At 54.4% G+C, this 214,665-nt stretch overlaps 9 protein-coding genes and 1 long non-coding RNA gene across 18 annotated transcripts; 6 read left to right on the top strand and 4 right to left on the bottom strand.

The window, feature by feature from the left end:
- The first annotated feature begins 30,696 nt into the window (after nucleotides 1-30,696).
- On the top strand, nucleotides 30,697-39,777 carry ANGPTL4 (angiopoietin like 4). The gene is made up of 7 exons (XM_037384499.1): nucleotides 30,697-31,239; nucleotides 31,845-31,955; nucleotides 32,436-32,565; nucleotides 36,855-36,968; nucleotides 37,057-37,152; nucleotides 37,430-37,705; nucleotides 38,268-39,777. Exons 1-7 carry the CDS (start codon nucleotides 30,700-30,702, stop codon nucleotides 38,447-38,449), a joined length of 1,449 nt encoding a protein of 482 aa, XP_037240396.1. The 5' UTR covers nucleotides 30,697-30,699; the 3' UTR covers nucleotides 38,450-39,777.
- A 3,489-nt stretch (nucleotides 39,778-43,266) lies between these two features.
- Nucleotides 43,267-48,606, bottom strand: CNN2 (calponin 2). Its single transcript, XM_037384563.1, has 7 exons — nucleotides 48,489-48,606; nucleotides 45,184-45,305; nucleotides 44,741-44,807; nucleotides 44,494-44,631; nucleotides 44,226-44,342; nucleotides 43,772-43,918; nucleotides 43,267-43,694 (listed from the first exon to the last, which is right to left on the bottom strand). Exons 1-7 carry the CDS (start codon nucleotides 48,549-48,551, stop codon nucleotides 43,428-43,430), a joined length of 921 nt encoding a protein of 306 aa, XP_037240460.1. The 5' UTR covers nucleotides 48,552-48,606; the 3' UTR covers nucleotides 43,267-43,427.
- Nucleotides 48,607-49,856: 1,250 nt separating this feature from the next.
- Nucleotides 49,857-70,273, top strand: ARHGAP45 (Rho GTPase activating protein 45). 2 transcript variants are annotated; one of them, XM_037384390.1, is made up of 23 exons: nucleotides 49,857-50,068; nucleotides 52,233-52,563; nucleotides 54,198-54,341; nucleotides 55,414-55,498; nucleotides 55,905-55,977; nucleotides 56,465-56,543; nucleotides 56,930-57,067; nucleotides 57,304-57,368; nucleotides 57,889-57,999; nucleotides 58,602-58,682; nucleotides 58,889-59,068; nucleotides 59,286-59,423; nucleotides 59,680-59,870; nucleotides 60,190-60,350; nucleotides 60,770-60,847; nucleotides 61,259-61,360; nucleotides 61,929-62,092; nucleotides 62,609-62,797; nucleotides 63,174-63,311; nucleotides 65,479-65,717; nucleotides 66,000-66,261; nucleotides 66,702-66,804; nucleotides 67,551-70,273. In XM_037384390.1, exons 1-23 carry the CDS (start codon nucleotides 49,979-49,981, stop codon nucleotides 67,910-67,912), a joined length of 3,504 nt encoding a protein of 1,167 aa, XP_037240287.1. In that variant the 5' UTR covers nucleotides 49,857-49,978; the 3' UTR covers nucleotides 67,913-70,273. The 2 variants fall into 2 exon arrangements, with proteins under 2 accessions (XP_037240287.1, XP_037240286.1); XM_037384389.1 differs by lacking the exon at nucleotides 49,857-50,068 and adding an exon at nucleotides 50,601-50,861.
- Nucleotides 70,274-70,706: 433 nt separating this feature from the next.
- Nucleotides 70,707-73,405, bottom strand: POLR2E (RNA polymerase II, I and III subunit E). 2 transcript variants are annotated; one of them, XM_037384599.1, is made up of 7 exons: nucleotides 73,113-73,405; nucleotides 72,888-73,003; nucleotides 72,385-72,465; nucleotides 72,113-72,171; nucleotides 71,862-71,940; nucleotides 71,356-71,434; nucleotides 70,707-70,872 (listed from the first exon to the last, which is right to left on the bottom strand). In XM_037384599.1, the coding sequence occupies exons 1-6, from the start codon at nucleotides 73,342-73,344 to the stop codon at nucleotides 71,369-71,371; spliced, it is 633 nt and encodes a 210-aa protein (XP_037240496.1). In that variant the 5' UTR covers nucleotides 73,345-73,405; the 3' UTR covers nucleotides 70,707-70,872; nucleotides 71,356-71,368. The 2 variants fall into 2 exon arrangements, with proteins under 2 accessions (XP_037240496.1, XP_037240495.1); XM_037384598.1 differs by having other exon boundaries at nucleotides 70,707-71,029; nucleotides 73,113-73,404.
- Nucleotides 73,406-73,830: 425 nt separating this feature from the next.
- GPX4 (glutathione peroxidase 4) lies at nucleotides 73,831-76,094 on the top strand. Its single transcript, XM_037384608.1, has 7 exons — nucleotides 73,831-73,942; nucleotides 74,191-74,285; nucleotides 74,422-74,566; nucleotides 74,643-74,794; nucleotides 74,980-75,004; nucleotides 75,403-75,462; nucleotides 75,812-76,094. Exons 1-7 carry the CDS (start codon nucleotides 73,868-73,870, stop codon nucleotides 75,842-75,844), a joined length of 585 nt encoding a protein of 194 aa, XP_037240505.1. The 5' UTR covers nucleotides 73,831-73,867; the 3' UTR covers nucleotides 75,845-76,094.
- Nucleotides 76,095-77,459: 1,365 nt separating this feature from the next.
- Nucleotides 77,460-142,482, bottom strand: SBNO2 (strawberry notch homolog 2). Of its 6 annotated transcripts, none has more exons than XM_037384377.1 (33): nucleotides 142,392-142,474; nucleotides 132,176-132,299; nucleotides 129,209-129,432; nucleotides 127,998-128,077; nucleotides 121,000-121,123; nucleotides 103,550-103,711; nucleotides 97,642-97,734; nucleotides 96,970-97,066; nucleotides 96,448-96,608; nucleotides 95,866-95,999; nucleotides 95,255-95,345; nucleotides 93,752-93,895; nucleotides 93,116-93,233; nucleotides 92,584-92,689; nucleotides 92,229-92,382; nucleotides 91,640-91,816; nucleotides 90,979-91,076; nucleotides 88,397-88,479; nucleotides 87,157-87,357; nucleotides 86,423-86,598; nucleotides 86,097-86,228; nucleotides 85,675-85,810; nucleotides 84,892-85,004; nucleotides 84,313-84,384; nucleotides 83,810-83,918; nucleotides 83,426-83,500; nucleotides 82,926-83,069; nucleotides 82,630-82,724; nucleotides 82,300-82,392; nucleotides 81,950-82,081; nucleotides 81,647-81,723; nucleotides 81,297-81,487; nucleotides 77,460-80,904 (listed from the first exon to the last, which is right to left on the bottom strand). In XM_037384377.1, exons 3-33 carry the CDS (start codon nucleotides 129,332-129,334, stop codon nucleotides 80,288-80,290), a joined length of 4,311 nt encoding a protein of 1,436 aa, XP_037240274.1. In that variant the 5' UTR covers nucleotides 129,335-129,432; nucleotides 132,176-132,299; nucleotides 142,392-142,474; the 3' UTR covers nucleotides 77,460-80,287. The 6 variants fall into 6 exon arrangements, with proteins under 6 accessions (XP_037240274.1, XP_037240273.1, XP_037240272.1 ...); XM_037384376.1 differs by having other exon boundaries at nucleotides 132,176-132,320; nucleotides 142,392-142,472; XM_037384378.1 differs by lacking the exon at nucleotides 132,176-132,299 and having other exon boundaries at nucleotides 80,377-80,555; nucleotides 80,626-80,904; nucleotides 142,392-142,482.
- An 8,973-nt stretch (nucleotides 142,483-151,455) lies between these two features.
- Nucleotides 151,456-200,322, top strand: STK11 (serine/threonine kinase 11). 2 transcript variants are annotated; one of them, XM_037384514.1, is made up of 10 exons: nucleotides 151,456-153,046; nucleotides 163,428-163,511; nucleotides 167,312-167,401; nucleotides 168,630-168,762; nucleotides 169,196-169,332; nucleotides 169,847-169,974; nucleotides 177,613-177,670; nucleotides 189,525-189,718; nucleotides 197,984-198,218; nucleotides 199,710-200,322. In XM_037384514.1, the coding sequence occupies exons 1-9, from the start codon at nucleotides 152,757-152,759 to the stop codon at nucleotides 198,190-198,192; spliced, it is 1,323 nt and encodes a 440-aa protein (XP_037240411.1). In that variant the 5' UTR covers nucleotides 151,456-152,756; the 3' UTR covers nucleotides 198,193-198,218; nucleotides 199,710-200,322. The 2 variants fall into 2 exon arrangements, with proteins under 2 accessions (XP_037240411.1, XP_037240412.1); XM_037384515.1 differs by having other exon boundaries at nucleotides 152,426-153,046; nucleotides 199,707-200,322.
- On the top strand, nucleotides 189,726-193,733 carry LOC119146648. Its single transcript, XR_005103797.1, has 2 exons — nucleotides 189,726-191,131; nucleotides 191,227-193,733. It is a non-coding gene; the product is annotated as an uncharacterized LOC119146648 (long non-coding RNA).
- On the bottom strand, nucleotides 200,163-209,047 carry LOC119146554 (CACN subunit beta associated regulatory protein). The gene is made up of 10 exons (XM_037384413.1): nucleotides 208,891-209,047; nucleotides 206,361-206,432; nucleotides 205,577-205,722; nucleotides 205,405-205,466; nucleotides 204,886-205,051; nucleotides 204,638-204,812; nucleotides 204,269-204,421; nucleotides 203,727-203,934; nucleotides 203,415-203,598; nucleotides 200,163-203,076 (listed from the first exon to the last, which is right to left on the bottom strand). The coding sequence occupies exons 2-10, from the start codon at nucleotides 206,406-206,408 to the stop codon at nucleotides 201,894-201,896; spliced, it is 2,325 nt and encodes a 774-aa protein (XP_037240310.1). The 5' UTR covers nucleotides 206,409-206,432; nucleotides 208,891-209,047; the 3' UTR covers nucleotides 200,163-201,893.
- Nucleotides 208,251-213,366, top strand: ATP5F1D (ATP synthase F1 subunit delta). Its single transcript, XM_037382579.1, has 6 exons — nucleotides 208,251-208,439; nucleotides 209,783-210,001; nucleotides 210,999-211,152; nucleotides 211,607-211,695; nucleotides 212,232-212,359; nucleotides 213,236-213,366. The coding sequence occupies exons 1-5, from the start codon at nucleotides 208,251-208,253 to the stop codon at nucleotides 212,352-212,354; spliced, it is 774 nt and encodes a 257-aa protein (XP_037238476.1). The 3' UTR covers nucleotides 212,355-212,359; nucleotides 213,236-213,366.
- Nucleotides 213,367-214,665: the final 1,299 nt, after the last annotated feature.

Raw genomic sequence — 214,665 nt, 5'->3', positions numbered from 1 at the left:
TCCCCTGCCCCGGTCACCCCGGGGGTCCCCAGTCACTGTTTCATTAGGGAAGGGGTGTCCCCCGCCCCAGTCACCCCAGGAAGGGAGGAGACCTCTGCCCCAGATACCCCGGCGATGGGCAGGGGATCCAGTCACTGTTACACTGGGGAAGGGGTGTCCTCTGCCCCAGTCCCCCCAGTGATGGGGGATTCCCCTGCCCTGGTCACCCCGGGGGTCCCCGGTCACTGTTACGCTGGGGAAGGGGTGTCCCCTGCCCCAGTCAACTCAGCAATGGGGGATTCTGCTGTCCTGGTCACCCCGGGGGGTCTGCAGTCACTGTTTCACTAGGGAAGGGGTGTCCCCTGCCCCAGTCCCCCCAGTGATGGGGCAACCCCCGCCCTGGTCACCCCTGGGGATGGGGTCCCCTCTGTTTCAGTGTCCCTGGCGCTGGGGACGCCCCTACCCTGCTCACCTCTGGGAGGGCCACCCCAGAGAACAGGGTGTCCCCTGCCCGTGTCACCCAGACGCTGGGGTGTCCCCTGCCCTGAGCTCAACGTGCTGCTGGCCAGGGGCCCGTGGGTGGCTGGGGCCCAGCCCCCTGCCCCCCTGCCCTGCCGCCCCCCCCCCCCCCCCCAGCCCCCCTGGCCGTGGTGGCCTTGCGCCCCATCCCACCGCTGGCCGGGGGCCCTGTGCCGCGCGCCCTGGCTGGGTTTTTGGCTGGGTTTTTGGCAGCGCTCCCCTGTCCCAGCCGCGGGCTCTTTGCCTCCTGCTCCTGCCAACTTTCCTCCCCGCCTGCTTCACGCGCCGGCCGCTCAGCCACCGAGGTCTAGGCCATCCCCCATCCCGCAGGGACCCCTGGCCACTTTCACACCTTAAAACTTGCCCACCCACCCCCCTCCCTCCAACTCCTTCCAACGCCAAAACCCTCAGCAAGGACTTTTGCTTCTTTTTCTTTCCTTTTCAGCTGCTGAACCCCCGGGGTATTTTTCCACAGCCGGCTCTTCCGTAATGCTACTCACGGGAAGAGCAGGAGAAACAAGATGTGCTTCCCAGCGTCCCTCCCAGCTGCTGGCTGGCAGCTTGGGGACTTCCTGGGAAGGAGTTTGCATCCGGATGGAAGTACCTTAATAGCCGTGATGGATCTACCTCCCCTGACAGACCTCGTCCCTCTCCGACCCATTTACATACTTGGCCTCTCCGGCATCCTGTGGTAATGAACTTGGTGACTTCATGCCCTCGTTCTGTCTCCGAAGCAGGTCTAGAATAGCATCGGTCATGCTGATTTACTGGCAAAGAAATGCGCTGGGCCCTCTGTAGGTGTGCAGCTCGCCTTCTCCATCCAGGGCTGGAGAAGTGACGTCTGGTACTGGTGCCACCAGTGTCCGCTCGCCAGTGGCACCGTGGAGGTCGTGCCTCGCGTCATGGCTCAGAGCTCCACAAAGGGCCCATCTCCAGGTCCCTCACACCCACACTTGGACATCTGACAAAAACGTCACCCACCGCCTAACAACGATTCTTCTTTCCTCCTTGCCAAGGCAGGGAAAAACCCCCAAAAAGGAGCAACTGAGGAAAAACGCGCTTGGGAAAGCGCCACCACCCCAGCTCTGCAGGTGCCAGACCTTGCCTGTGCCACTGCTGCCACTCCAGCACTGGCACGGAGCTGTGAAACTGGGGGGGGGGGGCTTGAACCACTCAGCCCCCCCGAGGAAATACAGACCCAGGGCTGCCTAAATTTGGTGCTGGTGCACAGAACCGTGGCAGCTCAGCGAGATGTCCAGGCTAAAACTAAAACTCAGCAACAGCCTTGCGCTGAGAGGTGTCGATCTGCTCCCTGCGCACATCAGACACCTCCGGCTTAAGGTTCTGGTGGCCGAGAAGAATTAAACCCATGGCACAGCACGGCACGGCACGGCACGGCCCTTTTCTGATAGTCATGGTTTTCTGCAGAAGCTCTGCAAAGCTCAGATATGAAGACACGAAGACACGGCCAGAGAAGCCACGAGGGCCAACTGGTGTTTTAACTGGGTGTAAATCACCGCTGCAGCTGGGAGGCGGCACGGAGAAAAGCGCTTCCCAAGTCTCGGCTGTTGGCCGACGCGGTGGCTTTACCCCCAGGCCAGGGATGCTGACCCAGGACCGGTCCGAGCTGTGGCACCCATCTGGCCGGGCCAGCAGCTTCTGGTAGCCACAGCCAAACCCAGGCTTGGAGGCAAGCGGCAGCACCCGTGGCTCTCCGGCAGCACCCGTGGTTCTCTGGCTGTATCCACAGCTCTTCAGCTGTGCCCGTGGTTCTCCGGCTGTGCCCACAGCTCTCCAGCTGTACCCACGGCTCTCCGGCTGTGCCAACGCCTGCTGAGCCTCCGGCGAGCGAAGGTGCAGCCGTGAGGTTGTGGATGTTCAAGTGGGTGCCTGCGTGGGTGAAAGATGCCCGGATGCTCAGTCCCGGTAAGGATACAAGTGAGGATCAGGGATTGTCACAGCCTGGGACCGAGCTCTTGTATCACCCTGCATGGAATGGTGAGGAGGCCTAGCTGGGCTTTTGCTGCTGCTATAGGGGCAGTTTTGCCAAAACCCAGTGGTTTTCTGGCACTGGAACGTTGTAGTTTGGCTGTCTGAGGCTCTCAGACTTTCATGGCATCGTGGCAGAGCCTGGCACGGCTGTCCCCAGTCCTGGACCTCACGCTGGCCAGGGAAAACATCCCTGACTGTCCCAAGAGCATCCACCTGAGCAAAAAACTCTGGGAACTGATGAGTTTTCAGTTCATGAGGAATATTAAAAAGCTTTTTCTGGTCCAGAAGAGGGTCTCAAAAACCAGCTTTCTCTGTGAATCCCATTCCTTTGCTCTCTGCCAGCCTTAACTGGGACTGTGCATGTGATCGTGCCTCAGTTTCCCCAATCAGGGTAGTTGGAAAGGGCATATGTGTGTGCGTGTGCGCATGTGTTGTGACGTGCACTAGTGTGGCAGCGTGTTTCTCTGCAGCGTGCCAGGGAAGAGAGCCCCAGGAGCTGGAAGTGGCTGCAGACCGACAAACAAACAGGCTGCACCCCTGCCCCTCCGCACACTGCACAGAGATGGAGTAGCGTCAGCACACAGGAAGACACAGAAAGCTTGGCCCGGCTTTCAGCTGGCTGCCTGCAAGCTTCTGCTGCCATTCTGCCTCATCTTCTGGATGGAGAGAGCCTGAGAAATGCTGCTGGAAATGCTGGTGGGGATGGGCCGCAGTCCTGTGTGCTGCAGCACCAGCTGCCCCACTGGCTGCAGCTCTAGGCGACCATTTGTTCCCTGGGCAGTGGGATCCCAACCGCTTGGGCACCCTTGTCCCCTCGGTGGGCAGTAGGCTCCTGAAGCCCGGAGCATCTCGGTCCTCCCTAGGGCAGTGGGCTCCTGAAGCCCGGAGCATCTCGGTCTTCTCCAGGGCAGTGGGCTCCTGAAGCCCAGAGCATCTCGGTCCTTCCTAGGGCAGTGGGCTCCTGAAGCCCTGGGTGTCCAGGGCTGGCTGGTGGTGGCCTAAGGCTAGGAGAAGCCGGGTGTGCTCAGGGTGCACCTGGAAGAGCAGCCAGTGGGATGTGTTCCAGCTGTTTCCTGGCTGTTGGAGTTCATCACCGCTTGCTCCAGCTCTGCCATGCCTGCCCAAGCCCCACTGCCAGCTCCATCACCCCCTCGGTGGCCCTGTGAACTGGCGGGCCTGGCCACGGTGTGGGACCCACGGGCAAGGGCTGGTGGGGCTGTGCCTGGAGCGATCCCTGGAGCGATGCCTGGAGCAGCGCCTGGAGCAGCGCCTGGAGCAAGGCGGTGTGAACGCCTCTGCGTTGTGTCAACAACCCAGCCCAGCACGCTTCCCCGCCTGGCCGCAGCAGGATGATGTCCTTGTTTTCTGCCTGTGGGTTTGGGAGCGGGCAGGAAGCTCGTTTCCTCGGGTCCTTCCTCCCCGGGATGCTGCAACAAAACAAAGGACCCGTGAGTGGAGCAGGAGCAGCTCCCCCAGCTCTCCAGCTGCCTGTGGGCTGCCAGGACCTGGGGAAGGGTCCTCAGGGGGCTGCTGGACACCCACACTGGGCTCAGCCGAGCTGGGCAGGGGGAAGAAGCTGGTCTCCCCCCACCCCACCACCTCCCAGGCACCTCCTTGAACCTGATACAGCACCGCTGCACGGAATACAGAGCACCTGCCATGTCACCTGCTCCCTGGGGACCTCTTGCTCCAATGCCACCCCCTCCTACATCCCCCTGATGTGTGCAACCCTCTGCAACCTCTTGTCCCCAGCGTGGCCCTGTGGGACCAGCCCTCACCCAGGTGCAGGGTGCCCTTTTTCCCCATCCCCTCCCCCGTGTCCCCTCTGATCTAGCCGCCTGCAGGTGACATTTCGTGCCCGTGTGGCACCGCGGGAGCAGGCTTTTATCTCCAGCAATATTTCACGCTCTTGGCATGGTACCCAGCCAGCCTGGGGAAGGCCAGGATGACTTTTTTGCTTTTTTTTTTTTTTTTTTATGGCTGCGTTTGCAGTTCAGCCTTATCAAGGCTGAGGAAAATGCTGTGTAGGGTTTCCGAAGCCTGGGATTTGTTTTGGCCAGAGGCCAGCCCTGCCAACAGCACCAGGGGGGTGGGGTGGGGGGGACGGGGACACGACGACCAGCCCCACTGGTCAGCAGCTTGCTGCTGTTACTTGGCTGTAAACACACCCCAACGGTCGGTGGGAGCTGCCAGCAGGATGCTCTTGGATCTGGGATTTTCCAGTTACCGGGCTCATGCTGTGCACGGAGGGTTTGGAGCCTCAGGTGCCTTGAAAAGTTGTGACCTTGGCTTAAACTCAGCACTCCTTAAAAATAGCCATTTTTCTTTTGGGCCCCCTGGGCTGTACCCCTATGTCCATCTGTAGCCAGCGGGGCCACAACATCCATTTTGAATAGAAGTGCCCACACTGATTCTCCCCAAATGGGGTCACCGCTGGAAGGGGACAGTTAGGGAGGACAACTGCTCCTGTGGGTTCATGCAACCTTGGGGTCAGTTCTGCAGCAGGATGGACTCCAGGCTGCTGCCCCGTCCCTGTGGGGAATGCTCTTGCACAGCAGTGGCAGCCCTGGCACAACTTCAAAGATCCTGGGCTCTTGGTGGAAGGGGAGGATGCTGGCCTGCGTGGGGACACGGATGTCCCCATCACCTAGTGGATGATGTGGACTCGGCTTCACCCACTGATTTCCAGCTTGTCCTTTCACCCTGCAGAACAGGATGGGGATGGGTGTGCGCTGGGGGAACAAACCAGCCCCCAAATAACCTTCTTCTTCTGCCCTCTAGCACCTGGCAAAGGCACCAGCTGAGTCCTTTGGACAAAGAGGGAATGTCCTGGCCAGCGGATGCTCTTCTGCCCTGCCACAGCCACCAGCCAACCAACCTCCCAGTTTCTCCACAGGGAGTTATTTCCAGCCGTTTTCAGCTTTCCACTCACCCCTGCTCCAGCTCCACTCCCCCCTCTCCAGCAGAGCCCTCGGGCTGATGGCATCCGACTCCGTTTTGACATTTCCAGGGATGCCAAGAAAGGCCACATGTGTCCTGGTACACAGAGCGTCCTTCTCCACCCGGCACCCGCAGCCAGCAGGTTCCCAGCTGCCAGGGATCTGCCAAGGGCCAGGGCAGCACAGCGGGACCTTCCCGGAGGGAACGGCACAGATCTGGCATTGAAAGGCAGCAGAAAAGCCTTTCTGTGGCCGCGCATCTGGGTCTGGCGCACAATCAGGCCATTGAGCTGGTGACAGCGAGCAAGGCCAAGGAGATGGGCTTCCCCGCCCCCACCCCTCCCAGGGCTGCTTTGGAGCCCCAATCCCCCTCCCCGCAGCACCTCGGCGTTTGCTTGCTGCCCTTGAATCTCCGCCAGGAACTTCCCACCCCATCCGCTGGACACAAACAGGTTTCCCAAGCACTGGCACGTTGCCACCGCTTCCACTAGCTCCCTCCTGGCCACCTTCTGCCCACGGAGGTGGCACCACCACAGCCATGGCCACAGTGGGCAGTGGAACAGCCCCATGCCAGCATCTGGCTGGGTTTTCTGTGCCAGCAAGCGGAGAGGAGCTGGAAGGTGGCTGGATTTTTCCTGCAGATGGTGCACGGTGAAGTCAAGGCTTCCTAACTTGCTGGGCACAGCGGGGACACGGGGAGCAGCGGGGCATGCAGGACCTGTGTCACTCCTCCCTTGAGCAGGACGAGGGTGATGCTGTGGCCCGTCCCTGCATCCCAGGACTTGGCAGGGGGGCACCCACAGCACTACAGCACCCAGGGGCTGAGCACTGTGGGCAGCAGGGTGCTGCTCCAGGCCTCCTGGCACTGCTCCAGGGTGCAGCAGCACCCATGGGTGCCCTCCAAACGTCACCCCCTGAGCATGGGACACCCGGCCAGCGAGGGCAGGCACCTGAAAGAAGGGACATTTTTTAATGGGAGTTTAGGGGTTGCAACACAGGCTCCGGCTGCCAAAGCCCCACAAGTTGTGCGGGGAGTGTGAAGCTGAGGAAGTGTCCCCCCAAACTGGTGTGGCTCCAGGAGATGGGGAGTAAAAGCCTTGCCCAGGGCCACCTGGCCCCGCTCGGAGCCAGGTGACAATGCCATGGCATGGCCAAAGGGCACAGGGCAGAGGGGAGCAGTGGTGGCAGCGGGGTGGCTGTGGGGGGAGCAGAGCAGCACGGCGGAGCTGGGGGTGGGGGTCCTGCCGAGCGTGGCAGGTTGGGGTCCTGCCCAGTGTGAACCCCTGGGGCTGGGGCCAGGGGGGCGCTGGGAGAAGGTTGTGACAGCCAGTGGGAGCTGCCGTGGTGCGGTGATGGGATGGTGGGGGGGACAGGGTGATGGGGTGACTGAGCAGGGCACAGGGTGAGGGGGGCACAGGGTGATGGGGTGAGGGGGGCACAGGGCGAGGGGGTGACAGATTGAGGGGGTACAGCATGATGGGGTGGACAAGGGATGGGGTGAGGGGGCACAGGGTGAAGTGGGGTGAGGGGGTGACAGAATGGGGGGGACAACAGTGTGAGGGGGGGACAGGGGGATGGGGTGAGGGGGGCACAGGGTGATGGGGTGAGTGGGTTACAGAATGGGGGGACACAGTGTGATGGGGGGACAGGGGGACAGGGTGAGGGGGCACGGGGTGAGGGAGGCACAGGGTGATGGGGTGAGGGGTGACAGAATGGGGGACACACAGTGTGATGGGGACAGGGTGACGGGGTGAGGGAGGACAGGGTGATAGGGTAATGGGGTGACAGAGTGAGGGGGGCACAGTGTGATGGGGACAGGGGGACAGGGTGAGGGGGGCACGGGGTGATGGGGTGGAAAGGTGACAGAGTGAGGGGGGAACAGTGTGATGGGGGACAGGGTGATGGGGTGAGGGGGTGACAGAATGAGGGACACACAGTGTGATGAAGGGACAGGGGGACAGAGTGAGGGGGGCACAGGGTGATGGGATAATGGGGTGACAGAGTGAGGGGGGCACAGGGTGATGGGGGGACAGGGTGGCGGGGACCCGTCACTCGCAGCTCCGGCGGTGCAATCCCGAAGCCACGTCCCCAGCCTTGTCCCCATCCGCTCGCCCCCGCACTCCCTCGCCCGTTCCCCACGCTCGGGGAGCGGCTGCTGGTGGCCCCGCGGCACCGGCCCGATTCGTCCAGGAGGTGGCGCTGCCGCCCCGGGAACGGCAGCGCAGCCACCGGGGGGGGCGCCGGGCTGCGGGGGCCGCGGGGCGCGGGGAGGGTGCTGGGTGCATGGGGGGGTGCTGGGGACGGGGTCTTGGGGTGGGTGCGTGAGGGGTTCTGGGGATGGGGGGTGTCAGAGGCAGGTGCCTGAAATGGGGGAATGGGGAGGGTGAGAGGGGGAGTGCTGGGGTGGTGAGGGGGTGCATGAATAGGGTGGGTGCTGGAGGGGGTGAGGGGGTGCCTGCGTAGGGTGAGCGCTGGGGTGGGTGCTGGGGTGGTGAGGGGGTGCATGCATAGGGTGGGTGCTGGGGTGGGTGCAGGAGGTGGGTGAGTGGGGGCTGGAAGCAGCCAGAGCCTGCCGGGAGGTGAGGGCCAGACCTCTTCATGGCTGATGGGACGAGAGCCCACACAGCCCAGGTCAGTGCAGAGAAGCTTTTTGTGTCCCCCCCTGGCCCACGCAGCCCCTCAGTGGCTGCTCCCAAATGTCTGTCCGCAGTGCAGGGTGACACGGAGCGGCGGGGTCATGGGGGAGCGGGAAGCATTAGGCCCCAAACTGCATCTTCCACTCCAGATCCTGCAGCGCTGTTCTGCACCACTCACTTGGCTGTGCACACTTGGGGTCAGCATCAGCCCCCAGTATCTTTGCTGGACCGGAGCATCCCTCCCCGTGCCACGGCCTCATCCCACTGCCCTGAGGGTGCTCCACCACCTAAAACATCTCCAGCAGACCAACAGCAGCTCTGTAGAGCTCGTGGTCACTTTTTTGGGGGGAGGTTACTGCCATGCTGGTTCTCTCCCCCAAGAGGATGCCCACAGTGGCAGAGGGGATGGCTGGGGACAAGGATGGGTGGCAGCCCTCAGGGAAAGCAAAGCTGGAGTGATCCGAGCTCTGCTGCAAAGCCTGGGGTGCAGGGGTGCCCGGCCATCAATCATTTAGTGCTGTTAATTTTTAATGTGTAAAAATCTCTTTAAGTAAGGAGCCCGGCGCAGAACAAGGCTGATGATTAATTCAGGGAGTGACGCACAGAGGCGAGTGCTGGGCCCGGCGTGTGTGCGGTCCCCGGCCACAAAAACAAGCTGGGGGGCAGGGAAGGGATGGAGCTCCCATAGGGCTGATGTCACAGGGTCACAGGTCAGTGATGGCACTTGCTGGCGTCCGCCCCAGGACTGGTGGTGGTCCTGCTGCAGCCCCGCAGGGGTCGCAGGTGTCCCTGTTGGGGTACATATGGGGGGTTATGAAGCTGGGGGTTGCTCAGAACAGGGTCTCCCTGCTCCGGTGATACTGCTGGTGGTGTTGGAGGCTGAAGGCTCTGGCAACCCCTTCAGGCTGGTGTGCCCTTGGAGCCCCCCCAGCCCACTTCCAGCTTGCAGCTGTGTGCCAGTAAAAGCACAAATTAGTAATATAATATATATAACATAACATAATATAATATAATGAGAAAATTCACGAATTATCAGGAATAACACACTGCTGGTGGAGATGGTTGGGCCGTGGGGCACACACTGCACTTCTTCCCCCTCCTCATCCTCCCCACCGGGCTGAGAAGACCCTAACTCTCCCACAGTGGCCTCAGAGAGGACAAGCCAAATCAAGAGACCATTAGTGGGGTATGAGATAACCAGAGAATAACCCATCCATAGCAGGATAGGGAGAAAAAGCGTTGGCGGAGGGTGTCTTGCTGCAGCAATACTGCTCATGCCTGGCCACGGCGCAGCGCAAGGGCAGGGCTGATGCAGCCATTGCAAACCAGCTGCAAGGCCCCTGCTGTCGAGCATCCAGCAGGTTCTGGCATGCCGCGAGAAGAGCAAAATGCGTCAAACCCAGCTGAGTCACCCCCTCCCCTAGCTCCCGTGTCCCACCAGTATCCCCCAGAGCTCCAGCGAAACCCTCCCTTTTTAGTTGTGGTAGGATCCTGGCAGCACAGGGGTGTCCCCAGGGAGCTGCGTGAAAGAGAAAGTATTACTATATATCTATTTTATTGAAAACTGCAACACCCCAAGAGCATTTTGAGCCTCCGGGCTTTAACATCAAGTATTTGGAGGAGCTGGGCTCAGCACTCCTCCCTTCTAGTTAAAAGGCAATTAATTGGGGATATCTCATTTGAGGGGGCAGGGATGGGATCTACCCCGCAGGGAGCCCTCGCTTTTAGCTTTGGTGATGCCAGCAACAGAGCAGCGAGGGATTTTTCTGATGTCTTACACGCTGCTTGTGAACTGTGTCTATACAACCGCGGCACAGGGACAGCCGGCTCCAGACGTGCCTTTGGGGAGGACCTGCCACAAGAAGAGTGACGGCAATAATCCAAGAAATGTTGGAAAACACCACGTCATCCAGGACCCCAGGAAAAAGCACCAATGCATTGCTTTGGCTCTGAGGTTTTTGGGGCCGAGGTCTCTGCAAACATGTCCCAGGGTCAGGCTGGAAGGGAGTGGGGAGGGGACCCTGCAGAAACCTGCCGCTCCGCACGAATGCAAAGAAAATGCAAGTGGATCTGCAAGTCTCCAAATTCCACGTGTGCTGCAGAGGAAGCAGTGATAATGGAAGGGCTCTGCTTTCAGGGAGGCAAGTTTAAATAATTAAGAGGAATAGTGAGGTGGAAATGAATGTGCAGAAGGTTTGGGGCTCCCTGGAAGGAAGCGGAGATGAAAGGAACGGTTTTGCTACAATATTCATAAAGCTCTGAAGCAACAGCATGCGTGCCTGGAAGAAGGGCTATTGCGTGAGCTCGTCTCCTCTGGAGACCCCATCTCCTCTGGAGACCCCATCTCTTCTGGAGACCCCATCCAGCACCAGCGTGGGGGATGTGGCTGGCCCCGTGGGTGCTGGGCATTTTCAGGGCGCAGCGGTTCTTGTGGCTCTTTGCTAATTACCCCATGAGGGAGGATGGATGCCTCCGTCCAGCCCAGCCCCGGGCCATCAGGGGGCAGCTGCCCACCACAGCCCCTTTCCCTTCATTCTGGACTTTATTTATTCCTTTTCCCGCGCCAAGGATGCAGAGCTGGGAAAGACAGTGCACAAATGGGTCAAAAACGAAACTTTTTTGTGGCGCAACAGCTGGGACACTGGTACCTTGTGCACTAGTGCTGGTTCACTTGTTTGCTGTTTTTCAGGGACAGGGATAGGAGCTTGTGTAAGCCACAAAGAGCTGGTCTCGCCTGTGTTTTTTCTTTCCGTGCGTTCCCCATGTGCGGGGGGGCTGGTGCTTGGTTGGCACGGCACAGCACGAAGCAGAGCCATGAACATCTGGAACACTTTTTAGATAGAAGAACCTAATGTGCCTGGCCTGGTTTTTTGGCTGCTAGCTCATTGGTGAGCCCAGGCTTCAGCTCCTGAGGGATTTCCATTCCCGGCATTGCCACGGGATGCTGCCTTAGCAAACAGCCGGTGCAGTTGCCTCTTGTCTCTCTGCTGATGGTCCCCTCCGGCATGCGGCTCCAGGTCAGCTCCAAGCACACTGCAGCTGGTCCCAATCTGGCAGTTCATTTATACATATGCTTGATGCAAACTAAAGCTCTGGTGTCCGTGCAGGGCTTGAACTGCCCTGTCTTGGGCCCTACATGCCCCATTTTCCTTTAGGAAATGCATGCTTTTCAAATGCGTGCTTGTCTGGAGTTGCCTATTTTCAAGACCAAATCTAAGTCAGCCCCTGCCTTTTCTTCCCAGGGGGCAGAGGAGGGGTTTTGCCTGGTTTGAGGTGCCTGTAGGAGTTTATCGCTGTTAATGTGAAGTCTGGCGTGCTTCACCGTGGCCACTGGCACAGAAAATCCGCTCCCCCCCCCCCCCCCCCAGCGGGTGCATGCTTGCTCTCCGCTCACTTGGCTCTGCTCCACACCAGCCCACCGTCATCTTGCTCGGTCACTGGCCACTCCACATCATGCGAAAGACCTGTCAAATCATTTAGTTGCTGCTACTGTTACGAAATCCCATGGAGTTGCCACAGGGGAGGCTCGGCAGGGGCTGCAGACAGGCTGTCAGCAGTGATGGTGATGGGGGGGATGCAGACACAGCAAAAAACAGCCCACTAGCACAGTGTGCAGCCCATTTTCCTCGCCCTCCCCAAGCCAGGCTTTGCTTCACGAGTGGTTGTGGAGAGATCAAAACAGCAGGAACCTCCTTCACGCCATGGGGAGCACCGAGATGCTGTGGGATACGGGGGCAGCCAGGAGCGATGGGAGCTGCTGGTCCAGGATGATGCCAGGACATGTGAGCAGGACCAAGTGGTCAGGGTCTCATGCAGGATTTTGTAGGGACCAGCAGCAAACTCTGGGCTAAAGAGGGATCTGTGCTGAGACTGGGAATGTGAGGAGGGGGAGGGGAAAGCAAAGCATCTGCCACCCTGGGGGTGGCCAGCGGGATTAGTGATGCCAGGGAGGCAGGAGGGCTGTGGTTTGAAGACATGGCTGGTTTTCCCCAATGCCTGTGGCTGCTCACAGTGATGGGGAGCTCAGCTGGAGCTGAGGGGCCCGGGGGACCCCTGTGCTGCACCCCGAGGAGCACAGCCTCCAGCCTCGTGGCCCCAGCACGCTGGAGCCCAGCCACGGGGGCTACCTGGCACGGCAGCCACTCCGCAGCGTGGCTTCTAGAGCTCCATCGCTACTGACATGGGTACTAATGGAGCTGGGATGCTAACGAGGTTCCTGGCTGCTTGCTCACCCTCTTCTTGCCAGGACTCAGTGGAGACGCCACGGTGCAGCCTCCCAAATGTCCCAAAGCCCTTGGGAAGAGGAGCCCCCAGTGTCCCAGGGCGCCCTGGCCGGGTGAGGGTAGGTTGGGTTTGCACGAGCTGGGGCCATCTGCCTCCTCTCTGCCCTTGCACTGACAGGGTGATGCCGATGGCACGAGGAGCATTGTCTCACCAGGGGACAGAGGGACACCGCACCCCACCCCCTGTGCTCCACCTGCCACATGACCAGAGCACAGCCAAGGGGGACACACCCAAATTCACACCTTTCTCCCCCAGATCTCCTAGCTGGGGAGAGGATCTGAGGGAGAGGATCCTGGAGGGGGGATGGATGCATCCATGGCGCAGAGCCCTGTCCCAGGGCAGGGGGTGAGGGATGCCCCAGGGACTCAGCTCCCCTCGCTTGGGGGCCACACTCACTCCTAGCCCCCTGCCGAGGCCAAGCCCCAGGGCTGAGGGTCCTCCAGGTAGGAAGCCCCACCAGCTGCCTCCTGCCGGATTTCTGCTCCCTGCTGGGGCAGCGGAGGTAGCTGCAAAGCCTCCTGCATGCTGCAAGCAGCCTTCAGGTGGAACCAGCACACCCGCAGTCTTGCCCTCCACTCAAACCGGGAAGCCAGCCTTCCTTCTTGGGTTGATTGCTCTTGACGTCGAGCTCTTGAAGCTGTCCCTGGCCTTCCAGCAAGTTCCACTCATATTAAACTAGGACAGATGTGTGTCCGGGTGAAGCTGGAAGAAAGGCAACATGCAGAACCCAAAACACAGTGGGAAATAGCCTAAAAAATCCTGGTAATTAAGCAGGGAAGTGATGTTGGCCTGTTTTATAGGACCTTCTTGCAGTGGAGGCATTGCACTTGCCCCACTGCCCTGGGGAGTGTCTGATGCTGGGGACAACAGCCTTAAACCTCTGTTTCTGTGGGGTTCGTATGCCGCAGCGGGGCAGAGGCTGAGCCCTGTGCTAGGGGAGGGTAACCCCGGGGGCACAGCTGAACCCAAGGTGTTTGATACCCCCTTAAACAAAGCCCATGTTGGTCTTGGATGGTAAAAGCCCTTCCCAGTGTTCTGGCCACAGCCCCAACAGATGCTCTGTGCTTGGAGTAGGGATGGAGCTGGGCAGCAAAGACCCCCCGGCCAGGCTGCTTTTGGCTTTTCCTCCTTAAGGTGGGCAGAGCTGTGTCTTTATTCCCTGCCCCGCCCCCGGGCAAGTGGCTCCTGGGTGATGTGATGATGGTGCCCAGGACCCTGCTGGTGTGGGGGTTTTGCAGGCACTGTCCATGCTGGAGCAGGGCTCGGCCGGGGGTCTCTGCAGCAAGGGGAGCAAAGGATGGGGCTGCAAAAGCTGCTTAAGGGATTTGAATTCTTAATCCCCATTAGAAATTAATGTCCAAATCCCTGGAATGGTGGCAAATCCCACTCCAGAAGTTCATTTTTCTTCAAAGCAAAAAGAAACACAAGCTGCAGCGTGCGGTACTGGCAGCCCGGGAGTGGGGCTGGCCAGAGCAGCTTGGGGCCACCTGCTGCAGGGCACCCATGGGTGCCATTTGGGGACAGCCACCCTCATTTCCCCTTGGACCCTGGGACATTTCCTCCCAAACTGGCTGAGTATTTCAAAGCTTGGGGACATGTCTCAGGATCTCATCCCAGTGACCGCTCTCCCCTCCGCAGCCCAGCCATCAGTGAGTCCCCATCACCCTCCTCCCTTATTTTAGGAAATATTTTCCTCTTCTGCAAAACAGAAGGGTGGAAAATGGCTGAGCTCTGGGGAATCCGTGCAGGTTGTATCACTTTGAAAGCAATTCCCATCTGACTTAGCAAAGGGCTAAGCTAATTTTACACATGACTGACTTTCACACCTTTAACAAGAAGCAGTTTCTTTCTCAAGGAGCAATGCATATGGCACTTAAATTGATTGTTCATTGAACACACACAGCACAAACTGTGGTGGACACCCAAGGCATTGGAAAAGGGCTACAGAAACACATGGAAAAGTGGGTTTTCACCCCATGGAAATATGTGAATAGATCCAGACATGCTGAGGCTCACTGACAAGGACCACAGCTTGTGCTAAAGCTAGTGAAAAAATCAAGGTATAAATCAATCAGTTTTAACATCTGGCTCTAGCTGGCCTTTTCCTGGCATTTCTGCCCCTCGAAAGCTTCAGCAGCAGTGTTTCATCCACCAGCGTGTCTGCAGCCGTGGTGACGTGCTGCATGGGTGCTGGCCCAGGGAGCACCTGGCTGCAGGCTGAGCAGCACTGGGATGAACCCTGGGCAGAATCCTGGATCTGGGATGGCGCTTTGCCTTTTCCTCTTTTCGCCTCCGATCAACACCCCCCCCATGGGCCATGGGGACTTATATTAACACCCTCCTAACGCTGCTCCTGGGCTGGGGGGGCCTGCAGGGGCTCCTGCTTGGAGGAGGATGAGCTGCAGGACCTTTGCGTGCTGCAGGACCTTCTGCCTTTTGGTCACTCATAGGTGCAAAAAACTCAGCGCAGCGTTTGAGGCAGACCCTGCCACGCTAGTCGTCATCGTCTCCCTCTGTACGGTAAGGATGTCTGTGCACTTCCACCCACCTCTAAGAAAAGCCGCACCTGGGGCAGGAGACAGCGAGCGGTGGGAGAAGGAAGGGTTTGTCACAGCCCCACAAGCCCAGGGGCCACGGGATGTCTCTGCCCATCAGAGCAGGGCCAGCCCCAGCACCAGGTCAGGGTGGCTACAGCATTGGGTAATTTTTGGGCAACCACAAGCCAAAAAAATTGGGCAACCACAGGCAAGGAGGGAGGCAGCCCACGGCTCTGGCAACCCATCCCAGGGCTGCATCTCCTCTGGGGAAGGAGCTTTCTGGTGGGTCCCACCCAAACCCCACGAACAGCAGCTGCTGCTGCTGGGAGCTTGTCCCCAAGGGTGGACAGCGACTAAATCCCCCCCAGCGAAGCCCCCTGCTCCCAGAGGCTCGAGGGTTTTTTGCATCTGCCCCTGCTTCCAGCGAGCTGCATGGGAATGGGCTCTTCACCGTTATCCCAGCCCCATCCCAGGGCCGAGGCTCCTGCTGGCAGAGCACCCCCGGACCTTGGCAGCACCAGAATTTTGCTGTCATTTCCTTGCACAGGCAGTAATCGTAATTAACATCCTCACGGGAGCACAGAGGGAGCCAGGCACTGTCAATTTGAATGATGTTTTAATTCAGGTTAATTAAAGGGTTCAGGCAAGAACAAACAAGCAGACAGTCTCCTCGAAGCAGGCGACAGGAGATCTGAACCCAAGCTGACAGCCGCCCACGGGAGACGGCCGGTCCCTGGGTGCTGAAGGGGGGAACGAGCTGCTTGCAGCTGCACGGGGCACAAACCCAGCTTCTCCCAGGCAGGTATCCAGGGCATCACCCCAAGACCCCAAACCACCTCGCAGCAGGAAGGGAAAGGTCCCAGGTCAGCCCAGGACCTGGCAGGGGCCCAAACCACTGAGTCAGGGAGGTGTTTCTTCAGGTCTTTGCAGGGTATCCCCCAGCCACTGGGTGCTGTGTGGGTGCCCCCCACCTCCACTGCATCATGTCTGGGGTGGGTGCCTGGGATGAACCCCACATTTTTAGTGAGGCAGGATGTAGATTTGCTCTGACAGGCCAGCAGCTGGAGCTTAGGACCAGAAGAGCTTTCCAAGCTGAGCCAACCTCCGTGGAGGTTGGCTTTCCGTGTGCTCGGCTCCCAGCATCTGCCTCGACAGGGATGGCTTGTGCCAACCTGCCTGTTGGCACGCCTTCATCTAAAGCTGAAGTTGACAAACCCTAAAGTATTGTCCTAAATTTTAGGAGGAGGCAGGATCAAGCACTTGTGCAGGGTTTTCTGGTGCACAGCACAGGGGACAGGCTGTGGTGGAGGATGCCTGGGGCCATGCGTCATCTACGTGGGCTCTGTGCCTGGAGCGTGAATTATTTCTTCTTTTCACTGTAAAAATGTGCTTCTCAGGGACGTGTTCATGAAATATAAATGTGAGGCTTGCTTTAAGCGGGCAGAGACCAGAGATGAATGGCGGGTCTGTGCAGGCAGCAGCACGCAGCCTTTCACTTCCCAGCTGCAATTAATAATTTATGATTTTCATAACATAAGCTGTAATCCGGGAGCCTGAAATGCCCTGGGGGCTGGCAGAGGTCCCCCACAGCATGCTGCCACCGGCACTTCACCCACACTGACAGGCACTGTCCCCATAGCTACCCTCACAGCCCTGTGCAGGATCCAGCCACAGCTCACCATCCCTGCGGGGAACTGGGTCCCCAGTGAGGGTGGGTGGTCACGGGTTAGTGGTGGGCTGGTGGATGGTGACAGTTGGTGATGAACTGGTGGTGGGTGGTGAGGGATTAGTGATGGGTGGGTGGTGGGTGGCAATGGATCAGCAGATGGGTTGGGGATGGGTGGCAGCTGGTGGTGAGGGGTTGAGGATGGGGGGCAATAGGCTGGTGTTGGCTCCTGATGGTACCATAAAACTTCCCAGTTTGGGGACAGAAGGGTCAAGAAGAGGGGTGATAGCCTGCTGGAGGGTTGGGTAAATCCGGATGAAAACTTCTTTTCATCACCATCCCTGGGTGAGAACCTGAGTCTCTGCTACACCCGGGTCTTCCATGAGGAAAATGACCCAGAACAGTTCATTTTGAGTGAGCTGACGCTAAGCCCAGGCCCAGGACATGCCAGGTGCTGGGCCAAGGTTCAGAGGGTTGGGGACCCGATTGTGCCCGTGCAAGGGAGAGCACCGAGCCAAGTTAGAGCCAGATCAGGGATGTACAACTGGGATTGTAACACAAGTGTGACCCCCGAGACACAGCTCCAGGCAAGTTGCCCAAAAAGGCTGAGCAGGGGTACAGTCAGGGTGCTGTCCTACAGGCAGCCCCATCGTTTCCGCACCAGAGCCCTGCAGCCCAGTTAAGCATCCTTCACTGCCCTTGAGACGAGGGTGATGCCAGAGCCACCATCACCCACCGTGAGTGGGGACACTGCCCTGGGCACATGTCCCCAGGCAGAGGCTGGCTCTAGGGCAGGGGGAGGGTCCCCAGCGGGTGTGGGGTGGCACTGGGGCTGGGTGAGGTGTCCCAGCTCCCACCTGCCTCTGTCTGGGCTGAACTTCCCCCTGCCAGCTTCAGCTCTGTTTTCAGCACAGATAGAAAACAAACCCTTTGGGGCTGTTGGTTTTTTCTTCCTTTCCTAATTTAGATGGTCCCAAGGCCCCACAGGCAGATAAAGGCAAGTTTATTCCTTCCCCGTGTTTATGACGCTGCTGGAACATGCTGCTCCCACAAATGTTACACCAAGAGAGCATGGGGAAGGCTCAGCTTCCCCAGCACGGCTTAACTTTCACCGACAGCTGCCCATCGCTGCTCCCCACCTCCTCCCGCGCCCCAGCATCACACCCCAGCATCGCACCCCAGCATCGCACCCCAGCCATGACACTACTGCCTCTGGCTTGGCTTGGCAGTGGGGGCTCTGGCTGTGCCAGTCCCTGCATCACCCCTCCAGGAGCAGCTGGTGCCCTCAGCTCCTGCTCCGAATCGTGCTGGTGCCTCAGCTCATCCCATGGGCCAGGAGAGTCCCAGCGCTGCATGAACCCATGGCTTCACGTCAGCCTCAGCCCCTCCTGTGTCCCCACGTGTGAGCACAGGGGCAGCACAGAAATGCCCATGGAGGACCAACTAATGCCCCCCTGTGTCCCCAGCAGCCCTGCTGTGCCATGGGGGGCAGAGGAGGCAACAGGGCAGAGTGAATGCAGAGCTGGGCAAGGATGCAGAGGCACCATGGCACCCTGGCTGGGCTTGACACGGGGCTCCTGCCACACTAGTAGGGATAGGGGCTGTTTGGGATGCAGGTCCCTTGCATCCTGGGCTGCATCAGGAGAGTTGGGAGAGCTCAGCCCTCCTTTGTCCGTCTTGGTGGCTGCCCCCAACCCTGCCAGGAAGGGTCTCAGGGGGATGCCAGGGCAGCTCTTGCAGCAGAGCAGCTGCCACCGTGGAGCCCTGGCTGCTGAGGATGCAGGCATGGGCTGTGTCTGGCTGTGAGTGCCGGGCTGTGCAGGCTGTCGCAACGCTACACGAGGCACCGAGCTGTGTTTGCTTGGCTGGGACAGCATGTCACCACCGGCAGAGTCCGGGTTGCATCACGTCAACAGAGAGGGGAGAGCAGTGCCCAGCCTCCATCTGTGGCCCTGGCCAGGGGCAGCCACTGGCTTGCAGGGGACAGGGGCAGGGGGCGGGCAGGGAAGGGGAGAGGATGGCTGCAGGAGTGGTGGCAGGGACAGCAGAGAAGACAGAGGGCTCGTTGCCTGGGGGGAAGAAGCTGAGGGTGAGGAGCACCCGGAGGTGCCGGAGGGAAGAGCTCAGGGCTGGGGGCTGGTGTTAGTGGCTGCTCATTAATACAGCAGTAGTGGGTGAGGGGTGCCAGTGAGACCACCCCCCAGCCACAAAAGCCCGGAGGAAATGCCACTGGGGATGCCAGCGTCTTCCACATGAGCCCCAGACCCTGCACTGTGAGCATCCCTCCTGGGCTGCTCTGGGATGCTTCCAGTGTCCCGCCTATTCCTAGGGTTCGGCAGAAAAATGAACTCAGAAATCCCCCTTGTGGGACAGTCAGACAGCCGGAGGTCTCCAGGGGGATGCTGTTGACGGGGACCATTCCCTCTCTGCTGAGATCCCAAGAGGTGGAGGCTGCAGTGTGAAGCTGGTGGAGCTGGTTCCCCTGTGGTGGCTGGCACCCGGCGCACACCCTGCTGCTCACCACCGAGGTCCAACTGCAACGCAAACACCAACTCGCCTGGCCCAGCTTCCCAAAGCTGTCCCAAACCCCAGGCCAAGGGCTTGCCACCTCCTCCCGGCCAAGGGTGAGCCACCAGCCCAGTGCTGCCTTCAGTGAGCCATGGTGGTGATGCTGGGCACAGCACTGACCCCAACCTGTGCCTGGTGGCCAGTGACAGGGTGCTGGGGTGAACTTGGGGTTGTCCATCACCACTGGTGGGGAGAGGGAGCTCCGTCCCCACTGATGCCCTGGCTTTGTGGGAAGGGACATCACCATCCTCTGAAATCAGCCCGGAGGTTGGGGAACGAGCCGATCCCTGGGCAGCAGTGGGGTCAGGGATACCTGGAGGGGAGCTGGACCTTGGGGAGGAGTAGGGTGAGGACAGTGAAGGAAATCAGAGATAGGGGCAGGAAATAACAAATGTGAGTCAGCCAAGAAGCACGTGGGCAAGGACAGTTTGTTATCTGCAGGAGATAACGCTGGCAGGATGGAGGAGCCTCGGAGACGGGTTTGTAGAAAGGGAAAATCAAGGCACAGAGGTGTCTGAAACTCCAGCAGCCAACGCAGTCCTTTGTGTCACACTCAGCTATGGCACCCCTGGGTGCTGAGGGGACTGTGTGGCTCAGCACCCAGCCTTGGGTGCTCTGGACAGCATGTACATACACTTTGGGATGCATTTCATAGCCTCCAAAGGTTTCCCTGAAATCCTGCACCGGGTGTTTATCCCCTGGCAGACAGGACTAGCTGCAGCGCAGCCTGTCTGCTTTTAGTCTGGTGGAGATTAAGCTCTCCAGGGCCTAATGGCAATTCTTTTGGCAAGCGTTCAGCGGGCTTTAATCCATCTTATCTCCACTCTGAAAGGATGAATTAGGCGCCTCTCCAAGCACTCAATGGGGAGCAGGAGCGGCGGGAGCTCTGGCAGCACACAAGCTGCTGTGGGCGCCCCGGGGATGCCCTACATACGGCAACGAGCCCAGGAGCCAGAGGCATGCTTCCCTCTGCACAGCGGGACCCTCTCCCCCTTCTCCCCCTGAGCACCCAGGTGTTGGGATCGCCAGGAGTCTTGGCCTGAGTAACGAAGGTCCCAGTTCCCTTGGGATTTGCCTGGGCATGAGCCAAGGACGGCTTCTTGGCTTGCAGGGGAAGACTAAGGACACCGCTGCCCCGCTCATCCCGGTGCAAAGGCTCCCGTGCCAGCACCATCCAGTCCATCCAACCCACCTGGTACCCAGGGATGTCCCTGCTCCCATGGTGCGGATGCAGTCAGGACCCCCAAGTAACACAGAGGACATCCCGGTCATGTGGGATGGTCCCATCGTCCCACTCGCTGCCCTGAGGTCAGGCGCAGGGACTCTGAACTCGCCTTTTGCAAACCTGTCCTGACGTCTCTAATGATAACTGTGTTTGTTAATTAGGGAGTTCTCCCAGCCCTGCATGATTTGTTTGGTCAGTTGTGAGGGATATTGTCAGGGTAATGTAAATGAGGGGTGGCATTCACCTCCCCAGCAGCTGTCTGGAGTGCTGGAGTCATGTCTGAGACCTGAGGCACTCATTGCACACCAGGGAGACCCGGTCGGTGCAGGTGCCACAGGCAAGGACGCCGCTTGGCTCAGCCACACATAGGTATTTGGCCCCAGGAATCGTGGCTCAGGTACCTGCCCAGCACGGTGGCTGCTCGCGCTCATCCCCCCCGCAGGCACCCAAAGACTGTGTCCCAGCCAGGCTGTCTTTTAGATGAGTGCCCATCACCATGGCATCCTGCCTTCTCCAAGGGTCTTCCATGTGAGATCAGAGAGGAAAGCAAACCTGTCTGTGGGCTTTGCAGAGCCTGACGTTTCCCACTTTCCTGCATCAAAGCCCTGCTGGTGGTGGGCGGCTGGGGGCTTAATTTCTTTTCGGCTGTGGTATCCCTTGGGTGACAGATGGCCTGGTGGCTCACTGGCTCACCCGCCCACCCAGCGGGGGTCAGGGCCATGGTGTGGCACCGGCACAGGGTCTCCCTGCATCTGCCGGAGGGGACCGGGTTGACCTGAGATCAGTCAGGGCCAATTTGCAGGGCAGTGGCAGAGCCCCCCGAGGCACCAGCCGGTGCAAACCCCCCTCAGCTGGGAAACACCTTTAGGGGGGAGGCTTCCTGCTTTGCCATGGCACAGCAGAGGCGGTGATGGGCTCACTGCAGGGATGCTGCCAGCCAGCACCCATGGGTGCTGCCGAGGGGCCCGTCGCTGTCAGATTGCCCTCCTGGGGGAGGCGAGGTGTGGGTGGTTCCATGGCTCAGCATCGCTGCCGTCCTTGCTCCTGGCCTCAGGCCTGTTTGCTCTGTGCCAAGCCATGCCACCCGTGAGTCAGCATCTGGGGGGTGGCCAAAAGGCTTGTGGAAACTCTGGGTGCTGGGTGACACCCTGGCCAGTGAACCTGTCCCACCACACTGGCCCCCAGCACACCCCCGTGTTGCATCACGGTGGCTCTGGGGGGACCCCAGACACCCCTCCTTAGCTGGTGAATCTTTGCTGGAAGGTTTAAGCTGTGTCTTGCTTCTCTCCTTGGTCCCCAATGCTCCTTTTCCCCCTTTGGAAGAAGAAAAGAATTAACTAAGCAAGAATTAATCAAGAAGCAGAAAACAAAGCTGCCGATTTGCAAATGAGACATCAAGTATTGCAGGACCTGCCCATGTCTTTCTGCTCGACGTGTGTACTTTGGTCCCAACCCAGGCTCGTCCGGCTCCGGCCACCGGCCGCCTGGGTGTCTATTCCTGGTCCGAAAGCCCCGCGCTGGCAGAAACCCTCTCTCCACGTTGCATCACCAGCTGAACTCCAGTGCATGCTGTCTCCAAAGCAACAAGCAGCTAAAAATGGTAGCAAGTTTGATCTGAGCCTGAGCCAAGCTTAATTTTTAATTGCTTCTAATTTCACTCTCTGGGCTGGGTTTACCAAGCCGGCCAGAAAGGTCGCGGGGCAGGTGCAGGCTCGGTTACCCGCAGGCACCAGCACCCTGCGGTGCCCCCGGCCCTGCTGGCTGCCTCGCTTCCCTCCCTCAGCTCCCCTGGGGGCCCCGTTTGTCCCCTCTGTGGCAGAAGGGACTGAGCACCTTGCTGAAGCCCCTGAAGGCAGGGGGCCAATTTTTAAGCTCTTGGGTTTGTGCGTTCAAAAGGCCAGCATGGTGTGAGGATTTGCCGGTAAATCCCAAACACATTGTGGCATTCCTGAGTCCATTCCCACCCCTGTGGCCTTCACTTTCCCAGCCCATGCATACAGCCTCCCTTTTCCCATGATGTTCCAGCCCAGCCCAGCCCAGCCCACCCTGCAACCTCCACCATCCCAGCCCAGCCAATCTCAGGCCATCCTGTCCCATCCCATCCTGTCCCATCCCATCCTGTCCCTTCCCATCCCATCCCTGCAGCATATCCATTCCCTTCCTTTCCCATCCCATCCCATCCCATCCCATCCCATCCCATCCCATCCCATCCCATCCTTGCAGCATATCCATTCCCTTCCTTTCCCATGCCATCCCATTCCTTCAGCCTCCTTCTTCCCATCCCATGGTCAGGGCAACAAGTCAGCGGAGTGTTTCTGGCAGGGAGACACATGGGGAAGACAGCACTCCACACTCCCTAGAAGTATCTCCTCTCCCGAATCTCTCCCGGAGCAGGGATTAGGAGGCCACATTCCTGGTGCGGTTCACGGCTGCCAGCAGAGAGTGAAAACTGGCCCTGGCTCAGAGCCGCTGGAACCTTCCACAAAATCCCCAAACACACTGTGCTTGCGCTGACAAAGCAAACAGTTATTCAAATGACAAAGGTCACCTCTCCCCTTTCTGACGGCTATTTTTGCACTGCATACTGAAGTCCAAGGGTAAAGAAACTGCAGAGCCAGGCATGGCTCCATCCTTTGCACCAGCTTAGGGTGTTAAAAGGATTTGGGAAATATGAAGAAACCATCCCCGGGGCAGAAGCTGGGAAGACAGGGTCCCTCCCACCTGGTTTTCCCACTGATGTCCCCCAAAATCATCCCAACGAGCTCCAAGCAGGGGTTGCAAACATTTGCAGGATGTGGTTGCTTAGGGGTTGTGCAAACGAGCATCTCCCCAGGTGTCACCAAAGCCCCGAGGCTGCCGTGATGGGCTTCCCCAGAAAGCATGGGGCATGGCCATGAGCATCCCAGTGAGACTCAGCACCGTCGGGAAAGCAGCAAGTAAGTGCCAGCTCCATCCTTGCCCAGGGGTGCGGGTGCCTGCAAGGCTGGGACCCCCTCACTGCTTCCCTCTGCACCCTGGCCGGGATCAGAGGGTTGCCTGGCTGACCGTATTGATTGGGGTGGTTTTGGGAAATGATCTGTTAGCAGGAGCAAACCCCAAAGCTGCTATTTTAAAATGATATTTGCCCACACAAACCCTAGTTTGCAGCTGCAATAGAGGAGTCGCAGTGCCTGGGGAGTCACCACCAGCCACGATGCTCATGGTGCCCTCAGCCACTTTGTTTGATGGGAAACATCCATTTTGGATTCCTGTTTTTGAGATGGGGGGATTTTCTCAGATCGTGTTCAGGATTTACCTTTACTCGGCACTTTGCAATGGGGAAGCAATTTGTAGGCATCCCTGAGCTGCTCAGACGGGTTCTTGGCAGTGGGATTTTTTTCTCTAGGTATCTGCTTTTCCTTGTGGTGGGAGGATTCCCAGAGGCCAAATCTGAGCAGCTCCAAGGGCACACGCTCAGCACCAGGTGGATGAGGTGGTCTGATGTGAGCATCTGAACTCAAAGCTCAGATGCAGAATTGGACCCGCTTCAGCTTTGCTATCGTCTGCCGAACAAAGTCCCACAAATCGAAACATCCACCTGCACCGGGTAAAATCCCCACAACATTTGTTTTTTGAAGAGATTTAAACTACACAGAGGTTGCTCTGTCCCAGCCCTGCCTGAGCAGAACCACTTCACACCCACATGCTCCTTCTCTGGGCTGTGCAAGAGGACGTAAGGCAAAGCTGGGTGCGGGATGCTCCAGGCGAGGGACCTGCGGGTGCTGGGTGGTGGGGATAGGATGCCCCAGGCAAGGGACCTGGGGGTGCTGGGCAGCTCCCACTTGGGAGACCAAACCACAGCAGAGCTGGGGCTGCTGTGTGCTGGGGAGAGCATGGATCCACCCCACAGGCAGTGAAATTCTCAGTTTACAGCTAAGGAAACCAAGAAGCAGTCGCTTCTTTTTGGCCTACAGGTGTTGGAAGCCAGCAGGTCTCTTCCCAGGGGGAAAAGCAGCTATGGCCCCCTGGGGGTGCAGGGACCAGCAGGAACCCCGAGGAGCCCTTGACTACAGTGGCTACCGCTGGCCATGGGTGCAGCACAGCTGAGCCCAGCAGCAGCATCACCCCGGCCCTGGGGCCAGCCCGGTGCTGCCAGCCTGGCTCCAAGCAGTGCACGGTGCCCCTCACTGCAGGGGTGTCCTGATGGGACGGGGACCTGCCCCCCACCAAAGGAGAAGGAAACAGTGGGAAACAACCCCATGAGCAAAGTGAGAGATGAACACAGCATGTGGCAGAGCTCAGGAAGCCAAGCGGCACTTCCCCAGCACTCACCCAGCAAGGTGTCAGGCAGGAGTGCAAGCCCCCGAGGGCCAGTGTGGCCACCCATCCTGCGCATCCTGGTGTGCCAAAAAACCTTCCTGGGCAGCAGGAGTGACCCTGAGGTTTATCACACAGCACAGCCGAAAAAGCCACTTGTGCTGCATCAGGAGATCCAGCCTGCGAGGAGTTGTGCCAGCGGGATGGGGGGGTCATGGCCACCAGCAGATGCCAGCTGGTAAGTGCTGAGTGGTACCAGAACTGCCTCCATCCTCATCGCAGAGGAGGGGACAGGTGGCTAAGAGTGACGACAGGACCATGGATGCGCTCGCGGTGGGCTCCCTCCTTCCAGTGGCTGTGGGCATCTCCTTCCAGAAACGGTGAAGGAAATGAAAGACTGTTCAGAAAACATCTGGAGAAATCCCCCGTCACCCCTGTGCCCACGAAAGGCTGTTCCAAAGCCACCGTCTGTCACTAGCCGGAGGGTGCTAATAAAAGGGAAGCCACCGTTGTCTTGTTGGGAAAGGAGAGCCCAGCCCTGGTTTCGGTGGCCTGGTCTTTCCCATCTGAGCTCGGGAGCCAACGGAGCGTGCCAAGGGGCAACCTCATCCCCTGGGGACCTGGAGCTCCCTGCACCGATGAGCTGCAAGGGCCAGCCAGCCAGAGCCCCTAATTCGAAACACATGTTGTTTAAATCAAGAGATGACTGTAAAAATAAGGGTCGGATTTCTCTAGCTGCCAAGTCTCCCATGTTAACCCAAGCCTTGCTGTTTCCTGCCTTCTGGCATGTTTGACCTTTCGCATAGTAACCCTGACGCTTTCCACGGAGCCCCGGGATGGCAGGAAGAAGAATAAAGGGTAGTGAGTGAAGACTTGCGTAACCTTCATCCATCCCTAACAGTAAAATAAGGCTGCTTGGACTGAGTGTCACGGACCTTTTATGTTGGCTCTTTAAGGTTTCCCTGCTCTGGGCTAATGATGCCTGAGATCCTCCCTGGGCCAGAGGAACCCCAGAGTGGCTCCAACCCTCGCCCCGTCCTCTGGATCCCGTAGGGGACATTGCAGCCCGCGTACCAACATCTTCTCCCCTCCTGGGCTGCCAGCAGTTTACCCAGGGCTACCCTGGAAAGCTGTTGGAGAGAGGATGGGAATGGAGCCTGGGCAGCATGGCTGAGCTCCTGGCAGCTGGTCCTCGTTGGGGGTGGATGGCTGCAACTGATTTTCCATGTTTCTGACTCACGCTGCTTGGAAATTCGTCTCTGCTCAAGAAGCAGCACCGTCAAGAGCTTTTGTGAACTTGCTGACAGCGGCGGGGGGTGTCCCTGGCCCTGGGGAAGGACGAGGCTGGTGCTCGGGCAGCCTGTGCCACCACACTGTCACCAGTCCCCTTGGGATGGTGGGGGACAGGGTACAACCCAGGTGGCCACCGAGCAGGTCTGGGCAAGCTGAAGGAGCCAGGCTGGTCCCTCGCTGCCGTGTGCTGAGGCCAGGAGCCACGCAGCCCCTCTCTGGAGCAGGGATCTGGTCCGGCAAAGCTCGTGCTGGGGAAGAGGGGCAGTAAGAGACCCCAGTGCGGGAGGGTTTAGCAGGCAGAACTGTTTCGCTAGCAGGGCTGAGCCCCACGGATGTGTGACAGATAAATCATTGCCAGGACCAGGTTTGAGCAGAGACCAAGGCAGATGGGGTGCCTGCTCCAGCCGGGAATGCTGCCAGCGCCTGTCTGGGTGAGACGTGCTGCTGTGCTTAGCCAGGGGCCGGTAGGAAATCCCTGTTGGATGTCTCCGACCTTCGCTGAATCAGAATAACTGTTCCTCTGGAAAATCTAAATTTATCCCTGAAGCAGTGACGGCGTAATTCACATATGCCCTATTCCCCTCTCGTTGGAGTCTCCTTTAAATTTGTCATTTTCAACAATAAAGCAACACTGTGAGCAACCTTCCTATAAATCAGCATCTTTCCCGTCCCTCCTGGTGACGTGAGCCCAGGGCTGAGCAGCTGCAGGAATTCAGGCAAGTTCAGACCGGGCTGAACTTTTGCACAGTGACCCGCAGGGTCAGCACGGGTAGGAGTGGAATGGGGAAAGGCAGAGAACAAAGACTCCCATCGCAGCCCGCCTGCTCACAGCCTGCTGTGCACAGGGCAGCAGGATGGGGACGGGGACGGGATGGGGACAGGGATGGGGATGGGCTGCCAGGTGCATGGGGGCTGTTTGGAGGAGCTACTTGCTGTGAGTGCAGGATATAATGCCTTTCCTGGTCGGCTGAGGTGGGAGAATTACATGGAAGAGGAGATGGGGAAGGCAACGGGGATGGGGCTGGTGATGAGGATGGCGATGAGGAATGCGCATGGTGACTGGGATAAGGATAGGAATGGGGATGGGAGTGACCCCTCTTCCCACAGAGAGACCTTCACAAAAAATAACTTCTTCTGGAGTCTGCTGTTCCCTCCCCAGGGGGTGACCCCAGCTGGGGGGACCCCGATGAAGCACGCAGAGAGCCAGGGCGCAGCCCTGAGGGCCACGGTACCCTGCTGCTCCCTGGGCTGCTCCAGAGTCTCAAAGGCCACCAGATCTGCTAGGCAGGGGCAGGGTCCTTGTGGGGTCCCCCCTGGGGGTATGCTCTGCTGTGCAGGACAGAAGGTCCCTCATCCCCCTGGGAGCAAACCTCGGCCCCTCCCCAGCCCCAAACCCAGCTGGGCGGTTGGGACCCCACAGGGATTTTGGCCACAGCTCTTCTCCATGCAGGACAGACCAGGGCTCCCTCCTGGCATGGAGAAATGCCCGGAGAGACCAGTCCCTGCTGGCCAGGCCAGCTGAAGCTTTATTTAAACCTGAGTGCATCCAGCACCTTCCCAGTGACCTGTGGTCACTCGCAGCCCAGGGTAGGTCAGGCCCTCAGGGAACTTCTTGCTCGTGGATGTGAAAAATTTCTATTTCTCAGGGCAAATTGGAGCTGTCCCAACAGGAAAATACAGCTAAAGCAAAATGCATAAATCATGTGGCTCCTCAACAAGCTTCAGCTTCTTACATCACCTCTCTCCTGCCTCAGCACAAACACTGCAAATGCAGAAAATAACCAGTGGGAACACGTCGGCTTCGACACCCGGCATAACCCCGTCATTTCCCAGGACAAGCTCCGGGGTTGGGTAACGGCAGGGCAGGGAGCAGAGCCGTACACAGGATTCATTTCGCCTGATGTCATTAACCCAGAGCAATAGTCAACACATGAAACTGTGCTTCCCAGTTTGCCCCAGTGACTGGGGGGGAGTTGGTGATTCCCAGTCCGGAGGGCTCACAGGAGCTGGGTGCTCCAGCTTCAGGCTCAGCAGGCACAGACGCTGCCAGCTCACTCTCTCCTGGCGTGCCAAAATCCAGCAGGACCAAGATGAAAAGAAGAATTTTCATGGGTTTTTTTGGGGGGACAACCCCATCTGGGAATTTTTGGTGGAGCTGTGGCTGTCTGCATTCAGGGTGGTGGGTATGGGCAGAACTGCTCCTCGCCGGGGGGGGGGGGGGCACAGATGTACAACATCTGGCATGATCTGGGTGTGCAAGGGGCACAGGCCAGCCAGGTGCACCCCAAGGTGCCACGCAGGGGCCCCAGGCCCTGCAGAGAAGCCTGATGCTCTTTCTTTGCCAGGGGTGACCCCTCCCCATGACGCCCCCCCACCATGTCCCCAGCTCCTCTTCAGCAACTGCAGCAGGGCGAGCACAGAGGGGCCCCCAAACCTCAAATGTTTGGACAAAGCAACAAACATGCTTCACATTTTTTGTTGTTTCTTTTTCTCCTGCAGTGTTTCCTAGCTCGTTTGGGTTTTTTTCTCCTTCTTTTCCTTTTTCCTCCTTTGAAAAATTCCTTCTGACCATGAAATAAGTGAGAAAGCCCCCACTGGCGGAGGGGGCTGGGAGCTCTCTGGACTCTGCTGAAATTTCCCAAATTCCTCCTTCCCCAGCTCCTACCTCTGTGATTTCTCCTTGTGCTGTGCTGCTATTGCTTGCCCTGAGGCTATTGCTCACCCTTTCCCTTTACGCTTGGAGCCAAGCCCAGGGCCAGAATGAGAACAAGAAACAGGGATGACCAAAGGAAAAAAAGTGAAATCCTGAATATTAATCGGGCACGGGAAAAGAAGTTTGGCCGATGGAAGCAGCGGGCGCACACACATCATCGCTTTGATTTGACAAGGCTGAGTGGCGTGAGAGAGGCTGGGCTTCAAAATCAGCTCTGCAAAATGGAGTGGCAGATCTCAAATGCAGGCTCTTGGCAAAAAATCCTCAGGGAAAAGCTGTGCAGGGTGGGAAAGCCGCCCCCAATGGCCACTGCCCTTGGGAAGCTCCCGTGCCACCATGCTGCTTGCACCCCTGGGTGACACGGGGGCTCCCAAGTGGGTAAAACCTGCTGCCAGGTGGTTTGGGACAAGAGGAAAATTAGCTTCTCCCACCCCCCCAGGGACCGACGGGCCATGCCCAAGCTGCAGGCTGGGAGCAGCAGTGGTGGGATGGAGACAGAACTGCTGGGGGCTTCTGTGGGGCCGAGGGGAGGCGAGCAGGGACCCCCCTGGTCCCACGGGGGCTCCGCCAGCCAGGCACCCAGGCAGGGCCCAGCAGGCGGTGGCAAGGGGGTATTCAGCCCCTAAAGGTGGTGCGGGTGGGAAGGCAGCTCCCTGCTCTAGGATGCGCGTTGCAGAGGAGGGACTGAGCGCTGGGGTGGCAGGAGGAGATGCTCGATGGAGCGGGAGCAGAAGGCCTCCATCTGCTCCGATCCGAAAAGAGCTGAGGGTGGCTCCACCACAGTGTGTGAATTCCATCGTGGGGAGAAAACAGAGTGAAAATCCCTTTAAACTGGCAGAAAAAGGCAGGACAAGAGGGAAGAACTGGTAACCAGAGTCTCAAGGATAATTGCAAATAAGATGCACATTTTCCACAGGGTGATGACTGGAGCCATAGAGGGGGGTGGAATTCATCCTTGGCACTCTCGGAGCCCATGAGCGTTTAGAGGAGCAAACACCTTGCTCCCCCCAGGTGTGCTGAGGAGCTGACCCCAAGCGTGCACCTTCCCCAGGGCTGGCAGCACCCTGCGAGGCATCAGCGGGGAGCCCTACACCTGCACCGTGCACCCGTACCGGGGCCAGGGCCACCCTGCACCCACAGTGGGCACCCAGCCCAGGACCACAGCACCCATTCGGGCATGGCCTGGGAGCCCTGTCCCTGCAGCGTACGCCCACTCCAAGGCCAGCAGCTCCCAGCGGGGCATGTCCAGGGGACGGGCACAGGTGCAGGCACATGGTGGGGCAGCACCCATGGCTGGGGGGCTCTGCGGAGGGGAGACCAAGTGGCAGCGACATGGATCCCCAGTGCAGGATGAGGGGCAGGACAGTTGGCAGGATGGGATGGGAGTGGGGATGGGGGTAGTATTGGGATGGGAATGGAGACAGAGATTGGGATGGGGATGGGGGTGGGATTGGGATGGGGGTGGGGGTGGGATCGGGAATCGGGAATCGGGACAGGGATTGGGATGGGAATCGAGACAGAGATTGGGATGGGGATGGGGATGGGGGTGGGATTGGGATGGGGACAGAGATTGGGATGGGGATGGGAGTCGGGACAGAGATTGGGATGGGGATGGGGGTGGGATTGGGATGGGGATGGGGACAGAGATTGGGATCAGAATGGGGATGGGGATTGGGATGGGGACAGAGATTGGGATTGGGGATGGGGGTGGGATTGGGATGGAAACGGGGACAGAGATTGGGTTGGGGATGGGGATTGGGATGGGGGTAGGCTTGGGAGGGGTATGGGGGCAGGCATGGGAATGGGGACAGGGAGGGGGATGGGACTGGGGACAGGGATGAGACAGGATCCGAGGGCAGGCGCGGGCAGGGCTCAGCGGCAGGGACCGAGGCTCCCCCGGGCGCGGCGGCCGGAGCCCGGGGCCGGCGGGGGCGGGCGAACAAAGCGGCGGGGCCGGGCGGCGGGGCGGGGCCTGGGCGGGTCCCTCCCCCCGCGGTGCGATATAAGCGGGGGCGCGGCGGCGGGGCGCGCACTGGGAGCGGCCGGGCAGCCATGCAGCTCGCCGGGGCAGCGCTGGTGCTGTGCGCCGCCGCCGCGGGGGTGGCCGCGGCTCCGGGACCGGCGGCGGGGCAGGGACCGGCACCGGGGCGGGCGGGGGCCGAGCGGCGGGCGGCGGCGGGCAGCAAGGAGCGGCGGGCGCAGTTCGCCTCCTGGGACGAGGTGAACGTGATCGCGCACGGGCTCCTGCAGCTGGGCCACGGGCTCAAGGAGCACGTGGACCGCACCAAGGGGCAGATGCGGGAGCTGGGCAGCCGCCTGAGCGCCCACAACAGCTCCATGGGGCGGCTGCTGCGGCAGGCGCGGGAGGCGCAGGAGCGGGGCGAGCGGCTGCGGGCCAGCGTGCGGGAGCTGGAGGGCCGCGGCCGGCAGCTCCTCAACCTCTCTGAGGCCCTGCGGCAGCGCCTGGAGGAGGTGGCGGCCGACAAAGCCGCCATCCAGGGCCGGCTGGAGCAGCTGGAGGGGCGCGTCCGGCAGGCGCTGCAGGCGCGGCCGCCCGGCAACCAGAGCGCCAAGGACCTGGGAGCGCTGCAGGTGAGGGGGAGCGGGGGTCCCGCATCCCCGCGGGGAGAGCGACGGGAGCGGCTGGGAGGGGGAGAGAGCTTGCGGCACCCGGAGGGGTGGGTGGGGGTCGGCTTCAGGAAAGCGCTGCAGGGACCCGGTGGTCCAGGGGGCGCCGGGCGCACTCGCTGCCCCGGTCCCGCATCCCCGCAGCGGCCGCGGGGAGAGCGACGGAGGTCCCGACCGTCCCGGGGCGACGGGAGGGGGCGAGAGCTTGCGGCACCCGGAGGGGTGCGTGGGGGTCGGCCTCAGGAAGGCGGTGGAGGGACCCGGTGGTTCGGGGGGCGCCCTCGCTGCCCCAGCCCCGCCGAGGGTCCCGCAGCGGCTGCGGGGAGAACGAGGCGGGTCCCGACCGTCCTGGGGCGACGGGAGCGGCTGGGGGGCGGTGGACACCTGGAGGGATAGGGGGACACTCGGAGCAGTGGGTGGGGGTCGGCCTTGGGAAGGCGCTGGAGGGACCCGGTGGTTCGGGGGGCTCTGGGAGCACTCACTGCCCCAGCCCCGCCGAGGGTCCCGGTCCCCCCGGCTCTGCCCGCTGCAGCGAGGTTCACCGGGCTCCCCCCCCTCCCCGCCCGCAGTCCCTGATGGATGCACAGAACCTGAGGATCGAGGAGCTCCTGCAGAAGATCAAGCAGCAGCAGTACAAGCTGGACAAGCAGAATCTGCAGATCAAAAGCCTGCAGAGCAAGGTGAGCTCTCCTCCTGCCCTGTGGCTGGGAGGCACAGCCCGGTCCCCCGTGCTGTGGGGACCCCAGTGTGAACCTTCCCGCAGCCCAGCACTCTGGTGACAGAAGTGGCTTTGCTGCTGCTGCTTGGCCTTGGGGACCCTATGGAGCCCATGGCCCCGGTCCCTGTGCTGCAGCATTGGTGTGAGGGTAGCAAATGGCAAAGCTTCCCAAAGATTTGCACAGAGGAGTAAGAACTGGTGTGTGGGAGCAGAGCCTCCCTGGCTCTTTCCTTTGAGTTTATCTGCAGACTAAACTCGTTAGCATGGGTGTGAAAAGCCGCAATCACTTCTGGCTTTGCCAGCCTCACATATTTCCTGCTCCTCGAGGTTTCGGGGGAAGTTCAGCCCCAGCTCTGGTCATGGGGGAGCGAGCAGCAGCTTGGCTGACCAGCTCCCCTCGTAACAGCACTGAAAATGAGCCAAGATAAAACTGTTCTTTCAGGTCAATCTACTGATCCCCTTGCACCTGAAGGACAACAAAACACAGTCTCCAAAGTGGAAGATAAACCTGAAGAGTCACAGCCTCACCAACCAGAGTCGGAATGCTAGCGGGGAACCTGTGTCGATGCAGAGTGAGTATCAAGCCGTGCTGCCCCATGCCTCTGTGCCAGAGCAAACCTGTAGCAGCTGCAAGTGCTTGAAAACAAAAGATACAGTTGTCCTGAGTCAGGATGTGAGATTTGCTTGCAGAACTGGAGCTTAGGAGTTTGGCCAGACTGAGGGTATCTGGAGCACGGGTGGGATACTCAGCAGGAATTCAAGGATTTAAGAAGAATTTTTCTGCCTGACATTAAGAATGCAGTCAGGAGCGGACAAACACTGCTGACAGGTATTAGTCAAAGAGGATTGGCAAGTGGGGGGGTGAATGCAGGCAGGAAAGGAGGATCTGTGCTCCTCGGAGTTACTCTGTTCACCTGCTCTCGCTTCACCAGTCAGGGTCTGCTGTCTGCTGGTGGAGGGGAGGGTTAGGGAGCCCTGGATCATGAGAGGAGAGCTGGATCCTTGTGCATCCATCTCCCTTGGCTCATATTTAAGGCTCTTACATGAAAGACAAGTGCCTCAGCTCATGCTATCCTTAGCAGAAGGTGCTGAGCTGCACGAATGCCTGGGCAGCAGAGGCACCGGGCACTCACAGCCCTGGGAAATGTGCACTGGAGTGGGTGAGTGGACCCTGCATCTGGAGCTCCTGGCTCTGCCTGGAGCATCCTCTCTGCTGGCAAGGGGGCTGGAGGAGCTCCTGCAGAGCGAAGGGCAGCAGAGCAGGGGTCCCCAGCTGTGCTGCATCATGCAGCCTCCCTCCTCAACAGGAACTGGTGTCCCAGCAGGATTTGCTGGCTGGGAGCAGCTGCTCTCATGTCAACTGAATTGTGGTGCTGGCTCTGTCTGTGCAGCTGTCTGAGGATGTCTGCTGTGAGCCAAACAGAAACCAGGCAGGGTGAGGATGCATGGGGGAATCCTGCCCAGGGCTTAATGCAGGGATAGCTGTAGGAAAACACATGGTAATTTGTATGTGGAGCCTGGAAGCTGTCACTGGTGTGCCTGAAAGCTGGGTGGGCAGAACAAAGAGCTGCAGAAATTGGTGTGGACAAGGAGAGAGATGGGATGCAGGGCTCTAAACTACCCTTCTTGTGCACTGGTCAGCCCACAGTGGGGCTACGTGAAGTCTCCCTTGGTCAGAGCAGCACTAGCCAGCCAGAAAACTCTTGGAATCTTTCCCCCACGTTTTTTCCCAGCTCTTTGTGACTTGCCCTCAGCAGTGTGTTATAGAATCTTAGAATCATTTGGGTCGGAAGGGACCTTCAAAGGTCCTCTAGTCCAAGGCCCCTGCTTAGCTCTCGGGCTGTGCTGAAACTGGAGTGCAGGGTTCAGGTCTCTGCTACTTACTGGTGGCAGAGGTAGGGTGTGCTGTTGGCTCTCTGCTGGCTGATGAGTGCTGGGTGCAGCAACCCTTGTGAAGCACGGTGGGAGGCAACAAGGGCCCACAGCCCCTGGCATGCTGTGATGTAGGGTGTGTGAGAGCTCAGCACCTTCTTGTGCCATGCTGTCCCTGATGGAGAGACCCTGAGCATCCCTGGCATCCTGACTCCCTCCCACCTGGCTGAGCCATGAGCCCCCCCTTCTCTTGCCTGATCCCTGATGTTGATATCACTGACAGAAAACAAATTGGCTTCCTCTCATTAGCAAGTCGAGTGAGTTTTCTGGCAAATCTTAACAGCATGTTGTAGCTGGTGGGCCAGCCCTGTGCCTTCTGCCTGGGGAGGCTTGTGGCTGCTTCCGAGCGCGGGGAAGGCTTGTGCCGGCGGCTCCCTGTGTATTGTCGGGCAGAGCCAGAGTGCTGGCACAGCCCCAGGGAAGAGCTATGAACTCCACCAGCAGCCCTTTCAGAAAGACCCTTTTATTTGCATCCAGTGAACACAAGTGGGGTTTTTTTTTTAAGGCTGGAGATGGCACGAGGCCAAGCATGTGAAAGTTGAAGGCTTGAAGCAGCCTGGAGAGTGAAAGGTTTAATCGCTTGCAGAAAGAGGATCACGTCTTTAGGCAGAGCCTGTGCTTTCTGGCAGCTGGCCGAGTAGGGGAAAGGTAGAGCCCTGCTTGCTCTCTCCCTGTAGCGCTGGGACTCCAAAATAATTGGGTTGGGGAGGGTGAGGGGGAGGCGATGCAAACAGCTCCAGGCATGCCCTGCTCTCTGCAGGGAAGGGTGTTTATCCCAGGTTGGTGACCTACCCTCATGCCTGGAGATCCTGTTGGGTAAATACGATGCCATGCCCGGGGCAGCTCCAGCCAGCCTTGTTGATTCTTCTGTCTTGTTTGGCTAAATAAAGGGGGAGGGAAAGAAAAACATCCAGAACAGCCAGGAGGTCTTGTTGTTCTGGTGCCATACGGATGTGCAACATTAACTGGAACTAACAAGCCTGTTCCTCAAAGACAAAGATTGAGCTGAGGCTGTTCAAGCAGCTGCATCTCATCCAGCTGCTTGAAAGTCCCTGTTGCACCAGGGAAAACAGAAGAGATCTGGGTGCAATGAGTGTGGCCAGGGCCCAGAAAAAAACAAAACAAAAAACAAAAACAAAAGCAAAAAAGACAGGGATGGGGTTGACTTGTGCACACTGGGGCCACTGGGCATCTCCCTATGCTGATGCTGGGAGATAGTGGGAGAGGAGGTGGGGGGCTCTGCCGGGTCAGGCAAGCCCAGCAGCCTGTGGCACCTCCGGGGGGCTGGTGCTGGGGCTTTTCCTTCCCCTGAGCCCCGTTTGGCTTCCCTGGCTGTGTTCACCTAGGAAGTGGGGATATCAGGGATACACTTGACCTCCCCGCCACGCTGGGCGGCTTTGTGTGCTTCTGATGGTGGGGCTGTCCCACTGCAGGCAGTGGGGGAGAGGCTGCCTGTGCTGAGGAGGGGGAGCAGGTGAAAGGTGGTGGCAGGTGTCACTTTGCCATCCTCTCGGTCTCCCTATGCTGACCTTTCCTCCAGTTGTGGCTCTGCTCTGCCCTAACACAGCATCGGGGCTATCCAGGCACCCAGCAAGGATGGGGACAATGCCCCGTGGGGGCTGCTCTTGCCCTCAGCAGCTCAAAAGCCCCATTTTCCCCCTCCTGTCCCAACATGAAGTCCCGTGGCTGTGGGGGAGGCCCCTCTCCCCGCTGCCACCCCGGATCATGGTGCCAGCCCTGACCCTGGGGATGGCTATGGCAGGGGTGACCCCATGGGGGGCTGCATGGGCAGCCAGCACCCCAGCACAGCCTGGGGCTTGTCTTCAGGTTTCTTTTCCTGTCTGTCTTGGGGTCATGCTGGCAGCAGCTGTGAGCCACCAAAATCCATCCCACCCTCGTGTGGGGAGAACAGACCCTCTTTGTCTGGGGGTGACGGGGGCACCTGTCCTGGCTGACAAAGAGCCCCTTGACTGTGCCGACAGCCTGGGGGCTGCAGTCCCTGCACATCCCCCTGCAGCCTTTTGACTTGGGTTTTGTAACAGGTTCCCCCCTGCCACCCCCCCACCACCCCACCCAGTCTCTTCTTGGCTGCTGCGGGTGGTGGTTCCTGGATGGACTTTTATCAGCGCTGTTGAAATGGTGCTTTGCTGGCAGCTCCGGGCAAAGTCCTTGCAGGGGCAGAAGGAGAGGTGGGAGCCTGGCCAGCATGGGGATGGAGGGGGACAAGCTGGGGGGGCGGCCTCACCCCTGGCAATCCACTTGTGCAATGAGCTGAGTCTCCCTGGGGTCCACCCACCCCTTCCCTGCCCCGGTTGGTGCACCTTGGGCAAAAGGGTCACCCCAGGCTGGCCCAGTGCCTGCTGGTGGCAGGTTGCCCAGCAGGCTGGTGTCTGGCTGGGGCCACCACAGTTGCCAGGAGCAGGAGTAGTGTGCTGGATGCTCAGGCATCTTTCTGACATCGGGACCTGGGGAGGTTCTTTCTGCCTGTGAGAGGCCCTTTGAGGCTGCTTCAGCCTCGGGGTGGGGTGGGGATGCTTCGCCCTGCCTTGCCTCTGGCGTTATCCCACACCAAACGGGCTGCTCCTGCCTGCTGTGGACATGGAGTGAGCTAGGAACTCCCTGGGTCTCCTCAATGAGGAGCCATGCTCTCCAGCCTAGGTCATCCCAGCCTGGCCCAGCGCCTGGCTTCTGCCTTGGATGGAAGCCCAAGGAGCTGTGTTTGGATAAATGGGAAGATACGGGGTCACAGTGTTTAAAGATGCTGAAGTTGGAGGCTGTCATCTCTAGCGTGTGGCCAGAGCCACGGCCACCGCTGTGCACAGCTGGCTGGGCTTGTGGCCAGGGCTGCAAGTGCTGTGGTAGGAGCAACCTGCCGAGAAAGTGGGACTCGGGGCCATCCTCAATCCAGCGCTGTTTCCTTCCCCTGCAGAGCTCCCAGAGGATTGCCACCAGCTCTTCCTGGCCGGGCAGCAAAGCAGTGGCGTTTTCCAGGTGCAGCCTGTGGGGTCTCGGCCCTTCAAAGTCTACTGTGACATGACGGCAGGTAAAGCAGTGGAGATGTCCTGCAGCACTTTGCGTGGTGGTCTTGCAGATGGTAATTCCCCCATAACTGTGTTTTTCCCTGCCCGCAGAAGGTGGCTGGACAGTGATCCAGAGGCGCATGGATGGCTCTGTGGACTTTGACCAGCTTTGGGATGCTTACAGGGATGGCTTTGGAGACCTTAGAGGTAGGTGGATGACAGTGTCTATCTTATCATGGGGTAAGTGATACCTTTGCATAAGTTATTCCACCTTGCTGGCTCCTGGAGGCCTCTGCTGAGGGGAGGGGGGGGCATTCCTTGCAGAGGAAGAGTCCTTGTTCTTCCTGACTTGTCCCGCAGGTGCCAGTGATCCAAATGCAGTGGTGTCCTGGGTTGTCCCTGTTTGTCTCTGGAGCCTGTTCACATGTTTGTTTTGCACAGCGTGTTTGTGTCCCTGCAGCCAAAGCAATGTGTCCTGTTTCAGGTGACTTCTGGCTGGGCCTGGACAAGATACATCACCTCGTCCAAGAGGGAAGATACAACCTCCTGATTGAGCTGGAAGACTGGGAGGGAAATTCCCAGGTGGTTCAGTTTGTCTTCAGCCTTGGCGGTGAGAGCACAGCCTACACGCTCAACCTGCTGGGACCCCTGTCCGGAGAGCTGGAAAATGCCATCGGGGATTTCAGGCAGCTGCCCTTCTCCACTCGGGATCGTGACCACGATCTCAAAGCTGACACAAACTGTGCCAAACACCTCTCAGGTTGGTATGAGCTCTTCCTTCCCAGTGGCGTGCACTCTCCATTCAGGCTTCTGCTCTCCGGTGATGGGCGTGAGCGGGATGCTGACCCTGTGGGATTAGACCCCTGTGGTCTTTAGCCTGGCTTGTCCTCTGCTTTCCTGGGAAAGGTGTGTCCTTGGGAGGAGTGGTGTGGGGGATGGGAAGCTGAAAGCAGGAGGGGCTCATGATTCAGGTCTTTGCCCCAAACATCTGTCTAACAGCTTTGCTGGCTGCCACCTTGCTTGGAAACCTTTCCAGCAAAGCAGAGGCTGGTCCCCAGGCCTGGGATGGGGCTGCTGAAGGGTTTAGGGGGTTTTGAACACAAGAAAGCAGCAGGGATTTGCAGATGCATCTTGAAGTCAGATGGGATCTGTGCCAAGGTTTCCCAGTGCGTGGGACCCCTCGGGTGTGTATGAGGTGGTCTTGTAAGGTGCCAAAGCCCTGGAAGACTGGGGGAAATGAGGGGCAGCAGCTGCCTTGAACCTGGGTTTGTTTTCTGTTGGGAAGTGCTGTGGGCTAACCCTGCCTCTCATTGCCTTGCTAGGTGGCTGGTGGTTCAGCACCTGTGGCCATGCCAACCTCAATGGGAAGTACTTTCGCTCTATCCCCCGGCAGAGGCACGAGCGCAAGCAGGGCATCTTCTGGAAGACATGGAAAGGCAGGTATTACCCGCTGAAGTCAACCACCATGAAAATTCAACCTGCAGCACTGGAAGCAGAGCCCTAAAGCTTCCACTTGAGACTTGACCTTCTCTGTGGAGTGCAGACCTGAGCTCCCTCAATTTGTGTTTACAGAAAAAACAAACCCACCCTCCCTGGGAAGTCCCTGGAGGAGAGTTTCCCTTGGTTAGCAGCCCTTTAGTGGCATGACACAGCTCTTCCCTATAAGTAAAAACAGCTCCTTATTGCTGAAACCCTTGGATGGGGAGCTCCTGAACCAGAAGAGGAGCCACCACCAGGGAGATCTAGCTCCCGAGCATGCACAAGGGTCTTCCAACCTGCCACGTGCTGCTGTGGCAAGTTCAAGTTGTCTGGTGCTTTCTGTCCTGTCTGAACACTTCTGTGCTGGTTTTGATGGGCTGGGGGGGGAAGGGGAGCCTTGCTGTATCCTGTCTTTCACTGTTCCCAAATGATGTCCTGTGTACCCTTCCCCTGCTGGGGCTGTGGAGCAGCGAGCCTCGGGCAGCTCCATCTGTGCAGCCCCTGCTCTGGTGACTTCAACCCACTGAGAACGGAGGTTTTGGTGGGAAAGCTGAAGGACACCCTGTGCAGGCGGGGACCTCGGACTTACTTGGCTTCCCTGGCCCCCACGGCTTCGAAGCCCTTCCTGGCTGTACTGGAATTTGCCAGGAGCTGGGGAAACCACTGCCAGCTCCAGGAGATGATGGGTGGGTGGGATCCTGCAGGGTGGCACAAGGGCCAGATCCTGGAGGGCTGCTGGGTCTCAAGCTCCACCTGGAGCCTACCAGGGTGGTTGGGATGAGCACTAGGACAGCACAGGTACAGAGCAGTGACTGTCCCTGGGCAGGACCAGCCCTGCTATAAATCCCCCTCCGGCCTGGGGGCTGCCTTCTTCCAGCAGACTCCACATACTTGGCAGTGGGAATGGTACCATCCTGCACATTTGCCCCAAAACTTGCTCTGAAGGGCCAGGGGACAACAGGGTTTCTCTGCCAGAGCCACACCGCCTTGTCAGGTACATACCCTGATGTACAGCATTGCCTCTGCCTTTGGGGTGGGTGGCTGGGGAAAGGTGGGCAAAGCAGGTCCCCAAAAACTGTTACGGGCCAAGCTGCCGTCTTGGGGCTTCCCAAGCATCCTGCCCTATTGAAGTCATATTGACTACTGTGCTAAATATTGTAAATAGTCATTTGTAGGATGTTGGATCTTGTCAGTGAATTTTCTGGTTTAATTTGTTCCCATATTTAAATGCAGTGTTAATAACAATGTGGTGTAATTTATAAATGTTGATGCTGGAAAAAAAAGCAACTGTAGTTTGTGTATTTTAAACTTTTTTTTGTACTAAAATATCTTTTCTGAAGAAGTCTTTTAATAAAAACAAGCCTGTAACTGTCCTGCCTGGATTATTTGCCTGATGGTTTACCAGTAAATGTGTGGGAAATGTGTGAGGACTATGGATTCAGAAGCTTCACTTGTTGGGAGTTGGACCTGAGCACGCTGCTTCCTTCTGTCCTCAGTTTTCAACTGCAGTCTTACAGAGCTCTCTGGGATAAATCCCTGCTATAGCCCCCAGCAGTAGTTTTTAGTCTGAAATTTATGTACCTCCAAATTTGTTTTCCCTCTGGCAATAAGGCCCTGGGGCAGCAAGTTTCCAAGTGCTGATGAGCTGGCTTTTCTTGCTCCCTGACAGCAAACCTTTACACCAGGGAGGTGTTCCTTGTAGCTGGCTGGAAAACCTGGTGCCGATGCCTTGAACAAAGGCTGAGGTCTGAATTATTGGGGTGGATTAAAGTCAGACCCACTCAGGGCAAGCCCTTTTACCTGCTCATACCATACATGCACAGCTATCTCCCAAAAGCATTTATTGTGACTTCTGGGGATTAATTGAATTAAACTGGGGATGGAGCAGGAGCCTTGAAGATGAGGAGGGGTAAACTCCAGCTGTGCTCATGATTAGAGACATGTGGCCTGGTACCGGAGGTGAGAAAAAGAGTAAGTGCTAAGAGCTTCTTCAGCTGGTCAAGGAAAGGGGACAAAATTGCTCATTGCAGAAAGATGAGACTGCCCTAGTCCCCTAGAGTAGCTGTATAAATACCTGATGCACCTGACTAGCCCTGGCTCCTGCATCTTCCCTGTGGAAAAGCCTGGGGTCAGCCCATTATACCCGTCTCTGAGCTATCTGTCCGCTCACCCTTGTGTTCAGAAATACATTTTTAATGTTCCATTTGATTAATTCAAAGCTTGATTAGTCCCTGGGTGTGCCAGCAGTTGCTGGAGTGCCATGTTTTGGTCGATGCTGAGGTGATCCAAGTGGATGTTGTGCCTCGGAAAGCAGCCGGTGAAGGAGCTGTGGCCCCAGCACCTCCAGGGTGCCCGGTGGGCGCCCAGCACCGGCCGGGGGTGTGCTGGAGCCCCGGACCCGGACCCTACCCCGGACATGGACCTGGAGCCAGCCCCGGACCCTGGCCGGGACCCCTGCCCCGGACCTCTGCCCTGGATCTGGACCCTGCCCGGGACCCCGGACCCGGACACTGCCCCGGACCTCTGCCCTGGACCCGGACCCCGCCCGGGACCCCTGCCCTGGACCCAGACCCTGCCCCGGACCCCTGCCCTGGACCCTGCCCCTGCCCCGGACCCTGCCCGGGACCCCTGCCCCGGATCCGGACCCTGCCCCGGCCCCGCGGCTGCAGCCGCCGCTTCCCCCGGTAGCTCGGTCCTGCCGTGCAGGTCCCCGCGTCCCAGCAGCGCCAACGCCACCCCGTGTCCCCCAACCACAGGTCCCACTCCGGGGCCCCTGCGAGGTCCCCTCTGCAGTCGCCGGTCCTGGGTCCCTGTTTCCACCTGGAATTCCCTCGGGATCCTCCAGCTCCCTCACCCGCAGCAGCACTGGGAACACCTGGGCGCGGTGGCGTAGGGCGCAGCGCCCCCCAGCGACAGCAACAGAAACGGCACCGCGGGGGGGCGCGGAGCCACGCTCCCACCAACAGACCCGGGGGGGTATGGGGGCTGCCCGCGGCGACATGGGTGCAGCCCGGGGGGATGCTGGGGGAAGCCCCGGGGGGATGTTGGGGACATGGGGACAGTCCCGGGGCGGGTACTGACAGCCCCGGGGTGGTGATGGGGACACGGGGACAGCCCTGGGGGGTGATGAGGACAGTGGGGGGGGGGGGCACACGGGCAGCGCTGGGAGAACGCAGCCGGTGGTACAGCTCCCCCACCCGCAGCAGCCCCCGGCCCGGGACCCCCCTTACCTGCTCACGCTGCCACCGAGCGGCCCCTTTAAGAGGTCCCGCCCTCCCCGCGCTACAAAGTAGCCACGGGCGTGACGTCATGGGAAACGGCTGTTAAAGGAGGGGGCAAGGGGTGTGCGAGGGGTAGGGGTCCATCCTCGTCGTCCCCGTTCCCCCCCGAGCCCTTGGGGTGGGCGCCCCACGGGGCAGCGGGAGCCCCCCCATAGGCGCTGCAATCTGGCGGGGGGGGCGCTGAGACCCCCTGGGGGGACGGGGCCACCCGGGGCAGGGGGCGCACCCACCCTGCGTCTCCCCTCGCCTGACCCCCGAGGGACAGACCCTTCCCCATCAGGGTCCCCGGGGCTGTGGCAGCCTCGAGGTGGGAGACACCGGGGTGGCACCGCGGGGCTGGGGGGCAGAGCTGGCCCCAGGAGGGTCCCGAGGGCTGAGACCACCGAGCCACTGTGGGCAGCACCCAGGGCCACCGCTGGGCACGGTCCTGGGGGCTCCCGGGGGACCCACTGCGGTTTGGGTCCTGCAGGTCCCTCGGCCGCGCTCAGGGCGATGGGGGGTCCTGAGCTCACGCCAGCAGGGTCTGGCTGCCCCGTGTTTAACGGCAGCGCCCAGCCCTGTGTCGCGGGATGGCACATCCTTCGGGAACCTTCTATCGCCCACGCTTGGGACCAGCACACGGTGGCACCGTGAACCCCACAGCTGGGTCCCGGCTCTGGCTTGGCCCCGCAGGGACACGCAGCGACTCTGCCCCATGGATCGCAGCACCAACACGAGGAGCTTGCACCAGAAACCATCTCCTGCTTAAGTTAAAAAGGTATTTTTAAAAAAACAACAACAAAAAAAGGTTTCAATATAAGAGCATCTGCATTAAACGCCCCCCAGGAGGACAAGCAGCCAAGGGGCACAGCAATGGGCTGCACCATGCACCGGCGCTGCCCTGGCAGCTGCCCACACCGGGGCATCGCCCTGCGGCGCAGGATGCGGCCCTTGGAGCCAGCCTTGGCTCCAGCCTGCCCAGCGAGTGGATTACTGTGGCTTTGGGAGCTGTAGCCGGGTGTGCCAGTTCCCAGCCCAGCCCTGTGACCACCACCAGGGCCTTGGAAACTTGGTCCCTACAATTTCTGGGGGGGGGAAAAAAAAAACCAAAAAAAACCACCCCCAAACACATTTTCAGCTTTGCTTTTAGGGAACATGTAAGAGTGCAAGGCTGCTGGTGGTGCACACACATGCACACACTCGCATGCACACTACCCATCCCCAGGCCAAGGCCCCACAGTGCCCTGGGTTACCCCCTGGGCTCCCCCTGTGCCTGGGGGTCTCTCCCAGCCATGCTCCCACCAACCTGACCCCCCCTTTCCTCTGCAGGGCTGAGCCAGGTCCTGCCAGCACAGGGACGAGAAGCAGCTGCCCCCGACTCCTTGCTGAGGGATCCAGGCACTGCCACAGCAGAGCATCACAGGGATGGGGTGGTGGGCGCCGGGTGGGAACGCATCTGCGTGGCTGTGCAAGAGGAGATGCTGCTCCTCGGTGCTGGACCATCTGCTACCTTCGTGCTGCAAACACTAGGGCTGTGCCAGGGCCTCAGGGCTCCCATGGGCTGTGGGAATTGGGCAGTCTCTTCTCTAGAAATGAGGTCTTTATTTCCTTGCTCAGAAAAATAGATTCATTTCATAATTAAAAAAAAAAAAGTTTAAAAAGAAGGAATGATGACAGTAGAGGCTGGAATGTCGCTGGGTCTGTACATGAGATGCTGTGAGACGGGGCTGGGCAATGTCCCGCTCAGTAGCTCTCCTCCTCCTCACAGTAGTAGTGATACCCTGGGGGGTCCCCACTCTGGTCACACGTGGCATTGGCCACCTCGCCCTGGCTGCCCTGCGGGCAGTACTTGGGGTCATAGATCTGGCGACCGAGGCCGAAGACCTGACCGCTCTGGTTGGCACCCTGGTTGGAGCCCATCTGCAGTGACATGGAGGAGTTGTCGCACTTCTCTGTCCCCATCTTGGCATCGTAGATGTGTCTCCTGGTGCCCGGAGCTGTCATGCCCACCTGGAAGGACAGGATGGAGCAGAGCTCGGCCATGGTACCCTGTACCATCCCTCCCCACCACAGCCACAGAGGCTCACCTGGCTGGCACACTTGTTGGTGCCCATCTGGAGGCTGATGGTGGAGTGGTCCATGGGTGGCAGGATCTGGTTTTTGGGGTCATAGAGGTGCCTCCTGGTGCCATAGGCAGTCATGCCGGACTGGCTGGCACACTTGTTCGTGCCCATCTGACAAAGGGTTCTGGTGAGGACCATGTGCTTCCCTACACGTGCCCCTTCCCCTCCCTCCCCATCTCACCAGAGGCACAGCCAGTGCTCCCCTACCCAGCCCGGGTGCAGCCTCTCCAGACTCCTGGCCATTGAGTGCCAGACATGGAACTGAGATGGTCCCAGATCCTGAGGACATCTGAGGCACCTTGAGCCTCGGGGCCTCCCAGCCCTGCTTGGGGCTGTGACGGGAGCTGGGGTTTTGATAAAAGTGGGGCTGCCCTCACCCAGCACCCTGGCCCCTGGGGGCACACGCAGGGCAGCCCACCTGCAGCCCAATCACGCACTGCCCAGCCTTCATCTTGGCCTCGTCAAAGTTCCTCTGCTGCTTCTCTGAGTACTTCACACCGATGTCCACGCCGCTTTGCATCCCCTTTGTCTTGGCCTGCCGGGGAGGAACAGTGAGGAAAGATGGGGGTCCCAGACCTCCCACCCTCTCCCTGGGCAGGCGGGGGGGGGGGGGGGGGCTGTGGGGTCCCACAGGCACCACCCCAAGCTGGGGAGCCCTCCCAAGCTGCTCACCCCTGCACGCTCACCATGCCCGCCAGTGCCAGCAGCGACACCTGCACCTGTGTCAGGTTCCCGCTCTCAAAGAGGTCGTTGGCTTCAAAGAGGTCCACGGGGTTCATGCCATAGCTGGCCATGGCCTTGATGAAGTTGGAGAGGTTCTCAAGCTGGGGGCAGGGGGAGAGGGTTAAGACCCCGGTGGGTGATGGCGGAGGAGCTGAGGTGGAGCCGGGGCTCCGCAGCAGCTGGCTCGCAGGCAGGGCTGCCCCCACCTACCTGGTGCCAGTTCTGAGCTGAGCGGTTGATCTTCCTCACCGAGTTGGGCTGCAGCTTGTTCATGAGCCTGGGGGGAGGCAGGGGGGAGCGGGGGCTATGGCAGGGCAGAGACCCCTGGTGCGGTGGGGCACGGGCCCCTTTCAGGAAGGTTCAGCCCAGGTCTCCCCTGCAAGCGTGAGGTGATCCCCCCCACCCCCAGGTCCCGGCTGATCCCCAGGGCTCCCCCCAGGCACAGGCACTTTGGGGGTGACTCCAGCCAAGCAGCACCACAGAGAAAACCTCTGACTGCCATTAGCTGGGGGGGTCCCACCAGCACGGGCATGGCCGGCCCCAGCCCACTCTTCCCACCCCAAGGGCTGGCGGGGGTCCCCGGGAAGGCAGGTGCCCTCCTTCCCCATCCGAACAGGGACAAGGGGCTGTACTTGGCATTGCCCGGGACTCACTCGCAGAGGATCACTCCATCTTTCAGCCCCTTCTGGAAATCGGGCCCGATCTGCTGCCCCGTGACGCTCTCGATCCATGTCCGCAGCTCAGCCTCCTTCTGCGGGTCGTACTTCTGGGCGAGCTGGGGGAGACGGCATGGGGGCAGCTCAGGCACGGCCCCAGCAGACACCCCAAAACCCTTAAGAGGGACAGCTCCCCCACCACCACACACAGACCCACAGTGAGGTCTGGGGACAGCAGCCCTGTCACAAGCACCGTCCCTGGGAAGCCTTGGGGACGCTGGCAGTGCCAGGCTGGTCCCCAGGCTCTGCAGGGTGGTGGAGTGAACCCCCAGCCCCAGAGAACGGGGTGGTGAGGTGGGTGCAACAGGCCAGGCAGGCACGGCGGGCGGCGTGGATGGCCCCCTATTCGTTCAACCACAATTTTCTGGTGCACGGGGACCCCTCCGGGGGCGGCAGGTGACAAGAGCCATGGCTAGGAGTAAAGCCACAGTGTGACTCCATCACGGGGGAGGACATATACCCCCACCTCCAGGCTCCCACATCCCCATCCATCAGCTGGTTTTAGCCTGTCTATACATACAATCTGGGGAGCAAGAGCAACTGGGATGCCCCTGCCCATGCCCCTGCCTGTGCCCCTGCCCGTGCCCCTGCCTGTGCCCCTGCCCGTGCCCCTGCCTGCACCCCTTGCACGGGAATGGGGCCAGGAGCATGAGCACGATGCTGCCATCAGACACAGGTGCTGGTGTGGCCGGATCCAGCGCGAGCCCACAGAACCCAGTGCCCCTCACACGTGGCAGCTTCTGAACCTTCGCAGGAGGATGAGGAGGAACTGTCCACGGGGGCTGGGGGGAAATGCACCCTGCAAGGGCCTGTTCATCCCAGTCCCCTGGAGCCCATGGGAGCCCAGCACTGAGCCCTGGGGGTCCCAGCCAGTGATGCTCTCCCCTCGGTGGGGCCAAACACACGCTGCAGATTCCTTGGCCGCAGATTCCTTGGTCACCACGGCTATGCCAGGAATGTGGACGCCTCCTCCCAAATGGAGACCAGCTGCCCACGCCAGCAGCATCACCGCCAGCAGCATCACTGGCAGCGTCGTCTCATCCCTGACCTATGAGGGAAGGAAAAGGCACCCCAGCCTGGGGCAGGAAAGAAGGGGCTGTGCAGGAAGCCCCCGCAAGCCCCAAGTGCTGTCCTGCCCCAGACTGGCCCCTCCTGCGCTCAGCTGGCACCCGGAGATGGCCACAAGGCAGCCACCGACCACTAGCCCATCCTGTCCCTTCCTGGTCCTGGTGCATGCTGGGGCTGTGAGTCCCCAGGGTCCTGGACGTGGGGAGACCCCGGGATGGGCATGGGCTTGCCCCGCTGCGTGGTGGGGAAATGCCAGCCATGCCTGTGGGCTGTGCAGAGCTGTGGTCCTGCAGCCCCGGCCCCAGAGGGCAAGCTTGGCTGGTGTGGGACGCAGGGATGGTCCAGCTGAGCAGGGTCACGCTCACCACACCATGTGAGTCCCAGCCGGGGCTTCCCACTGTCCTGCCAGCTGATTTTCTGGAGCGTGGGCTGTCAGCACCAGTTCCTTTTTCCACCCCACGGCAAGCACCGGGGTTTCTCAGGGGCAGAGGGGACCAGCCCAAGAGCAAAACCCACCACAGCCCAGTCTGCAAGGACTTGCATGGACTGGGAGAGTGCCACTGGTTTAACTGGTTCCCAGTCGGTGATGTCAGCCTCCAGCAGACACAACAGGGCAGTTAAACTGGCTTAAGTCTTGCTGAATCAAGCTGAAGCACCCAAGAGCACCCAGCAGCGAGGCTCCAGCACGTGTCCACCTGCTCGGCGCTGGTGCAGCCCAGCCCAGGTGCAAGCAGGGGCCCGTCTTTGCCCGGTGATGAAATGCAAATCCCCAGCGAGGCTGAGCAAGGGGAGCTCAGCCCCAGCCACGGCTGCAACATCCCCGCAGCCACACGTGGCCGAGTCCTGGCAGCGGTGCGGGCAGTGGCTCATCACCCCTTCTCCTCCCTGCCCCAGTCCCGTCCCCATCCCAGCAGCTCCCATGTCACCGGGCAGGGCACAGCCACGCAGGGCCACCGGCCAGCTGCCCCAGGGCCAGCAGTGACCACAGCTCAAGCTCTGCTCGCCCAGGGCCGGGCACAGCCCAGCGCTGTGGCTGCTGCCCGGGGTGGCAGCGGTCCCTGGAGCCCAGCCCCAACCACAGCCCCGGGCTGCACAGCCAAGGGAAGGGGTTGCTGCGCCCGCTCTGCTGCCCCCAGCCCGGCGGGACCCCTGTGCCCATAGTGCCACAGCCCCCCGCCACAGCAGCACAGCCCCCTGCAAGGGGCACAGCAAAGGCAGCGATGGTGGCACCTCGAGCACCCAGCGCTGCCCGCCAGCACCCAGCCCCCTCCGGCACTGTGGGGGAGGGGAGGGCTGAGCTGCCCGGGCAGGGGGTGCCGGCAGCCAGGGCAGCTGCCTGCTGGCCGGGGGGCCAACACGGTTCCCCTTTCCCCTTCCGGCCCCGCGGCGGCTCGGTGGCAGCTCGGCGGGCGAGTGGCTCGGGTGTGCGAGGCCTGGGTGGCCAAGGGTGCCCCGCGGGTGCCCGGCCGGGGGTATCCGAGGGGCAGCTGTGGGCTGGGGGCTGCTCCGGCCCGAGTCCCACCGGGGCCACCAGCCCCCTCCCCAGCGAGGCCGGGCCGGAGCAACCTGCCCGAAGACGCGGAGCTGCGGGAAGCGGAAAGCAGAGAAGCTCCGGGGAGCCGCAGCGAAAGGTGTCCGGAGCCGCGGGGGGTCGGGGCCATCGCCCCCAGCCCCGGGTGCAGCCGGACGGGAACGGTGCCCCGGGGTTTGCTGGGGGCGGGGGCGACAGCAGTCACTGAACCGGGGTGGGCCAGGCAGCCGGCGCCCGGGACCCCTCCCAGCCCGGCATCCCCGGCTCCCCATCCTCCCGGGATGCCCTGTTCCGCATCCTCCCGGCTCCCTCTCTTCCCACAGCCCCCCGGTTCTCTGCCCTCCCGGCACCCCGGGCTCTCTGCTCGCCGGTGGCACCGGGACCCCCCGATCTGTATCACTGGGACTTCTCTACTGTCCGCCCGGTGGCACCGGGACTCCTCCGGCTCCACATGCCCGGAGTGCACCGGGACTCCCCGACTCTCCAGGACCCCAGGATGCAACCGAGACTCCCCAGAGGCACCGGGATGCCGGGTCTCCAAGGCCACCGGGAGCACCGGGAGCCGCAGCGCCCGGTGGCCCCGTTCCCCCCCGATCCCCGACTCTCCCTCGCCCGGTGGCACCGGACCCCCGCTGCGGCTCACCCTGTTCTTGACCTCGGCGGAGAGACCGTAGGACGGTCCCTTGTTGAACTGGGAGCTGCTCATGGCGGGGAGCGGGGAACGGAACCGGTACCGGAGCGGGGCGCGGGGCGCGGGGCGCGGCGGGGCGGGCGGGGCGGGCGGGGCGGGACCGGGCCCCGGCCCCCCCGCGCTGATTGGACGGGACGAAATGCCCAAATAAGGGCAGGAGCGGCCGGAGCGCCGGCGCGGGGGGGGGGGGGGGGGGGGGGGGGAAGGATTGACGCGGCGACACTGGGGACCGGGTCCCGTCCCGTCCCGTCCCGTCCCGTCCCGTCCCGTCCCGGGCACGCACTTATAGACAGACACACACACACACACACACCCCACCCCTACACCCCCCCCACCCCTTACACCCTCCCCCCCCCACCCCTACACCCCCCCCACCCCTACACCCCCCCCCACCGCCATAGGCAGGCACACGGGCGAGCATCACCCCATACACACGCATACACAGATGCGCGCACCCCGGCCCGCACTCCCACCCACGGGCGCCGCCGGCCACGCGCACCCGCGGCCACGCGCACAGGCGGGGCACACGGAGGCGCACACCTCCCCCCCCCAACCCAGTACACCCCCCCCGCTCCCCTCGCCCCGACCCCCGGAACCCTCCGCAGCCGGGCCCGGGCCGGCCACCCCCAGCCCCGCTGCCGGCAGGTGGCCCGCTAGACGCGGCCCCGCCGTGGGGTCCCGGGCAGCCCGGGGGGCAGCGGCAGGGGGTCCGCACGCTGCGGGAATGGCACCCCGCGGCCGAGCCGCTCCCGGGGTTTATCCAGGTGCTCTGGGCGGTGGAGGGGCTGCGTTACCCCACGGGTGGGTGTCACGGGTGGGGGGCCAGGGGCAGCGCAAGGACCCCAGGGGGGCAGCTAGGGCCGGCCCATCCTGGCAGTGCCACGGAGCCCACGGGAGACAGAGCTGGGAGCACCCCGCGGGTGGGGGCCCAGGGCCCTGCAGCCCACCCCCCCCTCACACCCCCTCTGGCAGTGCCCTGTGGGAGGGGGCTCGTCCTCCCTGGACTGTTGGACACCCCCAAACAGGAGTGAACCCCACAGAGGCCTGGGGTCCCGCAGGTGTCAGCCCTGCTCCCACAGAGCAGGGCTCTCTGACCACCCCCTACCCCCCCCATGCAGCCCAGGGGTGCAGCACTGAACCCCCACCCTTGCAAACAGCCCCCAAGAGCTCCAGCATCTTCTCTGCAAGGCTGGGAACAGGCCCGAGCCCCGGGGGGGCAGCCGGGGTCCCCCTTCCCCCCGGCTTGGGTGAATATTTGGCTTTTTCCTGTTTCAGGTTCGGCAGCGAAGCCGATGAGGAAATAAGGCGGCGTCACACGCGCCCTCCTGACAGTTGGCCCCGGCGAATGTGGCCGACGCGGTGACTCGTGTGCTGGAAGCCAGACACCGGCCACGCCAAGCGAGGGGCCACCGAGGCCAGGGGCTCGGCCGCCCCCCAGAACCATGTTCTCCCGGAAGAAGCGGGAGTTGATGAAAACCCCCTCCATCTCCAAAAAGAGCCGAGCAGGAAGCCCCGTCCCACAGACGCTGCCGGTGAGTGCCCACCATCCCCCCCCCCCCCCCCAAGTGGGGTGGGGGGCGCAGCACCCATGGAGCTGCTGGGGAGAGTTGTGGGGTGGGAAGGGGGATCTGGGTACAGCCAGGGGGTCTGCGAGGAGGAGGAGGGAGCTGAGGAAGCACCCTGCTCGCTGGGCCTGGGGGGGAGGATTTTTCCCCAGGTGAAGGGGAGGGGGCAGCTGCCTGGGGAGGCGGGAGGGCAAGGAGGGCTGGGGGCAAAAAGGGGGCTGTGGCAAAGAGTAGGGAAGCCTGGTCGTGGGTGGCTGCGGCCGAGTGTTTGGGGAGGGCAGAGAAACCCCCAAACCTCCCCGGGGAGAGGGGCAGGAGCGGGGGGATGCCTGTGATGGGGCAGCCCTGGTACCAGGGCTCTGCCATTTCTCTGTGTACTTGTGGGCACCCCCGCCTCACTGTGGGGGTGGCCGGCAGCCGGGGCCCCCCTGCGCACCCCAGCGCTGCCCGTCCTGCGCCTGCGCTGCGCCCGCGCCCCAGCCCACAGAGCATGGGGAGAGCCATGGCCGGCGGGGCAGGGGCGACGGGGCCTGAGAGCCCACCCGCCGCTCCTTAGCTGGGGGCACCCATCCCCTTCCCCACCCTTCTCCCCGACCCCCTGGGGGAGGGCCTATGGGTGGCAGACGGAGGGATGCTCGGCCGGGCGGCTGGGAGGAAGAGCTACAGCCCCTATCTGGCGGGGCGCCGCAGGACGGGTAAAGCCAACTCGCCCAAACGCTCCCTGGACTCGCTGCCCCACGCGCCCGCCGTGTGGCTGACGGTACGGCCGGGTGCACCCATGGGTGCTGGATGGGGGGCACTGGGGTCTCCAGGGCCACTGCACCCCGGGGTGGGACAAAGACAGGCTTTTAAGGGCTGGGTTGGCCCCAGCCATTTTGGGGCGGGGGCCTTGGGCAGCCCCCTTGCTGCCCCACAGTGATCTGGCCAGCCCCGGGGGCAGAGCGGTGCTGAGTTGCCCCAGTTCGCTCTCCCCCATGGCAGCCTCGTGCTCTCAGCCAGCTCGGTGTCTGCCCCACCAGTACCAACGGTGACTTCCAGCAGCACCCGGCTGGGGATGCTGAGACCCAGCACACTCGTGTCATATCTGGGTGCCTGGGGGTTGCTGATGGGAGCTGCTGGAGGGGTGAGGATGGGGCCCCCTCCCCGTGCCACAAAGACACTTGCTAGATGCATGGCCCCCACTAGATACACGGCCCTGGAAAGCGCCATTAGTGCCGGTACCAGCCCCTCCCTCCAGGCAATGTTACCCCTAGAAACTGGGGGCTCCCTCCAGCTGTAAACATCTCCAGAGAGTGGCCTGGGAGGGGACCCTGGGAGGTGACCCCATTCCTGCCCCATCCCTGGCCGAGCAGGGGCTGTGCCCGACCTGGGGATGGGACAGGCAGAAAGAGGAAGGGGTGTGCGGGGCCAGATCCTACTGTGCCAGGGTCCCCAGGACCCCTGGAGATGGGGAGCTTTGGCATGGTGTGTGCTGGTGGGGACAAGGCAGTGTCACCCAGATGGTCATTGTGTGACCCCCAGGACAAATCTAGAGCCACAGGGGCTGGGGGGTGGGGGTGGTCAGTGGGGGCTGTGGGGTGCTCCTGTGGTCTGGTTTTGGAGCTGATGCTCCTTGCAAAACCCCTGGGCTGGGGGTGGTTAATCCACTGGGAGCCGGGAGCGCTGGGCAATGCCAGGGCTGCCTTCGATGTGGTGGAGGGGATGGTGGGGATGGTGGGGATGGTGGATGCGGCCAGGCGAGTGCCCAAACCCTGCCAGCTGCTGTCCCACCCTTGTTCCCTTGAAGGTAGAGCCACTGCCTTCACCCTGTGGGGTCCTGAGGCTGTGCCCGCCAGCCCCCACCCCAAATCCCCAAAGGGCTGGAAACACTGGAGAGGGCTGTGCCTCGTCCCCGTGCCGCAGCAGGGCAGGATGGCTCTCAGTCTCTGCTAGGGTATCTAACTGGGGAAACTGAGGCACAGCACAGCTGCAGGACCTGGCACCAGCCCCTCAGACACCAGCCCATCCCTCCAGGCTGGTGGAGTGGGGGGTCCCGGGGTGCTGTCCTCTCCCTGCCCAAGCTGGGGTCCCAGCCGTGCCCCGCAGCACTGGCTGTGCGTGCTGGGACCTCACGCTCATCCCTGCTCCCCAGGACCTCTCCCGCAAGGATTGCCTGGAGGCACCCGGCACCGGCCCTGGGGAGCTGCCCCCTGCCAGCTCCAAGCTCAGCACCAGCCCCAGCACCGCCGGTACCCTCAAGCGCCCCACCAGCCTCAGCCGCCATGCCAGCGCTGCCGGCTTCCCCCTCACCACGGCGGGCCCCAGGCCCATGGCCAAGGGCCACAAGACCCCCACATCCTACAGCCCCATGGACGGCACGGAGGGCCCCTTCATCGACACAGAGGACATCTCCCAGCTGCTGACGGATGTGGCCCGCTTTGCCGATGCCCTGGAGAAACTGCGGGATGTGGTGCTGCGGGACGGTGAGTGCAGGGATGCTCCCAGCTCCTGCCAAGGCAGCACCAAACCGCCTGCCTCCCCGGGGACAGTCCGGACCCACGGGTGGGGGGTCTCTGCTTGGGTGGGGGGTCTCTGCTTGGGTGGGAGGGGACTGGGACCCCCAAGGGGTCGTGCTGAGCTGCGGGAGCCGCGGGTAAGAAGGTGGTGGGTGGCTGCCGGGAGCTCAGAGCCAGGATAATGTGGCTTCCTGCCTGCAAGCTATTTTCATCCGCCCGTTTTCCTGTTTACAGCACAGTGGTGCCAGCTGCCTGCCAGAGCCCCCGGAGCCCCAGGGGGTGCGGGCATGGCCCCCCAACCCCACCGGGCCAGCCTCACCAGGGCAGCCGGTGGGATGGGGTCAATGCGCCAGCATGGGGCCGAGTGGGCTGCACGGCCATGGGTGGGTGTTCATGGCCACCCACCCAGGAGGGAAAGGGGATGGTGACGATCTCGTGGTCCTTGTGGCGAGGTGGGGCTGGGGGGGGGTCACATGACACTGTGTTTTCGGCACTGGCTTTGCAAACATGTTGACGCATCCCCACTCACCATGGAAAATGGCAGCACCCAGCCTGGGGCACCGCTGCCCACGGTCCCAGCGGCCGGATCCACGGTGCGGCTGGGGTCTGTGCTGCTGGGGGGACCTTGGGATGGCAGCTGGCAGGGTGATGCCCCCCAAAGTCCCTGCAAAGGTTTGGGCATTACAGGGCAGGGAGGAAACAGCCCTGAGCTGGACGGGAACCGTCCCGCTGCTGTCCCCACTCGGGGTCTGCGGTGATTGCTGGACCCCATGTGGGACAGCCGGAACGGTGCCATCCCCAAGCTGGCAAAGAGACAGGGAGAGGTTGGGGCTGACCTGCAGGATGCAACCATGGTTTTGGGGGCTAAGTCTCCCCTGCACCCATCCATCCTCATTCCCAGCCCCACTGGTGTCCCCACTTTCTACTCTGGAAGGGGCCTGGAAATGGGAAACAGAGGAAACCCCTTCCCAACCCTGAGCAGGGGGCTGGGACAGGGAGCAAGGTTTGCCTATCCAGGCGGTGGGTGCCAGTCTCCCACCCCAGTGCTTCCCTACAGGAGGGTGCTCATCTCCTAACAAGGCTGTCAGCACCCAGCCCCAGCACCATGCTGGCGGGGAGTCGGGTCGGACCCCTGGGCTGGCAGCTGCAAGCCCACGGAGGGGACAGTTCCCTGGGAAGGACCTTGTGGGACTCGGCGAGCCCGGCTGGATGGGGCACAGCGCAGGACAGACCTGCTACATCCCTCCAGTGGCTGGGAGCGCCCGTCCGGCGGGAGGGAAGGGAAGGAAGTGAGGAGGAAATTCCCAAACTGCTTTCAAGGGAAAAAATTACTACTAAGGACAAAATGCCTAAAAGGTCAGGCTGCCCCAGGCCTGCCGCTGCGCCGGGCAGGGGACACACTGGCTGGGGACATACCGGACAAGTGGGAGGTGGCCATGCCAGTCCTGGGAAGCCCCAAAGCCAAGGGGATGGGCTGCATTGTCTGGGAGCCTGGTGGGACCCTGGCTGGGATGTAGCTGGCAGGGGATGGATGGGAGGCTTTGGGGACGGGAACACAGGGCACGGTTTCATCCCCCATCCCCCCCTCCCTTCTCTTGCAGACCCCAAGGAGCCCCAGCGGCCACTGGCCCACGAGTGCCTGGGTGAAACCCTGCGCATCCTGCGCCAGGTCATCAACAAGTACCCGCTGCTCAACACCCTAGAGACCCTGACAGCCGCTGGGACCCTCATCTCCAAAGTCAAGGGTGAGACCATGGGGCTGGGAGCTCTGCCCCCTCCCCTCCTGCCCCGTGCCAGGGTGTGCAGGGCCCGGGGAGCCCAGGGGGAGAGGCAGGGAGGGCGAAAGCATCCTGCTTGCTGTGTTTTAATTTTAAGGATGATGTAGTATCAGAAATGACAGAGCCCAGATCCCTGCCTGCGGGTTTCCAAGCACAGCTGCAGGAAAAACACTTAAATAATCAGATCCTGCTCCTGGCAGCACCTCGTGTTTATAAGAGCGGGGTCTGTGGCACCCAGATCCTTGCCAGGGCACTGCCTCCTGCCCACAGCAGCAGCAGCAGCAGGGAGGGGGACAGCCGCGCTAACCGCAGGCAGAGCACAACATTCTGCGTCACTGCGCTGCTTCCTGGACACCGAACAGCAACCAGCAACCGCGCGGGGACAGGAAACCTCGGGGTGGGTGGCAGGAGGGCTGGTGTGGGGCTGGCCCCACGTGGGCCTGGGATGGAGTCAGTTCAGGCTGTCCACATGCCCGGGCAAAGGGGTGGGAGCGCCCACCTTGTCGGGGTGGGGGGGCTCAGCACCCCGCAGAAGCTGACCTGAAAGGCACCAGGGTCTGCCCAGAAGCCTTGTCTGCCGGCAAAGGCATCACGAGTGTCCCTTGGCTTGGGTGTCTGCCAAGTGCCGTCTGCCACAGCTCCCACTGCCGCTGATGGTTCCTCTTTCAGCCATGGGCGAGAGCCTTCCTGGAGGAAGCCATCCCACCTCGAAGCAGGGGGCTCTGGGGGTGCCAGCAGGCAGTGGGACAGGTCCACAGACAGCAGCGCTTTTCCAGCAGCCCTGGGTAACGGGAGTAAACAGAACCGTGAGCCAAGGGATGCTGGCAGGGAGTCAGTCCTGGGAGCAACGCGGGGTCAGCGGCACTGCGCTGCACTGGAGAAAGTCCATCATCCATAGGGATGATCGTCTCCTCCCCACTGCTCCCTCAGGCTTGGCCCAGCCCCAGCCCCCCAGCAGGGCTGAGCTGGCAGGTCCTGCTGCTGCCTGAGACAGGGATGCGCTCGCAGTGACAGGGCTTCTGCATCTCCTCGTTTCCAGGTTTCCACTACGAATCCAACAATGAGACAGACAAGCGGGAGTTTGAGAAGGCCGTGGAGACCATCGCGGTGTCCTTCAGCAGCACGTAAGGGACTCTTGGCCAGCTGTCACCTAGATGGATCCCATCACCTCCACCCCTCGCCCCATCCCCTCCCCACACACACAGCCCCAGTGACCATTGGTTTGGGGGAGTGGTTTGAGGACCAGAGAGACCCCACGGGGAGGGCAGGTTCACTCCTCCTGGAGGGACCCCCAAAGCCTGCTTGAGCCCACAGGCTCATCGCCCTCTACGGTGCTGGGCTCTGCTCCTCCACCTGGGCTGCCAAGGGCATGGGGAGCTGAGCTGATCCCCGCTGAGAGCAGAACTGCAGCTCTGATACCCCAGCCTCACCCGGTCCCTTGGATGCGGGTCGGGTTCTGCCAGGTGACAGCCCTGCTTGTCACTGCCCATCCTCCCTCTGCTGAGCCCAGCCGTGTTCCTCTTGTCACAGCGTGTCGGAGTTCCTCATGGGGGAGGTGGACAGCAGCACCATCCTCTCCATCCCACCCAGTGACCAGAACCAGGTGAGTGATGCCCGCTCCCATCATGGGGGTCTCGGGATGTGTCGGGGCGCTCAGGCCCGGCCCAGGAAGGGGCTGAGCCCCCAGCCCCAGACGTGGGATCCCCAGCTCACCTCCAAGCCTGGTGGAGCTGGGTGTAGGCTTTGCCTGCTTGCTCCTGCCCTCACCACCATCCCAAGGAGGGGAAAAGCCACCTGGCAGCTTGATCCAAAGGGCAAGGTGGATCGGGAAGGGATGGAGCAGCTCTGTCAAGAGGCGTTAAAGAGGGCTCTGGTCGCTCTCCTTCAATCTGCCCTGGTCTGGTGTGTGCACAGAGCAAATTATTTCTCCAGCGACATTCCCCTTAGCTCCCGGCCACAGGCACAGCAGACTTCCAGCAACAGCAGAAAGGCTCCAGCAGCTCCGGGTTTCTGTCTCCCCTCCATCCACCAGCCCCTCCGACTACTCCCCTTTTGTCTGATCGGTCCCTTTTCTTTCCCAATTCCCACAGAGTATGGAGAGCCTCTATGGGGGCATCCCCGGGCCTGGAGGGGATGCCATGCCTTCGGGCATGGAAAGCTATGACACAGGTAAGCCCACAGACTCTGGGTGCAGGGTTTGGGGTGGTAGGGTACCTGCCTGAGCAGATGGGCTGACAGGAACCAGCATCTTCCCCACCGCTGCCATGGTCCTGAGCTGCACATGGCTTCTTGGCTGAGAAAAGGCAGCAGAGCTGCTGCTGGCAGCGGGGACACCAGCACAGCGCGGTGCTGGCACAGATACGGGGAAGTTGGCACTGAAAGCTCGGGGAGCTTGCAGGGGTGAGCCGGGCTGTCCTGGGGTTTTCCCAGCTGTCCCAGTGCTCCTGGGAACAAAAAGGCACATGGAGGGAGCAGGTCAGTGAGCACAACAGCAGGAGCACATTCAGCATCTCTCTCCTCTTTCTCTCCCCATCTTCCCCTGCATCCCATCACAGGCCGTCCTCCGGCCGAGGAGGTGGATGTGATGCTGCAGCGCTGTGAGGGAGGGGTAGATGCTGCCCTCCAGTATGCCAAAAACATCTCCAAGTACATGAAGGACCTCATTGGATACCTGGAGAAAAGGACCACGCTGGGTGAGACGGGGAGCACGGTGGGTGGGTCCTCTCCAGAGTGGGGCTGAAACCCTCACGGCAGCGTCAGACCACATCGAAGTCCCCTATGATAAGAGAGATGGAGGCAGTCAGACCCTGCAAGGGCAGTGGTGATCTTCAGGACTGAAGTTCCTGATTTATTTTTCAAAAGGAACCCAATCAGCAGGGAAATCCCGGCGTCTCATACGTCTTTTTCCCTTCCCACGTTTTTCTTCCAGAGATGGAGTTTGCCAAAGGGCTTCAGAAGATGGCAAACAGCTGCAAGCAAACCATCAGTCAGGAGGTAAGTCCACATGTCCCTAAAGCCACCAGCATCCAGGCTGGTGGGCTGTGTCAGGAGCAAGCAGCCCTGGAGAGCTCGCTTTGCACGGCCCAGGAGAACAAGCGTGCAGCTCTCCAAAGCTCTCTGCTTGGCCAAATTCATGGGTCCAAACCAGAGCAAGGGATAATGCCGAGACCCTGCAAAAGCTCCTCCATCAGTGGCCAATGCTTCTGCCCTGGACCTGCCAGGTATTCCAGCAGGGAGAGCCCGGGCAGGCTCCCACGCCAGATGTGCCCCAACCCCCGGCTCTCCAGCCCAGGTACTGGGCAGGAGACACCACAGAGCCCTTCCAGCCTCCTCCAAGCAGCCCCTGGGCAGCCCGTGACTGCGCTGTCTTGCCCAGGACAGGGCTTGCACCAGCAGCAGGAAGCCAAGCCGAGCCTCTGGCTCTTCTTCCCTGAACGCCGTGCTGCAGGATGCGTCTCCTTTGGTTCACGCTGCGGTGCTGAGGCTCAGGATGCTGCATTTTCTTGTTCCTCAGACCAACATGCCTTTCCTGTCCATCTACCTGCTGGCCCTGGAGCAGGATATGGAGCACGGGACGTCGGTTCTGCAGGCTGCCATCACCCTGCAGCACCAAACATTCCTCCAGGTGAGAGCACAAAGGCCGTCTCTCCCCGGTGGCTGGGCAGCGAGGGTGGCTGGTGGTCTCCTTAGTCCTTCTGCCACAGGCAGCTCTTCCAGAATTTGGAATCCTGCTGCTGTTCGGCTCAGCCGCAGCTTGGGCTCGGCATTCCCTGGCTTTGCTCCGGCCTCGGCGGATCAAGGAGCCCAAGCTCTCAGCCAGCTGCTGGGTCCTTTGAGGGGTTAGATACAGGGTCTAGGAGAAGCCCCCCCAGTCTGGAAAATCGAAGAGCACCCCCTTACTGATCCCCACCTCATCTGAGGCCTCTCTGCATTGCCACTTCCCCACCTCCACCACCACCAAGCTGCACCATCTCCCAGGGATCTGGTGTCCTGCCAGAGGGTGGATCTTGCTTAGCTCGGGCTGGAGGGAAACTGCGTCTGGCAGCACAGCCCAGGCTGCAGATTTGTGTCCATGGCACGAGCCCTCCCATTAACCGAGCCCAGATGTGCTGGGGAATGGTAACAACGGCCACAGGGAACTTCTCCTTGCAAAGCCTTTTGCAAAGGGAAGAGCGATGAGCATTTAGCTCAGACCACCATGGGGGTTGTTTCTCCCTCCCGATTCAGCCGCTAACGGTAAGACGCCTTGAACATGAGAAACGGAGGAAGGAGATCAAGGAGCAGTGGCACCGGGCACAGAGGAAACTGGTGAGTAACAGCCCCCCTGGCATGGTGGATCCTTTGAGGGTGCTGGACCCCTTGCCCCTCCCCGGTGGTGGTAGATGCTTTGTCCTTGGGTGCTTCTGGTGTGCTGGGGGGTGCTGGAGAAGCGTGGGGGCCCTGGGAGCTTGCAGGAGGTAACCATCCCCTGGCAGAGCTCCGTCCTCACCTTGGGTCACTGTCTTCGCTGGCAGCAAGAGGCAGAGGTGAACCTGCGCAAGGCCAAGCAGATCTACATGCAGCGCAGCGAGGAGCACGACAAGGCCAAGTACATGGCAGTGAAAGCGGAAGAAGAGCAGCAGAACACCACCAGCAGCATCACCACCAAAACCCTAGACAAGAAGAGGCGGCTAGAAGAGGAAGCCAAGAACAAGGTAGGAACATGACGGCTCTGGGCTGGGGCTGAGCATCTGCCTGGCAAGAACCTTCTCCCTCCTCGCTGTCCTAGCACAGGAGCAGCCCTGAGCTCCCCGCAGATCCTCGGACACAGCACGGAAATGCCTAGAGGCATGGGGTCCAAGCGCAAAGAGCAGTTCCCCTTGTCCTCCTTACCCATGAACCGCTTCCATCCCTTCCTCTCCCACCTCTCAGGCAGAAGAGGCAATGGCCACGTATCGGACCTGCATTGCGGACGCGAATACCCAGAAGCAGGAGTTGGAGGATACCAAGGTGAACTCCCTGCGGCAGATCCACGAAGTGATCAAACAGAGTGACCAGGTCATCAAGATGGTGAGTGGGGCTTGCTTGGGATGGCCCCCCAGGTACGGGGATGGCCGTATCCTGCCCAGGAGGGGTTCAGGTGATATCCAGGTGGTGCAGAGCTCTCCTCACTCCCTTGGGCTCTGCAAAGCCAATGCTGAAGGCTGCAGACCAAGCACCGCTCTGTGCTCCTGACTTCTCATCTAACCTGGAGCTCTTTGTCTCTCTCTTCCTTGCACCTCAGCTCACAAAGCTCACGTCTGATTTCCTTCTACATTCTTTTTAGGCTACAATCTCCTTCTATCAGATCATGCACATGCAGACAGCTCCGCTGCCCGTCAACTTCCAGACGCTGTGTGAGAGCAGCAAGCTCTACGACCCCGGGCAGCAATACGCCTCTCACGTCAAGCAGCTGCAGCGAGGAGACGAACCTGACACCCAGTACGACTTCGAGCCCTACGTGTCACACAACACCTGGTAGGAAAGGAGAAGGGGAAATCATTCCCGGTTTACATTCATCCTCTCTGTCACTGGCAGCCTTCCCCTGGGCTGGCACTACCTCTGCTGCACAACCAGCATGCTTTCAGCATGCCTGTGGGCGGCTCCTGCTGGGAATACTGGGGCTGGACCAGCTGGGAATTCCCTTCACATCCTCCGATGGATGAGACAGGGTAGCTAGTATTTAAGCGAGGACAGTAAAACCGACGGCAGGACAGCAGCCATGAATAAGGTTTTCAGGTGTCCATCCCTCCCACCCACTCAGACATGACCTTTTCTCCTCCTCGTCGCCCACCAGGTCCCCCTTCACTCGGGCGCGGAAAGGCAGCTTCAATGCCAATGATTTCTCAACAAACACCGGCTCTGACGGGGCCGGGCTGCCCAAGGACGGGACCCCCTCGGAAGGAGGTGCAGGAGCCAAGGAGCAGCAAAGTGGGGCCCCGGCGGCTGAGCGGAGAGGTGAGCCTGGAGCACCCACCCCCACAGCACCGCTTGCAGCAGGCTGCATCCTCCCCACGGTCAGGATCAGACCCCGACCTCCATGGGTACTGAGGGGGGCTTCTCCTTGCAGCAGGAGGACAGGCTTGGAAGCCTTGCAGGCTGAATTTCCTGAAAGATGCAATATCAGTTCTATGGGGTTTATTTGCTGCCCAGTGCTACCAAACAGACCATTCTCCATCTTCCCATCTTTCTTTCTCTTCCTGGGTGTGTTACTGAAGGTATCACAACCGCCCCAGCCCCTCCAGCAGCCTGTCAACAAGAAACCGAGCAGCTTCCTTCAGTAATTTCAGTGTCTCCCGGAGTCCAGGCTGTTCTGCCGTGTTTCTCTCCTGAACACAGAAAACAATCTCAAATAGGCTGTGTGTTTTCCTCTGCAGGTGGTAGGGGACACCAGGTCCATAAATCCTGGCCAACCTCCATCACTGAAGCTGACAGCAGCCTGGATTCCAACACAGGTAGTTACCGAAAACAGCCCAGGGTGGGCAGTCCTTCCCCTTCTCGGATGCTCAGCCGAAACCTGGAGCATCAGAGTTAGGCAGTTATCTGCCGCGTAATAACATCATGGTGTAAATAACTGCTCCAATCCCCATCTTCAGCGGGACGGGATGGGACGGGACGGGATGGGATGATGGGACAAGACAGGGCAGGACAGGAGGAGGAACCACTGGACCTTTGCACTATGCTGGCTGCAGCCCGCTCCCTTGCAGGGCAGCTCCCCGTTTCCCGTTTTCTCCAGAGGCAGCTCCGCCGGCAGTGCCAGGCACACGGCTGCTTGCTGGGGGATTCGGCCGCATGCATCAGAGCGTGCTCAGAAGAGAAGCAACGCTGGCAGTAGCCTCACTGGCTTGTGGGTTTTCTTCTGGCAGGTGAATTCAGCCATAAACTCCAGCGGCTGTCGTCCAACGGCACCATGTCCTCCAGCGAAGAGCTGGGGGAGAAGGACGAGAACACCACCCCCTTTGAGCAGAGTAGGTGACCACGTGGCAGATGACAACATGCCGTGCGCCCACACAACACCCAAAGCTCACTGCGGGTTGGCTTTCCCCAAATTCAGTAGCTCTGGAGGTGAAGTGGACAACTGCCGGGAGGATGCCTGGCAGTGACCCCTGGAGGAGCCCACAGCGTCGCCTTTGCCAGGGGATGAGCTCTGCTCAAGCCAGTGGGAGCAGATGAGCTAGGGCTGTATGCCTCGGCGTACCAGTTAGCTGTGGCACCACTAAACCACAGGATGACAGACCAGTTGGGGTGTGAAGGGACCTCTGGAGACCACCCGGTCCAGCCCCCCCTCCAGCAGCTCTCCCAGAGCAGGCTGAACAGCCAGGCAGGGTTTGAACATCTCCAGAGGAGACACCGCAGCCTCTCTGGGCAGCCTGGCACCCTCAAAGGAAAGAAGTTCTTCCTGATATTCAGGTGGAAGAACTGGTGCATCCAGCTGGTGGTCTCCTCTGTGACAGCGACCCTTCTGCTCAAGCTTTGCTTAACCTTGCCTCCTCAGGAGCCAGGACGCAGATGCATTTATTTTTGTTCTGCTCACAGGCATCAATGGCATCACCCCAGAGATGACGGCTCCAACAGGGCCCTTCCGAAACATTGGCTTGTCCAAGGCTGCCCAGACTCATCGGCTGAGGAAGCTCCGTACCCCTTCCAAGTGTCGGGAGTGCAACAGCTACGTTTATTTCCAGGGAGCAGAATGCGAGGAGGTAAAGCTAGGAGAGGGGGAAGAGAGCTTGGTGCATGGAGCAGATGGACGATATGTCCCATGGAGGGGGTGAGCTCACCGCTGCCTGTGCACGGTGCCGTGATTCGCTGTGTCCCGGATGAGAGCAGCGTGCTGCAGCGCAGCTTTGCACTCCGGCATCAAGGATTCACTGTAGAAATTCAGCCAGGAGCTCTGACACACGCGTTGTCAGAACCATGGATGCAACCACAGCCAGGAGTTGCCAGCTGGCTGTGGAAGCAGAGGTGCCAGCAAGGAGTTTGGGGCAGGACTACCTTAGCCCAGCTCTAACCTGTGTGTAGGAAGACGTTCCTCCCTGGGGAGGGGTCCACGCGCTTTGCATTGGTCCTGCAGTGTCTCCAGGGCATTTTTCCTGGCTGCCACCAAGCTCAAGGAGCTCCTCCATCTCCAAGTGATGCCTGGTGGCTCCTAGCAGCTGCCCTTCCCCCTGCCCCACGGTGCTGTCTCTCATCCCCACGCATCCCCCTGTGTTTTCCAGTGCTACCTGGCCTGCCACAAGAAGTGCCTGGAAACCTTGGCCATCCAGTGCGGCCACAAGAAACTCCAAGGGAAGCTGCAGCTTTTTGGGCAAGACTTCACAAAGGCTTCTCAGAGTAGTGCCGATGGCATCCCCTTCATCATCAAGAAGTGCATTTCCGAGATTGAGAAGCGGGCACTGAAAACCAAGGTGACGCACTCTCTCTTCCCTCTTCTTCAGCTGGGCTGGCTCAGCTCCCTTCTCCTGGGTCCATCTCCTGCCTTGCCATGATCACTGATGGACCCGTTTGCCAGATGACTGGGAGGGCAGGAAGCCCTGGAAAGTCCCAGTGGATAAAATTGCCCCCGATATCTCAAACTCTGACCTTGGAAACTCTCTCCTTTTTCTTCCCAATGAAGGAGGAATGACAGTGATGCATGAGCTGGAAGGGAATGTTCCAAAACGATGCCTGAGGGGCACTTCCAACCCCAAAAGGAGAGGACGGGAGCTAGAAGCTCACTATCTCCTGCAAACACAAAGACAAACATTCCTCCTCATTTCAACTCTGCTTTTCTTGCTTTTACAGGGCATCTACCGAGTTAATGGTGTCAAGACCCGTGTGGAGAAGCTTTGCCAGGCATTTGAGAATGGGAAAGAGCTGGTGGAGCTGTCCCAGGCCTCCCCTCATGATATCAGCAACGTCTTGAAGCTCTACCTGAGACAGGTACGGTGCTGCTGATACCTCCTGCCGGCGGGGAGGTGGCCAGAGGATCTAGCATCCCAAAAACCCCAAACTTGCCTTTCCTGAGCCGTCTCTGGCAGGAGGAAATCTGCACAAACTGGGCTTCATAACCGTGTGGCTGTGGGTGGTGAGAGGGGTCCCTCCCGGCTGGGCGGGGGTCAGCGGTGGAGATGGGAGCATATGCACGAGTGGGGACGAGCAGGCATGCTGCGCTGCCTCCGAGCTGCCGGGTTTCTGCTCTGGGTGACCTTCATACAACTCTCCCACCGGCACTTCGCCCGGCTCCCCCGCCACGGTGGCAGCGGCATGGCCATGGCCACCCACAAAACACCACGTCCCAACTGGGGAACCAGGGACATAACAAGGGAAGGGACCCAGCAAAGGTCTCTCTGCACAACAGAGCCAGGGCTGAGCTCACGTCACCCCGAGCAGGGCTGTGCCCCTGGGGTCACCCTGCGGGGGGCTCAGCCCTGTGCCATGCTCCTGGGGTCACCCTGTGGTGGGCTCAGGGTCACCCTGCGGGGGGCTCAGCCCCATGCCATGCCCCTGGGGTCATGCTGTGGTGGGCTCAGGGTCAATCTGCGGTGGGCTCAGCCCCATGCCGTGCCCCTCAGATCATGCTGCAGTGGGCTCAGGGTCACCCTGCGGTGAGCTCAGCCTCATGCTGTGCCCCTCAGGTCACCCTGCAGTGGGCTCAGGGTCACCCTGTGGTGGGTTCAGCCCCGTGCCGTGCCCTGCCACCCGCAGCAGCTCTGCCCCAGGCACCCTCTGCTCCCGGCGCTGGTACCCAAACTGGCAGTGCAAACAGTGTCACCCACATCCTCCAACAGCCACCACAAGGCAGAAGGAGACAAGCAGCTTCTCCTGCACCCTGCAGCCTTACCACTTAACTCTTTAGTGCTGCTTCTCTCTGAGGGCCAGTGTAGCTCCACAGAAGGGCTCCTGCGTGTTAACTCGGGAATCAGGCCCAGCTCCAGCAAGGAGGCTTGTCCCTGGGTCCCCTGCACTTGAGAAGGGCTATGAATTGCCCCCGTAGTTTTTCCAGAGAAGAAAAGCTGAGTGGGAAAGAGAGGAAGAAATCAGTCCTGAGCCACGATCCAACCTCTCACTGCAGAGAAATGGGTTTAAAGTCCCTCTGTAAACTGCTGGAGTGGAGGGAACTGCTCCGCTGTTCGAGGCAGCTGGTCCCCAAATCCATGTTTAAGCCATTCTGAAAACATCCCCAGCCCTGCAAAACCACCAATTAGTTAAAGTGCTGCTCTGGCTGCTTTATACAAACCTCAAAGCAGGAGTTTCCGCCTAAGCCAGCCCCACCTTTGCTGCAGGCTGTGCCGGTGACATCCTACCTCCCCCAGCCCACAATCCATCCCTGTCCTCCTCCCGCTGCTGCCGTGCCCACCCCGGGCCAGGGCTTTTCTAGGGGGGAAAAAAAGAATCCCTTAACCTTGACCCAGCAGAGAGCACCCACGGGTGGAGCAAACGCTGCTTTTTGCTTGGACCTCCCAGGTACTAATTGAGGAGGGCAAACAAGGCTGGATTGATGCTCTTCAGGAGATGGATAAATAAACATTACCTCCTGGGTAGCAGCATTTGCAAGTGTTGGGGATGTTTCCTTGCTGGTTTTCTCAGCTCAGCAGCGCTGGGCAGGTTGAGTTAAAGAATCAATTAGCAATATTCGAGTGAGCGGAGGTTATCTTTATTCGGCAGCACTGGGTGCATGGGGGATCGCGCCACCAAAGTCATGCACCCCGAGGGGACTTTTCAGTCCCCTCTTTATACAAGCAACTCATACATATTCATTAATTTTTCCAGGAAATCGTTTACATATTCATTACAATTCCAGGAACTCATTTACATATCTCACTAAACTAGTGACCATGATTTAATTCCTTGTCTTTGCCACGTTGTATAAACAACAGGAACTTAGGACCAGATAGCCTTTTTAAAGGTGACAAATCCAAGGACTTAGCAATTAGTCCTGCATGTTAGCAATAAGGGCCCTTGGACGTTTCCCAATTTTTAGATAAACATAATTACATTATCCTATAGATAAGTGGTACATCATTCATCATTCAGGGTCTAGGTCTGGCGGTGGGGTGACCCTCCTGGCACGGCTCTCCAGCACCCATCTCCCTGTTCTCGCTTGCAGCTGCCGGAGCCCATCATGCCCTTCCGTATGTACAACGAGCTGATGGGCCTGGCCAAGGAGAGCTTACAGGGCGGCGAGGCCAAGGGCAAGAGCGGGAAAGGGGGTCCCGAGCTGGTGGACAAAGGAGCAGACACCGACAAGGTGGTGGTGAACCTGGTGCTGAAGCTGAAGGAGCTGGTGAAGGAGCTTCCCTGGGAGAACATGGCCACGCTGCAGTACCTCCTGCAGCACTTGAGGAGGTGAGGAGGGCAGGTCCAGAGCCCATGTGGGTGCTGGGGCACCTTCCCTTTCTTCCCAAGAGTGCTGCCGTGGGGACAGCCCAGCTGTCCTGGGAGCAGGGAGGTAGATCCGTGGCTGCAGCTACTTCTGTGCCACTCACAGAGCTCGCGTGTGCCACAAGAGAGGACTCTGTGCTGCCAGCCCAGCATCTCCTCCAGCCTGGATGCACCAGGGTGAGCCCTGCCCGTCCACCCATCCCTTCTCCCTGCTTGCTCTCACAAGTTCCTCCTCCTCCTCCTCAGGATTGTGGAAGTGGAACAGGACAACAAGATGACCTCGAGCAACCTGGGCATCGTCTTTGGGCCAACACTGATGCGCCCGAGGCCCACGGATGCCACTATTTCCTTGTCCTCACTGGTGGATTATCCCCACCAAGCTCGCATCATTGAGGCGCTCATCATCTTCTATTCGACCATCTTTGAGAACAAGGAGCCCACGGTGCTGGCCGACCCCAGCAAATACGTCCCAGATACCAAGGAGGAGGCAGCCAGCTGCTCCGACCTGGTAGGAGTCCCTGGGGAAAAGGGAGCACCTTTAGGGGATGTGGAGCTGGCCCGCAGCCCTAACACCCCCCGCCCCCCACACCCCTCTCCTGAGCAGGGTCCCAGCCTCATGCTCTGCCCTGTGGCTGGCACCGGTGATGTTCCCCATCCCTGACGTGCCAGGGTCCAGCCAACACCGTTGCCTTTCTCTTACAAAACTTGCCTTGCTTCGTCACATCCCCGCGGGCATCCCACTCCACCTGCAAGCAATTTGCTGCCCCAAAAGTCCTGTCTCAGTAGGTGAGACAGGCGGGGTGTGTGTGGGAGAATGGAGCCTATGCGCTTTTACACAGGGATAAAAAAATGGCATTTTGCCAGTGAACGTTTTCTGGAAGCACATCTCGGTGAATGAGAACGTTTTCTTCCCCTCCATGCCCTCACCGCTGTACCCCTTCCTTCCAGGGCAAGGCAGGCTCCCAGCCCACCACTCTGCCCGGCAGCCTCCCCTATCTAGAGCTGCCTTTGGAGAAGGGGAATTTGCGGTACGGCGCTGACTCATTCACAGGTAAGTGAAAGGCACCCAGCATCTCCTCCAAAGTGGGCACCGATCCCTCGGGAGGTGCAAGACACGTCCCTGGTGGGCACAAAGCCCTTCCCCTGTCCTGAAGACCCCACATTTACATGTCCCTGGTGGGCACAAAGCCCTTCCCCTGTCCTGAAGACCCCACATTTACATGTCCCTGGTGGACACAAAGCCCTTCCCCTGTCCTGAAGACCCCAAATTTGCATGTCCCTGGTGGACACAAAGCCCTTCCCCTGTCCTGAAGACCCCAAATTTGCATGTCCCTGGTGGGCGCAAAGCCCTTCCCCTGTCCTGAAGACCCCAAATTTGCATGTCCCTGGTGGGCGCAAAGCCCTTCCCCTGTCCTGAAGACCCCAAATTTGCATGTCCCTGGTGGGCGCAAAGCCCTTCCCCTGTCCTGAAGACCCCAAATTTGCATGTCCCTGGTGGGCGCAAAGCCCTTCCCCTGTCCTGAAGACCCCAAATTTGCATGTCCCTGGTGGGCGCAAAGCCCTTCCCCTGTCCTGAAGACCCCAAATTTGCATGTCCCTGGTGGGCGCAAAGCCCTTCCCCTGTCCTGAAGACCCCGCATTTGCATGTCCCTGGTGGGCGCAAAGCCCTTCCCCTGTCCTGAAGACCCCGCATTTGCATGTCCCTGGTGGACACAAAGCCCTTCCCCTGTCCTGAAGACCCCAAGTTTGCTGAGCAAAGCTCCTGCTGATGCCGTGGTGGTGATCTCTGTCCCACAGAGTCTGGTGACCGCTCTGTTGACTCTGACTCCGAGCTGGAGGACAGTGGGGAGCTGCTGGCCGCTGCGGACGGGACCCCCCGAACCCAGCTAACGAAGCAGGGCAGCGAGACCAGCACAGACGAAGCTCAGTTCTGTGATGAAGGGAGCGAGGGACAGCGGAGCCGGAGCTGCAGCATGGGCCAGTCGGATGCGGAGGGCACCGCTCCCCGCTGCTGCAGCCCCCCGGGAGAAGAGCAAAGCGATGCAGAGGAATACCCCGAGAGCCGCCTCGCCGCTGCTGACACGGACTACAACACAAACCAGTCCAACAATGCAGCCAGGTGCCACAGTGGCCACCAGCAGCAGCCCTGGTTTATCTGAGCCACAGAATAGAAATCCCGTGGACCCTGGGATGGGACAAAGGGACAAAGCCCAGGAACTCCCCAGGCGTAGCGATGTGGGACGCTGCAGTGCTGAGGGGTGGGGAGGGAGGGTGCGGAGCCACAGGCAGCTCAGGAGGCTTTGGTGTGTCAGCTGCAGGCAGGTCCTGGCTGGTTCGTGGCTGGAGCTTTCACATGAAACCCCTGAGCCCTCCAGCTCCCGACGGGGAGAATCGGGTCGGTCTGCTGCGACTGCCGACGGAACCCACCTCCTGGAGCAGGGCAGATCCTACTTGTTTGGGGCTGGGCAGGAACCCAGGGCTTTGCTGTGCCCGTGCCAGGTCATGGGCTTAATTCTTGCTGCGCTCCTTAATCCCGCGCCTCTACTGCAGAAATGGAGACAAGATGAGTCAAAGGATCGGATCATCCTCGCTGGCTGCAGCCGGGAGGTGACGCAGGGAGAGTTGCCCCGTGGCTGGCAGGGGGCAGGGGACATGGCCAGGCACGGGCACCACACGGACACAGGGACACCTGGCTCTGCCACCTGGGGGGCAGCACCCCGGGCAGGGGACACAGCCGGAGGGGCACCAGGTTCGGTGCAGCCCAGTAAAAGCCACCGCACCATCTCTCACAGAGCCAGCCTTGGCTCCAGGGCTGTGGCTGCACCATCTGCCAGCCCCTGCAAGGTACACCCATCACTTCTAACTGTCTGTACCAGGCAGCCAAAGGCCAGCAATGAACCTACTGCCTCAGCACCTCCAGCCAACACAGGACTCAAGTGGCCACGTGCCTTTGCCGGCTCGGCTGACGAGGTTTGCGTTGCTGCTCATATTTATGGTCATTTTTCTACTCGGCAGGAGCTGCACAAAAGGCAACCCACAGGCTGTGAGCAAGCTCAGGGGACGGGATTTCCTGGCTGCAGGGTCCGGAGCATTGCCTGATCTCTCAGGGTTTGGGTTTTTTTGACAGATGTTTGACCTTAAAAAAAAAAAAAATCTAAGCTGCCAGTCCAGGACTACATGTCTACTCTTCCAGTGGGTCTTGAGATGGAGCTGGGCAGAGAGCAGGTCATCCAGGGGCGATGCCTCCTGCTCAGGACCACCATGGCCTGAATCGAGTCACAGCCCCTGCCAGTGTAAGAGGCTTCTTTTTTTAGTTGTTTTTGGTTTGGTTTTGGTGGGTTTTCTTGTAAATTGATGACCTTTCAACATGAATCCACTACCTCTGCTGGCAAAGGAACTTAAAAGGGTTAAACAAGACCAGCCAAAGTTTTTTTTTTTCTCTTTAAAGTTATGAGACTTTTCTGCACTGAAGCATAGAGAAACAAGTAGATATTCTAGCTTACAAAGAGCTGAAAGCTGTTTCCTTCTATTACCCTGTTTGTTTTGTACCTGGGCTGCGCTCCTGCCTCTGCCATTAGAGCCTCAGCCCCGGAGGGCACGTGGCGAGGGAAGACCAAGAGCTCGGGACAGACACCCAAGGGCACCTGGCACACCAGCAACTCCCAGCCCACATCTCCTAAGAAATTGCACAAATCCAAAGCTGTTTTCTAATAATTAGCCAAACCCTTCGTGATGAAGATCATCATGAGATGCTGGGCTCCAGACCGTCCCTCGCTCTGCTCACGCGCCCAGACCTCCCTGCTCCGGGTGTGAAGAGACAGCGAGGGGGAAGGCAGAGCCGGACCTCGGGCCGAGGAAGCCCAGTGAGCGAAGCAGCAGCGATGTTCTGGCTGAAGAGCAGTGCTGGGGGCACTGTGCACCTCACTCCTGGGTGACCAGCCAGACGTTTGGCCCCGTAGAAGGTCGGTCTCCAGCAGAGGGGAGAGCCTGGGTTAAGGGCTGGACTTGGTGAACTTGAAGGTCTTTTCCAACCTGAATGATTCCATGGTTCTACCATTACAGTTGCCAGAGCTCTCAAAGACTAATCGGAAACACAGCTCAGCATAGTAGGTCAAAGGTACACAAAGCCAAAGTTAATTTACAGCTGAATGGTTTATAACTGAGCCAAAGAAGAGCTGGAGATATCTGCTAGACATTTTTCCAGCAGGTCATTTCCATGGTAGCAAGAGTAAGGAGGTCGGCTGCCCCCTCTTGCTACCAGCACTGCTACAGGCGGTACCGTGTGTGTTTGCGAGGATGGATGGTGGTTGAATGCGAGTGAGGGAAGGGACAAAAGCGATGCTTGAGCTTCACATGGTAACAGCCACCCTTCTCTTGGTATATAAATTCAGCATGGGAAAAGTCAAGCGTGTTTGTTATGACATGCCTGTACTGCTGTATGAAGCTGCGTGACATGTTTTGCTGCGTTCAGATTGACATGCTTCCGAAAAAAATAAATAAAATCAGTGTGTTCAAACCCATTTGTCCCAGAGATCAGATCCTTCCAGACTCACACACCCATGGCCGCAGGAGGCTAAGCACTGTAAGGAAATACTCCCACGTATTTCTAGCAAGTAAACTGAAGTTTAAACACCCTCAGAGACCTGGAACAGATTAAAATGAAAATGACTGGGGGGTGATATGCAACTCTCCACGGCAATATCTGAGCACCAAGGTCTCAAAACAAGGTTAAGCTAAGGTAAGAACATTGAACACCTGTTCAAAACAAGAACAGATAAGGTAAACAACAAGGGAAGTCTGAACTGCAGCACTGAAACTGCATATGACAGCTGGGCCAGAGCTCCGCAGGGTGGGCGCTTGGCTCAGCCGTGATGGAGAGTCCGTAACACAGGGACTCGCAAAGTCTAGAAGGCTTTGCTACAGCGAGAGGCTGAGAAATACAACAACAGTGAGGAAAAGCCAGAGTACAAATCTTTATTAAAAATAAGTTCCTATAAAATAAAATAGGAAAGCAAAGGTCTTTTTCCACTCGCTTCTACTCTGCACGCTTCTGTTGCTTCAGGTTACTTCCATGGCTTGAGTCCTTAATGACAACTAAGGAGTTACAGCAAAGTCCATGCTGGAAAACAAAGGGATGAGGCCAAGTAACACGACTGCATAAAGGCAACAAGGAAAGAGCATTTTCTTGGCCATCTAGGGAAAGGCAGACATCTCAGAGTGTCTGTGAATCACCAGTGGATGGGAGGATCGGCAGTTGTCACACAACTCTTCCACACCTGGAAGAAACAGAACTCGGGATGTGAATCCCCCGACGCCTCGCTCAGCAGACTGCTCTCAAGGCCAAGCCCCACGAACGGCCTGAACACTGACAGGCACATCCTGCAGGGCAGACACCGAGGCACGTAACCAGGTAAGCCTTGATCTGGTCTGTCCTCTAACCTAGGAGTTAAAGAAGTTCCCTCCATGAACAATTTAAAGCTCTAAGATCGCCTTTTCCTGGAGGCCGTTTGCTTCAAGTCAACCCTGGAAAGCTCCAGCCTAAGTCTCAGGCACTACCGCCCAAAGCTCTCCGCTAGCCACAGGGTTTCGTGCTCTGCCTTACCCAGCGCTCCAGATCACTGCACCAGCCTGTAGGTGATGTACCGGCCTGCAGTTTCACTCGGTCTTATGATCTTCACTACCTAGGAGGCCAACAGAAGGAACTCATGAGGGAGAGAAGCTGGTGGCGAGTCTCCCCTGTGGGGCTCTCTGTCCGACACAGGCAGGCGCTCACACCCGGATGACGTGGCTGCAAAGCCGTGGCACTCGGCAGCCACAGAGATGGCCAGCGCTGAGCTCCCTGCATAGCACGGAAGTGCCAGCCTCCAGCATGAGAGGAGGCGGAGATCACAGAGCATGGGGCTGGCGTCACATCTGCTGCCTGTTACCAGCTGGTTCAGCAGGCAGCCAAGCTTGCTCAGCGTGCATGCATCTGTGTCTGACCCACAACAGCTTTTACATTTGAAAGAGACATCTTTCCTGTCTCCAAGAGTTCTGAAATACTGCGAGGGAGCTCCCCTTCTTGCCCTGCCCACAGGGAACTGTTGCCTGAGTCTATTTCTCTCTTACCTGACCACGTTTTATTCCGAAGTACCGGGCCACAGGATCCCCAGCTTGTATCCTTGGGAGCTGGTTCTCCCTCAGCTTACTGCACAGGGAGTCAAGGAGAAGCTCCTCCAGCAGATGGGCCCAGGTGCCCGTTCATTAGCACAACTCATGGAACAAAGTAATAAACCATCACATGCAGATGTATTCATTTTCAGCCCAAAGCAAGCGTGCATCACACCCAAGCAGGAAGGGAAGGAACAAACAAAGGATACTATCTGGCCAGTAACTCAGTTACTTCTTCCTTTGTCATGACAACATGCTCTGGGACCAACTGTAAACAACAAGGGAGAGAGACTAAGATTAGAAAGCAACTGGCTCTTCACAGCATTGGGAAGAGCAACGCATTTGTAAGAAAGAAACCCAGGACTGTGTCACTTAGCCCGGCCTTCCAACTGAGAGGTCTCGGGAGCTGCCCAAGCCACAGCTCAGCACAAAAGACTGAGCATCCCGCCCTCAGTCCACCGCCCGACACGACACTGCTCACCTCGTGTTCTGTGATGTTGATAAGAAGCTCTTGCTGCAGGAACTGCTCCAGGATGTATTTGGGAGCCATATCCACCAGGGACTGGAAAGGGAGAGGACTGTCAGAGGGCAGCGCCACTCCGGGACAGCCCTGCCTGTGCCCAGATCTGCTCCTCAACAAAACCGTTACTGCAAGCGTGGGATGGCTACGCTTGCGCTCACACAGCTACAGCTATGCAGGCAAAGAGCATACGGAGTTCCTGACTGCTGGCAAATACTCCCTTTTCTCTCAGGCACCTCCTGCTCCCACCTGTTCACTGGAACCAGAACCACCTGTTCCGGCAATACACACCTGGGTGTTAAGCAAGTGCCTGTATCAAGGTACAACAGGCTTTAGCAAGTATCGGGAAGGAAAGTTTAGGCTTTTATCTACCTCAAGCAGCACTGACAGACAGACAGATGGAGCACCTGTGGCCCACAGCAGCCCTGTGGTGCAGGGGCGGCCTCCCCCACGGCCCCGGGTACCTGCTTCGCCGACGGGGTCATGCCCTGCTGCACCACGATCAGCGCCCTGGTGATGTTCTCCTCCTGCATCCTCTGGCAGTACATCTTGATGGTCTTTATTCCCACCTTGGGCTCCTCTGGGAAAGGAGGCGGCCCCGGCGTCACCCAGGGCCCTCCCAGAGCCCCCCACAGCCCACAGCACCCCCCACCCCCCCAGGCCACGGCCCGGCGCCGGGCCCCGCTCACCGGGGAAGAAGACGAACATCTGGTCGGTGGGATCGTCGTTGTGCGCCACCAGCACCGTCAGGTCGGTCCGCCGGGGCCGGCCCTCGCTGGGCTTGTCCCCGAACTGCGCCTTGAACTCCTCCAGCGTCTGGTCCAGCTCGTCCTGGGTCACCAGGTAGCCCCGGTCGTGGCAGAGCTGCATGATGGTCTTACGGATCTTCCACAGCCGGTACGTCTCCTCCTCGTCGTCCATGGCGCCCGCCCGGCCCACACCGCCCCAGGCCCCCGCCGGCCGCCCGCCTCGGGCCTGCGCAGGCGGCCACAGGCGGCGCCGGGGCGGCCGCGGGGGCCTCGGCCGCGGGGGCTCCTGGGAGCTGCAGTCCGCTGCCGGCCGACCCCACCGCCTGCTCGGTGCGGGGGGCAGCGCCTCCCCCTCCCGCAGCCGCGCCGGATCCCCGCCCGCCTGTGCCCCAGCCCGAACAGGCCGCGGCCGCGCACAGACCAGCAGGGCCGCCGCGGCCGCGAGGGAGCCGGTCTGCAGCGCCCGGCGGCCGGCCCCGCCGCTCGGTCCATCCCTACCCCCCCCGCTCCCGTGGTTTCGCCCGCCCCCCCGCGACCTCGCCGCGGCCACCCCGCCCACCTCGCTCTTCCATTGGTCAGCTTCCCATCCATCACCCTGCCGGGCACGCCTCCTTGCGCGTTGACTGGCTGCGCACCGGGAAGGGCGGGGCTCCCGGGGCGCCGATTGGCTGAGGGGCTGGGGGCGGCGGGGCGCCATGGGATGGGCGCGGGCGCTGCGGCGGGCACTGCGCTGGGGGGCAGCGGTGGTGCAGGGCCCGGCCCGGAGCATGGTGAGCGCGGCCCGGTGGGGCGGCCCGGCCCGGGGCGGGCTCCCGTGGGGCGGCCAGGGTGGGCGGCGGGGGCTGAGGCCTCGCTGGGCCGGGGGGTGCGGGGCGGACGGGGGTGCGGGCTCCCCCGGGGCAACCAAGGCCGCGGGGCCGCCAGTGCGGGGCCTGCCCTGGGGCCGGGGGCGGTGGGGGCCGCCCCGGGGCCGTCGGGGCTGCGGGGGTCGCTGACGGCGGCTCCCGGCGCCCCGCAGTGTGCCCAGGCGGAGGATTGGCGCTCGGCCAAGGCCATCTATGACTTCCACGCCCGAGACATCGACGGCACCGACGTGTCCTTGGAGAAGTACCGGTAGGGAGGGGGGCTGGGCGCCGCGGGGCCCGGGGGGAGGGGAACGGCTCGGCAGGCCACGGTGCGGGTCACCGAGCCGCAATGGGCGCAATTGCGTAACCCGGGAGAGCAGCACCCGACTGACCCCCCTCCCCAGGGGCTGCGTCTGCATCATCACCAACGTGGCTTCCAAATGAGGCAAAACCGCTGTAAACTACACTCAGCTTGTTGACCTGCACGCCCGATACGCTGAGAGGGGTTTACGCATCCTGGGTTTTCCCTGCAACCAGTTTGGAAAACAGGTACGTGGGGGAGCGGGGTGAGGGGGCCGCTTGGCTGCGGGGCTGCTCAGGGGGCCCCCTCCGTGGCTTTCACCAGGAACCCGGGGACGACGCTCAGATTAAGGCCTTTGCCGAAGGCTACGGTGTGAAGTTTGACATGTACAGCAAGATCGACGTCAACGGGGACGATGCCCACCCGCTCTGGAAATGGATGAAGGAGCAGCCCAAAGGAAGAGGCACCCTGGGCAAGTGAGTGGGGGATGGGGGAGCCACCAAAAGCCCCAGCCCCATGACAGGCGGGGGGGGGGGGGGGGTCAGCTCTGGGCCACTCCAGCTGAGTGGGCGGCTTGGCTGTGGCAAGGGGAAGGGCTTTTTTTTTTCCAGCCAAAATCTCACTTCTGTTTCTTTTTTTTGTTTGTTTGTTTTTCATCTAGTGCAATAAAATGGAACTTCACGAAGGTAGGATACAGCTGCCTTCTCCCAGGCTGCACCTGCTGGGGGGTGCAGGGAGTCCCCAAGATGTTGCAGGGAGGAGGGATCCTCATGCACAGGCTCTGCTCTGTGTGGTTATCCTGCATGTTGGGGGCAGAGCATCTTGAGGGGCTCCTGCGCTGCCCGCGTCTCTGTGACTGGAGACCGCTATGGCCCTCTAGCCTGGTTATCTCAAGCCCTGTCCCAGAGAGGCAGTAACCAGCTGAGGTGGGGAGCAGGTCTGCCAGGGGCTCCAGCTCTGCAGACAGGGTCTACCACAGCCAGACCCCCACCATAACCAGCTCCCTGGGCTGTTCTGCTGCTCGCAGGGCTGCAGAGCCCCATGTTACAGCTGGACTTACCTGGGTGTTGTTTCCCTTCCACAGTTCCTCATTAACCGGGAGGGCCAAGTGGTGAAGAGGTACAGTCCGATGGAGGATCCCTATGTAAGTCTGCCGCTAGCATGGCTGGTGTTACAGCTCTGCCTGACCCACAGAAGCGCACCAGCCGCTCTCTGTGGATCCCATTATTAGTTAAATTATTAGTCAGATTGCATCTGTGGAGAAATGCAGCGGTGCTGGGGCTGAGCACTGCTCCAGGGCAGGCTCCGCTGCTGTGTCTTGGCTCTCTTCCTCCTTTGGCTGGGGGAGAGAAGGCGCTCCTGTGCTCTATGGCTCCAGGGAAGGGCGGGTGCATGGTTCCAAGCGCTCCTTCTGGGGTAGGATGGAAGGGGCTTCGGGTACGTTCTTGGGGCAGTGACGTTCTCATAGCACAGTGCTCCCTTTGTTCTTGCAGGTGATTGAAAAGGACCTGCCTGCCTACTTGTAGATCTGCTCATGTCGCCGCTGCACTGTCCCTTCGCCCCAGCACCGGCCCTCCTGCTACCTGTGGAGCCTCCTCATCCAGCCCCAATGACGGTCTGTCTTCAAGCCAGCTTGCTGGTGAGGCAGACCTGATGATCTGGCGTGCACCCGCTGGAAGGTGACTTCTCAGGGCCGGCGGCTGCTGCTGGGCAGCCCTTTTCTACAGGCGTAGAGCAGCACCAGGTGTCCCTTTGCAATAAATGTGTTAGAAGTGACTGGTTGGTTCTGTCCAGGTGTGAAATGGAGTGGTGGATGGGGCTGGGTTTGTTTGTGCTGCTCCCCGTGAGAACCCAGAGCTTTGCAGGGGAGCTAAGACCTTACACAACTTCCTGAGCCCTTCCTGAGCCCAGCAGGGATAATCCTTATTAGTGCCGAGGGGGGAATTGCACACAAATCCTGGGTCAGCCGGTGCTCCTGATGGAAAGCCAGAGGAGGGGGAAGGTGTGTATCGCCTCTGGGACTGCAGCTGGGCTCCCTCCTCGCCCTCAACTAACAGGCAGGTGCCTTGCTGAGGCAATTGCGTTGGTTTTCTCTAAACACAGACTGTGGGCAAAGTCTGGGTGCTCAGCAGCACAGCCCTGGCCTGGATAGCCCTGGCAGGGCAGCAAAGGGGATGGTTCCAGCCATGGCGCAAGCCACGGCCAGAAGCAATTGCTGCAAAACACCACCAAGTCGTGTTGGGACACGGCAAGAACCTCATGTAGCTGGAGACATGTCTGACTGCAGCATGTGGGACCACGGGTGCACCAGGTCATCCCTCCTCCTCGGGAAGGCTCAGCTGCAGCTTGTTGGTGCTTGCAAAGGTGCAGCCTTGTCTGGCCGAGGCCACTGTCTCCCGTGGGCAGGGAGAGCTCATGTTTTACACGTGATCTGTGGTGCTGGAGTGCTACCTTGCCTCTTTTCCTCAGGGTCTGGGGGAGCTGCTGGGTCTCCCCTTAACGCCCACAGCCTCCAACCACCCCAGGGAGCCCTGTCCTCGATGCTGGGCCAAGCTGGAGTGGGGAAGATCCCCTGGATCCTTGCTGGGGTCCCCCCACAAGTCTAGTCCCCTACCATGTGCCTGCCAACAGGTCGGCTGGACCCCCCCAGGATCGGTGGGCTGGTCTGGGGAAGCCGGCCCACGCGGTCTTGCCCTGAGCTCCACCAGCAGCACATGCTGCACGGCCACACAAAGCGAGGTACCAATGGCTCCCCCCGCATCCCACCACCCACAGGGACAGAGCGGGGCTGGCAGTGCCTGGGTGAGATGTCCCGGCGCCACAGCAGCTTGGACAAACACGCCTGGACAGTGGCTCCTTTATCTGTTTGCCCAGCAGAGCCGGAGGGAGCCGCCGCACTGAAGGCCAGCGCTGGCTCCAGGGAGGATCCTCTGCGTGACCCCTGCCTGGCTCATCCTTGGGAGAAGGGGATGATGGTTGGGGACAGCAGCCCTCAACTGCCACCGAGCTGCTGGTGACACAGGAGGTGAACTCCAGCTGCCAGTAGGACCCTGGTTCTCAGATTCCTGATCCGAGTCCCAGATGGGATCCTGGGGCAGGTCTGGACAGACGGACAGACAGACAGAGCTGGGACTTAAAAAATTCTCGTATGTGGCTTCCTTTCCATTTTTACTGAGCAGAATGAAAAATTATCTTTCTGAGGCAAGTAGAAAATTCAAGAATTATTAGTCAAAGGCACATATTCTAAAAAAATTTCTTTACATATATACATCTCAATTAATTATAAATACACATAGAAAAACAAAGGCAAACAACAAGCGGATTAAAAAGTGCTAACAAAAAGGTGTAAGGGAAGAAAAAAAGGGACTCATTTAAAAATACATACAATCAGTAGGACAAATGCATAATAATTTAGTTAAAAGATATTGTTACATATTATTAACCCTGACAAAAACACAGGATCGGGGCAGGGAAGGGCTTCTTTGAAGGTGCTCTCTGTCTTTCCAGAGATCAAGGAGGGAGAATTGCATATATTTTAAAATTAACGTCAAAGCCACCAGGCAGGGTTCCGGGTGACGGCGGCGAAGTGGCTGGCGGAGCGTGCCTAGCAGGAGAAATCCTCCTGGCTATTCCTGAGTTTAAGCCTCTCTGAAATGGGTTTTTCCTGGCATCTTTTTCTCTCTCCTCGCTGACAATTCAGCGAGCACTGAGCAAACAAACCAGGACGCGGGCGAAGCCAGGGCCTCGCCACGAGTGGTGTGGACTGGGACAGCTTTTAAATAGAGGAGGGTCTGGGGAAGGGGAGAGCCTTGCTCTGTTCCGGACCAGGAAAAAGGCTGTTGCGGCACCCCGAGCAAGCGGCGATCCCTGGGCAAGAAGCAAGCAAAGCTGCAGGAAAAGCAGAAACCTCTCCGGGCAGCAGCACGGGGGTATGCAGGGGCGCCCCATCTTTGGTGTTTACTTTGAGGTAAAGAGGTTTCCTTGCATGCAGTGAAACGCACCCCCGAGCTGCCCTGGCTGCAGGGCTGCCCCTGGCCAGGTGGGCTGGTGGGAGGCAGATGCCAGCTGGGGAGGGTGGGGGGTAAGGACAAGCCCCCGAAAGGAAAAGCAGGGACCAGAGCAACCTCAAACACAAGCCCAGACGTGCAGCTCCACGGTCTCCATGTGACAGGGAAGATGGTTCCCGTCTCAGCAGAAGCACAAACGCTGCAGACACCGACCCAAAGCACTTCTCAACAGCAAAGGGGGTGCCTGGCTGGTCCCCAAGCCCTGGCGGGTGGGCATGACGGGGGTCAAGGCGAGGGGACCCCACCAGACACTGTACAGCTCCAGCACCCTCAAGAGTGACCTGCCAGGGCACGGGGGACTCCAGCAAAGGCCTGTCCTCGCTGCACCCCCTGCCCCAGGCCCTCCCTGGAGACGGCCAGGCCAGCCGGGGAAGGCGTCCCATCATTCCCCTGAGAACATCCTGGTGCCACTTCTAGAAAATGCCTCGATGACTCAAGGCAGAGAAAAGGAACAGAGCAGAGGGGAGGGTGGCAGAGGTGCTGCCAGGCCTGGAGCATCCCTGCCAGCAGGCAGCTGCCTGCCAGACTCCTTAGATTAAAAGAGAGAAAACAAAAGTTTCCCCGGGACGAAGACGCTGCTGGATTTGGGATGGTGGCAGTGGTGGCTGGAGGCCACCTCTGTCCTGGAGAGGAGGCAGCTCGCCCAGCCGCTCCCGGCCAAAGGCTGGTGGGTTGTTTGGGGCAGTGCTTTGCAAAGCGGACCTTTGCTCTTTGGTATCGGAGGTTGGATTTGCAGCATGAGCAGGGACACGGCCCATCCCCAGTGCTCACTGGGGAACTCGTCCCTTCTGGGGCCTGGGAGCAGCTGTCCCCGAGGTCAGTGGTGGGCAGGGCTGGGTCGCCCAGGTCCAGCCACCCAGGGCTGTGTCCGTGGCCCAGCCAAGGACAAGCCCGATGGAGCAGGGCCAGCGAGGCGGCCAGCTGAAAGGACAACATGCAACAGCAACAAGCTGGGCAAAGCACGGCCGGCCACGGCGAGCTGGCAAGGCTAAAGTGCAGGACAGGCTGATGGGACACGCGGCCCTTCTGCTCCGGGGAAACCCCCCCCAGGTCCTCGTGTGGCTGAGTTCTGACAAAGTCCCCAGCTCTGTCACCACACTGACAAACAGGGGGGTGGGTGCAGCCAGCTCCTGCCCTCTCCCGCAGAGCTTGGGCAGCCCCAGAAGTGTCCTCCCCAGGAAGGGCAGAGCAGGCACAGCCAGTTTTGCTTTGCTCAGCCCCGCACAGAGGGATACACCAGCTCCGTGGCTCCCAGCTCCTCTGGGACAGCACCCCCCTTCACCCCTTCCTTCAAAGCCAGCCCTCCAGAGCAGCCTCGAGGTCCGCAGCAGGGCCGGGGCATCCCAAGGGAAAGCTGGCAGCAGCCGATGCGGATACAGTTTGGTCAGCCAGCTCTCGGGGGAACCGGGCTGTCACCCTTCAGTAACAGACCAGGTCACTCTAGAGACCAGCCGTGCCCCCTGCCCAGCTCGGGGGGCAGCAGCTGCTGGAGGTTGGAGGGCTGGGGAAGGCACGACCCAGCTCGGAAACTCAGTAGTCTGCAGGGGGATGGGCACAGAGGAGGGGGCGTCTCTCCTCAGCCCTACACGGGCACTGACCTTTGAGCAGGACTCCACCACAGCAGAGACCATCGGTCCAGAGCAGCTGAACTTGGCAGCACTCAACTCCCCCCAAGCGCATGTTATATACAAATCTATACGTGCCTGACTGTATATTATATATAAATAAACTTTGCTTTAAGGAACTATAGGTTGTTGGGTTTTGTTTTTTTTTTCTTCCCTCAAAAACAGAAAAGGATCAGTCCAAACCAGTAGAAAAGCCGGGGCTCCCCAGCTCTCACCTCTGCACCAAAGGATATGGATCCACAGTGGGCAAGCATCACCCGGTGTGCCCAGCTGACTTTCAGAAGTCTGGGAAAGGCCCACTGAACTGGATCACACTCTGGCGCTCCTGGGGGGGCCCATTTAACGTCCTTAGCATGTCCTCCAGGATCTCTCTAAAGTTGATATTCCCATCCTCTTGGGCAAAATCTTCCTGCTGCTGCTGCTGCTGTTGCTGCAGCGCCTGCAGGGGTCCTGGGTGAGACAGAGGCAGGTGTTCATGCAGCGAGGAGCTCAGAGGCACGTTTCCCTCCAGGACAGGGGCCGGGCTCTGGAAGGCAGAAGGGTGACTGAAGCCAAAGGGTAATCTGTGCTGCTGGTGTGGTTGGAGAACAGGCTCCGAGGGGAAGCACAACGCACCGTGCTCTGGGTTCATCGCCACGTCGGGAATGCTGTTGTTGGGAGGGCTGTAGGTCAAGTCCAGGATCTCATCCTGGCACAGGGGGTGCCTGGGCAGGGGGACCCCGGGCCCCATCTGAGTGAGGTCCAGGGGCTGTGGCAGGATGTGCAGCGGCAGGGAGAACTGCGAGCTCTGCTCTTGGGCCTGGAGGAGTCGGCTGTGCTTTCGCTTCACGTTCTCGTCCATCTGCTTCAGCTCCTCCAGCACCTTCTGGACACAGCTCTCGGGGATCTTTATCCCTAGAGAAGGAATGTGCATCAGTTCCCACAGCACTTCGGGAAGGGACGGGGCACTGTGGGGACAGAGGGATGGGCAGCAGCACCAGGACTCGTTTTGTCAAGCTTGGTCTGCCTCTCAGCCAGGCTGCAGAGCAACCACAGCAAAAGCAGCTCCACCGCAGGCTCGCAGCGGACAGCAGCAGCACCACTTCACACGGGCACAGAGGGGACAGCCCAGTGTGCCCAAACATATCAGGGCATCCCCAGCTCCCCTCCCTTCCCGTGGGGTCACCTAAGCAGTGGGTGCTTCCAGGATAGAACACACCCTTTGAGGAAGGGAATCTTAGCACTGGGTAGTTGGGCCCCTTCCTCCTTCTAAAACATCCTGCTCCCCTTCCCGGCACTTCACCCACCAACTTGTTTCTTCTTCTCCTTGGTCTTGAGGCGGACGATCTGCAGGTAGCTGGTGTTGGTGATGTCTGCCATGATGCTGGCGATCTTGCTCCAGACCCGCAGCAGGGCCCCACACAACATGTAGTAGTGACGCAGGCGCATGCCCTGGAAGCACTCCTTCCCCTCCTGGATCAGCTTACAGCTCCTGTTCCTTCAGTTCCAATGGAAGAAACCCACCCGAATCAGCACGGGCTCCCACGGCAGAGCAGGATTCCCCACCCACAGCCCCCCTGGTGCAGCCAGGGACCCTCTCCCCAGCACCAGCTCTGCCGTGGGGAGGGCAGGACAGCGGGGGCTGCAGGTGCCTTACCAGGCAGCATGGTTACAGTTCTTCAAGGAGAAGCGGTAACTGCTCTCCCAGTGCTCCTTGGCTTCCTCAGGCAGCACCTGCAGAAGAACCACAGAGATTAGAGATTTTCCACCATCTAACATGCAGCTGAGACTTGAAATCCAGGGCTGGTTGTCAGAACACCTGGGTGCTACCACTATCTCTGCCCAAGCCAGGGCTACAAGGAGCCGTGAGGGGGTTACAGTAAATGTCCTTGCAAAGCCAAAGCTGCCCAGAGGAGGCTTTTCCCTCTCCCCACGTTGAAGGGCTGCAGCTCCCACCTACCCGCCGGTACTTCTTCTGCAGACTGTCCAGGCTCTCAGGCTGGCTTTGCTTCCCAATATTTGGCTTGTAGAGGATGAAGTTCTTGCCACGGCTCTGCTCAGCCAGCAGACAGGTGTGTTTGTAGCCTCGCATCTGTCGGGGTAGAGCTGATGGTTACAGTCACAGCCTCTCTCCCAAGCCCGTATTTCCCTGAACTAACCCCCTTTCTTCCAGGATGGAGGTTCTCGGAGGCATCTCCCAGCCTCCAGCAAGAAGTCAGACACAGACCTCTTAAAGCCATGGCAGACCTTCTCCCATTGGAGTCACCCTCCAAGCTGAGGGGGACACCTGGGCAGAGCCCAGGGACCTACCTTGTAGGAGAGGTAGAACCCATCGAAGGATCCTGTGAGTTTGAGTGACTTCTCATAAGCTTCCTCCCACTTTAAGCCTCTGTCAACACTGATCTAAACAGGGACAGACAGAGTGATTCTGTAACTTCAGGGGGCAGGACAAGTGCATCGCTGTCTGTCTCACAAATCCCACCCTCAACACAAACTCCCAGCATCAGGCACCTGCTGATGACCGAGGCAGATGCCACACAAACATGACACAAAGCCACAGGACAGGGGGAAGGACCCACAGCCTGACTGGGAAGCACTGGAGAAGACTGGACTGCAGACACAGCTGTGCAGGCTGCCTACCTTATAAAACACGACCTGCCCATCCTGCGGGTGTCCAGGGGTCAGGAAGACCTCCTTGCTCTCCTCGTAGATCTCATCCACTCCTGGGGCTAAATCTGTAGAAGGAGAAAAGACTGCTGTAAGATACATCTTCCCGTCCCACCTCCCCTCCCTGCAAGAATCTTTAAGATCTGTGCTGTGTGGGGACACCGCAGTGCCTGGGATGGCCGTGGAACTGCCATCAATCAGCACAGGGAGGAACAGGGAACTGCAGGGGTGCGGGAGGGAGAGGTCTGGCCACCTCTTTTTCTCAGTACCTAGAATGCCCATGTCGTATTTGCCCTCCTTCTTGTCCTTTTCAATCAGATAGTCAAAGGTGTCAGAAAAATACTGGAAGAGCATGTTCTGCTTGTCCACCTCCAGACCCAGGATGCGGTTCAGGAACTTGGTGATGGAACAGTCTGCAAAAACGCGGTGGGTCAGGGAACAAGACACAGCTGGGCACGGAAGCCAGCAGCACACTCCCGCAGAGAGCCACCCAGTGTCCCTTCCCCACGGCAGCCCAGCACTCCAGCACAAGGGAGCAGCCCCAGGGCTGTTCCTCCAGGCTGCGGTCAGCTGCCAGGCTGCTGCAGGGAAGCGGGATCTGCACTGCCAGCTAATCCCAGCAAGACCTTCCCCTCAAAGCACACATCCTGCCCCAGCTGCACAGCAGCCCCCTCAGGGCTGTGCTCCCGTGCAGACGACTGGGTGGGCCACCACACCCCCACCTTTCTCATTTCCCCCCTGCTCTGGGCAGGAAAGGCTTGACACATACCCTTCTCCACCGAGACAGTGCCATACTTCATCTGATTGCAGCAGATCCCCACGGAGATGAGACCTTGCTTCATTTCTGGAATGGCAGAAGGCAGCTCGTGCATTTTAGGGTTTTTTTAGCAATTTAGCAGTCCTGCAGGGCTGCTGCCGCTCCAGCTGCGCCCACTATTTTGCAGCTAAGCCTCTCCCAGACTCTTCCACCCCCAACACCTGGCAGCGTGACGTACATCTGGGTGGCCAATTGCCCCACTCACTAATGAGCTGCTAAGCCAGAGGTACCGTTCCCTCTCCCGACCTTCTGCTCGGTTCTTCAGGCACCACCCAACCTGAGACCCACCCGGTCAGCAAGACGCAGCAGAAACCCCAGAGCTGGTGATGTTCTCACCATGGAAAAATGCAGCCTCCCCTCGGTCATAGCTCTTGGGCACAGGAACCCTGTTCTCCATGTGGTTGAGGATCGTGGACAGAACCCTGTCGAGTGCTTTAGCACCATACTGTGAGAGGAGACAAGAGTCACGCACAGGACAAACCTACGCAGCCCAACAGTCGCAAGTCACTTCTGCTGGCACTACAGAGAAAACCATCGCCTCCAGGAAAGCCACTGAGCTGGTGGCTGTGCTCAGGGGGGAGCTGGCAGGGGGATTCTCTGTGCCCAGGGGACCAGAGCAGAGGAACCTGCACCCTACGCCGGCACTGGCGGGCGGGCAGAGGCGCTTAAGGCTGGTTATTAATTCAGTTCTGAGCGCTGCAGGTGCGGGGAGCTGGGTGCTAGGACCGATCCTGCCTGCAGATGCCAGCAATGATCTTCCTGGCTCTGGCTCCCGCTGAAGGCACCGGCTGCTTCAACCCCTCCTTGGCTGAGCCACCCTGAGAGCAGCCCCAAATTACCTTATTCTCAAAGTTGTACTTGCTGAGGTCTCGGGATTCGGTGGCCCGTCGGTCTCCGTGAGTTAAGGCACCCTAAGGAAGGCACACCAAGCAAAATATTCTTACTTTTCACTGTTGCAAAACCACCAGAGAAGGATGGCCAAAGCTGCATCTCAGAAGAGGCCAAGATAAGAACGTGCTGCGGGGAGGCAGTGCTCCTCCGGAATATTGAGGCTTTACCAAAGTATTTGGGGATTTATCAGAAGTGAAGAAAACTTAAACAGAGACAAATTATTTCACTATTTCGTCAGCTTTCTGGAAATAAGACGGGTGTACGCTCCTGTAAAGGTGGGGGAATTCCAGCATCTGGAATTGGGTTCTGCTTCCCTGAAACTCCTCCTGATGCCTTAGTTACATATTTTTCTTCATTTCCTTTCCCAAATCCCAGGGTGCAAAAATCCTTTTGCATTCCACAACAGCAGTTCCTTCAGGCAGGGGTGATGCAGCCCCCCGTACTGTTCACACTGGCCACGCAGAAACGGCAGCTCTTCAGAAAGGTGTGGAACTCACACGTTAATCTCGCTGCTGTGGGGCACTTACTAGGCTCTCCAGACGTTTTGCCACGATGGATGCAAACCTCCTCTCCCCTGCCAGCTCAGAGATAAGGAAGACGTACTCTGGAGCAGAAACCTGGTTCGATCGGTGCGTCCGACCTACGGGGACATGAGCACAGAGGTGAAAGGAGAGGTTGGTACAGCCAGTCTGGTACAAGAAGGGAAGCAGAGTAAGGGGTGAGAGCACCGCAACAATTTTCCATGTCCTGATGGTTTTCAAAGGAGATGGCTCTTTGGGGGAAAAGGACAGAGGCACAGTCGCATTTGGCACCCTGGTGCTGGCAGAGGTGAGTTTGTAGCTTTGACCCTCCGGAGCAGAGGAGTGACCCCGCAGTGTGAGCTAAGATGTGCGTCATGTCTTTTGTGCTCAGGTACTGAGGAACCATCCCTCCCCATCCTACAGAGCCTCCCCCCAGGGTGGAACAGAAATCCCCAGGCACCTCAGCACATTTCATAAGGACACAATGCTAACTCCTATGGGAGGGTTCCCCCCCTTCCCACACGGCAAATCACTCCTGAAGTCAACACAAACCTTCCTCACAAGATAAAAGCAGTCACAACTACTCTGTGTCTGCATTTCCATCCTGGCAAAGCATGGGAGTGCTGTGCTCTGCATGGTGCTGTATCTCAGAAAGCTAAATACACCTGCCCTGGCTGCAGCACAAGCGTGTGGCCACGCACACCTTTCCTTCCCCGGGCTGCCCATGGCTTCGTGCTCTGAACGATGCTCAGGGGAAGGGGACAGTGGCCACCACCCCCCAGCCCTCACCAAACTGCTGTATGGCCCGGTCTGCACTCCAGGGCAACTCCAGCGTCATGTGGACCCGGCGCTTCTGGTTTTTCACCCGTCTGTCTGCTTGGAGAGAGATCCCTGAGCTGGAGGCCTCGGAGATTATTGCTACAAGCTGAGGAAGAGAGAGGACAAGTGAGAAAAAGGAGAGTGAGGTTCCTGGGCATCTGCAACACTGCTTCGAGAGACAGCCAAAAGTGTCACCACAGCCCCAGCCCGCCAAGGGATCCAGTACTCCCTGTCACCTCCCAGCAGGTCAGACAGACAGAAAGCTGCAGAGCCTCGTGGACCTGAGGCTGGCAAGGCACAACCATGCAGTCACCCTGCCTTCTCCTTCCCCTCCCAGCGTACTCACTCCCCTGCAGACGTTTGGAGGTGTCCTCAGCTCGAACCTGACTCACCTTTTCCCCTTTCATGAAACGCTCCTTCTCCTTCAGGTTGACGTGGTCTATAGAGAGGCCTTGCTCCGCACGAGACTCGAACATGACGGAGCCGTCTGGTCTGCAAACCACCCGGCCCTTCCGCCCCGTCATCTGCACACACCGCACAGGAGAGAGAGAGGGTGTCAGAGGGGAGACACCTGCACGGCACAGCAAGTCCTTTTAGAAAGTTTTTTCAGCTCGCAAGGAAGGAGAGAAACCTGCCCTTCCAGCAGAAACCTTCTTTGCTGGCCCCTTTTTTCCTGTCACCCAGTGCCACCCAAAATATACTCGATTACGAGGAGTACCTCAGCCACATGCTCTGGGCCCCCAAAGTGATTGATCAGTTCATCCAAGGTATTGAGAGGTAGCTCTTTGCCCAGTGCTTTTACTTTTGCTAGGAGGTCCTTCTTCATCTTCTCCACCTGTTCTACTTCTCTCAAGCCATGCATCTCTTTCTGGGAAGGCAGCATGTGAAAATTACCTGCAACGTAAAATGCAGAAGTTTAGAGTTACCTGGTAATTACAAATGGGGGGGGGGAGTTGTCCCCAGGGGCTTCTGGGGGCACTAGCTGATGAGCAGGCAGACCCCTTGACTTGCAATAAATGCTGCTGAGCATGGAGTGCATTCCCTCTGTGCTTCCCCCTGCTGTGGCAGGGAAAGGAGCACGCACGGCAAATTCTTCCTGCTCACTGATCACAGCAGGTTAACGTGAATCAACCTCACAAGCCCAAGTTTGACCATCACCGGGTAAGACCTAGCCAAAATCATAAGGCTGTCCCAAGCACAGCATTCCAAGCAGATACCAAGAGAGTCTCCTCGCATCCGCTCGTTGACTCCCCAACCCTCTCAGCCAGACCCCCCCAAAAGGGTCATATCTGATCTGTCGCCCTCCGCGCTTGCGGGGCGCTGGGGTGGGTGGCTGCCTCCAGTTGCATTCCCATGCACTGGGTGCCAATGCTGTCCACACCAAAGTGACTCCAGTTCCCAGCTCCCCCCAGCTAACCCCAAGAGCTAACCCCCCGCCGCTGCTCTGCTTACTTCTGTCCTCAGCCGCGAAGCCGTTGAAGGTGTGCTCAACAAAGATCACGTCATCTGTCTCAAACACAGACTCCGGGGAGGAGTTGAAGTCACTGTCGAGCCCCATGTCGGAGTCGGTGCTGCTGTCATCGCTGATCTTGATGACACCCACAGGGTCACACATGCCCTTCAGAGCCTTGGCACAGCGGCCCCTCTGCTTCCCTGCAAGGGAGAGCAAGCGGCGTCAAGGGAGAGTCCCCAGCCCCGTGCACCGGTGCAGAACAGCAAGTGCCAGCTCAGAAAAAGGAGGAGAAATCACAAAATAGCTGAGATTGCCCCAAATGAAAGGCTGATCTTGGAAAGACAGAGCCTCTTGGGCGGGGGGGAGGGGCGGCAGTTAGGAAGGAAGGGAGAGAGGAGGAGGGAGGGAGAGAGAAAGAGAAAGGAAGAGAGAGAAAGGAAGAACAAGGCAATCTTTATCAGGGCTGAAGCTAGTTGCACACATCAGGATGAACACGCAGCCGGCTGTAAGCAGCGCTAACTCCTCGGGAAGGAGTCCGCAGGTCTGACTGCCTCCAGAGGAACGTGCAGGACACGGGAAGGTGCCAGTGTTTCGGGACGTTGTTTACTTCCAAGCACAGCAGGACGTGCCCCTGCTACGTGAGAGGGTTCACAAACCAGCTTGCACAGGCTGCTCTGCAACAGCAGCCAGTCAGGGTAACCTCCACGGTCTGCCAGTGCCACTGTCCCCCTTTTCCCCCTTTCCCACATCCCACTGGAGGAGAAATCCCCAAACTCTTCTTACCTGCAGCCGCAGCCAATAATTTGGCAGGGAAGTGATTATTTCGCCCCCCTCCCCCAGGACACCTGCCATGCTATAAAATACGGGGTAGTGCAGAAACCCCTCTTGCTGCAAGAGGGCTTCAGACATGCAGCCAGGACTCTTGTGCAATCTGCCCACCAGTCTAGGCCAGGGAGCGGCTGAGGGAAAGGGGAGAGCTACTGGGCAAGTGGTGGAGGCGAGGACCTACGCTGGGGCAGGGAAGTGAGTTAGAGGGAGGGAAGGGTGAATGACCTAGAGCTGCTGTCCTCCAGACGCGAGAGAGTGATGGCAGATGTGCGGGAGGGCAAACTGAAACCAGGGCAGAGTAGCAAAAAGCATGAAGTAGGGAAAAGGGAAAAAGGAAAAGAAAAAGCTGAGTGGCTGGGGTGAAGCAGCAAGGCAGGAGGTCAGATGCTGGGCAGTGGAGTGTGCTCTTACGTTTTCTTTTAATGCCAGTTCCTTTTTCTCTCTTTCTTTTGGTTGAAGGAAAGTGCTTCTGAATTAGTGATAGAAAGACGCCTCTGAAAGTAAGATGCAAAATTTATTCTAGCTACCAGGAATAGGAACATCTGCCGGTTATCACGTAGCAATGTGCATTTGAGATAGCACCACATTTCGTGAAAAGAGGGGTAAACCCTGCACAGCAACTACCAGCGTGTGCTCAGCCAGCCGCTGGCACAGCGTGGCTCTCCAGGACAGCAGCCACCGGCACTGAGCGCGTCTCACCAAAGGGTTCTGCCGTCGGGGCACGAGCTGCGCCAGCAGATCCTCAGCCTTGAAATGGGCACGCTGAGGGAAGGCAAAGCACTGTCATGCTGAGAAAAACGCTCTCTGCCGTGGCCTCCCTGTTGGCAGAGGCAGCGGGGCTATTCCAGGGAGCCACTGCAACGGCAGCAGCACAGCCCCTGGGCGGTGCACTATCACACGGCACGTCAAAGTTGCAAGACCTTTATATAGCAACTAAGAGGGAGTTTTAAATGGGAAACACTATACTGGGAAGCTGTTACATCGCTACTGAAAAATCCAGTAAGTCCCAGTGTCCTAGCCCCTCTCCATGCTCTGACAGCAGAGATCACAGTCAGGCTGTCTGACAGATGTGCTCCGCCAAGTCCTCTGGTTAACGGGACGTGGGCCTCCTTGCCCACAAAAAAAGTGACAAAACACACATACGTAGTGTTTTTCAGATACAGGTTCAGGTGAACGGAAAAAAATCAGAAGAGGTGGGAAATAAATGTTTCTGTGGGCTGTTCTGCAAATAAAAGAGCAAATGCTTAAATGCTGATCATGTCGGGTGGGGATGAACCCCCAGTGCAATGAGAAGGCAGTGCTGAATGAGCTCTGGTTAAAAAAAAAAAAACAAAACAAAAAAAACAACAAAAACCCAACACCAACAAACGCTGAAAGCGACAGCTGAGAGGTATGGACATGACATCTTGCCCATGTGAGAAAAGGGGAGCCTTGGGAACCAGGGAGGGAGCTCCAAGACCCTTGGTGTGAGGGGCTGAAGGAGGCAGAGATGGTCCCACTCCCTGTGCTGGCTGTTAAGCGACTGCAATGACACTGTGCCAGGACGGGCCCTTTTGTCCTGTGTGCTGCAGTGACCCTGGGCTCAAAATGCCAACGCTCACTCTACTCTCAGGTCTGGAACCTCCCTGCCATGAAATCTGGTTCATTTTCGCACCACTTGCACTCCTGTCTTCCCTGCAAACAAAGGGTTGGGCTGGTATTCACTCACTGACCAACCCACTTATTTTTAACCCCATTTCTCGGCATCGTTTAAACAACTGCTTCTTCCCAGCAGGCTCCCCTCCAGAAATCCCCTGAAGTGCTGTAAAAGCAGGACGCCGCATTTGGAGGCTCAACAGATGCCAGAAGACACTCAGTTATCTGGCCAGCGCTGCTGAACAAAGAGCTCTTGCCTCCAGAAGTGGGGACAGAGTCAAGCAGAATGTGCGCTCAGTGACAGCTGAGCCAGGCCCCAAGGGACCATGCAGTCCTCTAGGCCCAGTTCCTCTGGATTCGGTGACGGGAAAACCAATCCAAGAGACTAAATCAATCCAAGCGGTTGTTTAGACTTGCCTTGCTCACTGTCACCAAACTGGTATTTCTTTTTCAGGAAGGGTCTGGAGAAAGTGGAGTAACACAGACCAACACAAACCCCCCATCAGTAAGGGAGGGAAGCTGGACACGTACCGTCTCTGGTATTTCTCATTGCTTTTACCTGCATTAAAAGTCACTTCAAAAGAAAAGAGGAACAGCCCTGCCACCTGCCTAACAGAGGAAACGCAACTCATCCCCATGTCCCAGGTTTTTGTCACCCACGGGGCAGGAATAGCCACGTTCGCAGGACGGGCTGGTGTTTTGAAAGCTACAGAAATGAGGGGGAGCATAAGCATCATTCCCTGCTGAAAGGGTAGCATGGGTCCTGCTGCTGGCTTCACCTCAGGCACAACCAACTCTCCTTTTAGCCAGAAAGAAGGCATCACAACCAGGACACCGGTCCTGCCTTGTACATGGGCTGAAAGCCAAAACTGGCAAATCTGAACTCCTCGGACCACTCCTTCCTCTCACTGCTCCAGCGATGCTGCCTCACATCATCATCCCAGCCTCTGTCATTACATGAGATTCTCTCACTCATTTCTTCAGAGTCAACAGCCCCATTTTTCCAGAGTCAGACCCACACAAGCTACACCTGAGCTGACATTTCTGGCTCTCCTATGCCTGCTAATTGTTTTACATGTGTTAAGAGTCAAACCAGGCTGTTGTTTGGGCAATGTGGACCACAGGAGACTTCAAAATCCAGGATCTAGCTCATAAAGTCACACCGAAGAAACAGTGCATCAAGGATCCAACTAAGCATCCTCTCTATTTACGGCTTGTACAGCGCAAGTAGTTATAAAACTGCTTTCAAGAAGTGCAGGTGGTAAGTGGCCCCAGGGAAGGGCTTTCCCTAGCAGCCTCCAGGCTCCCATGCATTCCCCACACCCCCCCCCAAAGAAAAAGAGGGATTTTTAACTCACTCTGCAGCAGAGACAAAACAATTTAGATGCCCATCATTTTCATCCAGTACTTCTCTGGTGCGAGCTTCCCCGGTGGACTGCAGGCCGATGACAATACACTGCAGGGAAACACAAGGGATGGCACGGCAAGGTGTCAGGGAGGGTATACAGCAGCCGGCATCGGGGCAAACAGCTACAGGCTCAAGAGATTGTATTTCAGTCCCAGCGGCATTTCCCCTGAACCCTGTCCCAGAGATGTGCTGAGCCTGTGGCAGGGCTCCTGATGAAGAACCATCTCTCCAGTCTTTCAGCATCCAAAACCATACCTCTGCTCAGACCACGAGAGGATGACTCTGATCTGGTACCTCTTCTAGCCTGAACATCACCCAAAATACCCTTCGAGATCAGCTTGCCCACATCTACCATAAACAAACAAGGTGATGCCTTGGAAGATGAGGCATGTTAACTCCCCAGCATCATTTACTGTGAATGTTCTCAGAAACCTGGACACTGCACTTCATTGTGGTTTATCAGGAGAGAAAATCAGCCTTAAAGAGGTTTGAAATTGCTTTCAAGTCAAGCTGAACAATAATTAACTCCCTTTGGTTGCAGACTACAAAAAAATAATTTCTAACATAAGACTGATGGCTGCTGCCACTGCAGCAAGGCTCTGGTACCACACCTTATCCTTTGCCAGCTCTTCCTTGGCAAGCTCAACGAGTCGCCGGACTTTAGCAGCAATGCAGAGATACTTGAAGAAGCGCTGATGAGCTGACCAGAACTGACCCCACAAGGATTTCCGAGATTCCAAACCGATCCAGTCGGCTGCCTGCTGGAACACCACCAAGGCCTCTGCCCACTGCAAACAATACCGAGAAAGGCTGAGTTAATATCTTTGGGTTTATTTGCATTACTGCTGTGCAGGAGGTTATTAGAACAGTCTGGGGTTTGAGAATCTGATTTAACATCAGTATTTATGTTGCTGTGTTAGGCTGAACAAACTGATCATTCTCTCCTTTCTGCATTAGTATGATGTTGCAAGCTCTGGTTTGCAAATATGGAACTTTTAAATAGAAGCAAAAAAAGCCTACAATTTTATTTTTTTTTTTTACATAAGCTGAGCGTGCATATTCTTTTTTTTTTTCCTTATGAACAATCTAAGTTTGTAGTCATGGCCACATCTATGGTCCTCCAGCCCTCCCGTACAGCAGGTGCCCATGCCCAAAGCACGACTAAACATCACTCTCCCCGGTGCTGCAGGACCAGCTCACCAACTTCGCTGCCTTGTCGTAGACAATCTTGTACTGCTGATCCAGGGGGATCTCCTCGATTCTGAAGGTCACTCCAGTGAAACTGAGCTGCCTGGCAATGTACATTCCACTGACCTTCATATCCATTGCCACGATCTCCATTGCACCAACTCCCCTGGGAGAGGAAGACAGCTGTGAAATCCCTGCCTCTGCTACAAGGCAGCACTGGGTAAGTGCCCCTGGAACCACCACCACTCCTGGCTCAAGCTGCCCTCAGACACTGTCCTCAGGCTTTGCACCCATTTCCCAAATGAAAATATTACATGAAGTATGAAATGAAAATATTTACATGAAAAGGGATGTGGACACGACTTACCTCTTTTCAATTGCATGCAGGAACTCATCAAATGCTCTGAAAGGGGTGCCCTCCCCCCAGATCCCCAGGCGGCTCATGTAAATCATGTTTTTTGGCTCAGAGGCACCTGTTTGAACAGAATTCACTGTTAGCAAGACCACAGCAGTTATCAATAGTTCTGACTCAAGTGAACTCTTCAGAGGATGGTCATTTGCCACTGCGCCTTAGGAGACCCAAGGACCTGTCCAGATATTGCCTCCCATACTCTAAGCGGGCAAGCATCACCATACAGCCGAACAGCTGGCCAGGAACAAGTTAAACTGGAGAGAAAGTAGCCTGACTTGCCAAAAAGTCACAGTAACGGTAGTGTGATGGGGCTTGGGGCAGATTTTAGCACCCTAGGCTCCCCTCTGGCACGGCAGCACCATTCACCTCTCCTTGCAGGAAGGTGTACTCCCAGCACATGCCCTCTCATCTCAAGGACATCCTTCAGATCCGAGGTGACCGGCAACTGTTTACGCATGATCCCCACACGGTGCCAAGAGCAGCTCACCTGTGGCACTGGCATAAACAACCCTCGCTCGAGGCAGTTTGTTCTGAAGGTCCAGCACAGCTTTGCCCATTTTAGTAGAGCTGGCGTTTTTGGCTTTGTGGCATTCGTCAAACACAATCTGGGTGAGAATGTCAGTTAAGGAGAAAAGATTTATTTTCATCCCGAGGATGGGAGCAGACAGAAAATGCAACAGCCTCCTCCAACCAGCTGAAAACCAGCCCCAGTATCAACAGGACTGACTCACTCCCCGCACCACATGAAATCTGTTGGGTTTTGCTTAGTCCTTAGAGCCCAAAGTCATTTCCCCCTCCTTCTCCTTTCACTTCCAAGGTACGTCTTGTAATGCTGAGGGAGAAGAATGCTGAAAAGGTTAATTCCAGCTGCATTCTTCCCCTCCTCCTCCCATCACCAGTGCAGCCTGCAGAGGAGGAGAGAAGAGCTGGGGGGATGCATGCCTTACAGCATTTAAATATCTACCGCAGGCACCAGGCTGCTCAGCACAGCTGCTCCCAATGACTTCAGATGGCCACACGCTCTTTGTTCCTTGGTGAAGTACAATCACAAGCATTCCATTCGTTTCTCTCTCCAGTTTTAGTTTTGGTTTTGGTTTGTTAAGTTTTTTTTTTTAAAGGATACAACTCCATCAAAGTTTTCCCTGCACCAGTCCAAAATCTGTTTTAAGCGCGTCCTGTGCTGTCCACCAGCCTGGCTTTCACCAATCAGCGCAGAATAAGTGGCAAAGAGGACTCCTTCTGAGGTAGCTGTGTCACCATATTTAATCTGCAGAAAAAGAAGAGCAGCGCACACACTCACAATGTTTGTTGCCTGTATGTCGCCCCCATCCTTTGCCCACACTCAACACTGTCGATTGTGCTGCGACTGTTCAGGACACACGCTCCTGCCTTCAAGAACAAAACCCAATCTGAGAGCAGGGCAGACAAAAGACTGTTGGTAGCTGACGTCTTTAGCACTTCTATTTGGCACTGAGAGATGGTGATGACAGGGACTTTAAATGCCTGGAGAAGTTCCACTAGCCAATGTGTCAGCACATCTGGATGCATGCAGTGAAATGGGGAGACCACGCTAGGACTTCAATTTTCTGGCCAACTGAAGGCACTTGATTTTTTTTTAAGCAACAGTTTAGAATGTTTAATGGTTTTGAACCCTCCCATCTGTTTTAAATATTTCTAGAAGCTAATTTTCTCTTTGACCAGGTGAGAGTGTTGCCTATCTTACTGTCATAGGTCCCACCTGTAACAAAATAAAAGGTAGCGGAAAAAACCCCCACGGTCCCAATCTGAAGTAAGTTCCATTTAAAGCCTTTTTGGTTTGAAAACAAACACCCCTTTCAGCCTCTTAGTAGAGTGCACTCAGAGGTGTCAAACACATGTGGTTTTCATTGACTTCACGAGGGCTGGTTGTTTGATACCATTAAAAACCAGAGGGAAGTGTTTCAGTGAACTGGCAGACAAGCCTGGACTAGGCTGATGCACTGGACAAGAGACTAAAGCACAGGCTGTGAAGAACCCGTGAATAACCATTACATCACTGCTGGTTTTTTCTTTTGAGAAATGCTTCATCCTCATCACTGAGTAACTGGAAGAAAGTCTGAAAATTCTCCGATTTGCTCAGCTGGGGGGAAATACCACGTGCTCAGCCCCAGCACCAGGTGTCTGCAGCAACCTGCCAGGCACCAATCTGTGCACTTTTATGTGCTCCCTTACTCGCATGCTCTGAAAAGCAGTTCCAAGAAACCAGTGCTGGGAAACATTAGCCCAGGAGAGTAGAGCATGGCCACAGCTAACAGAAGTTGTTCCCTCTGCGGGACTCTTCAGGAATGACGAAAAAGGTTCACGTCCTGCCGTACTTTGCACTTGCCTGATGCCACTTCTCGCTCCCTGCAGGAAAAGAGCTCTGTGCTCACAGTGCAGCTCTGCAGAGTGTATAAAAATAGCAAGAGCCCCGAGTGGGAAGAGCACGCCGAGGGAAGGGAACAGCAAGCAGCTTGCTGTCTGCTACCGCCTGTGCCACCAGCCACACAGAGGCAGAAGCGACTGCTGCTTTACAGGCTAAGGTGGATCCCTCTAACTGGTACTGCAGGCTGATTTTCCAGAACACCATTACAACTTTTCTCCCTACCTTATTCAAAGCATGCACAGGAATGTGGGAGGCTTCAATGTCTTTCAGGTCTCTCTCAGCATCATACTTGAGATCGTTGGAGACGCTGAACCTGCAAAGCAAGACGGCGGGTCTGGTTATCTGCTAAGGAGCTAGTCAGGCCACGCAGAGTGATTAATAGCTCTGACTAAAGCACCAGGAGGTGCGCAGAACTGTCATATTTCCAACTGCCCACACACCTCAACACAAAATCCTACAGCAGACTCCAGTCTGCCACTTACAACAAGCTGCGTGTGTTCTGCAGTAAAACCCCCCTCCCCAGGGGCCTGAGACTGCACCCGGGAAGTCCACGAACACCCCCAACCCCCCCGCTGACTTCAAAGAGCGCGGGGACAGGCTCGTGGTACATCATCTGCTATTTCACAGTGACTCACTCTCCATCGCCGCTGCAGGGGAAGTCTTCCCGTTTCCCAGACAGCAAACAGGCACGAAGAGGTGGAAACGACTTACCCAAGGCCACAGCATGAGTCAACTATAAAGCCAACATCAGCACTAAGGAATTCCTTACTCCCAGATCCAAACTAACTCCAAGGTCTTACGGGAAAAGAGGAAAGAAAAACCCAACAACTTACCACAGAGCTTTTTTCCTCCCTTTAAGATAATTTTCAAAAATGATGCCCGCAACTGTCCTGCCCTTTCCAACTCCAGCACCGTCCCCAATCAGGAACCCAGCTCGCTGCCCGTTGGGTAATAAAACTTCATGTTGCTGCAAAATCAAGAACAGAACTGGAAATTAAACTAGATTTGCCTTTCCTAACAGCTTTGATGTGAGGTTATAAGAGCACCACTTCACCCTTTCACATATCCCATCAATGCCAGCACGTTTCCTGCTCAGATAAACAATGGCAGGAACAGTCGTGTGTCACGGCCAAGCTCACAAGTGGCAGTTCACAGAAACAGCCCCCAAAATGTAAAGCACTCCCCTCTGCAATAAAAGTCAAGGATTCTTGCCTCATTGGGAAACAGACCCCACAGAAGTCCCCAGCTTCAAATAATCCTTTCAAAAGGCATTTAAAATCCCACATGCCAAATCTTCCGAAGTTTTATCACCTACACGACAGGTTATTGTAAAACACACTTGAACATTTGTTCATATGAAAGGCAGATTCCTTCTGGTGTAAGACATGCAAGCTGGGCAAGCTGGAGCCCTGTACCTGGCAGGCATAAATGATTGCTTCCAGCTGTAGTGCAGAGAGTGACCCTTTGTCGGCAACAGAGCGTGGCAGGGAAAGGCTGTAGGTGATGTCGGGCGGGGGGACGCTGGACAGAGTGCTTGTTTCAACCACAAGGTCAGGGTGGTGCTTCCCAATCTTGGCTAAACAACACAGAAAAAACATAATTCAAGTTCTTCACACCTACAGGGCACCTCCTATGAATAGTCTGTAGCCCCCTGTTCAGGAACAGAAGCGACAAGCCCCACCCCTGCTCTTTACTCTTTTGTTCCATTTAAATTTCAGATTGCCACAATCAAGCCATGCCTCCCCCAAAAGCAAGCAACAGAAAAGTGTTAAGTTAGCGTAGCACCAATAAAGGATCAGTACACTGGTGAAGTTCTAGAAAATCACAAGCCTGCAAACACCACACAAGGCTTGCAGGAAAATAAGGGAGCCGTTAATTAGGTTGGTCCACAATGGAGTTAACAGAACTTCCCACATTCATGCGATGGCAACACTCACACTTCGAAGGTATATATTCTGCATAGGTCTCTGTTTGCCCCAGCTCTTCTGTTTCCTCCTCCTCACCTTCATCCTCCTCCTCTGCAGGAGCCTGAGACTGAAAAGAAACACAGCATTGACCAAATGTGAATGTTCTCATTTTGCTATGGACACAGGCCGTGCTAGAAACTACACCATTTAAGCCATCCCTATGCAAATTCACAAACCCTTCAAATACAATTAATCTATAGACTCCAGCAACACGAGGAACACCATCCATGAGAGCCTGCCCAGGGGGCCCAGCAAGCGCTGTGAAGCTACTTTCAGCGCCTAGTCCCCACCAAATTAGGGAAAAATGTTTACATCACTTTTCAGATGGGCTGTGAGCTTGCATGAATTCTGCCCAGCTGTGCTCTAATCTGGTCCTGAGTAAGGGACCCAGAGCAGCTTTAAACTCAGCACGGCACTCAGCAGCATAAAGCAAAGTCGTGAAAGCACAAATTATTCTTTAACAAAGCCAGGTTCCACCAAAGGAAACATAAGACGCTTCTGGGAAAGGGCAGTGACTTGTAGATGCCTGATTTTCTCGTCCCACTCCCTCTGAAGGGCAAACAGAACTGCTCCCCTCCGCATGGATGTCACCGAGTTAAGAGCCTGGTGTCCGACCCTACCAAAGCCACCCGTTGTTCTCACCTGGTAGCTTATGAGGAGCGGGGTGCTGGGGACAGCAGGAACGTGGTCACTCGAACTGTTCAAGCCAGTGAACGATCTGCTGGGTGAGAAGAGCTGGAACAGAACAGGTGTAGGTGAGAAAGCAGTCTTACCCCTCAGCCCTCCGACCCCAGAAGATACAACAGTAAAAATACTTGGGCTCTGTACTCAGATTTTACATTCTGATGTTGACAGTGGACTTTAATACCGTTTGTGAATGAAAAGCCCTGGGCAATAATTCCAGAAACAAATAAATCTTGCAAATGTCAGCCATGCCTTTGTCAACATACACACAGGGAACAACTGGCCAAGGTAAATACATTCTTGCAAGACGTGAATATTTTGTGTAGAAGCCCACGTGGGTTGAAAGCCTGCACGTCCTCCCACACCCACGGGACAGGAACCTTTCTGCACTGGCTGTAGTTAACTACAGGACATTAAGACGGGTCATCCCGAAATGCCACGTTTTGCCTTGATCCATGAGATCTCGGGCATAAGCCCAATTTTTATACCCCTCCCACTAGCGCTAACAGATTTCTTGTGCAAACGTTGCCACTTTCAAAGGACTCTTACAAGCCAGCAGTCCCCGTCAAGACCCGATTGAAGTTTATTATGGGAACACTGGACTTGCTCTGCACTGGAGCAGTTATGTTAGTTGCTATTTTCCGTTTGCTTCAAAGGGAGCTCTGTACAAAACAGCTCTGCCGTTCCCAACAAGACAGGACCTTGTTAAAAGGAACTGTGTAGATTCCCGTTGCGGGATCATGTGTTATATTCTAAACCAGCAAATCCAGCTGCGAGCTCTGGGTTCTATTGCTAATGGAAGAGAAACAGCATTGCTTTGGGGACCAGAAGGGGAGACGGGAGCACAGCCAAGGCGATCCAAACTGGGGGGGAGCGGGAAAGACTGAGCAAAATTGCAACTAAAAGCCAGCGCTGGGAAAGGACCGAGCATTAAATCAGAACACCGGCACTTTACATCTTCTTACAAACTGCCCTTGAGGCAGGCATTTACTTAATGATTGTGCAAATTTTTTTTTAACATTAAAACCACTGTTCTAAGTAATTACCTAACTGCACCAGAACACAACCCGCGGGCCAGCACCAATTAACAGCTGTCCCAAGGTGAAGATCCACCACCCTTTGCCTGAGACCACAAAAGCCTGCGCGCTTCAGCTGCCCGTCAGGCTCACCAAATTCTTGCAGAAAACAGGACCACCAGTGAGGACCTCCACTACAGAGACCAGCCATGAGGCCTGGGAGCTCAATCCGCACCAAGACCCCCACCCAGCTGGCAATGTGGCGGTCAGGGTGCCACACGGGCCAGCTGGGTCTCTCCAGGCACCAGCTGCTGTGTCAGAGTTAATGATGGCTTTGGACCATCCAGCCTGCTGCACCGCAGCCTGCCAGGAGAGCTCCTGAGACACTCCTAGCTGGGAAGGTACAATCGAGGAGATCCTTCGTGTGCCCCCCACCCCCCCCCCAATAAAATCACCCTGGAATTTCCCGACAGCGAGCAAGGTCAAGCCAGCAGCTCGTGGCATCCAAAGCAATCAGCAACTCCAGAAGCAGCACGACTGCAAGTTTAGAGCCTGCAAAGAGTGCCAGACTTACAGAGAGACCAGCAGAAGTGAAAGATGGGAAGTTCTTAAGCATAAACATGCCGATTATTTCCTATTTTTAAATTAAAAAAAAAAGAAAGAAAGAAAATTTAAAAAAAAAAAAACCACCCTCCATTACTGGAAGCCTGAGTCAGAATTACCAGAAGGAAGCTGGACGGAAGAGCTATTTTCAGTGCCAACAAATCTGGAGAGCAGGTGAAACATCTCCACCTACAAATCTGAGCTCAGTCTAAGAGTTTCTATTTAGGCAAGAGAAAGGCCCAGATCTGCTGGAACAGCAGGACTTGCTCCTCTCAGTTCCAGCACTGGAAGGTTAATCCAGGTCTGGGTTTGTATCACGCAATCTGCAGAGTACAAACCCCTGCCGTCCCAGTTCAGTGGGGCTCTGGCACACAGCGTTTGACCTCAGGTGTTGCAAAGGAAGTGACAGAAATCCTGGTGGTTGGGAGTACTGGAAAACTAACCACCTGGCCGAGAAATGCTGTGAGGGCTAGTCCAGGTGGGACCAGAGCTGGACTGGAGGATAGGGCATCTTTCCCCAGCCTGAACTTGTACCATTTCTTCCTTTCTCTACTCTCGCTCACCTCCCAGTTTGATTTTTCTCCTTCCTCTATGCTGCGTGTCTAAAAACATTCATAGAAGAGGCATGCAGGGCATATGGAAGAACACTGGGATGTAAGCAGGAGAGACTCATTCAGTAAAGTTGCTGACACATGCACAAAGACTCGGTCTTACTCCATTTTTTTCCTTTCTGCATTATTCTCCATTTTGCCCCACCTTGCCATGAGTTCAGTGGGAAAAGAAACAGCGACATACGGCTGACAAGCCACCTCCCCTCTGCATAAATTCATTCCCTATGTATTGAGCTAGGACAAGGCTGTTCACATTTTTCAAGTGCTGTGGATGAGTTAGAAAAAACAGATCAGCAGCTCACAAAAATTCTAGCTACAGGCTTCAGAGGCAGGGCTTTGCTTCCCCAATCTTAAAAACACTGTAAACTTGTGAGATGGTTGTGAGAAAACACAATGGATTACAGGAACTATTTTTAAAAGGTATTTCACAACTTCATTACAAATGCAGCAAGCATGGGTTTTGTCTGCTAACTCCTGCAAGTATGTAACAGTGGAGTAGCTCTTCCCTCCATGCCCATTCCTGAAACGATAAACACATTATATACGTCTCCGTTCTTTACGGATAAGAGCTCTCCCCACGCCTGCACATGAACGCAGCTCTGTGTCCAGCCATTTCCCCTTCAATCACAAACACTCCACCTAAAGCTTCAGCGCTGGGCACTTGAGATAAGGGTTTCTTAGTGAGCTTGACATGTTCAGCGTTGCGCAGTCTCGCTGTGATGCTTTTAACTGTAATTTTGCTCTGTCCTCCCTTCTGAAAACCCGTTTCCCCAGTGCTGGTGACAGCTGATAGAAACAAGGGGGAAGCTAAAATAGGGATATGGTCTTTCCCATGCCATGTCTTCAAATTGCTACACAGCAGAAGGCAGTTCATTATTTATTTATTTATTTATTTATTTTTTAAAGAGGATGAGGTACGAGGCCGTTCTTGTACCTGGGATCTACACATGGGTCTCGCAGGCAGGACTCACCCAGTTTCACTCACAAGGTATCCCACACATCACAGCTGTGTAAGGATTGCCATTTCCACTCTGCCTGAACCTTGGGAGACTGAAATTCGGGAAAAACTACCACCCTGACAACACCGTGTGAGGCTAGCCATTGCTCCTGGGTAAAGCTGCCTACACAGCTGCCACTGGGATGTCCTGCATCAAAACAGACTGGGCCTGCATCTCCCCAGCTCACGTACGGGGTAACAGGACCGACACGCAGCTCTGTACTGCAGCTTCGTAACTGCTCTGGCTACTCAAAAGCCAAAATTCCTGCAATTTTATGGAAAATTACAGTGATGTAATGATGTGGCGAGGGACAGGGAAGGATTATCTAAATTGCTTGTATATTTGGTGCAGGCTATCAGCAAAGCCTCCATCCTGCACTGAATGTTATAGTAAGGAACCTTATCTTTGGCACTGCCTTCAGATTTCGCAACAGATCGCTTGTTTGCCTCCTTTAAGAACAACAACCACAAAAAAAGCATATTTGAAACTCAGGTAATAAAACAGTTGTCAATCACGATCCAGCCTGACAATCCGTTTACCTTGTGTCCCGTGAGTTATCACCTCCCACAGAAAAATGAAACCGAAATCTCCTGCCTGGGACCTGCTTAACTGAGGCCTCAGGAAATAAAACTCAAACTCAAAAAACCAAACAAAAAAAATCAAACTCAGTGAAATTAAAAACCAATCAAAACCACCCCCAACCACCTCTGTATTCAGAAAACACAGATAAGGCAACGTTTAAAATAGTTAGAGATTCTTTTCTAAAGGAAGTCGTTTATAAATGGAATTCCAAGGAGTTAATTAGCTTTATCTGAACCCAAGCGCTCTGCAGAACAAGGGGCAAGGGGAGGAGGTGAGAGCAGCACACAGCAGAGACCTAGACGGCTGCTCCCCCAGGCCAGAGAAGTTGGTCTCACACGTATTTGTTTCTCACTTGCATTCTTTACGCTGGGTTTGAAACGGCTTTTCCCACTAAGATTTTTGCTGTATACTCCACAGATACAAAACTACAAGCTTTTTTAAGCATCGAGTATCTCGACCAGAGTTCACATGTTTAGAAAAAAGGACACCAAGGAACTATTTCTGTAGTGATTTAGGCTACGACGTAAAAAACACTCAATAATAGGAAACCGGGAGTCATAAGGCATAGGCCTTCTCTCTCGGGGGATGCATCTGCTTTCTAGCTTTTTTCATCCCTGTTTACAAGCTGTGATGTCTTCAGCCTTTTCTTTTGTGCAAATAGCTCAACTCTCCTTCCTGCTGTCTCAAACCGCAAAGGGGTCCAGCCTGTGCGTAGATCGCCTGTGCAGCCCTCACTTGGCAGCGCAGCAGCGTGACCCTTGGTGTCCAACACGATCACCCGCGGGCAGCAGAGCAGCAGTACTCGCTGCCTCCCACTACAGACACGCTGCAGGCCAGGAGGATGCTGCACAGGTCTATGAAGGTGATGCAACCTCAGTGATTTCAGCAAGAGCTCAGGTGTCTATTTGAGGATCTGCATAAATGGCCTGAGATCTCACAGGAAGTTTAAGGCAGGCAGGAGCTTTGATTGCCTGAGTGCCAGGCTAGGACCCTCACCACTAAGCCACGTTCCTTCAGTGCCCGACCTGTCACTGAGCCACACAGCAGCAGCATCTGCCAAGACTCTTACTTCCCAGCTGTGACAACCAGCCAGCTTTCTTCATGGAAATCGGCAGACACACCACTAAGTGAAAATGCAGCCTCTAAACACAACAGAACCTCAAAATACAACAGCGGCTAAAGCACGGCCATGCCAGATTGCCTTCTGGGGCATTCACACTGAATCTTTTTCCCCAGTGTCTTCGTAAGAGAATGACCTACAAAGGAAACCGACTGCACGACTGGGCATTCACCGTGACAGCCGAGATCCAGAGATTCCACAGACACGTATGATATTGGTTCCGCCAACAACCAAACCCGTAGCGACTGATACCAGGTTGTGCAACAGTGAGTAACCAGTCCCAACAGACGAGGGAAAACAGATGGCAGAAAGCTGGTAAAAATGCACAGAACCACATGTTGCTGTGGGACTGTCGGGAGATCACATGCCCAGGGAAACTCAAGAGACGTAAAAGCTTGTAGGGACTTCGACTCACAAAGTAAACACAAATGGTTAGTCTTAAGTTGAGACAGGATTGGGGGTTTAGTCATTGTTACTAAAATATCTGCCATGGAGAATAAACAAATGGTGGCTGCTGCTGAGGGCAGTTAATGATCTACACCACAGTGTTTTTCCTGCAGTCCTTCTCTTCAGCACTCCTGAGCACCCCGTCACAGTCCACTCTGGACCTGCTGAATGTTTTAGGGATAGACCTGACCCATTGTGCACCTACCCACCACTGCCGTCAGAAGAGCTAGTGCCTGCACCACACTCTGAAAGAGTGCAGGTATCCCTTTGAGGATGTCCGGATTCCCTCCTGCTTCCAGGAGACTACAGTTTGTGTCATCATTTCACCCCATCCCTCCTCAAGTGAAGTTGGTAATAGTAAAATAACACCATTGTACCACAAATCCATCCCTGCAGGGAAATGAGTTGTTTAATTCCTTGGTGAAAACACCACAGGATGAAGCCTAAGGTATTTATTGTCAGGGACGATGGAAAAGGAGCAGCCCATACCTCTATTTGGTTCTGCTGTGGTGTGTTTATATCCCATAGTGTTGGCACGTGGTTCAGACCATCGGCAGGCAAGAAGTCCTTAGGATCCGCAATGTCAGAGAGGGAATCCGCAGGGGATGAGAAGAGGGAGTTGTTGGAGAGCTCATCGAGGTATGAAGAATCCTGAAATGGAGAAACAACCACAATTAGAGGAGGCAGGATGAGAAGACCAGAGACCTCCTTTCCCACACCTACTCATCCAGGAATTTTTAATTTCTTGCTATTAAATGAGCAGCTCCTTGACTTCATGCTCCACAAAACTTAGAAATTAACTTTTAAATGAGGACATGCTCTAAGCAGCTGGTTTAAAATCTCAGTTTCTTGAAAAAGTAAGAAAAACATGGACTGGACAGAAGTGCTGGTACATGTTCAGGACTGACTCAGGCTGCGCACAATTCTACATACAGAGTGGGAGAAAGAGGAGCATTCAACAAGTTCTGTCACCTCAGCTTTGTATTTGACCTTGAAGAAGTCTGAGGGGTGAAAAGTCCTCAGCCTAACACTCGGAGGACTCAAGTATTTCATTCATGCACAGAAACCCACAGAGTACTAGCTACACCTAGTAATGACACAGCTGTTTAACTGCAATTTCTAACACAGCGATACCTGGAGGCTTCGGGGAAAAATTAAGTCTCCTCGTGCCAGGTCGTGCACAAAGAAGGCTGCCAGGAGCAGGGGGAAGGAGCACTAGTGTCATCTGGATTTGCATCTAGATGAATCTTGGCAAATCTATTAATCCTTTTCTCAAGGGCGTGCCTCAGTCCGGACAAGAAGAGAACGTGCTTCAGTGATGAGGATCAATCTCTGCCCCCACTCTTTTTCTGCTGCCTGTCCTGAGATGCCTTACAACCGTTTTATTTTGCGCAAACCCGGTGATGATGATGGTTTGAGTCACACGGACTCTAGCTCAGAAAGAGCCTTCAATCCCCATCCTACGATCAAGTCCTTGTCTGTTTTTTCAAATTTCAGGTGGCAAGAACCAACAGCCAAGAAGCACTTCTTACTCTGCATCCTGCAGCACTTTCCCTGACTCCATCACATCATCTCAGTTCTCCTTCCACATCAAATACCACTTTTAAAGTTTTTCAAAGCAGAAAAACCTTGTCTGCTGTTTATTGAAGAGCAACATACTTCCAAATGCCGAGGTCCTGCTGGAGGCAAGCCTCTGTCCCAGGGGGACAGGCAGACAGACCAGCAGGTCCTTCTTGGTGCCCCACAGGACCCTGCCAACACAAACGAGTTTTGTGGTTCCTCACAAGGGTCAGGTCTGTCAGCAGATGGCCAGCTCAAGCTCTCCGCTAGCCCAGATAACCTCATGAGTGCGTTATTACCGCAGCGCGGCTGCCAGGAGAGCCACCGTGTCTGATACTAGGAGAAATCACCGTTCATTTCCAGTTAAGGGCCAATTTCCTACTACAAGGCAGAAAGGCAGCCAAAGATTTTTAAAAGTCACTTAGCCCTGCCTGACATAAAATCATGCACAGCTGAGCCTGCTTGCACTATTCCTAAGGGCTTCAGGCCAAGAGCTGGGTCAGCCTCCCTCTCATGACTGCTATCAAAAGTTACAGGTTTGCAGTATTTAAAACCATCAGACATATTCCCTTCACCTTCTTCCCAGATATGTCTCGTCTGGCACCTGAGGAGACACCCTGTCTGCTCCGAAGCCATAGGTGCAGGTGCTGCAGCTACGCAAGCGCATGGATGTGCTGAAGCAAAGGCAAGCGGTGACAGAGGTCACGGCGCCACGTGTGACGTTTGCATCCTTCAGTTACCGACGGGGGGACCCGAAGGCCTAAAGAGAAAGAGCGGTTCGGTTGTGCCACCAGGGTGGTGCTGTGCAGGACACCCTCCCATGCCACACGTGTCACCGCAGCGGTGCGCCCAGCCGCAGCCCTTGCTCTCCATGCTTCTGTGGCTTGTTTAGGATCACCCAGAAACCAAGGCTTTTCCAAGACTGAAGCAGGCACCGAACTTTATCCTCTAAAAATTACGTGACCCCTGGAAATGGGACTCCATTTCACACCTGACCAAGTAGGAAGGCAGCTGGGTAAGTCTGGCCTTTCTTGGCCAGAGCAAGCGCCTTCTCCATCCTGCAGCAATGTGCCCACCTCCCACAGCCTCAAGTTCCTGATCTGGAGTACCACATGGACAGTACACATAGGATTCAAGCAAACATTGCTCAAGCCACTGAGAATTTTTTTTTTCCCCATTAACTCCCCCCTCCCCAGGTCTGTAGCCTCTCTCAACCTTCCAGTCCCCTGCAGAGACACTCACCGATTACCCTGAACCGCTGTGCTGCTGAAACAAGCCACCATCTCCCCTCACTGTCCTCCCCACCCTTCTGCTTCGTCCTCTGGGCTCACCATCCTAAAAACAAGCGCTGCAGGAGTTCAGCAGCCTCGGGCTATCACCACGATCTACGCTCCTCTGCTACCAACACCTCTTCAGATCCAACCGGGACACGGGTAAAGCAGAGAGCGTTGACATCTGGGCTTACTGTGGAGCTTGGGAAGAGAGTTTATCACCTGATGCTACTCTTCCATATTATGCCTGTTATAAAACGGTTTAGATCCATTTTGTAGCAACTTTTCTGGACATTCCCAGAAAGGAGGAAGAGAGAGAGATGGACAGGCAGATGGACTGCCCCTTCACCCGTCCGCTCCGGTTCCTGATACACCGGGCTTAGGCATAGTCAGAGGACCCAAAGCAGCTGAGAACTCTGCTTGGGGTGTCTTGACAATCTAGATGCTACACAGAGGATAAATACAGACTGATATCAAGAGGCTCATAATAATTGCTTTGAAGATGTTACTTTCAAAGTCCAGCACTAGAAACAACAACAGTTATCTTCTATGAGCACCCACCACAACAGTGGTGGCACAAACAGCTCCTGGAACTACAACTCTCCCACTCAAAAACCATGATGGTCCAAGCAGCTTGTCCACACGCGGTGAACAGCGGCTGGTTATCAAGACACAAGCATGCTGCTTTTCACAGGTGCCTGGGGAGATCCCGAATGCAAACCTAAAAAGAAAAAAAAGCAGCACACCTCATCTCAGGCCTGGCCACCTCGCAGGGGTCGCATGGTTTCTGGTAGATGGGAGGAAGGGCAGAGCCCTCAGAGCTCAGCTCACACGGTGATCTGCAAGAGCTAGTTCCTATTCATAACGATCAAAAAGAGGCATCATCATCCTCAATTTTAAATCTACAAGATTACAGGCATTCTTTACAATCTGCATGCTGAGAGGAGAAGCTTGTTTTTCCTCTCTCAAGGACACCTGGCAGATACTACGCTATGCACAAGAAAGAGCTAAACCAAAAGGCTGGAGTTACAAGGCAAATCCAGCGTTGTTTAGCCAGGGATTTTCTTTTCATTACGAAAAACTTTTGTTACATGGATCCATTTCAGCACTTCCCTGACAGCGTCCCAGTTGAGGGCTCCACCACCCAGGGATGGCGGCACCAGCATCTGAGATCCCCACCTGGTCTCATTGCTGAGCTATGGGGAGACACCTCTGTGCTGGTTTTATTCATTTGCAAATACCCCTGGCAGAAGGCAGTTCAGTAGGAAATGTCTGCAAACACACGGGCACTGCACGGCAGCAAGAAGGCTGTGGAGCAGACTGGAGTGGCCACTGCACATTCAGATTCTGAAGACCAGTAAAGTGCTGGGCTGGAACAGCCACGGGAGATGTGAAAGCACTGCACCACGACTCCAGGTACCCCAGCGGGCATCCCCTGCTTTCCCGAGCCCAGCACCTTCAATCCCCCAGCAAAGGCTCCAGCCCCACCACCGCTCCCTCCGCTCAGGGCACCAGACTGAAATGGGAAAGAGGAAACCAGCCTCCAAGTCCGAGGGAGGATAGCATTAGTCCTGGAAATTACTTCAGTGATCCCATCCTCTTGCAGTATTACTAGGTATTAGTCACAAGCTTCCAGTCTCCCATTTGTCTTAGCTAATTATACTATTCAAAGAGCACTAAAAGTAGTGACGTGCTAGATCCCTGCCCTGAAGAACTTAAGAGTGCAATCTCAGTAAATTAGCCTCGCTCGTACACAAAACACAGTGTAATTGTTTAATGCAAGGCCATACTGATAACTACAACCTGTGTCATTATAAAGCGTGCCTTGACTAATTACTCCACTGGTTTATATGGGGCAAACGGGAGCAGCGAGCTTAGTCTCCTCAAGGGAAAGGAAGGATCATCACCTAAACCGTCAGCTCGTGAAATGACAAAGTGAGCACAAGGACTCCTTTCTGCAGTGGGATAAAGCCACTGTCAGACCCATCGATACCAGTTACAGCTGCTCCCCACCAGGCGAGACCCTCAGCCAAAAGGTGCTGAGCGCTGACACGCAGACAGAAGCAGCTGCAAACAAGATGCCAGCGTTAGGGGTGGAAGAGATGGCCCAAGAAACCACGAGAAGCAAGGAGGTTACAGGTGCAGCAAGCACTGAAAAGGGGCGATGAGCTGAGCAGGGAGTGCAAAGGCAGCTCCCAGACCTGCGACGTGCTACTTCTACTTCTCAAAGAGTCTGACGGGCATGAGAAGCTGCTCAGCGACACCACTCCAGAGAGATCACCCACCTCAGTCATCAGGATTAGAAGCAAGTTATTTTGTCCCTGTTTGATTAATAAGAATTTTTTAATCTTCTCACTGGAAACGAGGGTTTTTTTATAGTAACAACACTTATTTTATGTTTCAGTGGAAGCTGAATATCTGCAACAGACAGATGTTACCCCACAAGGCAGGACCTTTATCTCAAATGCTATTCTGCAGCTATTCTCCACATAAATTTTATTTCTGGAATTAGGCTACTTTGGTTTAGGGGGGTTGGAGGGTTTTTTTCCCTGAGTTTTTTGGAGTTCCCCCCACCCCTAATTTAGCATAGCAGCTAAATCCAGGCAGTACATTGCAGATCATCACTGGTGGGAGAGTTTTCCTGCAGGGGGGCTGGCAGACCTGCTTTGCTTCCATCTCCTCAGCCTGCTTCGTTAAACACTCCTCTGCACTGGGACAGTGAACACCTGGGAGAAGCACCAGCTCGAAGGTCTCAACCCTGAGCCCTGCATCTCCCAGACTTTTCCCAGATTCTCCCGTTAAAAAGACAGACAAAGAGACCTTGAAGTCTGCTGTGAAAACACAGTTCAGAATTAACTGCTCAAGTCAAAGATTAAGTTTAGAGAGGCCCACCATAAAACGGTGAAAGGGCAATTCCCTCACAACAGAGTGACCACTTAACAGAGACTTTTATAAAGGGTCAACAGCCAGCTGATGCAGAGGCTATGCACAGCTCCTGGCTGTTGGTCTTACCAGAGTGTTCTTTTTTCACACTGAGGTTGAAATAACATCAACGTACTAGAACATGAGATGGAGGATCACAAATTGTTGTCTGGTCTTCATATCAGAAGATGCTCTGATGAGTAACTCAGTAAATCAATGCCAATCATTTGATGGGAGATCTAAACTGTGAGTGCAAACCATAGAATAGTTTGGGCTGGAAGGGACCCTTAAAGTTCATCTAGTCCAACCCCCCTGCCACGAGCAGGGACATCTTCAGCCAGAGCAGGTTGCTTAGAGCCCCATCCCACCTGACCTTGAATGTTTCCAGGGATGGCACCTCGACCACCTCTCTGGGCAACCTGTGCCAGCATCTCACCACCCTCATCCTAAAAGATTTCTTCCTTATATCTAGTCTGAATCTACCCTATTTTAGTTTAAAACCATCACCCCTTGTCCTGTGACAACAGGACCTGCGAAAAACTCTGTCCCCATCTTTCTTACAAGCCCCCTCCAAGTACTGGAAGGCTGCTGTAAGCTCTCCCCACAGCCTTCTCTTCTCCAGGCTGCGCAACTCCAAGTCTCTCAGCCTTTTCTCCTAGCAGAGGTGTTCCAGCTCTCTGACAATTTTTGTAGCCTCCTCTGAACCTGCTCCAAGAGGTCCATGTCTCTCCGAGCTGAGGGCTCCAGCACTGCAGCGGGGTCTCACCAGTACGAATTGCCAGTCAGTGCCACAGGGGCACACCAGATTTCTATCATTATCCCACAACAGTTAGCAAACCCAAGAATTTACTTTTTAGAAAAGACAAGAAAAAAATCTGAGCAAAACAACCCAAACACTTAACCTCTTCCTCCCAACCACTGGAAACATCTCAGTTCCTTTAGTCAAAACGAAGTCTTTCTTAAAAATAATGAAAGAACAAGTGAAGTCTAAATACAGGAGTATGCATCCTAAAAATATTTTTGGCCGCCAAGCTATCAATATAAACGGTTTATTTGCTCACAGTCCAGACACAGAGGAAACAAATACTTCTACACAGCAACTACGGATTACTCAGCTACATACCACACAGTTGATAGAGGGTTGGTTTTTTTTACAAAAAAAAAAAAAAAAACAACAACAAAAAAACCCCACCACATAGATAATATACACAGGGACACATAAATAAACATACCCAACAAAGCTACACTGCCAAACAAGAAAGATTTGGTGTCTCAAAAATCACAGATTAAGCAAATTACATTTTAGAAAAGACAAAATCAAGAATTAACAGCTGCAATGTAAGTAGCCGATGACTAAAACAAAATCTTCTAGCTGCCAAAACTCAAAATCTTTCTAAATGTGGGGCAATAAACTTGCAGTCTTAAGAGTTCAGTTCTCTGGCTGGGATGGCGTTTCCCTTGCTTTTCTGTACCCGGCATCTGGTTTAAAAATAAAATGCCTGAAAGCCATTACAACTACATAAACACACCAATCAATTCTCCACACAGCTCCTTTTCCTCTGAGCTTCACAGCTAGCGACCAAGTTCTGAGAGGAACAGCCTCCAAGTAATGCACATTTCAGCAAAACACAAATCACATCTTCAGCACGGTAAATCCGCTCCCACTGCCTCGCATCGAGTCGTCGCCCCTAAACCTCTGCTGCCATTGCAAAAAAATACGGGGGGGACACAAGCTTGGGGGAGCAGCTGGAGCTGGCTAGCCTCACAAACAAAACACACAAGGAATTCCAAGGAGGAAGGGGGGGGGGGGAAGAGGGAAAGAAAAAAAAAAAAAAAGAAAAGAAAAGAAAAATCAGGCATTACCTTGTAGCGAAATGGGAACTTTAGCCAGAACTGCATTTGGGACATTTTAAAACAGCATTCAGTTTGCTGTCGGCAGAGCAGGACGTGGATGAAGCAGTAAAATGAGATTTTTCGGTATATAATGGAGAAAGGTCTTCATTCATGACCGCAACAGCAGCAACAGCCAGGAAGAGAGCTCATCAAGGGTTTTTAAAAATTAACATGCAGAAGAACGGATTGAAAATGGAGGAAAAAAAGACAGCCATCCAGCGCGTCTGTCCTAAGCCTGTGGAAATTTGCATATAGTGTTTAGTCACGAAGGAGAGTGCTTTTACTTCCTCTAAGTACGAGGGCTGACTTTCAGGAAATGATGCCTGCTTGGTAAGTCAGTGAAATTACTGGCAATGCGATGAGAATTACTGTATGTGGTGTAATTCAACCACAGATACACTGTAAACAAAGCCGTGCTGCGCGGCCAGCCGCCGAGCAGGAGGTCAGGCAGGAGCTCCTCGGTCGTCCCTGGAAAACCAGCGTTTCCCCCCCACAGCTTTGGGGCTGGGGGGTTCTCCCCCCCACCCCGATTCCAGACAAAGTGTAAATATCACAGATATATAAACTGAAAAAGATCATGAGAAGGATTCACAACTTGGGGTCCCCAACCCCACCCCAGGTCCATGGGCTTCCTTCTGTCTTCAGTATCTGCCCCACCCTAAATAGTACAATTAAAAAATTGGGAGGGGAAAAAAAAAAAAAGTACAGCCAGTTTCTTAACTTGCTTTTCTAGATCATTATTTCTCAGTGTCCAGAAACATTGCTTTTTCTCCCCAAGGCCTTCCCTTTTAACTTTAACTTGGTAACAGAAATATACAGAATTTCTAGCGGGGAAGAGAAAAAGGCACAAAAAAACGGGACGTCGGAAAGGAAAGAGAAAAAGGCACAAAAAAACGGGACGTCGGAAAGGGAAGAGAAAAAGGCACAAAAAAACGGGACGTCGGAAAGGGAAGAGAAAAAGGCACAAAAAAACGGGACGTCGGAAAGGGAAGAGAAAAAGGCACAAAAAATGGGATATCTGAAAGGGAAGAGAAAAAGGCACAAAAAACGGGATATCTGAAAGGGAAGAGAAAAAGGCACAAAAAACAGGATATCTGAAAGGGAAGAGAAAAAGGCACAAAAAACAGGACGCCGGAAAGGGAAGAGAAAAAGGCACAAAAACCGGGATATCTGAAAAAGAAGAGAAAAAGGCACAAAAAACGGGACATCAGAAAGGGATTTGTTCAGCGTGAGCTTAAGGAACGTCTGCACCACCACAGAGGGTGAAGGAGAAGTGAGTTTGCCAGAACACTCACCGCCCTGCAATAAACCCATGAGAACTACTCTGTTTGCTCCAGGTTCCCATTTTTTCTCCCTCAGCCAGCCAGCAGCACCGGTGCCAGGCTCTGGCCACGGCGTTAGCCCCCCACCAGCTCCCACCAGCGCGGCTACCCCAGCCTGGACCGCAGCTGGAGGTGGCACCGCCGTGTCCAGGAGTGCAGCTCCAGCCAGGCTTGCTGCAGGACACTGGGACAGCTGTGCCAGCTGTGCCATGGCAGGACAGGGAGAGGGGCTCAGCCTGGCCACCAAACCCGGCAGCCAATGAGCCCAGCAGCGTGGGTATGTGTGCTGAGGACGGCGAGAGGAGCGCTGGCTGCAGGTCGCTCCGTCCCTGCTCTGACTCCTTCCACGCAACCATGGCAGGGCTTCACATGAAACGCAGCTCATCACTGCTCCGCGCTAGAGCCGGTGTGCGGTGCCTGCTGTCATTGCTGATGCAAGTGCTCCTGGGGCCTCGTGCTGAGAACTGCTGGAAAAATCCCACGTTGCGAGGCACTTCTCAAAAAAAACCCCAAAACTTTGGAGCAACCAAGGACAGCAAAGCCCCTAACAGACCTGCAAGAGGTGAGAGCAAAAAATGAGGTGCTCTCCCAACCCTTCCAAGAGTCGGGAGACAAACTGGAGGGAAGTAGGTTTTTTTTTAGGACATTGGATGAGGAGGGAGGACTAGCCCCTGCCAGGAAGATGCACTGGGTCCTGGCGTTGGAAAACCACCCGCAGGGCATAAACGTGCAACAGGGCTCCTTCCAAGGAGCACAGCCCAGCCCACCGCAGCACAGCAGTTCCACAGGGATTCATACATTAATCGCCCTTAATAACGAGGATCCACGTTCCATCATGCAGAATACTTAGTCCAAAAAAGTTTTTTCAATAAGCAAATGGGAAAGCCAAATGCCTTTCCCCAGGCACTCAGCCTGCAGCCAGGGATGCTGGTGCCACGCTCACAGCAAGCGAGGAAAAGGCAGCACCAGCAGCCCTGGCCCCGGGAGGAGCTGGAGCATCGCTGCCGCGTTCCTCCCATTAATAGAGCACATTTCACCTCCGGTGAAGGCTGCAAGCAGCGGTTACGCAGGCGCTGCGATGGCAGAGGCGTTCTGCAGGAACTGTGGTAAAAACGAAGCGTTTGGTTTCTGTGGGCAGCTGGTTTGGGGTGGAAAATGGCAATGGGTTTTCACTGCTGCTTTTATTTCAATTTGATTGTTTTAATTAGCTGGTAGTGCCCTGGAGCTTGGGATAGGTGTTTTAATGATGTGCTTGAAGAGACCAAATACATTTTTGAAATGGCTTAATTAGTGACTTGCTGGTGACTGCCTTGCTGTGTGACCTTGATTAAACCACCAAGCCTAGCCTGACACTACTGGGGTCTTGCTGTTTATACAACCTTTTAAAAAGCAGGTGGTTTATTTCCTCTTCCTTTTCTGTTAGTGGACAAATAGGGCAAAACGTAGGCAACAAAACTGGATCACCAAAAGGAAGCAAGATGTATGACATCGTTATAGACAACCAGGACTGCTAAACTGATTTTGCAAGACCACAGTAATATAATCACATAAGATAAGATAACCCACTGAGAAACCATCACCTGGAATTTTAACCTGTCCTACGGAAGAAGGCATGCCACAGAATTTCTACTCTCCACAATTAATTCATGAGCACATGCTGACAGACAGGAAGAGCAAAGCAGAATTATTCTGTCATCTTCCAGCAAAAACTGGAATATCCAACCCAGTTACATTGTTGGGTAACCTTTAAGCATCCTCTACCACCTCCTAACCAGTGCCCTGCAGGACAGCTTCCTGAACACGCTGATGGTTTCTTGAAAGCACGTGCTGAGCTTCTAGGAAAGCCCAGATACAAATCAATCTAGAATAACACACCTGTACACAAGACCTGCCAGCTCATCACCCTCGTGCAACCAAAAAGTTCAGGTTTAAATTTCCCGAAACACAGGCGTTTCAGACATGTCCAAGGACACTCCAGGCTCTGCTTCCTGACCTGGTGAGACACTCGTGGAAAAAGCCATCAGGCCGCTGCAGGTCTCTGCAAGCCAAGCTGCTGGGCACCATCCCATGCAAACAGACAGCTGCACAGGCAGGAGGGATACCTGAGCAATGAGTAGGCTATACTATCAGATCGCAGCAATATGTCTTGAAAAAAGAAGTCTAAAAGTAGCTAAAGGGCGGCAGAGTACTGAATATCTGAACACTGCCGTTTGTGCGAGCAGGGTTGGGGTTTTTTTTCAGAGGGATGAAAGAAGGGAGAGTATGTATTGTACAGACCATGCCTTGCTTCTCCTGTTCCCATGACACAACCGGTTTCACCCAGCTGGGTGTAAGGCTTTGCTTTGCATTTTGGCTGTTTTAAGAACCAGGGGCCATTCCTGCCCTGCACAGGGCAGCCTCTGCTCTAGTTTCAAAAGTGAGTGAGATGCAGCAAGGTGCATGGAGAGCAACTGCACTGAGAGGCTTTGACAAGTTGAGACCACAAATGGTTTATTTTTAAAAGACATTAAGAGCAAGCATAACAAACCAGCTGGTAGGTATTTTATAACCAGAGCTGAAATTCAGTGTATGTGAGGGGGGTGTCTGGATCACAGCAAGCCCTACCAGCACACCGCTCCCTCGAGGACTGGAAATTTGGAAGGCAACCACTGCTTCTGCAGGACCGGGGAGAGGAGCAGGGGACAGCCAAGCAAGCCCAGAGGGGAACTCCCAGGCTGGTGTTCCTCCTTAAAATGAGGAGAAATCAGGAAAACTCACGAAGCATAAAGGAAAACCAGCGAGAGAGTAAACTCTTGCAGGGGATCCCGAAAGCTGGAGGAAAGCGGTGCACAGCAGCAGGCAGCGAGATGGTGCGACTGGGGGAATAACACACACGTGAGGCCAGGAAAAGGAAAATGACTGAAGGCAGCAGTCATGTTGCAGGCAGTATTTCTTGTGGTGACTGCTGTGACAGCACCACTGGTGTTTTGAGCACATTATGGATCAGGACACACTGTGACAGCCAGCAGAACCGGAGATGGGGAATCTCACTTGATCACACTGACCCAGACCGATTCTGCTTTGAATTAACAGGTCTATTTTATAACATCTCCCAGTGGTCAGCTATTAAATTATATTACCGGCATTTTTTTAAGAGCACTCTGTGTTTCAGACCCGTTCCTTTTCCCACTTTTGTTAGCTTTATGAAGAGAAGGCAGAGAACGGTGCTTGCCAAGAATTTCAGCAGGCAGTTCTCCATCGCCTCCTGTGCCTTCTCTCCTGCCCAGAGGTGGACATGGCTCTTTGAATGTAGCAATACAAATGAAAACTAAGGCTGAAACGAGGGAGATGTCTGAGCCTTCCAGCCTCTTGTACCCCCTCCCAGGGCCACAGGCATCCTGGCCGGCTCCTGCAATCCACAGCCAAGCACAACTGACAAATTATGTCTCAAAAGCAGAATTATTCTCACTGAACCACAGGTATCTCCACCTGAGATGGTCCCAAGAGCTCTTTTTACACATCGAAGGGAAAGATTTATTCCTAAAGCACAGTTCATCCAAACAAAAGGAGACATTGCTTTAGAATAACGTCAGCTGCATCCCAGATGTGTCCTCTCCTCCTTGATCACCAGCTCAGGGTGGCTAAATCAGATGATCAGAGACTGAGCACTTGCTAGGTGAATTTTACGCTGATGCCCAAGCCCTGCAGTTCAGGAAAACGCTGCAGCACCCACACAGACCTGCCTGGTCTGGCTCTTGGCTGTGAACCGCACACACAGGCACGACCAGCTACCGGTGTGCCTGGCTCCAGCACAGCTCACCATCAAAGCAGCCAAACCCTCTACACGAGCCAACAGCCTGGGCTGATGCCACTGCCTCCTCGTGCACCCATGGCCATACTCGCCCAGCTCTAAGCTGGGAGCTCAGGGGGGTGCATGGCCGTGCCGTCTGGTAGATCATCTCCAAGTGCATTATCCGAGGCATCCTGACCCAGGCACGCACCCTACATGCGGTGGATGACCCCACGGCAAGGCAGGAAACCACGGTGAGAGCAGGGCCACAGCAGACACGCAAACATCGCGGTCACAGCCATCCTGCTGGGAGTACATGCCATCATCACCAACACGATCTCACCATGCTTACTGTAACAGGGTCAGGTGAGCCGCTATAATCACAGCCTTTATTTTTCTAAACCAAGGCCTGAAGTAAGTGTTAGGCATCTCACCGAAAGTGTTTATAAAGTATAATTAAGCCAGCCAAAACTCCAACCCTGAAGTGCAAAAACAAAAGACATGAGCATGTAAAGCAACTTGTTCATAAAGTGCTTCAAAGGCACCAGAGCCAGTTAACTGTCTTCAAATTGATTTTAATATCTCTGTTCCCTGTAGACATTAACTCCAGGACAGCAATAGGAAGTTCCAGGATGTTTCTTATTCCAGGAAACTCTTCATTTTAGTCAGAACCAAGTCCTTCATATAATTTAATAACTGTTACATTGATTTCTCTTAAATCACCACAGCTCTGTGCACTGAAGCACTTTTAAAAATTAATACTTTTTTTTTAAGAGTAGGTTAATTTCTCCCCTTAATAACAGAGATTAATAGGAGATTGCAAGGGGCTGGTAGTGAAAAGAGGGCTGGTTTATGATTAACACTCATGGTCGAGAGCCCCCATACACCACGAGCAGATCAAACAAAGCGGTAACTGCATCTTTACAGCATTACTGCAAATGACTCTACCCAAGAGTAGCCAATTCCTCCCTGCCCCCACAAGCTAAATCGATCCGGACTGACCTCCTTCCTCCAATCCAAGCACAACTCCAATTTTACAAAGCGTACCCGAGTTTACTGCCAAAGTGTTTCTGCGTAGAGCTGCTCCGCCAAGGAGAACAGGAAGGAGTTTGTGCAAAGCCCCCTTGCACACCCACCGTGCCCACACCTTCCACACTCGACAGATGCTGCTCACCCTCGCCACAAAAAGACCAAGTTTATTTTTCAGCGTAACTTATGGCAAATGAAGTCGGAAGAAGAGGCTTTTGGGCGTTCAGAAAGTCCTGATCCGGAGAGCCACAAGGAGCAAGTCAAATGAAGTTAAGCAAAGGTATATATAGCTTGACTATTAGAAAACAGGCAGGATCATCTTAAATTACAAAAGGCTCAGAGGAAATGGGCAGAATCGTGTGGTTTAAGTCATTCTAAACAGGACAGAAACAGTGAAGGTTAAAGAAAAATCTGTGGTGGCTAAAAGCAGCGAGTATTTACATGATAGGTATGCTTTTCTAGAACAGGCTGCTCTGCTTTTATAATAAGGCTCTGGGGACAGACTACAGCTCAACACACCTGCAAAGGGACAGCAGATGCCAAAGCAGAAGTTAAAGCCTCCTGCACTGTGTGTTTTGTCGTGGCAATTAACAGCTCTTACCATCAAGATAGCACTGATACAATAAAAATGCCTTTGCAGCAAAATTACTGCCCACAAGTACTGGATTCCAATTCACCAGCACCTGATACTGGAGGAATAAACAGCAGAAGGGGAAGGAAGCAATGGAAACCAAAAGCAGCTTCTCTTCAGGACTTTGATTTCCCCAGACGTGTGTGCAGTCAGTAGACTTCTTCCATAAGGAGATGACACCACAGGGCTGGGGCACGACTTTGGCTTAAGACAACAGTTGCCAAGATGAAGAAGTGCCATCAGACCCCAATATGGCCTCATATAACTGTTTTCTAAACCTTAGTTTAAGCCACTTGTTTATATAAAGAATGGCAACAGACCGGCAAGGGTGCATCACTCAAAAGCAACCCAAAAAACAAAAATATTGTGGAGGGAACAAGTTCAAGTTGACACTAGGCTGTTCTGACCATGCAAATGAAGCACCTTGTCCCATGTGCATATTGCACTGAGCAAGGCTGCTGTGATACACACAGAAATCACTCTTCACCAGACCTAATGGCAGCAGTGAACGATCCAATTACACAGAAACTCCCAGAGCAATTAAGAAATGTGGCAGCTCCCACTCATGGCATCCTCAGGCCAGCAAAGGCTTTACACTCTGAAGGTGCAACTGAGGACCTCCAAAACAAAATACGGAGAGAAGACAGCAGGGAGCAAATGCCAGCGCTGGAGGAAGATGCGTCAGCCTTCCCACTCTCCAAACCCTCGAGTCCCCCAAACCCCAGGGCACACGAACAATCCTCCAATCACTGCCACCTTTACTATGCAAATACCTCAAAATCATTAGTCATTTGCTCTTTAGACCTTTTAAATCCTTTTTCCTTGAAAACTCTGTAAGAAGCCAAGCTGCCTAGAGGCCACGCAATCTGAGAGGAGGCTGGGGTCCTGCTGCAGCCCAGAATGGTTCCAGGTATGTTTTGGGGAGGTGGCGTTCACCGGCTTGCTGTCAGGTCGCACACAGGCATCACAAACACCACTCCAGATCAGAGATGACACTGATTTCCAGCCCTTCCTCTGCCCCTCGGGACAGCATGCAGAAGCCAAGGACTGGCAGGCTGCTGAGATACACAGAGAGGCATGTCACCCAAGGGGTGACATCAAGCTCTCCTGCACCACTGAACAGGCTGGATTTTGGTACCTCAGCAAAAGAACAGTCTGTGTTCATGTACGAAGGCAGCACAAGTTCTCACATAACCCAATCTACCTGCCTGCCCAGCGACCACACATTTAATCAAGCATCTCTTACCAAAGCATGCAGCAAACTCCTCATGTTCTCTCTTTGGTTTTGCTCCTCTGTCTGGCATGGTCGTAACAGCACAAAGTTTAACAGGACTTGCCACTCCTACCACTGCACCGGGCAAGGATGGAAAAGACAGGTACTTTCCTATACAGTCACCTGGAAAGATGTAACCACCCAAGCTGCTCCCACACCTTCTGAACGGCATGTTTCAGCTTTCCAGGCAGACTGTTAATATTTAACAGTTTGGCATCTGGGACAGCAAAAAATCAGTAAAGTGGAAGATATTGCTGAATCAAGGGATGGAAAAGCTCCAGGACACTCCCAGATGACTCCAAACTGATGCCACTGCCTCCAGTTAAGTGCCTGCTGCTCTACCGGATCCAGGCTCCAGCGCCGGCTCCTGTGAAAAAACCATCAGCTCTTCTTTGGATGAGCAACGATGAGCAGCTCAGAAAGCCCTAGGTTTTATCAATGGATTTCCACACTGGTGCTCATGGCATTCTAACACGTGAGAGCACTAGCAGCAAACAATGTAGAAAGCTCTGAAGTCAAAAGGCAAGTGTTGAGGAAGACCGATCTGGCTCCGTACCTCAGCAGAATATGCCATTTGAGCTGGAGGATGACTAAAGAGTGAAACACCTCTTCAAGAGCAGTAGAGCACGCCACTACTATTATTTCAGATTAACGGGCACTGTCACACTAGACACCTGGTGAGTGCTGCCAGTCTGCCCTGCGGCAGCTCGAGACAGACACCATCCCTCTGAGGTATGAACTCCATCAGATCAGTTTCAGATTGGAAAACAAAGCTCTAACAAAGGTCCTGCTCAGTTTCAGAGCACACAAGGTGAAACATCACTGCCTTGGGTTATCTGTGGGAATCTCCAGAGAGCCCTAAGCAGTAATGTTCAGTGCACAGACCTACAGACAACCAGCAAACTGGAGAGAAAAGCACCCATAAAAATGCTCTGTTCTTTGGGGGAATGTACGTGGCACCTGCTATTACATGGCACAATGCTCAAGTGAAAGAACCACCTTGGCTGATTCATAGAAGGATGCTTTATTGTTTCTATACTTAAAGCAGAATACTTCAAAGCACATTGTAATAGGTGCAGTCTCACAACAGGTGGCTTCAAAAGAAAGAGTCCAGGCAAAGTGTAACTGCCTACAATCACCTTGCTCCCATCTGTCACTTCCTCTCCACAAGGAAGAGAGTGGCACAAGAAGTATTTCTTGTTCTGGAAATCATTTGAGGTCATTTATGGCTGGTTTGTCTCAGAGCCCTCCTGCTCTTTTGTCACCTAGCCGACACAAAGCATCATCTCCTTTTCACAAAGGATCTCAAAAAATCTGCTCTTCCAAGCTGGTCAAGATCAATTTCTGTGATGCAGCAGGGGAAGGAAGCTGATCGACCACTTGGGTACTAGAAAATACATAAGTTAAAGAAATAATTAAGCCCTTTCCCGTCAAACCCATCAGCCAAACTACACCAGACCTGCAAGCTGAGACCTCTGTAGAGGACCCCTCTCCCTCTTCCCATTGCAGCCTGTTAAATGGCTTCCACAAGTTCATGAGATCACATTTCTGTCTCATTCCTCCCGCAATTAATTCTGCAGGGGGCAAAGATCAATGCTATTACAATTCATTTACTTATCTGGTTTTATCCAGTCAGAAGATACTGGTCAACAGCTACTGGTGATGACCAGACCCGCTGTGCCAGGTGACTCACTAATGTGAGGCTTTGCTCAGGGAGCTGGATTTGGACTACCACACCAGTGGCCCACCTCACAAGGCACAAACCATTTTCTCCCACACTTCAGCTCTGCAAAAAAATGAACTGGCTCCAATCTCGGCTTGCTAGGCACTGAGCTGATGCAATCCCTAAATATTTACTATTCAGGAATCCACCACTTGTAATCGGTGAGAAGCACAGGCAACGTACGCGAGTGAAGGGTGTTTCAGGATGCAAATGATTTAACTGTCTGAAGCACGTTCAAATTCACACTTACCTATATCCTCCTGCAAGTGGGATTCTCCTGTGCACTTTCAGTGTTTATGTTAAACACCACTTTAAAAGACAGAAGCAATTTCACCACAGATAAGCTCCTACCAAGCCAGCAGATAGCTTCTGAATTGCCGTTGTCAGAGAATCTATCCCAATTGCACGCAATTCCTATCAGGCGCTAGACAAATTTAAGAAATTGCCCGTCTCTTCCTTTCCCCTCAGTAAGGCAATACTGAAAAATAAAACCCATCACTGCAAAGTACCATTCTCCCCCAAAGCCATCAGTAGCTATGTACTTACCTGAGGAAAATCACCATTTTTTGGTAAGAAGTCAGTGGGGTCCACAGATGCATAGTTTGTATCCAAGAAATGTGGTCTGCTGATGGAATTCATATAAAAATCGCGAGGGGAATTAAAATATTGCCTGTAAGGAAATGGGAAAAGCAGTTATTTCCTGTCAGTCCTGAGTATTTCTCAGGTTGCTTCAGACTCCATCATCAGCGGTGAAGCTGCAACTATGGGATGACACGTAAAGGAGATTGGTACTAAAGAAAAGCTGTGTTTATCCAGAAGAGATATCTAGGCAACTTAATACATCTATACCAGTTATATCCTACTTCCCATACTCCGTAGCGTAAGAGTCTGGAGAGCTGATTAAGAGTTCAATTCTCAGCAATTTGTGTAAACTGGGAAGCATTTAATAGATAAAAATGGTCTGAAGGGCTAAATAATATTGCAGTTCTGACAACAAAGCAAAATTAAGCCTCAGTAATGTGCCCGGGTGCGACAGAACCTGACAATCACACTCCGTAAGGACAAGCATCAAGTTTCACAGGAATGTCACACCCCAGCGCTAGTTTGGGCCATAAAATTGAGACAGCCCTGCAAACCAGCACAGGCAGGGAAAGAGAGCACCCCCTTCGCACCCCCTTGATGGCGAGGTTTATTGCTCCCAGGTCTTAAAGGCAGATAAAAATGGAAGGGTGAGGGACAGGCAGCTCTAGGCAGAACTGTGCACCCAGAGCTGAATGATGGACCTAACCAAACCCACCTAGTGACAAAGCACGATCCCTGCCGAAGGAACTAGTGAAAAAAAGCAAAGGTCTATGCCAGCACTTCTCCTGCCTCCTTCCCCCAGCAGCCCCCCACCCCACACCCCCCCCCGAGCAGAGAGAAGGTAAAAACTGCAACCGAGCAGACAACTCCCTTCCTCCCACCCAACCCAGGAGCAGCCTCTGGCCCAAGTTAAAGCACCGTCTTCTGGTTTTACTATTACACAGGCAAAGCCCTTTCCCTCTCCTGCAGGAGCAAGGAATGTGCTTCGTAATCTTTCCCGTAAGGGCTGCGCACTGGTTGCTTGGGCAATCGCCACCCAACACGCTCGCAGGCTGGAACCACTGGAACGTTTCACCCCATCTGACTGGTTTCCTCTTGTGGCAAAAGTTGTACGCTCTTCGCAACGCCAGAGTTACAGAACCCACAAGCAATAAACTTTAACAAGGCACTGGGGGGGGTGGGGGGGTGGGGGTGGGGAGGGAAGAAACAAAATTTAAAAAGAAATCCTACCCAGGAGCAGAGCAGGGAATGACTGCACTGCCAAAGTACTATTAAGCAATTAAAATGCCATGTGCGGCTAGCAGCTCATTAATACGCCATGCTTAACATTTACATATGTATTTATGTGCAAACACAGTTATCTCACTCTGCTAAATACATTTTTCCTGCTCTTTTTTCATCATTAAAAAGAATTTCCTCCCAAAGGAACAGCTCCCTCCCGCTCTGTTCCTTGTTCTCCCCTTATTTTTAGTGCTGCCAGTTTCACCCCGTGCAAGCACGGAGGTGTGAATTTAGCACACCTGACAGATCCTCTGACAATCCAGCACCGACTCACGGCTCCTCCTCATCTATTCAGGCAAATTAAAATTCTGGGAATGACTGTATTTACACACAGGGAAAGGCTTGTTTAAACTGCTTTCAAGCTGTGGTCTCACTGTCTCTCTTGCACGAGGACAGAGCTTGGCCAGTGTTAACTAGCTAACCAGGGAAGGGGAAAACTATTTTTACCGGAAAAGTGAACGCAGCCTCCAATTTCACCAGCACCTCGTGGTCTGGACAAGAGTCAGTTAAGGTAATGGGAAGGAGACCAAAGCAGCCACAGTGTCCCTGGCCTGAACTGCTGTGGAATGACCAGCCCTGGTATGTTATTTTGCTTCCCTTCTTAACCTTGGTTTTCAAATCTGTGAACACAAGACGCATTTTTTTCTTGCCATCTGAAATAAGAGCCGATAGCAAAACTCAGTGCACTGCTTCAAGATCCTCTTAGGAAAGCCGCTGAGTATGCAGCATTTGTCAAACTCCAGATTTCAGTACCTTTGGTGCTGTGCTTTACCCTTCTTTGAATAGGACCTTAAAGATCTTCTCTCTCATTTGAAGAGCTGGCGTAAAGACACTGACAAGTTACCTTGAATTAAACTGGGGGGGAGGGTGTAATAGTAAGTGTTAACTGGAAGAATCAAGTACATGAACCTTGCTGTACTGCCAAAGCAAAGATGTGAAAACAGCCTTGTAGCAAGATGGCCCTGTATGTACCTGCTTACATTCTCCAGATTTAGTTACTGGTGAACTGCTCCATGGAAGCTACTCTGGGTCAACCGCCTCCCCTCAGAGGCAGAGGATGTTCACTGGGTAAGTCATCATCATTTTAGAAAGGAAACTGATACTGGCTTTAATCACACTGGATTTACTGCCCATTCACACTCCTATCATAAGATCTGACTTTGAGCTGCAGCACTAAAGGAGGAACCTGGTGTCCTGGGCAATAGAAAACACCACCTGCATTTGTCAGCTCCGACACTGCGAGCCGTGTCCTGTCATGGAGACACTCAACTTGCCCACAAAGAGCCAGACTACAGCTAACCTGGCCCATCCCAGAGCCAAAATCCCTCTGATTAAACTTGGAGGACAGTCAGGGACATGCACAACCAAGGTCCATCCGATGACTACGGGCAAACGCTACACCAGCTCCTTTCAGGACAGGATCACTCTCCCCATTGAGGTTGGCTCCTGAAGCAATTGAGGCCCTACATCAATCACTAACCTCTAATAACACATACACTTATTATTTAGTCAGGGAAACTCATCTCTTCGGTGCCAAGACCAGCGTCTAGGCTAGGGAACAAATGCTAGGGAGTTTGGAGTTATCTCATTTTACTTTTCGGCTGCAGAAAACCCAGTGCTGATCTTGCTGAATAAAACCAGACTTTTTTTAACCCCAACAACTAAATGCATTTAGTTGTAAGTTCTTAAAGACACTGTTCTGCACAAGGTAAAGCTGATTCCAGAGAAGCACTGTGCTCTTCAGGCAGAAGAGGCTGCACTGGCACCAGCCAGCCCCCCCAAAGAGGAATGCTCCCCGAATCCTGCCACCACCAGCACCACCTTGCCTTGTGGAAAGGTAGTCACTCCCAGTGAAACCACACGGACAAAAGGGAAGGAACGCTGGTCTCCCACTTGTGTTTGAACTCTTGTCTCAAAAAAGGGAAGGAGGGGATCTGGCTGAAGAGCGTGGTCTGAAGAAATCAGCTTTTTGCTGCGTGAAGAGGAGGTTGCATGTCCTGACCCAGTACAGTCCTTCAACAGGTACCGGTGAAGAAAAATAAGCACCTGCTCCCTGCCCCACAAGCAAAACAAACCAATAAAGCCCAGCCCAAAAATTCAGCTATAAAAAAAAAAAAAAAAAGAATATTTAGAAATCTAACTAGCCCATGAAGGTGTGCAACATTCAGAACCCAACAAGCACCAACAGTTTTACCACAGAGAGGTTTTCTACCCTTCTTTAAGGAATAAAGCAGCTGGCCCACAGAAATTCTTTCACCCCCAGCTCCTCGGGGTGGGGACACACACGATATGAGCTGGGTGGGGAACACCTTTGGGTTACATCAAGCTTGGAAAATTCCTCTGAGGAGCAAGACTGTGTCTCTTGCTGCCACCCACTCTAAAGGGCAGCAGTGGAACAGCTTGGCACAAGGCAAACCTGAGCCGACAGCTGATGACCCAAACCATTTGATGTCAATCCAGCCGGAGGGTCCCAGGGTAGGATATTTCACAAACTCCCAAAGAATCTTGGGGGGGGGGGGGGGGGATTTTTTTTGTTGGGTTGTTTTCATTTGGGTTTTTTCTTTTGTCAAGAAATTGATCATTGCCTTCAGTTTTTCCTGAAGCTCAAGACTTTCAACAGCAGGACCCAGAGGAACACACTGTGGCTGGGCTCTTCCAGGAATCTACAGCTCAGAGGTGAGCGCATCCCTCCCAGGAGAAGGGTCAGCATACTTTGTCAGTTCAAGCTTGCTAGGCTACTGTGATATTGTGCCTACCTCGCACGCTTCATACCAGCTGGCTCATCCATGCACCTGAAGCCCTTCTGGGGCCACGCTGCAACTTCACTGGGGTCCTCCCATGTGTATTTTGGCCAAGCTTTATGCTCTGTTACATCCATTCAGAGATGCAAATTCCACATCTCAGGCTGGCAGATGTGCAGAGATGAGCTGCCAAGGTCACAGGCTGCCTCAGGATCAGCCGGGTACTCTTCTTCCCTATCACTAGACCAATTCATGTTTTTCAAAGCCTGTTTTACTGTTTTAGCAAGCAATACTCCATACATAGGTGGCAAAGTGGGAAAGAGCCTAAAAACAGCAAGAAAAGGGGGTTGTGTGTTTTGGAAACTGGGGGAAAAAAGCTTTGCTCCAGGTTTTGAGAAATACTTTTTTGCAGATATGTGACATCACTTCCAACAACACAACTGGACTGACCCAGATTTCCCCGGAGCAAGGAACGTGTTGAGCCTACAGCTGCAAAGGAAGCCCAGCTCCTCAGGGATAATTGCCTTAGAAATGAACTGAGCTGCAACTCTTCCCTACAGGGGACCTGAATCTTATTTGTTCTTTCAGCAAGGTTTAATACACTGTTTACATTTTTCAGGTTAAGAGAATCTGAAACAAAGAGGCAAGCTTGGGTATCTTTTAAAGAAATTCTCTGGCATGAAAGTTAACTACTGAAAAGAAAAGAAACGGGAAAAACCTGCTTCAGGACAAAGCTGTTGCTATGAGAATAAGCCACAGATACTTGCAAATGAGATTTCTTCTGCAATGGTTTTGAAAAGGAACTTGTCCTAACTCTAACGCCACCTGCATTTTTCTATTTTACAACATGGGCTATAATTACAACACCCTTTAAAATCCCATTTTTTCAAGGTTTCCATCCTTTCCAGGATTCCTACCTAGAACACCGTAAATCCACCTAAAAAAGATTCAGCTGTAGTTTTCAAATAAAAAAGGACAGATTTTTTTTTTTTAAATACACATGCAAGTTGCACCTGAAAGGTAATTTTTACGGTTATCAGGATATGAAAAACAGGATGCTAAAGGTGCAGCCTTGGCTACATCATTCTCTAGCAAATAATTACAACAATGAGCCTCATTTCCAAAAGTAACTATAGCAAAGTCAACAAGTTTACATTTGTAAATGCAGGCATGTCTTTGCAGGATCAAGGCTGTAACGCTTCCAGCAGAGTTGACATGAGCAGCATTAAGCAGGAAGAAAGTGAGGGGCAAAACCAGAACAAATGGTCAAAGAAAAAACACCCAACACAACAGATAAACACAATCTAATCTTGTGGTTCAATACAGCAAAACAGAAATTCTGTTATAGCTCTCTTGAGGATTCACAAAGTGTAATTTACAGGAATCATGCTCAAAAAGTACACCCTCTTCCAATCACAGACAGGCTAGCTAAGAGCAAAGATACTGAACTTGTCTGATAACTCCTCTCAAATTCTCACTTTGGGGAGTAACTAGCAAGGCAGAGCTCCATTCAGCACCTGTGGGACAGCTTCTTGGTAATCTTACATCAAGAACTGCCCTATTCCATGCACCCCATCATCACCAGCTGGCTCACTCTGCAGGCTGAGGTGGACCAGGCTCACCAGAAGCAAGGAGAACTAATACAGAAACAACATGTGTCTCATCCCTCCAAAGAGAGGAGCCGATTCTCAGGCTGGAACTTAAAGACACTCATGAGGATGGATCTCTGCTTTTCCACGAAGGTGCAAAAATCCCTTTAGGAAGGAGGTTAAACTAAATCCCCAAGCACCGGGAACTCAGTTATTAGCTCATGCTATCACGTTCCGTTTCTTTTATTTCTCTTTCCCCCCCCCACCTCTGACCTAAATAAAAAAACATCCTGTATATCTGTGCCACTCCCTGTATTCACAGAGACCAAAGCAGCTGTCGAGCAGCCTTCACACCTTCTTCCCAACAATCAGCATCTCCCAGTCCCAACAGTACCAACCCAAGTCACTCAGTGGTGGCACAAGGCCACTTTATGTTGTCCCAAACATCTCCTGTCACATTCTACCTTCGGACCCAGGATGGAGGTTCATCATAAAAGGGAGGAGGAAGAACAGTGTTTACTGTTATGCAAAGATCCCCAAAAAATGCTATTTTGAGCATGTAATCTAGGAAAGTTTTTGCACTGATTCTAGAAAGCACATGGCTGATGTCTTCCCCATCAGACGGGGCCACTGCTGCTACGCGAATGTTTCTGAAACCCATCACAGCTACACTTCACGACACTAAACTGTGCTGTGCACTAGACAGCTTTGAATTTCCTCACACAAGCTCATACTCATCACCTCACACCTTGTGGGACAAGGTTATCAGTGAAGAACATCAGCTACAACCAGAGGAAAACATCATGACTCTTGATGACCTCTGGGTTGCAGTCAGGGGCTGTTTTTTCAATATAGACGTGAGCTGGTAATATTTAGTCAGCTTCCAGTCACCTACATGGCAAAAGATTTTAACCTCACCCTCTGCCACCTGGTACCAGTAATACCTTCTCCCTTGTCTGCACCGTCTGTATAAAGCTAGAGATTGCATGACGCATTTGCTCAGCTAGACTGTGCTAATGGGGTGTTTTTAAGAACTCCATTAGCATAAAAAACCCAGGTTAAAACAAGGCTGTTCCTCGTAGCAGCCTCCAGGTTTACCAGAAATCAAAGTTTTTTCTCATATTTAAAAAAAAAGAAAAAAAAGAGGGGAAAAAAAGAAAAAAAAAAAAGCTGTTTGCCCCTTTTTCCAAGATGTAGCAGTTTATGAAATGCCACAAGATCAGTGCATGATGCAATTATTTCCCCATCAGTTAGTGAAATAAATAAACAAGGAAAGCAGTAGAGAAAAACGGTTGAATCACAAGGGTGTGCAAGAGCAGAGGGGAATTATACAAAGGAGAACAGCACTCACTGGTTTTCACTTGGGAAGGATGAGGTTGGGAAAGAGGCAGGGTAGCAGCTACTCCATGAGTCGGCAACCAGCATGGAATTCTGAAAGGAGAAACCAGAACAGTTACAGCAGCCGAGGTCTGGCACAATTACCTGCAGCTGCAGATCTGAGGCCAGGCGCATGATTTCTCTCCCTTGGTGCTTTCCGTAAGCAGAGGTGGATCTTCATCTCTCATAGCAGGAAAAATCAAGTGCTACACTCCAGTTTCAGCTTTTGAACCTACTTTCCTGTTACCATCCCCAGAAGGGCAATAGGGTCAGTCCCCTTTCTGAGCCCTTTAACCTCAGTCTCTGCAGAAAGCGAGCACCAACCCACTAACTTGAAATTGGGTTGCATAGTTAAACACCCCAAAACACTCTCTTCTTTTCGCCTTCCTACCTCCTAAACAGTCTCCCAGCATTAACAGGAAGCTTTCAGCTCAGCACGTACCAATACAATCATGGAAAGAATACGGTATCTCATTACTCAGCTACAGATCAGTCTTTCATCTGTCCTTTTTTTGTGTTCAGAGGAATGATACTTCATGCTTGAAGCAACAGGCACTTGGGGGAAACAGGCCTCTTTTTAAACTCTCGTTTCCTATATGTGACAAAACTCAAACAAGTTATAAATAGAAAACTGCAGGAACACGCTATGTTAGGATAGAGGTTTGCTTTTTGCCCTGTTGAGAACAAATGCATCGAGTACTTGGTCTTGTTTTAGCAGCTGTATCAGGACAAATACAACCAATGAATACATCTCTGCCACTCTCAAAAAAGGCACAGCTGGACCCAGCAACAGATTAAGCTTGGCTCGGGGAGACAACCTGGGTAGGAAGAGAGTCTGCAGTTCTGCGTAAACTCTTTAGCCCCTTCCCAAGGAGCCTGGCACCTACCAGCTTTCAGAGAGGCATTGTTTTAATCACAGCCTTGTTTTTCTCTTCCCACTTCAAAGGCAGCAGACAGCTGGCACCTCAGCCCTCCAGCGTTCCCAATCAATATTTCATGTCCCTGGACAGCTGCCTAGCAAGTCTGGTAAATAGCTCCCGTAAACGTGCACAAGGGCTCCCAGGACCCAACAGGCTGGACTGCTCTGCTCAGACCCCTTCTGGTCTCCAACCAGACCTTCAGCCCCCTTCACCCTCCAAACAGCTCCTCCCTCCCCCTCGCCGAGAAGCTGCTGGGGCCCCTCACCTCCACGGCTGGCAAGGTGAGCTGGGAGCGGAGGCCAGGGATGCTGTACAGCGTATTGCCCGACTGCTGGTGCTCGTGCTGTGGATAGTTCTGCCCCCCATCCATGGCAGGGTGTGCTGAGGGCATCAGCCTGCGTCCTGCCGCATCAAGTCCTCCGGGCAGGTGGAACAGGCTGCGGAGTGGTGGAAGGTTCTTTATCTGTGCTCTTCACCCTGCACCATGTCCTAGCATGGAAAAGAAACGCATGTTTAAATTTTATGAAAGGAGAAGAAAAAAAATAAACCCCCACATTTCTAAGACCAAACGTAGCTAAGAGATCAGCAAACAGACGTCAGCCTGTGAAGTGCCTGCTGCCTCTTTATGAGAGAGAGGATTTTACTGGGGAACAGGTCTCAGATTCACCCAGACCTGTGAACTCCCAGCACACCTCTCCTGCCTCACTGCAAGCACACTGCGGAAGGCTGGCAGATCACACCATTGTCTGCGATTTCTGCAGTAGACACACACAGCTGCTTTTTAGCTTGAGGAATTTTCTTGCCTAATATACAAAAAGATTCTGCACTTCTGTGCAAACTCATGACAAGCAATTCCCCCCAAATAGCTTGTTTTCATGAAAATATGCTACGTAGGTGGAACATCATTCCACAGAGTACCAATGGTCGTGCTGAGCAACGAGTGAATCACTTCACAGGGTCAGTGCGCTGTATCTTCCACCTCACTGTACTTTGATATCTCCCCAACTTCACAGCAGATGTTCAGTGTGCACTAATACTTTTCACCACTGCTATGCACAAAGGCCAAACCAGACAGTAGACTTCTAGCATTAATGTTATTAATCTAACAAATATAAGAATTTATCAGCTATCTTGCGTTTTCCCTGTTGCTAGCAAGATGAGATTTCAGAATCATGCTTGCTAAAGCAAGAGTATTGTTCCGGCAGGGATCAACCTCACGGTAACTTCTTCAGTGTAACTTCTTGCCTTCAGTGTAACTTCTCAGTCAAAACCTCCAAAGTAAGTTCTGATCCCCCCAAGCCCCCAGATTCTCCATAATCCCAAAGGACACCCATTTCCAATTGGATTTAATGGATTTAAAAAAAAAAAAAAAAAAGATAGTAAAAGCAACCTATACAACCAGAGGAACAAGAGAAAAGCATCTGTGACATCTTTACACCCACTGCATCTTTCTTTGCCCCTCTTCTGCCTCCCATGACCCTGTCTGCCACCAGAAGCCTGTAGCACGACAGCCAAGTAAATGAAACTGGCCAATATATTCTCATCAAGCAAGCCAGCCAAGCAGAAAAACTAAGTAGCAGAAACTGAAGCTGCAATTTAAAATATGCCATCTTTGATCACTTGGAAAGATACTATTGGCTCCACGTAGTATTTCTGAAAAGATGTTTCTGAGTCAGAGCCCCTTTAAAAATAAGTGACCTTTCTGTGGACTAAATTATTTCTGCATTTGTAATGGAAAGTGAAATTAAAGTGGCTCTTTCTTTCTCTGGTGGCAGCAGCCATGCCAGGATCCCTCTCCAAGGGGGGCTTGTGTGTGCAGGCTGCAGAATCTGCAGGGGATCAATGAGATCCCCGCCAAACCCGTGGTGGAGGAGCTGACACTAATCCCTTGGTGAAAAACGACCAGGTAAAGCCCTGGTTCAGGGGAGTTTCTGGGTGAAGAGCAAGGACCGAGGTCCCCGCTGCCTCTGCTCCTCTAACACACTGCGGGTGCACAAATGCCTTCACAAGACACAGACTTCCAGAGTGAATCAGATCATTTGCCAGAGGCTAAGCACTCTGCGGTTTGAAAAAGTATTCCCCTTTTTATTTTAGCTGAAGAGGTAGTCATGCTGGGATGCACACGCTTGACGTATGCTCACAAGCCCGCTGGACGAAAGCTGCTGCTTGGGGGGGGGGGGGGGGGGGGGGGGGTGCTGCAGAGCAGAAGGAAACTTTTGCAGGAGCAGGCTGGCCGGCAGTGGGTTTAAACAGACTGCAGTTCCTACAACGTTGCTAATCCAATCTTTGCCTCTTCCCACAGCCTGACAAATCATAAAGGGGAAAAAAAAAAAAAGAGACACTAAGTGACCAAGACACCACGGTGCAAACTTTTTCCCTAGGAACAACACACAATGAAACATCCCCACCAGAAAACCAAGTTTATACACCAGCACAACTAACACCAGGCTACCTGAAAAGATCATTAAACTACAAAAATCTGAGATCATTTTAACTGATCACTAACAGAATAAATTCTTTTTACAAAGGCCCAGAATCACCTAGATCCTTTTCACTGGCTTTATTTCACCAGAGATTTATTGCAGTCTCATTCTTTTACAAGCAGAAGTGTTTCTTTTTACTACACTATAAAATCCACACTCAAGGCTTTACAGTCCATAAGCCCAGGAGCAAAAAATAGCTAAAACCACTTAGCTAGCACCCCAGCATCCTAATTAATATTGTTCTACTGGCCTCAAGCCTCTTGATTTATTAGCCAAATGTTAGCACCAGGGTTCCCAAAACACAGCCTGTCGAAAAGTTGTAGTCTTGAAGCCTCATTAGAAGCTGCTTAATCACAGCCTTCTTGACAAAAGTCAGCTCACCAGCCCGGCTGCAGAAGCAGCAGCATTAGTAGCGGGTGCTCTGGCCCCATTCACGCAAGACCTAAGTGTGTTGATGCTAAAGTTCTATCATTTAAGCAAAAACCTGCTTTATGTTACATGTCCTGAAAACAAAGCACTGCAGATTAATTTCCTTAGGCAGCCCAGCCTCCACATCCCACCTCTCAAAGTAGCTCCACACACAAAAGACTGCAAAGACGACATTAAAATATTCAAGGACTTCTTTCTCCCAAGTGACATGACTCACTGCAGCAGAACTCACGAACAGGGATGCATAAACGCAGACTTTGACCCCAAGCCCATTGTGAAGAAATGCAGTAAAAAGCTTCAGCAGCGAGAAATGAAACCACCTATGTTTCAAGCGTGAAGGCTGCCCAGTCATCCCAGGGGATGCTTTCCTCTCTGCACTTCAGGGCTGATTGCTTCTTTTCCTTCCAATTGTTCTCTGATGCCACTGGTGCTCCACAAGAGATCCTACAAAATTTTAAGTTACATCTAAGGAAGAAAGTAGTAAGAGACAAGAGAAACTGTTATCATGATGCCACTTATCTCCAGTGCACAAAACAGATTAAACTGAAGGGTTTGCTTAGAAAATAGCCCAGCCTCATGCCTTCTTCCTGTCATAAAATTCACAGCTTTTCTTCTTGTCTTAGTGGATTTGACAAGAGGACCTAGATTAGAAATTAAGCCTGTGCTACAACATCCCAATCCCCCAGTGAAGCAGTGGGGAGCAGAGACCTACAGCAAGGTTTGTTTTCCACTTCCATCAAGCCTTCCAACTCAAGAGAGACATCAGTGGTACAAGGCTGTATGGAAAACAACAGGAAAAACTTTACAAGGCTCTTTTCAAATGCTTTATAGAGCTACAAATGGCACTGTTTTGGGGTTTTCTGAGGGGGGAAGTGTCCCTTTAAAAAAAAAACAACAACAACAAACAAACAAAAAAATCCCTACCTTTAAATACTGTTCAGCTGTTCCTGAACAGAAGTGGTGAGGTTTGCTGATCTAAGCATCAGCGTTACAGACTGCTTTAGAAATATCGATATCCTCGAGTAACTTTAAAATACCGTGTCTGTTCTTTTCACCAGAGTTCAGGTTTTTTGCTGCCTTTTTTTTTTCCCCCTATTTGTAACAGCTTTTGATAGGAAATCAGAAGCAGTTATTCCCGTAACAGCTGTAGCAAATATACAGCTTTACTTACACATCCGAAGTAACTTATGAAGGCTAAAATCAATATCAGAATTTCTCCCTGCCTGCTGTACATTATCTTGTGTCTTGACAACACCAGATTTCACTGGCCAGATTCTCTGCAGAGCAGTGCCTTCCTTTACAACAGCATTAGTTCTCCGAGAAAACTTTTGTACCATAGATCATACCCAATTAACAAAACGAAGGAAAACAGCTTAAGGAACTGTAAACCTCTATGCTTGAGCAATGGTCAGATGGTAGAAGATGCCTTATAGATGGGCAATCCGAATACTAGAGATCTTTTGTTCACAGATGCCAAGAAAACCAGTAACACAGCTAACAATGAAACAAACCTAGACGTCGTTGAGACGAGATGAATCCCCTCGACATTATCTAGTTAACCCAGAAAACACAGCACGCTGAAGAACCATTACCATAAAGCACAAGTGTCACCCAACAACTAATAGCCATCACAAGGCTGCTGTGAACTGCCCACCCATGTGAGCTTCTTCCTAGTCTGATAAAGGCAATCACGCCCTGTCAGCATTTACTTATACAGAACGAACCGCTAAAACAAGCTGAGCACAAACGTGGCAATAAGCAAGCTGGAAGCCTTGGTTTATGCGGGGGGGGGGCAGGGGAAGCTCTCTAGCTACTGTGTATTCCAGAATACATCCAAGCATCAACAACAGTGGGAAGCAAGAAGCAGCAAGGATTCCATCCCACACCCTTCCATCCGTTGCCTTGATGCCAGAGGATGCTGAAGGTGCTTCTTGTCCGACCAGGAGAATGGCATCAGCGATGCAGCAGCAGAGCACGTGCTGGATATCACCAAACCCAACCTTCTCCTCCCTGCCAAAGCTTCAGTACTGCAAAATAATCTATTTGCCACGCAGGAAGACTGGCTACATCAAGTTCCTGGGACGATTAACGTGGAGTTTGCAATAGCTCTCACTATAAACTCAAGCACCTATAAGAAAGGGCTGCTGTCTGCCTTACACAAATTCCAAGAAAAAAACTCACTAAAGCCAGTTTCAAGGATCTACAAGAGCCCAAGGGCTGCAGGACAATACCTGTCCCAAGAACAGAAGTGGAAACAACCTTCAGTATGCGCATGTCCTACCATCCTCCTCCAGGCAACCTCGTCATGGAAAACGATGAAAATCAGCAAGTTCCTTGCAAGCCAAAGCAGGCTCATTTCCACATCCCATCCTGTCCTCTTAACAATAAGAGCTGATAAACACAGAGGCCCTCAGTTTGCAAGTGAACCCTTACAGCAAACTTTTTCTGAAGCATTCTTTCCACTTCTTCTCTTACCAAATACACTCCAACAAAGCAACAGTTCCCACCATCGAGGCAAATCAGAGCTCACCAGTTTAAGATCATTTCCATGACAGAAGGATGCAAGTGGTCCACCAGGATTTTTTAATTTCATTTTTTTTAATATACTAGGGTGCCACCAGTGATCAGTTTGACTTGGGAGTATTACAAACTCCAAGGCCAGCAGCGAACAAAACTTAATTACTGATACCAATTTTTTTTATCTTTCCAGTCAAAAAAGGTTCTAATTACATTGACTAATACTTATTTCTTCTAAAGTTTGAGAGTAACCTCTACTACCATCTAAGATTCAAACCACAGAGTTAAAGCTCTTTCATGAGTCATAGATGAAAAACACTTTTGAAACCCTCTCCTTTGCCCTGTTAGCCTTTGAGAACCAGACTTGGGATGCTTGATGATTATTCACTTTTAAAATTTCTACTTAGGGAAAAAAAAAAAAAAACAAACACACCAAGGAGAGTGCTACTAGAAAATTCAAGAATCGAGATTTGACTCAAGTTTTTCACAGCACTAGAAAATAAAGAATGCAGAATCACAGAAAACAGTGGCCTTGAACTCAATGACAAAAGTCACACCAGGACATCATACTGAAACAAACCCCCGTGCGTGGCACTCGTCACATCCATCCCCGGGAGCACAGGAAAAGGTCGTTAGTGCCAGGAGGTACCCAATGCTAACAAGGAATTTCAAAAAAGCTTCCCAAGTGGATTATGCTTCAAAATGTAACTGCAAAGTAATTAGACTAATTTTACAGATGGGCTATTTGTCATATAGAATTAGTTGAAGCACTCCAGTGCCACAATAACTGTTCAGGGAGCAATACAACAACCAAAAAACCCAAACCCATAAAAACAAAACAAACAAAAAAAGAAAAACCACAAACAGTGCAAGGATAAATCCACTGAAGAAAAATAAAACAAAATCACTAGAATGGATTTTTTTCATTTCCCTGACACAAAACCTATACGATTATCAAAAGTTATCTCAAAGCACCATCTGTAAAGCTGCTTGCTTATAACCAAGCAGAGGAGTTTTCTGGAATCACCAAAGACGAGGCTCCCGGTCACGTTAAAGGTGGCAAAAAGGGTAAGGGCTGGGAGAGGAGAACGCCAGCTCTGCAGACCAGCCTGTGGTACAAGTGGTAGCTGGGACAGAACGTAAGGGAACCCCGACAACACAAAGATAAAGTTCCTAACAGCAAGAATTTCCTTCTGCGAGCATCACTCAAACAGCGATGTCCCGCATTCGGAGCGATGGCATAAAGCAATGATTACACGACCCTGAAAAGACCAGAGGACTTGCTCCTTTGAGGCTGAGCCACCTGTGTTTAATAATGAAACTGGTTCCCTGCATAGCATGATAAAGCCTGGTGAGCAATTTGATTATATCACAAGTTCTTCCGATTAAGCTATAGGAACAGTTTCAGTATTAGTAACAGTTGGCTTAAAGGTTTGCTGTTCAGCCCAGATGGTAAGGGGGAACTTCAGCCTGGAATTCCTGTGGAATTCAGCATGCCTAGAGGTTACAGAGCACAAATTTCAAATTTTAACAGCTTGAGCTTTTTAGGAATTTATCAGACCAGCACCACAGCAGACAATCTCCAATTTGAAAGGCATAATGAACTGCTCTGCAATAATCAGGATGAATAAAGCTGCAGGTAAGAGCTCAGCTCACGGATACCTGCAATCAGGAGAGGTGAAAACAACCCATTGTCCACGCAGTAAATGCGAACACTTCCTCCTGTTGTGTTTCAGTCTTTGTTAAGTGTATTTTAAATTGTCTCCATTAAAGGCAGATAGCTGGGCAACCACAGGTATGCAGGGCACAGTCAGAGCTAGACCTGCTGATCCTGAACTACCCTGCACTCGACAAAAAGACCTCAGAAATCTGATCTAATTCCTTCTCCTGCTTGCAGATTAATTCCCCTCCCGCCTGCCCACACACCCGTGGAGCAGAAAGGGAGCCCCCCAAGCCTTGTGCCCCCTCCCCACTCCACCCACCCTTTCCACCAACACACTGCCACTGCTGAACCATCGACACGGGCACCCGCAGGAGCTGCAGCTGGAAGCAATTCCTCAGAATAAAATTAGTACATAACGGCCCAAAGAAATGGGAACTTACTACTACAGAACTCTTAAAAGGCATTTTTATATCTCAAGCACCAAGCTAGCTTCAAGTTCCTCTTTACTGTTTCTCCTTGCCACATTTTTTGATGGTTGAGACCAATCAACATTTTGCCTGGAGGGATGAGAAGGGAAGCCTTTGAGTCAGAGCCCCAGTCTCACTCTCAAGAAACAGGAAAACCAAGGGAGAGAAGCTAGGATCTCCCCTTCTGACACAGTCATGGTCCCCTCACAGAGCTACCATGAGGCTCCATCATATTTAGCGTAGGGACTATCAGATAAAAGATAGTATCAGAGTACAAAAGTTCAACACAAACGGAAGTATCTGATCTTTTCCCTGTGGTTAAGTCAAAATATGACTGGAAATTTTTTCATTCTCTTTGCTATTTGCAACATCGCCCTTTTTCATTAGGCAAATCTGGCTCTTTGCAGAGCAAAATTAAATACAGTACGGCTTGTTTATGTATCTGAAACTGTGTTGGAAAAGGGATTTCAAGTTAATTTACAAAGAAGGCAGAAGTTAACGCAGAAACAGAAAATACGGTGGATGACTCACTCCAGCTCTCTACTAATCTTAAGCAAAAGACTGGTGAATTTATATATGCAAGCCAAAGAATCTGACGTTTGTTCCTCACCAGGAGCAGTCTCAGAAGAGGGACCTGAACTGATTGCATGTATGAAAACACAGAAAGGAAGAACACATCTCTGACCTTCACAACATGGAAAAAAGTGAGCCTGCTGCAGACAACTTCCAAGTAACGTTAGAAGGAGTTACAGAAAAGAGGGGAGAAAAATCTAACCTCAGGCAGACATGTGGCTCAGTCCAGTTACAAATGCCAAGGACAACACCCATCTAAAAGATTTATTATCTGTGATGAAAACCAAATCACTTTAGGGCATCCCAGCCGCAGCCCCTCTCGCCACCCTGACCCCCCGAATGCTTCCTGCAAGGCGGAATGGGCGCAGTACTTGTGCCACCGGAGCTGCACAGCTGCAGGCACAGCACGGCTGGGCTGGCAAGTAGCACCCAAGAGGAGACCGGACAAACCGTGTTACTAACCCAGGTGCTGCAAGCCAACACAGAATTGCAGCGTGGAGCAATCTGACAGATCAGTCTGTAAGCAAAGGGAAGAAGAACTCAGATTATTCCAAAGCTTCTTGCCAGACCTATGCAAGATACATGGTGGTGCAGGCAGAAGAGCAAACTTGTCCTCCAAAGACAGTAGTGTTTCGAGAATGAAAAGGAAGAACTTTACTCCTCAAGCAGTGCTACCTCCTCTTCATTTGAAGCTCAGATCATACAGGGAGAAAAAATAATTAAAAAACCAAAGACAGCTTTTTGGAGGGGAAAAGTCCTCTTTACAAGAAAACAACAGCTGTCCCAAACAGGTAGACTTACTTTAAGTCAGACAGGTTAAAATTAGTATATAACAGACTTAATAATTAAAGTGCCAGGAAAAAAAAAAGTTGACAAACACATTTGGAGACAGGTCAGGTTGCAAGGATTGTAAAGGCAGAGGCAAGAACAACGAACAGAACAAGGAACTGCAGCTGACAAAGTCAGGCCAAAATCTGACTTATTGGGGAAGAGCACAGTGGCTATATTTACACTATACAGGTTCACCATGGTAACAGCCATACCATTAGTGAGGAAGTGCTGTACAGCGCGGGCAAGTGCATCCACATATGGAGACGGACTGCGCAGACAGCGACTGCCACCCCATCCCATGGGAATGAGTTCAGGCCCTGGAGCCAGTACAGCTAGTAGGGAAAGGAGGTTCACCTCCCCATCATCCTTCCACCCCTACCAAACACCAACAGGGTCATTCTCCTCCCCATGAGAGGGATCAATGCTGGTATAAAGCACCTTTGCAACAACCAAGGCTGGTGCTGTACCCAGAATCACACTGCCCATCACCGGGATGCCCCTTGGTGCTGTTTAGATACCTGTGAGAGTCACAGTGGCTTTAATCCTTGCACAGAAATGGAAAACTAAATAATGAGGGGGGAAAAAAGCTTAACCTGGAGTCCTGTTGCTGGCATCTGCCCCAGTGTGCCGTTCTCTGAATTTCCAGGGATTACTATTAGGCAATTAAGTGGCCCAGCAGCTTTAGCAACAACAGAAAGGTTCATTAATCTATATCCAGTGACATAAATCGTCTTAGATCTTCCACAGATACTTTTGTTTCAAGGCTGCACAATTAAAGTTAATTACTGATGCTACACCTGCAATGCTGACCTCAGTTCTCATTCACTCAGCTCACTGTGACTCCAGGACATCACACACACCCCCGCCCCCTGACACTACACTGTCTCTCCACCAGCTTCACCGTTTCATGTTTCGCATTACCTCCCCACCATGTAAAGCAGACAGCCGTTCCCTCGACTCACAGGCTGCCCTAATGCTCTGTCTCCAGATTCAAAAGATCTGCTTTGAGCAACAAAACGCTGCTCCAAGAGGGACCCAGAGAGACTCGACGTAGAGCTTGCTTGCAGGGCAGAGACAGATTCCATCTGTCCCTCCTCTTCCACCTGGGAGAACAGACATGACTATTTCTGGACAGAGCAAAAATGCCTCCCCATACACTACACGCGCCGCTGCCAAGAAACACTCAGCACATTTTTGTGCAAATCTATACAGCGCTACCCTCACACAACCATGCACTGAAACCTCCGCAGCATAAACACACCAGCCCTGTACGGCAGAGCTCGGGCGTCGGCAGTCCAGCGCCTCAGACAGCAAACGCACAGAACAGTTCCCAGCAGCAGGAACCCGAACACCCCCCCGCAGTGGGGCAGACCGCCGGGGCTGCTCCCCTTCTCACGTTTGTCGCAAACACGGTCCTGGAAGGACACAGACCACGGCAGGACTGGGGCGGGTGCTGGCTTCCCGCTAAGCCGGCCGCCCCGGTGCTCGGCACAGCCAAGGTCCAGCAGCAGCACAGCACACCTGGGCAGCACTGAAACACAAGCCCAACACAAACACTAATGAAGGCAACCTCAGAAGCACACCTGCAAGGTAGAAGCGCGTTATTACACTACTTAATTAAAGGGAATGAGAAGAGCACAAAGAACTTAGCTGACTAAGGTCAGAAGCCAAGAAAACACAGGCCCTTGCTTCTCTACATTTTGCTGTACCCCCAGTTTCAATCACGGGAGACGCATTGGAAGAAACACTCTCCTCTGGCGCTGAGCAGGTCTTGGTGTTCTGTTTCACATGCAGCCTTTCACGGCGGAAAAAATACTCCAGGACATCAAAGCCTGCTGCTTCCCTATTGATAATAAGCACATAAACACCACCTCAAGCCAGCCAAGCTTCAGGCATGCTCAACGTACGCTTTCTCTGTGAGAGAGGCATATATTCACCTCTTTCATAACTACATGTTTACAGACCTTGATCATGTTACCAAAATAGACTGCAGAGTTTTAAGTTTTAAGCTGAAAAAAATGTTTCAGGAGAATATAAAACTCCTAATTAAGCCTAGAAGGCTTTCCTGAGAGATCCAGGCTCTCACAATTATAAAGCACAGTGCAGTACTCAGTGACTACACAGTTAGCTCTTTATTACAGTGTCACTATTCAAAAAGCTTTAAACCTGCGTCAGCATTTTTATTATAGACCTTCCATTTCAGGGATCTATAACTTAACGATGAAAAAGGCCTATTCAGTCAGGAAACACAAGCCTCAAACACACCATATGCTCACTACTTTAAACAAAAAATAAAAATTTTTAAAAATTCCTGCCCGTGTATACTTTAGCATTAATAAAAACCTGCGATGAAAGTAGCTGTAGCTTTTCAATGAGCATCCGGTCTGGCAGACGCAGCCTGTCCCATGTCTGGCACATGACGAAACATGACGCTTGGTCCTGCTGTTGTTCCAAAGTCGGGGGAAGGGGGGGGGGGGGGGGGGCGGGATTAGTGGGGGGATCCACTGCATGGAGAGCTCCACAAGCACAAAACAAAACATCGACACTCAACAGTGAGCAACCAGGCAGCTAAAGGGAGGACAAATGATTTTCTAGAAGTCTGCTCCCGTTTGAGGACGAGGATGTAAGACCCTGAAAAAAGCAAACTATGGGAGGAAACTACATTTCACAAAACACTAAAAATTTCTAGGGTTTTGGTTAGTTGGGGTTTTTTTAAAGGTGTGAGTTCATACACAAGAAAAAAATCCACACACGGGACTCGGCAAAATCTTTCAGAACCCTTTTAAAAGAACCAACCTTGAGATCTAATCATTAAAGAAAAATAAAGTTGCAAAACGCACTGGCCATGCCATCTTCTGCTAAGTTCCCTGGGTTTACCGTTAAATTCTCCTTTATAAAGAAAAAATATCTTGCTGGTCTGAAAGCCCAGCAAAAGCACGAGTACAATTCCAAGAACAGAAAAAAACACTATCGAAGGAAGACAGTGGGGGAAGCATACCTTTCTTTTTCAACTTTAGTCAGCCATCCTAGCTACTACATGAAACAGCCCCAGATAGAAAATGACACTGTTAAATTAGACAAAGATCCTCTAATGCCCATCACAGTTCTGTTAACTTCAGCATCTGATACTGGGCAAGCTGGCAAACAGAATTCAGGGATTTCAGGCACTCCAGGATAATGCCAGCTTTGCACTACACCAGGGCTAAGCACCAAGATTTCAGATGGCTTTAGGTTGCTGCTTTGGCAATGACTGAAAACGTACTTTAGACGATTCAAACAGTCTTCCTTTAAAGAGTACTCACACTAGTGTTTGAACGAGACCTCGTTCTGTTTTGCTGCTAAAGGTACAGGCTTATTTTAGGAAAACGAGGGTGCAGACATCAAGCAAACAGACCCCCATCAAAAAAAAAAGCAAGCGGCAGAGACACAAACAGAATTCAGGCTTCCAAAGGCTCCAGCTGGCATCCTACCATAGGAACCCTGCAAAAACTTTTTTGCTGCTTTATGAGATGCTCAAAGTTCCCCGAACTCACAGCAGAGGGGAAATACATTCCCATCGCCAGCCGCTCTTCAACTCAGCCGTACCCACGAAGGTCGGAGATGGCTCAGCACTTCAGGCGACACACGGACCATCCGCAGAAGACAACAGCACCGCGCAGCAGGCAGGGCCAACAGCTCCCCGCCGGCGGAGCTCAGCGTGGGACTGCGGGAACCAGAACCCCCTCACAGGCCTCTGGATCCCCCACGGAACCTGCCCTTGGAAAGGTTTTATTTTAATGGTAAATCGCGCAGGGTAATTCGAAGTCACAGCCTCACACCGACCTGTACGGCTGGGACGGCGCTTTCCTCAGTCTCCCCTGAGTGTTTAACCGTGTTAGAGCCGCGCATGGCGGTGACCGGCGGCAGCCCGGGCCGGGGCCGTAAGGGCCCGCACCGGGGCCGGGCCGGGCCGTGAGGAGCCGGGCCGGGGCCGGGCCCGCCGCGCAGCCCCGGGCGCGTTTCAGGGCAGCGGCCCCGCCAGGAGGGCACCGGCGAGCCGGGGGAGGCCGGGGGGGCGCAGCGGCACCAGGTGAGACGGCCCCGGCGCACGGAGACCCCCGCGCCGCGCCCGGCAGGACCGGGCCTGGCGGCCGCACCCCACAACCGGTAACCGGCCCACGGCAGCGACCCTGGCCCCAGCCACGGGGCCGACACGCGTGGCCCGGAGGCTTCGCGGTCCGAGCCCCGGTCAGCCCGAGAGCCCCGCCGCGGCACGGGGCGCTCCTCAGGCGGCCCCGGGCGGGGCAGCGGCAGGCCGGGGCGGGTGAGTGCGTTCCCCACTGCCCCAGGACCCCTCGGCCTGACCTGGCCGCAGGGGCAGGCCCTGGGCTCTCCGCCCGCGGAGGGAACCGGGCCGGGGCGCGGCGGCAGCCCGGCCGGGCCGAGCCCTCAGCCCTGGGGCAGTACCTCCGGAGGAAGCCAGCGCGGGGCGCGGGCGGCCCTTACCTGCGTCCCGGGGGGGTCAGGCTCCCGCCCGGCAGCCACCGCCTCTCCGCGCTTCCGGGTTCCGCGGGGCCATCTTGGACACGGACTTCCGGGCCGGAAGTGGGCGGCGGGCGGGACCGGGCCGGGGGAGCTGGGAACGCGGCCTGGCCGGGGGAAGGGGCACGGGGCCCAGGCAGGCGGCTGCCCCGGGGGAACGGCAGGCCCTGGGCCGGGAGGAAGCAGGACAGGGACCGCGGGCCCCTGCTTGGTGTAGGGGCAGCGGCAGCGAGGGCCAGGCAGGGCCCGGGGCTGAGGGACCCCCCGCGGCCTGTGTCACCGCCGCCGGCCCGGTGCCCTGCTGGCCCGTCTGGAAGGCGGCACTGCCGTCTGGGCTCTTCCGACCTGGGGGGCTTCTGGCAGGCCCGGCCCTGCCACCCCGCCGGCGGCACGGCCGGGGAGCGCTCGGCGGCCTGCCTCCCGCCATCGGTTCCTCGGGGCACCCCGGGGCCTTGGAGCTTCCTGGGCCGCCCACAGCCAGAGCGGGCCCTGGCAAGTTGTTTTCCTTGCCAAAGGAAAGGAAATTCCTCCGTTTCCCTACCTGCAGAGCAGTGCAGTAGCTATCTGCCCGCAGAGAAAGTGGGAGAGCTGGAAAAGGAAACACTTAGCATCCTGACCAGCTTCCAAGGAATCTCTGCCCGCTGCCATCCCACAAGAGCCTTGCTCTAAGAATTAACAGCAAATCAGCTGAAGTGCTGAATCATGGAGCTGAAAAATAAACTGCTCTGGCAAACCATCCCATGCTCCTTGCTTGCTTCTCCCTCCCTCCAGTTCTTGTAACATTATTTATCTTTAATTTCCTATTGCTTACGTTGGATCTGTGCCTCTTTTTAAGTCTCAGGATAAGACCAAAAGCTGGATGGGGTCATATAAAAAAGCACACCAGATATGTCTGGTTTTATGTTGTCATCCCCAGCACAGCAGTGGCAGGAGGATGTCTTGGGTTGGATTTATCCTCAAGAAGGAAAGCACCAGCAGACCAGAACCACCACCATCTGTTCTGCCTTTTGAAACACCACGCTCTTGCCAGAGGCACCGGTGGGCAGGAGGGGGGGACCTCGACCGGGGAGGTCTGTGACACCATGGCCAGAGCAGGAATGGGCAGACTCACCTATCTGGCTCACCAAGAAGCTTGGCCATCATCAGCAGCTGCGTGAGGTGCTCTGGTTTAACCTCCAGCCTGTCTGTTCCGGTGTAGGGATGATCCTGTTGATAACGGGGAAGCCAGCCAGCTAACGGGAAGCACCAGGAGCCCTGTGCCTGCAGCAAAGCCCCAGACAAGCAGCTGCAGCGAGGCGTGGATTTAGGGATGTGCAGGAGCCCTTGTCTGATGAGGTGTGCTGGTTCTGGCTGGGGTGGAGTTAATTGTCTTCACAGTAGCTGGTATGGGGCTAGGTTTGGGATTTGTGATGGAAACAGCATTGATAATTCAGGAATGTTTTCGTTATAGCCAAGCAGTGCCTACACAGAGCCAGGGCCTTTTCTTCTGCCCCTCACCCCACCAGCAAGGAGCTGGGGGGCACAGGGAGCTGGGAGGGGACACAGCCAGGACAGCTGACCCCAACTGACCCATGGAACATCCCATACCATAGGGCATCATGCTCAGCATGGAAAGCTGGTGGAATAAGGAGGAAAGGGGGGATGCTTGGAATGATGGCATTTGTCTTCCCAAGTCACTGTCACATGTGATGGAGCCTTGCTGTCCTGGCGATGGCTGAACGCCTGCCTGCCCATCAGAAGCGGTGAATGAGTTCCTCGTTTTGCTTCGCTGGCGTGCACAGCTTTTGCTTTACCTATTAAATCAGCTTTATCTCAACCCGCGAGTTTTCTCACTTTTACGCTCCCAATTCTCCCCCCCATCCCAACCAGGGGGAGTGGGTGAGTAGCTGAGCAGGGGCTTAGTTGCCGGCCGAGGTTAAACCACGACATGAGGCTGGGAGGATAAAAGGCTCCTTGAGGAGCTGGGTGGTCCCAAGCCCTGCTCCCACCAGGGGAGTGGCTGCAGGACCCTCCAAAGGCTTTCAAGGAGTCAGGGACCCTGGCCCTGCCAGGGTTTGCATGGGAACCCCAGCAGCATAAGCCCAGCCAGCAGCTGGCGAGAGCAGCATCGCAGCCATCAAAGGAGCTGTCTTCAAAGGAGGCGATGAGAACAAAAGGTTTGGAGTTTACTCACAGTAGCTCTGAAGGAAAGCAGCCTGCCTCCCGCTCAGCGTGGGACCCTCAGGCGGGCACTTGGCTGGGCACAGACACATTCAGCTGGTGTCGTTCCCTCTTCCAGGAGCTGGAAACCTCATCTCGGGTTGCTTCAGAGCCAACAGCAGCAAAACCTCAGCCTCCTGGGCTCCTTCACCTCTCCCATGGCCGGCTGCCATTAGCAGACAGCTTGCGTGACCCCAAACCCCAGCCCCCTAAACCAGCTGAGGACCCTTACAAAGGTAGAGGGGAATGCAGCCCCCCACCACCACCCAATGGCCACAACATATGTGGCGCAGCTGGAGCACCCCAAACCAGGACCCCCATCCCGCAGGCTCTGCTGTGGGGAAGGGCATTGCTGCCTCTGGTGACATCCCCTGCCAGCCCCAAGGGGAAGGTTCCCTTTCTCCTGCTCAGACCCAAGCACAGCATTTTATCACGTTTGGGCTTTTAATCCCGTCAATGAGCACTGCTCTCAGAAGATTTGATTCATTTGCACGCATTAATTAATCAAAGCAATTGTGTCATGGTTTCTGAAATATCCTTTCTCCAGAGCTTAACACCACAGCCCTGTAATAAATCACCCTGCGCTGACTCTTGCTCCACACATGGCCACGGGCACACAGGAGGTGTGAGTAGCATCGCTGAGGGCCAGGTAGGACTGTCCTCATCCCCTCCAGGCTACCAGCCATCTTATCCGAGAGCAATCACTGGAGTCTAGCTAACCATAGGTTTTAAGGGTCTAAAATCCCCTAGAGGTATTTATTTAGTGTGGTGTAAATCTGACTAAGTAGATATGCTAGAACACACACTGATCCATTCAGCAATGAACCAGTCTTCTCCTGTAACCACCACTGCCTCTGCAGCTGGTGCCACAACCTCTTATGTCATTTACCACGATTGCCGCCTCCTCCCTGTCCCAGCCCGGTTCCCATTTTAGATGTGAACCCACTGGCCACGCTGCCCCAGCCCACGGGCCCTGGGGCCACTGCTGAGGAAGCCCAACAGCCCTGAGGAGCAGGATGTGCCCCGATGCACACACCCCCCATGGAGGGCACAGCCTGCAGGGTGCTGCCACGCTTCAGACGTGTGGGTACCCTGCCCCACAGAGCCCCCCACACTCTGGCTGCACCATGAGATGGTCTCAGGAAGGTGCTCCAAAGGCAGCTGGTGCCTTGCGTGCTGCTGGGTATGCCCAAACCCACCCTGCAGCTCTCTTGCAACAGCACAGCTCCCTGGGCAGGGATATAGATAAAGCCTCTGCCCTAATTGCCACCCCTTAATAAGCAAGGGGAGGTCTTGCAGGTGCTTCTACAGGAGCATCCCTGGGCTCTGCTGGTAGCGGGCTTCTGGGTGGGCAAGTATAGGGGTGGGTGCTGGTGGGGAACACCTTCCTCCTATGCATGACACCACTGCTCTAGCAGTGCAAGGAGAGGGCAGCATCCTGGAGGGGACCCCAGCACAACCTTTCTTGTTGAACCTGTTACTGCTGTGACACAAGACAGGAATTTCCCAAACACTCGGAGCCATGAGGCTGCAATGCAGCCCTTGCTGCAGGCAGGGCTGTAACCACTGGCTGCTTCCAGCTTCAGCCCCTGGAGCTGGGGAGCTGGCAGGGGTGCTCCTGGCGTGGCATGCCCTGGTATCCCCCCTACCTGTGTGGGGTGTCACTCTGGTGGTGGTTCTGCACCTCCCTGCCCCAGAGCTGTGATGTGCTGGAGAGGAAACCCCCAAGGAGGGGATGAAGCAGAAGGGATGCTGGTCTGGGGTGGTGGGATGGGGGCACTGGGGCTGCCTTGCTGGGGGTGTGAGGAGGAGAAACAGTGTTGGGGGTGTGACTGAGCTGTGTGCTGGTGCTTTGGCCTGTGGAGGGGAACAAAGTCCCTGGGAAATGGCCTGGTTTCCCCAGAAAAACTCCTCCTGGGCAGCTGGGTCCCTGGGGGCACCCGGACTTGGGGAAACGGGGTCAAAGATGGCAGTTTTAGGGCCCTGATGCTGCAGGCTTTGTTCTTGTGCATGCTGTGGAGCGGCTCCAGCTGCGTCGGGGTGAGCCTGGATGCTGTCACATGCAGCTGGTTCCTGTTTTTTCCCGCAGCCTGGAAATCCCCTGACTTTCCACCGGGGTGAGGAGCAAGGATCCCTGCACCCAGCTGGCCCTACACCTCCCCGCAGCTTCGGGAAGAGGTGGCGGTGGGGACAGACTGGCAGCCCCCAGGGAACTGGGCTGCCTTGGTGCCAGGGTCCCATCTGTGCCAGTGGCGGGGCTTGGAGCCACGCAGGGAGGCAGGGACGGGACCTGGCAGGGACCATCCCAGGCTGGGAGAGTCCTGCAAAACCATCTCATGTTTCAGCATCCTTTCCTTGCCCCTGGAGCTGGGGGCTCTGGGCTTTGCCCCATCCAGTGGAGGGGATGAGGGAACAGCAGTGGCATATGTGCAATGAGCTTTGTAGGTCTCAGCCTGATTGATCCGTCCCAGGAGCCAAGGGGACCTCCCAGTTGGAGGTGAGGATGCTGGTGCAGATGTTCTGGAAAGCTGATGCGGCTGCAAGCCCCTGATGAGTGACGGTGCTGGAGCATTCAAGGCTGCTCCGGGACACCCCACGTGTGCGGGGGGGGGCTTGAAGTGACACCCCAGCTTGTCTCGCTCTAGCTGCCCATTCCTGGAGGGACAGGCAGGTTTCCAGCTCTGGGGGAGCCTGTTTTCCTGCCACCCTGGTGGGGCAGGCCGCAGGACCAGCAGATCCGGAGCTGCAGCTGAAGCAATGGGAGCTGCCTCCTGCCTGGGTTTCTTTGACCTGGATGGTTTCCAATCGGTCCTGCCCTCCTGCTGCTGCTGGGAACCCATCCCTCTCGGGAAGGGGAAGCATAGCACTTACCAGAATTTGGGTGATCGCTTTCCAGCACTCTAGACTTGGTGCCAAGATCGAAGTAAATCACATGTGGCTGGGCGCTATCATGAGAAAAGCCTGCGAGGGAGCAGGGGGGGAGATGCAGTGCTGGCAGGAGCCTGGGGGGCTCGGCGGGCCACTCTGCCCCTGTTGCACCCCCTCTTCTGCTCTCTGGAGACGCTCAGCAGCCCTTGGAGCCTCCCCTACCCCCACCCACTGTTATGGGGTCAGACACCCCAGACAAACCAGCAACAGAGCACTGCTGTGCTCTGACCCCTGTCCCCGGGACCTGCTGAGCCTTTGGGGGTGCTGGGGGTGGAGATGTGCTGTGACACCACTCAGGCCCCCAAAAACAGGCTCAGTGCTTTGTGATCCTGTGCAGTGCCAGTAGCTCCCACGAAAAGGCAGAACTTGCGGATTTGTCCTGTCCTACCTCAAAATAACATCTCAGCCCTCGGAGCCGGTAGCCCACACGCGATGCCCAGTTCCATGCCTTTGCTAAGGGGGTTTTTAGCCTCTGGTGCAGCGGGGCCTGCAAGGAAGCTGCAGCTACAAACATCTTGGTTCCTCCGTGTGTTTGGAAGTCAGTGTGCAGCTGGTAATTGCACAAGCCAAGTGTGCCGGCACCTGCAGCCAGCTGCTCCCTGGTGGGAGCTGGCACTGCACAGGCTGTGCCAGCAGCCTCCATGGTGGAGCCAGCTGTCATAATGCAAACCCTCACCCCGGCAGCTTGGCAGGACATGTGTCCCTGTGCCAGCTGGGCTGGGAAGGGGGCTGCAGCATGCTCTGATGTGTCCCGTGAAACCCTTTCCTCTCAGGAGACCTTCTAATGTGGATGGGGAGAAGCAGTGGTGTGAAGCCCAACCTTTATTAGACAGTGGAGAATCCCCACAGAAGCATCTCTGCTGTCCTGGGCAGGTGGCGGTGCCAGCACCGGTGCTGAGAACAGCCTGTTCCCCATGGGATGTGCTGGAGTTTCTGGCAGGGGTGATGGAGCTGGGTGCTGGGCCACTATTTTGGAGGATGCTCTTGCAGCTGTTTGGCCTCATCCAACCGTGTATCCCTGTCCCGTCCCCCATCTTCCTGCCTGTCACCCCCCCAATGCCAGCTGTCCCTTTGCTCAGGGTGGGTAGGAAAAGGTGCTCCCACTGCCTGAGTACAGAAAGGGGCTTAAGGAGACCATGGACCTCTCCAGAACTACTGTGCTGGGGATTTATTTTATTGCCCTCTTGTCTTTTTTTTTCCTCCCAAGCCTTTTCCAAGCTCTTGTGCATGGCCACAAGGGCCAGCAGACTTTTTAAATAAAGGTAGACCTTCCCATGTAACCAAATCCTTTCCAGGAGAAGGGCTTAAAATATCACTTAGTGCAAAATTCAAAATAAAGCAAATCACAACTTATAAAGAGAGAACTCTCAGAGATGTTTTCTCCAGTGTTTTCTTCCCTTTCTGTAACAAACTGACCAAAAGCAAATAGCAACAGCTGGAAACTGTGTCACACAAATAACAGAGCCTTTAAAAAACACAAACAAGCCCAGGCAGCTGCTTGCTCCCTTGCTGCTCCAGGCTGCTGCAGAGCGGGCTGTGGGGTGGCTGCAAGCCCACCAGCCACCCTGCCTGGAGGGAACTGGTCCCAACTCCCTGTTTCTCCCAAATGAGAACTTTCCTGTTGAAATAAAAGGGGGAAAGCAAAAAAAGCCCCAAGTTTTATGCAGATTTCAGCAGTACCCAGCTTACGGAGGGGTTTGAGGAATTTGAGTGCTGCCTTTAAGTGCCCTTAACATGCACTGCTGGAAGCACAGCACCATGGACACAGGCTGGGAGAGCTGCAGGAGAAGCTTTTCAAGGCGGGTGAGTGAGTACAGAGCCAGAGACACCAGACTGCACCTGGTACAGTGTTTAGTGCTGGCAGAGAAAGCGAAAAACCTGTGGAAACGTGGGATCTATGGCACCAAGATGACTTGCATTACGTACTAGGAAAAAATCTTCAAGAGATGCAGTTCGGCACCAATGCAGGCTGTGCTGGGCGTGGGGAGGTCTCTAAAGGCTGGATGTAACCTGTGCAGGAGGCTGGGGGCTCCTGGCAGCATTTGCTGCATTTCCAGGCCTGGCTGTGCTGGGAGGAGCATCCCTGCCTGTCCTGCCTGATGGGGAGATAAGCTGTCTGGGCAGGATTCTCTCTGAGGGTGCCCTGTGCCTCCCTGGGTGATCCCTGGGCGCTGATGGTGAAACACAGCAAAAGGCAAATAAATAGTTTTGAGACGAGGAAAGGGTGAGGGGGGCAAGAGGGCACGTGTGTGAATGAAAAACACAAGCAATGTTGGTAAATTCCCCAGTAAACTCACCTCCCACAGCCAGAGCAATGTCCTTGGCCGCTCTCTGGGCAGGGAAGGGTTGGGATGTACCCGGGACCGGCAGTGGTCTAGGGAGGAGGCCATGGTGCTGCTAAGGGTGGGCAGTAAGGATCGCCTGTGGGGTTTAGGCTCGGCAGGAGCACGAATGCTGCTAGCCATGCTTGACTTGGTGGAAACGCTTCCCCATCCGGGTTTTTGAACAAGAACAGCAGACCTCAGTGCCTGCATTGACATTGCACAGCAGAGACGGAACAGATGCTGCCCCCAGCCCAGCGCTGGCTTCACTTCAGAGGCTGCCGCAGCGCCCCTGCGCCGGCATCGCCTCTGAGGGCTACAGACAAAAATCTGCGTTCTGTTTTATTTACTGTCCGTTATTTATTATTACCCTCGAGCCTGAAAACATGTGTTGGGACTCAATGTCCTCATCAAAACACCCAAGCCTGCCGAACTGTGGGGAGCCTTTGGCGGGGGAGGGAGAAGCCTGTGAGTGTGCGCTCACGAGGGGTGGACGAAGAAAAGGGACCTGAGCCAGGTCCACAGCTACGGAGGATGGAAGGGGCACCTCACCCCGGGAGAGCTCTTGTAGCAGAACTCCCTGTGTGCGTTGCAGAGGTTCAACGCACACATATAGCAAGAAGCGTACAGAACAGCAGCAGAGGTCCCCAAGACAGACGCAGTTTGGAAGCGTCTGTGCTCTGCTAAAACCAGGCAGCTCCAAACCACGGAGTGCTGCAGGAAGGCGGGCGGTGAAGGAGCTGTGGCCTGGCCGCCTGCCTCCGGCCGGGCCTGGCCCCACTCGGCACGCACGGCGCCGCAGGCCCCACCGGCAGCGGCGGGGGTGGCAGCGAGTACACCTGGCAGCACCGAACGCCCGGCCTGGCCCTGCGCGGCTGCCCCGGGCGAGGGTGGCTGGGTGACGCCGGGAGCCGAGCCGGGCTCTGCAGGGATGGAGAACGGGCGCACGGCGGGCCCCGCGTTCGCCCCGACCTCGGAGGCGCCGCAGAGCCGCCCAGGCGCGGCCAGCCCGGGAAGGCGGCGGCGGGACTGGCTGCCGGCGGGGCAGGCCCCGCGCCCCGTCTCCATAGCACCCGCCTCCCCTTCGCCCTCCGCCCCCTACCCTTTGCCCTTTGCCTTCCACCGCCCCGCCGCCGTTCAGCCCCGCCCCTGCCGGTGACGGGCAGCTCCCGCGGCCTATCCCAGCGCCCCGCCGCCCGCCGGCGCGGGTGGGCGGGTTGCAAGAGCAAGAGAACCAACCGGAAGCGAAAGCCGCGCCGCCGGCTCCGCCCCCTCGTGGCTCCGCCGCAGCCAACCGGCGAGCGCGCGTGGGGAGGCGGGGCCGGCTCGGCGGCCAATGGGAGCTTACGTCGGTCGCCAGGGAGGTGCGAGGCCCGCAGGGGGCAGCGGCGGGAGCGCGGCGGGGCCGGCCGGGTGGGGGCGGGAGGTAAACAAAATGGCGGCGGCGTGCGCGCTGCGGCGGGGCTGGCGGCGGGGGTAAAGGGGCAGCGGCAGCCGGCGGGACTGCGGGGCGGCTGGAGCGGGCCCCTGGGCAGGGCTGCGGGGGAAGCGGCTGGCGGGGCGCCCCCTGAGGTGGGGGGGAGGGGAGCGGAGCGCGGCGCCGGCCCGCGGCCCGGTTCCCGAGCCCGGCGGTGGGGAGGGGGGACGAGGCTGCCCGCCCCCCTCCCCCGACTCGACAGCGGGGTGCGGAGGCCCGGGGAGGAGGGAGCGGCCGGAGCTGCCCGTGGGGCCCGGCCCGCGGGGGAAGGCCCGGCCCGGGCGGGCTCCCCCGGCCCGCTGCGGGAGCGGGGAGCTCGGCTGCGGCTGGGGAGGAGCCGGAGGTCACCTCCGCCCCGGGGATCCCTTCTCCTACGTCTGTCGCTAATCTGGTTGCACTTAAAGTGTTTTCTCCCTTTTCCGCTCCCTTCCTGCCTTCCCCAGCGGTTGCTGCCGTGTCACTCATTTCCCTGCCTGCCCCGACTGACACCTGTGGCAGGGGTGTGAAGGAGGGGGGCAGAGCCTGGGCCAGGCCGGCATCTCCTCGTTGACCTTCCCGTGTTGGAAAGGGAATGGGGTGTTCTGGGTGCTGGGCAGAGAGAATTGCTTCCTTCTGCTTGTTCCCATTCTAAGGTGGGTCGGTAAAGCTGTAGTGGGTTTTGCGTTGTCTGACACCGGCTGACACCTGGACCAGTGGTGGTGACACATCATGTGCCACGCGGAATCCAGGTGGTTGAAGGATGCCCCTGGGAGATCTTGATAGGCACCGAAGGCCTCAAACTTTTGTAGGCGTGAAAAGCGAAGACGTTAGAATTGTTTCTGAAAACTCCTTCAAAGAAACTTGTTTTCAGCTTCCAAACGGCTGAAAGAAAACCCTCATCTGTGCTCATAGCTGGATGGTGAGGACAGCAGGGCAGAAACGTTTACCCTGCCATCCACTTTGGAGTTGGTGGCTATGATCTACTAGGAATGGAAAGTCACGAAAGAGACTCGGTAATTGTCTGTTTTTATGTGGTGGCCTAAAATCCCAGAGGATGACCTAGCACTTAAGAATCAAACTGGGCCAAACTAAAGGCCAAGTTGACTTGAAAGAACCCTAGCAGTGGGACCAGGTCAGAAGCAAAGCAAGTCCCAAACTGAGTGTATCTTGTCAAAGATATATGTTCTTTTTAAAAGACATTGTGTTACTGGAGCCAGGCCTGGATCTTTTAGCATCCAGTTGAGCTGGAAGCAACTCATAGGTTTGTTTTGTTTTTGGGTTTTTGTTTGTTTGTTTTTTATTCATGTTTGTACAATCTTCTGGATTTTTTTTTTTAAGAAGGAGTAAAAGGGAGTGTTGGAAACTAACAAACAGGATTAAAACCCTGAGCGCATAAGGAAAACAGGTTAAGGAACTTAATCCAGGATGGATATGCAGGAGCCACAGCAGCTGGGTATGTTTGCAGAGAGTGAGCTGATGTCTGTGGGGATGGACACTTTTATCCATCGCATTGACTCTACGGAGGTCATCTACCAGCCCCGGCGGAAAAGGGCCAAGCTCATTGGCAAATACCTGATGGGAGACTTACTTGGAGAAGGGTCTTATGGCAAAGTCAAGGAGATGTTGGACTCTGAAACCCTCTGTAGAAGAGCTGTGAAAATTCTGAAGAAGAAGAAGCTACGCAGAATTCCCAATGGGGAGGCAAATGTGAAAAAGTGAGTAAATATTTCCAGTAGCTGGGAGCTGAGGGATTAAACTTGGTTGGTTTTTTCCAGCTGAAGTTCTGTACCGCTTTAACTAACAACACGGCTTTCTGCTGTGCAAGTGCTTCCTAAACTGTAGGTATTCGGGAATGTCTTTGCCATTGAACTGCAGCCAGTGCTCTTGTTGAGTTTGAGAACAGGGAAGAGAGCTAGTTCTCGAGAGCCAGGGAGGCAAGTCCGTCTGCCTGAACAGACAAACTGTAACGCGCCGCTTTTTTAAATAGTATTGCTTAAAGAATAAAATAGGATTTCTTAAAGTAATTCCTTTTTAAGATTTCACCTTGAAGAGGTAAACTGGTGCCATTGGCGAGGGAAGGTGAGAGGTGGTGTACCTGAGTGCAGTAATGTGCTTTGCGTCGTTCCAGCCTGCGTTACTTGGGTACCCATCGAGGCGATGCGGCTCCTCGACTTTCTGGGATGGCAACTACTGCTCCCGCCTGTGTAGTAGGTGCCTGGGCCATGATCCAGCAGGCACCCAATGGGTGTAAGAAGTCTTGGTGGTGTTTTTTTGTTTACTTCGTTTCATTTCTGACTGATGAGTTTGGGAAGTAATTCAAGGCTCTTTTTCAGTTGATTTCTGCAGCTGTAAAATGGGGACAAGGGTTGTCAACCTTTTCAATTTCAGTGACCGAAGATACGGGCTTGGAAGCTTTCGAAGTGCCAGTTACATGCCGATTAGTCAGGGCAGAAGTAACTAATTAAAGTTAAGTGTGGGAGAAGCTTGGTGTTACGCTTCATCTGTTGGGCTGGGTGTATGAAACTTTCCCTTTTCTTGGGGCTGTGCTCTGCTTGCAGGGACCTCGCAGCCAGCTGTGTTTTCTGCAGCAAGCTGTCTGTCACAACCCTGCGAGATAGTTGTTTATCTGCTGCGGAGGGGAGCCTTGTGCAGCCAAAACAAACTACTTACAAGAGTTTATCTCATAGTGGGAGGGGAAAACTTGTGAGATGTTTAGAAGGTGTTTGTATTGGGTTTTTAGCTGTGGCATGCTGAGTGTGGAGCCCTGACCTAGCAGAGTCCTGTTCTGTTTCTCAGTTTGGTTTGAGTTTCCGAGCTCAGCTGTGAGATATTTCACATCCTGTACCAGGACTTCTGGCAGTGGGCTGTTTAAGTTTGCCTTCTAACCTTCATTGACAGACTTGGCTAAGGAGTAGTCACAAATGCTAATGCCGGGACCTCCCTTTCTTCCTTTGCTGGCTTAAGTTCAGAATCAGAGTAAACTGTTGGTTAATATGTAATAAAATCTTTCTTGTTTTTCTGGTAAAGGCCTGAGTGCCCCTTTACAGCTATGCCCCCTCCTTCAGTTACATCAAGAGCTGCTGCAGAAGAAGGGGGAGGTTGTTTCCTCCTTAGTGAAACTTTTAAATTTAAATTTTTCTCCCCTGTAGTGAAAAAGGACTTGCGAAATACCAGGGGAGCTTCTTGATACCAGAACTATGGTAATGGTCCTGTGTCCTGGAGTGAACTCTAAAGTTTTGTTCATGCACTGAGCCGGTCTGTGAACATCTTGTTTGGCTTCATTAAGGTTAGTTATTAAAGCAGGCTGGCCAACCACCACTCTGTTTTGCTGTGGATGTTTTTCTGGCTCAGCTGTACCTGCTTCAAAACACCGAAGCAGATTTTGTGTGTTGTCTTGTAACAAGGGTTTACTTTCATTCAGTTCCTGTTTTTGTCCCCTTGTTCTTCTCTCTTTGTCCACATATTCATTTTCTTTACCTGCTTCTTCAGTGGTGAATTTTTTTTAAAGGCAAAATGTCTTTTTTTTTTTTTTTTTTTGTGTGTGTGTGTGGTTTCCCAGTACCATGACACTCTAACCTTACCAAACCCTTCAGTGCTACTACAACAGGCAGGGCAAGCCCTCTCCACTCTGAATAAACCTGTTGTGGTGAGATATGCCATCAAACCTGTATGGTTTGCCTGGTCAGTATGGAGGGAGGGGGAAACTAAACTGTTGCTGTATTTCCATGTAGTGCTGGAAATACTCTGCTAACATTATTTTTAACATTATTTTTGTAATGTCCTGTTCCTTGGCCAGACTCCCATTGAAATTTCACTTTCTACAACTGTGTTTGAGCAGCTTTGCTGAGTGGTTTATACCCAATAAACTACTTGCATGTAACAGAACAGCAGGAAATCAGATTGTGGACTGAATCACACCATTAGGTTCTACTTGCTGTCTTGAAAGCTGATAATAAGTAAATATGCAATTCCTGTGTTACACTGAGGCCTGCTTCCAGTCCCACTTGTGTCCTTATCTGTACAAGGATGTCTGCAGCTCAGTACATGTGAGAGATGAGTGTGATTAATTGTCTAATCTTTGTAAACATCCAGACTTCAGTTGGTGCCCTTTGAGATTAAAAATCTCTTAATCTGCCACCAGAACTAGAGCACTGCTTGGTGCTCTCAGTGGCATGTGCAAGCAGAAGGCTCTTCCAAAGCATTTGCATTCATGGTAAATTGGTCAGGAGCGAGAGTCTTCTGAATCCCTAATGAGTTGTTTTCTGTGCTGTAGAATCATTGCATAATGTTTTAACTATTAATCTGATCTGTGGGGGTTAATTTCTTCATACAGTGCTGCAAGTATGGCAGAAGTGCGCTGGCAGAGGGTCTGAGCAATTAGGGCATGCATTCAGGCTTGGGTTGAAGTGCTTATCTCTTGGAAGTGACTACTTAATATTTCGGTCTCAAAATACCTTGTTGTATGTACAGTTTTCTCCTAAATGCAAAGACAGTGTCTGTTCCTGCTGGTGATCTCCAGCATTTCTTAACCATACAGGGAAAAGCTACGTATGTGACTTAGGTTTGTTTGACAGAGATGTAATTTGAATTATTACAATGGGTTTGTGCCTCTGCTGTTATCACAGGATGCCTCAGTATTGCTGCTGCCGTGGTGAAGATGAAACTTGCATTGATAGTGTAGTGTGTCATCAAAGAAATTCCCTAGAAAACAGTTCCTAGACTGTTGGCCCTTGAGTAATTACATGAGCAAGTAATACACAGGGAGTAATGACAAGGGAGAGCACGGTAACGATGAGCTGCGGAGGACTGTGCAGGTGTGTGCTGGGGACGCTGGATATGTGGGGCTGTAGTGACAACTCAGGGGGCTCTGACTGTTGGTACCATCTCTGTGTTAATTCCTTCCTAACATTCGAGTCTGCAGCCTCCTCCTGCGTGTGCAGGCAGGTTGCCCCGGCCCTGTGTCTTGGTGCAGTAACAGAGTTCTTGAGACCTAGAAATTAAGCCTGAAATACCTTTGAGACTTAAATAAAATTGAATGATTCTTCTCTACCCTAAAATATTCCAGTTCTGCCCCCTGAAAATGAACCCTTGAGGTATCTGTGAGTTCTGGTGAGGACACTGAGGGTTTAAACTCCTAAGACACATGTTTTGCCTAAATCAATATAGGGAATTTTCACTTCTTTTCAGTTATTTTAGAGAAATTTTGGGGTGGCTTAGTCAACCAGACAGTACTATGGCTAATTACTGCTTCCAGTTAATAGAAAAAAATGAGTTTAGTAGGATTGCCAAAAAGATGAAAGAAAATTTGGAAGACTATTTGTCTCTAGCAGCACAAGTTTAATAAAACTGTGTGCTAATAGCCTCACATTTTAATTAAGTGTTTGGGACTTTCTGTGCGTATCCCAAGTGTTTTGTACTGTACTTACCACACTCGGTGATTACTTCGATTTGAATATATGCTCATTAGAATTCCTCGGAGGTTTCAAATGTGTAGTAGGTCTGCACTTGGACAGTTTGCTCCTTGGGTCTGACTCAAGAGTCTTGCACCTCAAAACATGGACAGTTCTGCTGAGGGGAAGGACTTGTTGCAAGCAGCAGAGGCGTGGAGATGGGCTAATGCTGACTCATACGATTTCCTGTCCCTCCTAACAAGAAAGGTCTGTATGTAACTGGGTGGCTCTGTCACTTTCTTTGCTAAACTGGATATTCACTCGGATTCAGTGGCGAAACGTTAGAAACTAATCTGTAGCAGAGCACGGGTCGCTGTGCGGTGGTGGCTGTAGGGCTTGTAACATCAGAGATCCCTGCTGGGAGTGGGATGTGGATGGAGGCCTGGAACTAGTAAAGAGGAAAAAATATCACCGTGATCCTCCCCTCCCTTAGCAGCCCCTTGGGCTCACAGACACTGTTCTGGAGTAGGTGCCTGGCTGTTGCTGTCGGCTTCTGCGAGGCGAGAGCTGGCAGGGTTCAGATCGCCGTGTTCGGTGGCGGAGGGTGCGCTCTGATTTGTGTCTGCAGCACTTCACCTCTCGTGGGCTGCTTCTGGCTGCACGTAAAGAAAGGAGCGTGGTGACCACAGGGGCTGTTTCTGTATCTTGACATCTCTGACATTGCCTCCTCCAGGGAGGGAGGGGCAGTGGGGACGGGTTGCAGTTCTCACAACGTCATTTTGGGTAATGGAGAAAAACTGTTAGGATACTGAAACCTGAAAGATGTAGATCAGCGCTGGGTTCATCAACACATAACGATGTCAACCCCTCCCCATATCAGGCAGACCTTCAGATGTGTAAAGCTTAATTTGAAGAAGGAAATAGTGAAGTGCTCTGCTCGGTCTCTTATCTGAACTATGTTTGTGCTTGTGAGAGCAAACTTCTCACATGGTGCAGCTTCTCACATGGATGAAAATGACAAGTTGCATCCTTGTGAGTGGGGGGCTGGGTTTTTAGGTGAAATAAAGAGGAAAAAGCTGTTCACAAGCTACATTTTAAATAAGTTAATCTTTGTGGCGTATTGGGGATACTAATGTGTAATTAAAACTTGCTTTGGCTATACAGGATTACAAAATCAATCTAAATAAATACCTAATGTAGTTGTTCATTGTGTAAGGACCAGATGAATGATTCTTGAGTCCCTTGTAGCAATTAGCAAGAATGGCATTAGTGGCTTTATGGTACGTGCCAGAACTGGCATATGGAGCTGTTCTCTGTGCACGTCTCCCAGCCCTTCGCTGTGGCACCAGTGCTGCAGTGGAGCTGTTCCAGTTCCTTGTGCCTGGCTCCTCAGTGCTGTTCGTAGAGAGTCTGAGATGGCCCACGGTTGTGCGCAGAGGAGTAAAGGGGTGGCTGAGGGTGAGCTTCTCCCAGGCTGAAGATGTCACTGCAGACCTGCTACAAACCCACGTTTCTGACATGTGATCCAACCTGGTGGGTAACATGGAGAAGATTCACTGTCAATTGTCTCCAATAAAACCCCAAAAGCTTGGACCTGAGGAGGAACCTCGGGAACCCAAGGAAGGGAATGAATCTTGGCTGTATTGCTCGGTTTTCTTTAAGCAAAAATGGCTTTGGTGAAACTGAGGCTTGAAACAAGCTGTAGAAGGAATGCTAAATCTTAAGGTGAAGATGTGATTTTACTAGAATGGCCCAGGAAAGAATGTCTTTCCAGGCTGTCCTTCCAAAATTGTATAGCACGTGGTACAGGTAGGCAGTTTTGCTATATACAGTTCTGAGCACCACCACACCCCCCCCCCCCGTTATTTGCCAGAGCAAGGTACGTTGCTGGGGATTAATCTTAATCTGTCAGGATGAGCTTAATGAGTCTGACAAAACCACATGGAAACCTTGAAGTTAGAAGATCTTTTTTCTTCTTCCTCTGAGACGGTTATAGTTTGAAGCGGGCCCTGTACTCTGTCAGTCTGTCTTGTCACACACTTGAAATCTTTCTAGTTTAGAAAACCAGGAGCAGGATTCATAATGGAGACAACTCTAGCCAGGTAATAGTGGTGTTAAGTAGGGTGGGTATGGAAGTGACTACCCCATAGCAGAAAGCACAGCCTGCCGCTTTGCTGGGCTTCTCCTCTGTGTTTGGAAAGAGGTCTGATCTCAAAAGCAACTGTTGTGATTTAAATTTCATGTTAAATTGTAGGGGTAGCAAAAGGAGGCAAAGTTGCAGCAGCAGCTGGAAAAGGTATGCTTAAAATCTGAACCAGATTCACTAGGCTGGTGTGGGAAAGGCAGGAAGCCACCTTGCCTGGGTTGAGGGGAAAGGCAGCAAAACCGCAGGCATGCAAATCCTCCTTTCCCTGCACTGTCAATTAAAATGCTGTTGTGCAGGCAAATTGCAAAGAAAGCAGTATGGGCTGGGGTGGGGGATTTTTTGATCATTTTGAAAAAAGTCAATTTAGGCACCTTCTGATGAGATGAGCACCTATGTTCGCTTGGTGAAGTTTGAAAACCAAAATGGAATTGGAGGTGACTGTGGTCTGGCTGTGTCTGTTCCTCAGTCATTCTAGAATGCAAGAGTAGCTAAAAATAGAAATAATCTTTCCTCTTGGAAATGGGCTGCTTGGCCTCTGCCCCAGAGGTGGGTGCACTTCACTGGCATTTTAGATTGGTTGACAAAGTCCTCCGGGGGGGGGGGGGGGGGGGGGGGGAAGAATCATTACAGAAATACGAAATATTTATTAGTTAAAGGTGGAAGGAATTAGTGTTTGTGCTTTCAAGCCGTATTACAGGGAATGAGCTGTTGGGATCAGGATTTTAAATGCGTTCCTAATATTGGAAGCTTTCTTTGCCTTCACAGCAAAGTAGTCTTATGTAAATAAGTATGTGTTCACTCCCTCTCTTCCTGGCTTGGTCTGAGCACGCAGCCCGTCTCCCTTCATTATGCAGAAACTTCTTAGACCAACACTTACGCTGGCTGCAGTTTCTATGCTAATTTAATCCACTTCAGCCTTTTGGTCATTACTATAATTAGAGTGGCTGCATCACTTTGCAAATCTGTCTGCCATTTAAACTAAACACTCTTCTGAGCTTTGCCTTGTTATCCTAGGTTTTTGTTTAGCTATCATTAAAAAAAATATATCTTTTTAAGGCCGTTTAGGCTAGGCATTCTTCCTTTATCATAAACTTCGGTAGTGAAATGATTAATACCACTGCTCAGGGATCCTTAGAAGATCTTTAAGGAACCAGTAGCTGCTCCTTCAAAAAGCCTGTAAGATGCAAGATCTTTTTTAATCAGATGTGATGCGTCAACAAGCCTTTGTACTGCCCACAGCTTGTTATTAGAGGCTGGCTAATTGTGCAGGCAAGGGGTGATGGCTTTCTGAGCTTGGTGTGTCATGTGTTTGGGCAGAGGCTCTTGCTTTCGAAGCTGTGCTCTGAATTCCTGGTAATACTGCTTTCAAAAGTCCTACCTATTGAAATGTAACCATGTTTCTTAAAGCAACTTACTGAATGGCCAGAGAGAGAAGCTGGATAGAGGAGTTTTTATGTAGTTTAGCCCAAGCCCAGGACTGAGCAGCAGAACAAAGAGCAGTATCTGTACTTCCAGACACTGACAGAACCACTCTGACCTGACTGTCCTGATCCTCCTGTTTCTCTTCACAGTTGGCATCTAGTGGGATTTTGCTGGCTTGAGTTTAATGCAAAAGGTACTAGAATGTGGTTTGGGGCACAGTACAAAATCCCAAGAGACAGAGATGAAAACAGTTGATACAAGATGACATACAAGGGTCCATTTTCATAGCCAAGAGAATATGTCTCCTCGCTCAGTTTTACATTCTTTACTCTCTGCAGACAGAGGATTCAATTCGGTTTTAATCTGTTCAGTCAAGTTAGGGCTAAAGTTTGGAAGAAATGGACTTATTAGCTGGAACTTCTGTTTTTGACTCATTCTTCAGGCTAGTGTTGTAATTCTTAGGTTGGTTGCTTCACTTCTGAATTATCCTGCAAATTTCAGCTTTATTAAAGGGTTCTGTGAAACTGCCTCAGTAGTTTCCTACTGCATATGAGTAACTTGATGGATTTTCAGGGTGATTTCTGTGCTAACTCTACTGTAAATACACTTAAACTGATCACACAAATGGATTAATGGACTGTCTGGCTCAGGGGTCTTTGGCTTGCCACCACAACACCAAACAGCTTGTATGTTGTATCTGGTGGTACTCGGGGGCAAGCAGCCTGTAGCTGTTAAACTGTGCATGACTCCCAAGCGGTTCCAAGTGTGGTTCATGCGGTGGGGAGTAGGTGGGAGATCGCTGGGTAGCCTGCATCAGGAGCTGGAGGTGTGCTGAGGCAGAGTGTGGAGTTGCTGGGAGCCAGCCAAGGCCAGCTCTGCAGGAGCTGGTGGGACTGCTGGGAGGCCGTTGTCATCTGCCACTTGTGAATCGTATGGTGGGTTGGGTTGGATGGGACCTTAAAGACCATTCTAGCTCCGGCCCCTCTGCTGTGGACAGGGATACCTTCCACTAGCCCAGGTTGCTCCAAACCCTATCAAACCCAGCCTTGAACACTTCCAGGGATGGGTCATCCACAGCTTCCCTGGGCAACCTGTTCCACTGCATCACCACCCTCATAGTGAAGAATTTCTTCCTAATGCTAATCTAAATCTACCTTATTTCAGTTTAAAGCCATTCCCACTTGTCATATCACTCCGTGCCCTTGTAAAAAGTCCCTCTCCAGTTTTCTTGTCAGCCCCTTTAGGTACTGGAAGGTCTCCCCAGACGCTTCTCTTCTCCAGGCTGAACAACAACTCCGGAGTTCTTCCATCCCTCAACTCCAACATCCATCACGCTTGTCTCCTGGCCACGGGAAGCTTTTGGTGCATGACTTTTTGGGTCAGGAATGCTGGAGATTCGCTGCCCCTTTGGCAGCCTTGGCACGTTGGCTGTTTTCCCTGTTTATAACCTCTCCTTGTTTTTCTGTACTTTATATGTTCTGTAGGAAATCATATTCTACTGAACAGTGCCTCTTCACACATTTCATGTGGTATAGTAAAATAGTTGCATTTTTTCATGTCTCTAGTAGATTAGCCAGTTTCTGATGTTTTTATATTTATGTTTAAATAACTGATATCTGTTCACAGCTATCAGAAGTAACTGATTGTTAGGTATAGAAACATTTTTATTTTTTTTGCGAGTACTAATACTCAAGTTGCTTCCCAGTTAAATAATTGTTTAAAAATTGTGCTGAAATGTGCTATATACTGCGTTAGCTGCTCTGCCACATTTGGCACCGGGCACTGCCTGCCTGTGACAGCAGGAGCACACCTAACTGCACGATGCTGTATCGCACTGACATCTGTGGGGGTTGTTCCTGCTCACGATGCTGATTTAAAAACATACCCTGAAATGTGAAGACTGGAAGCCTGAGCAAATTTACTTCTGCTCTTGTAACTACAGATGACACTTACATATAACGAAGCACGAAGTGCAAACATGAAAGGTTTGTCTTGGAAGTGACTGGCCTAGATATTACGGTAAACACCAATGTAGCACATCTCTAGGGCTTTAACTGAAGAGAGTGACAGTGAGCTAAGCTCCTAACAGTCCAGCATCATTTGAAAAGCTTCAGTTGGAGGGAAACTGATAAAGCCACACGTTTGGCACGCGGAGCAGCTTGGGGTAGGCTTTGACTTGCCTGAGCAGTTGATGGGGCAACGATTCGGTTCCGATGACACCTTGCCTGTAGTCACCACTAGCTTGATCGGGGAATAGTGAGGCACTTGCCCAGGCCATAGGGAAGGGTGTGAGCTGGAGAGGGGACTGCAGGGGACACTGTAACCCCCTCCTTATGGCTGGCAGGAGGAGGTGGAGGAGACGGCTTGGCTTGCTGCACCAGGCCCTTGCAAGTCCAGTGCTGGTGCTGCTTGTAGAGGCAGGGGGTTTGGAGAGTGTGTCCTTGGGTTGCTTTCTCTTTCTGTGCAGCCTGGTGTCCGAGGGTCTGGTGGGATCCCACCAGGAGCCGTTTTCTGTGTCAGCTCAGCATGACGTACCTCTGCCGATCAAGCTTGCTGTTCTCTTGCTCCTGCCTGCTTTGAATGGGGCTGTTTGGCTGTCAGCGTCCCACTGTTGACCAGTCAAATATTAAAGGGGAGCACTGCACAAATTTTACAGATAAAACCAGAATAAAGCTTACATGGGAGTGCAGAATAAAACTTTTTATTAGCAGAAGTACCACAGCCTGTGTTGACTGGCACCAAAGCGTTGGCACAGGGCGTTTTTATCACCAGGTTCATGTCCAGCACAAAGGCACGTTGCTCCTTGAGGATAGTTCTCCTGCTGTTGTTTATCAGTGGACTAAAACTCCTGTCTAGAGAAGAATTGACTGCCTGCGTAATGTTAACTGAAAGGGTACTTGTTTATAGTCCTAGTTAGTGACCAGTAAGTATTTTCGTGGTCTAACCTTGGACTAATGAATTCAGGAATACACAAGACCTTCTGTCAAACAGCATGCATAGGTAGCCTTAGGTGAAGCAGCTGGGATTAATATGGTTTGAGATGTCTTTAAAATCCCTGTGATTTAGAAAACATTAATTTTATCCTAGTAAGCAGGTAAGCTTTTTAAAAGTAACTTTTTTCTTTTTCTCTTCCTGCAGGGAAATTCAGCTCCTGCGACGATTACGGCACAAAAATGTTATCCAGTTGGTAGATGTATTATACAATGAAGAGAAGCAGAAAATATATCCTTTTTTTTTCCCGCACAGTTGTTAATAAGGTTTGAATTTGCATTGTTCTCCACGATAGTGCTGAATCGTTAGAGTTCTGCTTTTTTTAAGACCCTTTTGAATGTTTCTTAAGCTTAAAATGTCTTTCACTGGTATTAAATATACCGCGTCTGGAGTGTTTTCCACACAAGTACATTTTCTTAAGTTTTCCAGCTTCTCAGCTGAGCAATGTGATATTGTCCCCAGGTTACAGATGCAGGGCTAGAGTAGGGAACAGCTGACCCTCAAATACCGTGTTTTGTTGTGTGACCTTCAGCAACTCGGAGATGAAAAAAGAACTGTGGATCTGGCACTTCTAACCTCCCGTCCTAGCTGTGGCATGTTAGTGCTTTTTTTTCCCTGAAGATGGGCCTTTTATCATCTCAGCTATGTGAAATCAATTTTTGTAATGCTTTTTTCTTTAAGTCCTTGGCAGTGATGTAGATGTGGGGTTTTTTTCTTTCCCTCAAAAGAAAAAAAAATTACTCGTTGGCTGGCATCTGGATGCCTGCAACTCTCCCCTTTTGGAGGGTCTGTACTGCTGCAGTGCTGCCTTCTCTGTAGGCAGTTGGTATGCTTTGCTGCTGGTTATCCTTAACAAGATAGGATGAACTCCCAAGCCTCCCCTGGTTGTTGTTTGTGTGAAAGTCCCTTGTGATGGCGTTTTAAGTGACCTAAATCTTGTAACAGTCATGAGCGATTCAAAGCATATTGTTCCTGAGAGACCTACAGCCCAGCTTTTTGAGATGAAACTGTTCATTTCTTGAATCAAAGTTGTGGCTTGTGATCTTGGCGCACCTTTCAGACTTGAACATGTTATTCCAGTGCACTGCATCACCCAAGCACACATGGACACTAACCAACGTAGTTACGTGCCATAATTTGCGAGTGGGTGGCTGGATTTCTAAGGAGTCTGCTGCAGTTGGAGTGCACTTTGATTTCAATCAGTTTTTAAGTTTATTGAGCTGATTGCTGTAGTAAGTGTTGTAAATGGTTGCTTTTATTTTTGACAGTGTTTTCTGAATACTGTCTTCCAATTACAGTACTTCAGAAAATGGATAATTTAATTGTATGCCTTAAGTAGTGCTCTGCCACCAAATCATTAGTATAAAAAAAAAAAAAGCATGACAACTTTTGGTTGTGTTTTGTAGCCTGAACAGACCGAAGAGACTGCAATTCAATTACTGTCTATAGAAAGATACCATTTAATTAATAAGAAGCTGGGCTGCTAAAGCAGAAGGATGGGGAAAAAGAGCCCGAGAGAGACCTCATGTGTTGGTAACAGGTGATGACATCCCAGAATGGTCCTTCAGAAATGTGACCTCTCTAAGCCGGGAAGCATGGTCCTTGCTTTATTTCCTGAACAGCAGCGTTTGAAAAAGAACAAACTGTTTTTCAGTACTTTCCCCTTGCAAGTGTAGGTTGACTTGACTGTTTTTTATCTTTTATCTGCTTCTACACTCTTTGAAAGTTTGTTTCTAATCGGTGCTTATTCTGTGCACGTGAGCAGCATTAGCACTGGGGCTGCGAGCGGGAATTCATCCATGATCATGTTCTCGTTTAACTTTTCTTCAGCTTCTCGTTGGCACTTGCAGTGCCTGTGTGGCACATCCAAGGATGTGGCGGTACAAACACTTGTGCCGTGGCATGGTAAACAGGCTTGGGAACAGATCCAGATGAAAAGTAACTTTCTCTTTCAGGCTGGCTTCTCTGGAGGTCAGTTCCCGTACTAGTTTCACTGCGTCATCGTGCAAATGTCTGTATTAGTGCCTTGCATGGAGCAATGCAAGGTGAAGGTTGAATGGGTTATAGAGGAGGGATGTCAGTCTCCCCCTTACTAATAAGAAAATGTCCTCATTTCCAGAATGAGCGTTGTGGCATTTGAAACTCGGCCTGTAGAAGGGGGAAGGGCTCTGTTCTCACCTGAGTTTTCTGTTGCTGATAGAAGTGAACTGCAGGCTTCAGCCATGTTTATACTTGGGAAGATAACTTACCTGCCTAGTCCAAAGCCTGCAATGATTTTCTTTGGTAAAGGGAAAGCTGTGATGACTGGATTAAAAATATCAACTACATTTAGTATTTAATGGGCTGCTTTGATGACCTGCTGTGGCTGGGAATGCAGAGCTGCTGCTGAATGGAGAACTAATCCAGGCAGAAAATAAACCCAGTTCAATAAGCAGCATCCCAGCTGACACCATCTCTGACAGCTTCTGTTACCAGTATGTGCAGTTGTGCGTGGGAGCAGAACCCTATTGATTAGAGGAATTGAGAGCCTCGGTCGTCTTGGGGCAGCTGTAATAGATCTGCCCCAGCCTGAAAGTTTGTACTCTAATCTGGCTGATGGACCAGAGATGGATCAGTTACAAAAGGAGGGGTGAAAAACAGTCTGGCAGCTAATGAAACCAAAATCAGGCTGTCCTTTGTAGATGAGAACAAGAGCTGGGTTTTGCTTCCCGGGAGCTACTCTACGTAATCTGCTGTTAGTATTACTCTCTTGAAGGTGGGAGAGTTGAGGTCTTCCACATTACTGTAAGTATTTAACAGATTTCTTCCAGAGTAAGAAACAGTAGGAATGAATTTTGGGAGCTCTTTCTTCTGTTCCTGCTTCTTCTGATTTACTGGGTGGCATCGTAAAATCTTACAGTATTTTAGCATCCCTCTGAAGAGCAGCTCACATAGGGAATGTAACGTGATTTTAATGAGTTTGCACAGTGTTTTGAGCTCCTGGATAGAATGCGCTGCAAAAGGGGAATGCAGCCTTTAGCACAGATCCCACTTAAAGCACAGGTCATCTCTTTAGCCTCTCCTGCCTCAAGAGTTAAGATGGCATCCTGGGACATAAGCAACTTATTTTAGGTTTAGGTTAAGAAGGCATCTGCCAGGAATAATTAAGAGTGACCAAAGAAATGCTTTGTGTTACTGGAGAACAAGCTTGGGCTTCCTGGCAATCAGTGCTTGTCTCAGCTCTTTATCTTGAAGGTGCACTCCCTTGGCGATGCCACCAGATGTCTCAGGGTCCGTCCTTGCTGGCCCCTCTGGGCTCACGTCTGCCGGAAAACAAAGGCAATTATTGCTTTAGGGGGTTGTGTCATTAAGGAGATGTAAACTAGAATAAGCTGCAAGGGAACAAATGCTAAAAAGTGCCACCAGTTCTTGGCATTCTGTTCTAATTTATTTTCATGCATGCGGTTTTGAAAAAGCTTCCCAGCTCTCTAGGGGTCCTTTCTCCTGCTACTGAAGTACTGCCATGGGGATGGGGGTAAGCAGTGGCTGTTAGTGCATACAGCCGTATCATTTTGAGAGAGGAAATGAAGAATAATAGAAACTTTGGGGAAGGTGATGGGAGCTCACTGTCATGTCAAGTGCAGAACAACTAAGGTGTTGGGAGAATACACTGCAGCTCTTCTGCCAGGGCTTTCTTAATTTTTTTGTAGCCACTTTAGACCATTACCCTATTTCTGTCCCATTTGTGAGATCTCTAACTTAATTTCTGTGGAGTTTGCATCCCGCTTTGGGTCTGATCACAGAGCTGCAGCTGGTCATTAAGCAGGAGAATTTTCCTGTGGGTTCTTTGCCACCTTCTGTTAGAGTTGGAGGAAGGCAGCTACCTTGGCAAGTGCCCCACAACTCGGGCTCTAGCTCTCCAGTGTCTGTAGACCAGTAACAGGTCTGTCTGTGCAGCAGCCGTCCAGTTGCACTGGAACAGGGCTGCAGTCCTCACACAGCGTTTGCCTGAGAAGTGTTTAACCTTGAAGTTTCCTTAACTCTGCCTTCACGTATATGGTGATGGAGTACTGTGTGTGTGGGATGCAGGAAATGCTGGACAGTGTCCCAGAAAAGAGGTTTCCAGTTTTTCAGGCTCACGGGTAAGTACAGCTTTGTTCCTTAGGCTGTGTTAGCCTCTCACCACTGTGCTGTCTTGAATTCAAGAGCACGTTCGACCGTGTTGCTTAGACTGCTGGCTACACTTTAGAGTAAACCAGGCTTTGCGTAATAACTGCATCTCTTACATCCATAGAACAAATGAAAAACTGATGAAGTGGGGGCAGGGATAGCGCTTAGATTCTGGGAAGCGAAAACATCTTTGTATTGAATTTTCTGTTACTTTTTGGTTTACTTCATGAGATGCATGACCTGGCCCCTTTCCTACAGCTCTGCCATTCAGCAAAGATGGGTGCAGGGGAGGAATCTGTAAGGACTCTTGCCCTGCCTAAATGGAGGCAAACCATACAGTTCAGCGTCAGAAGAGATACTAAAAGGTCTTTGGATGGATTAAGGATTGACAATATATCCAGCATGATCTGTTAGCTTGTTTAGTTAGTAGACAGGATAAGCTGAAGCCCCTTTCACTCTGCAAGTAAAGTAACCTTAGAATTCTGGAAGTAGATGCAGGAAGATTGTCATGTGTATCAAATCAGTGTAGATTAGCAAATCTGTGGTAACTATACAATTTTATGGTCGTACTTTCCCATTCTGTTTAAAAAGATCTTTGAGATTGCAGATGGCTTAAGTGAAATACAGGCACATTAAGTCAAGTAGTATTTCTGGATATTACAAAACAAAAAACATGCATGCACCATTGTTGCCAGGCCGTCAGTGTGCAATGCTTGTTATGTTCTGGTAACGGCTTGCCAATAATCTCTGACCATAAGTGCAGCGAAACACTCCTTTCTACTGGCTAAAGGAAACTTTTCCCACCCCCTGTTAGAGCAGACTGTGCCACTGAAAGAGCATCTTTTGCTGGCTTAACTTAGCCTAGACTACAGCAGGTGTCAGGATTAACTGTCAGGTCTGTGTCAGTGTGGTGCTCAGCGCTTAGAAAATACACAGAGGTGTGAAGAGGGCTTTGGAGTGGAGGAACCTGGAGTCTGAGGTGGTTAACACAGTGCTGCAGAGCTCCGACAGGTAACTTCTGACTTTGTCAGAAGATGAAATGCCGTTTCGTACAGACCACAGTTCAATTTCAGGTTCCTCATCAAATGTAAATGTATTTCTGACATGTTTCCAATAACAGCACTCTTTGCTTTATGTTTATCAGTTTTTCTTAGTCTATGGAAGTGCTTGGCTTTTTTTCCTCTTAACTCTTTCTTGCAGGTACTTTTGTCAGCTTATAGACGGCTTAGAATACTTGCACAGCCAAGGGATTGTCCACAAGGATATAAAACCGGGGAACCTCCTGCTAACAACCAATGGGACGCTAAAAATATCCGATTTAGGCGTAGCAGAGGTATGTGGGAAATGTGACATTCCAGGTTTAGGTCACCTTTGTGGTGTTGATTGACTTATTGTGCTTTTATTCTGTTGAACTTGCAGAGTGCTCTAGAGTGACTCTGAATATGTATTGCAACTGGCAAAACACTTTTGTTAACAGCAGCACAAAACTTCCATCCTGGAAGCGTGCAGAGGAAGGCCACAATCTCAGACAAACCCAAAAATGTGGTGAAATGGGGATAAGCTATATAACCTTATCCTTCTTACTATATGAAGGCTGTCTCAGCTAGGTAGGAGAGGTGCAAGAGGTGTAGTGGCATGTTCTCATGATGCGTAAGTAGATGTTCAGTGGCAGAGTTTTCCTGTTTTGGTTCCCAGGTGGAACTTTTCTAACAGTTACAATTTGCTTGCCTTGGAAGTTTGAAACTAATCTGTCTCTTCTACTGTAGGCATTGCATCCGTTTGCAGAGGATGACACGTGCAGAACGAGCCAAGGGTCGCCAGCATTCCAGCCACCAGAAATTGCCAATGGCCTTGACACCTTTTCAGGCTTTAAAGTAGACATCTGGTCCGCAGGGGTCACACTGTAAGTGCCCATCCAGCACTCAGGAATCGCAATAAAAAAATATATAAGCCCCCAGATAGCTCAGTCATGTGCATCTGCAGTCATTGCTGCTCTTCTGTATGTTTTGGGGAGGGGCAGGGAGGGTGTATGTCTGTTGGTCCCTCCTTCGGAGGGGTTTATGTTCCCCGAAGTCCTTGTAATTCTGAAGAAAGCAATCTTTACTTTCAGTGAGCCAGCCATTTCTCAGCATCCGAGATGCACAGCTACTGCAATAACAGAGACCACAAATATCTCCAGTATTTATTTTTAAGTTTCTTCTATCCCAGCTTGTCAGGGAAATGTCTTGGTGGTTTTGACTCATGTGAATGAAGAGGCTGTGATGAAGGAAGGCTAAGTTTAAAGAGGCATTCCAAATGCTGTCAAATATTTGTCTTTGAGTTTCCTCTTGGCTTCTCTTGGTTTATGTAGTCACATAAGAACTGAAGACCTGTTCTGTGAGCTTTATCTTATACAGCTTCTCCTTCTGCCTTTACAGATACAACATTACAACGGGTCTATACCCTTTTGAAGGGGATAATATCTATAAATTATTTGAAAACATCGGGAAAGGTGACTACACAATTCCAGAGGATTGTGGTCCTCCACTCTCAGACTTATTGAGAGGTGAGTCTCCCAACTGTCTCTAAAAGGGTAAAATTTATAGATGCCGCAGATGCTCAGCTTGCATAGTGCTGGGGAGAGCTTCATTCCAAGTATCCTGTGAAGATACAGGATCCTATTAGAAAGGGAGGTTGTGCTTATGAACCTCGTAAGACTTTGAGAGATCTTTAAAACTGGTGTTTTCATGAGATACCGTAAACCCTACGTGGCTTGCAGTCACTACTCTATAAAGAGTTGGTTTTGCATTATGTTTCTTGTGTTCCAAGAAGCTTTTAAATCTAAAGGCAAAGCCCACAAGAGGTTAAATTTAAAATGGCATCACAGCACTGATGCAGGTTTTGTAAGTGAGAACACTCAAATTCCTTGTCTGAGCTTTCTGTGATGAGGAATAGTGAGTACTCAGGTTCTGCTGTCCTTCCTCATCAGCCTCTGCTCTGAATTTCTGTGCTGCAGTCCTGGCTGTTGCCTCCTTCCCCCCAGATTTAGAGTTGCAAGGATACTGGAGCAAAGTGACTGCTGCCCACTTTCACAACAGGGCTGTGGTGGAAGCAGGAGTAGCGCTTTCTCGGTAGAAGCAGCTTGTGGGTTTTGTTTGTTTGGGGGGGTTTGTTCCTGTCACAGCAATAGTTTGAGGTTTAGCGTTGAACAGTCTCTACTTCTGCAAGCTGAATGGTCAGGGCAGCAGTTATGCTGTGCGTAGCAGCCTGCTTGGTGATACCCATTTGGCAGCAGATGGGATAGGATTTGAAGACGTGGGAGATGCTGACCAGAGTTCATGCTGCCTTACTGGCGGTGGAACAGCCAGGTGTGGTAGTGGCCCCCAGCCCTCAGCTTGGGCTTGCTTCTCCTTCATTGTTTCCGGCTGTTTGTGAAAGATCAGACCTCAAATATGAAATGACGCTGCCTTGTTTCAAGTGTATTTTTCTGTTTTTTGTGCTACACGGGGTTAAGAAGTTAGTGTGGGTGAAGGGCTGTGGGTCACTGAGCAAACCAAGTTGGTTTGCCCTCCTCCCATTAGCAGGTTTGCTCATACTATGTGTGTTATTGCTAAACCAAGGGGTTGTGTACTGTGCCGTGTCCTCTGTGTGGTCACGGTGCTGTTGCAGTTTGTGGCTAGCCAAAAGGTTCACGACTTCGAAGCGGTTTATGGCTGCACTTCATGCTAGAAACGGCAGCAGTTTTGCCTCGGCAGGAAGGGCTGCGCTGCCCGTGGGCTCCTGGCCTTTCCGAGGATGGTCACAAGGAGCTGCAGCTCCAGCCTGGCCCCACTTTCTCGCCCCATCGGGTCACACCGCAGCCTGGTGCGGTGCTGGCGATGCTGGTGTCCTCACACGGTGCCAGCTGCCTGCCCGGTGCAGTGCTGGGGACACGAGCATCTTCACGCAGTGCTGGCTGTGTGCCCAGTGTGGCGTTGGCGACTTGAGCATCCTCGCCGTGGAGCCAGAGGCAGGCATCCTCGCTCGGTGCCGCCTGCGTGCCGGGCGGCGGCAGGTGGTGCTGTCTGTCCGAGCTGTGCCTGCTGCTGCCTCCGGCAGGGCTCCCCGCAGCCCCCCGCTGCCGAGGAGGTGGCAGACCCCCTGCAGTCCTACTCATAGGAGACTATTTTAGCTTATCTGGCACCACGCCGGTAAGTTATTTCCATGTGTTTCAGAAAGCATTAACTACCGTTAACAGCTTTCGGAAAGCATTACATAAGGCATAGCTTCAAATTGCACTCAGCGCAGCTGGTATCTTGGCCGTTCTGCTGAGACTAATGTGGCTACTGCTCACAGCCCAGCACTTTGACTGATGTGTGTTTCATGTTGGATCTGCCTGCCCCAGGGAACGATGTCCTGATCTACGTGTGGTGTTTGATTTGCGAATGCTGACTCAAAACATAGCCCTTTTTATGAGCTTGGGAATTGCCCAAATGGAGTAAATCCAGTAGTCCGTCTAGACTGGCAGCCAGTCTTCTAAAGCATCCAGCAGAAATCATTTGAGGTTTGTGATAAGCCTCTCAGCTGCACTTAGTGTTGTCCCCCAGGGAAAATGAGTGTGGCAGTTGTTTCTCTTTTCTTGTCCTGAGGATATTGGTAGCTTAAAATCTTATGCTTCATTATCAGAATAACTCCCATTTTAAGTTCTCTTTCCATCCCTTGTATGAGACCTGGAGTCAGAATTTCTTTCTTTTCTTTCTGCCTCATTTTAAACAGAGGAGCCCTCGCACCTGATGCCCTTTGTCCATCTCTTACAGCCTCAGTTGCCTCGTTCATCCTAGCAGCTGTCTGTCTTCATCCCTTCTGTGTTTGGACACTACAGAGATGCAAGTCGAGTGTGTTCCATAGGCAGAGGAGCTTGCCTGGGAGGAGATATCTGTGTGTCTCTTACCAATTTGACCCTTTCTTCCAGGGCAGTGGGATGCCCTAAGGATTCTTCTGTCTGTCCTCCCTCCATCTCACCTGAGAGCACTCTCCCACCCCTCATCTTGTCATATGTACCTGTTAAGCAGTAAAAGCTGGCAAAAGCTTCTAATATTCCCCTTGTTTGGTTTGACACACTTTTTCTAGTGCTTAGAGTAGCTGGCAGACCTGAGGTGATTGAATTAAGGAGTGGAATTGCTGCGGCTCGCTCCACTCTGGAGGCCTGAGCACCTCCACAGCCTGGCAGATAGCAAAGCATCTGCTGCAGATGAGGGCTGAGCCTTGCAGTGGTGATACTACGTAGCTATGGTGACAAAACCTGAATGCTTTATTTAGTTCATGCGTTTCCACCAGAACATCTGCATTTCCTGGTAGGTGCCTGCTACTTCTGCAGCAGGCTGAAACTGAATCGAAAGCCTGCAGATCAGATATTGTCAATGACTGGCTGATGCTTTCGTATGAGCAGCACAGACACCCACAGCTCAGCTCTATTTCACTAGAGACTTTGTTTTGCCTTTGCATTGCTTTTAAAAGACTTTTAAAGTACTCTGCAGTGCTGCAAGCATTTGTTCTGGTTTTCTTGTAAGGAAGAATTCAGCATGTTGCAGAGTGCTTATTTGCTCTCTGGCTAGAAGTGCTGTGTTGACCAGAATACCAGTCTAGCTGTGAAGCAAACACTAGCATGCACTTTTTAAGGTTGGGGTTTTTTTTTCCTGTTCTTTTGTTGACTACTTTTGTAGTGGGTTTTTACTTTTTCTTCCCCTTGAGTTTGTTTTTCTTTGTTCCTCTTTCCAGAAGAAGTGGAGTTTAGAGGACTTTAAAGCTTCTACAGTATTTGAGTTGTAAAGAGACTTGCATGACTGTATTTCAACAGATTAGTTGGGATGCTGTTCCTCTTTTTGTCTCCCTAATCAGGGATGAAGCTTTATTTATACTCTTCACTGAGGGAGAGAAGGGCTAGTACTGTTCTGGCTTCTGTGTGTGCAGTCAGTAAAGATGTGTCAGAGTGGAAGCGTTTATAAATAGCCATAAGGTTCTTCTGTCACCATCTGCACATGACTTATCAACTTGTATGCAATTTGTTTCTGGACAAGAAAAATGCACAAGGTCAGCTTTTCTTCTTCCTTTTCTAATGTACTTTTACTGAAAGATAAAGCTCTGAGACTGCAGTCTCTGCATTAGACATCTAGATTGACTTCCAGGCTCTGCTACAGACTTTGTGACCTGGAACAAGTTAGTTTCTCAGAGTTTTGTTTTCTCACTTTTGTGTAACCACCGTGACCTTTCATTACAGGAATGCTGAGAGGATGTGCATTCTGATGGCAGTGGGATGCTTTAATTCTGTTAGAAGCAGGGAGTCCCTGGATCCAACTGGTGTCTATAACCCATCCAGTGGCAAACCTTCTGCACTTGTTTGATCAAAGACTCAAGGTTTGCCTGCAGAGGGAGTTTCTGATCAGAACTCCTGGCTGTGCTTGCAGAGGATGAAGGAGAGGGGAAAAGTCCTGTCTCATTTTACCAATTGGACTTACACTGCTTTTACATCGGTTCTTTTAAATGTTGATCTGAGTTGGAGGCTCTGAAGTGAAATCCAGGTGGAGTTCATTAACTCTTGCTGTTAGATTTCTTCCTTCTCATAGCTAAGGTTGTGCTGTCTGCTGAAAACGAGATATTCTACCAGATGATATAATGCTGTGCTTGCTCAGCATTATTGAAGTGTGTGGGCTGGAGTCTGTAAGGAGCTCAAGATGGGTTCATGGTCTCCAGTTTCTGGATTGCCACTTGACATGATTTGGAGGGGGTTTGAGACTACTGGTGTGCTGTGATGAACACAATATCCCATGTACGGGCATAGTGAATCCTTCTGAAATACCACGGGAGCAGAGGTTTGTAACGTAGGCATACTCATGAAGAATTGCCCTGTTACACTGTGTCTCATCTCTACTCACAGATAAACTTCATGGAAATCTTTACCGTAAATGGTAGAGAGTATGTGTGGTTACTGTGGGCAGACACTTAGGTGACTTGACTGGTGAATAGTACATGATGTTGTGTCTTGATGAAGTCTCTTTTCAGTACAAGACTTCAGCCACAGAGCTGCCATGGGTGAGTCACAGAGCTGAATGCATGAACATACATTTTTGGTGCTTGGACCTTCTGCTTTCCTTCAAACGTTGCCCAAAATACAGTCCTTTTTCATTAAAGTAAATTTCTTCTTGGTCAGTTATCATCTTGCAACTCTTTTTCTGCAGCACCCTAGTGAAATGAATCCCAATCTGAAAGTGCAAGAGCCTTGAGGAAATCCCACTGTACTTCACATTCCTGTGAAGAGTTTCTAGTTGTATCTGCTTGGATGTGCAGCAGCTTATCCTGACCTTGATGATAACATGCTGGATTCCAAAAGAGTCTTGAAATAAATAAAGGGGGGGGGTGTGTGCGGTGTCCTGACTTACCTGTTTCTGACTACATTAATAAGGTAACCTAGCCAGTTCTTGCTTTGGTGTCCCCTAGACTTCATGTAAGATCTCTCTGCAGTCCTATTTCTTTTTTTTTTTTTCCTTTTAAAAAAAAGCCAACACATTTGTGCAGCTCAGCTGTGAAACTACTGCCTAATAACCTTATTAATAGGTTATTTAATTAGGTGTGGGATATTTTTTTTTCTCTGAACCACCTTCCTGTCTTGTTCCTCTTCTTGTAAGGTGAGGAGAAATTCCATCAAAGCAGGAGAAGATTCCTTTACTGCAAGGGAGGTTGGGTGCTGGAACAGGTTGCATAGGAGGGTTGTAGAGTTTCCATCCCTGGAGATGTTTGAAACCCAGCTGGACATGGTCCTGGGCAAGCTGACCCTGCTTAGAGCAAGAGCTTTGCACGAGGTGATCTCCAGAGGTCCCTTCCAACCTCAGGTGGTCTGTGATTCTGAGAAGGCTGCAGGGACTGCTAGGGATGCATGCTGGGGTACAAAAGAAAGGAGGAATGTGCATTGCAAGGACCCTTGCTGCGGAGAAAGGCCCTGATAAAGGCTGTGTTCAGTGTTAAACTAATTTTTTATTTTTTTTTTTAACTGTAGGGGTGTTTGTTTTGTAGTACTCCCTGAAAAAAGAAGGGCTTTCTCCAGCATCAGTTCATTAACAGTGGATAAAGTGAGGAAACAACTTGGAATTAGCCCTGCAAAAGCTATGTATCTTGCATTACAAGCATTGCAGCACCTTGCAGCGAGATTCAGGATCAAATCCATTCTCTGCTGAAGGTGGTTCAACTGTACCTTCCCTTCTCTCGCTCTTACTGTGAAACCATCTCAAAATACCCTTTCAGTGGTGTTCCTCAGTAACAGACCTAGCAGCTGAGCTGTTCGGCTTTTGGCACTGTCACTGGCATTAATCACCTCCTGCCACACATGGGTTTGGTCTGGAGCTGCTGGTTGCTTGTTTCTGGGGCTTTGGCCTATTCAGGGGAGAAGATACCAGATATAAGGAACTAGGGTCAAGGTTTAGAGTTCTTGAGCAGGGAGCTGTTGCTGTAGCTCCAGTTGAGCTCAGCCGTGTACCCCTAACATAGCCAAGTGGTGGTTTTTATGGTCTCAACAAGGCAAGTACAAATTTCTGGTGTGCTCTGTCTAAATTGCTCTGAAGAATTGGGCTCTAAAGATCCCAGTGACTTGAGTTTATGAGGCCAGTTGCCTCTGATGCACTTGACCTTCTCTAACCTGGAGAGGTCTTCCCATGTTTCTTTAACCTCCTTCATGGTGATGTCATGTCGATCAGTAGTGACTCCATCTGCCTTAAAGCTATTGGTGCTGTCATCAGCACTGATAAACCTTTATGAATTGCCATGGCAAACTGTACTTTGGTTTCTGGGGGGGAAAACTTCAGTCCTTCCACCCTGTACATTTTCTGTGCCCATATTCATTACTGTTAGTAATGTGATACAAACTGAACTGGCAAGGAAGATGTTCTGGATCAGCTTTTTTTTAATCACATGTACTGCTGGTGATTTATCTCTTCCGTTGGCTTTGGTCAACAGTATTGCACAAACTCGTCTGTGAGGCCCTTGCAACTTCTTATTTGAACTGCAATGTCTCTTTCCAGCCCTCCCTTCATAAATGTCCATCCAAACGTATCTCCCATCCTTGTGTTTTTCACAGTGTCCTTGTACTGGCTCTCACCAGCACTCTGCACTGTTTGCTCCTTATCCTGACGTTAACTCCTGTTTGACACTGTTCTGCTTCCTAGCCTTTCTTTTCTTCTGGTTGCTGGAGACGAGGTCCTCCTGTTCTCCCACCTCTTTCCAAAACCTTCCTCTTCATGCTGCCTGTGCAAGACTCCAACGGTGCTAGTGCTTTAAGAGCAACAAGGAGATAGCATCCAGTAAAAGCAAAACTCCTTGTAACGTACAGCAGTGAGACTTTGTTAGACAAATATATTCTTGGAACCTTCATTGGAGAAATCTTGGTTGCTGCTGCATGAGACTTGTTAGGTCACGTTGGGGCTAGTTTCTGGAGAATATGGCAAAATTTGCCACTTCCCTTCTGTTGAGTTGTGAAGCTTTTTAAAGGCAGTAGAGCAGAGTGGGCATCTCATGAATCTAAGGAATCCACCTCCCTCTCTCCTAGAGAGAATACAGATAAGCTACTTTTCCTCTCCCCCACTCTCTCTCACCCCCACCCCAGTTGTCTTAGCAGATGATGCCAGAAATCAAACTCCTGGCTAGGGCAAAAGGATGGACAGTAGGATTATTTTTTTTGTCAGTTCTCCTCATCTGTATTTCCAGAGTAGAATTTCACTAGACTAGAATTTCTGGGATGCTGAGCAACTGGATAGATGCTGTGCCTAAGGCTTTGGCTCTTCCATGGAGAAAGTTCAATAGCATTATCTATGAAATGCAAAGTCTTGATGTTCTTTGCCTGAAAACATACTTGGACATATGATCCAGGGCTGTGCAAGCCTCTGTCCCTGCAGCGTGGAGGAGGAAAAGGTCGTATCCACTTTGCAGGTGGGAAAACTGAGGAAGGAGACTTGATCAGGTAGTCAGCAATCGAGTTGGGATTTTGTGCTGAGCTTCCTGTGACCAATGCAGCATATTCTTCCTGGAGGTAAAGGCTTCCTAAGCTGCCAGGAGGGCTGGACACACCAGTTGCTGTTGTGGGGAGGGAGGTGGGAGGGAAGGGTAGAGCTTTATGCTTCCTGTCTTCAACTTGGCTGAGAGCATCTGTGATCACACCTGGACTTTTTTTCCTTCTTTTCAGGGATGCTTGAATACGACCCAGCCAAGAGATTTTCAATACAGCAGATAAGGCAGCACAAGTGAGTGTTCAGCTTCTTCCTATTAGTCATTCTCTTTCTGCTTCTTATGCTAATGTACCTGTGCTATTGCTCTCAACTCATTTTTCCTTTTGACAGCAGACACATGGAAGTCACTAGATACCCTTCCTCCAGCTCTGCTGGAGCCCTGGCAACCCCTACTTGGCTTTTTTTCCTCCTATTAGAGCATCCGGTTAAAACATTTGAATTGCTAACTGGTAAATGATGAATATGTTGAAAATATGTTCCTAGCATGACTGGTTCTTGATAATTAAGGGTTCTGGATATTTTTTTCAGAGGTTAGCTAGTAATAATGGAGCAGAAGAACAGGGGTTCCTTAGAGCTGGGTTATTGAACTAGGACTGTTTAGTACTGTGTGTTAGTTCTGGTTTTCTGGACAGTCTGGTGACAGAAATATCCCTTGGTATTTGCTCCATATGGAATCAGTATGTAAAGAAGTGTTCCAGGACAATAGGATTTTTTTTTTCTTTCTCTTTAATGTCATACTCCTCCCTCCCCCATATCCTGCCCCTTTATCCTTGCCATTGTCTGGGGGGGGGGGGGGGAAGGCCCCGTTATCTCTGAGGATTTTTTTTTTTTTCTTAAAGGATCTGTTTGAACATGCTGCCTCTGAGCAGAGATTTCCTGGGCGGATAAAAGTACAAGAACAAAAAGCATCATAAGGATGCTTCATTGCGGAGGCTGCATTAGCTTATCTCCTATTTGAATAGGAAGTGCTTCTGAGGACAGGCAGAGCTGCCTGCTGGACTGCAGCTGCTCGGCAGAGGTCCTGCCTACAAGCTTGCCCAGAAAGCTTTTGGGAACCTTGTAAAAACAAGGCTCTGATCCTGGAAGGTGATGGGCCTGCTCTGTGCTGCCTTGCAGGCAGGAAAAGCACTATTTTCTTGTTGTCTCTGGAAAAAAAAAACCGGCGGTGGTAGCCATGTGCTGTCAGATGATGATCCCTGGTAGATGTTATGGCATGGGAGGCATCTGCAGGAGCCACAGAACAAAACCTGACAGGCTTGAACTGCACTGGCGTTCTGCAGAGGAGCAACTGCAGCCTACCCCTGGCGAAGATCAAAGAGGCTGGGGAGGCAGGTCTTACGGAGCTGCCTGGTCAATTAATTAAGCAGTCAGGCTGACTCTTTTAATAGTAGCCAAGCACTGTGCATTGCTTGTTTCACTGGGTCTGGGAGATGATGGGAGCAGGCATTTGCTTTTCAAGCCTGCCTTGCCTTGTGCACATGCCTCCCAGTAATAGTGGGCCATAAAAGAAACTGCTTGGGGCTGGCCTCTTAAATGCTGCCTGGCATTTAAAGCACCATATAGAGCTGGTCTTCGAAACAATAGCTCCTGCTGTTCCTGACTGTCCTCCCCTCTACCACTGAGGACTAGAGTGCTTCAAGCCAGACAGCAAAGCACTGTATGCTTTTGTACTTCGTAATGAAGCAGTTCTCCTGTTCATTACAGCTAGTGCTAGGGCAGTGATCAGCTTGCCGCGCGGTCAAACCGATGCTTTGTCAGTGAGCACTGTAAAGGAGCATGGCAGGAATTAACTCAATGGAGTAATTAGTAGGTGTTGAGAAAAGCGCTTTCTTTCCTATCGATGCTGTGGGTGCAAAGGCTGCGGTGAACTGTCCCGAAGCTTGGGGCAGCGTAGCTGGTTCTCATGTGTCACTGTCTGCGAGGTATTTGAGCTAGTTATCCAACTCTGTATACTTGATTTTATACTTCTCCTGTGTGGCAGGGAGTTTTTGTGTCAGCTTTGCCCAGCTGGAAGCAAAGAGGTTTCTCTAGAGAATCTGCCTGTAGTTAGAAAGCGGGAGAAACTGGAGCACCCTTCTGGCATGGAGGGCAGTCGCAAATCTCCTGTGCTGTGTCGGCACAGCCTGCCCTCTAATCGGGCACAGCTGCTGGTGGTGAGGCTTTTCATCTCATAGCCCTGAGAGGGGCTGAAGAAAGACTCTACCTGCAAACACAGGAGCATTTCCAGGGCTTAGTCCCTTATTAGTTTTCTGTGAGCTTAGCCAGTGCTTCTTAACAGGCTTTTCTTCCCTATTAGTAATTGCCTCCTTCCTCCTGCTGTGGCATCCTAGTAATTACATCAAGCACAGCAGAGCTTGCAGCCTTGGGCTTTGGATGTGTCTGTCCATCTCCTTTTTGTGGAGTAGCATTGTGTGAAAGAATCCAGCGTTTGGTTCTCCTGGCTGTTCTTTAAATAGAAGAGAAGCTTAGCCCTGACCCTGATTTCTAAAATTTTTTAAGTTGAACAAAGCAATCGGAAGGACAGCAGGTAGCCATTCAGATATTGTCAGAGGGTTTTTGGAAAGCATTTTAGTAGGAAAAGTCTTGATTTCTAGAATCCTTAGATTTCTACTGTATGTGGGAGTAATAGTCATTAATGATTTCGGGTTTCTCCACACTCCTCCCACAAAAGCATGTGTTAAGGCACAGGAACTAGACTATAGAAACATCAAGCGACTTACCCGGGCTGCCCTGCTGAGATGGAGACTGGCTCAAACCAGAATTACCCGGTGCCTTTCCGTGCTGCTGGAAGTCTCCTTTTATGTCTTTGAGCTGATGTTACTGGTGCCTTGCTCATACGGAGAGCTGGGATTATCAAAGTGCACTGAAAATCAACAGGAATAGCCCCTGTGTCCTGGGCAGCAGTTTTTTGCGGTAGAGCCAAACGCTGCTAGACCAGGCTCGTGCCAGCACAACAGCAAGCAGCCGTGTTCCCCTGTCCTGCAGGGAAGGGTGCTCCCAAGGAAAGCATCACAGAGCGGGTGTCCTGTGGCCGTGGAGCTGCTGGGCACTCGGCATCCAGCCAGAGCTGGCTAAACAGCTCGTGTGGCACTTTCTAGAAAGTGATGTTTCTTGCTCTCGTAGTGGGATCAAGGATAAAAGGCTTAATCAGCGCGTCAGGGGAAACACTGGGGAAGTACTGAGTGTTGCTCCATGAAACAACAGAGCTGCAGCGGGCAGAGAAGGCAGCCTGGCATGTGTTTATTGCCTGGCCACAGTAATTCTGCCATTCCTCCCTTTATTCTCGTCAGCTATTCCACACGCTTTCCCCCCTTCCAGTGGCAGCCCTGTCTGAACAACGCTGTAGGAAGTCTGCTTAGTTTTAATACCTGCCAGCTGCCTTCCTCCTCTCCTCACTTCTGTAGCTGAACTCTTGCATCAAACTCGTGTTTCTGCACTTTGTTTTAATTCAGCAGGACAAAGCTAAATTCTCTTTGCTTTCAGAGGCTTTTCAAACCTAGTCAATCTGTGCAGTGCAGACCTACAAGTTGTAAATTGAAAGGAATTAAAACTCTCTCAGCTTGTCATCTTAAGAGTTTATGAACTGCCAGAAGCTGACCCCTGAATAACAATGAAAGAGCCTTGAAAGCTGCTCTTCCCAAAAGGAGCTGGATAGGATGATGATCAATGGAAAAGTGATACGTTTAGTTCACCTCTGTGAATATTTTGTACTCCCGGGGTGGGGATGTGGGGCAGTGAAGAAAAGCTGCCAAGAGCCAGGGAGTTAACAACCTGTTCCCTATAGATTATTCACCATCTCCTCTCTACCCAGTGCTTTTGCTGAAGGGCTTAATGCGTTCACTGCATTTTGTAACCAATTCACTGACCCTGCTGCAGCACTTAAAGTGATGAAGTGGATGCAGAATTCTACCTCTGTCCCTTGTTTCCAAGGCAACCATCTTGCCTTCCTTCTAGAGAAGTGTCACACTTAATTTGTTCAGTCATAGATATAATTGCAAGAGTTTATAGCAAGAAAAGGAAGGCACTTCCACCTTTTATTAGTGGAGATGCAAATTAACCTGCTGGGCTAGTGTCTCCTCCTGACCTCCTGGAGGCTGCTGTGCCACCTTCCTGAGTGCTTTTGCTCACCGCAGAGTCCTCCCCGAGAGGTTTGGAGGGTAGCTGTTGGGTGCTCTGCCATGCTGTTCAAACCCCAGGTACTGAACCCCTTGGAAATTGGGATTTGTTGCCACTGTAGACTCCTTTGCAGGCGCTGAACATGTTCCTTGCCTTCTGTGCCTGCATTTGAGGGAGTGGAGGAGTTTCCCTTAACCTCTGCTTCAGCATGTACACTCATGGGCTTTTCCCATCCCTTCTCCATCACGGTGTCATGCAGTAACCTCCCCTCAGCAGGACACAGACAAAAAAAGCACTCCTCTCCTTTTTTTGCCAAGGCACCTGGGTCTGTCTGCCTTCTGTGTGGCAGGCATGTGGAAGGAATCTGGTTCTTCTGCCCACGTTCTGCAAATCAGTTTCATAATGCAACTGTGTGGGGCATGTTAAAGGAATGTGAGTCTCTAGAACCCCTGTCCTCATAGGAGTCTGAACTATCCCCTTTGGCCCTGGGATCAGCTAGGGGAAAATGGCTTCTTTCTTACTCATTTGTATTTTTTTTATGAACCTGGCTTAAAAGCATGGATATTTCCCTATTACAGGAGTTGGAGCAGTGATTGGAGTGATGCCGATATATATTTATTGCTAGCATGTGTTGCCTTTCCCCAGGGCATACTGTTGTGTGTCTTCCACGTTTGTCTGCAAGAGGACTGAATTAAACTGGAATGCTGTTAGTTGCTTCTTGTGATGCCTGTGACCTTCCAGTAAGCTTGAAGTCCTCGTGGTGTCACGGGAGGTGGAGAATCATTCATAACCGATTCTTGCTGGCAGGATGGTGATCTGCAGCTTTGCATCTGGTTTCAGAGAAAATTGTCCGTATACAAAACAAGCAAACTGAAATATTTGTGACCTAGAATGGGAAGTGAATTAGCTGTAAGTATTTGGAAGCTGCAGCTGTGCTTACTGATTCTTATTTTAACCTTGCTTATCCCAGGACTTGAAAAGAGCAGAGTGATGACTTCTGATGTAAAATTTGAGCTTGGAAGCTGCAAACCAGACAGGCTCATTAAGCATTGGTCAACCCAGATTCCTTTTTTCATTCAGTCCTTGACCCTTACTGTCTTATCCCCGTGTAGATCATAGCAACCCGTCTGGATGCTACTTCTTAACTGGCAGGATCACAATTAATACTTGTGCAATAATTAAAACTTGTGGTGGTTTCTGTGCTTTGCAGGCATTCTCAACAAGCTTGCAAAGTAATAGGAAACAATCTCTTACTACTGTTCCCTTCACTCTGTTTCAAAGAGCTAAGAGTAGCTAAGAAATGTTTCACAGACCAGAGAGGAATCTGCCTCTTCCTGGGGATGTTCTGGGCAAGGGGCGCTTTTGAGATCTGCAAAAGCTTTTCTTTTCCTTCAGCGGTAAAGCAGTAGTCTGCGAGCACCAGGTAAATGGCTCTGTGCCGGTGTAGTTGGCTCAGAAGACGTCAGTGAGCCTGGGAGTAAATGGTGAAACAGGGCACTCTGTCAGCAGTACTCTAATCCAGCCCGTGTTTTAGGGTCAGTGGTTGAAGGCAGGATGAGGAAGGACTTGATCTGCGTTGCTGACCGATGGGAGAGTTGCACTGTGGGAGGGTAGCTGCTTTCTGGCTTAGTCAGTGGCCAGTTGAGCCAGATTAGGGCATTTGATGGAGCCAGTGATCCTCAGATGAAGAGCAAATCTTCTCTAATAACATTTAGCACCAGTGCAGAAAGCAGAATATCTGTCCCTGCTGGAAAATTGCTTGCCAGGAAATACTCTGCTACTCGATACAGAACTGCTTGAGGCTCCTTCCAAGAGTCTTTGATTTTTCTTAGAACTTCAATGAATTTCTCTTCTCACTCTATATCCTCATTACCATATATGCATATGCAAGTATTTGAAATCACCTCCCAGAGGATGGAATCATTATGACTAGAGTACAGTGATTCAGGTTTCTGCTGTTAATAAAAACCTATTTTTACTCTCCTGGTAAGTAGGGCAGAAGGAAAGAAAAAAGCAGAGCTGAGATACAGCAAAATGAAAACACTAGTTGCTATAGACTTCTAGGCTTTCTCCCGTTAAAATACTCCTTTTAACAACAGTCATTCCGATCTCATTTGTCCTGTATATTCTATTTTTCTTAGGTCCCTGGCATTTAGTTTGGATCCCTCTAGCTCCAGTGCCCCTGGCAAAAATAACTGGTGGCTGTGTTGGCTTTTCTGTTTCTGCGCTAGATGATCCTGCCAGCCTGGATCAGCCTAGGCTGAACTTGCTATCTTGGCAGTCGCTTCCTTGACGAAAGCAGTCTCCCAAGGAAAGGAAATCAAATGATCACATTAGGAGTGCTGTGTGCCATGCGCATCACCAGGAAAGCCATCCACAGGCTTTGTTAAAACAAACGGTTGCCCCAAATCTAGTTACGCTGGACCTGCTCGCTCCTGTTAGTCCAGCGGCTGGGATGACTTTTTACTTAACTCTTGTAACCATTCTGTGATGATTCTATGCCGACGCTACTCCACGAACCAGAGGTTGTACTGACAGATGAGATCTGCATTCAGTTCTCTGCTGTTTCCCTGAAGTATCCTGCAGCTTCCAGTATGGTTGTGGTATGACCGTGGAAGAAATGCCAGTAGATCAGCATCGGTGTGGAGGTGGAACATCCCAGCCTCAGATTTTTGGGGTCTTGCCCATCCGTTCAGACTGTCAGCATGGAAGGACAGAACATGATTGCTTGCACGACATGGACATGCTCTGTGATTAACCAAAATACATTTATTTTTAAAACTTCAGGCTATAGGGACTGCTTCACTTTTTTTTTATTTTTTTTTACTGTCCTTCTCATCAAGCAGTAGTCTTACTTTAAAACTCCATCACCACAGAGAAAACAGTTCAAAGATGCTAATTGTGAAGCAGGGTGTTTCTGGGTCAGGGTTCACTCCTCCTTTGAATCCTAGATGATTTGTCCCAATAGCTGCATTTTCATTTATCTCCTCACTCCTTGCGTTTGCTGGGTAGTTACGTTAAAATGCCACTTTTTTTTTTAGGCCTACTGTCAAAGCAATGCAAGACTAGAAGAAAATTATAATTACAGTTTTTCTGTGCAGGAGGTGCATCCAACCCTTACTTCCTAAAATGAATTTGGAACTGGAGTGATAAAAAACAGATGGCTCAGGTTTATCAGAGCTCTTTGATGACTGGCTTCAGGCCCTCCTCGGTGGTTATTAGCCAGAAGTTACTGGATGCCTGTGCAAACTATGGAGAGGGAAGCACTTAGGTCACATCAGGCTTGTCTAGGGCAGCAGTCATCAGCCCAAGGAGTGACTATACCGTGAGGGGATAATTTTAGATCTTGCTCTGCTTTTGAGGTGTGTTTTCAGAGAGACCTGAAGTTGCTTCCTAAGGCAGCACCCTTTTGTAGCCTAAAGTAAACTTGGAAAACAGGGGGGAAAAGCTTAGACTTTCTAGGCTGCCTCTGTGAAAGGTTCTGAGTGTCCCTTTGTGCAGGTAAGTGGCATCCACATGATATTTAGCAAGGTGACAAGAGCGCAGTTGATCTGGTGAGGCTTTTCTTTCCTTTGCTACTGTGCAAAGACCAGGAAGAACAGGTCCCAGGGGGCTTAACCAACATCCAGCCCACAGCGTAGAAACAGGGAGGCTGATATCCGTGCCAATTCAGAAGTTTATCAGGAAAGCAGGCTGCAGTTCAGGAGATGATCCTAACTGTGGGAGGGTTTGATGCTTTCTGACTCTGTGTCCAGCGACCCTCCAGGGTAAGGTATGAGTGAAGTGCCCCTGCAGGACAGCCTGCCTGCTGGCAAGGGCAGCCAGCTGCTTGGCACACCACCTTTAAAGGCAGCAGAACATCATCTGTCTGATGTTGGCTATCACCTGACCTTTTCATTTGCTAGCCCGCGGCACCTGATTTTTCCCTGTTGCAGGATGCGTTGCAGGGAAAAAAGGAGTAGCAGGAGGTGCTTGGGCTGGAAAGGTGGTTAGAAGTACCTGGATCAGGAGGAACTTCTGGTCCCACCTGCATTTAAGAGAGGATCGCTAGGAGTGTGGAGGCTCCAGCAGTACTTCTAGGAAACTTTCGGTGCCCACGTGCAGTGCTGCTAGATGTCCCAGAGACAGGCCAGCGTTGGAACCCTGCTATGGAAATACGATAAAAATGTAAGAGGCCACCTATATGGCTTCTGAGATGCTGATGTATGTGATGCAAGCCTCTTGGATTCTTGATCTGATTAAGAGCAGCTTTCAGAGCTGATACCCTTCACTGGGCAGATGGTAGCACTTTGGCAATGGTAATAGAAGTCCCTTGAGACAGGTAGGATAAAAAGTGTTAAGCATTTTTGCTGTGGTCTTGTTGAAAACTGCCTGTTAAAGGAGCTTGTGAGTAAATACCGCTCTCCTTAGACTGACATTCTGCCCGCTCTTTGTCATGTGCTGGGTTAGCCTCAGCTTCAGGACAGGAGATGTTTCTTCTTTTTCTTTTTATTGCTTTGACAATAAAACTCGGGAGCTCTCACAGCTCTGCTAATAGGTTTTGACTTACAGGTGGGTACTTTGGCCTTGAGTTGGCAATGGAGAAAATGTTTGAGCCCTGAGTGTTCCCAGGTCCTGAGCTGCCCTTCTGTAGATGTCCTGCACTCCGGTGCGTCTTGCAGCAGACTTTAATATGCTAAGTTAGTTTCTCCTTAGCTGATAAAGCACCTGGTGGATGGAGCACCTCGTGGAGTGGCATACACAGCTGTTGGTGTCCCTGCAGAGTTGTCAGCAAGACAGACTTGCCTTTCTTGACACTTGCCCTCTCTTGGTTGTTACATATTAAAAAAAAAACCTGCAGTGGTATAAAACTGGCTGGGAAGTGTTCCGTTAACAAACCGCACGTACTTCTGAATATCGGGGTAGAATGGGACCATCTTGTTATAAACGATAACAATTAAAACATTTTGGGTTCAATCAATTTAGGTTGAGAAACAATAAGCAAAAACAGCGCTGGGTGCGCGGAGAACTCAATTAGTTCCATCACATGCACACCTGAGTCCTAAAAGCAGCAGCATCTTTTATACCAGCATCTTCAACAATCTCTTCTCGCGGATATTCATCCTGCTTTTTCTCCACGGGGTCGTTAGGGTACACCTTCTCCTCCTCTTGGCTCTTCTTTGGCAATCTTTTCTAAGTAGGGATTGCCTCAGAGGAAGGGGGAGTTTTTATATTAAAGGAGAAGCACATGCGCCTGTTCGTTACAATTGTGATACAGGTTATAATGGTCACAAACCATTTTAGATTTACACAGGGTACAACAATTACACTTATCAGACTATATTCTATTTTGACATGAATCATGATTGCGTTTATCACAAGCCCCCCTTCTGTTTTTATCTCATTGATTCATGTTTTAGTTTCCAATTCAATAATAGCTTTTTGTGTTGTAGCCATTCCTTATTTCTGGTTGCATAATCTGTATAGCTGATAGTATTAATCAAATAAAACATTGAATTAAACAGGGGATAAGTAACAACCCCCCAAATATTCCCAGGAGTACAATACTCACTTTGGTAACTCAATTACATACAACAATTGGTAAGATTAAATAACTATTACTCTTTGTTATATTTTTGACAAGTTTTACAAACAGATTTTTAGCAGCTGTGGGAACTTCATATTTGACTTCCATTTCCATCTCATGACAAAACCAACTAAGTAACAAAGGATGTTCTTTACCTTCTCCTTTCTTTATCCATCCCTCTGTTTTCTCAATATAAAGTTGGAAGTATAAAGGATGTCCACACCTTCCCACAGGGTTACAGTCAGGACCCATACCAAGAGAGGTCCCGTCAGGGTCATACTGCTCAGCGGTCACCGCCCAGGGGTTGCAGCCCTCGGCAGACCTTGTCAGCTGCAGCACCGATTCCCTCTGGTCTTGCCCTCTCCAGTTTTATCAAGGTGTGCCTTTCTTTTCCAACACAACCAACACAAACGGAGGTTGGGGAAAAGTAGGTTCCATCAGCTACTAAAGATAACATCGGTTCTCTTGTGCTTTAAATTTTTGTAAATTCAGTTAGAGTTTTTACCCTTTTACAAAGTCAATATAAATTTCCCCAGCCGTTACATCAAGTTCTTTTAAAAGTAGGTTTGGTATCCCCGGGTTCAGTTACGACTCTCCATTCCTTTATTTGGTCCCTTTACCCTTGAAGCATGTGTCCACCCCTTTTCAGCCATCCTTATTGTCATTTCTGTAATTTACACCCATAAAATTTTAGGAATTGTTCCACACAAGGGCTCTAGTTCCCTTTGCTGAGTTTCCCAGACTGCCATTGCAAACATTTTTGCTTTCACTTTTTGTTTTCCCTCATCCCTCTGTACATACGCTTTCTGAGCTTCCTTCAACAATTCTTGTAATCCTCGATCTTGCCAATCGCCCAGCTTTTCCAGCTTCTTTATTATATCCCCCCATGATCTGGCCACAAATTGGATTTTTAGAAATGCTTCTCTTGACTGGAGAGGCTGGGTTGGTTATTCCAATTCGGGTTCTGGCTAGGCCATTTCTGTTCCCCAGGAAGGCCTTGTTGATACCTTCTTTCCCACATCTCTATTCCTGCCTGTCTAATCATAGATTTTTCTTTGGCTGTAAATAATATTCCTAAGATAGATTGTATTTCTTCCCAGGTATAGGTATTAGGACCTAGGAACTGGTCTATTCACTTTCTTCCTGACTAAAGGGTTCTTTATTATTCACATATATAAGTTCAATGTCTTACAAATCCAAAACATCCAAATATCGGCCAATATACATAATCTGGTCGAATTTCCTCTCTCGTCCACACTTCCATACAGTAATGGACCATTTTTTCCTTAGTTTTTTCCTCTTGAGATGGCCAGTAACCCCAATGCCTGACATTGTTCCCAAGGGACTATCTAGGGGAATAATTTTTGGGTATTCTTTTCCCTCCTGTGTTTCCTCTTCAAAACTTGACTCCTGTTGGCCCATTTTAGGAATTTTGCGGCAATTCCTATCGCCCTTAGCAACCAATCAGCATCTTGCAGGGGGTCTGCACCCACCGACGATACCTGGGAGTGTTACACTCTTGGTTGCCGATACCAATGTCTACAGGGGGTTTAGGGCCTTCCACCCACCCGCGAATCCTAGGACTTTTACAGTGGCTTCCTATCGCCCATAGTTACCGGTGAGAGTGTTCTGCAGGGGGTGAACCCTTCACCCACCCACATACCCTATAGGAGTCGCGATCCCACCCACGAATCCTATAGGAACCGCTTCGGTCCTTCACCAGCCAAGTCCCTCACGGGAGTTTGGAACCGCGGTTAGAAGACCTCCACACTCGCTTCAGAACTCGACTCCTGGCTCCGAACCTAGAGTCCATTTCCAGAATTAGGTTCCGTCTCAATCACACTCTTACACACAAGCAACCGATCCCACCCAACCGAACGGCTTCCCTTATACTCACGACTCCGTCGTCTTCGTTCGGATCTTCGTGCACCAGAATTATGGGTCCTTTCTACTGCAGCTTTTCCCTAGGAGCTCCAGTCCCTTTTGGTTATTGTTTCTCTTTTGTTCGTTGATCTCCGGAGAGTGACCCAGAGTGCTACTCTCAAGCCACAATCTGTGGGGCACCCCTCGAAGAGTCACAGTCCTGGAAAGCGCAGTGAGATCACATCAGGGTCACCAGATTGATATAAACGATAACAATTAAAACAATTTTATTTTGGGTTCAATCAGTGTATTGAATTTATTTTTCAAGCACATGTGCCTATTCATTACAATTGTGATACAGGTTATAATGGTCACAAACTATTTTAGATTTACACAGGGTACAACAATTACACTTATCACGCTATATTCTATTTTGACATGAATGATGACTGTGTTTATCACAATCTCATAGTGTCAAGGATTTCTCCGTGCCTTCTGAAAAGTGAAGCTGTACTGATGAAACTGCTCTTGGATTCTTTGCAGTTGGTTTCGTAAGAAACACGCTCAGGCAGAGGCTCTGGTGCCCATACCTCCCAGCCCCGAAACAAAGGACAGGTGGAGAAGCATGACGGCGGTGCCTTATCTGGAAGATCTGCATGGCTACAATGAGGAAGAAGATGATGACTTGTATGACATTGAAGATGATATCATCTACACTCAGGACTTCACAGTACCAGGTAGGAGAGGATGATGCTGGGATGGGTAGGGCAGAAGTGGCTTTTCGTTTTTTCTTCTTTCTTTCTTTGTTAAAAGCTTTTTTAACAGGAAAGGGCTGGAGGTCTGAATAATCCTTTCAGCTGTAGAGGAGACTATTGATTATTAAGTGGTGCGAGTGCCCACGATGCTCCAGAGGCCTCGGTCCTTTATTTGATCAACCAGAATGCCCCTTCCTGTGTGTTACCTATGTGCCAATTTCCTTCCTTCATCCAGTAACAGCTTGTTCCTGCTGGACCCCACTGTTGAGCACATTTAATTCTTTCAGCCAGTTTTGCTAGACTTGAGTTATTTTGGAGCTGAGCTGTAAAATGACACGGTGTTCAGAGTAGATGGCACATCTGGGGAAGAAGGGTGCTTGTAGGCTTACACCGAGACCTTTTTTCTGCTCCAGTCTTGGTAACTATCTGGTTAGAGAATTACTTCTTTCTTTTATTAGGGATTTCCTGTTGTTTTAAGGTAAGTAAACCAGTAAGTACCGGGGGTATGTTGTTTTAACCGTGTAGTTCTTCCAAAGTGGTGGTAATCGAGTAGCTTTCCTTCTTTGGCCTCTCTGTGCCTGTAAGCCATGTAGCTTGTGAGCAGAAGGCTGAAGGGCACGTCTTTAGTAAGACTAAAGACAAAAACTGCTCAGCTTTACAGTCATCGAAGCAGCGATGTATGATACTGTATGATCAAGCCAGCAGTTTGTCTTGCTGCCTGTGTTCTCACTGCCTACATCAACAGAACATGAGTTTCTAGATTAATTGCTCCAGCCTAGTTTAATTGTTTTGGAGGCAAGGTGTCAAATACTGTTTGTAGGGATGCTGATTTACTTCATCACAGTGTGATTGGAAGTACCTTTCCTCATGGTAAGGAAAGCCCTAGTTTCTGTAGTTCAAGGTTAACCCAACTGCTTTAGTTTTTCCTTAGTGATGGCCTGGTGGGCTTCTGTGGACCTGAGTAAAAGCAAGGATTCACCAAATCTTGCACCAAAGACCTTGTTTTTTCTCTTTGTTTCCTGGTTAGGCGGAAATTGCTTTTATGAAGCACTGTCATGGAAGAATAAAACATCAGGCCTTGAATTTTAATAAGCCTCAAATTGTACCCAATGCTTAAAATTTATTTGGGCAACAACTGGAAGTAGGGTTAGCTTTCCAGGCAGTGCCTTCCAGGGGGAGAAGGGGAGAAGTTGCTCTGAGCTCAACTGGCTAAGCCAGCGCTCCGCTCCGTGCTGTATGACATCCGGGGGTGACAGTCCCCAACAGGGTGGCTGTTCAGATGTTCAGCCAAACGGATACGGAGGTGGGTCGGAGGTGGAGCCTGCCAAGATGACGGGAGCCTCATCAGAGTGAAATAGATCTGTTTCCAAGTGCTGATTCACTGGTGACTGTCAGGTAATTTATAACCTTTTTCTAATAGAACTAATGTCCCAGTGCCAGCTGGGTGACCTGCAGAGCTCTGTCCTTTGCTCTCTTCTTACATCCCACAGATTTTGTGCTAGAATCTGAGCGGGGGCCAGGCCTTTCCTCCCAGCTTAGCGGGGGTTTTTTGAAAGGAGGGATCCTCTTAAAAATGCAGCAGACACACTGAAGCACCTACTTGATTGCTGGGGCCTCTCGAAGTGCAGAAGCAGGAGAGAAAGGGACTTGCCGGATGCGTTCCCTGTTGTCAGAGGTTAGCCATTTTCTTCTGCAAGAGCTCTCACCAGGTGCAGCCCGTGCGTGAGTGCCCGAGATGTAATTCTGCAGAAGCATTGGGGATGGAAGCCCTGTCACAGTGTGGCCTGAGCACAACGATGAGGCTGCGAAGCTTGAAAATCCATAACCAGCATCACTTACATCCCTTTCTAATTTTACATTTTCTTTTCTGAACTGGCTTCAAGAGGCAGGAGGAAGGTATGGTTGGCCTGTGTGCGCCCATAACGTCCCTTGGAGGGCCAGCCTTCCAAGATGAGGGCTTCTGTGAGAGTGGATCTGTTGCTCTTGGTACCTGGACTATCTCCCAGCCAACCAAAGAGCCCACAGGACAGGCCGTTAATGCTTTCTTTTTTGGTGTCACTCTGGAGAATAAGCTTGTACATGTCTCTAACGGTGCTCTGTTGCTTCCCTGTGCGTTCCCAGCGGCAGAGGAGGAAGCTGAGGCAGGGCTTAGAGGACAGAGCGGAGCACTGAGCAGTCATGACCAGCTCTTTGGAGAGGAAGCCATGTTGCCATCGGCCATGGGCGCAGAAGAGGAGCGTCAAGCTTAGCCTAGGCCCCAAAGCCACTGCCCTCTCGGGCTTCCCATGGCCTGAGCTAATGGCAGTGGCCGGAGAGCGCAGGATCCTTACTTCCCCAAGCGGCATCAGGACCCTACTTATCTCCAGGATAGTTGTATTATTTCCAAAGCAGGTAACTTTGTTGGGCAAGGGGATAATCCCTTAGGTTTCGGCTTTGCATTTTTAAGCAAAGGGGAGCTGTAGGGGTTCAGCGTGCTACAGAGGAAGGTGGTTTGTGGCCCCTTTCCGAGTGGGTTATTGAGCTTGTAAAATCCAGCCCGTTCCTGCAGACCTGCCCCACAAATGATTTGGGACAAAAGATGCATTCCTGTCTGTTCGCACTCCACTTTAAATGTTTTGTTTCTTGTTAACCTCTCCAGTGGTGATTAGCCTGCGTTGCTGTCTGGTTCACACACTTCGGTGTGGTTAAAAAGTGGAAGCTTGGGCAGACTTCCAGCATCAGAGAGCGGGTGTGTGTCCGGCAGGCCCCGGACAGGGCTGGCTGTCCCGCTTGCTCTTGAGGGTCCCTGGCCTGCGACTCCGCAGCTGGGTGTCGCGCGTGACCGTCTGCATTTGGAAAAACATTGCGCTCTGCCCTTCCTCTGAAGAACGGCCGAGTGTGCGGGGTCCTCTCCTCGGCCGGGTGAGAGCCGAGCCCTCCGCACCGAGCGGCCGAAGCCTCGTGCCCGCCCGTGCGCGGTGTCCGCTCCCAGGCTGCGGCTGCGTCCCACGGGCTGCATTACTGCCCCGTGCATGCCCTGGAGCCCGAGCCGAGCCCCTGCCGGTGCAGGCGCTCCTCCAGCAACCTGTGTACCTGCTGGATGTACCCACACACGCAAGCAGGTGACTGCGATAGTGGGAGATCATCTCCAGAGCAGTAATATCAGCTATTATACGCTCCTAATGCAAACAGCAGTATTTAAACCCAAATAAGAGCTGTCATTTCCAAAGATGACAGGCAAATTACTGGAAGATTTTTTAAGTTCTCATGTGTCATTTGTGCTGTTTCAGAGGGATTAGAGACCTGAAGGTTAACTGTGGCCCCCGTAGACCAGTGCTTCCCATGTTACAGTTAGCCAGGGTGGATAGGCTGTGGTTTAACTTGATGAATGGTGATGGTTTTCACCTTATTTCAAAAGTTGTTGCTTAACTGCTTAGGTAGATAGTGAAATGAAGCGTTGCTTCCAGCCACTCTGAATGTCCTCTTCCCAGCACTCGGGTGTTAGGCTTTTGTAGCGTTGGTGACTTGAGTTGGATGCATCCATGAAGGGTGGATTCTTTGGGGGCTATCAAACACAGCAGTTCAGGTGGGGGCTAGAGCTCGGGAATTCCCCAGGGAGCCATCCAGAGCAGGAGGAGGATCTCTCTGTGCTGGATGTTCTGGTGCTGCTCCTGCACAGCTGTCACTGTAGGTAGGTCACTGAGTATGAGCAAATGCGGGTTTTTTACCACCCTTGATTTGGGAACATAACTTGCACGTGGAAGAAATTCTTCTCCCTCAGACAAATCACCTCTGGCTTGGCTTGCCCTAGAAAGGACAGAAAGCGTAGTCCAGCGTGCCCCCAAACCCGGCAGGAACAGATTTCGCTCAGGGTTAAGCACTGAACAGCTGAATGCTGGTCCACCGTGGTGGGTCCTCTACCTTACAACTTCTGATCCGGCTCTGATGGAGGTCAAGCTGTTCACAGGACTTGTATGGAGCCCTGAAAAGAAGGCTGTTGCCAAAAAACAAAACAAAAAAAGGTTAAGAGGGGTTGGTGAGATGGGATATGAAGGTGCAGTTTCCAGGTCCAGTGTTTGTGATGGACAACAATCCCCTCACCAGAAGTGCAACACTCTTAGCAAGCTCCTGGGAGGATTGGGGTGAGGAGGGAGCCTGGTGTGGGTACACCATGCTCGGGTGGGTTTGCATGGTGTTTGCAAAGGCGGAGGGGCAGCTTGCAGAGAAAATAAATGTGGTTGGTTGGTTGGGTTTTTTTTTACCCGAGTCCTCCTGCAGGATCCTTTTGAACTTGCTCAGCTCCGTGCAAGTGTTACATTTCTAACGGTGACAGCATATTAAAACAAAAATTAAAAAAACCCTTGTAAATGACTGATCGATTCAGTTGTGGTTCTGCCGGGCAGCGAGAGCAGGAGTACAAGTGACTCATAGGTGGGAGTGGGTGTTCAATTTGGGAGGGGAAAAAGAGGGAACCTCATTAAATCGTGTATTTTTCGGAGGAAGAAGAGGCTTTGAGAATGTGCTTTTATTTTATTTTTTTTAAAGGCTTATTTAAAGATTTATGCAGCTCTGTAGAGAGCTTTAAATGCTGCACGCCCCTGGTTCAATCGGTGTTAAACATCTCATCCGAGGGAAGTGCTGAGGAGAGAATAACTGTGGCATTGAGCACGTGACAGAGCATCCTTTCCAGAAGTGGCTGCCGCCTTATTTTGTAGAGAGGCAGCATATGTCATAAATGGATGTAAGCATCTTGCTTGTTGCTTTTGTGCTGCGTTTCAGATTTGGAAGGCTGTGCTCTGCTTTTTTTTTTTTTTTTCTCTCCCCTTCCATTAACCCCTTCCTCCTCTGCAGTCCAGTCCTCCTGCAGAGGCAAACGGCTGCATAGCTTGATTCTGGGTTTGGTTTGGTTTTGGTTTTTTTGTTTTGCTCCCTTAGCATGCAGTCTGGGGTTGGAAAATAACTCCAGGACTGGAGTCTTTGAGTCAAGCCTGGTCCTTGGGAAGGTGCGTTTCTAGCCACAAATCATGTATGCGTGTTTGTGTCTGACAAACGCAGCAATTCAAAAGCTCTTCGTGGTTTTATTTTGAAACCTTTTTTGTGCCTGAATGAGCTGAATGGAGCCATTAAGAAATGTGAGAGGTGGCAAGGACGAACATGCACGTTCTCAGCGCCTCTCTCAGCCCTCCTTTTATTTATTTTATTTTTAGCGCTGTTCAGCCGGTAATGGTAAGGTAGGATGTAGCTGTTCGAACAGACACAGCGCTGGGTCACTGGCTTCCGCGTGGGCAGACAGTTGCCAAGACTTCATCCCATGTTGAATTTTTATTTTCATTAATTTGAACGTCAGCAACTGTCATTGGTGAAGGAGGTAAAATTAGCTTGCAATTCACCCTCCCTCCTTGGTATCCATAATAGACTCCCGGGACTGTGCTTTTGAAGCAGGGTGGGAGGGGGAGGAGAGAAGAGTCACACAAAAGACAAATGAACTGTTTGGATATATTTTTTTTTTTTCCTTCCCTGATCAGAAATGTTAATTGACTTGGCCTGAGTTCAGCCGAGGGAGGGGAAGGATAAGTGTTCAGCTTTGCTCTGAGCAGGGTTATTTGAGGCAGACGTGCAGTTGGGATGTAGGGAGGAGAAGAGGCAAAACCTTGAATTCTGGGGCAGGTTTTGGGCTGCGGCTTGGCCCACGCTGAGCCGCCCCGCGCCGGGTCACAGGGGAGAGCCCCATCCCCGGAGAAGCTCCGGGGCCAGCGTGTCCCCCTCCTTGGAAGGGGCTCTCGGAGCTTGGATGCCTCAGCCCTTCCTAGCAAGTCCCTACCTCTTAAGGGGCCGGAAGGTGGAATGATCGGATCGGTAGCAGGTCTGTAAGTGCACGGCCAGGTACGACTGACGTTTCTGCTCCTGGGCCTCTCGCCTTGCCAGTTGTTTTCAGAAAGCAGCCTGACAGATGTCCAAGGTACCCCCATCCTTTGTGCTGGATCTGTGCTTCTGGAGGTGCAAGCCTGGACAGCCCCCCCCGGGGGAGCGCAGTGGGTGTCATCAGCTCTGGCAGCGACAGGCTTGGGTGGCCGGAGCCAGCAGCCGTCCCTGCTGAGTCAGTGCTTGTCCCTGTCCCGTGGCAGGGCAGAACGCTCGGGGCAGCAGCAAGCCCGTAACCATGAGCTGTGGCAAGGCTTGGAGCCATCAGAGAGGGATGCAAGGGGCAGGTCCGCAGGGGAACCAATCGCGCTGGTAACCCGGGATCTCCCTACAACAGGTGGATCCATCCTACCCAGCCTTTCTGGTTTTGAGCCCCTGTACCTGGCTTCACCCCCTTTTGCATGGCCAGAGGCCCAGCTCTGCCGTGTTGGGGTGTCCAAACCACACCACCGGGAAGCTGCTCCCGAGCTCTTAGCAAGCTGAATGGCTTGGAGAACCGACTGCTTTGATCTATAGATCAATCAGCAGGGTAATTTCTCAAGATAATTCCTGCCTGGGCCCAGCTCTGCAGCTAAGCCTGCTTTTAGGGGGAGAAATCCGCTCCCTGGCGAGCACCCTGGTTCTCTGGTACTCGCAGTCTGCACCAGGCCAGGCCAGCCATGGAAGCACCTGGTCTGCCTGATGTCCAAGGACGTGTTTTCCCTCCAGCCTGCCGGATATTGCCCTGCTGCAGCCCCCACTTCGCTCCCACTCTCTGCACCAGTAAGATTTTACCGAAGCCGGTCTCCACCAGGCAGCAGGGCTGGGGGCTGGCGCTGGGCTCCTGCTGTCGCTGCTGCTTCGGGTCTCTGCGAGCGTTCAGCGAGGCTGATCCCTCTCCCCAGCACTAGCCCTCCGGGGAGAGGAAGGTGGGTGTGGAAGGTGACTTTGTCCGAACAAGGTGACCTCCGTGTCCCCTCGCAGCTTCTGTTTCCCAAATGACTCTTCACCCGTGGAGGACGAGGACTGGAGGATGAGGACGTGCCGTGCGTAGCTGCCCGGTTCCCGGTGGGGGCCGTGCAGGGATGGAGGGACCGGAGCAGAGCGGATGGGAGCCCGCAGCAATACCGGGGAGGGATGCAGCGATGCAGAGGAGAGCACAGGGGTCCGAGGGGGACCCCCGCCACCCTCCTCCAGAAAAGCAGCTCTCCCACCACCCCCATCCCGGCATGTGTCCCCCTCCTCCCCAAGCTCAGCGGCAGCGGGGTGATCATTGGCGCAAGTACAGAGGGATGACGTGCCATTCAGCCTTGGCGGAGAAAGGATTGAGCATCCTTTAAAGAAAATTATACATAATCGTCTTACAGCCTTCGCTTCCACTCAAACCTCTGAGTCATAACCGAAGGGCCCTGGAGCGTGACGTTCCTGTTGGAAGGAAATTGCCTCGGCTGGATCCGGTGGGGGGGAGCTGGGAACCTGACGAATCCTCTCATCAGCCCTGTGGCTGGCTGGGGGATGCGCAGGGCTGCCTTTGGTGATGTCCCCTCCTGCTCCAGTCCAGGGCTGCTCTGGGGGGGCCCTTTGTCACTCCCTGGGTGAATGGATGTGACCTGAGCCCCGTCCAGCCACGGCAGCGGGCAGATGCCTCTGGAAAGGGCTCTTCGTCTGCTCTGCTGAGTCACACGGAGCTGGCCCGTAGAGCAGGGGAGGGGGGCTGATTTGAAGCCATGCTCCCATCCGGGTGTCCCTTTTAGGGGACAGTGGCATGGCTGAGCTGCTGCATCGCTGCCTGAATGGGCAGTGCCCCCAGCCCTGCCAGCCGTGGCTGCGCGCCAGCGGGTGCCGCTTGCTCTTGGAACACACCGGGCTCCTGGGTGCTCCGCAGGTCGGTGGATGGGGCTGGCATTTGCATTCTCCTCCAGAGAAACCAGCAGGAGAGAGGAGGAGGAGGAGGAGGAGTGACTTTCTCCACTGATGCCCCCGCCGCTCCCCAGCCAGGAGCCAGGCTGCTGCCTGGGGGTCCAGGGTGGGCATGGCAGCTGCCCAGGGAGCAGGGGACATGCTGGTTTCGAGGTCCCGACCAGTTGTGCCCATCATTCTTGCTCCCAGCTTCAGGTTTTCTTTTCTCTTGTGTGCTGGGGACCACCAGCTGCTGCGTGCTGGAGAAATGGGGGTAAATCCAGTGGGGGGGGGTCTGGGTGCAGCCTCGGGCTCCCTGCCTCACGCATCCCCTGGTCAGGCTGCTTCTCCTGAGGTCCTCAAAGGCCCGGAGCCGGGCCCCGACAATGGGGAAGGTTGCTCTTTGGTGTGGGTGATGCTGCGGGGCTGCTGCCCTTCCTCTGCCTCACCGTCTCTCTTCCCTTGCAGGACAGGTGCCTGAGGAGGAGGCAGGGCAGAACGGGCAGAGCCGTGGCAAAGGGCTGCCCAAGGCCGTGTGCATGAACGGGACGGAGACGGGACAGCTGAGCACCAAATCCAAGGCAGAGCGACGGGCGAGCGCCTCTTCCAACCCCTCCCGCAAGGCCTGCTCTGCCAGCAGCAAGATCCGCAAGCTCTCCACCTGCAAGCAGCAGTGAGGCGGGAGCCCCCACGCTCTGCACAGGTACAGGCAGCCCGGTCCCCGGGGTGGGGGGTACCCTGGGTATCTGCCCAAGGAAGGGGGAGGGGGGGATATCTGAGCCTGCCCCAACGGTGGGCGGCAGGAGGGAGCTAGAAGGGGTGTTCTGGAGTCCCAGGTGTGGAGGGAGGGGGTCCGGGCCTGAGCATTCCTCTGCAAATGTCCCTGGCAGCCAGAGCCTGGATCCTCCCTGGTGTTGCGGGGGGTGCAGAGCCCGGGGGGCCCCCTGTGCTCCCCCTGCCCTGCTCTGCCACCTGCCTGGCTCTGCTCTACCTGCTCCTCGTGAGCTGCTGCTGTCGTAATCCTTCCTCCCCTCCTGGGCTGCAGCCAGGCTGCATCACGACAACCCGGTCCCTGGCACCGGCATCCCCCGGCTCTGCTCCCTGCCCGGGGGGAGCACCAAGCCTCCAGCACGCAGAGCTGGGCTGCGCCACCTCCTTACCAGAGGCGTCATCGAGAGAGGGACCTTCCCCCCGGTCCAGGAGGTGGCTGTGTCACCCCTGGCCAGGCCACAGCCGTGCCCGAGCCCCTTCCTCTGCTGGGGGATGCTGAGCACCCTCCCTGCTTCCCCCTCCTTCCGGCTCTTTCCTCCTCGGTTCCGCAGCCCCGTCCCCTTCTTCCCACCCCTCATTCATAAGTGAGCCAGCAATGACTCATGTTCAGTGCTCATCCACCCCCAGCCTCATGCTTGTGCTCGTCACCGGCGCTCTGTGGGGCTGAGGCTCTCTTATCTGTTTGGATCACGACCAGCTTTGTGGTGTGAAAAAAAGCCAGAAATAAAAGCCTGTTCCTCCCCTTGCAGCTGTCAGCCCCGCGTGCTCAGCCCCTGTGGCAGCTTTCATCTTTAATTCATGGCTGGCAGTGAGTCACCTGCATGGGGAGTTACTGTATCGGCAAGCGAATGCCTCGGATCTGGGGCTCCCCGGGGATCTGCTGCTCCTCTCGCCCCTTCCCACCGGGGTACCCGGCCTGGGGGCTCCCCGGCAGCTGCCCAGCGGCTTTGGGAAGGGGAAGGGCCCTGCAGGCTGCCTGAGCCTGGGGGCTGTCGCTGCCTCCGCTCCCCCAGCCCTCCCATGGGCGTTGCAGGGGCAGCCAGGCTGGGATCACCCACCAGTGATCCCAGCACCTTAGAGCCTTTGAAAGAAAAAAAAATAATAATAATAATCACGCAAGCTCCCTCCTGCTGCCTTTTCCCCTGGGGGTTTTGCTTCCCGGCTGCAGGGGCAGGTCGGGGGGCTGCAAGCACCCCCACCCCACCCGGGGGCAGAGCAGGGACCCCCGTCCCCTCGCTCCCATCCGCACGGCGCTGTCAGGAGGGAGACCTGGAGCAGGATGCGACCTGCCCGTGGGCACGCCGGGGGGCCGGAGCAGAGCGAGGGGGGGGGGGGCGCGCTTGTGCCCCGCTCCCCCCCCCCCCCCCCCCCCCGCCCCCGGTTCGGCCCTCACCCCGCCACCTCTCTGTTCTCCCGCAAGCAGCATCCCAGGGCCCAGGCCAGCCTGCATCCCCCATCCTTGCCCCATCTCTCCATCTCTCCTGGGAGTGGACTGTGCTTGCGATCCAAAAAGAATCCAGAGGAAACCAACCAAGGAAACAGCCCCCCACCCTCCCTGCGGCCCCCCGCTCCGGCCAGCGCCAGGAACCAGAAGCTGATGGGTGGCCAGACCCCACTTACCACCTCGGAAGATGAAATCTCCGGCTGTGAAGATGCTGCCCCTCCTCCCCAATCACTCTTTGCCAATCAAGACACTGATTCTCTTTTTAATTTCGCGATGGGAAGGGTGGGATGAGGGGGCCGGGGGGCGGTGGGACCCCTGCCCCTCTCCCTGCTGGGCCCAGCCGTGCCCACCCTGGCTGTGTAGAAGTCGTGCAAAGCCATTGCCGTGCACTTTATGTTTTAGACTACTGTTATATATTATATATTTTCCTCCTTTTTTTTTTTTTTGTTTTGTTTATATTTGCGGTATATTTAGAGATTTCTACACATTGTGATGTGTTTAAAATAAACCAGATGAGGAAAAAAAACCAGGTATTAAGACAAAGCAAAACTCTATTAAACCTGCATGCTGTAAAAGGGCTCGGAAAAGGGAATGGGTGCGTTCGTCTTTTTTTTCTCTCTCTTTTTTTTTTTTTTTTTTTTTAAAAGAGAAAAAAAATAAACTGAAAACAGCGAGGTGGGTTTCATGTCCTTCCTCCTGCAGCAAGCGGGACGGGGGGGGGGGGCACGGCCAGCCTCTCTCCCTGGGGGGCTGTGCTCCTTTTGGGTGGGTGCGGGGCCCCCCCAAGCAGGATAGGACCCCATCCCCAGGGGGTGGAAGGTAAGAAGCAAGTTCAGAAAAGTCACAGTTGTTTGGGTTTTGGGGTTTTTTTGTTGGGCTTTTTTTGGTCTTTTTTTTTTTTTATAGACTTAAAAATGCTGAGTTGTAGATCCAGTTAGCGCTTTGGACAGAGACTTTGCAGAGGGAAGGAGCTACCCAGCCTCTTTACTCACATGCAACTGGGATGCCGTGGAGGGGTGTGGGGGGCCCTCGCTGAGCCCTGCCTGCCCCTCCTGCCCACCCCACTGCCGAGTCTCCCAGGTACCACATCTTCGCTTTGGGGGGGGGCGACATTTTTTTTTTCTCCTTTTTCTCCCCCCGTCCTTTGAAACTCACATAAAAACCCACTAAAAAGCAAACCCCTCCCCCACAGCAGCAGCAGCCACCTCTGTAAAAATCAGTAAATATCCTCTGAACACCTCGAGCCCAGCACTGAGCTCCCAGGAAGGGCAGGGGGGTGTGGAGGACTCGGGGCGGGGGGGGAGGCCCAACCCCAGGGTCTGCTCTCGCCCTGTACACATGGGCAGAGGGGACAATGCCAGGGGCAGGTGATGGGCAGCCCCCCCTCCTACTGGGGGTATTTACAGGGGGGGGCCCGGGGCTGGTCCTGCTTCCCCAGCCCTAGGGATCCAGCTGCAGCTGCGCCCCCGGGGGCGATGCCCGAGCCCCTCGAGCATCCTCCTGCCCCAGCACGGTGCCCCTAGGCCCCCCCACTTCCAGTTTAGATCCCAGGCTCCCTGTAGAACTGGGAGGGGGTTCGTGGGCTTGAGGAGGCAACTGTCCCCCTCAACAAACAACTGCCCCCCCTGGCAGGGCAGCACCGCAGCATTCCCCAGCCGGCCAGGGGATGCCGAGCTCTGGCCCCTTCCTCACAAGGATGTTCCCAGCCGCACAGGAGGCATTATTGCTTGTAAAACACCAGCGAGAGGGGGGAGAGCGTATCTGCTACACAGCTCTGCCGTGAGGTAAGGATTAGGCCTCAGCTGGGTTTGGGGGTTTATTACCCAAGTCCCTCGTCGCTGACCTCCCAGCCAACGCTCTGCTCCACCTCTGCACCCTGACCCCCGGGGCACCCCCAGCCCGGGCCCTCTGCGGCTGCCTGGCACCTCGGCACCTCGCTCCCAGGAGCGAGGGGGCTCGGCCACCCCACGCTACCGGACCCCCACGGTGTGTGGGGGTACGGCCAGGGGACCCCAGGCGCCCTCCTGGCCTTCCCGTGCCAGGGTGACGCTTCCCGCGACACCCCAGGCTGGTCCCCACGCTGGCAGCAGGAGGGGATGGAGCCCCGAACCCCGGTGGGGGCTGTCCCCCCCTGTGCCGGGGTGTCTCCCCCTCGTGCTGGGCCTAAACAGGGCTGTGGTCAGGGGGGGCATCGCTGGCCGCCACGGCCACCACGCACTCGGTGCTGTCTCCTGCCTTCCTCAAGTGCCCATAGAGCCGCTCCTCGAGGCCGCCGGCGATCTTGTCCATCAGCTCCGAGCCGGAGCCCAGCCCCAGGCACCTCCCGGGGCCAGGGCAGTCATGGTCCCTGGGGGGCTCGGAGCCAGCCTTGGGCTCAGGGACCACCTCTCCGGGCTCTTCCACGATCACCTGGATCTCGGGGTCGGGCAGTGCTGGGGCAGGGGGGACCCCATCAGCCGCCTCCGCCGCCTCCTCGTCACCAGCGCTGACGATGCGGGGCAGGGGGCTGTGGAAGCGGGCATCCAGGGGGTAGTTGGCGCTGTCCCCACGGCGCAGGGGCGTGCGGTGCCGCTCCAGCGCGGGGTAGCGCACGCCGGGGTCGCTGTACTGCTTGGTGTGCTGCCACTGCTTGCGGAGGTGGGTGCGGGAGCGGTGCTTCCCCCGCAGCGGGGACTCGTCGAACTGGGGGTCGTGGCGCACAAAGGCGTTGAACAGGGCGTCTGTCTTCTCGTCGATGCTGTAGTCCCGCCGGGGCAGCGCATCCCGCCCTGGGAACATCTGCCCGTAGGGGGACCAGGCCAGGGGGCTGTGGGGACGGGGGGGTCCCCCACCCGCTGCGCCCCAGGCCGTGCTCCCCTCCTCCTCCTCCTCCTCCTCTTCCTCCTCCTCCTCCTCCGCCTCCAGCTCCCGGCCCTCGAAGCTCTCAAAGATGGTACCTTTCCGCCCTGCGCTGGTGAAGCAAATGCGCTTCTCGGAGGCCGTCTGGTCCTTGGGGGGCCCCTCCTCGCCCCCCCGGCTGGGCGCCTCGATGGAGGCGTAGCCACTGTCCATCTGCAGCAGCTTGCGCGTGCCAGGCTCCGACTCCTCCACCTTGGGCCGACCCCAGAGCTTCTCCTCGGGGCCTTCGGCCTCATCCAGGGAGGAGGAGGGGCAGGGGGGCATGCCACCAGCAGAGGAGATGCTGTCCCCGCCGTCACTGCGCACAGAGTCCTGGTCGTTGCTCCGCTCCGAGGAGGCGTACAGCTCCAGCGAGGCACGCAGGCTCCAGATGTCATGGTAGGCGCTGGGCTGCTCCGGGCCACCAGCCTCGCTGGGGCTGCCCGTGCCCCCCTCGCCCGGCTCTAGCCTGCGGGCACCACCCCCAGCATCACGGCAGGGCCGGGATGGACCCGGCGAGCAGCAGGCAGGGGCAACGCCAGCCCGGCAACCACAGGCGTCGCAGCGGTGCTGTGGTGCCACACGGTTCCCCCATGCTGTCCCCAGCACCCTGCCCATGCACCGATCCACCCTCCCCATCACCGGCTTCCCCTGGACCCTCACCCCACACCCTGCTGCCCCCCGGCCGCCCCACCAAAGCTGCACGAAGGCTGGAGCCCCCCACGCATGGGGGCAGCGTGGGGTCCCTTGGTGCCTTCCCAGAGCCCGGCTCGCCCATCCCCATCCCCTCTATCTACTGAAAAATACCTGCCGAGAGAGGGTGGGGGGCTGGTGGGGGAGGGCAGGAAAGGGCCGCCCGCGGGGTGGAAGGCCACATCATCCGTGTGGGCGATGTACTGGATGATGTCTGTCTGGTGAGGGTCCCAGTCCTCCTGGTCCATGCTCTCGCTGGCTGCCCGCTGCCGCTGGAACTGCCGCCGTTTGGGGGACCCTGGAGGGGGCACAGGGCAGGGCTGGGGGAGACAGTCCCGTCTTGGGGCACAGCAACCCCCCTGCCCACACACAGCTCCACCCGGCCGGGCACAGCCCCGCGAGGCCGTGCCCCCCGCTGCCCCCCACCTCTCGTGTCCAGGCTGGACGCCCGCTGGGTGCTCTCCAGCTTCCACTTCTTGATCTTAAAGTAGGGGCTGGCCCCGTCCAGGCTGGCATGGCGGCGCAGGCGGGTGAAGAACTGCAGGACGGTGCCCTGTGCAGGGGCTGGGGGGGGCTCCCCGGGGCCAGCACCGCCCCCCCCAGCCACCTTCCCACTCCTGGGTGCTGCTGCGAACTGGGGGGGGAGGGGGGAGGGGGACATGAGTGCTCGCTCAGCTCCGGGCAAAGGCCCCCCCCAGCCCCAGCTCGGTTCCTTTGTCACTGCCGAGCTCAGCTGCAGCAGATGCACAAATGTCCCCTGGGGCCGGGGCTGGGGGGAGGGGGGAGCAGGGCCCATTTCTAGCTGGATGCCCACATCTCTCCCCAGAGAGCAGGGGGGGCAGGAAGCCCCCCCGGGCCTGGGGCCGGGCCTGTGCTGGGGGATGGGGCCAGGGACAGGATCCCTGGGGCTGCCAAGGCTGGAGAGCCCCTTCCCCTGCCCGGTCCTGGCCGCTCGCCCCCGCACTCACCAAAGGGCCCTCCCCGGAGTCGGAGGAGGCGGACGGGCTGGCCTCGGTGAAGCTGGTGTCCACGGTGGAGTTGTAGGTGTCCCCGGGCAGGGCAGAGCTGGGGCACACGGCATGGCTGGGCAGCGCCGGCTGGGGCAGGGCCCCTGTGGGGGGCTGCAAGGCAGAGTGTGCTCAGGGGGATGTGCATGAGGGTCAGGGACCGGGAGGGGGCCCCTGCACCCCAGGGCCTCCCATCCCCACATCCAGCAATGCCCTGAGACTCCCACCCCGGGTCCAGCATTGCCTCCTTGGGGTGCTGCAGGACACCTGGACCCCTGTCCCCACTGTGTCGTGTCCCACCACGTCCCCCTTGGGGTGCTGACGGCTCACCTGGAAGATGGCAAGGCCGGGCTTGGGGGGGGGCAGGCGGGGGGTCATGGCCAGGCTGTTCTCGCTGGACTCGCACTCGTGGATGGTGACAATCTTGAGGGCAGGTGGTGGGAGGTGCAGGTGGGTCAGGCGGGCGTTCTTCAGGTGGTGGAAGTCCCCCTCTGTCAGCGTGTACCTGCAGGGCACGCCGGGTTAGGAGTGGCGTCCCTAGCCCACCCAGCCCACCCCCCCCCAGCCCAGCGTTTCACCTCCTCCCCTTCTCCTGGGTCTTCTTGCCCTGGTCAAAGAGAGTGGCCTCGTTGAAGGAGACACGGCGGGCAGTGGAGGAGCTGGAGGACAGAAACCGCTCGCTCTCCACATCCCGGTAGCTGGAGGACGATAGGCAGTCGGGTTCCTCCACTTTGATGGTGATATCTGTAGAGAAAGGGGGTCAGCAACCAGGGTCCCCCCTGCCGTGTGCACGCCAGCTTCCCCAGCTGAGGCCTGGCAAACTTGCTGCACCCAGGGCCTCAATGCCAGCCCGGTGGTCCCTGCTCCTGGCCACCAGTCCCAGGCAGGCCACCACTGGGATGGACGATGGGGGGTGCAAGGTGTGCATGACCATCCCTGCCCCAGGCCTGGGCAATGCACCCAGGAGAGCGACAGTCCAGGAGCTGCTTTCCCGCCCACCGGGGAGCTGGGGGCGCTGCTGGGGGTGCAACTGGTGTTACTGGTGGGCAATCGCTCGCAGGTCACCATGGCACCCCCGGCCCCGCCATGGCACTCACCCTGGGCTGGCTGTGAGTCGTCCAGGTAGGTGGTGGTAGTTTTCTCAGGGTCATCACTGGCTCTGTGGGGGAAGGAGGGTCAGCGGTGCCCCATGCCAGCCCCCTGACCCCTTTAGCAGTGCCACATACCCCAGGGACAGCCGCAATGCCTGTCCCTGCAGCCCATCCCCACCTGGAGTGCCGGCGGTTGGCCTCGCAGCACCGGCGGCAGATGATCAGGATGCCAGAGAGCAGGACCAGGGTGCCCCCGATGAAGATGGAGAGCAGGGCAAGGAGCAGCACGTAGCCATCCTGGGGGGAACCCTCGCCAGGCACCACCTGCACAGGACGTCAGGGGCCGAATTGCTGGGGATGCACTGGAGGAGGGGACATGGCCCAGCCCCAAACCCTGCCCCACTGGGGTGCCAGAGCAGCCCCCTCCTGCGCTGAGGCTGATGCTGAGCGCTGCTCCCCAGAGATGCTCGCGCTCCCCCGCCACCCCCGGGCCTGCTGCCGGCTCCAGGGACCTGCCTTCACCAAGGCAACCGCAGCCAGCGGGGGCAGAGCCGTCAGCGGCCCCCGCACCAAGCAGGAGTGGGGATGGGGACAGGACCCCAGCCCTGCCCCAGCATGGGTGTCTTGGTCACACCCCTGGGCTATGGGAGAGAGGCTGACCTGGTGGCAGCACCCAGGCTCCCCTGAACCCCCAGCACCCGGAGTGTTTCAGGGGGTTGCAGAGGACACAAAGGGGTGTCACCCACCCCCAGGATGGGTGGAACAAGGTGAGCGACAACGGGGCTGGGTGGCTGCTGCCATACCCACTCGGGTGCAGACCCCAGCCCCACAGCAGCCACGCAGACCCCACACCTCCCAGGCACTGCCCCACATCAGGACACTCATCCCCACCCTCCCCTGGGACCCCGAGGATGGCAGCATGGGCAGGGGCAGGCAGGGACGGGCAGGGTGGCCTCACTCACCGTGGCACTCTCCGTCGCGTTGTCCCAGGGTGTCGGGTCATCGCTCATGGTCCGTCCTGGCCCGAGCGCGTCCTGCAGTGGGGGGAGACAGTGGGAGGCACCGGGCAGGGGCGGCGGGGCCGGGCTGGGGCCAGCGGCGGCTCCTGCCCGGCCCCGGGCCCTGCCCAGCACCGCGGTGCGGAGCTGCCGGGAGGGACGGAGAGGGAGGGACTGGGATGGATAGATGGAGGGAGGGATGGAGGGAGGGACCGGGATGAAGGGATGGAGGGAGGGTGTGGTCAGGAGGGAGGATGGAGGCACGGAGAGAGGGAGGGAGGGAGGGTGCGGCCGGGAGGGATGGGGAGGCAGGGATGGGGAGGCAGGGATGGGGAGGCAGGGATGGGGAGGCAGGGATGGGGAGGCAGGGATGGGGAGGCAGGGATGGGGAGGCAGGGATGGGGAGGCAGGGATGGGGAGGCAGGGATGGGGAGGCAGGGATGGGGAGGCAGGGATGGGGAGGCAGGGATGGGGAGGCAGGGATGGGGAGGCAGGGATGGGGAGAAGGAGGCAGGAGCACTGCCCCTGCCCGAGGAGCCCCCAGGCACTACTCCCACGCCACACTCACGCCTGGAGCACAGACCCTGTCCCCGTGGAGCCCCATGCCAGGGTGGAGAGATGCTGCGCTCCCCGTGCCAGGCTGGGAACCACAGCACCCAAGCGCTGGTCAGTCCTGATGGCCAGAGCTGCCCCGGGGTGGGGCTGATCCTGCCCCAGGGTCCCACCCGGGGTGGCTCGCAGGGAAGGGGATGACATCACGCTGCCCCAACACTGCTGTCCCTAGGGAGCCATGGGGCCAAAGCGCAGCTCCCAGCACCCAGGCACCACTGCTGGAGGGGATGAGACTGCCAGGGGTCTGGGGGTGCTCGAGGGCCCCTCAGCAGGGAAGGGCAGCAGATGGCTGCCCCACACAGTGTGTGAACAGAGCTGGCGTGGGTGTCACTGGAGCGTGACGGGTGACGCTTCTGAGTCAGCCCAGCAGTGGCTCCGTCACTGGACTGTCACCATGCAGGAAGGGGATGAGGCCGCAGAGGGGCCCACGGGTGATGGAGAAGGGCCAAGCACCTGAGGAGTGAGAGCCACCAGAGCCAGGGGACACAGGGCTCTGCGTCCCTGCCACAGCATAAACCCTGCGGCCTTTGAGCATCTGGCCGAGAGCTCCTCGCCCTTCCGTGCTGCCAGCACGGGCCCGGGGGGGAAGGGGTCTTCCCTGGGGTCTGCCAAGCTCCAGCTCCCACTGTGGGCCTGTGCGTCCCCATCCGCGTGACCTGGGCTGCTGGGGTGGACGATGCTGGTGGCAGGGGAGCCCCCTGGAGCGGCAGGCAGGGGTGGGCATTGTGCCGGCTGGGGTGCTCAGAAACTGCCCAAAATCAGATCAGTGAAAAACGTGAATGGAGCCCGTGGCTGGGTGGGAAAAGCCACTTGCAGGGACAGCACAGGGGGTGACAGTGTCACAGCTGGCAGCGAGAGCCGGTGACAGCTGTGCTGCACGGGGCTGGGGGCAGCCCTGCCACAGCTCCGGGTGCCATCTCCTCCGGGGGATGTCGGGGTGCCAGGCACCACCTGGGGCAGAAACCCCTCACCTGCACCGGCCCTGGGGCATCTCTGAGCTGCCGGGGCAAGTGGGGCAGCGTGACGTGACCCTCAGGGGCAGGAGAAGGGGGTCCCTGCTCCAGCCACCAGCTGTGCTGGGGGGCACCCCAGGCCTGGCATGGGGGGCCCCGGGGTGGGCGGGCTGCGGCTCCATGCGGGATGGGTGCCCCTGGGTGGGATCCCTGCGGGGCACCCTCTGGCCAGAGGCAGGGGCGCGGGGGGCCGGGGTGAGCAGGAAGAATGTCCCTCCTGTTCCCCATCATGGAGGAATCCCGTCTCCATGGCGACCCGGCGGGAACAGGACGGCCATTGTCTGGAGGAGGGGGCCGGTCCCCGCGGTCCCCGGGCTGTCCCCCCACGGCGGGGACACGGGGCCGCCGCCGGTGCCCACGGCGGGGGCCGCGGGACCGGGGGACACCGGTGCTGCCGCGGTCCCAGACGTGGGAGCCGGTAGGATGGGACGGGGGGGATCGGGGCGGGTCTGCTCCCCACGCGTGTGCGCGCCCCGCGGGGCCCGGCCGGGGCTGGGCTGGGTGCGGGGGGACCCGCTCTGCTCCCCCCGGGTGCAACGCACCCCCGGCCCCGGGCCGGTGACGGGGGATGCGGGCAGGGATGCGGGAGGGAGGCAGGGATGCAGGCAGGGATGCCGGCAGGGATGCAGGCAGGGATGTGGGGCAGGGATGCAGGCAGGGACGGAGGCTGTGGGGCAGGGCTGTGGGGCGGAGATGCAGGCAGGGCTGTGGGGCGGAGATGCAGGCAGGGATGCGGACAGGATGCGGGTAGGGATGCGGGAGCCCCCGGGACCTCCCCGCGCGGTGAGGCGTGATGAGCTTCCTTCGGCCGGGCCGGCCCTGACTGTCGCGATAGGGGCTGTCGCGAGGCGGCGGGGCTAGACACTCACCTACAACTGGGACCGGGGCTCCATCGCCGCCGCTGCGCTCGGTGCGGCGGGGCGGCCCCGGGATTTATGAATGAACCGGAGCCGCCCCCGCGCGGCGCGGGCGTCACGTGGGGACAGGGGCTGCCCCGAGCCCTGCCTGCCCCCCAGCTCGGGCTGCCCCACCGCCCGGGCTGCCCCCCAGCTCTGCCTGCCCCCGAGCTCTGCCTGCCCCCCAGCTCTGCCTGCCCCCCCGCCCGGGCTGCCCCCCAGCTCTGCCTGCCCCACCGCCCGGGCTGCCCCCCAGCCCTGCCTGCCCCACACCCCTGCCTGCCCCCCAGCTCTGCCTGCCCCACACTGCCTGCCTCACCACCCAGCCTGCCCCACACCGCCTGGCTTGCCCCCCAACTCTGCCTGCCCCACACTGCCTGCCCCATGACACCCCTGCTTACCTCCCTGCCCGGCCTCCCCCCAGCCCTGCCTGCCCTAAAACACCCCTGCCTGCCCTCCAGCTCTGCCTGCCCCACAACACCCCAGCCTGCTCCACCACTCTGCCTGCCCCAAAACCTGTCTTGCCCCACCGCCCTGCCTGCCCCCCAGCCCTACCTGCCCCACCGCCCAGCCTGCCGCCCAGCACCGCAGCCCTGGGCCAGCCACAGGCTAGGGCCCCCGCGGCGGGACGGGACGGGAAGGATGCAGGGCAGGAGCGGCCCTTGGAGCCGACGGGGCACGGCCAGAGCCGGGGGGTCGCCCCCGGGGCCCCACTGCCCGGGGGGGGGGGGGGCGGGTAGGGCCGGCGCTGTGCGGGGCCGCGGCCCCACCACCTGTCGGGGAAGACTACAATTCCCATGCGCCCCTGCGGGCCAGCACGAAACGTCACTTCCGGGAGGGGCGCGACGCCCCACGGGCCGTGTAGTCGCGCGGCGCGGAGCACGCCGGGAGCTGCAGTCCGCCGCCGTCCCGGCCTGCCCCGCGCCGCCCGCTCGCCCTTGCCGCCGCCATGTTCCGCGCCCGCCGCCTCCTCCCGCGGCTCTTCGCCCGCCGGGCGCTGCTGCCGCCGCCGCGCGCCCGCGGCTATGCCGAGCCTGCCGGCGGCCCGGTGCCCATGGCCTTCACCTTCGCCTCGCCCACGCAGGTAGGCCGCGGGCCCGGGCCCGGCCCCCTCGGTCGCCTGCGGCGGCCGGTGCGCGCTGCGGCGGGGCGAGGCTTGCGCTGCCGCCCCCGCGGGACGGGCTGTGCCCGGGGCCGGGCGGGGGGGCGGCGGGGCCGGCTCCCGGCGCTGGGCGCGGGCGGACGGGCCGGGGCAGGAGCGGGGCCGGCATGGCGGGGCCGCGCGGTGTCCCCACCGCTCTGCCCGGCCCGGCCTTGCCCCGAGCTCAGCCCCGGGGCCGCCGCGCCGCCCCTCCCGGCCCGCTGCCGCTCTCCCCCGCCGCCCTGCGGGCGCCCCGCTCCCGCTGCAGCGCTGCCGAGGCCCGCGGGGTGACGTTCTTGCTCTTCCCGCCCGGCCCTGCTGCTGCAGCCACCGGCTGCCGGCGCTGCCGCCCCGGGGCGGTGTCCTGGCCCCGCTCCCGGCGGCGGGGCACGGCCCTCGCCCGCCCCCGAGGTGCCCGCCGCTTTCCTGGGGCAGGGCGCCGGGGACGGAGCTGCGGTGTCGCAAGGCAGGGTTTGTGCTGCATTGGCAGAGCTGTGTGGGACGCTCGCACGGAGGCTGCGGCGCTGACTCCCATCGCAGCGGTGACGGTTGGCGTCAAGGTCTCCCTACGCTCTTCTCAGGCTTCTCCCAGCTGCACCCTTTTCCTCTCGCCCACTCCCGACTTCATGTCTCCGTGTGCCGCCTCCCTGCCTCTGCCACTGCGCACCCACCTCTTGGCAGGCTGGGAGCGCTTCCCCACTCTGTTTGCCAGGACCCCTCCTCCAGAGCCCAGCCCCGCTCCCACCCTGTGAAGGTTCAGGCTGTCCCGGTCACACCTTGCTGTGCGTTAAACGCCGTGGCCTGCCAGCTGCTGGGAGCAGGGCTGCTCCCTTGGGGTGGGAGCAAGCTGCCCGCCGCACCCCTTGGTTCTCTGGAGCCACCTCTCTTCTTCCCCTCCGTTCCTGGTGATGGACTGCTCCCATCTGCTCTCCCCGGCCAGGTGTTTTACAACGGTGCCAATGTGAAGCAGGTGGACGTGCCCACACTGACCGGCTCCTTCGGTATCCTGGCCTCTCACGTCCCCACCCTCCAGGTCCTCAAACCAGGAGTCGTGACAGTCTATGCTGAGGATGGCACGGCCACCAAGTACTTCGGTAAGGAAAGCAGGTTGGGAAGGAGGAAAGCGTGTGTGTGTGAGGTGCTCTCAGGGCTTTCACAAGGGAGACCCTGCCCATCAAAGTGTGCCCTCATGCTCTTCCAAGGATTTCTGCTTTCCCAGACTCTCAGGGGCTGCTGGAGGCTGCCCTCTGGGGAATCTGCCCTGGAAGATGGGGCTTAGCACAAGGCCCTGGTCTGGGGTCAGGTTTTCTTAGCTTTGCTCAGACTCTCTGGGAGCATCCCCTGCTTTAGCTTCCCTTTCGGTAGGAAACAAGCCTGTGCAGAACAGGAGAAATGTTCTGGGAGGGCACGAAGGTTTTGGCAAATGGATCGTGGAGGTTCCAGGGATGAGCTTGCCAGTTCTGTCCTGTGTGTTGACCCGCAGACAAGGCCCATCTGGCAGTCCTGCCCGTGCTGCCTGACTCAACTGCCGCTGTTGTGCCTTTGCAGTGAGCAGCGGCTCAGTCACGGTCCACGCAGACTCCACCGTGCAGGTGCTGGCAGAGGAGGCGGTGACGATGGACATGCTGGATCTGGTTGTGAGTACCCGATGCCAGTGGACCAGGCCACACTCTGCCTCCCTTGGGCAGGCCCTGGCAGCCAGGCTGCCTCCTGGAGGGGAATTTGCTGCCTGTTTTTCTCATGTGGGGTGGTTGTCTCAGGAGCTTCCTGTGGCTGCGGAAAGCATGCCCAGACCAAGGGCTTTGCCTTCACCCTGAGCTAACCCATCCCTGCTGATCGGGATCAAAGGCTCAGAGCTCCTCCACAGTGAACTGTCCAGAGGCTTTGGGGAGAGGAAGCCATGCAGTCGTTAACCCTTCCCCAGGCCACTTCCCTCGCCTCGGACAGATGCTGGTCTTGCCCCTCCCCACCCATCTTAGTCTCGGAAACAGCTTTTCCCCAGCAGTGCCTGCAGATAAGTTGTCTGCTGTGCATTAGGGGGTCTGTGGGGCCCTGTGCGCTGGGCTAACAGCTGCAGTGTGGGGAGGGAGAGGGGTGACTCAGGGGCTGTAGGACAAGCCACCTGTCCTGCGGTGGTCTCTCAGTGACGCATTCCTTGTGCTCTCATGTTCAGACCGCAAAATCAAACCTGGAGAAGGCAGTCTCAGAGATGGCTGCAGCATCTGATGAAGCAGCTAAAGCAGAAGCTCAGATTAAAGTAGAAGCTAATGAAGCCCTTGTAAAAGCCCTGGAGTAATTAAGGTAAGTGTCACCTGTATCCAGGCTGAGATTCCCAGACCTGCTCTGGAGCCAAGTCCTGGCTCTGCTGCCCATCGGGAGCTTCCCCTCACAGTGGCCAGGCCTGCTGGGCTGTGTGGGGGCAGACAAGGGTCTGTACCCGGGCTTCAGGGAGCAGTGACATGAGAGCTGTTTCTGTGGCCAGCTGTCAGCTTTGGGGGGCTCGTGGGGGACCCCTGCCCAGAGCTGCTAGATGGCAGCAGGGCCCAGTGCTGTGCCGTGACATGCCATGCTGCAGCACGGTGTAGTAGGACTCGGCTTGATGCTGGGGCAGGCCGGGAGCCTGCAGTCACTGGTGGGGCCTCGCTGCTCCCTCCAGGTCCCCACTGGGACAGGCCACGCCAGGGGCAGCTTGGGAACAGGCTGGATGCCTGGGGCCCCAGAGGGAGAGCGATGCGTGGCCTCTGCTCTGTGTACGCTCCTTCCACTCAAAACAAACAGCTTCTGTCTCAGGGGAGGCAAGGCTGGGCTGCTCGCCTCGTGGCCTCTTTTCCCTCTGCCCTGCTAAGACTGTGCCTCGTCCTTCTTCCTGCGTGCTGGCAGTTGGGGGACTTACTCCACAGCAGTGTGTGTGCTGTGCCTGGCAGGTGAGTCACCAAAAGCCTCTCCAATGGCCTCTGCCTGGAGCAGGTACAGCAAGGCACCGGCTCCCCTGCTATCTCCCTGATCTCTGGTCCCTGTGCTCTTTGGCCCGTGAGGTCAGGTCCGAGAGAGCCGGTGGCTCTTGTTTACTCGCAGCGGTTTTAACAACCTGAGCCAGGGCCAAGCCTTCAGATCAGATTCCACCGCTCTGCTGAGCCCACCCCGAGTTAAACCCAACTCCGCTTCTGTGTGTTGCAGGAATCCCACTGTCGATGTAGAGAAACCCCAGGCTGTCCTACTTGTCCTGGCTTCCCCGATTGTACAGATGGTGCGGGACAAATGGAGGCGGAGAAAACGCTCTGATCAATTAAAAGGAAATGTAATCCCGTCTCGTAGCATGTCACCTTCTTCTGAGGCAGCAAATTGCAGCTTGTGCTGCATGGGTGGCTGCGTGCCTGGGTGCAGGCTCCTGCCCTCATGCCGGGGTCTGCTGGGGTGCAGTGGCTTGGGGAGGGTGTACCGCCGGCGCTGTTCTGGGGTTCGGCAGGGCATTCCCGTGGGAGATTCACCTACAGGAGGCTTATCAGGCAGATTTTATAACCCCCTCCCTGTGCTGTCAGCCACCTCCACCTCCAGTAATCCACCTGGACAGCAGGATTACAGCGGCGCGGGAGGCATCCACGGGGCAGCGCAGGTCTGTACCAGAGGCTTCCTGTCCCAACTCCCCCGCCCCATCCAGCGCTGGCTCTGCTCAGCCTCCTGGCTCTGTTGCTGCAGGAATTCACATCGGCTGGGCTGTTTCTTCACGGTACTTCTTGCAGCTGGACAGCAGCTGCCGGGGCTTTGACCCATTCCCCTAGTCCTGTGTTTCCACCGCGCGTGTGGCACAGTGCGGGGGAGATCTCCCCTTGCTCCTTGGAGACAGGCTTGGTGTGGAGAGGGAAGCAGATGCCATATGCGGTGGGAGTCTTTCCTGAATCCATGTGTGGTGGGGGTAGCTGATGATACTGCTCTGCTGGAGTTGCCGCTTGCCTGGGGGCTTGCTAGCCAGCAGCCCTGTTGGAGGCAGCAGCCCTGGGCTCCTCGCAGCCTGGAGGAAGCAGGAGACACTCGCTTGTGTGTCTGCAGCGAGCTCACCGGTCCCCACGCGCCTCCAGGAAACGGCGGCACTGCTGGGAAGGAGTGGGCTCCAGCAAGGGGCCGGTTCTGCCTGTGCCAGACGCCTGAGGATGCGTGTCTTGCCAACGGCACCATCTGCTCCGAAGCTCCTCGCTGGGTGCCACCCTCCCCAGAGGCATTTCAGGTTCCCTCTGCTGTGCAAACCCCCCCAGCGCAGGCTCGCCAGCTGGGGGAGGCTGAGGCAGCCACCGGCCCTTGCGTGCGTGGGGCTGCGGTCCCTCTGCCTTGCTCTAATCCCCTTTTCCCTGCGGTTTTCCAGCGCCTGCCTGGGAACGCGAGTTGGCTTGCCTGTGTGGGCAGCTGCTGCAGCAAAGGTCAGCGGGCAGCAGGTTCAGCCTCCTGCCTGCCCTCCCCGCGGGCCGTGAGTCGGCTCCCTGCGGCTCCGCAGTTGGAGCAGGGCACAGCTATTTTCAGTGCTGCCACCCAGGATGTAATCTTGGCTGCCTCCTCTTCTTCTCACCACCGCCTCCTCCCCCTCCTCTCGCTCGCTGTGTCTTTCTCTCCCCCCC

The sequence above is a fragment of the Falco rusticolus genome, chromosome 4 (genome assembly GCF_015220075.1).
Source record: "Falco rusticolus isolate bFalRus1 chromosome 4, bFalRus1.pri, whole genome shotgun sequence".
Lineage (NCBI taxonomy): Eukaryota > Metazoa > Chordata > Aves > Falconiformes > Falconidae > Falco > Falco rusticolus.
The sequence above is the reverse complement of the archived record's forward strand: the minus strand, read 5'-3'. Positions and strand labels throughout refer to the sequence as shown.

Bases quoted from the DNA above. Each gene is read 5' to 3' on its own strand.
- POLR2E (XM_037384599.1), bottom strand. From the start codon at position 73,344: ATGGACGACGAGGAGGAGACGTACCGGCTGTGGAAGATCCGTAAGACC. The intron at 73,004-73,112 runs GTGAGCGGGGCC...CTCCTTTCCCAG, and splicing joins GATGTTCGTCTTCTTCCCCG to AGGAGCCCAAGGTGGGAATA. The intron at 71,941-72,112 runs GTATCCTTTGTT...CTCCCTGTGCAG, and splicing joins ACTGAGTTACTGGCCAGATA to TAAGCTGAGGGAGAACCAGC.
- LOC119146554 (XM_037384413.1), bottom strand. From the start codon at position 206,408: ATGAGCGATGACCCGACACCCTGGGACAACGCGACGGAGAGTGCCACG. The intron at 205,467-205,576 runs GTGGGGATGGGC...CTTCCCCCACAG, and splicing joins GCCAACCGCCGGCACTCCAG to AGCCAGTGATGACCCTGAGA. The intron at 205,052-205,404 runs GTGAGTGCCATG...CTTTCTCTACAG, and splicing joins CGACTCACAGCCAGCCCAGG to ATATCACCATCAAAGTGGAG.
- ATP5F1D (XM_037382579.1), top strand. From the start codon at position 208,251: ATGGAGGAATCCCGTCTCCATGGCGACCCGGCGGGAACAGGACGGCCA. The intron at 211,153-211,606 runs GTAAGGAAAGCA...GTGCCTTTGCAG, and splicing joins CACGGCCACCAAGTACTTCG to TGAGCAGCGGCTCAGTCACG. The intron at 211,696-212,231 runs GTGAGTACCCGA...TCTCATGTTCAG, and splicing joins TGGACATGCTGGATCTGGTT to ACCGCAAAATCAAACCTGGA.
- SBNO2 (XM_037384375.1), bottom strand. From the start codon at position 129,334: ATGCCCTCAGCACACCCTGCCATGGATGGGGGGCAGAACTATCCACAG. The intron at 97,067-97,641 runs GTGAGAACAACG...GTTTCTTTTCAG, and splicing joins CGCTCCTCATAAGCTACCAG to TCTCAGGCTCCTGCAGAGGA. The intron at 85,811-86,096 runs GTGAGTCAGGTT...TCTCTTCCTCAG, and splicing joins GTTTCATGAAAGGGGAAAAG to CTTGTAGCAATAATCTCCGA.
- ARHGAP45 (XM_037384389.1), top strand. From the start codon at position 50,733: ATGCTCGGCCGGGCGGCTGGGAGGAAGAGCTACAGCCCCTATCTGGCG. The intron at 55,978-56,464 runs GTGAGTGATGCC...CAATTCCCACAG, and splicing joins CACCCAGTGACCAGAACCAG to AGTATGGAGAGCCTCTATGG. The intron at 56,544-56,929 runs GTAAGCCCACAG...ATCCCATCACAG, and splicing joins CATGGAAAGCTATGACACAG to GCCGTCCTCCGGCCGAGGAG.
- CNN2 (XM_037384563.1), bottom strand. From the start codon at position 48,551: ATGAGCAGCTCCCAGTTCAACAAGGGACCGTCCTACGGTCTCTCCGCC. The intron at 43,919-44,225 runs GTGGGCTGCCCT...ACCCTTTGTCAG, and splicing joins AGTGCGTGATTGGGCTGCAG to ATGGGCACGAACAAGTGTGC. The intron at 43,695-43,771 runs GTGAGCCTCTGT...CTGTCCTTCCAG, and splicing joins CCAACAAGTGTGCCAGCCAG to GTGGGCATGACAGCTCCGGG.
- STK11 (XM_037384514.1), top strand. From the start codon at position 152,757: ATGGATATGCAGGAGCCACAGCAGCTGGGTATGTTTGCAGAGAGTGAG. The intron at 167,402-168,629 runs GTAAGTACAGCT...TCTTTCTTGCAG, and splicing joins CCAGTTTTTCAGGCTCACGG to GTACTTTTGTCAGCTTATAG. The intron at 177,671-189,524 runs GTGAGTGTTCAG...GATTCTTTGCAG, and splicing joins CAGCAGATAAGGCAGCACAA to TTGGTTTCGTAAGAAACACG.
- ANGPTL4 (XM_037384499.1), top strand. From the start codon at position 30,700: ATGCAGCTCGCCGGGGCAGCGCTGGTGCTGTGCGCCGCCGCCGCGGGG. The intron at 31,240-31,844 runs GTGAGGGGGAGC...CCCCGCCCGCAG, and splicing joins AGGACCTGGGAGCGCTGCAG to TCCCTGATGGATGCACAGAA. The intron at 32,566-36,854 runs GTGAGTATCAAG...CTTCCCCTGCAG, and splicing joins GGAACCTGTGTCGATGCAGA to AGCTCCCAGAGGATTGCCAC.